The following is a 241,441-nucleotide window of genomic DNA, read 5'->3' as shown; positions in this document are numbered from 1 at the left end:
TCTGGAATCAAACAGCATGTGACTCACTTTTTAGACCCACATGAGTCAGAATCTCCAAAAACAAACACACAATTAGATCATTTTTAATGACTTGCTGCCTATAAATCCCCATAAATGTGTTTTAAAGTCATGATTAAGCCCACCTTATTTGGCAGCAGTCGGCGCACATGATTCCACAGTGGGATTTGAAGCGTACAGTGGGCAGGCAGCAGTGCTCTGCGGCTGATTCCTGGTTTATAAAACCACGATTGGACAGAGTAAGTCACGTTGTCCGTGGAGCTGTCAGTCTGATGCTGCACCATTGTTCCCCGAGCAGCCGGAAGGAGAGCTGGGTTTAAAGCACTGTTGTAGGTTTATGTATGCGACAAATTGTGCCGGTTAGTCCTGTGCTATTCGGAAATCCGGTACCGGTTTTTAAAGCGGTGAAGGATTTCTGCACACGAAAGCCGTGACATGGTTTAGGCAGAGAATTGTGAAGTCCATTGAGAGAGGGGCGTCATTGACTGGCTGGAGGATAGTAACGAAATGAATGGTGAGTAGGACCAATATTACTGTGATGGGCCTGCGTTTGAACACATTGCACATTGATTAGATGGAGATTTACAGATCTATTAGCTTTAACTCTCATGTCTTTTCCTCTGTTGCATAAATTAAGTGGACATTTTATGTGTTTGCCTGCTGTTTTGTTACCTCAGTGTGTTGGGACCCTTCCCTGAGGAAGTCCATTTGTCAAACTCTTTCTGGGCATCACACCTCACTAGTTAGGACATCTGCTGTAACTAGATGCTCATTCAAATTTGAGAATCATATTAATACCCTACTTCTAGACCACGTTTTCTTTGTTCCTCCTAAACCATTGACCATTTAATTTGCTCAAACACTTTGTGCACAAAAGGGTTCACCACTCTGTGTGTGTGTGTGTGTGTGTGTGTGTCTGAAATAGACACAGAGCCTGAGGGATGTCGGAGCTCTTGTGCGCTTTGTGTATTATTTTTGAGGTCGCACATGATGTGTGTCATACAGGGCTGCTTTAGGTTGGAGCCAGCTGACTGGTATATGGCCAACTGGCTGAGAGGCTCCCATACAGCAGGGAGAAGAGAGTCTAGTTCCCTGCAGAGTCTCCTGCAGAACAGGCAGAGGAGGCAGAGAGTCTGTTCCCCTCCTGCCTCCCCAGGGACACCCCCCACCACACCACCCCCAGCTATAAAAGGAAAGAGTGTCTCACAAAGAGATTTAGATAAAGCTCTGTCAATCATCTGTACATCAGTGCTCAAATTGCAAAGTTTCCCTGAAAAACCTGTGATACTAACATGAATTACAATATAACGGCTTGTTTCTGGCACCTCGTATTAGCTGGTACAGCAAACCAAAATAAAACATAATTTAAAGTCACCTTTTGCATGATGTCTTGTAACTCTGTTGATATGCAGACATATGCTGTTACATTATGTGATAATAATTTATATTTCTCTTCTGTTTTCTCCACAGAACAGAGGCAGGTCGCTGCAGTGTAATATATTTTGCTAGAGGTAAGACCAAGTCTCCTTCTCAGTGTCTAAAATATCACGCCGCCGGTTTTCACAACACATTAACATATTGAATTCATGCCTGCGAGATAGATGGTTCAAAGCTCGCACAACTGTTGCTACGCTGCCACAAAAGACCCTCTGATAACAAGATATGATGTGATGTTGATGCAGACAACAGTGTTTAGTCAATACAGACAGCTGCACTATTCTCACTGGATTATACTTGAGAGATGCCTCTGATATCAAAATGATGAGAAGAGGACAAATTCTTTCTAGAGTATGTTGTCTTATATGCTTGATATTTCTTTTATTTCTTTCTGTAAATCAGCCATCAGAGCTACAAAAATGGGGAAATCACAGGCCTTGATATATTTCCAAGGCAGTAAAGATTGATAGATTAGGTTTTTTTATGGCTGCCCGTCAAGTCATATAGTTAGTAACATGAGTATAATCAGATGCAGTAATATCTTTACGTGTGAACTGTCTGTTTTTAAATATTAGGTTTGATATGGCAGTCTCATTATCCTTCCCTGCCTTCTTCACTGTTCCTCCGCCAGCCTCTTTTGTCAGAAAGAAAAGGCAACAGTCCATCGTGGAGCCAAAGCATGCACTCCAACATGCGACCATACACACACAATCACACAACCATTTCCATCTTTGTGATTGAGATCTGAAAGGTGATGGGGAGCGATGTGTGTTTGTGTGTGTGTGTGTGTGTGTGTGTGTGTGTGTGTGTGTGTGTGTGTGTGTGTGTGTGTTTGGGGAGTGGGGGCCTCTCTCCTTGTGTGACTCTGTATTTTTCCTCTTCAATCCATCTGTCTCCTCAATCTATCAGCACCCAGTCCTCAGAGGAGCAGAATTTAATTAGTACATGTGGCACTGAGTTAAAGGACACTGAAACATTAAGTAGATGTATTTACTTGTGAAAATCTGCATCATTAAGTTGGCTTATTTGAATAAGTGATTCAGCCATGCTGCTATTACATACTGTAGCACAGATGGCTAAGGCTTGATAACAGTGAAATTGTGGTCCATTAAAGATTCACAGAAAAGGTGTTATAGCTTAACAACACTAAGGAGAATCTCTCTGCAGGAGGTTGGTGTGGGTGAATTGTCTGCACACAAAGGTTCACATGCACAGCTAAATCAATTTTGTTTCCTTTTATGTGGGAACAACAAGAATCCACAGCTTTAAGCTTGACCCGGAGGTTCAGGCAGATTTACTGAGTCGGGTTAAAGGTCAGATTGTAAATTGATGTAGGGAAAGACTAGCTGGCTTGTGCTTCACATTAAACAAGAAATAAAACAAATCTGCTGAAGTTGTTAATGTTGTTGTTTTATAACAAATCCAATGGATTGTTTTACACCTGGGCTTGACATTGTGCTACCTGGATAAGTGAGACATTCTGGAATGTCTTTTAAAAGATATATAATAGTCTTTTTGCATTTTTAAAGTAATATACTAACAAGTATCAGAGAAAAGAAACTGAGAATATTTCTTTGCGCTGTATGGAGAGAAATCCCTCCCTCATTCCCTCCCCAACAGGCTACAACAATACATTTAAAATGTCAAATAACAGGCCATAGGAATTACAATATAAAAAGAAGAAAATTATTCACACACAGAGGAATGTTGATAGCTCATTCATAATTCTTATATTCCTGCGCACAAAGGGCACTATTAGTCACTCCTATTTTTACCCCAGTGACCATGGAAACATAAAAGGTGACCATATTTTCTTGAGATTTACAGTTTATGATACAATTTATTTTCTCTAGTTTTGAGAAAAAAAACACATCATATTTCAATGTTTTTTGGGGGGGATATTTTCCTTTTAAAGACAACACATACAAACACTGGTTATTTGTAGACCAGGCGGCATTCTCTGATTTTATATGAACTGTTGTTTTGATCAGTTGAAATGTGTGTGAGATACACAATTCATGTACAAAGCAACCGCTGGCACTCCCTGCACCCCGACATTCGACATGTGTTTTTGATTAATTGTCACAGTACATGTTTTATTTGTCGTTTATCTTCCCAAATGCTGAATTAAAACATCAATGAAGTATACAGTAGGTTTGTCGTGTGAACTAATATCAACCTTTTAGATTACAGAGCAGCTTTGTGTGTCCCAGCAGGGTTCATGGTTCCAATTTAGAGGCTTTTGATGTGACTCTTTTTGTGTCTTTGGCTCCTTCCTGGCTGAGCTCTCGGCTTTCACGGTTCAGGATTGTGCTCTCTTGAGATGTTGCCATGACACCTATTTGGAATCTTTTGTCTGTTGCCAGTTAATTAAGTGTTAAGGGGGAAAAAAAAGATATATTTTTCAGCCTTAATTAGTTTTATTTGTCAGTGCACGGTATGCCACTACATAAACGCTTCATACTTCATACATAGCCATCTGAAGTCTGTAGTTATTTGTTTTATTTTCAAATATTGTATAAGCAGTAGAGATTATATATTTGCAGTGATGAAGAGGTAGTTACTGGCTAAGCTATGGAAAGCTCTAGTGAAGTAAAACTAAGAATCTTGGATCACATAATTTATGAAGAGATAAAGTTCATGTATTTAATTATTTATTTTTATATCGGTTATGCACCCTGGGCTTGTAATGATTTACAAGATAAACTTCAATTGGAAACACTGCTTTCTTATCTGGCATTATAATATATTTTTGGTAAGAAATGGAATTTTTTAAGATTGTTAAACTAGTGTCTCATGTTTTGTCTGCCAGGTGTAAAGGATCATGCGTTTGGTTGTGTATCCGTGTGTGTCCGTGTGTGTATCTGTCTGCAGCTAATTTCACATACTACCAGACCCATCAGCCTATTTGTGCACATTTATGACTGTATGCTCAAGGATCTCTCGCGGTGCGGTGATTCAAAATTTCTGAAAAACCTATTTTACTGACTGTTCTGTTTTATACCTCCATTGACTTCTGAGTCCTCTGGCTCCACTTAACCAGCCAGTAGGGGCCACAAGTGATCAACAACTACTATAGTTTGAATCTTGTTCCCGCTAGGGACAATGTACGTGGAAGTCATATTCGTGTTGGCAGATTCTTTTGTTGGGTTTTTCTCTCCATTTTACATCACTGGAGTTTTGGAATTGTCCGAGGTTTGTCTCCATATATTCTGAATACGCTGGTTACACCTTGATAATGTAACCTTGGTAATGTAATCTGCGTGCTGTCTCCCCTTTATTCCACTACTCTCATCCATACATGCTGGATACACAGCCTGCCCTCCACTCCAGTCCACTCCATGATCCCCACGCACATGCCCCCTGTACACACCTGGCAGAGATCTGCCCTCTTTTAGTTAGTTAGTAGTTAAATATATTGAAAACCTATTTTATCTTACTATGAGTGATAAGGTTCTTCATGAACACACAGTTTTCTGCTAAAGTAAGAATGGTTGTTGCACTTGAGAAATTTCAGTATTTTTAGTTTTCTCTCAGTTTTTCTCACTGGTTTGAAGTGGACTGGGTTTAGGAGCTTTTAAAGTATTTTGTTCTAGTCTTGTTTAGCCCAAAAAGAGGTTATGCTAATTTATTGAAAAAAGTTATGTCAACTTTTTTGTGTGTCTTGGCACACTTTGGCATGTCTCATGCTCTGATGAAGGTCTTTGTGACAAAAAGCGAAGATAATAAATCTTGCACAGTGGAGTGCACAGATGTTTTGATCTTTAGTCATTTCAGCAGAGTTTAAACAAATCTTTAATTATTTCATCTCTCATAGGCTCATCTAATCAACAAAAGGGAACATAGAAAAAGCTCTGATAGTTTCTCTGATAGAGAAAATAACTATTGCTGTTAAATTCAACTCCATCGCAGTTAGTAAAATATATATATAACATAAATTCTAAGCATCATCACATAATTTTTACATTAGAAGCAAAAACTGAAAAGCAAATATTTTCTTCTTTTTAAGTAATGGTTATAGTGTTGATTTGTTGATTGTTACAAAAGGTACAAAAATGAGTCGCATTTTAAAGGCAAAAAACATACCTACCCATCAAGAACGTATCCATGATCTATATAGTAACATAACATATTTCACACACTTGCAATCTGTATGTTATAACTTTAAAATCTTAATTTGTCCTCGTTGTCTCACCATCAGACAACATAAAGAATCATGGAAAACTCCTTAAATCCTTGAACAACACAGCGATTAACACCCCACTCAGGTGTGTATCCTGGTTAGCAATTCATGCTGATTCTTCTCAGGAAACACTTTGTGTCACTTTGTTTTTTATATCACTCTAATTCACCATATACTTTAATCACATGCAGAGCTGGCCTACTTCCCGAATTTTCTCGGATAACAGTGTGAATGTTTTGCATATAAAAAATGATTCAAGATCTCAACATGATACTGGCTATATATAAATGATAAGGCTTGTCTGCAGAATATGAACCCCACATCCCACAGCTTTCCCAGCCTGAGCGCGAGATGAAAGCAGCCCTGTCTCTATGAAATGCTTTGGCAGCTCTGATTCTGCCAGCAAACCGGCTTTTGCGAACTTTCAGGTGGCATGGGAAAATATAGTCATAAATAAAATATAGAGCCATGAATAATTTAGGTGAGCATTGTGATTGACATGAGGGTGAGAGTACCTGATTATGCCTCCGCACTGTGTGATTCGAATTACAGCAAATCAAAACATTAGTCTGAATGTGGAGCTTGCTCGTTCATACTTGTCTGCTACGGAGTATTTTGATCACTGCTTGTAACAACAAAGACGGTTGAGATGCTGGGTGAAATGTCTTCTCAAAGATTACACCTCAATTTAAGCATGTAGCTCTATTTGATTAGAACACTTACTGATGTTTTTTTTTGTGTGAAAGAATTAAAAAAAAAAACACACACACACAAACAAACCAGTATGTCAGGAGTCAATGAGTTTATAAGCTCTCAATAAGAATATTGCTATGAAGCCATTTACCACAATACAGTAGTGCACTGGCCACTCTTAATACTGCCTTTTAAAATCAAATGGGTGCAAGCTAGATGTGTAGTATTGGAGTAGCTGCCACCCTTTGCTCTGGACCCATGTGGTTAATAAGGAGCCTATGCTTCCTCTATTGTTCTGTGAGGAGGAAGAACAGATCAATGATTCCCAGCACTCGGCTCGACTGTAGCTGCAGGAGGGAGGCTGCAGCAGGCATCACCAGGCTGCAGCTCCTCCGTGTGCAGAGTGCTGAGCAGTGGGCTGCACTCCCTCCCTCCCTCCCTCCCTCTCTCTCTCTCTCTCTCTCTCTGTCTGTCTCTCTCTCTCTCTCTCTCTCTCTCTCTCTCTCTCTCTCTCTCTCTCACTCCTGCCCCCCACCCCTCTTTCATGTGTGTGGAGCAGATCTGTCTGCAGCCTCGGGCAAGTGCAAGTTAACAAATGTACAGAGCGCATGTGAAGTCTCATTTGCATAAATCTGTAGATGTCGCTACATTTCCTTAAATGGATTCCTTTGTGTTTAATTGTTGAATGATTTGTTTTTCCCCCTTGTGCACGTGGAATTTATTTCAGAACTGGTTGAGTAAGATGACGGCTGTAATTGACAATTAATGTTATTTATTTTTTGCATAATTTGTCAGTCTGACCTTTATTGCAGTGAAATGGAAAAACAGCAAATGTTTATTGTCACTGTCACTGAACAAGTGTGTTGTTCAGGTGTTTTTTTCCACTGGTCTGTACCCAACAGGAGTAATGACAGGCCAGTTGCAAATTCGGCATAGATAAAAGGTTTTTAGATACAGCATACTCTGGCTTAATTGGAGCATTTGCCCATGGATTTAAAAAAAACTAACTCAATGATCTGAGTTTTCTCTTTGGCTTTTTTTTCTGTTAGGCTTTTATACACACAATTTTAACAATCCATTGCATTAATTTATATTTGGTGTGTAGTCCTGTGTGTTCTCCGGGGATAGGATGCAAATTACTGTTTATTGTGTTATTCCTGAACATGATGGTAGCACATACAGATTAATGCAGATGCCCTCTCCGAAAACACGTTTTACTGTGGCCTTGTGTGTTTGTGTTCTCTCGGTGGCAGGGATCCTCCACTGACATCATCTGTAGCTGTATAATCATCCAGGCCACAGCCTCTCCTCAGGGGAGTCCAGCTGAGACCAAGCCTCTCTCTCCATATCTATCTATTTATCTCGCTCTCTCTTTCGCTCTCTCTCTCTCTCTCTCTCGCTCTCTCTCTCAAGGTTGCCGTGTATGGCTGAGTGTGACACCAGTGATGGATGAGTTTGAACACAACTGGCTGCATGGCCCAGGATCTTTTGTGGTTTCAGGGTTTGTCTTTGCTCTGTGATCCCATCAGTTGGTTCCAGTGGAATGCACCCTCAGTCACTCAGATGGGGTCTACTGCAATGGAAAAAAGAAAAATGTTTCTCACATCAAAAAAAGAAAGAATTAATAAAAAGATCTGCCAAGCCATCTGGGCTGTATAAATGTGTGCTTCATCACTGTGGAAACACTAGTAGTCTGTGATGCGACCAGCCATATTGAATGGCATAGGCATTTGGCAGACGTAGATACAGAACAAGGAAGCAAACTTGCGATCTATATCAATCTATACTCACCCAAACCCCAACCCTGTTCCCCCACACATACACATTTGGCAGCCGTTCAAAGGGTCTTATGGTCCACCTGCGTCTCCTAAAAATTGTATTTATGTATTTATATGCAAATAATTAATGTAAACATATGTAACCACTAATTAGTGATTTATGTATAGTCACCTGGAACATTTCATACCAGTGCATTTTATTTTCTGTAGTACAGGGAAAGTGAGAATGTGGAGGGCATTTGACTTTGACACTGACTTGGCAACATATCTGGGTCTTTGGCTTGCTAACTGCATTCTCCTCTATTAACTTGTTCAATTCAACTCTATGCTGTTTCCTGCTTTTTGCCGTAATTACTTAACCGCAATCATGCAATTCTAGTACAAGCACATTCTACCAAATGTACCTTGCTTATATTGGTCCTTTATATTCCTGGAACCACAGATTGTACTGCAATGAGTGATCCTAATAGAAATGGATCTGCCTTCATTGTAAGCCTTGTAAGCAACAATTCTTCGCTGTAAGCCTCTCCTTTGTCTTGTGCGACTTGTTGGAAATATTTACCATGTAGTGTGGCTGCTTCATGAACTTCTCTACCCAGCAGAGGTCTGCCTTTGCAATGTCCTTCCATTTATTGGCGTTGATGTGGAACGTTTTGTGGTTGATGCTGACGTTGTTCTTGTACCACTCTCTTTAATATCTAGGTGCCTGCTTGCCAGTGTGCAGATGAGAGTGGAATGTCTGCTTTAACATGAATCAGTCATTGTACCGATCTCTCTTAGCTGGTGTTTCATGATTGCCATAGAAATCCAGTAAATATTTGTTTCCTCTTACATGGTTGGTGGTGGTACATACAGTTGTTTTGCAGCAGATTTTCAGGAGACCCCCAGTATGAATTTTGCAGGGCTCTGAGGTGTCTGTACTGGCAAGGCAAAGTGATCCGTGCACATATGGGAATGTGGCAAAGTCAAGAAGAACTTCTACTTACTGTTTATGGGCAGTTCAAGCATCTTTTATGCATTTGGAAATGCACAATGGGTGCACTGCACAACTTGTTCTCAGTGGAGGATGGCATTAAGATCTGTATACTGCAGATTCATAGCTTCAGTATGCAGCTGATGGAGGCTTGATGGAGACCCTTGACCTTGGACATGAAACTATATAGACTAAAGAGCCTGCCATTTGTTCTGTAGGGTATTTGAAGCTACTGTGATGTAGTTGTGCTGGGCATGGAGGTGGATAATGGCTGTGATGAAGATGATAAGTAAGGTGGGTGCAATGATTCATTCTTGGTTTACTCAGGCTCTGACTCATGGCCGCTGCTAAGGCATGGGATAATATGAAAATTTTTTGTCTGGATTATCGTGAAAAATAATTGCGATATAGGATATTATCACGATAATAATGTAAATATACTTAATACTTTTAAAATTGGACTAAAACTTACTGGAATCACTTCACCTTACATTTTGTTATGAAACACAATTATTGTTACGGATAGGAGCGTCATAGCCCTGTTCTGTATTTTGGAATCTATACTACTTCCACATATCTGGTTTAACTTTGTTTGTGGGGGATACAACGGGCAAGCCAAGCCCAGTCATGTTCAGTTCAGTTCAGCCATGTTGACAGGCTTAGGATTTTGGAATGACTGGAAAGATGCAGGCTCCCCCTTGTCCCCTTGTTCAAAAATAAATCAGGAAATAAATACAGCACTCAATGCTGGCGAGCTAGATTATCACAATAATGGAAATTCACCAGGATAAATTTATCTCAGTGTTTTTTTTTTATCATGATATCCAATAATATCGCATATTGTTCCATCCCCTAATGTTGTTATTAAGCCCGGACTGTTCAGAGTCAAGTGTTTTGGTGAAATCAGTGCAGAGTTTATGCTTATGACGTGATAATGATTGCTTTTACATTTTTCATTTTATCTCACAAATGTTGTGCTAATAGCTATTGCTAGAAAGTTTTTGATGAGACAGGTCATATGTCAGAGTTTAGACAAAAGGTTGCTCTGTGAAACAGAAACCAAACAAACAAAGAATGGATACATTTACTGTGAGACATACCAAGCACTCCTCTGTTTTCTTATTTGCTTATATGATTCTGCCATCAAAAGATATTTTAGAATTTACCTTTAATCTGGTTCACTGGGAGTTGGGCAGGTCTTTTCTACATGAACTCAATTACATTATTGGTACACAAATGATTAATTCCAAACCTTGTCTTTGTTTATTTTTGCCTGCTGTCTTCATTTCCTTCATTGAAATATGAAAGCCTCTTGAAAGTCAGAGCAAATATAGGTCACCATCACTGGTGCAATGGTGTAACAAATGCCATTTCTCCAGCTTATGTTTTGCATTTTTATGTAATAGGACAGCATATATGTGTGATGCTCATGGATGAATCATTAAAGGAATGCATATGAGGTCATCTAATAACACATTTCATCAAAGGTGTTGGAAGAAAGGAACCATAAGAACAACCAGGCTGAATAAATAAGGGATGAATATACTGTATATATACTGTCATAGTATAATCTCCTTTACTTTTACTTTAATTTGAGCTATGAGTTTGGTCAGGTTGTTTTTGCTCATATTTTAACCTAACAGCTAAACAACTAGAGAATGTAACTGTCCACAGACACGTCAACACATGAAATTTACCGTAATCAGACATCCACTCCAGATTGGAGTGGTTCTTAATGTTTTCGCTGTGTAGATGTTTTTTCAGATAATTGTAAGCAGAAAACCCTTGTAAAAGAATCATTTAGCTGAGTTGGAAGTATTTAATATGTCTTAGTATGGTAGCAGACTCTAGACAATTTAATTTAGAAGTTAAAAGCCTAAAGAAAATCTGGATGTTTCATTTATCTAAATTAATATTAAATGGCAATAGCAAACATTTTAAAAGATCAGTCTATGCCTACCCATTTCCATTATACAAATTGAATACATATGTTATTCAAGTTAAATAGAGATAGTAGCTTTGCTTTACACCCTTTCCGGGTAGCCTAAAACTAGACCCCACAGATCCAGCAGGCCCAAAAACGTAGCTCATGTTCCCACCTATTAGTATTAGTCATTTTGATTGCAGTGTTTTGTAGTCGAGCAAGAGAGACACACACATATAAATTGTGACATAAATAAACAGATCTATCATTTTGAGATATGGTGATAAGGATATCAGCCTTCTCATTAGTCTGATCAGTTACATCAGAGTAGCATTTATTTGACTTTGTCGACCTTACTGGGCTGTACTACACTGAATAGCTGTTCCTGTTATTGTGTCTACCCTGTGTAGGTATAGTATGTGTATTTTGTTGCTGCTATATGCTTGCTTGTTCTTTGGTCTTTCTGATTCAGCCATAATAGCCAACCGTAATCTTTGAGTGCTCAGCAGTCTATCAGAGGACAGTCAGTACACTTCAGCCGGCTTCCTGTCGGCAAACTGCATATTGTAAAGTCATTCTTGGAAGGGGTATGAACCCTTAAAGGTCCAGTGTGTAACATTTAGGAGGATCAATTAGCAGAAATGGAATAGAATATTCATAGATATGTTTTTTATTATTGTGTAGGAATCGTTGTGTTTTCATTACCTTAAAATGTGCCATTTTTATCTAAAGACGCTGCATGTCGCTGTCCTTCGAGCCCACAATGTTGAACCGGCATGTTTCTACAGTAGCCCAGAGTGGACAAACCAAACACTGGCTGTAGATAAGGCCTTTCGCGTTTTTGGCGAGTCTCACAGCCATTAGTTTCTCCTACACATTTTACATCTCGTTCTCATTCCCAGTTCGTCAAATACAGACACCAGAGATGTTCAGTTAGCTGCAAGCTGAACATTCACTGCTAGATGCCACTAAATTCTACACAGTGGACCTTTAAATAATGATACTATTCCCACTATTACTACTTCTACTACTACTACTACTACTCCTTCTACTACTAAATGTATCAATGTACAGTAGCATGTTCTGTAGAAATGCAGCAGCTCATATTGCTTGACAGTGGTGTAACATCATGAAGATGACATGAAGAAAAATAAAGATTTCCTCATACCTCATCCTGATGCTAAAGCTGTGATTCGGATCTATGATGATCTTCAAAAGTACAAGAACAAATGAATTTCTTGCTGCTTTTCAATGTGTCTTAGACTGTGGCTGGATGATGTTATATAGTATACAAGAGAGAGGTGTTTTGTGCTGCAACAACAGGGATGGAGGAGGAGTGCAGTGCTGTCAAGGCGAGGTACACTGAGGACACTGGTGAGGATGCAGAACATTGCAGGGTTGAATGACAATTGTTTTTAATTGCATCAAAGAAACAACACAAATCCTCTCACATAAGACTGTCAGTAAATGTTGACTTTTAACAGACACTATATAAACCATATAGCTAACCCACAATGGATTTAAATGTCCACTTAAGAGCCATAAAACAATGCAAATGTAAGGCTTTGAGTGAATGCTTAGTAGCAATGCTGCTAACTGTGCTGTACTATTCTTATCTGCTGCGTTGTGTTTGTGCTCAGAAAGTCATTTGTTTGTAAAGACTGTAATGCAGCACTGGCTGCAAAAAAGCCTCTAGGCTCAAAGCTATCCTGTTCGAGGAAGTGCAGGACCTTTTATGTTGACATACGGTCCAATGATATAATGACTCTCTGACTGCACAAGCTGAGGCCCCACTAACTCTTCTGCAGAACTTCCTGGCATAGGAAGTGTTGGGACCACATTCACTACAGTGCTGACAAATCTTATTTCCTGTGGATGAGGCAGTAGGCTGCTATTAATTCATATTATCTTGTCAACCTCTTCCAGGTATGTGATTGTTAAGCTAATTTTCTGTGCAAAGCTACGTTGCAGTTTTGCCAACATTTTTATATAAACAATGTGTAATATTCTCTGATTTAATTTGATTCATCCTGCATTTGTTTTGTCTTTATAGGTCATTTAAGCTTTTATTTTGTAGTTTTATACTCTCTTGATGGTCCTATTATGTTGTTCTTGGCATCAGATGTTTCCCCTTTTCCTTTTCTTTGCCCCTTTCTCTCTCTTTCCACCTCCCTACTCTCTCTCACTCCACCTCTTCCTCATTCTCCCCTCCCCTTTACTATTCCCCTCTGAATCCCCTCCTCTCTGCATCTCTGTTATACCCCCCCCCCACGCCCCCCACACAACCCTTTCTCACTACCCTGCATATCCGTTATGCCCCCCCCATCCATTTCTCCAACATTCTGTATTTCCCCCTCTTTCTGACCCCCCCCCATACCTCTACCTCCTCCTCCCCCCTACTCGTCCCCCTCCCCTTCCCCAGCTCATGTTGGTAAAAATATCTGCAGACAGCAGGAGCAGAGGCACGCCTGACTCTCTCTCTCTCAGACATCCCACCCATGTGATCTCACAGGCTGCCTCTGCTCTGCTCCACTCCGCTCCAGTCAGGCTCCTGCCTTTCTGCTGGCTGCAGCTAATGAGCCTTTGTGTGGCCAAAGAGAGAGAGAGAGAGAGAGAGAGAGAGAGAGAGAGAGAGAGAGGGAGAGAGAGGAACACAGTGACAGACAGGGAGTTAAAGTGAGAAAGACTGCCGTCTTGCAACAATAAAGCATATGGTACCGACAGTGCAGTCAGAGCTGGAAAATTACAAGTCTCTCTCACACTCCTGCACCCTTTTTTCTCATGCCCGTGGAGCTCAGGGGTCGCTGCAAGTCAGTGGACTGAAACAAAATGGGACCCTCTTCATTCATCATGTTTCACCTTTTTTTGAATTGCCACATTTATGATTGTGTGGCTGTGCTGCTGTGAGAAGAGGTGAAAGGAGTCAGTCTTGCCAGTGGATACAGGTCAGTTGTTCCTGTGAGGGCCGACACACACAGAGAAGTGCAGTCTGGTCATTGTAGGACTGATGTGTCATGACTCGCTCCAGATGCCATAGGCTTCTTGGCATCACTTGGGATGAGTGTTTTGAGCCTTGTGTTGTCACATCGATTCACTGTGATTGTGGGAACCTTGTGAATGACGAGGGAGAAAAATAATTGTATTCACAATGTGAGTGTGCTACAGTGCTGTGAGCACTGTTGATTAAGGACAAGAGTTGGTTTCCACAGTTGATGTGTGTGCATAGACAGGCAAACACAGGGAGGGGCTTTCCAAGCTGGCTTTTGCTGCATTATTTTCTCTGGGATTTTCTCCCTTGTACTATAGTATAATGCTGCCCAGCCATGATTAGTGGTAAGGCACAGTGAAGACAAAGAAGGAGCTGTTGGAGAGGAGCAACAATCTCTGGATTTTATTTAGCCATGATGAAAAAGCTTCACCCTAGATTACACACAGCTTTGTGGCTTATGATGTCATGCCCACCCTGTGTCAAGATTTTAACTTTTCATGCTGTCATAACTGAATGCAAATGAACTAGTTATGCATTAATTTGAGAAAGGAACTGTGATAAATGTATAATATTGGCATTTAAGTATGAAGAACCCATATATAGGCTACAGTATGTAACACTGAAAACTGGTCATATGAGAAAGCACTAGTTGAGACAGTACATTAGAATCTCCATGGAAACCATTTTTGGCATCAAAGCCTAGTGCAGCATCAGCTGAGGGCTAAGCATACAAATAGGTTTCCAACAATGGTACCTAATTAGGACCCTCACTAGGAAATGGACTAAAATTGCACAGGTCATTTCTGGTGGAAATTTCCACTCCTGGTTGGCAGTTTCTGTTTATCAACATTTTGAATTTTGCAAGACTAATTTAATATATTTCAGGATTAGTTCATTAGCTAGTGCCATTATGTCTTGCCATCATTCAGGAGAGAGAAAGTATATTGATGGTTTCTTGTCAGCCTGCTCTGTTATTGGCTTTCCAGAATCTAAAATAACTCTTGCTGAGGATACAGCCTCTTACAGATTTCGCTTCCAAATGAATATCAGTTATTTTTGAAAAGAAGTCTTTTCATTGAGGTTACCCTGACAGACTCCTTTCTCCTCATCTCTCTCCCAGATGGAGGATGCCTCACATTCCTTAGTTGTAGGTAGAGTTGTTGACTCTGGAGGTTCTCCAAATGCTGGCGGTGCCATGTCACCGCACTGAACAAGCACAGCCTCCTGGGAACAATGACCCTCTTGCTGGCAGCCCTAGTCCTCTCTGGGTTGCACCTCTTTCTCTCAGGCAGCGTGTCTCTCAGGCAGCATTTGCATCTGTAATGACTCGATAGCAGGGCCCAGATGAAAAACTGTGGCTGTCTGTGAATGGAACTCCCCCACAAGCTGCTCTGGCAGATAGACAGAGTGGGACTGGGTGAAGATGCATGCTGTCTTTACTGATTCCAGTTTCCAAGAAAGAAAGCAGTGAGGGGAAAGCTGCCAGTCATAGCAGTCCTTGCTTTGCTACAGCAGCACTGTTGTGTTATTGGGTTTATTTTGAAATGTGGCATAATGTTCCAGCTGCTGCTGTTAAAACAAGGAACACAGGGCTCTTCAGCTAAATACATAAAATGACTAAATTATCAACAATGTCTGATGTTATGAATAGTGATTAAGATTAAATAAGTCCTTTAATGTTTATAATCCATTACACATTGGAGAATAATGGCAGGGTATAATTCAAAGGGAAAAAGCTGCAATCAAAATAATATATTGTTTGACAGTTATAATGCAGTAGTTATTAGAGCCAGTTCCAGTGTACTGCTGATTAGTTTTAGTGTAGTTGTTGACTGATGAGCTTGTTCTTGTTTATTTGTCTAATTGCATCATTAGTCAGAGGGAGTTAATGGCCCCTCTCAATTGACATTGAAGTGGTCTGTAACACTTATGTTACAACAGCCTCCGTATGAAGTGCTGTAACCAAAAACATGTAGCTGCACCTACATAGTTATCACTGAAAGGTCTGTAGCAGCAATATAATTACACGATCGGTCCATTTTTGCTATTATATGTAGAATGTTTTATGGTTATTGACCCTGCCTTTTGTAGCAGATCATAAGGTACAATATAGCACATCACAGTATAGATCTTTTAATCTGCTCTGCGGCGACTGTAGCTGCATTCACCTGAGGCCTTTTTTTTTCCTTTTTTTTCTGTAGGAAGCATCTGACCCAACAGAAGCTCATTACAGACGCACAGGAAATCACTCTTTATGCTGTCAAGAAAGGCTTCACCTATTCCTCCTCTAGTGCTGCATGATATGTGATTTACAGAATGTACAAATCACTTTGTGTAGGGCACATTGTTGCCCCACATCCATAGTTAAATGGAAATGCACACGTTTCTACATAAACATCGCACCGATACCACTTACGTCGGAATTTGTTGCATTCTTATTTTTAGAAAAATATTTTTTCCTTGTAAGATGCAGCGTAATAGATTTTAAGCCAGCTGATATTTTTTATGCTTTCCAAATGTAGGAGCAATTAAATGCTATCACATAAAATTGTACATACTGTACAGTAGCAATGCAAGACAAGTAGGTCCAGTCTTTTTTTTTCTCCAGCCTCTCAATCAAAAACAGTGAAATGAACTTCCTGTAAGGCAGACGTAGTATGTAATTAGCAGCTTTCTCCTTCCATCTCAGCTCCTTTGTGCCAAGGTGATCAATCGCCCAGGGAACGCCTGGGAGCTGGGATAGCGGCAGGAGAGAAGGGAGGAGGGGGGGAGTCTGGGTCTCATTGCTAATTGAGTGTATTGAGGATTATGAAGGCCTTAAACTGGATATTAAATAATGTGTGGCCCCTCTGCTGTCTTTTGGTTTCAGGTGCAGATGCGGCGGGCCATGAGTGGAATACTGAAGAGGAAATTTGAGGAGGTAGAAGCCTCCTCCTCCCCGTGCTCTTCCTTGCGGGAGTCTGATGATGAGGTCTCCTGCAGTGAGAGCGGGGATAGCAGTGACAGTGTCAACCCCTCCGCCTCAGGCCCTTTCACCCGTGAGTGCCTGTGTCTTTTAAATTCATCCATTGTGCTCAGTGTGGCTAACCTGTGCTATTGACAGAAAGATTAATGTCACCATCTCATCTCAAGAAAAAACAAAGCTAAAGCACTGAAAGGGATTTTTAATCAAGATGGGAATAAAATTCAGAGACGGCCTGATTTTGTAGCTCACAATCAATGCAGGATGCAGGTCAAAGAAAACAGATCCGCATGTCTGCTGATAAGGGAGTGTAATATGAATTTGCAGTTATAGCTGTCCGGAGGAAAGGAGCAGAGTGGAGAGAAGAGAGGAGGAGAGGAGGCTGAGTGGTTACTAAGAGTGTAGTGCTGTAATAAAGGAGAAGGATATACAGCCTCCCTCATTAGGAACAGCCTCAGTGTGCAGGCCCAGCCAGATGAATGAGCTGATGCAGCCTCAAGCTGTCTGTGTGCAACACTGTTGATACTGTACATGTTAATGTACCATTCTCTAAGAACACTAAATTATTGTCTTAGTTATCTGCTTATATAAATCCTATTTTGGATGAAATTTGCTTTTTTTTGAGGAGGGGACAGTATCTTTGTATGTATAATAAAGGTGTTGCATAAAGAAAAAAGAAAAGCAAATGCACACTCAATATTAGACTTGATGAATGGTGGGTAATTCTTAGTGCTGCAAAACTATTATTTTCATTATTGGTAGATATGCAGATTATTATCAATTAATTGTTTGGTCTATGAAATGTCTGTAGTGGTGAAAAATGCCTGTTACAATTTCCTTAAGCCTGAGGTGACATCTTTAAATGCCTTATTTGGTATGATCAACAGTCCAAACCGCAAATATATTCAGTTTGCAATAATTTAAAATGCAATATTCATATTTAAGAAGATGAAACCATCAAAAGCACTTTGCTTGAAAAATAATTTAATTACTGCAAAAAAACAGAGACTTAAGATGAAAATTAGCATGTATGGCTAAATCTGGCACATTTACATGATGGACTCAAGTTAATTAATGTGCATTGTCCCTCTTTAAACTCTTAATTATCAAATTTGTTTGAGTGATTTTCTGTCAATGAGTAATCATTACTAAAATGGAGCAACAACTGCAGATGAGCAAAGCTAGTTTTTGTTAACCAAGATTAGGTCACAGCTGAGCTTTTTAATATACAAATGCTTCAAAACAGGTCCGCTACTGAGAGATTCCACAGTTCTGGACAACACATTAGCTTGAACTGACTTTGTATTAAAGAATTCAGTCTTAATAGAAATAAACCAACCAGAGAAGACATGTCTCCTCTGCGGGTTCAAAAGGACACTGAAGTCATAACTAATAAATAACACAGTGCACAAGTGAATCTTAATGTCTGAGAGACGAGACAGAATGTGAGTGAAAAGATAATACAGTTGTAGTTTATTAATCCTTTTGGGGGATTATGAAAGCGGCAGATACTTGGTGCCAAAAAATCTGAATAATTCAATTCTTAAAGAACAAAAGAAAGGAGTCACAATTTACTCTAGTTTTAATACGAGGCACAGTCAACACTAAACGTGTGTTTTGATGATTTTTTTTTTAATCTGTGTGAATGACACGCAGATGGGTGACAGGGCCCCCTCCCTGTAGCGAGACATAAGTAGGGTGCTGCGTCCCTTGAGGCTGAGCTTGGCCTCTGTGTCAGCTGCAGCTGCTGGTAGCTAACAGCAACGAGGGAGCAGTGCAATATGAACACTTCTTTCCTGTGAAGTGACATGTGAATGTACAGTGATTGACTGTCTGGGCAGAGAGATGAAACAATTAAGTCCTAAGTGGTTTAACATCCTATGCTGTTGTGTTAGGAGAGGAGGAAAAACATCTGTAATCTATTTGGGTTTTATTTCGTGTCTGAGAAAGAGCCAGGGTTGAATCTGGGACTGATAATAGCTTGCAAAACGGTGAAAAATACCTGTGAGATGTTTTTTTTCTTATAGGCATTAATATAGACACCCTCAAAATAAACGCTGATTACATAGACCTCAACATCTGTCTACTGTTTTGACACCAAAAATGAGCTGATAGCTGTTTGCGTTTCATAATGAAGCCTGGCTCTGCTTGGCACCCTCAGTCTGACAGCTCTACATCTGTAATGAAATGCATTGTCCCTCTTGCGTGGGGTGGAGAGCTGTTGGAACCAGATGGTTTCTATTTGTCCTGTCTGTCTGATATGGGGTGAACGCTGGGAACACTGCTTCTGTGAACCAGCGCTCTTCATCTCTGGGCCAGGCAGGGGATTATTTATGCTCCACCGTTGCCCTCCTCTCTGCCCCTCCCTCTTGTAGAGCTCCCCTTAAAAAGACACACCGATGACTCGCATGCCGAGCGGAAGCAAAGAGATGTGATGAAATCCTTCCCTACAAAGCTTTCCTAAGATATGTATAAGCGTGCTGTAAAGCCAGGCAGAAAGAATTCCTCATATTTCAGGCATTTAAGGACAATACTCTCAGCCTGTCTGTGTCCCACATTTTGCCATAAAAATGTCACTTATCTTAACAGGCTTTACATGGCTATAAAACTGTTCTTCTCCAACATGAAAGAACTATAAATGATAAAAGAAATCAACGGTGCTCAAAGTGTTCTTGACACAGTGATACGCAGTGTGGAGCTTTAATTCTTTCCACATCGGATTAATGAATTGTCAAAAACAGTTTACTACCAAGATGACATGTGGTACATATCATGTACCATTTTTTTTTTAACATTCCCATTTTCCTTTGCAGCTGACTCAATATTGAAGAGAGAGAAGCGCCTGCGGACAAGGAGGGTGCATTTTGAGAATGTGACAGTGTACTACTTCAGCCGGCGGCAGGGATTCACCAGCGTGCCCAGCCAGGGAGGCAGCACGCTGGGCATGTCCAACAGGCACAGCTGGATCAGGCAGTACTCCCTGGGTGAATTTGCCCTGGAGCAGGAGCGGATCCACAGAGACATGCTCAGGGATCACCTGAAGGAGGAGAAACTCAACTCAATCAAACTCAAGGTAAATGCTTTGGAAAGCAAAATATTTCTGTACAAAGGATTTGATTCAGCAGATAGCCGTATCAAATATGTGAAGAATTTGAAAGGAATTTGGTCTGAAAGATTCTTTGTTTGAAACACAGCTTAGTGATGGGTCTTTCACTCTTTGTTCCCTTGTTTTTATAACATAGCTTGGATGTCATTCCTTCTTGTTTTCAGCTGACCAAGAATGGCACAGTGGAGTCTGAAGAGGCCAACACGCTCACGGCAGAGGACATCTCTGATGATGACATCGATCTGGACAACACAGAGGTAGACGAGTACTTCTTCCTGCAGCCTCTTACCACTAAAAAGCGCCGGGCACTGCTGCGCTCCTCTGGGGTAAAGAAGATTGACGTGGAAGAGAAACACGAACTGCGGGCCATCCGGATGTCCAGAGAGGACTGCGGCTGTGATTGTCGAGTCTTCTGTGACCCGGAAACCTGTGCCTGCAGCATCGCAGGGATCAAGTGCCAGGTAAATCACCGTGACAGGCATATCTTTCGGTTTCATTATCATATTAAACAGGTCATTTGTTTGTTTAGAAATGAAATTAATAGGGCAGTTAAATGTTTTGCTTTCCTTAGGTGGACCGGATGTCATTTCCATGTGGCTGCACAAAAGAGGGCTGCAGCAATTCAACTGGAAGGGTGGAGTTTAATCCCATTCGTGTTCGGACCCATTTCTTGCACACCATAATGAAACTCGAACTGGAGAAGAGTCGTGAGCAGCAGCAGGCGTCGCCCAACAACGGTTACCGTGGTGAAACCAACGACCTGGGAAGCGGAAACACTCTAGTTCAGTCTCAGCACAGGTTGGAATATTCTCTGTCAGACGCTGTTCCACAGACGGCCAGCATGCACCTGCAGGCCGCCGACGAGATGGACGAGCCGCTAGATGACGAAGAGGACGAGGAAGACGAAGACGACGATGATGAGGAGGAGGAAGAGGAGAATGAAGAAGACGAGGAGGATGAGGAGGACAGTAGCAGCGTCTGCAGCGGACTGTCTGACTCCAGCACCCAGAGTTTAGCTAACAGCGACTCTGAGGACGAGGATGACGACGATGAAGAGAAGTCTGAGAACTTTCCAGATGACATGACAACCCCGTCGGTGTCTCACACAGAGGTGGTCCCCTTGTCTTCTGTGCTGTGTTACAGCGATGGCTCTGTGGGGCATGATAACCACATGAACGGAAACACTTATTTAATGAATTCTTCTTCGGCTGAGTACTATCAGCTGGGGAGTTCCAGTGCCGTCTCTAATGGCCAAACCAGCCAACCCAGTAAACCCTACGGGGAAGCCTTAGCGTTCCAAGATCCAGTCAGCACGACCAACGGCAGCGTGGCCCAAGGACCATTCAACATGTCTGCAGAGCAGTACACAGACTACTCGAATCAGGCCGAGGACCAATACACAGCCAATCACCATTTTACTCTGACCAACGGTGCTCCAGCCACCCCCTTGACCTGCTACACACCTGATCAGGAGAAGAAGGTGTTGTCCAAAGCAGCGTTTGTGGAGCAGCCTGACAACCAGAACCAGACACAGTTTCAAAACTACCTGAACAATAACAATCAGGGTTCCTACAGCAGCCACAGCTCGTGTCTGACAGCTGAACAGCCACAGCAAGAGTCCAATGGACACTCTGACCTGACCTTACTAGCAAACAATACTAAGAACCTTCCTTTACCTGACCATTGCCCCGAGGTCACAGCCATTTAGTGGGCCTCACCTTTTGAAGTGTTCTTTCATTATTACGTCTTAACTTGACCAAGTGGCATTTTAAGGGAACATAATCATGGCCTTTTCGCATTATCTTGCATTAAATTTCAAAGCAATTTACAGCACCGTAGTACATTCTCATCTGTAACTATAAAGCCATAGGTTCATGATGAAAATGTTTCCAAGGAATGATTCACTCTTGGTGGTTTCCTGAAGGTTTTCTCTATTACAGCGTGCTCCTTCACTGCAAAATGGAACAGATCAAAAAACATTTCAAACATCAGTTATGTTATGCTGTGCAATGTATCTTGTAATTTCAGATGTAAAGTTCTAGTTTTAAGCAGATATTGTACTGTAGATGGAACTTTTCTATGTCTACTGTATGTGTCAAATGTGCAAAAAAGGTTTATTGTCAGTTTATTTATTGTTTCTGAATTACGTGTATACTTATATATTGTAAATGTTTTGATAACAATACGCATGCTGTTTTTGGGGAATCTCAGTAATGTCTAGGGGAAAAAATGCCATTGTTTTATATAAAAATGTGTTGTATACATAGTGTACATTTCTCTTCTTGTTTTTGTCACTATTATATGCTTTTCTATGGTTTTGAAAAGCATGAAAAAGCCTGAATTCTTATTTGTATGTTTGGAATACAATATCAATAGCATAAAATGTCAGAAATCAATTCACAGCCTTTTGCACTTAAAGTGTGGGGGTCCAGTGGCATGCAGTTGGTTTTAACTGATTTATACTTGAACAGTGGAAAAATATTGCCCCTCACATGTTCTTTTCTCCACTGTTCACGTTTAGAATAATGTAATTTGCAGGTGTCACTACAAATTAAGATTTATTCTTAGAAGCGTTTCACAGATACAGGGATATTAATAAAGTAGCACTTTGACATATCTCCAAAAGTATTAGAAGCTCTATGATTCATCATAGACAATAGATCACTAACTTTATCATAAAATTTGTATAATAGGCTTCATTTGAAAGCCATCAGTAACCAGTCTCAGTTCTGGAAACAAAATACTGATTCAAAATAATGTGTCAGCATTTAATAAATTAACTGGTTGCTGGATTTCTGTTATTGAATGTTGTATAAGCTACATTCCACTGTCTAATAATTCAGATGTTTATTTATGTGGATCCAAGAATGATGTCAATTTGTTGTTTAGTGCAATAGTTTGAGGGTTTTTAATTCCCTTCTAGAGAAAATCCTCAGTAAAGTGGACTGAGATTACTTTCAACTGACTGTCACGGTACTTAATATTGTACTTAAAGCAACATTAGTTCAATAAAAATATGCCACAGTTTTAATAATTGTATATGGAGGAAACAAATGTCCAAGGTTGACAATCAAAGCTTATTATTATCAAACCTGATTCATATCAGTAATTAAAAGCTACACAATATGACTCTTGAGTTCAATGAGCCATTGAAAATGACATAACAGGATTCTATGATTTTTTTTTACCAAAAGATCTGTAAATAACCTTTTAACACGCCTTTATAAAATCACTGATAAAAAGGAAATTTGGAATGACCGCTCAACAATTGGGGGACTGCAATAATTTAGTGAATAGTACGGGATGACTATAATAGGTTGCTGAAATTCTTTACCTTGAGCTCTTTGCTCCTGCATGAGTACAGATATTTGTCCCTCTTCCGAGCTTGCAAATATCTACCCATATTTTATAATCAAAAGGGTCAGCACTGGAGGTCTTTGTGACCTCCGAGTAGCTGGGACCTCTCATGCCACCTCTGTGGTACAAAAGAAGTGTACAGACAGCTTTCAGGCAATCAGTGGCATCAACATGGCCTATAGTACATATTTGCTGTGCCAAAGCATACAGTTGAAGGAGGCTAGATACAATGGCACTGCATCCAGTTAAGAATCTTGTGTTCAATTTTATTTTCCAGTATTTATTATGAATGATATATTGAAATGTGTATTTATTGTGGTTTACTAAAAGTCTGTATTGAGTAAATTGCTTCACTATCTTAAAATTGACTTTTGTTTCATGCTGGTTGTGAGTTGTAAAGCTTCATGTGCCTGATTTATTTTATTCTCTTTCTTATTCTGTGAAATGCATACGTTTTGCACAAAATGGTACAAATTTTTTCAATGTGTTTCGTTTTTCCAACTGTAGATAGAGCCGACTTCATTTTCAGTTGTTTCATTTTTAACATGCTTTTGAAATAAATTTAATTAAAATTGCTAAAAATGTTAGTCAACCTTGTACAGTTCAGTAATTTTTTAGTGCAAAGCGCCCTCTGCAGACCAAAAGGGAGAAATGAGACAAAGTGGCTCTTGATACCATCCAACTGAATTTATTTTACCTAAAAATAACACCTCTTAATACCAAGGATTTCTGACAGCAATAGACAGTTTCCATTTTAGACAAACATACACATTTGAATTTTTCCTCATCCAGTCTCAAACGTAAAGTAATTTACAGTATTCCACAGCCATCTAAACACTAGTGCCCGCACCAGAAATTCATTAGTGGACTCCTGGTTAGATGTAGAGGGAGAGTTTCAGGCATTTGATCAACAAATAGTTACTTCGGTGCATTCCTGTTATATTAAAAGTTCCCCTTTGATAAACACCAAAGCATGACAAGTGAAATAATATCCCACAGGTAAACACAGCCGCAATTAAAAAGAAGAGAACGATATTAAAAGTCAGTCATGACATTTGACTGCATGCATGTTGTCAATTAAACATTGACTGTAGGTCAAATAAAATGCCTTTTAATCAATAATGTCAATTTCACTTTTGTCATGAACAAACTAATTGTATGTAATTCATGTTTAAGGGCCAGCTCACCAGCAGGTCCAAACTGGTATTCAAATTATTGTTCATGTCTCTACACTCAGTTGCCTGTATATTAGGTACATCTAACTAAAACTAATATGGTTTAATACAACAGTACCCCTTCATCAAGATTATAATATCCAGTTTCTGCTGTTGTGTTGTGTTGTATTTTGTTGCAGTTGAGGTGTTTCTATTATTTACTCTACTCTCATTGATATAAATGGGTTGGACATAATTTTTAGAAACACCTCTTTAACATCTTCACAAACTACAGCCTCAAAAATGCCCATAAAGTTGAATCAACACCTCTCTAAAATGGGTCCAAACAAAAAATGAACATTATAACCTTCATGAAGGTAGGATTTACTGCAGGACTGTTGGATTAGACTGCATTAGCTTTAGCTCGGCGCACCTAATAAACTGGCAGCCAAGGGTATAGAAATAAAATACTTTTGAGGTTTAAAGACAAAAAAGATAATGACCCTATTAAATAATTTAATTAAAGCATATCCACTTGATCTGAAGACCCTTTCGATCACAACTATGTAAAATCCATTATTCTGCATCAGAACACTGCAACGACCCCACCACCCCATCCCTCCACCACTCCACCCACCCAGTAGAAAATTACATCTAAGGCACTGGACGGTAGCAAAATAAGAGGTTTTGCATTATTAAAAAGGAAAAATGCACATCATACTTGTGTGTTTCAGATTTTCACTTTCAGTCTCTTTGGTGCATAAACATTTGAGATTTTTGTGTGTCCAACTTAAACCTCTTGTTTATAATGATCGACTGTCTTTTTTTTTTGTATGATTTTGTTTTAGATTCACGCCTCACTAGAAAAATGTTCAGTGTTTGCTTTATGTACCTAATACTGCATGTGTTGGTTGTGAAGACTTGGAGTAGTGAAAACACCTCAAACACAAAGGAGGCACTTGGAAACACAGTGCATCTTCATTATTCCAAAAATCTCAGTTCACAGTCTGATTGGGAGCATTGTGTCAATGCTTCCTTCCAGCAGTGGCACTCTGTGGTTTCTCCCAAAGTCCAACTTCCCAGCAGCAGCAGTTCAGTTCTTCTACGTATAAAAATAAATTAAAACTCAATGTCATTAATCTGAAACAAAACAAACTGCATGTTAACTGCATACAGTATAGTATACTCATTTCCTAGTATGCCTATGCATACAGAATGGCTATTTTGTAACGCGGTAGTTTGCACAACTCAGACGAAGGACCAGAGCTGGTATCTGTCAGAGGGGTTGCAGGGGGCCAGAGTAGGATGGTCGTGCCGGGCGCTCAGACACAGGTTCCGTCCAGGGATGTAGAATAACTGGTTCTGTACGAAGAGAAGATTAAAAAAACTATGACTTTCCTGAAAAGAAAAAACCCAAGTATCTGAAATCACAAATGAGTGCCCATAAAAAGCAAAAGACCAAACTCACGTCCTTCAGTTCCCATTTCTGCTCCGCTCCTACAAATGTGTTCCTGCCTTTATACTGGCAGTCCTCCAGCTTCACAGGCCCCTCTGCACCGTGCAAACATAGCTCCTTCTGAATGTTGTGTCTAATCTCATGACGTGTGGAGTACTCGAAATACTACAGCAAAGGAGAGAGAAAAAAAAGGCCGTCAACCACTGTGATTAAAGAGAATCATTTTTGTTAATCAGAGATAGGAGTCACACTTTCTAACTGACCTGGTTTCCTCCTAGTCCATGACATGGGTACATGATCAGCTGTTTCCCACCCTCGTTGTTCTCTCCAGCATCCAGACAGGAGTCTTTGCCGACATTTTTCACCTACAGAGAAAGAGGAGGGAAGGGGAAAGTAGTGAAAGGAAACAAAATGAAAAACTAACATCCAGTGCAAGCTGTTCAAACAACTTTAGTCTCTGGAGTACTTTCAGTGGTGTCAAATTGGAACTGCTCAGTGCCCTCTGGAGATCCTAAGTGGAAACCCACAGTGGCTAGACAGAGCTCTGAGGTTTGGAAAGAGGAGAGCTGGTGGTGGGGTGTGTGATCTTACTGAGCCAAAGCGGAGTGGGTTGAGATCAGGCATGAAGACTTCTGGATAAACGTTCTTCAAATACCACGAGAAGCTCTTGCACTGCAGCCGCGCACGGAGGTCCACGCGTTTGGAGATATCTCCAAAGGCCCTCTGTTAAAATAATGTCAGGCAGAAGAGCGAAGCATTGTTCGTCAGCACACTGGATACTGGATAATTTTGCATCTATAAAGTACTACAAAGTAACGATGCTCTTGACTCCAGATAGAACATGCAGGTATAGAATAATGTCACTTAGGAAAAAGTTGTGAAGTAGTGTTTTGAATAATGTGAATCTGGAAGTGCAGTTTGTGTGTTGAAAAAGGTAAACACAATTGCCATCCAAACTGAAATGCAAGAACAATGGAGAGCTTGAGTGTGTGAGAATACAAGCAAATAAAAACAGAAAAGGCGTATTAAAGCAAAGGGATTTTTAGAGCTAATGTCAGCAAGCTAAAATGCTCTCAAGGCTGATGCTAAGAACATAGAAAGTTGTTCATGTTCATCATCTTGGTATAATTTCCTAATAAGCTCTTAACTCAAAGTACAGCTGAGGCCGGTGGGGAGGTTCTTAGTTTTGCAGGTGATTATAAACCGAAGTACTAGACAAAGTCAATTTTACGTGATAGTGCAGTGTTTCCTCTATGTTGATTTTGGAGCGGCGGCCCGCCGCTGTTAAATTTCTGCCGCCACGGTATCAGAATTGGGGCAGACGCACAATGTAGTCACACAATGTAGTCACGGTTGCCTTTTAAATGATCCTGCGGACTTAATTCACCCCCGTTTGCTGCCACTCACATTGCAATTTAACAAGTAGAACTATTCAGAGGTTATTGGGGCTGTCCAGTTTAACTCCACATACTGTTGTGTTGATGTAGCTTATTGTCAAAACGTTCGCTTTCTTCCAAGTCGACTATTAAACTAACAGCTCCACCAAAAACGTTACCGCGGTGGATCAGTTTTAATTGGACAATGTTCAACTTGTCAGTTCTCAGCTCAACGTCCTGATATCAAACATCTGGAAACATTAAAACGGTAAATATATTTGTTTGTGTCACAGCGAAGTGTCACTTCTGTTTCATACGTGAAACGTTTGCTGGCGTGATGGGACGGGGAGCGTGGTGTTCGGACGGGCCTGCCCCAACTGCTAAAAAAAATCCTAGAGGAAACACTGTAGTGGCACAACAGGAAAAGCAAAGGGACAACCAAAGTTATTACAGTTCATCCTAAGGGGTTGGTGTGATGGCTGCACTAAATTTAATGGCAACCCATCCAATAGTTGTTGATGAATTTAAATAAAAAACAAAAATGTCAACCTAACAGAAAAGTCAGGGGATCGCCAGAGTCATTGGGATTCATCTTCTGGGCTCCATGACCATCTGTACCAAATTTCATCCAACATTTGAGATATTTCAGTCTGGACCAATATGGTGGACGTACTGCCTACACTGCCATAAGTAGAGCCACACTCTGAACTGTCATCTAATGACATGAATGATGCTAAGAGTGGAATACTTTTTTTTACTTTGAATATCATCACCACTTTACTTTATAAAGTCAATGACTGTGTTCCAGTACTCTAATGACTCCTTTGTTGAACAAATAAACTACACACAAGTATTTGATCATGGTTCCTCATAAACTGAAGCGCAGTCATGCTCTTGAATAATGAGAGCACTTACTATAATGACGAGGATGCCGCTCACACTAGTGCACACTGAGAGCTACTAAGGCGGATTCCTTGAAGCTGTTGAAGACGGCGTGTCTGTTTGAAGCCAGCGCGAAAGGGCTGGCCCGCTCTGTGAGGTATAGCCCCGAGGGAACTGTTTATGGCACCTACGGGACCACATGTTGGGAAACGCTGAGAGCCTGTCATTTACCAGAGCTGACTTCCTTCAGGCCCCTTTTTCCTCTGTCGCTTAACAGCCTCTAACAGCCCCTAATCTATTTCACTCCATTTCAAAGAATGGGTTTTCATTTCTATAGTAATTCATGCATTGAGAATTACAACAGTGAAATGCTATGCTTTCCCCTGCAGAGTATGTTAAGTAAGTCATGATCAGACTTAATGCTGGTTGTATGTAATTCACAGACAGCAGTTGGATTTGCTCAAACACGTCTTGGATCTAATCTTAAAAACCACTTACATATAACCATGAGAAGCAGAAGTGAAAGACAAAGCTGCAGAGCAATTTGCTGCATTTGAAAAGGATCACAGGATAGTTGCACAGGATGTCAGAGGCGCATTAGAGCCAGGAGCAGTACGTACATCTTTTGCCAACTGTGCGGCTTGCAGGTTACGACGGTAAAAGATCTCTTTGTAGTCGTCCATCCAGACCTCCGCTAGGCGCACCTGGTTACGAGCGATCACTTGTGTACCCTTGGGAAAGGTGTGGGGGCTCTTGGTGCGGAAAACATGACCAACAATGGAGCAAGGGATGATCTCCAGCTGTCCGCCGCACTGCCACACCTGCAGGTTAATGGGAGACAGCGTAAAACCAGATGCACAATGACATGCAGTTAACACGCCTATGCAGTCATTTGGATAATGGAATGATTCAACAGGTAAAACGGGTCAATAACGAATAACAAAACTGCTGCACCTTCAGAATGACAGCTTAGTGACGTCTTACCCTAAATGACATTTCGATGTTCTCACCACCCCAGATCTCCATTTCTTCGTCATAGCTTCCAATATGGTAGAAATAATCTTTTGAGATGGAGAAGAGCCCACCAGCAAATGTGGGAGTCCTATAAAGAAATTACATTAAAAAGGTTTTTAATGATTTCCAACGAGAAACAAGAGTTTATTCATATTCTATAAATCAAGCATTACTTGATAGGGTATGTTTCATCCTTCCTCCTTTGTTTCTCATGATCTGGTAGACTCTCCCAGCCAAAGGAAAGGCTCCAGTCAAAGTTTCCCCGGTTGTGGTTCTGGCCATATGGGGATGGTTTCATGAACTCAAAAGTATTGAGATCAATCGTGGTTATATCAGGACTCACTACTGCAGTGTAGTTCTCTGCTATCCTGGCAAGCAGCGGCTCCAGCCATCCATTGAAGCATTCGCCTGTCAACAGACATAATTACATTGTATCACACGCAGACATTACATCACAACATCTTTCTTAACAATGACCACTGAATGTTTAATTTTGGAATGTAAAGCCATGCTGAGGCTTTAAAGAAAAGCAAACATTAGGTTGCTGAGCTGTGGGTGTGTCAGTATGGGTGTGTCAAACATGCAACTGATTTTAATCTGTGAGTAATGTCAGTGGTGTTGACTAACAGTGGGCGTCCAGAAAGGTGAGCGTGTCACCGGTGGCAACGGAGGCCCCCAGCAGCCGAGCGGTGATGAGCCCTTTCCTTTCACGCTGGCGGACAACACGGACAATGTTCAGCTGCTTCAAATACTCATCCAGCTCGTCCTTCAACACATCTGAAAGTATGGGATGTCCATTAGACACATTATGAAAACATCTGATAATATAATATATGAGAGATTCTTGTCTCATAAGGACTCAATTATTACTAAAGTGATAAATAGATAACATTAACAGGCCTCAGCCTGGAAGGTAAGACTCAAACAGATGAAAAAGGAGAAAGCTGTCTTCCATTTATCTTCAACATGGCTGGCTTTCAGGAGAGCTGTTGTACAGCAGGCCTCCATCTGTGGCCTGCTACCAACAAATAACTTTTTTGTTTCAGGATCAGATGGACTGCATTGTCTGAAACCTCTCTCCTCTCCAGCAGTTTGTTTTCTGATGAGGAAATCAGACCTATTTACAAGAGCTAACGCTGATTCACTTCTAAGCACAACCACTGCAGACTCCTCCTAGGAAAGTATTCACTAGCAGCCCCTTCACTTCCTGTTGTAACCCACTTCATGGGCCACAGACGGAGCAGGAGCAGCTCCTCTCTGAGCTGCCCACCCAACATGCTGCATGAAATCGAACCCAAAAGAGAGCAGGGCGGTCCTGAAGGGCCCTTTTGAATTTTACCATCCACGCTGGCATCGTCCACCAGGATGATCTCCTTGAGGAGAATAGCAGGGGAGGTGTGGAGGACACTGTATACTGTCCTCAGCAGAGTGCTCCAAGCCTCATTGTGAAACACAATTATCACGCTGGTGGTCGGCAAAGGGGGACATCGCTTGAAGGTTTTCTCAATACATCTGTAGCAAGAAGGAAAAAGAGCACAAAGATCTGACTGTCCTATACAGTTCCTGAGTGGCACAATAGCGTAGTTATTACATCTGCAGACTCTCCCTTGTGGGGGTGTCCATTTCAGCTGTGACACCGCATGTGTGGCAGCCTTTGAAATACCTGCCATAGCCGAGTGGGAGAGACTCTGCAATTCACCCCAGTAAGATGGCCAGTACATGGGCTGGGGCTTTATGTCTGTGTCACGTACTGACTATGTACTGACATTAACTTGGACTCACATGCAGTTGGATGTACTGTAATTAGCCAAACATAACTGAGCTTCTCCCTAAACTGGCCACATTAACTGGGCAGGCATGCTGAAACAATGTCCCAAGTCAGAACAATCATCTCTGTGGTTTCTGTCTTAGATCAGTTGCAAAAAGCAAATATCATGAATGTGTGTGTGGGGTTAGAGTCAGCATCAGTTTTGCATTACCCCATTTATATTACACTAATCTGTGTGGGTGTTTTTCAGTGTGTTAAGTTATATTCGGTGCCAGTACATATTAATGGAGCAGTAATAAGAAAAGTAGAGTACTTTTTGTACAGCACTAAAGCTGCATTTGTACCCACTAGGTGGTGCAATTACATGTTGTTTCTACATCAAAATCCTTTGGAAAATGAATTGAGTGAATTTGGTCAACTATATTCACTAATACCATGCTACTCTAGAGATTTCTTGCACACTTTCAGTGAAAAATAAGGTAAGCTTGAGGAACAGCTTTAACAGAAGCATAAAGATGGTAGAAAGTGACATACTCTGGCGGTCTTGTGTCTGCGCCCAGGTCTCTGCTCAAGGAGACACGATCACTGGCATACAGGTTAAAGCAGTGTTTCTCTTCACCCCTCTCCTTCTCCTTCTGCTCTTCGGGGCTCAGTGAGTCCGTGTGGAAAGGTTTTCCAGCTGCTCCAGGAGCCAGGGGGTTCTGAGGTGGCCGCTCCAGAGCTGGCCTGAGCTCAGCAGCAGTGTAGTGGCCTGGCAGACAGGACACGCCGTCTGCACTGTCCTGCTTACGTACAGGGGCTTTGATCTGCATCTTTGGCATCGCATCCCTGAAGTTATTGACAGCTCCCATCACCATGCCCAGCATGGTGTCCCGCTTCACTGCCATCTCCTTCAGCCACGGGTCCTCCTGCTGGCTTTGGCTTCCCACTTCCCATTGTATGAAGAACACAAATGTGACAAAGACAAGGGCCACTATCGCCAACTTAAGTGGGTGCAGTCGCCTTCGGAGCACTCTGCGGAGAGATGCCATTCTTCTTGAATGGAGAGCAGGTTGACTTTAGACTGGGATTCAGCTGTAACAAACACACATATGCTTAATGATGATTAACCAGATGATTATCACATTTAAGATATTGAGGATTCAGAAAAAAACACAGGCAACACAGAGACATGACACTACACTAACATCTTTGTATTGTATTGTAAGTTGTTTTTTTGTTTTTTTACTTTTTGTGTTTTAAACAGAAGAAATCTTGTGTGTATGTAGCAGTTTCTATGGAAGTCAAGTCTGCTCCTATCTACAAATCCCATATTGAAAATCTGTTTTTGAAATCAGAAAACAACCACAGCTCTGGATTCCCTCAGAGAAGAAAAAGACCACGTACCATGAGTCGCTGAACGACAGATTTAGGTTAAAAAAGCACTCTAAATTGTTCTTGTAAGATCCAACGAATGGCATCCTGCTTCGACTGGAGATTCTCTGTATGCTCGCTTGAACTCCGAAGAAACTTTTCGCAGACAAAAAGATTTGATCTGCCTTCTTTGCCTTCTCTGCCTTGGCTAAACTTCCGTCTCGTTGGATCCAGGTGCGCTCCTCTCAGGTAGAGGGAGGAGACGGGCTGGCGCGCTTGCGCAGAGAGGACTTCTGCGTGTCAAGCTCCATTCCATGCCTGGATTACAGGTGAGATAAAGCAAGCGTTAACAAAAGACGACCCCGACAAAAAAAAGTGTGACAAGACTTGTAGCTTAACTTATCTTCTAATATATATATATATAAACATAATTAGACAAAATCACAATATAATCTAACATTTCTCGAGACAAACCTCCTAAAAAGTGGTCTGAAGCCACGTTGTGCTCAGGAATATTGCAGACTGTGTTCTCTACGGAGTCCCTCAGATTCAATAATGGTGTCATTAATAGGATTTGTTCAACTGGTCAGTCACTGGGACAGTTGCTGGGTTACAAATAACGGAGGAACGCGCTATGCCCCACACACAGCCCACCGCATCCAATCAGCTCCTCCGACAAAAAACATCTTTTAAAACTGAACGAATGGCACTTACTGAGAAACTAACAACCCACATGGTCCAGCGTGCTTTTAAAACAAAGTTACGCGTCCTTTCGCATGGACGCGAATCTGCCTTGATAATTAATCACATCTGAGCTTTCGTTGGTAAAAGTTGTAAAAAGCTGACACTCACCGGCGGACTCTGCAGTTGATCAAAATCCTTGAATCTCCCAGGTTTCCCCCCCTCTCAGCGGATGGTCTTCATAAAGAGTTGGATGCTTGAAGGAGTAAAGACGCGGATTCCAGCCGCAGGGAGCCTGCTCTGGTGCCCAGTTTGAAGTCTTTCTGCCTTTGACTTGCACAGTGACTCCATCTGTAGTGACTGTGTTCCCCGGCACTTCCTATCCACGGCAGGCATCCAGTTTATTATGTCCATTAAAATGTTCACTGTCCGTCCTACATTTTTTTTCCCCAGTCAAGCTCGTAAATGTTTGTCTATGTGGCAGTTGTGTTTGGGGATATTGATGATGTCAAATGTCTTAATCGGGGAGGGGAGTGGGGGCACATATGCTTATTGATGCATGAAATAAATCCGTAAGAAAGAAAAGAAATCAGCCCCCTTTGACATATCTAAATCGTTTTATTTTTAAATATAAGCTTTTCAGTATTACAAATATAGGCATTTATCTGCTTCCTGATAATATTCACCACAAGATAAAACGTTTTCAATATTGATCTTCATATAAATGAACAGTAGGGAATTATATCAAATACAATATGAATATGTCGTGTCTCAAATAAACAGATGTCTAACAGAAAGGGGAGCACGTTTCAATTTCTGAATAATAAAACTTAAATTATGAGTTTAGACACTGCTGTTCTGCAAGATCCACATATTTTCTATCCTTTTATGCTTTTTTGGCTTAGTGAGGAAAGAAAGAAAAAAAATGTCTGCACATGTCTGAACCCCTCTGCACTGTGATTTCCCTCAGGATTGCCAGCACCCAACTATTCATATACTCAAAAAAATTTACATAGCAACGTGTTTAGGGGGTTTTCCCAAAGAAATAATAATATTAAAAAAACACATTCTTTTAACTTGACAGTAAAAGCCAAATAATAAAAGTGGATTCAATAAAAGCAACAGAAATATTGGCTTCATCTCTCACTCTCACTCTCTCACACTCACACACAGTTCCAACACTAAGATCTCAGTGCTGCACGAGCTTTGTCCAGGATGTCCTTTCTCATTCTTGGATAATTTGGATGAGCAACCAGAACCTGTGGACAAGAAGCAACGATTAATTCCAGGGAAAGAACAGATCTAATCTCTCACTGCAAACTGTAAACATCCACAGGTGTCTCACCTTATGACACACGTCTATGGCATCAACATGCCTCTTTGCTTTTAAGTAGTTGAAGGCAAGCTTGTATCCTGAAATAATAACCAGCACAACATGTTAGAAATATATCTCAGTCTCCTTATAAATTGAACTGGACATGTAATTTTGGATGACATACCAATCGTTGGGTTAGTCCGATTTCCATATTTCCAAGCCAGTTCATAGTTAAGTGCTGCATCACGGAATGCCTGTTCTTTTTCCATTATGTAGCCCATATATTCATAAGCCTTACAGCATGACTGTGGAAAAAATGGAAATTGTTTTCACAAAGAAATTACCATAAAAGATGGCCACCACATTAGAAAGCAGCACAAATCTCCAAAATAAGGGGAAAGCTGTTTTGTGTGAATGGGACTGCCTTGTTAACCACATAATATTCAATCAGTGACAATATTTTCAGGCTGACCTTGTTATGATTGAGGCATCTCTTTAAGAGGTCCCCAGCCATGTCATACTTCCCCGAATGGATGTAGATGTCTGCCAAGAGCAGCCAGCTCTTCTCAAACTCGTCGGCGTCAACAATGCTCCAGTTCATCTTAGCTATGCGTTTGAGCTGGTTCCTGGCGCGAGGAGTTTGTTTTAGCATCATATAAGCAGTTGCCATGGCCAACAGTGCCGGCACGTGGTCTTTCTGAATTCAACCGGAGATTCCTGGTTAGACAAGATAAACCTGACAAGACCCCCCCCCAACCGCTTCCATGTGTTCACACCAAAACACACAGACTTCACTTTAGTACAGGAAGTTAAATCATAAAATTTACCAAATAAAATTTAGCATACAATCAATGATATAAACTGTATACATTCTGTTTTAATTCAGCCTGATCGATGCAGTTTATAACTAAATGGAATGACTGACATTAAGAGAGAGCCTGAAATAATGCACATCTCCTGGTGTGGGTATATTTACACAAGAGTGATGTAACTCATGCGCACCATCTGGAGTTTACTTACCTCATTGTTTGCAATCTCTGTGAAAACACTGAGGGCTTTCTCTACATTGGTCTTCTGCTTAGTGGCCAGAAAGCAGTAGTTCTCCAGGATACGGAGCTGTGTGTGTCCACCCGCTGTCTGAGGCTTTAACTCCTTCAGCAGCTTCTCGGCTGTTCTCACAGCGACCTGCTCCGACTCCTGCTTCTCTGTGGAGTTCCTGATGAGAGATCAAAAGGTGAGCATTAGAAGTCTGGTGGTTTTCCAACAATAAAATATATACTGTATAGTCTACAGTCTTAGTATAGTCACACTGCTACTCACCCGATTTCACCATCTAAATTCTCAAATACTTCTCCTCCAATGGTGTCATTGTCAGGGTTTAGGTAGATTTCAATCATGTTATACACTGCGTTTTGACCCCAATCATTGTCTTTCCGTGCTTTGTTAAAGTGTCGCAGGGCATCATTAGGTTCTCCTGTGAACCTGAGCAGCAAGCACACGTTAAGTCACAAATCTTAAAACAGATGTTGCTATAATCCCGAGGAAATGCTTTTCCAAACTTACCAAAGATAAAGTCCCTTGCAATAGTTGAACCCAGGGTCAAACCTCGTCCTGGAAGAATGTTTTTCTGCCATATCAATAAATCTGGGAACTTCTTCCAACTTCCCGGCCCGCCTCAATAGGTCAATAAGACGTGACAATGTTGGGTAGTTGTCTGAAAGGAACAGGTGTAACTTATTATGCTTTCCGTTTAGAGAAGGTCAAATCATCAAATCACATTTACATTCACCACAAGAAAATGTTAAACGTGGTTGTCTGGCACCTGGTTTGCGCTCCAGGAGTTGTTGAAAGTGGAAAACTGCCTGTTCATAGTCCTGCTTCCTGAACATAATGTCAGCCATCATCTAAGGACAAAAATATCAAAGAAATAACTGTCTATAAATTAGTTCCAAATAAACATTATGATCAAAACTGTGGCAAAAGACAGCCAGAACAAACCAGAGTTGCATCTTCGTTGCACTGGTCATTTTTCAAAATGACGCTGCACTGCTCCTGGCACGCATCAACCTCATCTAGAGTAAGGTACAACCGAGCCAACTCCAGCATCACCTAGGCACAGGGAATGAATTTAATTGAATTTATGTGACAACACTTTTGGTGGAATAATGTAGATAAATCAGACTTAAATCTATTAACAACTAAGATCACAAAATTAAAAAAAAAAAAACACAAGCACCAAACCAGAAAAGATGCCAGTGCTTGTTAACCACAGCTGCAGTGAGTACACAGGACGTTTTTGATTCAGCTGCACTGACCTTGCGATCCGTCTCACAATACACAAGAGCTTCTTTGTAGAATTTGACCGCTCTCTCATAGCCCCTCTGACTTGTGTAGTGTTTAGCGATCTCAGCGCAGATCTCAGCAGCAAGCTGCTTCTGCATGGGGACGGCGTCAGGCTGCTCCAACTGCACCCGCTTCAGCACCTTGGCCTGCACATCCCTGGCCTATATGCAGCGAAAACACAACCTCATTATAAATAATACAACAATAACAAGCATCATCCTTACCATCTCTGTAGGAACAAGATTAAGAATATTGAAATTCAAAATAGATTGCGTTACTTTATGCTACTCTGACGGTCTTTTTAGGCTGACCAGTAGGTTTTGCTGAAAAATATTTGATACAAAATGTGAAAAGATGACAAAGGTCCTGTTTCAAAAAGCAGGTTTCTGAGTTGACTAACCTAGAGATGGGAAACAGAACAGCTGATCGTACATTCACTCTTGCGCACTGAATGAAAAAAAGCCATTTGTGGAGCTCGGATACTACAATTCCCCCTGACAACATGTAAATAAAAGACAAAGCCTCCATTTCAATCCAGTAGGCACAGAGCTGTTAATGCATGTATGTGTGGACGGTGCACATTTATCTAAAAAAAAAAAGGGCCTTAAGTTAAAATAAATTCAGACTACATGCAGCCTGTTTAAAACTTTAAAATTGTATTCATACGTCACAATCTTGCTCACTCAGAAATATAGTATTATAGAAATGATGTTCCATCAGTGCGACCATCTTTCACACCTTAAGTAATAATTATTCATTGATCCTAGATGTCTAAAGCTTTGTATGGATTTTTACCATTTAAACTGAGATTACACATGATGTGCTATAAACATTTTAGTGGAACTGCTATAACAAAGTGACATCTGTCTTGTGTGAGTAACAGCGTTGTAAAAAACCCCATTAAACTTGTAAAAAGGACATGCAGAGGTTTTATTCTGAGCTGAGGGTGAATGCTGTGTAATATTTGACTGAGGGCAAACTGACAGCTCATCAAAGTGGTAACTTTAGATAGTCCTGAGTTACAAACTAATATCCAAAAAGGATTTTGATTGTGACACACAGTAAACCTCTGCTAATTAATGCGCTTTGACACAGACTGAATCAATGACTAAACAAACAGCTTGTCTTGCTTTTTAAGATGGAGGAGACAGACAGAAACTCATATGGTAACTGACCCAGAGTTTAAGCTACCTCTCTTTCTGGAACTGAAAATCCAGAGTTTCCCTGATCTCAAGGTTAACAAACTCAGATTTTTCACATAACTGTAAACACTTACTCTTTGTAGGGAAAGCAAAGCTTCCTCATTTTTGTCAACCTTATTTTGGATCTTTGCCAACAGGACCAGGTAACGACAGTCATCTGAGAGCGCCTGCAGTTCATTTACTGGGTGGGTTTGAAGAAGTTATGTTAGAAACACAACAAAACAATAAACAGCGAAAAATAATCAGTAAATACTTTATCTAAAACATAGTGATTGATGTTAGTGAAGTGAAGATGTTTTGATTTGCTTTACAAATTCAAAGCAGTTTGGTATTACCATAACATTTCTTTTGTTTAGTTGCATGAAGCTGTTTATACTTAAGCAGTATCAGTATCACATCTGTGCACGAACTATCATCATGACTAGATTCTTTTATTCTTAATCGTGGCGTTTGACGCCACGAGTTCACTGTGTGAAATACTGTGGCATCTTAAGTACCTGGTTCATGGGCCAGGGCTTCATGCAGGACTCTCTCACAGCGCTCATATTGCTTCATCTTCATCAGCAGCTCAGCTAGGTCATAGCGCAGGAAGTTCTGTTGCTCAGTCTTCAAAGCCGCCTCGTAGTAATTTATTGCCTGTGTAACAGCAGCTTTGTGTCAACATTGTTTTTTTTTTCTGTGGGTGAGTCATGTTTACCTTTAAATGAGTGTACAACACAAACCTTGACGTAGTTGTGAGTCTTGACCAGGGCTTTTCCGATCTTGCTGGCTAAAGCACCATCTTTGGGGTTTTTCTTCAGAGCGTGCTCATAAACCTCAATGGCTTTCTCTGGCTGAGGATAAACATGTCACACGGTAAGTGGTGTCGCAATTTGGTGTTGGTTTGTTGGTGTTTGGTTGTGTTTTTGTAAATATTATTCAGGAGGTTTAATGTATTTCATTATTTACAAACTCTTGTGAATTTGTGGCAAACATCTTAAGGCTTAAGCATGCTTCAAAATAGGAGCTACATAAAGATACGATTTCTGATGGTTGAGTAAGGTCTATTTCAGGTTTGAATGACGTCATCTTACCAATCATCACAACCAGAGTGTGTGTTAACATGCCTGACATTAGGGAGGCTCAGCTTGCCTCCCTGGGTTATGCATGAAGGAGAATACAGATTTTTGAAATTACTTCTCAAGTATTGCCTGGTTGATGCTTATTTCCCTTTTACCTGTGGGTGAAACATTGTGTGGTCGCTATTAATTCCTCCTTTATATAAAATACTGTGTCACAGTGTTCCACTGTAGCTCACAGTTGTTATTATATTTGTTAGGTTTACAGGTGGTGTGCTGCTCTGTGTGCTCTCCTGTGAATTACTATACTTGATTCTTGTCTAATCCTAAAAATAGCTGTTTGATGTTGTATTCCAGGGCATTTAACCTTTTCCACTCACATTTGAGTTATCAACTTGAAAATTAGTCTACAATTTTTCAGGCTTTCCAGGACACATGGAAACTACTGACAGTGGGCCAAATTATTCAGATGAATGCATTTTAACTGTGCCAAGAGGAGGAGTAGATTTGCTTACTTAATGTGTTGTTTGATAGCTCTCTGTCACTATATGTTTTCCTGGCTCATCATACAGTGGCATCATGGATCATTTCTTTGTACATTTTCTATATTTTCTATATTTAACTATGACTAGACAACACACCACAAGAATATGGTTATTTGAAGCATATAGCACCTTTAAAGCCATTTTAAGTTTGCCAACATTCACATAAATGAGTTTATATGGGATACAAAATATCTCAAAGACACAGATGAATCACATCTCGCACTTACTTCTTGAATGTTAATGTAGGCATCACCTAGTAAGAGGTATGTGTGAGGACTGGGCAGCTTCTCCACCATTTCTCTGGAGAAAACACAGATATCACATCACATATGGCATAAGGACATAATGTTTGTCCCTGCTGGTCTGAGGTTCAGTCATGCTTTACTGCGTCTCGGCTGTTGATACAAGTAGCAGCAGAAGACTGCAGGCAACTGTGCACATTTCTTCTTTAGTGCATGAATGGCTTCAGTTAAATTTTTATTTGATTTACTTTACGTTTGTGGTCTTCTAAATCCTACTACCGACTCTGCTGGATAAAATGTTGGTGCACTAAGAGTCAATTAAGTTTCAGCCATTACTGTCATTACATTTACAATGCATTAGGTTTCGGCTACTATCTTGCATCAAGATCACTCCAAGATTTTAGTATGCTTTTTTTGGTCCATTTGAATCCACATTTACTGCTCACCTGTAACAGCTTGCATACAGACGTTTCTCTTTCCTGTGGTTCAGATATATGTCTCCCATTTTCTCCTTGGCTTGGATGTAGTAGGGCTGCTCAGGGGTAATGTTTCTGAGCATACTCAGCGCCAGCTCGGTGTCACCACGCAGCAGGGCCAGGTCTGCATTGGCAATGGTGACACGTAGCTCCTCTGGGGTTCCCGAGAACTCGTTGATGGTATCCTGCATCACCTTTGCTGCTTCATGCTGAAATATTAAATCCATTCATAAGTTTATACTGTATTTTTTCCTTCAAGGCCAGGCATACGTGCAAACCCAACAACACTACTGGGAGAAAAAGCTTAAACAATACTCACAGCAGAGTACAATACAACACTACTTTACATAAACCATAAAGGACAATATCTTGAGTGCTTCAAATTAAACAGGACAGTATTATGTACAATCCTTCTTACATCAAAATTCGATATTTTACCTGTTCTCCGTTGAGCCACAGGGCCTCAGCTAACTCCAAGAAGACAGAGACACAGTCAGCAGGACTGAGCTCAATCTTCTTGTTCTTGGATTTGGACGAGGATCCAGCTCTGCGGACACCTGGAAGACTCATGGCCATCTGCAATGTCTGAATGGCCTCCGTCAGCTCGCCCATTTTCTTCTTAGCCTGAGCCTTGATCAGGTGGTACAACGGATGTTCTCGGATCTTGAATGGACAAGAAATCATGACCCATTTGAACATGCAGTTAACCAATAGAAAAAATTGTCCAGGTCGTGTAAAAATTCTGTGGTTGAGTTTGTGGTAAATAACATTCACCATAGAAATAATTTTGACCATCCCAACCAAGATAAACTGTTACTGATTATATTGACTCTGTATTAACCTGACTTTCACTATAAATTATACCAATGCATACCAATGGAGCTTTTAATAAGCACAAACCTGACTACATAACCAAACAATTTTGAACTGTTGACATTTTACAATATACACTGATATCTTATCAACACAGACTGAGCAGACACAGTTCCCTTCTGTGGAGACATATTAACCATGTACTTTCTTCTTCCTTTCACCTACATCGTTAACTGTATCACTATGCCTAACTGAGGACTAGCTGACATGCTCCTACATGTTACAGATAAAGGAGACAGAGCTGCAATATATTTGCACATTTGCCTTGAGTCAAATAAAGCCAGAACACACACTGTCTCATAAACATTTAGCATCCAATAACACTGTCCATGTTGATGGTGATCTTACCTCAAAGTTATGGCTGAGGCAGAGTTCAAGAGACTGGGAACACAATGTGAAGTTACCCTGCAGAAGATGGATCTGTGCCATTAGCAGATGAGCGTCTGCATGAGAAGGACACTGGTCCAGACAGTGTTGTAGACTGCTCTGAGCAGCGTCAACGTCACCTGAAGGAACACAGAAGCACTGCAGTTTAAAACAGTACTGGCAGGAAATAAACCAAATATATATTTCACACGCAGTGCTCACCAGACTGATATCTGACTTTGGCGAGCAGGAAGACCCCTTGAGGAAGACCTGGCACAATCTTGACCACAGTATCCAACAATGTGGCACAGTGCTGGAGCTGAGGAGCAGGAGGTTGGCCCTGGGCTGGAGGCTGAAACAAAAACAGTAAAAGTTGTTTTATGGTGAGTCTCATTACAAGAGGATTAAGTTTGCATAGCCCAAATTTAAAACCCAGAATTCACATTTTAAGGATCAATGAACACACATTAATGAGTCTGCCAGTCGTACCTTAGCAGGACACAGAGCCAGATACTCTTTGACAATTTCCAACAGGAAGTCAGGGTTCAGCTTCTCAAAGTACTCCACTCCCAGAGGCAGACCCTGAAGGTTGGAGAAGTGTGTGTCCACGGCATCATTCAACAGATTGGTCACCTCTTCCTGGGGCCGGCGCTTTTTCACTGCCAGAACAGCACGGAGGTACAGTAGCTCCTAATTGGGTTGAGAGAAAAAAAGAAGAAATTAACTAATAGCAAAAATGTTTGGATAAAAGAAAAGAGTTAGAGGTGGGGAAGCAGGAAGAAAAACTTGGCAAAGATATTATGTGTGAGATGGATCAAAGATAAAATACCGAAGACCCACAGGAGCAGCTGCTGCCTATCCTGCTAGATGCTTTTGCTTAATGCTTTTCAGACAGGTCTTAAAGCACATTAATGATTCTAAACCATAAGCCTCTTCCTCTAGGATACTCTTAATGAGTAAAAGACATTTCCTGCTGTCATTGGTGAGCATTTATAAAAAGACTTTACCCCTGATTTTCCAATAGACTGTTGAATCTCTGTGAGAAATTCCAACTGTTGTTCTGCATCTTCAAGGTGGCCCTCTATCAGCTGGCAGCGAATTATACCTGCAAAACAAACGACAACAAAAGTTATATCCTCAGGATAAAAGATGTATGTATGGACTGTGAGTGTCATTTAGACAACAGATTAATAAAAAAATTAAACAAAAATACCAGTCAAAGCAGAAACACTTGTCTCATCCAAAGTCATGGCAGTCTTGTACCACTTCATGGCATCTTTGATTCTCCCCTGAAGCACCATCTGGTAGCCCAACTCTGTGGCTAAATCAGAGTCCCCCGATGCCACAGAGAAGGCTCTTTCCACCATCCTAAACGTCTGCTCAATCAGCTTCTCATTTCGTCCACACTATGACACAAAAAACAAAACAAGAAACGCTGAAATTTCTTGCAAGTTAAAAAAGTCTTCAGAAGTAAATAGGACTAAAAGTGTAGAATTAAGGATTTAGAGAGAACACTGAAAACTGTCGTACAACACGGGTGAAGGCCAGAGACATCCTGTAGAACAGCTCTGGGTTGTGTGGTTCCAGGATCTCCAGGCTGCTGATGAGGTTTGAAAGCTGCTTTACTGACTGCCAAGGGGGATACAAAAACAGTTTCTGTCAAGTGACCAGCACTTTGCCACGGCTCCATCATAAATGCCAGTATTTACTATTTTATTTGGATTCCTGCAAACCTATGAGTTCAAAGTATGTGATAATGTGAACTTTACCTCTGTAATGTCTCCATCTCTACATAAAGAATGTAGAGCTAGCATCCGTAGTGCCTCCGGGTTATTTTTATCCTTCTGTAAAAGCCTGAAATATGACACAAGGTGCTGTGAATGAAGTCCATCTCCTCGACTTAATAAGCTTGGATTTCTTTGATTGATAGTAATAGAATAGGTGATACTGCTGCAGCAGTTGTTGAGCTCCTAGACAAATAACATTAAAACTAAAAGGAATTGTGAAGGCTGTCAAAGTATGTAAGGTATACTGTATGCTGTTTGCACCCCTCCTCTTCACAGCCTCCAAGTGAGGGCACCACAGAGTCTCTAAACTTGGTACAACTTGAGTAATCACTCTTCCTCCTGAGCTGAAGCAGCAAATCCTTAGAATTGTGTTAAGACTTCTGCACTTTGGCTCAAAGACCTGATACTAGCCAAGATCCAGAGGGACAAGCACAAACAATGGCTTAATCATTATGTCCTGGTTTGAAGCATCACACTGGTGTTTCATTTGCACTTGAATGCTGAGCTATAAGGAAAGGCTGACAGTGTTTTTTTCTTACATCCCTTGTGGTGATTACAAATGTTTTTTTGTGCTTTACGATCTCAACAGAGACACTGTAACCTTAAGATTCTGGGGAAGAGAGCTCTGGCAAGATTGCACTATAAGAGATGAGGCTGGTTCATGACTTGTGAGGAACATCCTAACCACCTCATCAATTACCTGTGTGCTGCATCTGTGGTTTGCTCCCAGTCTTGAAGGCTGAGCAACAGTTTCATCTTCTTGATGAGGGCAGGCAAGAACCCAGGGAAACTAACAATGACCTGGTTAACCATCTCCAATGCTCCGGAGTAGTTCTGACGATATTCATAGTATTGTGCCTAGGAAAGAACACACGTCACTTAGTCATCATATAACACAGGCTGGTACAAAACATGACTATTACTTTATTTTTTAATATGAGTGAAACATCTAAATGTCTAAAAGGTAACAAACCTATAAGGAACAACAATGGAAGCAATATTTCCAAAGTTACAGAGGAATAATCCAAATAATGTACTGTCCAAAAGAGCTGCAAGATAAATTATAACTGAGCTAAACACTAAAATACACCAATCGCAGTGATGGCAAGAGACACACTAAATAAAACAGAGTCAATTAGAAACTAAGTACTGTAAAAGGCATAGGAAATATGGGAAATCATAGCATCGTAACATTTTCAATATGGATTTGTAATTCCCATCTCACCTTTCCCATCAGGGCAAAAACATCTGCTTTCTCTTTCAGTCCCTCGTCGAAGTATTTTCCAGCCTTTCTGGCATAGGCGTCTTTCCCAGATGTCACATCTATCCAGGCTTTTAGGATTATCCCCTGAAAAACAAATATCAGTCCAAATTTGACAGAAGTGCAAAGTTATGACACGCATAGCAATACATACACTCCAAGGCTTTGCATAAAAATGGTAAAAAAATATTACTGATGCATTTTTCAAACACGCGATAGAAATGCAAATCTCACCTCTCTAGAGCCATTGGAGAGTTTGATCATTCTCTCTGTGTACTCCCTCGCCTTATCATTTCGCCCCAATAGCCAGAGAAACATCCCAGCATAGTACAGACTCTTGGGAGATGCACTTTTACGATCTTCTTTGACCTTAGCATCGAGTTCTTGAATGACTTCTCTGTCTGTGAATACAAAGACACTTATGATCAGATTATCCCCAACGTGTGTGTGTGGTCCTTTGGCAAACATCTGTGAGAAGAATAAAAAAGGACTATGTTCGCTTACCTGGGGTTGTCTTCTTTTTCTCAGCATAAACAAGGGCCATTAATGAGCAGAGAGACACATCTCGACTATCTCTTATTGTCTCCAACTCTACTGAGGCTTCTTGGATTTGATCTGTAGTATAAAAAAGACATAAGTGCATGTATGACAGATGACAAAGAGACGCCAGTCTAACCAGGAAACACCCATGCTGTTGTTATTTCACATGATTTTTCCAAGCTTACCTTGCATTAGGTTCCCATATGCATGAAAAAAACTGTAGATAGGAGCACTGCTGAATTTCCTCTGCGCAGCTGCTGCAGCGTTCACAGCGTGATTGAAATACTTTTCATAGCAATAGTACCTGAGCAAAGTCTGCGGAAAAACAAAGAGAAGGCATTGGTTTTTTACGCTAGTAGCAAATAACCCCTGTGAAATGAACCCTGTGTTTAGCTTGTTTAGCAGTATGAATTGACGCTTTGAAAGGTCCTAATTTATAAAGAGGTTGGCTATTTCTCTGTATCCTTTGGCCGGCTACATTGCGACATTGTTGTAATATTAATGTTAGTCTCCAGGTCGCTGTAACGTTATCATTAAAACACGTTCACTTACCAACGCTGTCTCTTCGTCCTCCATCTTGGCCGAGACGTTTTGCTCTTAAATAGTAAACTAGTGTGAAAATAACTGCTAATTTATCCTATCTGCATTGTACTTTAGTACAAGAACGACCTCCATATAGTTTTAATACAGTTTTGTGTTTTCGCCATCTTGCATCAAGTCCTTTGGCGTTGCCCGGTAACTAAGTAACGCAACCGGAAGGCTGTGGTCCCTGAGTTTTTTCTTCCAGGCACCACTTCCTCTCTGGGTGCTCGTATGTCCCGTCTTCTTTAGTGTGAATGGCAGATCCAAACCACAACCATAGCTTATACAACCACTACATCCTGCGTAAAACATTTCATTGGTAACCTTTTAGGCGATGATTAATGAACAGTGTCGGGTCTCTCAACCTGGTAGGAAGCCTGACAGTCTAAACTCAGGAAAACTACGATCATTTAGCTGCCACCTTTACGTTTGAGTCGAGCTAGTTTCGGCTTTGTATCACCAGGTGGCGCACTCATGCTTTTTTAATACTACTACTGCTACTATATATATATATATATATATATATATATATATATATACCACGACTACTACTACTTTTACTATTGCTACAAATAATACCCGAATAATACAAACGTATAGTCTATGCACGGAAGGTGAAGGGATGTGTGCGTGTTCGTGTGTCACCATATGCGCAGTGATTTTATGAACTCATGTTTTGAGGCCTAGGATAGGTCTATTGCATGTCAAAGTTAAATCTACTTTGAATGTATGGAAATAATGTGAGGCTAACAATCACAGTCGTTGGATTCATGTGGTCAGTAGGCTTGTTGTTGGGCTGTCAGTTTCCCAGAAATACACAATTTTTAATTCTCACTTTAAGGAAGACTTTTGAAGATAATGTCAACATCTCATTTTTATTATAGTGTAATAGCCTATAAGTTTTATTATTGTTCTGCTAATCCAAACCCCCAAAAAATCCTCCTATTAACATATCTTTACATAGTTTTGCCATGCGCAGAGGGAACATGTTTCCATCCTGCCAGTGGTGGCCTAATGTTACGCAACACCATGCATTGACTGTTCAGTATGAACTCTTGATGTCTACAGTGTTGAGTCGAGGGCAGGAGCAGCCAGTGTCCAGCATGGGTGCAACTGTTCCAAGAGAGACCTTTCCATGCCTTGTCAGATACTATTTAGCACTAACTCTGGCACATAATCATTACTCTCTGCAGCACACATCAATGGAAGAGTAAATCAGGTTGGTATCGAGCTCTGTGCATGTGCAGCAATGGGAAATGACTATGTGCTGCATCACACAATTTACCTCACACAGCTTTGAACCCATATTGTCAGAAATGATGTGACCAGAAGAAATAGACATGATGCATAATATTATCTATTTGATATGAACGATTTTGTGTTCATTAATTCATTAATCCAAATAACATTGCGTTTTCAATAATAATCATACAATGTAGTTGTACACACGGTGGATAATGAAGGTGTCGCACTTAGCAAAGAGCAATAAATACTGCATGTGTTGTTGCACTTACAAGGAATGCATTTGAAAACCTATTAGAGGAAAGACTGTGGAATATGTACCCCTGGGATATACTGCTGTAGCATTCTAATGGCTATATCCATTGTGGTTTGTACAGACCATTATTGATCAAAGAGCCATGCCCAATAATACACGCAGCTCACTTTCTAATGAACTCTTTTATTTTATTTTTTCCATATGTGTTGCAATAATAAAAAAGTTGCTTGAAATTTGATGGCACACACACACACACACACACACACACACACGGTACTAATTTACCCCTGTAAACAACAAGTAATGATGATGGTGAGGGATTTCTGTCTTCTTACATATTTAATTGTAATATGTAGAATGAAACAGTAAAAAGTAAAGGTTGAATTTGTGCAATCATCTGCCCTTGATAAGGTGTTGTCTGTAAACTGCTGTATGTGTGTTTGTGTGTTGATGTATGTGAGTTACTGAGGGAGTGGTTCACTTGAAGTGTGTGTGTGTGTGTGTGTGTGTGTGTGTGTGTGTGTGTGTGTGTGTGTGTGTGTGTGTGTGTGTGTGTGTGTGTGTGTGAATCTGTGCGATTTAGTGGTCGAGATAAAAAGTGAGTGTGTGCCTGTGTCTGTCTGTCTGTGTGTCTGTCTATTAGCACATTGGGGAAGGTTGGGGGGGGGGGTTACTCACCGCTACCTAATCTAATAGGATTTTCTCCCCATCTATCTACAGCAAATAAAATTACAGAGCTGTTATGAGTAGCATTCTCAGATTTCTCTCTGAATTGTTTTTCATCCTGCGTTTCCATGCATGCCAGTGGGCGAGATCCCGAGCCAAATAGACATCCTTTCACATATAACATGTCCACATATTATTGCCCATGCAGCTTGCGAGACTCCCTGGGTGGGGACGGCAGACCAACTTCCGACCTTCCACCCTAATGCAGTCTAACAAAGGAGCTTGATGTCATGTTGCTTGGCAACCGGCAAGGAGAATCTGCAGAATCACTCTTGATTTACTGGTCATTAAAAAGGGCAATCTGTAACCCCACCAGTTGCCATCAGGTGTGTGCTGGTTTCAGTCATAAGGTACATGTCAAATGTGTATTGGCTCTTTTACATCAATTGATGGGTGAAATTAGACAATAATCTTCCACAGAATAAGAATCTTTTGATGTTTATCATTTAACTAATTGGCCTGTTTGTTTCTGTTATAATGCCTTGAGTTCTGAGAGCAAGCTAGCAAACATTTATCTTCTCACTGGCTTGTCAGGAAAACAACACGTGAGCCATAATGTGCTGTCAGTGGGTGTGGTGATAATAACATCATCATTTTGAGACAGATTGGCAGGAATAATCAGCACTTTGCTATCATCCTCCTGTTTACTGCCCTCAGGATTCAGTAGCCACAATAGGTAAAAGCGATGTTGGACTGTAATGAATATTTGTTATTAATAATTAATAAAATGTTCCACCCACTTAAGCTGCTAATAGTTTCCGGCAGGAGACACAAAGCACACTCAGAAACCAGATTCTAGCTTCTTGCTCAGATGTTTGTTGAAACATACTGCTCACTGAAAAGAGAATATCAAAAACATGGACACATTTTCAGCTCTGAAACGGCCTTCCTGACCAGGACTGACTAAAATAGTTTGATGTTTTCATGTCACTCAAGATGATTTCAAGTCATACATTCATAAGTGCTTTCAATATCCCAAGAGATCTAACAGATCAATATAAGTCGAAGCATTTACAGTTAAAGTGCTCATTACATTTTGCACATGAAATGGACACTGATAACTTTAACATTTTACAGGTTCTGAAATGACACTAATGCTGATTGCGGTTGAGTAGCTACCAGCATTGTAACAATCATAAAGCTTATAACTCTAACAGCGGATGCTTAATGCCTCCAAATTATATGGTTAGCACTTTAGCTTAATTTTTCTGAATGAAGTCCTCTCACTTGACTGGAAACTACCACAATGATTTCTCGTCAATATCATTCAACTGGTCATGAATCATCGCCTGCACGATATCAATGATATTACCAAATAAAGATCCAGTATAGTTAATGTAGGCCATTGGCTCCTTAAAATACAGCATTAATTCTAAAAAATATTGACAATGAAAATCTAGAAAATACCCGCCGTTAACTACAACGGAAACGTGTGAATCGCTGCACATTCACAATTGTCAGATGCTAGGGAAAGCTAGACAGGCTGACTCATGCTTACGCAGAAAAAATAAGAAGCATGTGGGAAAAGAATGTAAAATAAACACATATCAATCATGGCATTTTGTTTTGGGTGCCTAAGTGCTCTTTTCACATTTTTTTTTTTCACACGTTGCCTTCTCTAGAGATAACAGTTGTGATACATTGATCCTAATTGTGCTGCCGTCAGTGGCCTGTCAGCTAGGCATCAACCTCTGGTGGTCTCTGGTGCCCTTTCAACCGGACACATATGAGAAAAGCCCCCTTGGACCCTGCTGTTCCCAGTGCTCTTCTCACTACATAAAAATTCTGCAGACTTACTACAGCTTATTCAAGTAATGTAGACTACATTATTTTGGTGTTTCTGATGACAAATATTAAGAGAAAGAAAACATTATTTTATACCAATTCTAGGATCTCTGTTTTGGTTTCCTGTGAATAAAACTGTGCACATCACAGTATATTATGTAAATTATACTAGTTAGTGTTTGAGCAAGAATATCAACCTCAAGAAATGTAAGCAGTTTTAAACAAGGCTATACTGTACCTGCACATAGCAAAAACAAAAGCAGAAAAGCTCAGGCCCTACACAACGTGGATACCAAATGATAAAGCTCACAAACATCTTTCTGCCACCCCTTAAAGTCTCCCTGCCACCCTCTCACCATCCCATGAATAATTCTCTTGCCCCTGGCTACTGCAGTTAAAGTCAAAAACAAATATTGCTGAACGTCGCTAGATAAGACAGAACAGTTATTACTGTAACAGGGGATTTGAAGAGACAGACATAAGTAGTACACCGTTTCACTAGAACAAAGATAAGCAATGCATAAAGAGCCAATCTTTGGGCAGTTAGTTATTTCTCCTACAATCCACCTGTAACCACACTCTCACAGTCAACTCAAAAAGAAAGAAACCTAAATCAAACTGACCCTTACATACATAAAACAATACATATACTTCTTTTATATAGCATGCTGAAAGAAATGAATGTTTTACTCATACTTGAGGTACATGTAATCTTTATTCTTTTGGCGTTTCAGTGAAATGGGTTATAGCAGTGTCTTGCATGCGGTTTATTTATACACTACAAGCATTATGCATATGAATGATGGGAGATGTGGAATCCTGTGTAATCAAAACATTCTTTCATTATGCATAAAGTATAGTGTAGGTATTAAATGTTTTAATCACATGCAAAATATACTTACATGAATGGAATTATACTTTTATAGCATGGAACAACAGATGTAGTTGTGACACAGTTTAGGGTGGATGTCATAGCTATGGGAAGAACTGACAAAAGTAACACAACTGCCACTATAAAATGTAAACAGAAGTAGGAAACAACCAAGGGCACATGAGATGTGTGATGCCATGTCCTTGAGACAATCATTCAGAATATTCTCAGCCATTTTTCATCCAACTTAGATATTTATCATGATAAAGATTGAGAGGTAAACTGTAAGAAATCAGTTTACAAAGCACACACAAACATAAAAGAGCATCTCCCCTTTTTTACAGTCCCCATTTCCAAACAAAATATACAGTTAGAGGTTGAATAAAGTGAAGTAAAGGTTAGCTAGCATAGTCATATAACATCACCAGTAATCAAACACATGGCTTTGTCTTATGAAGAAAAATTACCATCCATATAACAGTATTCATGGACATTTACATTTTTCACCTTACAGCTCCTGCTGAATACACAATATCCGTATCTGCCCACATACATGGAGAATATATTTAGTTTTGTATCACAGATAATAAATAGAAATTGTTCCATAAACTCCGTCATTTCATAATCATTACAGAATACACATTGAGGTTTATCATCAAACACAGCTAAGAAAAAAACAAACAGACAAAATGAGTAAAAAGTAGACACATGGAGGAGACCTGTATTTAGTAGAGGTCAAAACATGTTAAGTGACACTGCCATCCTGCAAATTGACAATTTTACAGATAATCTCCTCCTAGAGCAAACTGTCAGAGATTTGTGGTAAAGAGAGGTAACTTATAACAGGGTCGGTTACAGTGTACAAACAACATCAGCTTTTTCTTGAATTTCCAACTTTGAAAGAAAAAAACCTTCAGTTGAAGACTCTGTTTTTAGCACAGTTTCATGATAAAATTAGCACATAGTTAGCAATATTGTAAATAAATAACACCACAGGCTGAGATGAATTATGTGATTGATTTTGTTGACTGAATAAAACTGAATGTGCAAAGTATTTATGCCATGTGTTACTGCTCTGACACTGATAACCAAACATAATCAGCTGGATTTGTTTGGAGGCTAAGGTTGTGTTTCTGTAATGTATAAAAATCAGCCATGTCCAGACAGTATACTCTGCATCATGAAGCATGACGGACAGAGAGAGAGAGCTACTCTCTAGCTACACTCTAGCATGCATAATCATGGAGAAACATTCATGCAGGTCTACATTTCTAGTTACTGCAGAAACTCCGACGTGGTCTCTTGGATTTGTCAAGTATTCTAAGTGCTATTAGTTAGCAAGACTAGCCTTAAAGCAATGCTGCTTGTTGTAAAGACTACCCCTGAAGGAACAACGCTTTTGAAGAGTAAAAAAAAGTATAAAAAGTCAATTAACCAAACTATGAATTCTGAAAGTAATAACATTACAATTGTTTTTCTCTGCTTGGAAAATAAGTAGCTAAAGTAATACAACATTCAGTGATATAACAATAATTCTAGACACTGGATAGCAGAGCTAGCTGCAATAAAAGTTAAAGCAGTAACTAATGTGTCTTTCAGAACACTTGCCCATCCCCACCAACAGCCAAAAGACATCTTTGCTCCTGAACACAGTCAAAGTGGTCCCACTACTGCCTGCATGAGCTACTTAGGCACCAACCTTCAGACTCAAGTCAGCATGGTCAGTTTGACATAGATATCCATACTAAAGAAGGGATCTCAGTCTCAGTCACTTTCAAAAGTTGTAAACATTTTGTCATTAATTAAAATGTCTTTGTTAAATCTCCAGCATTCTTTTATTTATCTTGCTCTTCAACATCTTTGCCCACAACCTCCCTTTCACTTTTGTCTTTTTCATATTTGTTTTTTCCATTGGTTATCACACTGTTACATGAAGGTTGAGGGGCCGTTGAAGCTGTAAGTTCACCCTTATCAGCGCTAGAAATTTCTTTGAGTTTGTCTGTGACAAGATCCTCTTTATCAATGAGTGTTTCATCCTTTTGAATGTTATCACTGGATGTGGCAGAGGGCTTACTGGCAGCATGTTTCCTTGCATATTGTTTGAATGCTCTCTGGATGACAATGGCTGACGTGTCCTCCTGTTTGCGGCGGAGGGTGGTAGTGATGGGTTCGTAGGACACTTTGGAAGGATTGGAGGCCATGAAGCGCTCCTCCATCTGCGCCCTTAGGATGTCCATCTCCCCACCCTCACCCAGAACACGTTTTGTGAATGCAAACAGGATGTCCAGGCAGTGAATGCGTTCACCACTCACCATGGGTAGATCCATGGAGATCAGTTCAAGCTTGTTAGGCTTGGCTATGCATAACGGTGGGTCCAGAGCATCTGCAAAGTCCGACAGCTTATTGTACTCCATGAACTGTGATGCATGAGGATCAAACCTTTCCCAGACCTCATAAAACATTTCAAAGTCATCCTCACTTAGTGGGTCCGCACTCTCCTCAGTGGCCACACCGAAGTTTTCCAGGATAACTGCAATGTACATATTCACCACAATCAGGAAACATATGATGATGTAGCTCACAAAGAAGGCGATTCCCACAGGGGGATTTCCACAGTCTCCCCGAACCAAACTGCCAGGATGCTCCATTTTATTGTCGCAATCATCTGTATTTCTGTTGAGAATGGGAGCTAGTAGGCCATCCCACCCAGCTGAGGTGGTGATCTGGAACAAACAGATCATGCTGTTGCCAAATGTCTCAAAATTGAAAAGGTCATCAATGCCTGATTCCCTCTTGACATAGGCAAAGTTTGACATGCCAAAGATGGCATAAATAAACATCACCAAGAAGAGCAAGAGACCAATATTGAACAAGGCAGGAAGTGACATCATCAAGGCAAACAAGAGTGTGCGAATTCCTTTGGCACTTTTAATAAGGCGAAGGACTCGGCCTATCCGAGCCAGTCGGATGACTCTGAACAAGGTTGGCGAAACGAAATACTTCTCTATCAACTCTGAGAGAAACATACCTAAGGAAAGAAAAGAAAACATAATAAACAAGCTGTAAACAAAACATGTATACGGATAAAATGAATGCTGGAAATTTATTTGAGCACCATGGCGAACAGAGGCGTGTCATACCAATGATTGACAGGATGACCACGATGAAATCAAATATATTCCAACCATTTGTGAAAAAGTAATGGCGAAGCGAGATCATCTTCAACAAACACTCTCCGCTGAAGATGACAATGAATACTTTATTAATATTCCCGAGAATGGCTACCATTTCCTTTGACTGGTCAGCAGTTTCCACCATCATGGCTACCATATTAAGCGATATTAGAACCATTATTACAATATCGAACGCTTGTTTTGTGGTGAAGTCAAAGATGTATCCTTGAATTTTGTTCTGAAATAGACACAAGGTGGAGAAACAAAAATAAATTTTAAGTGCGATGAAACAGAAAAATCTGAGCAGTAATGCAGATTAGATACTGTCATGATTAAATGTACATACTGATGGTCTAGGAATAGGTTTTTGTGGTTTCTTTGACCCCAACTTTTTCATTGCATTGTAGTATTTCTTCTGTTCTTCAGTCATGAATATGTCTTGACCTCCTAGGTAAAGAGCAGATGTAAAGCATGTTAAATCACAATGATGTGAAGTAGAGATACTGCCTATGGAGAAACTGATGGTATTTTTCTTTTTAATATTGCATTTCTGTCAAACTAGCAAGTAAAATATCACGTTTTCTTTAAAAAGCAGATTTGATACTTATCTTTTTCTTTTGCTGATTGAAATTGTCTATGATGACACCAATAAAGAGGTTGAGTGTGAAGAATGCTCCAAATATGATGAAAACAACAAAATACGTGTACATCTTCAGGTTGATCTCATACTCTGGTTGTAAGTCTTGCTATAATAGTGACAGAAAATGGAGACATTAGTACATTAGTTAAAGTTATAATCCTGAACATATCAGTCCTGGCTGATTTGGCAACTGATGATTTTTGTTCCTACAGTTTGATGTTTGAGCTTCACTGTACAGAATGATTTATGTGCAGAGTTTGACACTAGAAGGATGTTTTCACATTCATCTGCTAAAAGTGGAAAGTTTTTCTGTGGTCATTGAAAATCTAATTTTAAAGGGAGGGGTCTATCAGCATGATTTGTGACATCCCAAGTAGTTTTAAAGTGTGATGTAGAAACCTGAAGCCACCAGTGTACATACACTGATGTGAATTTTGAATGAGGTAGAAGGATTTTAATGTGGAATTTTCATTGCTGAAAAAACACATTTTTATTCAAAGCAGACTTTTTGTATGTATGTCTTAATACATGTCTGGATGGGATCTAAGTATTGGCAGGTTTAAGCTTCCCTGCTAGAACACTGAAATACAATACACCTGTTTATTGTTGTGTGGTGATTCGATTTTAATGTGTCATAGAAAGTAATGTGAGAAAAAAAAGAAATTGATTTACTAAAAAACTATATATTTTGTCATATTACAACATGTGTATTGTAGTCTTTTTTAAAATCATTGTTTGATTCCTTTTGAGTTAGCCATTTTAAATGTTCCATACATAGAGAGATAATTACAGGTAACCCATGAGCCAGACCAGATATCGGTACCATCAGAATTAAAACATTTTTATAGGGTCAATATAAATGATTTAATACATGATAACCTTTCCACGGGAACAGCTTTACATAATTTCCCCCATTAGTGCCTTTGCATAATTGCCAAAAAACACACAAACAACAATGTCTGAATCTGAATCCACTTGCCAACACTAACAGATATAAATTCACTTTCATGTCCTCTGCCATGTGTGCTAGCTAAAACAAATTATGCAGAGGCACCAATAGGGGAAAATAACAAAATATCCAATAAATAAGAAAAGCTACTTTCATTCAAAACTACTATCATTCATTCTTTTATCACTTAAAGTATACTGACCCTATAAACAATTTTTAAGTAAATTTTTAGGTACATTTTGGTAAAGTTTTGCCCACACACAAATTACTACTTACTACTCATAGTTACTTCAAACACTACTTATTTCACTGCTTATCATAAATATCTAATGGTGGCCAGTAGTCCAGACACACCCTAGGGAGGGGATATAATGAAAGAGGGAAGACACTTTCCCAGTTTTGAATTAAAGCAAATTTGGAGAGATTATTATACACTAATAAGATGGCAGTAATGTATATCATATTAAAACATAGTCTATGAATGTATAGGAATTTAAAAAATATTGCAGCTATAATTTGCCTACAGATGGTACAGGTAGCTTAAATTTTAGGTCTGGGCCCATTAACTATTAAAATACATTGAATGACTGTAATATCAGTAGTAAGTAATTTCAAGGTAATTTCATAAAAAGATTCTAAAATGTAACAAACGTGATCACCTTGTTTGGAGAGTCCACAGCAGAATACATGATATCCATCCAGCCCTTGAATGTAGCCTGCATAGAAATGAACAATATCCATGAAATATATTGTATTAGCCCTTTGATGTGTTTGTCACTGCCAATTTTCCACCAATACAGCCAACAACATATACTTAAAATACTTAATATTGCAGACATTGCAAAACCATCAAACACTATCAAACGAGTCAGTCACTTACTACTTGTAGCAGTGCAAGGTAACCCATGGCAACATTGTCAAAGTTGATTTTGGGGTTCTTCCAGCGAGACAAATTACCCAAGCTTGAACAGGCATCTTTGTTTTCCACCTCTGATGGAAGGAAAGGCTTATCTGTGGTTGTGTTGACACAAACGTAGAACTTCCCCGCAAATAAATTGACTCCCATGATGCTGAAGATGAGCCAGAAGATGAGACACACCAGCAGCACATTGAAGATGGAAGGAATGGCTCCCAGTAAGGCATTAACAACCACCTGCACACCAATACACAAACATAACAAATCTGTACAGCAGACAGGGATCAAATTATTTAGAACAGATGCACAACACTGTACACTAATGGTAATGGTAAGAATAGGAAAACACAAGAGTGAATGTTTCAGAGCCAACATACACATCAGCATGAGCTCAACACAGCTATGACTAACACCAAAGCTCAAATACAACGATAACTGCATGGTAAAGGTGGGAAAAGAATCAGGAGAGGAGGCTGGAGATTGATTCTATGTATATAAAAATGGTTTTAGTGAGTTACAACTAAATTTCAGAGAAATGTTGAAACAGAACACCTTGTAGAGGCAGGACGACGCCAGAAAATTTGCTTACTGTAAACAGAAACATAAATAAAACATGAAGAAATCATGTTAAAGAACCCAGCAAACAATATCCAAAACAGTGAAATTATAATGGAAACTAATGAAGCCCTACTGACGCACATGAAAAGCTGTTCATGCAAATGAGGGAATTCACTGGCTACCACGTGAGGAAAGATCTTAATAGTGCTGTAAATCTAGACCACCACAACATGAAAGCAACTAATCAATACATGCTACATTGATTTCAGCAGCCGACAAGCCCTCCCTCTTCAGTTACATAAGTTGTCAAACCCTGTTTAAGCCCATGCTTGCATTGCAGAGCAAAATATTTACAAAATAATACTAAAATATATTTTATTTTGTTACAATAGATATGGCGTCACTTAAAGGAATAGTTTGACATATCTAGCTGTTAGATATGAAGCTGGAGCCAGGAGAGGGTTAGCTTAGCTTAGCATACTAGAAACAACAAGCCTGACTCCATGAAAAGATAACATAATCCACCTACCAACAGCTTTAAATTTTACTAATTAACATGTTTTGTTTAATGTCTACAAAAAACAATGTACCAAGTGTTTATGAGGAGTTAATTTATGTTAATTCAACATTAACTTGTTAATCAGCGAAATTTAGAGGTGCTGGTAGGCAGATTTGTTTAACCGTTGTACAGAGTCAGGCCTACTGTTTTAACCATGTTACCACTCTTTATTGCTAAACGTAGCTACGATATACTGGCATCACATTTATTTAACAGATATGAGAATAGTATAAATCTACTCATCAACAATCTCAGCAAAAAAGTGAAAAAGCACATTCCCTTAAAATGTCAAATTATTCCTTTAATCAAAATCCTGAATCACTGGTGTATAATTAGATAATAATTTAGAAGAAAGTCATGTAATCAATGTGTCATTTAAATATTTAAGTCAATCCTGAGGACATATAACAGCTGGAGAAAGAGGATTAGGGAAGGACAGGAATGCTTCATTTACATGCAACACATTTTTAGAGTATTTTGCAAAGTCATATAGTTTTATGCTCTGTATTAGACTGCAGAGTGCTTGTGTTCTGTACCCATGCAGTCAGCCGTTGGTATACTGTACACTGTGACTGGGGGTGGGGAAATCCAGTGACTCTTACCCTCATGCCTTCAAACCGTGACAGGGCTCTCAGGGGCCTCAAAGCTCGCAGGGTTCTCAGAGACTTTATGGGACCGAGTTCAGAATATCCCATGGCATTGGCTGCCATACTGACCAGCGAGACCTGGAACAAAAAAACAAACTAACTAAGAATTGTCTAAACAAGTAAGTGTGTTTCTGTATAAGCTGAGGTGTTTCAACATACATCAACAATGAGGAAGTCCAGCCAGCACCAGGCATTGGTGAAGTACTTGGCAAATCCATACGCCACCCACTTCAACAACATCTCTAGAATGAAGATGTAGGTAAAGATTTTGTCCGCAAACTCCAACATTACTTTAATGGTCTTCCTCTTCTCAATGTAGACGTCTTCAAATGCCTGAATGTGAAGAAAATTACAGTGAGTAATGCAATTTATAACAAACCATAGGAAATGGTATTTTAATTAAACAGTTTGAGAATCTACTGCCTGGACAAGATATGCCACACATAATATGTAAATACATGAGCACAGCAAAATCAGGTGTTTAAAAAAAACAACAATTTTATCTAAATTTTTCTTGCCACAGAGACTTACCAATGCCCCACTGCTAAGCAAGATAATGAAGATGATGAAGCTCTCAAACCAGTTGTGCTCCACTATCCGGTAACAGGTCTTTCTGAGTGTCCACCACATTTTCCACCGGCCCACATCCACATTTACTTGACAGCACTCGAATTTTTGCACACAAACTGAGCAGAGACAAAAGGGGCGATGATGATTTACCAGTGTAATATGCAGTGTCAGAGTCACACCAAGGCTGTAGTAGGTTAATCGGTTATAGTAGTATTCACCATCAGGAAAGCAGGCGTCAGGTTCCATAGATTCTTCCAGTTCAATGTCTACTGACCCTTCTCCCTCCCCACCTGGAAGACCGTCCACTGTGCTGCCCTCAGAGGAGCTGAACTGGCCATCGTCCTCTATAATCTGCAATTGAAGATGAGTAAAATCATTGTTAGATAAGCAAATATAACAGAGCCATGGCAAAAATAAATGACATGCAGAGCACCTCTCTAGCCACACACGTCATGCACTCCATATCTCTTCAAAATGAAGTAATTGAATTGAGTCAAAAAGTACAAAAAGTAATAAATTACCAAGAGACTTGCACAAGACATGTGTGATATGATATGTTTTAACTACCACTGACGTCTACCGTGTGTCTTGTTTAAGGCTGTTGGTAAGAAGGACTTCACAAGCATCACTGACATGCATTCAGTTCAAGTTTGAATCAAATGTATGATGGCTAAAATAAAGAACATGCGTGAATACAGTATTTGCTGTAACAAGATTGAACAAATCTTATATTTAAAGGGAGACATGAAAATCATCTGCATGTTCTCTTTCTGCAGTCCAAATAATTAAAAACACACAAACATTAGGGCACTCTCATTAGCTTGACAGCAGAAGCCTTTAAAAGAGAAGACAAAAAGGAGTCTACAATACAGATGCTACTGTTCACCTCTTCATAATATCCACTTAATGTGGGAGACGATATCCAGATCTTATATTTTATTGTTATATTTAAGTTATACAGTTTCTAAACACTATATAACACTAAATAAGGCAGAAATATCTCAAATTAAATATCTAAAAGTTAGACTGTAGGTGTTGTGAAGTAGCCACATGGTCTCTACTGGACTCAGTTGTTGTATGGCTTTTTACTGGGTGTGTCTCCTAATAGCTGGTAGATGAGAACAGTTTGAATGCCTTCCTGGAGAATGCAGGAGCACTTGGCTGTCCTGGGACCAGCTAATGCAGTGCAGGGAATGATGTAAGCATGTTACTGCTATATACTGTGAGCACTAAAGTCAGTGTTTTGATGGTTTGTACTTCAGTCCATCCATTTCTATTTCAATTTCTGTTTCAGAAAACCTTGTGACATTAAATGTTCAATTTCTTTTGAAATATTGTGTAAATAAGTGACATTTTTAATAAATCTAAAGTGAGTAGAAAGGTCTGCGTTCTGAAATCGGAAAATCACTACAATGTATTGTCATCATCCCACAATGAATGATATTTTATAATAACTGATGACTAAGATTATGATCCCATTATAATTGAAAATCCATTCTCAATTTTGTCAGAAACCCAGAAAATGAAACAAAACAAGCTGAAACAAAAAATAATTTAAATTAAATATAATTTAGTAAACTCAACTAATCAAAGAATCAAGAAAAATAAAAAGATTTTGCATTAACAATTTTGCAATGAAAGAGTTTTCACTGATGTTTGAATCAATAAAAATATTCCAGCATCAACCAAAACACAAATTCAGGACTGAACGGTGAATGAAGTAAGGCCAAAAAAGGATGAGTGACTGCTAAAACAGTTATTGGATGGTTATTGTAAATGAAGTAGGCAATCTCCATGTTGAGTGTAATGTATAGTAGTGTGTTCTTACAAGTCTCCTACAACTCTGAGAGCATCTGTAAAGCAGCAGCAAGCAAGCAGTAACAATGATTTTGCTTGTACATTTTCACATCAAATATTGCCTGTAGGCAAAACGATTCAAATTTGATATTTTCTTATTATATTTTCTTTTTTTCAAAGTATAAACAAGTAAATTAGCAACAATAATATATCATATAGTAGACAGTTAGGGTTTCTTTTCTTCCTTTTGCACTGTGAGCTTTTCTCCCCCAGAAACAAACAGACCCCCTGAAAGCATTTCGCTACCAAGCACTCAGACTTAAATGGCACATAATGTAATCTACACAATAGTATTTTCCTGTCTATATGGCCTCTCCTCGTTAAAGGGTCATGCTATATGGGCTCTTCAGGGAAAACATCACGTCACATGCTCATACCTCGTTGCCATGGTCTGTGGGTAAAGTGCTTTTACGTAAGTGCCTGGACAGACCATACCACTCGTCAAGAACCACAGCCAACATTGAAATCCTTTGACGTCGATCAGACGTAAACTCATCTCTACCAAGTAACTGGAGCTTCCTTACCACATCAGACGAGGCACTGCTGAAGTCCTCTGTGTTGAGATTTTCAAAGTCAGACTCTCCCACAGCAATAGGAACAGTGACAGTCAGACTAGGATTGTTGATGAAAGACATTATAGAATCATCACTTCTACTGTTGACTATGTACTTGTCTCCATTTTTGTCCACTCCGGTCACATCCCCATTCTTTGAAAAGTCTTTGATGGTGTGGTTGGGGACACCATTGGGCCCTAAAGGTTTGTGGAGCTCCTCCAAAGATTTGTCCTCACCCTTCCCTTTCTTCTTATCCCTGAGACAGGCACTGTTGCAGCTGCTTCTAAGCATGGACTTGGCAAAGGCAATGCCTCTGTGAATCCGTCCAATGGCAATCTGCAAATTGTTTGTGTCGTCATCTTCCGTTGCTGCCAGGTTGTCAGCACTGAATGAACTCAGCAGCAGGGCCAGGAACAGGTTCAGCACCTACCAGAAAATGACATGACTATATGAAAGAGTGCGTTATCTTTTAACTATTGTACTTTATAATAACAACAGCTATAAAACTAAATCAGATAGTAAGACAAGTTGGACTCATGAATTGACCATAAGAGATGATAATGTACCACAAGGTTTCCAATAACCATGACCATCATGTAGACAATGATGCACATGGACATCCCAGCCACCTCCATACAGTCCCACATGGTCTCTATCCATTCTCCACAAAGCACTCGGAACACAATGAGGAATGAATGGACGAAGTCATTCATGTGCCAACGGGGTAGAGTGCAGTCGGTAGAGATTTTACACACACAGTCCTTGTAGCTTTTTCCAAACAGTTGCATGCCCACCACAGCAAAGATGAACACGATGATGGCCAGCACCAGCGTCAAGTTGCCCAAAGCCCCCACTGAGTTACCAATTATTTTGATCAGTGTGTTAAGAGTGGGCCACGATTTAGCCAACTTGAATACTCTAAGCTGTAAAAAGAAAAGACAAATTAGCCATATCACATGATTCTGTACTCCAAATGCATATGAACATATTGACTATGACACATATCTGTTTAGACTTACCAATCTGAATGATCTCAGAACAGTCATGCCACCCCCTGTTGACATACAAAGCTCTATCAAGCTTAAACTGACAATGATTCCATCAAAAATATTCCATCCCTTCTGAAAGTAATAGTATGGGTCCAAAGCAATGATCTTGAGGACCATTTCAGCCGTGAAGATGCAGGTGAAGACCTTTATATATAAATATAAAAAAAGATATAATGACCATTTATAAACATGACATCTATTTTGCAAAGAAAAAAAGAAAGAAATTCACTACTCTACAGTCCACTCACCACATTGCCTGCAGAGAGCACTTTGGAGAAAGTGTCGGTCATTGGGTGATGTTCCATGGCCATAAACAATGTGTTGAATACAATGCAGATGGTGATGGTTAAGTCTGCAAATGGATCCATCACAATTAGGTGAACCACTTTCTTGATCTTCAGCCATGCTGGACTACATTCCCAGATGAGGAAGGTGTGGGCAAAATTGTACCAGCAAGTAGGACACTTCTGCCTCGACTCCTCAAGCTCTGATGCAGAAGTATGGGAAAACAAAAATAAATATATTTTTATCTGAAAGGACCATTTATCATTACAATACTGAAGATATGATCAAGAGAGGATACTTGTGCCATAGTGTACAATACCTACCCTCCATTGTGCTGGTTATGACACTAGCTATACTATGAGCTCTCTGTCTGGTCTCTGGGCCATCGAGATAGTCCATACACACCTGGTGTGTTCCTCCACCGGCCTGTTTGTACTCTGTGTCAGTGGTGTCAGCCTGGAGATAGGAAGCATTGTTACAGATGCAACTGTGCTATGTAACCATGGAGACACAGTAGCTAAAAAAAATTAATAAAAGCGTCAGTACTTTGCATCACAGTGCAAAACTGCATACATAAAAGAGAATAACAAGCAAAGGGATTAGTGCATTAGCAAGTCCCATATTTCTATATAATATGGAAATGAGCGCGATGACTTGGTACAATAATGGCACCCTGGTCAGATGGTCAGAAGCTGTTATGTTTGCCAATCATAGTGGCCATTGAATTAATTAGCATCCACCTAGTAGGGATGGGCATGTGTACTCGATGAGTTTTTTTCTCATTGCTTATATTTTTAGCCATGTTAGCAGCATGATGTTTTGGCTTTTAGTGAAATATCTTGACAAGTATTGGTTGAATGGTAATGAACTTTGTTATAGATAACCTAATGACATGCCTTTAAGCCTCAGCTATACTTTGTGTTTTGCGGTAATAGGCAAGTAAGCAATGCTAAACTAGCATTGCCAGTGTAAGCATGTTAGCATGATGTGAGCATTTAGCTTCAAGAATTTATGTCACTTTGACACAATTAAATAAATGTTTACAGCATTGCTTACTGAAATTAATAGAATCCAGTGACCTTTAACATGAATAATTCTAAAACCAATAACATACTTTGGAAAAAGAACAGAAATTTGACTGGTGTTGCATTTAACCATTAATTGAAGTTACATAGTGTGAGACAGACAGGAAAAGGACAAACAGAAAAAAGACAATCAAAAAAGATAAAGCCATATTTGCTAAGAGGCTATGGGTGAATAAATAGGGCCATTGGAGGTCAAAAGCCTTTCTTACATTATCTCCAGTGAAGGCCATATCTACCATCAATTTAGGCAGAAAAAGCCCCACAGGTGACGATGGGAGTGAACTCCCACCCACCAGAGACACAACCCCATTGCAGTCTACAGAGCTGTGCTTGATCCCATTGGGTGGAAGTAGGCAATGTGACAAGAAGCTGCTTTGGCTCATAGTGCTGCGGCGGCGATCACAACTCCTGGGGAGAAACAAAGAGCCCCTCCGACTCAGGTTGTCCCCAAAAATGCTGTTCTCATCATCAGCAAACTCATTTTCGGAGCCAAAGTCCTGTGCTTGGCTTCGGAAACTGAAAACGCTGGTCCTGCTGTTCCGTCTGGGTGAGAACAGGGGTCCACGAAAACTCAGGAAGGACTAGGAGAGAAAGATACTCTTCAGTGCATATACGATACGTGCTGATCATAAAGAAGAAAGAACGGTGATGACAACGATCAAAATAAAAGTGATTTCTGTCGTGAGGTGATGATGATGATGATGATGAGGGTCATAATGATGATGTTGGTAAGGAAAATACAAAATAAAAATAAATTGGTGATGAGAAGGGTAAGGATGATGATCAAGGTGATGATAAAGATGAAAAAGATAAAGATGATGATGATGATGATGATGATGGTCATAATGATGATATTTGAGAACATTGTAAGGAAAATGCAAAATTTAAAATACATGTTGGTGACACTTAGAATGGTAAGGATGATGATGGTTATGATGAAGAAGGAAAAGATAAAGATGATAAGATGATGGTGGTGGTGGTGATGATGATGATGATGATGATGATGATGATGATGATGATGATGATGATGAGGATGTTCATAATGATAACAATCATTGTAAGAAGGAAAATTGTAAAACAAAAAATGCATCTTGATGATGACTGACAATGACATATTATATAATATGTGAGTAAGTTGATGAAGAAAAAGAAGAAGAGGATGATAGATGGCGATGACACCAATGACGGAAAAAAAAAAGTCATGGTGATAGCAGACAACGCAATCACAAAATTTGTTAGCGACTCATGAAGGATCAGGAAAGTATATATGTTGAATAACGTGACACATACTGAATATTCGAAAATAAAAAAACTTGAAACTTGCCTATAACTATCTGCCATTCAAATGTATGTTATATAACCTTGAGAGTCTTCTTATTGACAAAAGTTCCACAGAGCTTCAAAATACATATCTACCATTCAATTAAGAGAACACTTATCATTATATTTCTACTGACATAATCTCAAAAACTGAGATTTTGTTACATATTGTGGCCACTGGAACAGGCTTGGTACATGAGTCCCCGCTCTTACATTATTTTGATAAAAAGGGTATAAGTTATATGGGACAATATGTCATTTAGTAGGTTTGTAAATTGTTAAAAGAGGAAAAAGATAAGGATAATTTTATCATTCTTGACTGATTCACAATAATATAATGGGCTTTAGAATTGAGAAGGGACTTAATAAGCTAAAAACAGGGCACCAGTTCAAGATACATAGGTAGCAGAATATCACTGTGCAGCGAACTGAACCTGATGTGCGGATGAACATTTCATGTCATAGTTGAGCAGGTTTGCACCCACAGAGAAGCGGCAGCGAGCTTTCTTCAAACTGTCCTGTGATTCAGATCTAGGAAACTTGTCATCAGCCCCTTTGCCCTCCTCCTCCTTTCTTTTTCTTCGCCTGTTGCGTCTCTCTTTGGCACTTTTGGAGCTGAGCTTGGAGGCGTCAGAGGAGCTCTCAGTGCCTCCGGCTTTATCACTGACCTCCCCGCACTCAACACCAGCTGCAGCTGCTGCTGCCTAGATGAGGACAGAGAAAGAGAGAAATAGGTGGAGTAAATCTTTGTCATTCTTATGTTGTTCAGTCTCTGCTGACACTGTCAGAGAGGCCATCAAATGCTTTGATTCAGTTTCAAGCTTAAAATAACGTTTGGACTTCTGGAATAACCTGCCAAAAAAGTGGGAATGCAGTGGGAACATTTTAGGAAACAGTATTATAAAACAAAACTAGAATAAATTTGGTGAAGACTTTGAAGGAATTATAGGTATAATAATTATAGGTGAATACACATTTTTAAGCTGATTAATGAAGACTTATCATAGATGTATTGGCTAAACAGGTACAAATGTACTTGTACTTACTATGTCAAGATGAATTCTTGGAAAGTATAACTATACAAATTGTGGCGCTTTTGTTTTCTCCTGGCATTTATAGATGTAATGGCTCTCTAGCAGCTGTAGGTGAAACTCCTTTACTCACAAGATCCACCATTAGCTAGGTGTGCTCGATGATGTGTGAGGCAGTTAGTATGGTCATCAGTCACAGTGACCTTGACCTTTGACTGCCAAATTCTAATTAGTTCATCCTCGAGTCCAAGTGGACATTTGTGCCAAGTTCTGAATGAAGGATCTGAATACTTCCTACGTCCACCACTTATAAAATCATATATATTATGTATACCCAGCCATAAACTGTGTAACTGGTTTGCTGTTTGTTCCATATAAACATCATATGGAAAATAACCATGATACCAGTGTGCATGCAAAACACTTATCTCGCCGGTAGCTGTGAGTAAACTACCACTTACTAGAAAGCAACCTTGACCCCTTCAGCCTTCTCTTGTGAAAAACAATTCAATTTCTGGTACTAAAAATAAAACGTATCCCAACTTTATGTTATTAAGTTGGAATCAGACCTTGTTCAGAATCAGTGTGATGGAGCAATGGTGTGATTTTGAGTTTGTGGATTGTCCTTTACCTGAGCGTCTTCTTGCTGCCGTTTCAGCTGCTCAAGCATGGCCTGAAACTCCTCCTCCTTCTCCTGTGCCTCCTTTATGGTGGCCTGGCTCTGCTCCTCGTAGGCCATAGCTACTACAGCCAAGATCAGGTTGATCAGGTAGAAGGAACCAAGGAATATCACCAACACAAAAAAGATCATGTACGGCTTTCCTGAAACCCGCAGCGTCTGGAAGGAAAAAGAAAAACAATGTACTGGTAGACGTGTTTTATACTTATAGTTACATTTAATATTCAATATATTCATTAATCTTTTATTTTATTCCACCTTTTTATCTTTTATTTCCTAATTTCTGTATTCATTTTCTTGTCTTTCTGTAAATCATTTGGTGTGCTATATGCTTTGAGTTAAGTATATGACTATCATTATGATGTTCCAACCATGAGAAACATGTTAAACTGATTCACATATTCAGGAGTGAGAAACTGTGCAGATTAATGCGCCATGCTAGTGTCACCTCAGGTCATTTTATTAATTCAGTTATCCACTACATGTTGACTGTGAAAGTAACTAACGAGAGAGATTATTGAATCAGGACGGAGGTTTGAATGCATACAGTTGAGTATTTCCCTGCTGTTGCTGTGGTTACAGCCACTGTTGTTTTCTTCTATGAGAAATATACCAACAGTGTTTTTTTTTTTATTTAATCAGGGATTTTCAATTTCTACTATGGATATGATGAAAAATGCCACTGTTCCATAACATAAAAGAGCTTGTGGAGGGGTAATGCTACCCAATTACACACATTGCTAAAAATATGTGCTCATGGGAGCTTTGTTGTATTACTGTTTGCTTTACAATGTCCAGAGGCCTATTCAGTCGACATCTATTTGCCTTTAGGGCCATTCAACTTTTGTTTGCCTGAGTCATAGTGGGACTCATATTTGTTCCTACTGACCAAGATGCACCTGCACTTCATTTAGAGGTTTGTTTGAACACTTTTAATACCAATATTGTAATGTGAGAATGCCTTGTCTTTGACAGAGCCCCTCCTCAACACAGCGAGCACTGTTTGTATGTATTCAGAGGAGCAGAAAGTAGTACAAATACAGCAACCTCCACCACACATCAAACATTTAGTCAACCTGCCACCAAACACGTTTGTCTCACGGAGTCACCAAGCAACCAAAGAGGCCAAGGAAGACCCACAATGGCGCATAAGGATACATAATTAGGTTAATAAAAAACACAGAGTTCAGTGTATCACACTATTAAAGATTGCAAACAATTTAAGAACTGACGTGAGGGATCTTTAAATTGACTTGAACTGACTGACAAAATACATTACAGTAAAAAAATTATTTTTGTCCACGAACAGTCGTGTATGGGTTGAGATCTCTTGATTAGAATCGAATCATTTTCTGCAGTTACTGGGTTTAAGTTCAAAGCTCACCACATGACTACCATTAACTCTCTTTTCTTTGTAAGCTGCCACTAGGTTACATTGCATATAGACACAATTTTTATGCAGATGATAGCCTTTTCCTGAATCCTTTTAATATCATGCAATAGCCTTTTGAAAACTGAGCATCTGCATATCAGAGATCATCCTAACCAATGCTGTTACTTCTAGATAATATAGTAACACACCTCAGGTCACTGATATTCTTGCAGCTTGATCAAATAAGGGTTTAGAATTGCATATATGTGCGTGTATTGTATGCTTGGTTCTTCCAGTTTTTCTAATTTCATTAGCTACCTGCTGGTAAAGCTTTTCCCAGTAATCCTGCGTCATCAGTCTAAACAGAGAGAGGAAGGCCCAACCAAAAGAGTCAAAGCTGGTGTAATTGTAGTCTGGGTTTCTTCCCACTCTGAGGCATATGAACCCCTCTGGACACTGCCTGCAATAAACAACAAAATGTTTGTGAAGCTCAGAACAACCAGTAATTCACACTGTACAGCTTCTGGTAGTTGAGGAATAAGCTTACCCAGCTGCACTGCCGTTTCCACAAAGCAATGGGTCTCGTTTGTCTGGAAGGTAATAATAGTTGGCTGATGGGGAAAGAAAGAAAATCACAGTTTTGGTATGTGTGGCGAGCACTGTAGTTGTCGGCAGTGGTTGCAAACAAACCCAACATGGACTATGAATTATAATATAATACACACCTCTATAGTCTAATTCAATACACAACAAGAGTGCTGTAGGTTTCAATTCAACTATGGCCATTTTGAGGCTGTAGTTAGTAGTGTTGTTGGGGTAGGTGGCATTATATTGAATGGTGTTTCTAGTGTTTCCAAAGTTTTGTCCCCACCAATGAACAGGACAAAATAATACGTATCTCAATATAATGTCGTCCAACACTGTCATTAAATATAGCCTCATAAATTACAATGTATTCACAAACAAGAGAATAAAATAAAATGGTAACTCAATGTATATTGACATAAAGTAGTGTTAAAAATATCATAAGTCCTAACCACAAAACATCCAACTAGATATTTTATGATTACTTGCTTGATTACTTTTTTGTGCCGGATCAAGTTGTGACTACTCTGCAACTCAGAGTAGAACAGGGGAATAAAATAAATATAGTAAATAATAAAATAATAAATACTCACCTTCGTTGAGCAAGTACCCCTCATCCCACAAGGAAAGGTTTGACTTGTTATCTGTCCCATTCATGGAGGTCTCATTTTTTGGCACCCACACACACTTTTGCCTTAGATGGCCCATAAACAGTTGTAATCCTATGAGGGCGAAGACGCTCAAACAAAAGACGGTGAGGATCATCACATCGGCAAGCTTCTTCACTGACTGGAACAATGCCCCAACAATGGTTTTCAGGCCTGTCAGATACAGTATCACTCGTTACTTTAAGTTGTCAAATAAACAACATTGTCAACATTAATAACAGTCTAACAATACGAAATATATAAAAAAAATCCACTTAAGCTATGAGAGTTTTCACAGTTATGTGATGCTTTAATAGCAAACACAAGAAACACTAGAATAATATAAGTCTAATGGGCCCATTTGATAACATTTTGCTCTCAATTACTTCAACAACATGGGGGCTGTTTATCAGTCAGAACTCAAAGTGGTAGTCAGACAGGAGAAAGTAACACAGAAAATTAGCATCATGCATGTCATTGATGTTGTACATGCATCAATAATGGGACACCCCCTCACCACAGACACACAATAATATGCCTTCATTAACCACAAGCAAAGAGGAGCAGGCGGCAGTCAAGGAATAGTCCACTCAGAAGCAACAGTGCAAGAAACACAAGAAGCAGATTTCAAAAGAAATAGCACAGATCTCACAGAGTCACTATTCAAACTACATCTGTGATTCCTCAGTGGCTGCACTCGGCATGAGAGTCAAACAGCTGGAACCTGAAACTGATCTAGTAAACACCCTGAGGACTAGGGCTCACCTGGGATGTCCAAGATTGCTTTTAGAATTAGAGACATTCAGATTGCTGAAACAACTCTGTGACACATCTGTGACAAGGAGGTTGACAGGTTTGGTCTAGAAGCATCCCACACACATGTTGCAGGAGGGCAAGCAATTGGAAGGAGAGGAGGTTGAGGTGCAGCAGGAGAAAACCATGCAAGAGGCTAACTGACATGCACTTGCTCCTATTGCTTACCTGGGATAACTGAAATAGCTTTAAAAGCTCTCAGCACTCGGAATGTGCGAAGAGCTGAAAAATTGCCTAGGTTTACAAACTCTGTTACATACCTGCAGGGAAACTTAGAATTACTATGAAATATTGACTGAGACAAATATACATGTAACACAAAATTGAAGCCAACAATCTTAAATGTATAAAGCAGCATGCACATTGGTTCAAGTAAAGTGATGAGATCATGATGAGCAACAAGATATGCACCACGTCCCATGTGACAAAGATGTAAAGGATAAGTCTAGTGATATTCTATATTGTTCTTATTGCCAACAAATTCCGACAAAACCAACACTTATTTTTTCCCACTAACAAGTGTTTGTAGTCAAAGCCTGATATAGCTTAGCTTTGCTGACATGTTCCTTCATTTCTATGCTAAATACTCACTAGTGCTCCAAATCTGTGTTCATCCACACGGGCCTAACAGATGCAGTATTCACTCCTGTTTACCAGCAGTGTCCAGCTGTTGTAGAAGAAGATTTTTAAATGTCTATACATTAAACTATATTTTAGATATTTGTGAGCCATTTTAAAAGATTCTTCAGTACTTCTTCAGTGGGCTTGAGGCTGAGAGAGAAGCTGGATAGATGTTCTGATGTGTTTATTGGTTTGTAATTTGTTGACTGTAGGAAAAATATAAAATAACACAAGAACTAAATGATAACTAGTAATATAAGCAATCATATTATAAATCATTTGTTACAACCATCAGTGAAACCAGCACAACAGACAACTTGCTTATGCACCTTCAACACAGGCTCTATACTGAGGAAGCTTTGGGAAAAGAGGTAAAACAACATTCTAATTGACTGAGCATGTGGCAAGTACTTACGCCATGACAATGACACTGAAATCCAGCCAGTTCCAGGGGTCTCTTAGAAATGTGAACTTTCCTATGCAGAACCCACGCGCTAAAATTTTAACAAGGGATTCAAACGTATAGATGGCCGTAAATGTGTACCTGTTGGGAACAAAATGTTGTTGTTAAACTAATCTGCAAGTATGTGAGTGGGTACGTGATTCAGAGTGTTATAAAAGGGATACTTACTCTACATTCTTTGCCCAATCAGGTGGTCGGTGCATTGTCATAAATGCACAGTTGGTGATGATAGTGCACATGATCACCACACTGAACAACGTACAGGCAGTTGTCAAGGAAGCCAATTATTTTAATTTACACTTTTCTTTTTATTCATTATATCTCACTCAAGGCAGCAATGTAGACAATAAAGCCTTTGTGGATATAGGAGAGTAACCACAGATTTAGTGTGGGCTCAATATGAAAATGATTCATGCATATCAGATTAATATCTTAATGAAAGGATATGAGTGTACCAAAATCATAATTGATATTCTTCTGAGAAGGTTGAAGGGGCTCAGGATGTACAAGGCAGGAGTGGCGTTGAAGCGGTAGATGAAATTTCCTCTGTTTAATACTATGAAAGTCTGACAGAAAAAGACACGTATGATTAAAATACTTATTTCTATTTGGCTGACTTGCAATATCTAATTATAGTTAAAAAATAATAACAAATTATAGTTTCATGGCGTTACTTTCAACCACCAATCAAAGCAGGCTTTAGCCATATTATTTACAGCACACATTTTGCTGTACATATCACTAATCACAAACCCACATACATTTTCTCATTGGTCTTGTCTTCCTGTCTAAGATTCAAAGCCATGTGATATCAAACTGGGCAGACTGCATTTACTGTAGACTCTTTATCATGATCTGACTAAATTTAAATTTGAATCCTGATTCTTTTGTGTTTTAGTCTAATCATGCTCAATTTTGAAATCAAACAAACCTACTTTCTGATTACAGTAGTAGGGATCCAGGTCCTCCAGCGGTGTCGACACCAAGCCTTTAGGAACGTCCCCATACAGAAGAGGGAGTGATTTGCCTGCCTCCAGGTCACGGCTGGGCTTGAGCTGATTCTCATCGTTGCGTTTTCTCTTCTCTCCCTTGGGTTTCTTGGCGTTCTCCTCAGAGATCCGTATCTCAATGGCTGTGAGGGACTCACAAGTAAAGGGGCGGAAGCTGTCTGGACCTGGTGGTACAAGCAGCTGTGCCATCTTTTCATCCTGCACCTTCAGAGTGAACAGCTAGCCTCCAACATGGGAAAGGCCTGAAGGGTCAGAACAGATAAGGGGCTCTGATTAGAGGTTAACAACTTTTTAAAAAGCTGAGTTAAATCTTCCATGATCTACTGTGAAATATAATTTTATTGGAAACAATTAATTAAAAGTATTTCTAGCAGCAGATTAAAACTGCTTTAACTGGAAGAGAAGAAGGTGGGTGTGGCCCTGTCCTTTGCTGAAAGATCCTGATTTCAGGAAGTGGCAGGCTATAATGAGCCTAGAGATGGCTGTCGTACACATAAATTCCTGCCAGCTATGGTAAAATTAGATCTAATTATCCGCCCTTCTGTAGATAAAATTAAGATTTGACATGACAATGATCTATTCCAGGTGAGGCTCTTGCTCCTCTCCTCCATCCCTCAAAATGAAGAGTCCACTTTTCCCTCAGAGCCTGAGACAGAGCGGTGGGAGGAAAAAGATTCATCCTGCTAATAGGCCTGACTGGTATGATGTGTTAGGCAGACCTATGCAGTATTAAATATGAATGCATTAGAGACTGCACTGCATCTCTCTGGGTGCCCTGTGAGTTTTTTTGCTTGATCTGAATGTTATAGTGTAATAGAATACTTCCACATGCAGTGATGCAAGAAATCAATCACAAATACACTGGTCAATCAACTGCCCACAGCGCTGGGTTGTACATGTGTGATGTAATTGCAACAACAGAGGAAGGTCCAACTACAAAAAAAAAAAAAAAAAGCTTTGAATTTATAATATGTGAATGTGCACATGGTTTTTACAGCTACTTAGATGTGAGGTTTACACTGAGAGAAACCTGCCCAGACACAGAAGATGAAACTCAGCAGGTAGAGTAATTACTGATTTAAATGGGATTTTGGTGTTGTACAATATAACAATCTTGGGTACCATGCTACAGATCAACAGCATTAACATTGCTCCTGATGATAATTTTCGCACATACATCAGTGGTGCTGTCATCTCTGAACACAAAGATGACCAATTACTTCATTATTGAACTACTCAAAGGTATCGCGTGAGCCTTTGTAACTACAAAGTGTTGGTTACAAATATTTACACTTGCTGTAGCCTATTATTCATGTCCATTAGAATTCAACTAATGTTTTTTGTAGTCACTGTCATTATGGACAAGTGCTTATCGACCTGGTTTAAGACCAGAGAGGCTGGCCTAACACTTACAACACTTTGTCTGAATCTATCAGAGAAAAGGCCAAAATTCAACAAATCCAACACAAACACACTACATTAATGAGAAATGTGCTTTTCAACACTGCATTTCACAAAACCATTTAGGACCAGAGTTCTATATAATTTCCAGTCACATTTAGCAAGTTAACGTTTTTCATGAAACTGCTGTAATTTATAGCTGAGTGCAAATGATAGGATACTACTTTACTTTACTGGTTTTGTATGGTTTCGGTAACTCGTGTAGTGGTTTCAAATATGCACACTTTAAGCCCTTTGTTACAGTGATACATAATGTATGGTACATAAAGTACTGAGCCCATAGCTTCCTTACACACCAAGTACATTGATAAAGTCCCACTGATGTGCAATGATATTAAAAAAGAAAACAGTCCCCTCTATATGACGATAACTATAGCATATAACTATTAAAAGAAATACAATATACTCTGGGTAAAAGGAAACAACACTAGAACAACAGCAAGACAAACTTGTTAACTGTCTGATAACTATCCGCAAACATAAAACAGTATTAACCTGATGTTCACTCAACAAGGTCAACCTGCAATGACTAACTTCTGACGAGGTATGCATCATACTGTCAATCTGTTCCCAACTCATTACACATAACTTGAGATATGAGCTGCCACTTTGAAGCTTCAAATAGGCCCACTTCATTTTATCTGCAACCTGTCGGCATCATGACCTTGTGCTGACTAACCTAAAATGGATACATTTATTTTCCTTCGACTCTCGCTGGAACAGAATGTCAACACATTGGTTTTGGTATTTGCTATTAACCATACATTTAACTGTGTACTGCTGATGAGCTTTAAGCGATGGCTGACCCGGGCCTCCCGATTCACCTGCAAGTATGTCAAACACTCAGGCGGTGTCAAACAGAAGCTGAGCTTGAATATTTAATGTATACATTAGTCATTTAAAAACTTGATTTCATTGACCTCAAAATGCTTCTTATTACTTAGATGATGGTTTGTGACAGATTGTGGCTTCCTGGCCTCCAAACAAGACCAATGGAACCCTTGAAAGGTCAAGCTACGTACTGTAGGTGCCTGCATAGATATTTTGACTTATAAAAACCCCAATTCCACTGACATTAAACCAAGTGTTAATCTTGGTTATACAGTTAAATAAAAACATTTCCCAAAACCTGATTACCATTCTGATGAATAAACTAAAGCAAGACATGAGCTCTGTGTGTTTGCTCTGCACAGAAAAGTGACCTATGTTCTCATCAGGGTCCTGACTCTGCCTTCAATTGATTATTGAAAGCAGACTTCAAACCAGCCTGTGAGCTACAAGCATGAGGAAATAAAGACAAGTAGACCTTAACAAAGGTATAAATAACATGTAGTCCAGAGGAATCAGTATCTCTGCATTTACAAGTGGCTCAGTCACAGCTACCATCCACAATGCTTCTTACACAGCAACAATCGGATAGGTTCACAAGACTGCCTCAGTACAATACGGACATGCCCATATGTGTATTGGTGATGTAATCATTTCTTCCCTCTATACTAAAATTACCCTTTCGTTGCTGAGCTGCGCCAGAGGGACAGTAACACAATACAATATATATAATATATATGTTTGTACCAAAAAGAATAAGGATTTTGTTCACACTGGAATCGCATAAGCTAGGAATCTCTACAGGGACAGTACGGACACAAGCAACAACTAACTCTTTCAATGTACATTTATTATTATTGCAAGATAGGCATAGAAAATGTGAACCTATTCTTTACTTATTTATTCTAATGTATTGATAAAAAGTTGATACAACTTCTGTGAGATTTACATTACAGGTGAGGAATATGGGTGTTCTGCAAGATCACAACACACCACAGCTCAGTTTTGGTCAATCCTCGCCTGTTATGCTGATCACAAAAACAGGCCTACAACTGAGCTGCAGAGCTGTAGCAAAGATAACGACTAGAGTGACTCCAGAAGAGTTAGTGATTAGCATTTCAGTAATGAGTAGGACTGGAATAACATGTTCAACTTAAAACATACATGTATACACGGTGATCACAGTTCAGTATCTGCGGGCTCCTCAGGGACCAACACACTCACATCTTTTAAGTGCTCACAACTAATGCTTGTTACTGCCTCTTACAGACTACAGGATCCGGATTAGATCTTGCTCATTCAGGGCGTTGGCAAAATAACTGGTGATGAGGAGCTGTTAACATAGTTCTCTCTGGAATAAATTCATGTTGGGTTTTTTTTACGTACAAGCTGCCAGGCTACACTGTGTGTGTACAGCCTCGGCAGAATGCAAACAGGACAGTCTAATCTCTAATTGACAGCAATCTAATAATGATGTTGACAGTCATGCAAGCAGGAAGTCCTCTAAGATGGAGTGTGGGCTAATAATTGCTGCCATGCCCATTAACTTCTGTAATATATTGTAGTACATGATTTGCACTCTAGTCTTTATCCCTATGAACTACAAGAGATGCCATACAGGCCTTCTAACTCATAAAATGTGACATCTACTAATATGACAGTACAGGAAATACAAAGGCTAGATAGATATCAAATCCCTTTAGCACAGTTCTGTAATTATGAGGATATTAAATATTTAATATATAAGGAAATCCAATCCATTCTAAACAGATAGATAGATAGATAGATAGATAGATAGATAGATAGATAGATAGATAGAAAACTACAAGTTTTTGTCTCTGCTGCAGACTTCCATAAGTCAATCCAAAAGTTTAAATCAATTTCAGAATTCTCTTTCGAGAAACAGCACTCAGATGCAACTTTAACAGATTGTTAACTCACCATTAGTTTCCCATCCTCGACAGGTTAACAATAAAGCCGGCGTGGAAGAGCTTCAGTGTGTATAAAATGTATAAAATAAAAACCTGTCCGTCAGTTTAGGTTGTTTGACGCTTCTCCGGAGAGCAGAACTGGTATTTTCCACGGTTTGGACAGGAGAGCCCTGAGAGAGAGAGAGAGAGAGAGAGAGAGAGAGAGAGAGAGAGAGAGAGTGTGTGTGTTTCATCCGCCCCTCCGTGCGGCAGAGTCAGAGTGCTGTGCTGTGGTACTACCGGATGTTCCTGGGTACCAAGTGAGGGCAGGGAGCCGGAATGGCTGTTGTTGACATAATAATGTGGTGGACATTATCGTGCGTAATTGACGGTAATTCAGATGTTTGCACTGTATCAGAAACTAAAAGCTAAAGCCACAACTATGAACTAGATTGTGTACTAATACTATGTGTGTGTGTGTGTGTGTGTGTGTGTGTGTGTGTGTGTGTGTGTTGAAGGGGTCAGTGGCAGAGTTTGTCCTTTAGTTTTTTAAACGTCCGGGCAAGCAGCCCACACCAACTGCCTGATTTGCCTAGAGTCAGTTAGACAGCACTTCAAACTACAGACTGAACACCGCGCATAGGTGTGAGTAATAATAACTTAGTAAAGTTAGGTTGATGTCCTGACAGTGAACCAGGACATTCACTGTATGTCTGACGCCACCTGCTGGATACAGACAGCAATGTCAGAGAAATGTATATTATGTAGGCCTTTGAATTGCATAGTGAAGAGTTGCCAGAGTGGAAAAACAAAGCGACTGGACCGACTATATATAGATATAATATACACAATACTAATGCAAAAATGCATTGAAAACATAAAAGCCATTAAAATAATAAGAACAGTCTTTGAAAAGTATTTAAAAAGTAATAGATAATTAAAAAACAGAAAATACATGGATGCTGGTGCATACACGAATGAATGGTAACTTGGTGACACATCAAATATGTATAAAATATATGATTACTTATGAATACAAACACAGCATATGGTCATAAAATCTGATTTGAGCTACACACAAAAAACACCCACCTGACTAACTGCTACCCTACCCTGATTTGCTAAATCCTGTGATATAACCCTCAAAAACTCTATTATAGATTTCTGTGCATCCTTTACTCCTTCTTCAGTTGTCCTCAGTATTCCACTCTCTTCCTGCCGTCCTGATCCTTCGTATAAGCTGTTCCCTCTCTTCCTTAAATTTAGTATTAGTAGTTCTACATTCATTATAAGTGCTATAAACACACGTTGACTTTGTCATGTCATGCTTAACCAGTGTCTTTGGCTTATTTTCATATGTTAATGAGTGGAAAATAGGCTTACAAAAGTATCATAATATCTATTTCCTATCAAATGTTTGATTGTACTGTGGCGGCCTCAGTTTTCTCTGCCCTGTGACTGTAGAAGTAATTTCTGACCTAAACAGATTAAATTCTCAACATGAGGATTTTATATTACTGTACAATATATCGCCATTTCCTACTTTATTCTTTCTGTTACTAAACAAAGGCGCCTTTTAACAGTCAGCTTTATAATATAATCCTTAAATTCTTTAATTCCTAATTTCCATGCATATGTCATTACATATTTTGGCATCAAGAGTCAAAGTGCAACTTATTCCTTAAAAGTTTGTTGATTAAAATACCTGTCTGAGGCAGTGTAAACATAACATATTCGATTATAGGCTATAATCATAGGCTATATGTTTCAAAAAGTATTTCTTGTAATCAGTATTTATTGCAAACCCCCCAGGGTGGGAAAGGCAAAGTGGTATTTGATAGCAGGGGAGCCCTCAATGAGTTTGGGAGTTTTTTTTCTCTTTAGAAAGTAATGACAACTGTAGGTGTTGTGTTCTGTGCATGTGGATTTCCCAGAGTAACAGTGGTACTGTTGGAAAGAGAGGTTGTTGATGTCCAATACTCTAAATGTCACTTTTCGAATGCTGTACCATAAACTAAATTTAATTCACCTTAATTGTATTGGTGACATTTCAGAGACAGATATCTCAAATTGAATCTAGCTGTGGCCAGATACTGTATCACTAGGGAGAAGTGATTTTATTTGATTATTTTTATTTGATTTATTTATTGGGTGGAGCTACCCTTTAAATTCATTTGAGGGAAGTTCACCTCTATAAAGCACTGTGATGTCCCAAAAGACAATAGTACTGCCGTTTATCCAAATATACTGCCACTAAAATTCTTGTCCATGTGTAAAAGTGGAAATATCTTTGCACAGAGGCAACTACAGTAACTCATAGGCTCAGTAGACGGTGTTGTCATTATTAGACTTACTATCTGCCTTATTTTTTATTTAGGCTATTTAAGTGATTAGATACATTCCATGCTTGCAGTATTGCAAATATTACTGCATTTAAGTTTCTGTGCAGAAAAGCATTTCGGTTAATAAGACAGTCGTAGGACCACAAGGCCACACAAGAGTTAAATAAAAGAATTTAGAAGAAAATAATTCTCTTCTATTTTTATTTTTATTTACATTTTTATGTTTACTGTAATGCACCAATTTACAAAGATAAATCCCACTTATGTGAAAACCTACTTGGCAATAAAGCCGCTTCTGATTCTGATTAAATAATAATTTCACCACATGCGTAAATTACGCACAGCCCCTCTCTCAATCTGGAGACACTCGCAGATTCTGCTGCTGTGTGATAGCCACAGGGACATCTTTTTATTAAACTCAAAAGACAAGGGGCTTATACATCTGTCTGGTCAGTGTGAGACAGTGTAAGCTGGCAACGCTGCGATACAGAAAGAAACGGAGAGCTCCGATAGAGAGCCTCCAAGAGGGTGGAGTTGAGCTCCGGTGGGCTTCGGCCCAGTAACCTCTGAGTGTAGACCCGTGACCGGCCAGGGGCGCTGTTGGGATGCGGCGATGCTTCGGTTGAGTAAAATTGACAGACTTCTTACAAACTTCAGTCACGCCGCAGATATGTGAGAGGAAAACACTGAAGAGACGCGGACAAAGAGGAATCAGATCAGACCAGCAGGTGCTCAAAATGGCCCAGCAGGTAGGTCCTAAAGTGATGCTATTGTTGTAGGACAGGAACAAACAGACTGGCAGTTTTTGTTCATTTTATTTCTGCTTTGTGTTCTTATTTTCCAGCTAAACAGTGAAGAAGGGACCACATTAATTCCTTTACAAAAAGCTGCCACAGAGCCAAGAAGTTCAATGATATCAGCGTCTTTTAATTTTATCAATTCCATTATAGGATCTGGAATAATAGGTAAATACTCTCTTTATAATTCATAGTCAACATTATATTGCCTACCAAAACCCAATAATTGGTAACTATAGCCTATCAAACTATCCATAAATGATTCAGTTAAATAATACGTTTTTGGTAATTTTGCTGCAACAAGGAGACGCTTTCATACCATTCAAGCCCTGCAGTGGTGAACCCTCTGCATCATATGACTAGCGCCTGTTGCCCCCATTCTCCCCTTTAACTCTTTCATCCTCACAAATTGCCTGAGTCATTATTACAATCAAAAACAACACAAGAATCAGCAGAGCGTTTTCAAGACTGAAAATATTAATTGTAACACTTTTTGCATTGCAGTGTAGTTTTTTCTTAATTATGTGTTACCTGTGTGCTTCCTTGAGATTCGTGACATCTTCTTATTCTTTATCTGCAGTTATATGTTTATGTATTTGTGACCAGGTTTACCATATGCATTGAACCAGGCAGGCCTCCCCTTTGGCCTTCTGCTTTTGGTAATTGTCGGGTTCATCACAGGTGGGTATTTCGAAGGCATCATTATGAAAATGTAGACATGCATTTATCAGATGAAAAACACTAATAACATTATGTTTGCATTTCATGGCAGACTACTCAATAATCTTACTCATTAAAGGAGGCAACATGTCAGGGACAAACAGTTATCAATCACTGGTGCAAAGTACATTTGGTTTCCCTGGATTTCTGATTTTATCTGGACTGCAGTTCCTTTATCCTTTCATTGGTAAGTTGTTTAAAGTATGCAAGTTCAATCTGATGTTAATTACATTATATAATAGTATATATTGTTGCATTTAATGGGTTATTTCCAGTGTGGCCGGACAAATCATTTTATTCATTCTGTTCTATTTTTTCTATTTCTGTTGTATCCCTTTTCCTTTAGTTCAGTCTAAATAAGATTGCAGATTAATATAAATAATAAAATGATGCGTCATCTCTGTTTCCTTACTCAGCTATGATTAGCTACAACATCACAACTGGTGACACACTGACCAAAGTATTTCAGAGAATACCAGGAGGTACGCTGCATAGTTCATTTCACCCCAGATAAAAGCCACAACAACAAAAAAACAACAACATGTGTATATGCTAAATGTACAATATTCAAATGCTTGAAATGATTTATGTCTATGTTGTCATGTGCTGTGTTTGCAGTTGGTCCAGATCACATACTTGCAGAGCGTCACTTTGTGATCTTGTTATCAACCCTTGCATTCACACTGCCTCTCTCACTTTATCGAAACATAGAGAAACTTGGGAAGGTAAGTCTGAATATTTAACCGCTGTCAGTGTCATTTTAGTGATTTAAAAGCTGCCTGTAAAACATCCATGTGTGTTACCAGGTGTCCTTCCTGTCAATGGTGCTGACACTTATCATCCTCATCATTGTAATCATCAGAGCAGCTACCTTTGGACCCCAAATGTATGAATGAATATTCTGCAATTCGCTAATTTCATAGTGATTTTTATTTTAATGTTCCTGTGTATGAGCCATGGGGTTCTTGTTTTTCAACGAATACCCACTAAAATGCTGTTATACAAACATCATCATGTGTTTCTGTGTTCCCTGATGACTGAATATGAATATCATCCTCTAGCCTCCCTACAGAGAATGCATGGGCATTTGCAAAGTGGAATGCAATTCAGGCAGTTGCTATAATGTCTTTTGGTGAGTTTGTCTGCATGTGGATGTTGAAGATGGAGATACCTAGAATAGTTTAGCAGTATGTTGTTGGTAGACAAAAAAATTATTAACTCCGACCGAAAATACAAGCCAAGACGCCGTTTTAATGATAGAAAACAAATTGTGTTACGAAAACAAGAAAACAGGATACAAGGGTTGTCAAATGCATTGCCATGCACCTGAAAAAGGTCAATGCCTCATACACTACACATCCTTCAAACTGTGTCTGCTACATGTCCGCCCTTGGACCACTTTTGATAGGTACTGACCATTATGGCTGATTGGTGTATAAGAAGATTGAGGCTATGGATTTAGTTTGCATACTGTCTTTGTTAAATCACTGCACAACACCTCAAAGATGTTTTGTCCCCTAGTGGACTGCCATCAGTTCACCCTGTGGGGGTCTGTCTCGTTCTCCGTCCACCAAGGCCTTGTATAATAGCTACTTTACAAGGGGTCATTTAGATGAATGTGCATGTGAAAATAAGTAGCCTGGCTAGACAGGCACTGTCTTAAATGGGATGGATTATGTTGCTCATGTACCATCAAACCCATGTCTGCATGTGAGGAGACCCTGTTCATACAAGCTAACAGGAGAACTAAATGAGACATAGATTATAGACATAGAGTATGTGCAAAGGTCTACTTATGCGTTATTTATTCTGTATGTTAATGAAACTTCTGTTCTGCCCTTGTGTGTCTCTTCAGCATTTATATGCCACCACAACAGCTTTCTTATCTATGGTTCCCTGCAGCAGCCAACGATAGCTAACTGGTCTCGGGTCACCCACTTGTCTGTAGGCTCCGCGCTGATAGTCAGTGCTGCATTTGCTGTCGCTGGCTACACCACCTTCACCGGCTACACACAAGGTATAAATATGTGAGATATTGAACCACATGCCTATAATTTCTTTTAAATATCACAAATGTGTTTTTATGATCTCATATTTCCACTTTTTAGGAGACATATTTGAGAACTACTGCAGAAATGATAACCTGGCAACATTTGGCCGCTTCTGTTTTGGCCTTAGCATAATAACCACATTTCCACTGGAGTGTTTCGTTACACGAGAGGTAAGGGATACGTTTCTCATACGCCAACCTAAGAATTTAACAGTTAAACGTTTTCATATGTGAGGGAAAGTGGTATTTGGAGGGTTTGAGCTGAACAAAAAGAAAAGCTTGGCACTTTACACCCAACAGCTCCTGCAGAGCTGCTCAGTGGGTAACAGTTCAACAGTGTCAGCTGTAGAGGCGTGTCACTGGGTCCTCTCTCAACTTGCAAATACAATTCTGATTAAAATTGTTTTTCTATCTGCAGAAAATGCATACATTCATATATATGTGCAGCAGGAGCAGTTAGATTTCATATTCTTGTTCATATTCTTGTGTATCTTCTCAGGTGGTATCCAACGTCATTTTCAGTAGGGATCTTTCAAAAGCTGAACATGCGGCCATAACGTTGCTCATAATTGCAGTTTGCACGTCAATGTCTTTGGCCTTTGACTGTCTGGGAGTTGTATTGGAGCTGAATGTAAGTCATATCAACTCAGCCAGTCTGTACCTGCCTACATTTCACTTCAGTTACTATGTATGAGTGTTAAAGTGTTTGTTTTACAGGGTGTTGTGAGTGCCACACCTCTGATCTTCATCATCCCATCTGCGTGCTTCCTCAAACTCTCCACCGGCCGCTGGTTCCAGACTGAAAACCTGATACCCATCATCTTAATAATAATCGGCTTTTTTGTCATGATCACCGGTTTGATCATGACTGGCCTCTACCCTCAAGACTGCTCACACGGTGTGGAGATGTTCTACTGTGCAGACGCCAATGTCTCTGTTACTGTACCGCCTGTATGAAATGAGCATTCACCAAATATTGAATTGTCTTAAACTTGTTTTTCATGATTTGGGCTTCAGTCTCATTAGTCCCAAGTAAGGGAAATCAGTTTGGGGAAGATCTTTTCCTCTTTCAGCATGACAATACCCTGCACATAAAAGCCAGTGTGAAAGTGAACACATACTTTTGGAATTAACTGTCTGTTTGGATCTTTGTTATTCTGAATTATTTGTATCACACACAAGGGGGAATTGTCGTATCCCTATCCAGCCACACGATGTCACTGTAGACAAATAAAGCATTGATTAAAAGGAAGTACAAAAGAACAACGCTGTTGTTTTTAGATGCATCTTATTTCAAACTAAATGAGTGGATACATGTGTTGTTGTTCCCATGCGCGCTTGTCTCGGGTTGTTATTGCGCAAGATGTTAACTTGGCCACGATACCGTTATGCCAAACGCTTCATCAGGATCCTGGAGGGAAGGAAGGTAAACTGGATCTGAGAGACGCCCCACTTAAACAGCTCAGTGTTGAGATGCAGTGTCTTGGATGTACAGAGAAAAGTTTGCAGAGTCGTCCACAGTGTCAGGGGCCAAATGAGTTAGATATGTCCGACTGCGTGCGTTAAAAGGAGGAGAGAAATACTCTACCACACTGGAATGGTTTGCGTAAAATGCGCAAAACACGGAACTTCAGAGCGGAATTATGGATCATTTATCCAAACAAAATGTGTTTGTAGCAGTCTACAACTAACGTTACCCCTCTGAAGACAGATGGAAGTTGACTACTGCGTCGAAAACCGACTACATTCATGGTAAGACAGGATTAGTAAATACTTTAAATCGTTAAGCCTATTTCCAGCAAAAAAAGAAGGGGGGGAAAAAACGTTCATATGACTGAAAAACTGATGACCTCATGTGGGATTCGCCCATATTTCAGTATTTGCCCGTTTGCATCACTTGAAAGCAGCAGGTTAGAGCAGCTTTAACACAATTTAGTATGTAAACTTTTTACTAAAAAAATGAATTGTGCTTTTTGTTTGTGTTTGACCAGTCCGAGGGATTTTGTTAAACCAATGAGTTTGGTCATGGATGATCATGGATCCCAGCCTCATCCACGGAGCTCTGGTCTGAGGTATGTAGAATTGTCATTTGGATCATTAGCTGTCATACCTGTGTATTTTTAGTGGTCAGTGACAGAGAAAGCAGGGAGAAATCTGTAAGACCAGCAGCCTCAGAAAGAAAATATTAGTCATCATACTTTCACCTGAGCCAAACCTTCATGATCCTTCACGTTATTGTTTGGAAAATCAAAGTATTAAACAGATTAAGTATGAAAAATAGAAACAAAAGTGTGGAAATGTTTGCTTTTTTTCAAAACCAAGCTCCTCTACCTATTGGTGGCTAACTGTGTGGTGCTGACAACAACATTTGGTAGCAGGGAACCAGCTGTTTCCTGACCCAGCTATTTAAGGTATGAATATAATGCCACCTTTGTAAAATAATGCATCTGCACAACCAACTTTCAAGTAACATTCCTTTCACTCAGTGCATCTTGGTGAAGTCGCAGTTGTTGCAGACGTTTCAACCTTTGAACTCTTCTCATTTCCTGCTCTCCCAAGTTTTACTGAGAAATTGCCTTGACCATATGTAGAGGTCATGGGAAGTATTTTGCAGGCAAAACACTCTGTCTCTCTCTGATGAGCCCGATGGTCGTTTCTCTTGTGGAAATCATGCGTTCATTGGGCTTGAAACTGATATTCTATAAAATAGTGATTCGTCATGTCCAACAGTCAAAGAAAATCACAGATAAAAGTGCCGTGAGTATATGACATGATGGAATTTCCCATCAGTTTTGGTTCAGGGACTTGGAGATGATGTCAGTTGCCTGTATTCCAGTGGTTGGAATCATTAAAAAAGAGGGAGTGAGTTTCCAGAGTTTTTCTTTTTTTTACAGTCACTACTCACTCCTTTGGCATTCAGAGGAGATCTGCTGAGTTTTTGAGATTTAAATTAGAGGTGAGATGGAGAATTTTAACATATGATTGTGTCCAGTCCAGTATTCCATGATAGCTATGCAAGGTTTCCAGCCCTGCCCTGCAAACTGTAATTTCCCATTTGTAAAAATAGCATTCAGGCACATCATTTAAGAAAAAACAAAAAAACACTCTCTTGGTGTGACTTGTGTGTATTCATATTTTATAAGCATTGTGTAATCTGGGAGCACAGCCACACACCCTGGCAACGGAGAGCAGCAGACTACCTAAATCTCTCTGTGGTTTGACTATTATTTGGAAAAGTAAACCGCACTCTTCCATAAGCAGCTGGGGTGTGGGGGAAGGCACATGTTCTTGGTCTTATTTGTGGCTTCTCATATTTGGAGCCAATAAGCCGCCGCTTCTCACTTTTTCAAATGCAGTCACATGTGAAGATTTCATGTGACCCCCAAAGCTACGGTACATTTGTTATCCAAATACGGACCCTGCCAGAATCACTGTGCTGGCTGTTCTATCATACACAAGACAGACGGTGCAGTATTTAACATAAGGTAGACTGAACCCGATTACAATTGTTTTATGCGGTGGTCGTTGGAAAAATAATTTTAAGAAGCTTTTTTTTCAGTAAATAATGAGAATAATGAACAAGTAGTTTTTCTCTTCTAGCTGTAAATCTTTATTCGTCTAACAATCTCAACAGCGTGCTGCTCGGAGCTGGCCCTGCTAATTGGACACACCTTAAACCATGATCTCACATGGCTGGCTTTCCTCAGGGCAGAATGTGGAATTAGTTAAGGTATTGTGAATCCCCACAGCTGTTTCCACACATGCAGCCAGTCCAAGGGCACAGCTGCTCACATGAGTCTACAGATGAAAATTATGGCAAGAGTGACTGGCGAAACTTAAGACACTTGAAGCAAGTGTTAAAACCTAGCGACAGTCATTTTTTTTTGCAGTGATTTATTTCACAGATCGATCTATCTATCTATCTATCGATCTATCTATCTATCTATCTATCTATCTATCTATCTATCTATCTATCTATCTATCTATCTATCTAGCACACAAACTCAACCTTTAGGCGTCTAGTGAGTTGACACCAAAGAGAAGATACACAAACATCACAGGGCCTCCGAATACACATAACACAGGGTTTTTCTTCTTGGTTCCTCATGGAGACAACCAGGCTTGTTTGCAGGAAAATATATCATTTGGTCCAAAGCATGCTGCCCTCATGAAGCCCAAAGCAAGATAAAGGGTGTCATTCAAAGATCTCCACCCACTAGATGTAATAAAGCAAGAGGAAAATCAGCATTAAGGCCCAGCAAGCTTGTCCTGGCAATGAGCTTTGAATACTGAGACGTTTTATCTCATGGATGCTTTCTGCCTCACAGGGCTAAAACAGACAAAATGGCTTGCATCCAGGAGAGAGGGAATAATGGGTTGTCTTTGTTACCACACTGAAGCCAACGCACTGACCGTAAATACCAGTGAATCATTCTCACTGGAAAGTTATGAACCTTATAAAAAAGTTTGTTGGTTATTATGGCAAATTTTTCTTTTTATCTCTAAAGTAGAGATTATGATAATGTATTTATATAATATTTATGTTGTGCACAGCAGCCCATTTAGATACACAGACCCTGCCTGGACTCTCTGAAGTCTCGGCCCCTCTTTGTTTCTGCACTCTTCCAGGGCATAACAGTTGGATGCCTCCCACTCTCAGCCTGCGTAACATTCAGAATGACCTCACATGAATCAGTCCTTTGTGTGCTGTCAATAGGAACTTCTGCTTATCTCCAGTAACATTTTATTTGCGACAAAGGAACAAATTGCCTTGATTTGCTTGACCTTCATTATCAGTGTTTGTTTGCATGAGATGTTTATCTATTGTTGAGTTTACTACAGGTCTGTTAGACCAGACCCTGATGAGCTGTCTAGCAATTATTCAACGAATGACAAACCAGAAATCCAATTTAAACCAGTATTAGGACAACAAATGGCAGGTATGCGATGGAATGAAATACACAATTGCACACCTTGAGATGGTTCTCTAGATGGCACTATCACTGTGCATATGTTCCTACTGTGCACATCCACCCAGCTGTTTGTGCATAATAGTATGGTACCATGAGTTAGTATCAGACTGGTAGCGATATACTGATTCTTATCATTTCCTAACATACACTGTAGCAAGCTAATGAACCATGACATGCACACAAACAAACAGGAGCCAGCAGTTTTAGTGAGGATGTTCACACTAACGGCTATTTCTAGCAAGTAAAGCCAGCAGAGCTGGAACAGAAGTACATAAAACCTCTCACAAGTTAATGTAGGGATGAATAGTTGTTTTTTTCAGTGAGGAAGTTGAAGGAAAGGTGAAAAAGCTTCTCATCCGACCATGACTCTGAAAGATCAGAACAGTTGTGTTGTTCTTGCCTTGAGTCTGAATGTAGAAAGGGTGTAACCCCAGTGACATTAAGATGAAATCAAGTCTTTTTTTTTTTTTAGGGTTGTGCAACACTGAATACTCAGTTTACACTATTAGCAATGAAATAAGATCCTGAATGTGCTTGTTTTAGTGCAGAGTTACTGTGTACGTACTCACTTTAGAAAACCTCAGTTCATGTGATCAGCAGAAGAGGGAAAGTCTGCTGGTGTGCCTTCAGATGAAAGGACACAGTGTGATAGTTATAATTATGACCCAAGGGGGAGCCTTCTTTCTCACCGAGTTATTTTATCGAAATGTTGGGTCCCGCTTAGAAAAAGCACGCATTTGGTCAAGTCACCAGAGGTTAGAGCGATAATTACCTTTATCTTACATGTTATTTAAGCTGGAAATGAACGCCTCCAAACCCAAATAATTTAGTTATTTAGTTTAATATATTTGAATTCACTGATTTGCGCATAAACAGAGACTGAAACACACATTGTGTTCTGTCCTTCATTGCAGACCCATTGGTTTGTTTCTGTGCAATGTTTAGAGTAAAATATTTGGGCTGCTCTGCGATAAGGTGAGGGTAATGTACCATAGCAGACTCCAGTTCACAGACCAGCAGGGCCTTGTATATTGTAATCTCAAATCTCATTACCTAAATGGCTGGCAGACCTGCTAGCTTACTGTGGCTCTGCTGTAGTATTAGGCATTGTACTACATACAGTGCAAGAGTAAGCACCCTGGAGAGTAATAACACTGAATAAAAATGAGGCGGATCATGACAAACTGACATTACATCATACTGCATTGAAAAGCTAACACACTAACACACTAATGTCACGAGGTTGGTCCTTGAATATTTATCAGAATTCTACATAATGATGTTATGGACGCCCTGAGACTTTGAGTTTGACCAGGCCTGTGCTGGAGGACGCTGTGGGAAAAAGTTTTTGTTTTGCCTGCAATAATAAACGATACACATAGGAAGTGGGGAGTTCTCATAGGGTCCCTGCGCTCTTTTTTCTCCCTAATCTCTCTCCATCCCACACTGCTTAGGAAGTAATGGCCTTTCCAGACCCTCTTTAAAAAGCTTGTGTTTACTGTGAGTGACCTCTCACCAAATTACCAGCTGTGGCTCTGGTCCTGTGTTTTGTCTTTCCTAAGGGACCCCACCCCGCCACCCCCCCTCTCCCCTCTTCTGTGTAACTCCCTCCCCGCCGGCTCCTACACACTAACATCTCCATTCACCACTTCACCTCCTTATCGCCTGGTGGTATTTGGAGGTGGTGTTTGTAGAATGGGCCGCACATTCTTAAGTGAAAGTGCAAGGATACTGATAAAGGAAGGAAAGTCAAATGTATTGCTTTCGTACCAGATGGTGTATAGTTTGCTAAACAAATCCAGATCTTTTACATTGCATCAAAGCAACATCCATACGGCAAGCTGTGGGGTTCAGGGAAATACGTGGAACTCTATCGTAAAATCTAATGCTTTGTAATATAGGAAAGTCCTAAGATAGCCTACTTATTTTGCTGTTGCAAAGCCAATGTTACGACATCCTGCTTTTGTTTGCAAATATGGTTGCAGTAGATCAGAGGAAGCAAAGGAGGCAGAGCTAAAGCAGTCTGTTGAGTTAAAGTAAGAAGTTAAAGTAAAAAAAAGTATATATCTGTCAACTCAACAGGTAGTGATACATTTTCCCATTTTAGGTTGAATGCCTTTTGATTTGAATCTATTGTGAAGTGTTGATTAAGTTAACAATGACAACATCAGGCAACACAGCGAAGGCTAGATGTGTTAAGTGCAAAGTGCTGACAACCTCTTTTGACAGCTTTTACTAACAATTTGAACCGACTGCTTTCATGAATGTGTTTATTGACTTCACAGTTTTGGTTTTAAGTTAAACTGTGTCTGCCTGAAATTATGTGTAATGATCTGAGAATTTTACCATAGGAGTTTTATGTCTGCAAGTGAAGAAAGCGGGGGAAAAATAATTCAATCATCACAATGCAGATGTGGCTTTCCAGTGTAACCGCTTTCTGTTATGTCGTTTATTCTGTCACTATCATTGTCGTTCAGCTCACCCGACGAGTAACGTGATTGTGGAGTGAGTCAGTTCTAAGTAAGGTGTGGTTCTGAAGAGTTGGCAGTGTTTTTCGTAACGAAAAGCAAACAGAGAAGTACCTGATTAAATTAGGGAGTGAGGAGGAGACTGTTCTGACTTTGTAAGAAGACAATAAGTGAGAAAGGAGTCCTTCTGACTCTCCTGGTTCTTTTACTCTGACAATCACATCACCACCAGCATGATTCAACGCAGTGTGATAATTCGGCACATTTACTCCAGTCTCTGTCTTACCTTGTGAGCACATGCTGTGGTGTGTTTCTGTGCACTGTTGCCCCACTGGCCCCACCCACAGGTTCATGTCGGCACAGGGAGGCAAAGCTGCTTACCTTTCTGCTCATGGCCCGCGGGGGGAGTGCTACCTACACACTGCGCGCTGGAGCTTTCAGAGACACAGCGAGGGGGGCCGACAGGATTTAGGTAGAAGAAGGGGGGGGGGGCAGAATTGTGATGTCACAATCTGGGCGTGGCATTAAGGTGGGCCTTTTTGAAGCTATACTGATTAGAGTTTAGTCTGTTTTGACTACTCATGGGAGATACACAGCAGAATGGAAATCATTTGAGCAGAGGCAACCTTAGGGAAAGAGGTAAGAGTGTGGAATGAAATGTTGGCAAACTGAGAGGAAAAGCAGGTCCGTCACACCTGCTCTCAAAAATTTCTGGTTCTGTCTATAGTGTTATCTTTACAGCATTGCAGTGCTAACACTGACTTCCTCTTAAAGTGTTGGAGAGGACCTTGAAACATTTCTGTTTCTGCTATGTGTTTTTATTTAGACTGTAGTGTGCGATTTGGACTTGAAGTGCAGGGTGTGTTGAACTTGCAGCTCTGTGGCATGTTGGAGCCTGTGTATTTTGACTGTTCAGCTACCTAGTAAACTACAGCTTGTAGAGTCCAGGGAGTGTTTTGGTCATTGAAGCATTTAATTGTTGCTCTTGTTTCTTAAAATAATTGGGGTGTTGTCAGAAAGTATGTCTGAACAGAAGGGCCCCTTTTGAATGCTTGTTTGTTTTCTTGTATGTGAACCCACCATTCCCCAAGGGGCCATCCTGCTACCCAGCAGCTGCTAGCATACCACAGGAGGCATTTTTACTAATCCTTCACCTTCTGAAAAACCTTAAAGTTATTTAGATTTCTGAGTTTCTTCACTGGGCTGCTCCCACCTGTTCTTGTCATTGTTCCATTTTGATTCTGGACTTGCCTGAAGAGATTTTAATTGATTGGGTGGACAAAAAATACACAGAAGTGACTGAAATGTTTCTGGTAAAAGTCATGCCAGCTGGAACTTACATTACAGAAGTGTAATGGAATGTCGGGAATTTGGATATCCCTTTGTTCATCTGGTCGATTCCTGCTGATATTACACTTATTTTTCAGTTTCTATTACTTATAACAAAGAGCAGATATGTATTTCCACCATTATTCAAACTCTCTCGCTCTCTACCTGTCTCTGTCATTCTGTCTTTTTCACACATAAGTGCAAAAGTATTTGAAGTATTTTTACACAAGGAGCAGCATCTGTATTTTATACCGGCCTTCGTTTTTCTTTATCATTTTGAGGTTTGTCAGTAGACTTTAGGCTAAACCATTCTCTTCCCCCACTGTCTCAAGATATCCTACATATTTTCCTCTGATGAGGAAGAACAACAGGCATCCATTTGAATCGTTTCACATGTTCACATTACCAATAAGTTGACGGTTGCAGTTGAAACCAAGACACACAACATCATAGCATGCGGTATTTATTCATCACAGTGCATGTTTGTGCCAGAGTCCATTTGTTTGCGCTACTGAAGTTCACAAGATTATTGTGTGATGAAACACAAGAAATGGCACAATGACAACAGGTTGTGTTATTTCCTGGTAGTCTTCTGATCATGTCTGTCAAGCATGTCCTTTGGTATTGAATGGACTTGTTTGTGAGTGTCAGACCTCCCAGGGAAACCCTGTGAATGAGGCATCAGCACAGTCAAGCTTCAACACGTCTCCTCTCATTCAGCAACACATCCCGGGCCTTTGAGAAAACACAGGCTTGGATGGCAAAAACAAACCGGCCTGTGTGTCTGTGTCTGTCACCTGCTCGAGGTGTCTTGATAAAATCACTGATGACACAGCTGTATAAACTGTGCTGACCCTGAACCTGAGGCATGGCTATTGTGTATTATTTTTCCCATACAAATGATAAATTACTTCTATTTGGGGCATTCACAGACAGTCACCCATTTTTCCCCCCATTTAAAATCACTTAAGAGCTGCATGAATTGAATAAATACACTTACAAGGCCACTCTTTAGAGCGTTTGTAAATTATGTGGAAAATAATTGACACACTCTGCTAAAGGATTATAATCCTGTTGCCAAATAAACAGCAAGAGCCAAGAATCAGGACTTTGTACCCAGCAGAGACCGTAGTGTGAATGTCTGTTTTAGCTCGTCTATCTGTTGACATGTGTGCAGGGGATTCATGGTCATATTTGGTGGGTCCACACAAAGAGTGTGTAATCTGTATACTATTTGTCACTTCTTCAAACTGTCTAGTTGGGGTTGAGAAGGGTTACCTTTTAACACATCACTATTGTTCACAAGACAAAAACGTCTAAAGCGCCGCTGCTGGTCCTTAAGAGGTGGCAGTGTTAAATTACAGTGGTACTGTTGCATCCCATAATACTGCGTGATACTGACAATTTAGTTGTGGCTAAGGCTTCTGGGTGAAACAACCACCCTGCTCTGGGGAGCATCTGTGTACTTTGCAAATAGTATGGAAATCAGCCTGTTACATTATTCAATCGTTGTTGCAGTGTTTTATCCTTCGGGGGACAATGAATATCAACAGCAAATCTCATGCCAATTCTACCCTGAGTTAGTATTTTAGTGGAATAAGTTGATCTCGCATTAAAGCGGTTTTCAACATGGAACATGAAACAAAAATTAGAGCTGGGAAGATTGCATGCAAAGGAAAGACACAAACACATTTGCTCCAGGTGGTGCAAATTGAGTGTGTGTCATAGTTTAGGCAAGTTGCGACACATACACATGAGTATCAGCTTGGATACATGGACAGTGGCCAATGTGTTGGCCAATGTTCAGGAAGTATTACGGTAATTTTTGTAGATTTTGAAAAGACATAATGTGTCGACATGAAGCCCAGCAATCAGCAGACTGTAACTGCAAGACTTTGGACTTTATTGATTTGTCAAGCTGAAATCCAAACAATTGGAGATCAAAATGGTCTGGAGGCATGTAGATTTTTAATTTAATCATTATTTTAACAGAATGAAATGAGTATCTTATCACTGGCTCCAAAATGTCAACAGAACTGTCAGACTAATTATTGTTAATTAGTAATCCTGGTGTGTTTTTACATAAGGGGATTTGGGTAATCACTTTATTGCACGTTTGAGCTATTATTTTCTTAAACTGGGGACTTACTTACCTAGAGTCTATAAATGAATGAAAATACGTTGCTAAATACAAAATTTGGTCTATAAATATGTGCTAAAAAGGAAATGTGTAGATGCATCAGTACTGCATCCGGGCTCTCCTTTCCTCTGATTTCTACCTTCTGCAAGCCAGAACCTCACTGCAACAAGTTTTGTTTATTGTCTTGTTTATTTGGTGGAAATGATGACAGGCAGATTGAGGCATTTACTCATCTTTCAACATTTTTATTAAGCCAATTTCATGTAATAGAAGACAGATTAACTCCAAAACAAGCTGACAGACACAGATGGCCCTGAAAATGGATGTATCAAAAGGACCTTATAACGTTGTTATGACTAACGTGTCAGCATACAGCTGCCTCCTTGGAGTTTTTTTTTTTTTCTTGCCACATGACAAATGTTAAGTCCATTATTCACTTCTAACTCCTGAGAATAATGTATTAAAGAGCCTTGTTAGATGTCCGTTGGGAACTGTGTGTGCTGTCTGATCAGCAGTGGGTTTAGTTTGTCTTGTTTGCTGAAAATCGCTGCCTGCTGCAGCTGGAAGCTAGTTTGGTGAGAATGGTAAAACCAAACCACACAATAAATGTGGCTGCTCTGAAACCAAAGCAATGAGCTATAAATGGTGAAATAGCTCTGTCGACCTCTGCTTCATGAGTAGGTGATAGTGTCCTGGCCATTATGCATGACTCCTTTTGAAATGAGTCATTTGAGTTGGTGTGAATGAAAATAACTAATTAATGCTTTATTTAATGAAACTGTTCTAAAGTTTTGTTTTTACAAGATCTGGTGTATGTCTGAAATCCTGTAACAGGACCTCGAACAAGGATCTGGTTGTCAGCTTAATCTCTGTTTTATATCAGGGTATTATGGAGGTGCTAAATATTAAACTTCACCATGGCAACAAGACTTATGCTCAGTGCCATGTTAATTGATCACTTATATCCCTCACTGGTGAAACGGATAATGAAATGACTAGAATGTTTTTTTTTTAATGGATGATTATTTGAACACTGTATCTCTTTTTTCTTTTGGTGGTTAGTGGCAATTATACATACTGTACAATAATACATCCTGTGCTGTCCTGATACACACAACGGACAATGTGGAGCAGTTTTTATTAACGTTGTGCATCAAGACACCTCATTGTGAATGGTCCCTTAAACCTAAAGTATGTTTAGTTTCTTGTTTTTGTGCAGGAAGGCTTATTGAAAAACATCCAATTTTGTCCAAAATATATATTTTAGCTTCCGGTCAACAGTGATTTCTTGCAGCTGTTTTGTTTAAATCATCTCACATGTCAGTAAGATAGAATTTCTATTGTTTATATGTAGTTGTAGCCTTTCAAAGTGAGATGTAGACACTCTTAGTGAAAAATGCTTTAATTAAAAACGTTAGCATGCTAGCAGTGCTAACTAGTCATTATTTCTAACTGCCACCTTGTTAGAGAACAATCCAAGTGCAGACCACGCCTCGGGATCCCAGGTCAGCGTCCCAATGGAAAGAGCAAAGGGTTCATTCTTAATAACATTCAGGATCTACAATCATTAATGTAATGTTATTTGTTAGGTAACCTTAACAGCCAAGGGCCAATCCCAAAAGCTAGCTAAATGTCTTTTCTCTTAGTGTGTCAAGTGTGAAGGTATGAGGAGATGTGTGTGTCATGTTGAATAAGCCAAAGAAATCCAAGGCTAAACTGGTTGATGTTAGCTAAAGTACAGGTAATGTTATCTTGTGGGACATGGTAACATGTTAATTCAGGACTAGAAGACCTATATTCTAGACTATTTGTAAGATTAAACATTGCAACATGGAGAACCAACTGAAAAAGCGAACGTTAAGTTGCCAGTGACCCGCTTAGACCGATGGGTATAAGAGGTAGCCTATATATTCGACATAATGTATCAGACCTGACACTCATTAAAGACATTTTAAATCACGTTGACTAAAATACACAATCTACCGGAAATTACAACACATTAGGCCGATAATGTTAGACTGAATGACCAAATAAAGATGGTCAGCATATGTGGATAAATCCCTATATTTACAAAATATTGTCAGTTTAGTTTAATATCTAGTTTGGCCTCCGAAAAGTGTTGTTGTTGGTAGTTACAGTGTTTTTCAGCTCCTGATGCTACAGTGCCTCCTTCCTCATAGTTGTTTGCTTTTGATTGGAAGGTGATATAGATGTATCCTAGCAACAACTTACACATGAAGTCTTTTGTATTGTCTTCTAGGTTTTACTGGCACAATCCGATTATTAGTAAATCACTAGTTTGAAACTAGCAAGTATTTGTTAAGAAGTTAGGAAGGTTTTTTCACACTAATAGATAGAAACTAATAGATGACGTATTGGATCTAGGAAAAGCTGGTGCAACCCAATCCAGGGGTCACCATAGGAGAGAGGTCTGGAGTTGGGTGCTCTTGCTTGGTTTATTTAATAAGAACAGAATCAACAAAAAAGACCGTTCACATGGCGGTATTTGTGTTTGCTCATTATCGTCTGTGCTATATGTTGTGGCTTTATCATCCTGGATACTGGTGCTATGGCTCAAAGATGAACAGATAACAAGTGTGTTTCTGTGTCCCATTACTCCTTGTTTGTTTTTCTGTTGTTGCTTTAGCTCTTCTTGAAATCCCTCAAATTATTGTGTGTCCATCCTGTGTACAGTCCTACAGTCTGGCTTACTGACTTATGATCAGATAAAGGGCTATCTGGTTGCATAAGTTAGCATAATGCTGTTCTAGTTTTTCGCATTTGTGTTAAAATCATACTTTTCATATGGCAGAAATACCTAATCTTTGAAAATACCATTTCAAAATACATGATTTAGACAAGAGTGTACAAGGCATTCGCTTGTGGGGTTGAATACTGATTGTGTGCTTTATAATGTGTATGACATACAGTATAGCAAATACTGTATATTGATGTCATGATTAGCATATCTAGACTATGGTGACTCTGAATCTGTGTGTGTTTTCCTATATGTCATAGTCATAGTGTGTAAGGACAGCCGCCCCCATAGCAAGACTAATAATCCTTTGCTAGACGTGCCTCAGTGGAGCCTGTGACCTTGCATTGCTCGGATTCCTCTGTTTGAATAAGTAGTGCCCCCACGTGAGACTTTACGGGCTATAATTCAAGGCACTGTGTCTGCAAAACCCTGTTTTATCTGCACGCTGACTGAATGATGTGACACTCCAATGTCTCTAAAGTTATTGATTCTTTGGCCCACTGAACAACTCGATGAAACTGCAGTACGATAAGTGTGAACTTTCTACTGACGTGATGTGATCTTGTGTTTACTTTTGGTTTGTTACGTAACATCTGCAGCTTTTCATTTCAAGCAAACGGTAACACGAAACAGAATTAGTTACAGCTAGTCTTATAATGATGACCCTGTTCAAATGTAATCAATGTTTGTGTTTACAGACAGCACGTTTTTTATCTCCGCCTCTCAGGTGCATTATGAGAAAAGGGGTAATTATCTGAACTGGAATGCGTCACAGATTTACTATGTATGACCAACAGAGGACCATACCTGGTCAGTCTGTAACTCTCACATGACCGCCACTGCTCTCTCCCACACTGTATTGACACAGTTTTCAGGAATGTTAAGACTCAACAAACAGCCTTTCGAAACTGAAATGTGTTTGTCATAGTCACACTGAAAAAGAAAATCCTTGCACACCAAGTGATGTTCACCATCGCACGGGGTGTTGCCACTTCACTGAAAATAACATACTGTACACTATAAAACCATTTTAACACAACATACACTGTAAAACACAGTGTCGGCGCTTCCAGAAACTGTGGTCTCTATCTTGCATCTTATTATCAGTCTCTCTCACATGTCTGTTCATTCACTGCCATTTCTTCAGGCTCAATGAGTAAATCTGTCCATTTGGTTGTCTTGTGACTTGTTTGCAAAGTGGACTTGAGCTCTTTCATGTAATAGCCCCACTGCTTTTTAAAACCTGAGGAAGAAAGGATTCCTTTCATGCTGTCTGGTGCACTTTGATTTTCAATCAGGTTATTGTCTGAGATAGCAGAAACAATTTTAAGGATATTTTTTTTAAAAGGCCCACACATGCACACCATTCCCAGTCATCTCTCTAAAGTGTTCATTTGTCTGGCTGTGCCAAATCAATAGTCACTCTGTTTTTTTTACTAAATCTGAAGCAACTGTGAGAATAATTTACATGTTCTTATCCTACTACAGGGTGTCGACCAAAAGCAAAGCACCATCCCCGCCAGGACTAAAGAAGCTGGATTCTCCAGGTTTCTCCCAGTGGTACCCAGGAAACCCTCATTTAACCATGGACCAGAAGGAAAACCTTATTGATAAAGACCTCTCGCTGGTTGTGGTTCTGCCTGGCGGAGAAGAAAAGATGACCACAGTCCATGGAAGGTACAGTTTAGACCACTGTATCTAAATGAGTAATTATGATGTGTCAAGTTTAAAAGCATTCAGTTACAAATGAAGGATGATTATGTTTGTAATTTGAGCAGGAACACCATTGTGTGTTTGTCCATGCTGAACATTTCAATAATACATCTAAACATTACATCATGAGACTGATATCAGATTAAGTCATCAAATAAAGTTCACTTCCAGTTAGACTGAGTCAGATAGGTGGAGTAGCTGAATGGGTGGTTTTAGTTAATATTTGTATTAGGAGCAAAATTGATTGTCTTCATTTTTATTCATCCATCAAAGTAAGGGTTGATGACTTTTGATTCTCAAACTCTGTACATTATCACTTGATTGCATGCTACAGTGCTTTGAGGACACATATCAGTCTTACTGTTAGCTACTTTAGCTATGACTGCAGAGCCTAATCAGATCAACATGTCAACTTATCTCTATGTCAAAGTTTTTTGTAACAAGGGCTGCGTGTCCTTTGGTGAGTCTACTCACTCGCACAGCTCAGACTTTCCATCAACAGAGTTTACTCAAGATATCATTATCTTTCTCACAATGCACACATTTTATAAACATTCTTTCCTGGGTGTCTTTTGCACCTTGGCCTCTTGGGAAATTACTGAGACCAATCCATTATGAAAGGATTAAGCACTGAATTCTTTACCTTCTTTTCTCCTTCTAAACCTGGTCTAAGTGCCTGCACAACAGAGTTAATGCTAATGTTAATGTTTTGAGGATTAAGTTTAAGGCATTATGTTTAGAGTGTATTATCAGTGTCAGGAAAGCTTTGTGCAGCTTCTGTTGCTACTGTACATTTGCTTTGTCTTGCTTCCGCAGCTTCTGTCAATTTTAACTTTAAATTTTAAATCAATGAATGTACAAGGCTACGAAATCAGCAGTTTTAATCACTGGATGAAAAAAATAATGGAACAAAGTTGAATGAATATGATTTATGAATGGAAAAATAACAAGAGGTTGCTGATGATATTGTGCTAGCCTTTATTTAACTAAAATGCAACTTGGATACTTTTTATTAGTTTGGGTTCCCTATCATTATTAATGATTTAAAAAATGTGTGGAGGTGTGAACTTTTTTCAGCTTCTGAAGGGGGCCATGCTAGAAAAGTTTGAGAGCTACAGGGTTTATTCTATTAGTTGATCTACAGAATATTTATTAGCATTAATATTTTGATAATTGTTTAATTGCTGAAGTCATTTTTTAAATTCAAAATGCTAAACATTCTCTGCTTCCAGCTCCTCAAATATGATGAATTTCTGCTTTTCCCGGTTTTAAATGATTATAAAACAAGGCATTTAAAGACCTTGAACTCTGGGAAACTGGGATTGACATTTTTCACTGTTTTCTGACATTTTGTAGACATTTTAGTGATGAATCTATTAATTGAGAAAAATGAGTAGCTACTATCCTCAAATCGTAGCATAGAATTAATTGATAAGTGAGGCTGGTTTCCTGCCTATTTTTTGATGAGACATCAAATCATTCCTATTCTTCTTTGATTTCAGAATTGCTCTGATCAGAATGCTTTATTTTACATTGTGTAATTGATGTAATCGTGTCTCCCCTCTTATACTTAATAAATAATTTTCACTTGTTTAATCGTGTCTTTCAGCAAACCCCTAATGGATCTGTTAGTGACGCTTTGTGCAACGTATCACCTGAATCCATCGAGCCACACCCTAGAACTGGTAACCACTAACAAGAAGAACACCAAACTCAAGCCCAATGCTCTCATAGGAACTTTGGATGCAGAGAAGATCATACTTAAGCCGAAAGGGGAGGATAAAAATAAGAAGACAGGTCCTCAGATGCCTGAGGTACATTAAATACATGACACCATGCTGGCACAGACACCACACTATTAGCTGTTCATGTTGAGTAAACAGATTCTTATCAAAGTGGCACATTTTGTTTTCTCTCCAGGCAACTGTTCGGATGGTGATAAACTACAAAAAGACCCAGAAAACTATACTCCGAGTCAATCCTCGAGTTCCCCTGGCTGAACACTTACCAGCCATCTGTGAGAAATGTGAATTTGACATAGAGACTACAGTTCTGTTGAGAGATGTCCAGTCACTGGCCCCTTTGAACTTGTCCAACTCTCTTAATGATTATGCAATAAGGGAGGTTTATGCAAGAGACACAAAAGGTAAGAGCTAATGTATTCAGAAAGCCAAACTGCTGCTTATGCCAGAGATTTAGCAGATTTAGCATGTTAACCTAAATTGAATGTTTGCTTTGCAGGACGAACTGCTTCTCCTGTGTGTCCCGCCTCACCAACTCATGCAGGTATTTTTCGGTTTGTAGACTGTGTGATTGATATCAACAGAGCTGTGAGATTTCTCACCCATTGTTATCTTACAGTGGAGTGGTTTTTTTTTTTTTTTTTTCTTCAGGAACAGTCATGCCAGGAAAAGACAAAACTCAGAAAGAGGAAGAAAACAAAGGCCTCTTCAGCAAGTTTAGAAAAAGCAAAAAAAAATCTGACCAGGTAATGCAGTATTTCTCATGTACTGATTATACAAAGATACATATGTGTCAGAAAGTAACTTAAATGTTCAGAGGGAGGTTTGTTTACTTTGGTTTGCCATTGGTTGACGTGCACTATGTTGTTTGAGAACAGGCCTCTTATCATGTTCTGATTGGGTATTTGTTCTTTAAAGGCAACGACGGCCAGTGCCCCAGCTTCTCCTGTGCTTGTGAGCAAGCCTCGACCACTCAGCATGGCCTTACCTAGCTCAAATTCGTCTCCGCTCAGCTCCCCTACCATACCCACCGATGCACCAAAGAAGAGACGTGCACCCCAACCCCCAATCCTTGTGTCTCAGAGCTGCCCCACGGACCTCAGCGAACGCCGGAGACTAAACTCTGAACCTAACACCCAACTGGACAGTGACCAGGTGAGTGGGCTGAATGTTAAGGCAGAAGCTCTCACATTTCAGTATAGTCCCGAACACTTGGCTATACTAGTAGCTATATGTTTTCTATGTCAAGGTGCATTGATATATAACTTAATTTAATCTTTTCATGTACAATAGATGGTTGGTTTAAGTCGTGGGTCCTCAGCAGAGTCTTCACTGAAGAGAACCAAACGCAAAGCTCCTCCACCCCCCACAACCCCTAGTGCCCCTGTCCAAGAAACGGTTCCCCTGGATGAAAATTTGCAAGGTTTGTCTATCTTTACATTTGTGAATGTTCTTGGCCCCTCAGTGGGACTGCTAGGCCTTTTTTTTTTTAAATCTTACATTTAGATTGTTTAACTGTTTAGCACACTGCCTCTTGTGTAAAGTCTTGTCATATGTACTTTGGCCTCAGGTCTTTTCAAACTCTGCACCAAGAGTCTACAGTTTTTATTTGATTTGACTCTTGTGCCCCCTAGTGGTCATGATTGAACAGTGGCCCATTTTACAAACAAATGTGTGTTGAGAGAACATACAGTTGTCAAGAAGCAAAGTTTTGCTACATTCCAAATTATTGTTGGTTCTGAATTCCCTGGTATTTTTCCTTGGTTGACTATAGTTAACTCGCTTTGATATACTTTCCTGTGATTGTGTAGACACATCTGACCCTCACTGTATTGGCTGTGAGGGAAACTCCACCCGTCCTCATACAAAGCAATTCAAAGCAAAAACAAAGAATATTTCCCCTAAAAAACTTAACTGAGGTCTGATAAATAAACAATCTACTTTGGCTTACATAAGTATTAACCTTTTTATCTTTAAGGGGTAAGATCACACAAATTACAAAGTATCTACAAAGTTTTTCACTTTCCATTGTTGGCACCATTTATAGTAGTTGTTGTTTTGTTTGCTGAGATTCCGACATCTCTGCTGCCACCCTGATTTGTTTTGATGTGCTAAAAGTACTGAACTTGTTACTCAGGACAATCCACAGACCTTGCTGTCAGGATAGTGTATTATTATAGTTTTGTATTTTTATTTAGTTTTTATTTTTTGTTTTCAATTCAGCTTAGTTTCACTTAGTTTCCAGAGTGGGTTTGCTCTTTTCAGTTTTTATTGTTTAAAAAAGTTTTGTTTTTATTAGTTGCAGTCAAGGGCAAGATTTAAAAAGTTCAGAATAGGTATTACAATACAAACACTGTGGGAGGCAGTTGACTCACAGTCATGTAGACATCCCAGTCTCAATAAACATATGCACCAATGCCTCCTCATCTTTTATTTTATTTTAGTCAGTTTTGTAAGTACACAATATCGTTTCAGTTAGTTTGAGTTTTTATTTCTATTTCAGTTAATTAAAAAGTTTGTTTCACACCTAGTTTTAGTTAACTATAATAACCTTGGTCTGTAATAAGATCTTCCTTATGAGTTTTTTGTACCACAAACAACTTCACTTCACTCCATCAAGTTTCTTCTGATTAGACATTGAAAATGTGTGTCCTGTAAATCCCACATGCACCCCAAAACGATAGTCTTTTTTTTCTTGTTTTCTTTACATATTTGTACTTTTTGTTGCATCAGAATATCTTACAACTCCTTTGTTGCATAGTCCTTTCACTAGCAGCATATCTCTCAGCCCTCATAGAAAGGGCAATCAGACTTCTTTTCTACAACAGCTGTCTACCTGTGAACACCACCATTTCCGTCCCTCTCTTTGCTCCTATTCTTCAAGTACAGGTTTACAGAGAAAGATCACTTCCTCTGCTGTTTCCCTAAAAGCCCAGTGCTGCACAGTAGATATAGAGATCAGAGGCTGAAATCAGCAGTTTTGTTTAAGTAGCCTTGAAATTCCTTTTGCCCTCTGCTCTTCTGGGATGCACTTCCTAGTGCTAAATTAAGAACTACACAATAGAAACAGAGATGTAGAAGATTAAGTGGAATTCATTAATCAGAAGAACCTTTTTATTGGAAAGGGTAAATATCTGTATCTATGAGATAAATATAGTTTGATACTTGGTTTCTTATGCATATGGTGGCAAAACACAATCATTTATAATAATAATTACAGCCAAGACACGCCCTTGTGAAAAAAGTTATAATGTATTGTTGGATACTCCAGTGATCATGTAGCAACATTTTATTTATAACTCATAACTTCTTTATGATACTGTTTTACAGGGGGTGCAGTTACTAACACACTGGAGGAGATTATGGAGCAAGAGGAGACCACTGCCTCTCTAATGTCTGCAACCGCTAGTGATACCCAGGGAGAGGACAGCAGCCTCAACATGTCTGCTGATGTTTCACTGCATTCCCCATCCCCAGACACTGATGTGCTGAGCACAATGTCTGTTGAGTGCAATGGGGAAGATCATTCTCATGATCTGTCCTCAGATGGCAAGTACGAACTCTAGTATGACTTCTTAAGCCTGAGCCACGTTTTTCATTCCATTAGTGTTAGCAACACTTTTAATTCTCTCTCTTTGCTTTATTTTTACAGTCAACTGCAGAGCACAGTGAACGATTCTGCAACTCTGACTGATGTCTGGACGACTGATGGCACAGACCAGTCTGAGATGGCAGATACTAGTGAGTTTGCACTTGGATTATAGTGGTATTGTTCATATCTGCTGCAGATACCTTGAAAAAATACCCTACTAATATTTTTCTACAACTTGGCCTTAATATGCCATGTGATGCGATTTTGCCTCTCAAAGAAAGTCAACACAGTTGTCTTACATGAGAAATTATATTTTCTGTACAGACGGTGGTCCATGTCAAGCTGAAAATGTAAGCCAACAGCCCATGTGTGAAGAGTCTACACCTGAGAGTGTTGAAGGTGATTGCAGTACTGTACCCAGCAGCCTCCCTCTGCCTGTGATGCAGGATGCAGAAGCACAGGCCTCTGTTCAGTCAAACACTGAAACCCTCTGGGAGCAAACTGACAGATTGGAGAGCCCAGTGGCCACCAGCCCCTCACACCCCACTGGGGAGGATGCTCAAGTGCAAACAGATTTCACACCATTACCTGTGCCTCCAGAGCAGCACATGGACATAGAAGTTCCTTCCACAGTTAATGCGCCCGCCTTTGAATCAGCGGGTAAGATAGATATGGCCACTCTGACGGAGGAACTGGACACGCCTGACCTCAAGCATGCCTTATCCCACACCTCAGAGACCTCATCATGCCAAGACTCAACACCAAGTGCCCCTGCCACAACAAAGGCATCATCTATTTATGCTACAAACTCTGAGCCAAAGCCCAAGCCTTCCAATGAGCTGACAAGGGACTACATCCCCAAGGTGGGGATGACAACGTATACTATCGTGCCTCAGAAATCCCTGGAGAAACTTAGATATTTTGAAGTTGCACTGACACTGGAGACGCCTCTTGCAGCTCCAGAAGAGGGACTTAATGTTGGTTCTCTTCAGCTGGTGGAGAGCACAGTACCAAAGGAACAGACAGAGGTGTCAAAGGAAAAAAGTGAGCTGCACTCTACTACACCCAGGGAAGACTTACTGACTAGCACTACTACTACTACTACTACCCAAGACACTGTTAATGGAACTATACCTGAATCTATTCAATCCTCATCACCAACAAGTTCGCCTAAAGCAGATGACAGGATCTCATCCTCGGCTGATGGGGCATCTCAAGCAGGTTCACCAGCTGAGGTCAAGGAGATGAAAATTCCACCCGCAACTAAACCTAAGCCTGGTTCTTTCCGCTTGGCACAGCACAAAAAAAAACCTGGGTATTATGTAACTTCAGCAGCAGAAAAGAGCCTCAGTGCCACTACTGGCTCTAGCCAGAGGGAAGCTCAAGGAAGTGCAGACAGAGCACAGTTACCACCCCCTCCTCTTCCTCCTCCCATGCAGTGTAAAGAGGAGACGACAGGGGCCACTAATGTTGAGCTGAGCCCTAAAGGGGATGACAAGAATGTAGCCATCATGCGAATGACTAGGCAAAGTAGTTTGCCATGTAGAGAGCCAAGCTCAGGGTTAAGCTTGGAAAAATTAAGGAGCTTTGCAGCCCCTAGGCCCTATTCTCCTGCCACCCCATCCCGCTTCGCCCAGGCAGTGTCCTCTGCTGTGAAAAGAAGCCAGTCCTTATCCCACAGGCCAAAGTCGCCTCATTCGCCTGTTTCACCACTCCTCTCCCCAACTGCAAGTCACTCATCAGTCATAGAGTCGAAAGGATTATCTAAGATCAAGGTAAGTTCAGATAGCTGAGCATACTTGTATTGAAATATCTAAATATAGATAAAAGCAGCAAAGGACTTTTATGCTCATGAGACCACTGTCACTCATGATATATTAAGGCTTGAGTAGAGGAGTACTCTGCAATGCTGATCAAAGCACTTTTTTGATTGGTTTTGATTCCACTAATATATCTCTCTTAACAGAGTTATGTAGGAGTGGACAAGAGTGTGACATATCCCACTACTGCTTTAGTTTGTTTGAAACTTAAACCATTTTTAGGTCATCTGTCTGGTAATGTATCAGCCATTTACACTGTGACCAGTGCAGAGTTACTGACTTTCATGAACATTATAAAATCTAATATAGTTAAAATAAAATAGTTCCTCTGATCCATTGACTTGAATCACTCCAGGGTTTAATATAAACTACCTGCTGTATTACTAGTCTCTTTAAAGGCAACAGCATTTGGCATTCAGTGTTTAATGGGGATCTGAGGTGGTTGTTGAGTCAAAGAGGAAATGGGGGGTTACTATCCACTGACAATAAATAACAATAAACAATAATTCATTTTCTTAAATTATGGCAAATCTGTGACCGTGTCTGTCACAGCTGGTATGCAATATACAGTACAGATCATAACACAAACACACATCAATAATTAATAATAGACCAACATATACAGTAACAAAGCAGTCTTTTTTCCACACCTAAAATAAAAATGCCATATACAACAGGACTTTTGTGAGTTTTTCAAGATGTTGTTTTATTAGTTACCACACTCAGATATTTCTGACAATGATACATTGCCTGTAAATACTGAATAAAGGATTTCAGGACCAACTCTCTTGCATGGCATGCACATCAACGTAAACCACAGGAAAATACTGAAAAATACTCTCAGTGAAATACTTCTTAACATTCTCAAGTGCAAAGGTGACTATGTGGTTTGTGCGCAGGTCAGGAAATAGTCCACATAGTCCAAACAAAAGAAGAGAATTGTTGAGTCAAGATAGAAAGCAGAGTCTCATGCTTTATTGCTGTGCTTTATTTCTCCTTATACTGGGTTGCATAAGGGCTTAATACTGTATAGGGAAAGACACAAATATAGGTTTAATTCACTTTTCTTGGACTCAATACATTGTTTTAAAATAAGTATAGTTTTCTTCTTGCCTTTTAATGTTTGTTTAATGTCTGGCACCATATTCAGTGATTGCATACATTGTGTCTCTTTTTGTAACGTCACAGGACGGTCAGAATAAAGAGATGGATAGCGACGAAGGCTCCACTCTGCAGCGAGTAGAGGATGAACCACAATCTTTTAGTGCGACTGTTCAAATGGAAGGAGAGAGCAGTCCATAGCACTGCCTTAATTCTTCTGACAATATGTCATCTACTGTAAGCAAAATCCAACGCATTGCAATATTTTATCATATATAAATGTATCCACAACAGATGCATGAACCATTGTATTTTTTTTTTCTTCCAGGAGGAGCTTATCCTGTCTACTTTGAGTTCTCTAGAACCCGTTATCCCAGGACACAGAAGCAGAAACTGTCTTTTGTTTTACCTCTTTTGGTAGTCTCCAACAGTGTACATAAAATGATGTATTTTGATAATTAATAATTGCTGTATTTTGGTTTATTTTCTCAATTGTCATTAAGTAATCTTCCCAGCTGACCTGCATATCTTAATGCTTCTCTTTTATTTCGTGTGATGACTATCTTCTTGCATTTAATGCATTACTGTTGTGAGTGAACAAGAACATTAAATGAGAACAATTATATAAATTATTAGACTGATTTCCACAGTTGTAATATTATTGGGTTTATGAATAATACTGGATGTGTAGGACAGACCAGGTCTGACCTATGGTACTTAAATGCCCCTTAGATTATATATCAAATCTATATTTAAGTATTACAGAGTTTTGATTAAGCTGTATGCAGAAATACACTGATGTGCGCAGTACACCTGTCATTGTCAAGCAGTGTTGTTATGAATAAAGCTTCTATCATTTCAGTTGTGTTTTATTAAAGTCACTGCCTTCAGTGGGTGCAGAAGTTATGCCCCCCCCCCCCACCAGTTTGAATACAGCGTGTTTTTCACAACGGGTAAAACGTGAGCGCACTTTGTGACGTAAATCACGTTACAGTAAGAGCACCTGTGCAGCACGTGCGAACAGTGAGCTCCTCTCCCCTCTGGAGCAGCGGTATGAAGACCAAGTTTGAAGGCTTGAATGGGAGACTCCACTTAAAAAGGCACAAGGTAAGAACAGCTGTGAAGAAAATAAAAATAAAACGCACACATCAGGTCTGTTGTTTGAAACAAGTATTGAGTCGGTTCAGGCTGGTGGAGGTAGAGGAGGGAGCAGGAAGGACTGCGGCGGATTCACTTTGCACCGTGCGGTTTTTTTTAATAGCGTTGCACAGTTCAGTTTACCTCGGTATTTATTTTTATACAATGGCAGGAGGTCTTATTGATCTTTGTCATGAAAATGAGCGACTTACTTTGAAGAATTAAAAAACGCAAATTGTAACGTTACAGCTCGAAAGCACTTAATATCTTTGAAGTGGTTGGACGCGCTGAGCTTTCCTCGAGTTTTCTGAATTATCCGCTGTTCTTCCACTTAGCTTTGATAGTTAACTGTTGACACACATAAAGGTCGTGCGTTTCTAAATGAAGTCCCGGACACGTAGGGGATACCAACAAAGTATTTATCGTTCAAAATTGAAGTTAATTTATGTTAACGTCGCCCAACTGTGATCCTTTATTCCTACAAAGTACGATGAAATGTCTCCGTTAGCGACATATCTCAGTATAACAGCGTCAACTCCAGTGTTGATTTGGACACTTTCAGGGTTTATTCGGTAAAGTTACAACGTTTGCTACTCCTGTGCATGAAGAGTTTTGTGTTGCAACTTCATTTAAGAAATATATTTTCATATTTCATGCAAAATACAGACACTTCTTGTTTTGGGATTGGAGCAGTCAAAATGTATTTTTATTTTTAAGTTAAATAAGTTAAAAAGTTATTTGTGTTAGCAAATATGAAAAATTCAGTTGTTTCCCTGACAAACTGGATTGACTGAACGCCCCCATTATATCCAATATAAATATTTTTTAAGCAGTGCATTGTGTGTTCCTTCTACAAATGAGGGAGAAGAAGAAAAATAGATACAGTTAGATGCTGTATCACAAATTGTCCTCCATCAAAGACACATTGGCACTGTATCACAAGAGCTTATCTTTCTCAGCATTATAAAGTGGGACAACTTGCTGGGAAAAAAATACAGTTTTGCATGAGACAGTTGTCCTTGATCCCCCCCCCCTCAAAATATGATGCATTGAATTTAAGTCAGAAATGACATGATCGCTGCTGTCTCACATTATGAAAGGGTTAGTGTGGATTTCAGAGGCTGCTGCAGCACAAGTGTTAACCAACCAACCAACCCTCTATCCCTGTAGTGTCCAACAGCTGCTATGCCTCACTCCATTGCATTCCACATAAGCCAACCGTGCACAAATGTTGTAACCTTTCCATTTCATTAGATGGATAGAGTGCATCGAGCTGAACTAGACAGCTGTAGCTCGCCTTAAACTGCTGGTGTTCTTTAGTGTGAAAGATTTTGTTATACCACTCTGACCAGTAGGTGGACCAGCACAGCGCACAATTAGTTTTTTAAAGTCAGAGGAGCCTAACAAGAAGTGCTGTTTTTAGAAGTGATGTCGTCTTTAAAAATGCTACAGTCCGAGGTTGCCTCAGACGTCTTTTATGATAGCAATGGAGCACCCAGCGGATCTTCATTGTCCTTGTGCTGGAGGGTAATGCAACGTGGGGCATATCATAGCCTATGGCAGGCAAAATCTAACCTCTTAGCTGATACAGAGGCCTCACCTTACACACACACTCAGCAGCCGCAGGTTGTTGGCTACCATTGTCAACTAGATGGCAAGGTGGAATATCTAGTTTCCACCATCTTCTTGTCCGTACTCTGCTGAGGGTTGTCCTGCAGGAATGCTGTTTGTATAAATGAGGAGGTGACCGGCGTAGAGCGATAAAGCGTGGATGAGATGTTACCCCCCCCTTTCCTTCTCTGTTACTACTGTAACTGAACTATATTTCAGAACAACAGTGGAAAACCACTTTTACTTTACTGCTAACACCGTACAAACCTGGCAACCAGCTCTTGGTACTGTGGTACAGAAAGCAGAGCTGGTAATGATCAATGGCAACAACCAGTGGGTCGTTGCCTTTGCTGTCAAACACTCTCTTTGGCACTTGCAGCATGTACAGTGGGTGTATAACTGCTACTGTCATTTAGGAATTCTGGAATTCCCCCCAAAAAAGATTTAATAACTTACATTTTAAATTGTGCATCATTTAAAGACAAAAAGATGATGGTTTTATTACTATTGTACCAGAAAGTGGTTCATGTACATTAGCCCTGAACTTTTGTTTGCTCTGCATTACACTATAGCAAAGAGCAAACAAGGAGGTTGAAACAACATTCACTATAGTATATAAATTCTATGAAATTGATAGTGTTAAGAATCAGTCATTAGTCATCAATATTAGGGAATTAATTTAATAGTTTGTGGTACAAAACTGTCGCAGTAAAAGAAATAAATCAGTTTGTCAGTCTTGTAACATTTAAGATCTTCTTAGCAGTGATTCTTTGTGCAACCATTCTTATACTTTTTTAAAAAACTGTATCTTACTGTTATGTGAAACACTGTTATTAAGTCCCTAAAATAGATTTGGCGTTCATCCTACACCAATGTAATTAGCCTTTGCATTGACTGATACCAAAAGAATGTGTTCCAGGCTATGGGTTATTTCTGGCCCTCTCATGCTGCCTGGGGTTTCTCGTCCTTGTATCAGTCCACCGTAGGACCTCAGCTGAACCATTTGTCTACCCCCATCCCCTACTGCTTTCTGCGCTCCAAAACCAACCTCAAGAAACTAATACTGACACTGCTGGTTTGACCTCTTAAGCCTGAGCAGCACCGGCACATTGAGGCACAGATTTATGCTGTGATCTGTTGTTTCTCTTGTCTTCATGGTGCGCTTTTTTTTTTGTGTGTGTGCATATATTAGTGCTTGTGCCTAAAGGTAACCCGTCACAAAGAGCTGTGCTATTGTGACAGATACTAAGGTACATGTCAGGGAGAGTGGATTAATGGAGACAGAAAGACACAGGTCATACAGATCAGTCTGATTTCCATCTCCTAGCAAGAGACTTAGAAATGTTTTTTTCCTTTGAGAATAATGCTGCACCACATAAAAGGATACACGTGGTCTTTTCATTTATTTTTTCTTTCAATATTTAGTTTTGAAACTTCTCTTAAAGCAATGAAAAGACTCAACAACAGGTTACAGACAAACGTAGAAATGTGCAGGTCAAAAAGGTATTTTATGAGTCTGAGATGCAACATTGTACTGTTTCCTTACTCTGTATTTCTTCCATTTGAAAGTAAAAACAACAGGGTTTTGACCACTGCACCAGCTTGACATATTTACCAAAGTAATCAAGTTAGCCTTGTCTTCTGTTAATGCAGGTATTGCTTTAACCCTCTGCTGCCTGTTAGTCTGTATCCCCAGTATCCTGTCCTGCCCTGTACAGACTCTGTTACACATTACCTTTCAGAAAGATGTTATCATCCCAACCATCCCCCACATGGAGCCTGTCACTGAATGACACAGCCCACAACACAACCAATCTGCTGGGCTGGCTACTCTGTACAACCACATGCCTTCTACAGTGTACTAAGTTTAAAGTGCAGTTTGGATCCCTGTGCGAAGTCCATGATAAAAGAACAGTTTGTTTTATAGTATTGGCGGCCCTCCCGGACTCATTACTGAGCTAAAGACACCCTCTTTGTGTAAGTGTGCTTTGTGTGCACATTTCCTGCCTTCCAGCTTAGAGGAAACTATATCAAAAAACAAAAACAAAAGGAGGGAAATTAAAGCAACAACATTAACAAAAGACTTGAGGCTGAACAAATTAGTTGATTATTAGTACACTACTGTGTCAGAGCAAGGATGACTGTTTTGGGAGTCATTGTGTTAAAAATATCTTTATTGTGGGGGATCATGTTTGGGTAGGAGGGATCGTTTTGCCCCACTGGGCCAGCCTCGTGGGCAGCAGATGAGCTGTGTGTGTGTGTGTGTGTGTGTGTGTGTGTGTGTGTGTGTGTGTGTGTGTGTGTGTGTGTGTGTTTTTTTTTGTGTGTGTGTGTGTGTGTGTGTGTGTGTGTGTGTGTGTGTGTGTGTGTGTGTGTGTGTGTGTGTGTGTGTGTGTGCTCTGCTGAGCTGTGAGCAGAGCAGCCCCGCCAGCCAGCTTGCTCTAACTGTGCTCTGCACACACTCCAGCCCAACAGCTTGTCTCTTCTCTCCACTCCAGATGATGCCTTGGATTTAGCTGGCCCACATGAGTGATATGAATAACACGCTGGACGAAATACACACTTCTGGAAGCCTCGGAGAGAAAGCAGAGATTTTTCACACTGGCAAGGGTAATGTGAGTGGCTTTCCCAACCCAGCCCTCATCCCTTTGCGAGCTCCTTTACTAATACCAAATGCCCAGAAGATCAGGACTACGCTCTGCAAGAGGAACAGGTATGACTTTTCTTTACACTTGCCATGAATGACACCAGTCTGTTTATAAGATTCAGTTAAGATAAATTCAATTGCACTAAAACTGAAAGTAGTACTACTCTCCACTTTACAAGCTGCCTTGCAGAAGAATAATACGCTCTTTGTATTTGCAAGAGTGAGACACAGAGGTCTATTTGAAAGCTGTAGTGTAGACTTTGTACCTGTAAACACAATTGGCTCGACCCAAAAGCAGCTGTCAATGAAGTGTAATGTACTATTTCAACAGTGCAGTTAAAGACCTGGAATCAAATCAAGCACCTGTTAGTTTGTGGGAGATAATTAGTAACTCAGTAACTGCTGTGTTTACAGAGCAGTAAAGAAAGCATCAGTCAGAGAACAGAACCTTTTAGAATCTGAGGCCTTCTCATCTGCAAGTGCTGAAATCTAACTATCTGACCTAATGATGATGAGAATGGGATACGGTAATATAGTATTTTTTATTACTGATTTAGATGTTAGTTCACTGCAAGGGCTAAACATTCTCATATAAGAATGATCCATTCCTTATGGATTGCAACTGATTAGATATAAGAATATAGATTATGACCAAAATACTGTTTTTTTGCTTAATTTAGCTTAATTTCCTCTCGCCGGCAGTTGAAGTGCTTTTTGTGTCTATTAGCTACTACACTATAGTGGTGAAATCAAATATCAAAAGTCTGATGGTAATGGGATGTGTTGTCTGGTAGTTGAGAGCGGGAGGGGTCCACGCAGAGACAGCCTTGTGTTTCTGTCAGATCTGTCACTTTGTTTATCACCTGCTCCATTTATGCTCCCTATTCCTCGACATGGGACACGTGCAACAGAGGAACCAGCAATATGCTGTAACAGCTCTCTAAGCTACAGGTTGTGAAATCAGTCTAGCATAAAGTCTAATACATCATTTACAATTTTACGACTGACTCTTACAGGCAGAATAGGGAGACAAGTGATCTATTGTTTGTGTTAATCATTTGAATAGTGTGATTTTCCACAGAAAAGAATAATGAAATAGGGTCTTAGAAAATCACAAACTGTAAATTCTGTATCTGCTTGATCCAACATTTAATTTGTGCTCCTGTATACCAGTGTTATCAACTCTGAGACACTATGGAAACATGTTTTTTTTTCTACACATTGGCCACAAATTCAGACCTACCTACATGCATACAGACATACCTTTGAAAACTCATAGACAACATCAAGATAAACAAGATCTGAACTATGCTTGCCACATTTTATACAGTGTCTGTTTTTTTTTCTCTCTCTCTCTCTCTCTCTCTCTCTCTCTCTCTCTCTCTCTCTCTCTCTCTCTCTGTGTTTTGTCCTTCAGGAGCAATAAAGAGGGAGAGGAGTCATTCTCTTCCCCTGTTCCAAACCCTTTCCCTGAGCTTATCCCCTCAACCATCTCCCCTCTTGTCTCTGAATGTTTATTACCATGGACCAAAAGTAGTGCAACTCAGGTGAGTGTTCCATTTACAGTACTTGAGGGTGTTTGCGATACAAAGAGGCATATTATTTGAAAAAAGAAGGGCTCTGTTATAAAGTTTTTTTTTTTCCATATGTTACCCCAGGCAGCATAGTCATGCTAACTTTAATTGGAACTAGTGCCAGAAAAACAACTGCAGGACATATTTAACTAATGCATATTTACATGATGCTTGGCTCTTGATTTGTCTGAAACTTCAGGGCATATGGACCGTAGAACCAGTTATGTGAGTATGTAGATTAGTTGCAGTGAAGAGATAAAAATGTTGTCAGCACACTCAAACAATCCAACACACACACACACACACACACACACACACAATGTTATTACTTTTGAGAGCCAGCGTTTGTACCTGCATACAGTGGCCACTAAACGACAATACATGTGATGTGTGATACCACCTTTTAGACATTTCATTTGAAATTTGATTAGAACTCCATGGTTTACCCAGGAAATACCTGGCTTCGTGCCCAACAGCCACTCTTGTACGTTTGTTTTAGCATAGGGTGTGGGATTTGTCATGTACTGAATGTGGGGAAGTACCTGCTGGTGCTGGAAAAGCTTTCACTCCAGTCTAGATCTTGAGACAATTTTGGGAGTTTTGTTTACATGGAATATGTATTTTTATTTTTATTTTTATTTATTACTTTGGTCACCAACTGACTGTTTCCTTAGCCCCGCCCCTCTTTGTTACTGTTGCTACACATGTCAAGCCTTCCATGTATATATATGCATGGCACATATACAGTTGACAGTGATAATGGTGCCACATTAACCTCTCAAAATCTATAATAAGTTTGGAAACAACAGGTCTTAGTGATTGTTGATTTTGTTTGCTGAAACCACAGTTGTCGCTAGCAGGTTTAATCATCTGTAGCTATCTAATTACATTAATGCTATCTCCGTTAGTTAGCCGAAAAATATGACTCCTGCTGACTTCTAACTGTTTCCAGCTGAATCATTAAAAACAATAACCATGTAAAATGTTCTGTATACTTCCCCAAACTAAATCATTCTTATATAGTAGCTTCGTGGCTTCCACAAGGTGGATGTGTTAGTACTGGCTTTTAAATTGTAACTTGTAACCACACATAATAATGAAGTTAGTTAATTGTTCCCTGGCTTTGGAAGTTGTCACTGTTGGTAGTAAGCTAGTTAGCTGGACATGCTAACATTTGCAACTTACGTTAGAGCAGACAAATGTCTTGTTTAATGCATTTCATCCACTTTTGCTCTTGTGTTTCTGTTTTTGGACAAAAAAGACACTACACTCCAACACAAATTCTTTCTGAGTTCTCGTTACTGAGAGCCGCTCACTACGCTATGACTGGACGATGGCTGGTCGGAGGGTGAGGGTTTAGTGATGGTCAGTTACCAGTGAAATAAAACACAAACATTTTAGTAGACTTAAATATGTTGTATTTATTGCTTACTAACTTATGAAAATATTAATTTACAAATTAGACCAATTATGTTAATTCCATATCGCCATAGTGTTGTACAGCTATTGTTGCTTGCTGTTACAGTCTAATGAGTTTTGTTCAGTCTCCAACAACTTGCACAGTCGTAATTTGGGTGATTCACAACTCATGATGAATAACCGTTTACTTTATTTCCCTCTGGTCTTTCAACCAATAAGAGCAAGTCAGATAAAATGTAATATTATGCACAGCAAAATATTATTTAATTTGAGCCTGCGATCTGTAGTTGGTTTGTACATTTATACAGAACTCACTGCCAATTTCTAAAACGAGAGCACATTCATTATGTTGGAAAGCTAACAATTATGGGTCTGCTTCAAAAGTGCATGGGTTTCATAATGGATTTTGTCTATACATTTTCCAGGGCTGTTAAATTAGTCTGGTTTGTCAACCACTAGATGTTTCCTGGATGTGGATCCTGTGCTGTATGCTGAAGTTGATTTCAGGTTTTTCAGTATCTTTGTGGTGTGTGTGTATAAATGTGTGTATTTGTGCACGCATGTGTAGCAGCAGGGGGCAGCTCAAAGCAATGACTCATAGGAAAGCTTGAAATTACAGAGCTCAGCAGTTACCAAGGACTATCGGCAGTATTAGACCTCTCTGTGCTCATGTGTTGCTTTCATGCTGAGACAGAAAAATACATACAGAAAGTTCTTTTCTGAAGCTTCCATTATAATCTGTAGTATGTGTGGTTGGTATAAGAGTGTAATCAAATTTGTATTTGTTCCTCTGCATGCATTGCAGTAAGCTTGCTTGATTATCCAACACTGGAGTGTCTCCACTTATAGAAAGTCTCAAATGAGCCCTTCTACTTTATTTCATCCTCACTCAATTCAATGTTTCACATTAGAAAATTACAGAGCGATTGCCAATTCTCCTGTGCTCTCAGCAGCCTATTGTGAAGACAGGTCAGGGATTTGGACAGATTTGGCTTCTCATTGAAGGAGCCAAATGACACCCAGTTGACCTCACTCTGTGACAATGTGGCTTCCTTGTTAGCAAATCTTAAAGTGATCCTTATGTATCTCACTGATGAGGCCTATGCCTGCGCCCCATGGGCCTGACAGCCTCTCACTTGGTCTTTTCAGCAACGCCACTGGGAAGACAAAGAGAGTATGTCAGACTGACCAGCTGTTTTTGTGTTACAATCCTCATGTCACAGGGTTATGACCTTCTTTCAGTAGCACTCAAGAAACCAATGACATCATTGTTCCAACTGTGCACCACTCGTCCCCTCACCCACCCTTCTAACTTTTCTATAAAGGAAAATTGTCCATTGAGCTCCCCAGTGTGTCCTTTCGGGTAGTAATTTTCCCATCAGTTACAATTATCTGAAAATAATAATCCTCTACTGAGGACAGGCTTAGATTATAAAATGAGCAGACTAGGAAAATGGCAGTGGCGTCTGTCGTTGTGGCATCTCAAACAACTCAGCGTCTGCTGTAGCTGACCATGTTTTCCTTTTTACTGCAGTTGATTTGAATAGCTTTGCTGAATTGTGGCAAGATCCTTCGCTCAACATCGCTTTGTTTTTCACAGGCTTCAAAGCTATTTCACTAATGAGAAACTGGTTTGTCTGTTAGCCCTGTGTTTGCAGTGTCACAGTACATTTCCATAACAAAACCAAATCATGACTGCCACATTATGTCAGTGAGAAATCTATATTATCTGTTAGCACACCAGACTCCCAAAAAATACATTCCTTTTTTTTTTTTTATGCCTTTTTATTTTGATTGAACAGGTGAAGATAGAAGTCACTGTGTTGTTAGGTAAATGAAAATGCATTGTTATACGTACAGCAGGTCAATAAAACCGTTATTGTTGGGACAGATACGTTTGCATGGCGAATACATTATGTGTCCTATACTACCTCAGCTGTTTGAGACACACAGCTATGATATTAGAGATTACTTAATGAAACAAAATCCTCAGCTGCACCATGTCACTGCAGCACACAATGTAGCATGACATGATGCTATAGGATTGAGAAACCTGTCATGCTACCAGCTGCTCAGTCGTGAAGACAATACCATGTTGATTTTGTTGATAACAGCCTTGAACGTACCATCATGGAAGAACTGGCATATCTTTATGATACAATGGCAAAAGAAGCTGGCACAGCCTCCACTCACATATAGTGGGCAGTCATGCTTGGACTCTTACCAGAAACTAGAAGCACACAGACAGCCTTCATCCAGACGGTGTTGAGTGCTCAGTTCAACCATATGACTCAGAGGAAATGCCTGCCCCTTTAGAGATGTTATTTCAGATGCTACATGCACAATGTTCGTGTCCTTCACTCTGAGTTTTCTGCCTCTCCTCTACAGCAGATGCAGTAGGGTTCTCAGGGTCACACTTAACAGATATAAAACATTTATTCATGTCTCTATTCAAGTACTTAATTTGTCAGAAAGCTGCTTACTGACCTAACGGCACTACGCTGATGCTAAAACGCCCAGACTCCAGAAAATAGCAGTAGTTTTTTTATTTTATTTGAAACAATACATTTTTTTATTCTGATTATTCATAACACGCTAATTTAAATAATGCAGTTATGAATTATAATGCAATACTTTAATGTGAGAATCAGCGGAATTATGCTCTGTAACCTCTCTTTCATTTCTTGTGCCTAACAGACATTCTGTGTTATATATAGGAAAGTCATCTGGTGCATGTGCGGCTCGTATATATTTCTCTCTCTTACCCTTTCAGACTGTCATATGAGATAAAATGATGTTTCTTGTTGGCCTGAATGGTTCAACTCACATTGTCTGGTTTTATGACCCTGCTTCTTTCCAGGTGTGATGTAGGTTTCACACCGCTCTGCTTTGATATACTGTAAAAGAGTGGGTTAACAGAGATTTTCATAATAAGCAGAGGATTACTGTATAAATATTCTTCTATGGTTTAACTGTGATGTGTAAAATTAAAGCTGCAGACCTGGGCTGTGTGTTAACAGCAACCTTCAGGAATTGAACTGTGAAAGTAGATATGAATTAGTCAAACGCACGGTGTCGTAGCATCTCTCTCTAACACCCGCACCCACAACACACACATAAATAGACCGTGTTCACACTCTTTTCTGATTCTTATCAGAACCAGACAGCGCTAAATACCGTGTGAATACAACAAAAAATGCAAGCTTACTTGCATTTGGTCCAAGTGTCAGTGGTGTAACAAAAGACCTATACTTAAGTACAATTATTTCCATTTTATGGTACTCTATGCTCTGCTAAATTTGATTTTGAATTTGATTTTAAGTTTCAATATCCGCACCTGTTCAGATTTGAAAGGCACAAGATCAACAACACTTGTGAATCCTTGTATGGCTGTGGCTGACGTTGTAAAAACTTACATTAGTATTACATCTGTATCATAATCTCCTTTTGCAAATGATTCTCCCTCTACAGTAGCTTAGTTTGTGGTTGCTGGCAGTTTTATGGCTGCCAGGCTGTTATTTTTTTATTACATGTTTGCTTCCTGTTGTTGTTGTTGTTGTTGTAGTTGCTGTTGGTTGTAATGTTTCTTTTCTGGTTTGGTTTTGTTTAATTTACAGTTTTTGGGCTTCTTATGCCTTTATTTTGTAGTGACAGCATAAGATAGACAAGAAAGGGAAGAGAGAGAGAGAGGGATGACATGCAGCAAGAGGGCTGTAGGCTGGAATCGAACCCATGCCGCTGCGGTAAGGACTGTGCCTTGATACATGGTACACAGGCTCGACCAGGTGAGCTACGTAACTATGTAAGGGACTTCTGTTCCCTCTGTTTAGCTGAAGACTTCAGCTCTTCCCTGGTTTGTTGCTGTTTTAGGGTTTACCCATTTCCTGGAAGGAGGGTCTGCCTTAAAGGCCAAATTCAGGGAACGAAAGACTTCAGTAAATAAGATTGTAACATGACTGGCTGCGTCCTTGCTCTGTAAGATGGATACTGATATATCTATATCTCTGGCTGTTTTTAGATAGGTATACTGTGAACCTCCCTACCCAGAGGCAGGTATACACTACATACCTGCATTCACGCACCACTGCACCTCTCTTGTTACTTTGACAGAGCCTGCAAGGGGTCTTGATTGAATCAACCCTGGTCAAGGACAACGTGTCTGGAGCTGGCTTTGTTATGGAGACTCTGTTATCATTCTGGCTCCATTAATTCCAATTCATTTTAGCTGTGTGATAACTAGCAGCGTCTGCTTGTCTGTGCTCTCACAAGTCAGTGTGCTGTGTTTCCAGATAAACACGAGGCCTGTTGTGGGAGGTTCTTCTTTTCCTGTCTGTTCTCATGAGTTGAAAAAGAGGACAATGATTTGTGCCAAACTTCCACATACAATGCTGTAAAGTTAAATATAATGACAGACACTATATATGTCTATAAGGAGAGGAGATAAAAGGAAATATAGTACCATGCACATTTTGGGCCTTTTACCTAGCTTTGCAAGGTTTACAGAAGATTTGCAACATAGCTACTCTAGCTTTCTGGGACACCCCAGCTTATTGCTTGAACCACAATATTAACATCAAGACAGCCTTCACACCACGACTAACATATAAAAAGACATAAACTACACATTGTCTTAAAACTAACCAGATATACAGTGCAGTGTTGTTTGATACATTGTAGTATGTTAAACTATTTTTTTAAAAAACTGTTTTATATGAGCACTCTAATTTTTAATACTCTAATGGTAAAGACTGAGGCTTGAAAATGGGCGTGTCCTGTAAAGATGGCACACTCATATTCACAAAGCCTCTTTGTCTAGTCTTACAGTAAAACAGATGTGGGTTGTGAATTGTGGCTGTGGGAGTAAGAGCTATTTTGGACCTCTCGCTCGCCCTTAAAGGCCATATTAAGATGGAGTATTACCAAAGCATTGTATGAATATACACACAAACTTACTGTATATTATTCAGAACATAGTCAAGACTAAAATGCGTAGGTTGTTAATTAGTAGTTAGTAATTACTACTACTGCATGACATTACAAATATCACTAAGAAAGAGAAATAGAAAGAAATACTACAGTAGGAGTTTATCTTGATTATGGGTTTTTTCCTCTTCTCTTTTCCAAGTAACTATCTAACTTATGTGAATTGCCAATAGAAAACAATAGAACAGTAGAAAAACAACATGAGTAAACTGATTTTAATATGCAACAGTTGATTTAACTTAAAAAAATAAAATAAATCCTATTTCCTTCTTTTGCAAAATAAATGCCAATATCAGCACACATAAAATATACAACATGAATGTAAAATTGTCATGAATATGCTAATGAATCTTCGTTCAGTGAAATGTGTTATGTCTGAGACTTAAAATAGCTCTGTAGTGTCTGGCTGCAAAGTAACCAAAAACAATCTGGTACAAGTACTTTCTGGGAAATCTTCAGCTCCCTTGCTGTGGTTTTCACATTATCACCAGGAAGATTTTCCAAGTATTTGGGCTTTTTCAAGCCTTGCATATTGTAACTCTCCACCATGAGAAAATAGTTTTTTTTCAGTTTTGTTTATTGGAACTGCCTTTCTAAAAGGGGAGAAAAGGAAAAAGCTTTTACATTCTCAAGGACAAAGGAGGAGTTTGTGTTGTGGGGAGGCAACATGACTTAGTTTCTCACACTTTAATTGTGAGGGATATTACTGTAACGGTCTATGGCTTCCAAAAGGGTTACCATATAGAAGGAAAAAAAAAAAAAACTTACTCCGCATTTAGTACTGCATTATATATTGTCATTAGAGCTACGATTTGAACAGTATCCTTATTTTCAGATACTATGTGCGGATATTTTTCACATAGTTAAATGTAAATCTAGTAGGAATGAATTTCCATGCAAGAAGAGTCACCTTGCCTGCCATCACACCACTTTGTCTGCAGAAGCGGGTAGGAATCTTACATGGATCTCCTCTGTACTATATCTTAATGTCTTAACATTTTTTCTCAGCATTAGTGAAGCACTGCTTTTCTTTGTGTTCGCCAATCGTTCTAAATTTAAGCTGCATGGCGCTTAAATTTAGATGGTGCTGGATGATATCCAACCTCATGTGAGGGTTCATATTTTTTTTTTTAAACTTTCCAACTTTGAAAACAAAACTTTAATTTTTTAAATACTCTGTTTACTTATTCAGTGCATTTTTATTCTGTTGATAATAATATGCTTGTACTGTTTTTACTGGGTAGAACTGAATTTCCACTGTGTCCTTAACAGGGAGCATAATTGCTGAACAAAGACAACCCTCATGTTAAATCAGAATATCAACAATATACAGTGTGTTTGATGTATTCTATTGTAATGTGTCCGTGGAGCAGTGCTTTGTGTTGTTCGGGCATATCTGATTGAAGTGTTGGTTATGTGATTTCTAAGAACTGTTCACGCTCACAAACATTGGTTGATCTGTCCAACAACAATATCATTTAAATTCTTAAACCCAGACATGTTTCCCTTTTAATACTATTTCTTATGGATATATAGATTCTTGCCTTCCATCTTATGTTGGTTTGCTCTTACTGTTTACATTGACATAGGGGTGTTAACCTGTATATCATACTAACAACGAAATCACTTGTTACAGACAGGGTCCATCTGGAATGTAAACCATCTGGCAAGTTGAAATATACAATAAAATGTGGACCTGTGTGACAAATATGACACCTTCTTGTGAACCATGTATAGGTAGTATGAGATGGATTTGGTGTTACAAAGGGACACAGCTGCAAAGCTGAAATTGTTCGTTTTTGAAAATTTTTTTGAGTGAAACATTGTGTAAACCTATACAGATTAGGCTAAATTATTTGTATTTATTTTTACAGTGTTAAGATTAACCAATGGTAAGCAGCTCAACAGTAACTTTTACTGTGTAAAGTAGCAACTAGCTTTCCAGCATGCTTATCTGTGAAGTTGGATAACATTTGCCTGCTGTTGTAATTCATCTCCTCATTGGTGCACACTGAAAGCTCTGTAAAGCAAATTGTATTCTGGCTATTACTTTGTACTTCCAACTTGTCCAATTCTATTGCAACACTCAGAGCACCAGTAGCTTAGTTTTGGAGACATCAGCTGTAACCCACCAATAATGCAGTCGGCAGTGAAACTGGTGAAGCGTTTAAAGCACCTGGTTCAGCCGTTAAGAGAGAGAAAGTCCTATATGAGGTTGAGAGAGACTATCAGTTTTTTCAATGTTGTTACAGTGAGGAGCCGGGAGGACATTTCTCAATAGTTTCTAAGATAGACACGGCTGGAGGCCACCTCCTCACCAGCACTTTGTGATAGAGCTGCAACTGTGGGAGTGCAGTTCAAGGTTAAACCAGAGCGGTCTAATTGGCAAAATGGCTCACACTGTCCTGTCCTTGAGATAAGAAGTTCTAATAGAGGAGTGTATGTTCAACAAGACTATATGTAGTGCTGCATACTCAATGTCTGGATTTACTCTGCCTTGTCTAGAATGTTTATTTATTTGTTTTCATTAAAAGCACCAGCACATTATGTTCTGTTGCTCTGGCCCTGCTTTACCCCTCACCCCTGATGTTCAGCTTTACAAATCAACAGTCTAGTTGGCATCAAAGAATACTGATTGTGGTTTGCATTTGCATACTCTAGCAATACAGTCTGATCGATTAATTGGTGTGCCGATGATTGGCCAATATCACATATACTGTGCATCACTATACACCAGCGCTGCACGATATGGTAAAACAATATTTTTTTTAATTAGTTTCTTACATCTGCAGAACAAGGTTTTTAGGCTGAGGCATATCTTCAGCACTAGTACTTTTTTATTATTCTGTTTTGTCACACGTTTTACTTTTATCTTCTGGGACTTGGATATTGCACTTGGCCATATTGAGATTTTGGTGATATTTTGATTAATTGTGGAGCCCTAGTTCATGTGAGTATACATGTTTGTTAAGCATCACAACACGCTTTTGTCTATTTTTTATAAGTATGTCAACTAGAGGGCACTGACAAGTTATTTTTCCAACTTTCAATCTTAGTCATGCTTCAAGATATTTTCGTAGCACCAATCAGTTTCAGCAATTCAACATCAGATTTAACTGTGTCTTTGAGTTTGCGGAAGCTAAACTTTTAGTTTGCTCTGCCATTTTTAATAAGCAAACAATACTATATTGTGTGAGAGATGTGAGAATAAACTAGTGTTGGTTGCCAAGGTTATGATTATTTCATCCATTCACCAGATTTTATCTTCGTGGACAGCTTTAAAAGTTAAAGACCAATATCAAGCACGACCAAACTAAGCAAGCAGGGTGCTCCCTAACTGTATGATCTTGCATGTATAAATACATTCTACAAATATAGTGATGCTTCTACAACAACAGCAACTACTACTGATGATACTAGTATTACTATTATTAGTAGATTTGCAGATTTGTTTAGATTAATCTCATTTATTCAGGTAGTACAAGATCAGATAAAAATGAAATATCCGAACATTTTGTCTGCCAACTGCAGTTGACTTTTTTGCCACGGCTTTGTTAATGTCACATATTTCGAAAGTGGCATGTCGTTTTGCAACAGAGACTTTACTTTGTTTTGGTAACAGCTGAACCCCATTTGCCCTATTGCCCTGTAAAGTGAGGAACAGTAATTCTCTAACAGAGAAGTAACTCTCCAGGTAACATTCTTTATTTCTGCATGTTGCAACATAAAAGGTGTACTTGACTGGCATGACGTAGGTGGACATGAATGCTTTTCAGGTGAAAGCATGTGTACATTTGGACCAGGGTTACTTTCTGATGAATGCTGCTCTGTGTTCACTGATAAAGACATCAGCCGTTTACGCAGCATGCTACCTTGCCTGGCCATTCATTAGAAACTCTTAACCAATGATTAACAGTACCTTCCACTCAGTGTTTTCAATTACTTGAAGTGAAAAATTATCTATAATGATACAATAATTTGTTTTTAGAAGTCAAGGTAATTTGAGTTCTGCGAGTATAATTATTCTACCTTTCTGTTATTCTAAACAGTATTTAGTGTATATTTATGTGTAGTGTGCGTGCCTGTCTGAGATGAGTGTGTGCTGTTTGATTTGTTGCTGTGATCCACATCACTGAATGATAATTAAAGTTTTATACATCTTTCTACGTGATTCAGCATGGAATCATTTTTATTTTTGGAAACAATATCAGGTACAAGTTAATTAGTGAATCTAAAACAACTGCTGAGCAGAATTTATTCCTCCTTGGTGCTGTGCCTGGCTTCTAAATAGCTTTTGGTAACAAACCATGAGAACACCATTTTGGTGTCTTACTCTGAACACCCACTATTTTATATAAAATAATTGGTGATAATTATGTAAATGAAAAGAATACTTTCACAGTAAGTGTGTGTGTGTGTGTGTGTGTGTGTGTGTGTGATGCCTACCTTCCCCAGCAGCCGTAACATGAGGTGATAAAACACACAACAAAATCTTAAGAAGTTTGTTTCATAGACGAGGACTGGTGTCACATCAGGGCACTTCCCATGCCATTCCACACTCCATCATGCTCCATGTGTCCATCTATTTTGCTAATTTACACATGATGATTCGTGTTGTGTACTGTAAGACAAGTGTTTCATCTTTTTTATTCTCAAAGTAAATGTAAAAAGTAAACTTTACTTTATGTTTGAGATTGTAGTAGATTGCAGCAGGTCTTCCTTAAGGATTTTAATGCATCCCTCTACAATTCCTCCAAGGTCTACTGCAGACCACCACAGCAGGATGCTGGGAAAGTGTGTTTCTGCTCATGTGTTTCATTACATTTTTGGTCTCGGCAGACATAGAAGCTTCATACCTTCATGTGATTTTTCTTTTTTTCTGACTTTCTCTTTGCTACTCAGCCATCTACCTGTGACTGGGCAACAGTGTGTGTGCACAGTGTCTTCATCCGAGCTGAGGATCAGTCGCTCCCTCAGAGTTAACATAGTTCTTAGGTCATAGGTCAGTTTATAACACCAAATCCTGCTGTATAGCACTGTGTCCCCCCCCCCCCAATCTCTTTTTCTCGTGAAATAGTCATATAAGAGGTGATTGTATGCAGTAGATTTTACAGGCTTTGTTCATTTCACTCAGTCATGCATTCATTCGTTCATTCATTGTCAATGTATGTCTCCTCAACGTCCAAACTAAAATTTGCAGCAAACTAAAACTTTAATATTTTCAGTTGGTCTGCGCTAAGTAATGCAAACACAAAGTACATCTGTAATACTAATGCACCAAAAAGGTTTCTTCACCCTCTGACAAACCCTACCCTGTTCCTGGTGAAATGTGATGCCTGAATGATTTGATTTGGCCGGCTCTCAGGAAGCCACTTCCTCACAGTAACTTAACTGAAGCCCAGGTTAGATGCAGTTCAGTGCAGCAAATACACACCTTATTTTTTAATCTATAGTTTGTTTATTTCAAATGAATATGATTTTGCACTGTTGTCAAGTTCTCAGCTGTTGTTGTCTTTGTCTCTAGTTTCGTTCAAAAAGACTTTTAGATACTTAACCTGCAGTGTTATGATGCTGTGTGTCTCAAGCACTGGCTGCTGGAGTAATCTGTTTAATGTACGCAGGCCCTCGTCTTTGTTAGACATCCACAAACAAAGATGTTTGTCTTGTAAGGCTCCTAGCGGGCTGATTAAACACTAAATGGTTTACACTGAGAGGTGATGTCATGGCTGGAGGCTCCCATTTGCTGACGGTTCCTTGAGGACTCAAACCTCAGATCTATTGGAAAGCTTTGACCGCCTTTCTCTCCACAAAACAAATCAGTTTTAAACTACAGTCAGTCATTTGGTCTTTACTGACACCCCGCACCCACCCTGCACCTGCATCTGTCAACTAAAGACTGAGTTTGACCCAACTAGCATTACATTCAACCAGCACCTTTTGTAATTGCTCTGTGGGCTCTTGCAGGGTGTTATACTGGGAGCTTTGCTTGCCATGGGTGTGTGAATGTGAATCAAGAGGGAGTTGGAGCCTTGTGACTCTCTCTCCACCCCTTTAGCCCTTTTCAGACATGGAATATGTAACATTTCTGGCTGCTTCTGTCTGTTAAAGTGATGGCATTTTGTCAGTCAGACATAGGTGAATTTTACATTAATGATCCCTATGGCTTCATTCAGACATAACAGCATATTGATAGAATGAGCTGCATCGGCGTGTTATTTGGCACCGGGTGGGTGCACAACAAAGAGCAGAATGAGTGCAGTGCAGTTATGAAAGTTATGTTGGTGAGGAAGAAGTGTTTTCTGTTCTCTCTCAGGCGATATCACTGATGGATTTTCAAATTTATTTAGGTACACTCGCGCCTGCTTCAATTCACCAATACCTTTTCACATTTCATCATTTAATGTTCTCTCATAATATCCGACAGTGCACACGTTAAGTTATATTTGCTCACATGCTGTCTGTAAAGCGTTTTGTATATTTATTCATCAACACAGATGTCAAAAAGAAACATTTGGCATATAGAGAGAGACTGTTTAGAGAAACTGATTACCGCTATTATTATTTTTAATCCTTTCCTCTGGTCACACTGCAAGGGAAGACTAGTTTTTATAGTCTGATTTGATATGCCTCTCTCTCTCTCTCTCTCTCTCTCGCGCTCTCTCTCCTTCTGTCTCTCTTCAAAGGGGCATGGGAAACACATGTTTACATTGCCAAAGCAAGTGGAAAATATGTGTATTTACAGATTAGTAAAAAATAACAAAAAAAAAGAAAAGAAATATCTCAATTAAATTTCAATTCAGTTCAAAGGGACTTTATTGGCAGGGGAAACAGACATCTTACATTGCCAAGTGAAATATATGTATAAAATATATATGTATATACAGATCTCTCCCTGTCTATCTGTCTTCTTGACGCTTAGTGGTGGAGAAAGGTAGCAGGTGATTTGGTAACAAGTCCCAGTGATGCAGTTATGTAGTCAGGACAGCCCCGTGCTAAGAGGCAGTTTTGTCTACTTGCTTCCTTTCAGCTCCACTGCAGCACAGAGCCAGAGAGCGAGAGAGAGAGAGAGCGAGAGAGAGAGAGAGAGCGAGAGAGGGAGGGGAGGGGGAGAGAGATTTGTTGCTTCCCAGCTGACACTCGCTGTGCTGTCTGATGTGTGTGTTTTTATGTTTCTTACAAAAAGCTCTCTTTTGCGATGCTGTGTACTCAGCCATGCATAGGCTACAGAGCTTGCCCAAACTCAGAACACAGCTTGGCTCTAAACAGGGGGGTAAGTGCTACTTTCAGATGGATTCGTTTGTTAAGTGTTTGATGTCTCAATGTGTTTTTTTTTTTCTACACGCTTTTCTCAAATGGTTACATCCCGGAACATGCTTTAGACATCGTTGTCTACTTTTGTAGTGCTTTTCTGAATATTTTGTTACAGCGATAGTAAACAGAGGCTACCTAACTGCTGTATGTGGGTCAAACTGATTAATTTGTCTGATACTTTGCCTCACTTTTAATACTGTTCATTACTTCAAGCAAAAAAACAACACTCTGCTTGTACTCCTTGAAGGTAAAAAGTATCCCCTTCTGCTGAAAGGTTGACATGGTTGTTAATTCAATGCTTCTGTTGCAGGTAATCAAAGTTTATAATGAAGATAACACGAGCAGAGCAGTAGAGGTTCCCAGTGACATCACTGCGCGGGACATCTGCCAGCTGTTTGTCTTGAAGAACCACTGCATTGATGACCACAGCTGGACTCTTTTTGAACATCTCTCCCATCTGGGAATAGGTAAGATTTTGTCAGTGTTAATAATTTTTGCATGTTGTCTTTTAAAGGTAATATTTCAATTTATAAATCAAATTGCGATATTAACATGTAATTTGTGGCCATCTAGCCTGGTTCCACACCTTTGAATCGTTGCGCACATTTCAGATTTCTCCAGGAAAAAAATTCATGTGACATTTGTGAGAGTGTAAGATAAAGCACAGAGGCAGTTCAGTTGAAGTGCTGTTGGTCAAAATATACACTGGCAAATGTAATTTTGACATGTTCAAAGTATACATTGGTATCAATCATGTGATGGTAATGTTAGTACTATGGGCGAGGTGTGCTTGGTTTGAGGAGAGGAGTGGCGGTAGTTAGTGGGGGAGTGAAATGTGTACAGTAGATATGTGTGAGTAGAATAGAGCACTGTCCTCTCATTGTCCAGTCACACATGAGAAATCAGTCAAATATGAGGGGAGCTGGTGTTGGTGCTGATTGTGGCATTAATTATAGATCTTCCTTGCATAGAATATAATTTCTCATGCTCCACTGGCCTTGCATTAGTAGAGAGGTAGTAGACTGTCTACAATAGGGTGTATAGATTTTTATCCAACTGTATCATTTTCAAGCTTTCTTTTATTGTCTGCATGGCGTTTGTTGTGGAATGCAAGAGGTTTCTTTGAGGTCTGCATTTCAAAGCAGCATTACCTGCTGCTGCTTATTTAATCCATTTTAATTTAAAGCACCACCAGCTGTTAATCTGGCAGGTATTCTTGGAAAGCTGTGCACCAATTTTAAATATGGAGGTTGCCATTTATTACAGAAATGACTTGCTTTAACTGTTAAAGAACATTTTCTGTTAGCTGTAGTCATTTATGTAACATATACTGTGACAAGTATTTGTAGTACATTACCTGCGTTTGCAGAATGGTGTATGAATGACATAAAATATAGTTCTTATTAAGCCAACAGTGAAAAACAAAGATATTTGTCAATGATATATTAACACTGATCTGCAAGAAGAAAGTGTGACTGCATAAAAGATTTCTCAGCTGCATTTTCACACTATTGCACACATTGCATAATTCATCCATCTGTTCTGTTCCACTCATCAATGTTTTTTTTTTTTTTAAATCAAAATCTATCCAGTGAAAAGCTTCTATCTAGATATCTGTTATTTGACTTTTTCAGATAATAAAATAGATTTAATGCTAGGTTGACAAAATGCCTTACAGCTTCAGGCTCTTACTCAGCAAGAGTTTAGCATTTGGAGATGCATGGTTTTGGCAATATGTATGATGTTTTTTTTGGCTCTCAGGGTTCATATTTAAAGAGAACATGTAATAATGCTCAATTAAATAATTTCGAAGCAAACATATGCAATTTTTCTGAATTATTTCTTCAACCATGTAAATCACGACAAAGTTGTTGTCTGTTTACTTCTTTGCTCTGATGTTGTTCATAGATCATTATTGAACACTGCTTCACATGGCTGTCTGAACGAAAAAAGGTTTTCCATTAATTCAACAGTCATTTTACGCTCTAGGAAATGATTAATGTTTATGTTGTGCTGCTCTCATCCAGAGGTTACACATTCATATAAGCTTAATAATCAAACTCAAAGTAAAGGAATACAACTCTTGTCAGGAAATCTTTTGCAGACATCACTGCATTGTGGTTATAAGAACATTTGAATGTATGTCTGTAACTTTGTTATAGTGAGAGCAGTGAAAAACTGGTTAACCTCTAATTCATTTTTTTCCTCTCGGTCTCACCAGAGAGAACCATTGAAGACCATGAGTCTGTTATGGAGGTGCTATCAGGCTGGGGAATGGACACAGACAGTCGGCTGTATTTTAGGAAGAATTATGCTAAATATGAATTCTTCAGGAAACCCCTGGTGAGTTCATGATAAACTTGTACTCTATATACGGTGATGGGGTTAATAGACATCATTTTGTATTTAGTAGGCTATATCCTCTCTTTGAACCAGCCCAACTGTCTTCCCACCAGTGTGTGGATTTATGAGTTTAAAGAGTGTGGTAATAACTGATGTTGCCTTTATATTGGTAGGACTTTTTCCCAGATCACATGGTCTCCATATCCAGTGAAACCAATGGGATGGTGGATCACTCACAGCTTATACAGGTATCAAATTCTATCTGTTTACAGTACAGTGTTTGCCCTTGGGTGCTAATTGTGAGGCTCTCAACCTCTATCTAAATGTGTTGTGTTACCTTAAGAATCTACTGCACACACCCCTCTATAGACAAATATTTCTCTACCCAACACAGACCTTTCTCAACTCCAGCACCTGTCCAGAGATACATGGACACCTCCATGCCAAAGAGCAAAGCAGGAAGTCTTGGAAGAAGTTTTATTTTGTGCTGCGGAGGTCTGGGCTTTATTTCTCCAACAAGGGAACTTCCAAGGTCAGTAAAAGAAAAAGTCTCATTTACAGAATTTTGTATGCATTTTAGGAGAATCAAAGCAACGTGAAAAGCAGATTACTACCTACATGGGTTATTTGTTGCACACAACTAAAATAATTCTGTTGCATGCAATGTTGTTTTGTTATGTAACTGCATAACATTGTTTTTTTAAAATTTCCTTTCTTGAATTAAATGGAGTTTATCCTATCCAGGATAAAAATGGATGCACCAATTTTAAAATGATTGCCTTGATCTATGAAGACACATTATAGTCCTCTGTTTGTGCACTATGGGGTCACCAGTTCATCCTCTGTGTATATCTCACCCATGTTGTGAGAGGGCAGTGGAACAGGTTAAGCTTGATTTTCCTCAGGTCAGCTGGCATAGCAGCCAGGCAGAAACTGTACTCTCAATGCTGCTGACAAGTGAAGCTTATACCTAGGCACCAGCCACGCCAACACAACCACAACTCAACTGCTTTCGTTTCCTACAACAGTAGACCTTTTGTTGTCGAGTGCAGGAAGGTTTTGGTATGGCGCCCACTTTTACTCTCGCAGGTTTACCATTCATATGTGGTCTTCAGCACTCAATCAGCACAGACACTAACGGCTGTCGCATTACTTTATATAAGGAAGTGGGAACGGTGTGTGACGTGACAGCAGAACAATGGTAGTCTTTGTGCTTTTTTTTTTTTTTTTCTCCTTGTAAAATTATCTTTGGCACAATGTGGCTGTTCATACAGTCTCAATACAGCCACTATCAATATGTTTAATTTTATTCTTATCTCTTCGGTTAGAAGAGATAAGAATGTCAGATAACGCTGCTGTTTATTGATAAATATGCATTGTTTAAATTTAAGTGTGCTCCATCTTTTGTCCTTTCATTCATTAATTTCTTAAAGTAAATTGCTTTCTTGTGCACATCATAAAATAAAAGGCAAAACTCATACTAACACACTCACAAGACCTTACATGTGCCTCCATCTTTAACATACAAAAGCTTTTCAGACGTTTTTCAAAACTTTGATTCGATTTGATCTTTGTTTTACAGGAACCAAGGCATCTCCAGTTCATTGCGGACTTCAGTGACAGTGATGTCTACACAGTGTTGTCAGCCAAAAAACTCCATGGAGCACCTACAGATTATGGTCTTTGTGTCAAGGTATAACCACTTTCTAGAAATACCAAAACTGTACAAAAGGAGCACAAGAGAGAGTGGTGTATTGATTCCCACCATGTTGAACTCCTTTTGTCTCCATGTTACTTCTTTCTCCAGTCCACAAAGTGTAGTTCAGCCCGGGACTTGAAGCTGCTTTGTGCGGATGATGAGCAGACCAGGACCTGCTGGATCACAGCCATGCGCTTGTTAAAGGTTGGCTTGCCGATCACTAACTCTGGGTGATGTCTAAGGAAGGAATGCTGAGTCAGTGCTAGAATCAGATTTAGCTTTGGGAGGAGGTCAAGAGAAACTATTGAGTGATGCTGGATTAGCACTCCTACTCTTTATAGCAACAGCATATGTTCATTGTCTGGATATCTGCTGGATACAGTTGAGAGCATTAGTCACTCTCCTGCTAGTCCATAAATAATATACAGTACAGCACAACAGACTGTGTTTTATTTGTATCTTCCCCTTCTCATCACTACACTACAGGTCTTCTGAAAGTATTTAAAAGTGAAGTGGGATTTGAATTTAAAAAAGGGTTTTTGTTTTTCAGTATGGGATGCAGCTGTACCAAAACTTCATTCAGCCACATCAGAAGCAAAAGGCTTCACCAATGGTAAGCTGATTCTGTAGAGCTGAATCTTATTCTTATGACGTGTAACTCACTTTAAAGGGCCTTAAATGGTTCCCACATTAAAATGTACCTTTTAAGTTTATATTAACAGTACATTAAAATACTATATGAACAAGGTAACCTTTGTAACTAACCCACAGCAAATTAACATCAATTCTGCACTTTGCCTTTGTGGGGCCTCTTTTTTTTAGGTCATTGTTTTGGTTTTTCAGCCCACAAACTCTCTGTTCTCGTCAACCTTGTTTCCAGCCACAGTAGGCAGCTTTTTTTTCTGCCAAGAAGCTCTGATAAACCCACTTTCTAATATCTGCCAAGCACCAAACAACATACTGATGATGTTAGCAATTAGCTGGGGAACATGGTAGAACATTTAGCAGCTAAAAGACGGATAATTTACTTAGGAGTTGGTGGTGTCAAGACCAAAGGGAAGTAAATATTGGATTTCCATTAATCATGTGACCAGAAATCTCCAAAAGTCCAAATGACTGCTCATGTTGCTCTGTGCATGTCGGATGTATAGGTAAATGTTTGCTATCAAGTTTGCTATAGCAATTTAATAAATTATCATGTCAATGTTGTGTTTCTTGCACTGGCCCCGGGGACCAAAACAACATTTCCATGTGTTTAAAATATGTTGGAGCTAACACATAGCAGTGTGGTAATCTAATTGCATAGGACAAATGAGGCACCTTCAGTGTGTTAATGTAGGTTTGGTGTCCCAGAATAGCCTCAGACTCTACTGGGAGTATATTCGTGTCAGTGAACACAATCTATTTATGGCTTTTGGACATGGTTATGAACCCTCTGCTTTCTAAAAATACACAGTGATCAGCTGCTCTCAGATTTAACAACTCATCACCTCTTCTCTGCTGTCGGAGGGTCATATGTGACCGACAGCCTTGCCAAGAGGATTAGCTAGAAAGATAGAGGAGTACACGAATCTGCCAAATCCAGGGTCGGTCTGCTGAATCTTCTATGGTTTACTCGGCTGATTTAGTTACAAATACAACCTCGATAAAACTGCTTCATAGGATCTCTGAAAAGTGAATAACAGCTGTATTTGGATACAATATTAAGTCAAATATTTCTAAGAAATTATGGGTATCTTTTAAGTCATTGGAATTTGGGCAGAATGGCTAAGACAGACGGTATTGCCTCTGTCCTCAAAGTAAACACTGCTTACTTTGTTTTCACCACTCGTTTAAATTGTAAGCTTAGTAGGTGGTATAGGAACGAATGTGGTAATTTAAAAGCTTCTTGGTAATCCTGATAAGAAGAATTTTCTTGAGTGTGTGCAGTGAGCCACTCACTATATGGCAGCTTAGAGGACTAAAATGTGCCCATGTGTCATTCTTTTTCAAAGCCACTCTAATCCCTTTTCAATGGAGTTTTCTGTCTGGAATCATCTAGAAATGATGAAGATGGAGTCACATTACTCAGACACTAGATGGCAATACAATACCATAAGACACCAAAAGTCAGTCTACCTCCTTTTCACACTATACAAAGGAAATCAAACCAAGAAAGGAAAACCTTTTGGGTATTTTGTACCATACATATTTTACTACAGTAGTTTTTAGAAAATAAGTAAGTAAAACATAAACTCATACAGCCAATACAAAAATAACATTTAAATGTATGTGTGCAATTTCAGAGAAGCATCTCAGAGAATTCACTGGTGGCCATGGACTTCTCTGGCCAAAAGAGCCGAGTGATTGAAAACCCGTCTGAGGCGCTGTCTGTGGCTGTAGAGGAAGGCCTGTCATGGAGAGTAAGTAACATTCATAAAACTTTCTCTACCTGAGAAACAGCAATAAGAGACATTTCCCAACATTATTAACAAGAAAAAAACAGAGGTTAGTAAGCAATAATGCTTTATTTGTTATCCTGTTATTTTGCCTATTGAAATGTACTCTTTAAAATTTGGTGGAGAAAATCTCTAAAATAAATGGTGCTAAAAAGAAAGGGTGTGAAAGAAGAAACACATTTTTACAATGTAACGTGTTCTTAAAATTTACAACCTTATTATATCTTTTAATGTCCAGTGTAACAAGAATTATTAAGAGTTAACATAATATTTTTGAATGAGTATTATACAAAGTGGCATAACACCACAAAATACAGCTAATAACTGTTGTAAACACCTCATTAATAATTACCTTTTTAGAATGCAAAGAGAATGAAATATGTATCAACATTACTTCAACTGTCATTGTGGCTGTTCTCTCGCAGAGGAAAAGCTGCCATCGTCTGAGTGGCCACGGGAGTCCTTCCACATCACAGAGCTCAGTGTCAAACATAGGTTTGTGGAACACTTTTTCTTATTTTGATGTTTTTGTTTTTGAAATAAATAATTCGTAATATAATGTCTCTCTTTGTGCTTCAGCCCTCCACTTGACTCAGTCTTGGTTCCACGGCAAACTGTCTCGGGATGAAGCTCAGCGTCTCATCACTCAGCAGGGTCTTATCGATGGGTAAGCAGTTAAACTCCTTCCTCTTTAATTGTTTACATTGTGTCATTAAAGACATTAGGTGTATTGGTGGTAGGTGGACCACATGATCCTCAACAGTGAGGCTCTTCCATAGGACATGCATGGTAGTGTGGTTAATAAAAGGTAATATGCCTGTTAAATACATTTAATGCGCAATTTTTGAAATCTTTGCATAAGAGAAATCACGTGTGTTTGACAAATACGTTTTCAATAATTGTGGAGTGTGACATAAGTCTAAATGAATATTCTCAATCAATTGAACTTTATTTATAGCTTTTTAGCACCTTTCAAACAAATGCAATGCAATTCAAAGTGTTTTTACCATCAACTGACAAACGGATTGTTAAAAAAGGATCAATAAATGCCAAAACAACATATCAAAAATAAGTTGTTAATTAAACTAGTGGTCCATAACAGTTTTGCATGATGTGTTAGATTAATTGTTATCTATATTTTAGGAAATCTAATAATATAGTAAAAGTGAGGACTCGTTTTTGTTTCCAGAGTATTTCTTCTGAGGGATAGCCAAAGCAACCCTAAGACATTTGTGCTGTCACTGTGCCACATGCAGAAAATCAAACACTTTCAGATCTTACCTGTAAGTACGATCCACTTTTGTTTGGATGTACAGTTTTTCATTCACATTCCAAAAACTAATTCTGGATTTGACCATCACATTCAGTAAGTCACCTATCGTGTGTGTGTGTGATTTATTTTCTGTGTTTGTGTGCGTACTCCACTGCAGATGGATGATGAAGGGGAGGTATTCTACAGTCTTGATGATGGTCACACACGGTTCACTGACTTGATCCAGTTGGTGGAGTTTTACCAGCTAAACCGTGGCGTGTTGCCCTGCAAGCTCAAACACCACTGTGCCCGGATCACCCTGTGAACAAGAGACCCAGGAGAACCCCCGAGGGCCCACATGCACCTTAACTTCGGGGCCTTTCTGGACAAACACTCCATGTGTTATTGTGCCTTGAAGAAGAAAGATATACAGACTAACTGAACAGCCATGCTAACTGAAACCACTGTTATCATCCATTATCGTCCTTACTTTTTCCTTTTTGAGAAATATTTGAATTTGACAATAGACTGTATAATAACTGACTACATGTGCTGAAGATGGTGTGCAGTTTTGTCTGGTGAACCTTATTCTTTGGCCCTTTAACGTGCCCATATGTGGCGGTAAATCCGTTGTGTCCAAACCTGACTACCGGTACTTGTACTGTATATTGTAGAGCTGAATGTGTATTGCAAACAGCTTGTGATTCTAACATTTTGACACCAATGAAAGTTTTTTTCTTTTTTCTTGGTAAATGAAATACAGTAGCTGGAATTTGAGTTTTTACTGAAACTGCAGTATGTATACAGTAACTATATATTACCAGGTCTGTCAAAGCTGATGATGGTTGAATCCCAACAAGGGCATCAATTTCTTATTTGAAACCATGTCATGCTGTAGTACACAACACCTCTGTCCTGTTAAATTTGAGTAAAACTAAGCTATCTTACTTTTCATTGTCATTGTATCTCTAAGTATTCAGGTGGTTTTTTTTTTCTTGTTTTTTTTTAAAGAAAATGATCATTGTTTTCTATTTGAGAGATAAAATGACCTCTCAGGAAGTGTCACTGTGCATGCCCTGTAAGCTGGACTGAGACTGCTGTAGAGAGAAAGAGAGAGGTGTAATGTACAGGTGGAGAGAAATGGCACACAACCTCACTAGCCTGCACTGTGCATTCATTTTAAATGTATGTGATTCAATGAAATGTTTGTATAACATGAAATTAGTTGTGCGCTCACTCTAGAGCAAGAGCAGCAAAATATATTTCACAATTTTTTAGATATAAGCCATTGAAATGGAAATCAGAAATACTGTGTGACTGATTTTAATCATATCTGAATTCAATGTATATGGAAATTTAGGTTTTATATTTTTCAAAGATTCAGGTATACAGTTTGCAAAACCCTGGGTTGGTTGTGGTTTGCTGTTATTGCCACTGCTGTGGAAATACAGTGTCTGTTTTCAAAAAGCCAATAATGGATCAGCTTTTAAAACCAAGGTATTTTAAATCGGTGACATGATCAAAATGACCATCTTCTAACTTCTGTTAGTAGTTTCATTATTGTTTTTGTTTTTCAGCTGGACAACAGTGCATTGAACAATGAATGTCATGGACTGCATTTTTTTAAATATATATATATATATATATATATATATATAACAAAGTCTGTTTGTAATGTGTGACTTTGTATGAATTATTGTCACATATAACAATAAGATTCAAGGTGCACACACTGTTAGTTAGACCTACATTTTCAGTCGGTTTCAGCAATGTTTAAAAACTGCCGGCAATGTATTATTCATGTTTGCTGTAGTTTGGTACGCAGCACAGTAAACTCTTAACTGAGATGCCCAGATGAGATCTGGGACAGTGTGAAGCAATCGATCACTAGGCTGATAAACTCAGCCTTTTTTAAAAATATAATGCAGTATACATTATAGTCTTTGTATGGTAAATAGGGCATACAGGGTTATGATACAAATGCAATTACAGACACTAAATCTCACTTTAAATTGAAACGTCCACCTGAGCCATCTCATCAGTACACAGTGGGGTGCTTCTCTGCTCAGAAAGATTTTTATAGTGAATACATAAGTCAGAATTGTCTAATGAGATCCAGCACATAGTTAAATTTAGTCACACTATATAGCCTGTGAATGGAACACATTAGCTTAACATTGTCAAGTATGATTTAGTGAATTCTGTGTGCAGTCTATGTATACATATACAAAGTATGATTTCTCCACAGTGCCGTCACATAAATATTTTTTATAACCACTAGATGGTACTAGAAGCATTTTGCTTTTGCTTGACCAAGTTTATGTTTGAAATCATAATGTGTCCAGTGCGATTTAAATTACATAATACACATAAAAAGTGTCAAAGATGGAAGAACTTTAAAGAAGTTAACTTACTTTAAAAGTTGTGCAACTAAGACTTCCCTGGTATTGAGCATCTGACATTTTATGTGCAAAGAATTACCTAAAAAACACACACACACACATATATATATATATATATATATATATATATATATACATGAGCGCGTGTATTTACACTGACAACAGCAACGGTGCCTGTGTGCCAGCTCTTACACTGTAAGTAAGTCATTTAATATTTCAGGTGCAAGTAATGAATTTAAAGTAATCGCATTTTAATGTACAACTGACTTTCAAGGATCCATTGAATATGAAAAAAATTGTAATGGACATCATTTTGGTTCCCTACATAACAGTGAACGGCAAGGTGTCTTGTCTTGAAGCATTCGTGTTAAACAATCTTCTCTGTTGTGATACAAACACATTGCCCCTATACCTCCCCTGCTCTACTTCAATAGCACATTTTGAAACAGTGCTCACATCCAGGGGAGATGTGCGCACACAGAGAAGTCTTAAATGCACCCCTGCTTCCGAGGTCTTGTGCTAAATGTTGTTTTGGATGTATTCCTGCCATTGATCGGAGTCTGGCTGCAGGGGGAGAGATGGCAGCTGGGAGAGACTGCGCTTCCTTTAATGAATTCATCCAGCTCTATCCTGCCCAAACGGCCTGTGGATACAGCATTTCTCCCAGTAAATAAAGCCTCTCTCCGCTCTGTCTTGGGCCCTCATGGACAACCACCAGTGTTTGTAGCACTTCTCACCACTACATTGGATTTACTCCTGCCTGCACTTTCACTCTTATGACTTCAGGTTTTGCACTTGAGAGTTTGAACTTCACTCTGTTCTTAAATGCCCCTCTTGTTGTATTCCCCTTGTCTGTATTCAGTTTACTGGCTTTGGCCAATTACTGATTATCTCCAATGAAGTGAAGACCTTGCTGTTTGCTCTGCTCTTGATCCACAAAAGGGCATTATCTGGGCTTGGGTATGAATCTAGGCAGTCTATGAGGAAATGAGGCTAGGTTTGTTTAGGGGATGCACCATAGTGAAGGTTAGAGGCTTTAACTATTCCTTTGCAAAGGGCTTTCCCATCTGGACTATCTAAAGCCAGAAGCAAATCCAACAGCTATTTACAGTAGCTGCAGTGGCCACAGTGGACTGGAGCAAAGATAATCATAGGTCGATAAGAACTAAATATTAAATAAGTGAAAGATTTTCATGTTTTCCGTTTTTCACACGTAATACAGATCAAGGGTGAAATTAAATAAGACATCAAACAGTGTTGGACTAATTATTTTACCTTGTCAAATCATACATAAACTGTAGACTGTGTGTGTGTGTGTGTGTGTGTGTGTGTGTGCTACATTGCACAGTTGTAGTGGTGCTTTTACTGTATTGTCATTTTGCAGTAATAAACATTCAGTTTTCACAGACAGTGGCCAATAACAATCATCTTAATAGAATATAGATCAGAAGCCGCAGGTAGGATGCTCATACATTTGTATTTTTGTTCTGTTTGTAACGTGAAGGTATTATGGGTATTGGCTACAATCCAAAACTCCCCAAATATGTTAAATGCCATACAGTGTATCCTCTATTTACTGTTTTACTTGACAAATCTAGGCTTTTATGATAAATACATTTTAAAAATCTAACAATTGTACATTGTTTAATATTCAAGCGCTTTCTCTAATTTTGACACTGCAGCAGCAAGGTTTTTAAGGGTTGGCAGTCATATGCAGTTAAAAATACTTCTGTGCTCTATAGACGAGTGTTGTTTTATGCAGATAATACTTTGGGGTTTTAAAAACAGCAGTCATAAAGATACATTTATTGTTAACCAAATTTAAAGCTTCATAGGTTTTTATACACAGCATCGAGACCGTGGCTGTGCAGTTGGTGTAAAAGGGAATTTTCTTTGTGTATTGAGCATCTTTGGTAATGTATTATGTCTCAGATAATTGCCCAGACAGTGCTTGCTCTATAAATCGCCTTTCTAACCTCTGATATATTTTTCTGGGGGTCTTGGAACTGGCAAACGGTAAGTGCCAAGCTTTGTTAATTACAAGGATAACACATGCACTCGTCAAATAATGGATGTGGTTTGCAATTTCAAGTTTTAATAATCAATTACTGGCAGTAATTCTCTATGGAGTCACAGGATAGTCATTAAATCTCAAAAGGCGAGACACATGCAATGTAGCTTTTTCCAAAGCCCTATTTTTAAATACATAAGGGAACAGGGTCTGCTTTAATCCGGTGCATTTTGTTGCCTTATTACAATGTAAAGTAGCTCAATTAGACCTAGACAGTGCAGCTTGTAAAATAACTGTTCAAGACAGTGAGTGATGAATGGTCATATTAATGCTTATTCCTATAGGAACTGAGCCAACAAGGACAAGACTAAAACTACAGTAATACTGCAGATCAGCTTGTTTTTTCTTTGATATGAGTTACTGCTCTTATTATGTTAAAGACAAAAGTTTCATTTAACACCAAGTCCTGTATAAACTCACATTAAGCAGACATATCTGTCTTTTGTTGTTGTTAACCGGCCTCTTTGATCTTAGCAAACAGGTAGATGTAGCAGTTATATTGAATCAGTGTTCTTTTTTCCTCTATACAGCGGGGTTCCTGTTATTGTATTTTCAGTCCACCTTCAAAGCTGAAACATTGCAGAGGTTTTTCTTGACCTTGAGAAATTAACATGGGAGGACTGGCTTTGCTCTGAGGGAGCCCTATAGAGGCCACGTCCCCTCCTAATCCCCAGTTGAAAGGCATACCTCTACTTCTCAAACCAAACAGTAACATCCCAGCTAGCCAAGTGTTTACATGACGATATCCTGACATATACCAAGCCATAAATGATTTCCTTTCATTCAGATTATTTAATTTGGAAATGTTCTCTTTGTGTGACAGATATAGGCTGTGATGGTGAGGAGTGTTTGTGTGTATAATGTGTGTGTATGTGAGACAGAGAGAGTAAGGGGGGATTTGGCCCTGCACAGATGAACAAACAGTGAATCTGAAGTGCAGCGCCCTGTGTGGTGGCCCACCAACTGAACAACATTAAGGCAGTCCTCCATGTAAAACCTGCTCACTTCTCCCACAAACACTTGAGTTTGGCAAACGGGCAGCGGCTCAGCGGGGAGGAGCTCTCCCTGGAAGGCAGACAGTGGACAGCAGGGAGACATAAACCACAGCTTCTGGTGGTGATGGACTGATGTTTTAGGTGATCAAAAGGATGGATAAGAAAAGGAAAACGACAGGGGTAAAACCAGGAGGGGGTCGGAGAGAAAAACATTTTTGACTTTAAAGGTAGAAAGACATGAAAAGCAAAGTAAAGCTGAGATGTTTGACAGTGCAGCACTTGGGGTGAATATTATTGTGCACTGTAAAAGTAGACCCAAACTCTCAGACTCGCTATCCTGTGTTTGCTATCATTCATACCATAACATGTAGTTGGGAAAAAGTACTTCAAAACAACATGATATATATCATGGGGCAATTTACTTCAAGGTTACAGAGCAGAACTTAGGATGATATATTGTCCTTGCATTTTTCTGCAAAATAGGTCAAAATGTTCACAGTGGCACACACAGACACACGTGCGCATGTGCACGAGCACATTTACACACGTATTGGATCAATTTACATTCCTGCCTACTTTTTTCTCTCATTTACATGGTGTGCGAGTGACTCCTGAACAGAGTAGGAAGCCTTGTGGAAGAATTAGGAAATGGTCCATTTCTGAGAACACAGTGGAATAGAAGCAGAGCAGCATATGTTGGGATTTGAATGGTCAATCGATGAATAACCCAGAGCGGTGTTTTTTCGGTGCAGATTGGCAGGCATTGTGTAGTGGTATCTGTGTGTATGTGTGTGTGTTTGTGTGTGTTTAAGAGAGAGGGAGAGCGAGAGATGGGGGCACGGAGGAGTGGGGATTCATCCTTCCCCAAAGTATTACGCAGTGGTCAAAAATATTTGCAATGCCAGAAGGTATTTTGAAAAATATTTGAAAAAATTCAATACCATGCTGACCTTTGCTGGGCATTTGTGAACAGATTCACTCTTCGTCTAATCTGGCTCAGAGTCAGGGAGGATCTGTGTTACTGTATCATGCAGTCAATTCTAAATTATGTTAATCTATTCTGCTCGTACATTTACTTTGATGTCTTTATTAAAATCTTCTGTTTTAATTTTCACAAGTCAAGGTGGCACACTACAAATGTGACAAAACAAGAACCTAAATATTTAATCGTAATTAAATTACACTGGGCAAGAATTTACATAATATGACACTGACAGTTGTCTGTATAATTTATAAAGCAAATACATTATATACAATCCAAAATTATTTAATCCTCTTTCATATAGATTTTTACAAAAGGACATATTATGGATAAAAATCCCTCTTATTGTTATTTTTCCTCATATATCTGCATGCTGCATGTCTTTATATTTATCTTATTAAATCCTTTAATTTCTGGTCACTTGTATCTTCTTACTGATGAGCTGATGTGAAATGTCTCTCATTCTGCAAAGTACCACCACAAGAGGGCAGAAAGTATCCAAACACACACAATATAATGTATTTACAATTTGTTATATTCTATCCCTACAGCATTTATACTAGATAGCTACTCATTTTTAAGATAGATCTACTCATTAATAGATAGTTTGAGTACTTTGGAGAAAATGTCCATGATTGCTCATCAGAATAGAGAGCTGGCAGAGGCACTCAGTATGTGCTATCAGTGTTTCAAATTGTTTTAATGGTCCTTATGGTGATGGAGAGGATGCAATTACAGAGTTTGTTGTCAAACAACAGCTGTGTGCATGTAAGATATTACAAATTATTAAAAGATTAACAGAAGATTGAAAGAAAGAAAAAATAAAAGTGTTGTATAATGATTTAAATCATGCTGGAAATGGAAAAATCTAAAATGTCAGTTGTACACCATGAATGAAAACAAATAGGAAATAAAGTAAAATACAAGTTTAAAATTACAAACAGTGAGAAGACAATAGTGTCACTGATTTATGTAGAAAACAATTACAGATAGTTTTCATGTTCAATAATTTCCTAACAAAGCCTAATTCAATACACAGAGAAAATACACTCAATACCATGAAGTATTTAGTCCACTCTGATCATCATCTTTTATAAATTTTGTAATTCTTTTATTAGAAAATATAAAGAAGGATAAAATTCAGTCACGTTGTAGTACATGGGATTGTGTCTTCACTCTGCAGAGCTGAGACATTGCTGACTTATCAGCCTTCTAATACTGATCGATGCCTGTTGTGGGGGCAGTACTGTCCCACAAGCAGACCCGGCCCTAGACACCAAAGGGCCCTTAGCAAGATTATCTTTGGGGCCCCTCCTTGCTTTACAGTTTCAGAATCATTTTGATGCTACACTGTCTTGTAATAGGGTTCACAGTGTCTCTGTCATTCCCATTCTGGGCCCCATATGCCTGTTCCTGCACTATGTGGCTCCTGGTCGGGACAAGTGCAGATTTTGTTGAAACAGGCTCATAATTTATAGAGAAAATGTTTTCTGGTTTCCCTTCGGCTGCAGAAGTCACTGCTGCAAAATGTAGCTTAGCTTCTGTTAGCCAGTTAGCTTAGCCAAGTTGCCCTGGACACCTGGGACTGGGTGTGTCAAGTTGATAATTGGACTGCAGAGGTCTTGAACCGGATATCCATTATCCGTTTTCTGGATTTCCACTCTCTACAACGGAATCCCTGAAACTTTGGCTGTTGCCCCCAAAGGCTAAATCATCGTCAGACCTTTCAGAGAGTGTTTATATGACATTGCCTCATTTTACCTAGTCCTGACTTGTCCTGTGGTCATGCTTTAAAGAAGTAAATAAATACTACTTTTGGAGGCATATGAAGCATTATGTAAAGTTGTAAAATGGCTTTTTTTATTTTATCTCGCTTCGGTCCAGAGTAGTTGTTGACCACTGACTACACAACCCCACCGATTACTTGACTCACCGTAGCCACCATTGACACAGTCGAACACTGAAGCCACACTGACTGACTCACTGACTGGCTTACTGTTAAAGCTAAGAGCATTGGGTTATACAGTATAAATACATTTCACAGGCTTATTTTGAGGACAATATGTGTCAGTGGTTCCACCACTGGTACAAGTTACTGTTGTGACATTAATCATTTAAATTTAAATCAAAAAGGTGATGCCCTGGTAGAAAAGCTTGCATTGTGCCATGTGAAAATGTTGCAATGAACATGACAGTATTGGCCTCTGTAATTAGGTGTGTGTGTGTGTGTGTGTGTGTCTGTGTGTGTTAAGCTGTATACACGTACATCTCCCAAACATGACCAAACACCAGAATAACAAGATTAATATATTCTGTGGCTGTTGTAAGGAAAGAGAAGGACTGTGAAATGTGCAGCGAAGTGAAACATGAAAGGTTCGAGACAGGATCTGACACTGTCATTCATTCAGCACAAATAAAAACCCATTTGTCACTGGAGCTCAGGGTATTATCTGCAAATTTCTATAGGAACACAAGTACAGTTCAATGACACTGAACAAGCCCACCTTGATCACTCAGTATTTGTCGCCATTTCTGATACAAATAATAAAACATTAAAAAAGCAAAGATAACAAGGATAATGTTATTATTCCTTTAAAGAAAAATATTCAAAATAAGATACAGTTTAAATTACCAGTTGTCCCTCCACCGTCCTCTCTACTTCTCTATCACTGCCCAGAGGCTTTCTTTTCCACCAGATAGAGGCTAGTATGAGATACAGCTCGTCCTTCAACTCAGAGATTTACAGCACAGCCCACAGACTTATTCAATTCATCAACAAGCAACAATGCATACACATTCCAGCACTGATCTGGTAGACAGCAATGGTACCTTATAACCGTGTGCAAACACCATTTGATGTTACCAAAAAGAAGGGAACAATTTAATACACAGAGATGGTTCTGAGAGCATGCTATTACTTAGCGCTTCCTTTCATGCTGAGGTTGAATGGAGGCTAACGTCAATCATTGCTCTGGACCATAGTTGTGTACTGCTAACTCCCAGTCTTTGCCCCTTATTATAACACAAGTTAATTGAATCTCAGTCCAGTACTGCCTTCCAGATGCTTCTGTGTGTATAAAGGTACAAAAGTGATGGAGCAGGTGCAACAATATTTGCACTTAGAGTATTTTCCACTGAATATCAGTTTGATCTGGTCAGACATTTAAGAGAATAGTTCTAGCTTTGTAAACCCCTTTCATTTAGTGTTGGGCAGTATTCCTATCTTCCTGTTTTCAAAAGATTCCTCTTTGACCCACATATACCAACAACAAGAGAAAGACCTCAGTCTGAGCTACAGCACACGGTTTGCTTGGCTTACTAAAGATACACTAAGAAATGGGATATGGACAAAATGGCCATGACCTCAGACATGACTGCACACTAAAAGGAGAGGAAGGCATCTTTGTCCATAACAGACTGTTGAACACAGGGATCACAACATATTTATGTGTAATGGTTTGCAGAGGTGGTCAACTAACATGGTGGTGGAGTAATTGCTATCATATTTCTTCAACGACTGAAACACGGCAATAAGAATTTACTAGCTACATAGACTCTGTGTATACATGTTTGTGTGTCTGATGCTGGTGGATGGCAGTTTGTCTTTGGTACTAAAAACATCATCGGCACATGGGCATGCACATGCACAAGCAAACACATGGACTTTCGCTATTTAGCTGAAAGAAAATGAAAACCTGTTTTTCCCAAATGTTAAATTGACAAAAAGAAAAAAAATTGTCAAAGTTAACTAGAAGGTGAACATTTAGCAGAGAGATATTAAAGAGATATTTCATTACAGTAAAACGGTGTTTTTATTTTTGCAGTCTACCTAGTCTTCTGTAAAATGTTACTCTAAGGTGCATTTATAAACTTAATTATAAATTATTTATAAGTGATAAATCTTATCATTCTTTCATATTTGATATTCATATACATCTATATTTGAGTCATAATTTCCCTGTTAATGGTCTTTTAATTTTATCCTGAATTCCACAGCACTTTGTGAAGTCTGTTTCAAGATGAGCTCTATAGATTAAAAATTGATCATCCATCTGACATTTAATAATGATATGAGATATCATCACGGTGATGGTTTTTAGATACATGTGATGAATTAGTGGTACGGGCACTATAAATTACCACAGCCTTTCATAATGGTTGTGTGTTATGGCAGCATGGTGATGTTGGTCTTTATCATGTGATAATATGTGAATGTGGCATTTACAGCTTGTTACAATGTCCCAAGTGGCCAAAAAACAACTATTACTGCTGTTGTAAACAAAACTTTTTCTGGAGGTTTTAACCCCATCACATAGTCTTCCTCAGCAGACGCAGTTTCCTCACTCACCATTGAGATTCAATTGTCACCACGTTACCTAAGTATGGAAATTCTCACATACGACCACCTCTTGCCACCTGACCAACGTTTCATACTTAAGACATGTGTTGATACCTTCATCACAGCTGTGCAATCTTTGTTAACTTTGACGCTGCCACTCCTATCTTGACAGTGCTGACCTTTGAGAGAACGAAAAGCCGGAAAAGCCCAAAATGAAGGAAGCTGGCTTGTTAGTTGTGCTGCACCATCCACGTTTATTTAAGTGAAAACGTAAGAAACATACTTTTTCGCTTTCTTGCCAAAAGTTAGATAATAACACCTGAAGCTACGCTATTAGGGCAGAAACTGTTGAATGCTGTGCAAATTGTGAAGCCACCTGAGGCAAATTGAAATTTGTGATTTTGTGCTATGTATAAAATTTGACATGACTCTCATCTGTTAAACATGAAGCTACTGCCAGTAGCTTAGCTTATCTTAGCTTAGCACAAAGACTGAAAACAGGGGTCAACAACTAGCCTGCCAGCATTCTGAAATCTCACAAATAATTAATCTATGTCAATGGTGATACTTTGGTCAGGTGTCCACATACTTTTGGCTATACAGAATAGCATGCAGTCTCTCTACAGTGTATACTCTGCAAATACACTTGTAAATTAAGCTGTGGACAAAAAGTGTAGTCACAGTATGTTGCTGCCACTGTTCTGCAAATAAAGATGTTCATGTCAATAAATAAATTATGTTCTTGCTGCTCTGCCAAGTTACATATTGCTGCTCAGGAAATAGTTTTTTTATGCTGCAATACTTGTATCCTGCTGTATACTGTACACCTCAAACCAGCCCTCACTGCATGGTTTCATAGGTGTCATGGTACTGACAATTTTTCACCTGGTCAACCTTTGCAAAGTGAATGGGCAATTGATGGCTGAGGTCATTTAGAGGATGATGTAGTATGTAATGATAATGTTCACTGTCACATTTACATTTTGACATTTTAAGTTATTTCTCTTACTTATTTTTCTGTTCTGTGTTCAATCTGTGATCTATTTTGAGGGTGTAGGAAACATAACTTCACATTATTGTACCTTCCTCTTCAATCTAGGTGTATGGGCACTTAATTTTATTTATTTTTTTAATTTTATTTTTGCAGGCTGCTCCTCATATCTATGAAACAGTACTTTAGATAAGGATAGCGCAATTTCAGCACAATTGGCAGAGGACTATTTCCCCAAAGCAAAGGCATGTATTTCACTTACAGTGTTAAGATTTCCAGCAGTTGTGAATATTTTGACCATTGTCAGGGTGTGTACACTGTCTTACAAGACTCATTCAGAACCTAACCAGTTACGTATTGCTCACTGGAATCTACAGGGGACATCTGAATAATGGCACATTAACACATTGACGTCTTACCCTACATTGATATCTCCTCTTGCATTGATGTAACATCATAGTCAGAAATAAGCACCGTTTTCATCAAAATAAGATCATAGAAATTAAAACAAATTCTCAGTTAACTGTATTTGCTAACACACATGTATACAGAATTTACACAATCTAAAGTTCAATATGTGAAATATGTATGACAGGAAAAAAACTACTTTGCATGAACACCTAATTTGTTAATGTAAACTAGAGATTTTACATACAGTAGGCCCAGCAGTTTCCATTATCATATTGTGAGACAGATAATCAGATGATAGGGTTAGGGTTATGTTATGTTGTGTAGTTGCAGGGTACTAATGGTTTGAGCTGTTAGACTGTTATGCTAAGCTTGGAACAGTTAAGATGTTTTAGAATGAGAGACTTATATAAAGTGCACAGTGTTGTCTTCTGTTTTCCTTTTAGTGGGAGTTACAGGATGGTAACCTGTAACCCTTAATGTAGCTAACTTAACACTTTGGGAGATAGAATAACAGTATTGCCCATTATTGTCATTATGATGTTATTTGATTATTTTACAGAGCCTTTTCAGTTAAACGTTGCAGTAAGGACTGTTGGGGTTAAGAAACAGCTGATCAGGTCAGGTGACCAAGACATAAAGACAGTACTGAGTATTCATTGTCTTTCTGTGAAGGTAAAACATTTGAAAGAGGAAGCAGAGGTATGATGATACAAAACTGAAGGCCAAGGGGCTTTTTGAGTTGATTTCTGTTTTTGAGGTGTGCTATAATATTGATACAGAAGTGGTGTCTCTTGAGAAAACCACTGTCAATTAAACACTATCTGGCCCTATTTTTTATCCATGATCATACTCTGGGAGAAGCAGGGACACATTTCTCTGAAGAACACTAAGAATCAATGAGAGTCCAAGGCAGATTATACACAATGCTACTATATATTAAAATGTCTGTCCTTTTCCTTCTGTTTGTTCCCAAATCACTAAGTATGTCTATACGGATTCCCATATAATTGTCTCATCAAATGGCATTACTTAGTGAGGTCACCTGTTCTAACTATGCCTCCTCGTACTAATGCATTTGAATAAAATACCAAATGTCATTATGTCGAGCAATATTGCACTAATCTGTTTCTTTCCAGCTGTATGACCAATGTAGCCACGGATTCTCCCTAAAATTATTTTCATGCCTTCAACACATTATAATTTTGAATGTGACATAAAGTGAAAGGGGATGGATTAAATATATATATATATATATATATATATATTAAATAAACGCTGCATTAAGAAATTTCTTCTAACTATACTTAAATACTTATGGCCTGTCTTATTCTTCAAAATCCTCTATTATAATCCATCAACAGCATGTGAATAAAAAGATTCTACAAGCACTTTTTTGCAAATAAAGTAATGTGACACATAGGAGCGTTACAGGTAAGTTAATGGCCTGCGTTGGAGTGCCACACACGGAAAAGATATTCAGTACTCAGATGCACTAATGTCGCTCATGCCTTTCTCATACAGAGCATCCCAGGTGTCCCTCTCTCAGCTCTCAGGGTCCCCTGATGTTGAAGAAATGGAAATGCATGCAATCAAGATTCAACACATGAGGTCTCTATGATATAAATTCAGGACCATAGAGGTGACTGAATAATAACATTAATGAAATTTTTACATTGACTAAAAGTCAGAGTTCCCCTTCATTAATTTTGCACTCGCTCTTTAGTGCAAAATTCCTGCTCCTCAGCCTGTACTGGCAACAAAGCTAGTTTCGTCCACATGGGTTATTTTCAACAAATTACATACAGTAAACTTTAACTACTAGTCTGGGATAATGTTAACATTGTGTGAATGAATGCACATCATCAGGTAGATAAGAGCTCATAAGTGCAATCAATGCCTTTGAAATAAAGATGACAAAGCTGCAGGAAAACCCAGAACACTGATTATGTCCTAAAATTGCCGCTGGCCGTCCAGCCAACTGTCGTGTCGCTAATCTTTTTTTTTTACATCTGATGGCTTTGTGTTTCAGTAAAACACACAGTCATATAAATAATACCCTTATCTTCTGTTCCCTCTTTGAGGCTAAATGGAAGATGTAGGTTTTCATTTTGATGCTGCTCTGCTATGATTAGGGTTTTGGTTAAAGATGGACATGATCTGCCCGTAAGAGAAAAAGTAAAAAAAATACTTCATAGGATTTCCTTCCTGCCTGTAAGTACTGTACATGTAATTGGAAATGTATGATACACACACTATATCTACATCATCTAACTGTATTACTTTTAGACTTTTTACACAAATCTGGAATTTAAGAATGTGATGCACTGAATGAATAATTCAGATATCACTTTTTCTTTCTGTAAGATATTCTATAAGGGACACAAGGTTTCCATCCAAATCTGAGATCTTCTTATTTGACCATGAATAGTGCTTTCCCTATGGAGCCTTAGATTGTTATTGTACAGGATGGCCTTATTCCTGTTAAAGGCCTGGAGCCCAAGCTGGGACATCTCTCCTTTAAATCAGCTTTGGGATCTCATAGACTGCACTGATTTCCTTGTAGGCCTTTGTGCTCTTAAGAAGTGATCACCCTCCTTCAATGCCCCGTGGATTAAACAGGGCAGGCTGGTTCACTCCTCTCTCACTCGGCTTCACAACGACTCTACCTTTGTAGCCAATAAAAGACTAACTAGAAAAGAATGAAGCGATGGGAGAATCAATCTACTGGAAGCCTCCCCACAGTTTTCTCATCATTTCTCGTGTCGTATGTCATCTTGGATTGTAACACAAAAAGCAAAACTCAGTATGAGGGATGGTTTCTCAGCTATTCAATGTTCAGAGAAGCCAGAGCGTGAAAGGGTTTCAGTAGAAGTGTGAGATAAGTTGTGTTTAGGAGTTAAGTGGAGTGTGTAGTTGTTTGTGGATCAGAAATGACAGCTGTATCTCTATTCAAGCTGCACAAACACAGTAAACCTCATGTTTTACTATTTACCTAAATGTTTGTTTTATCTTTTGACCACTGTAATTTTCTATTTGTACTATAAATATGGCTTTTTACTCATAGCCCAGTCAACGTTATTGTTTTCTACTGATTAGGCTCATTATGACAACAAAAAACAAACAATAACAACAACAACAACAACAACAACAACAACAACAACAACAAAAAAGCCCACACAAATTGTATAGCAATACAGCAGCCAATTTACAAGGAAGTTTTGCTGTGACCCTGATAGTGCTCATAAGATATTCTAAGATTCTTGATCAGCTAAAATATGAATTTCCCTATAATTAATTCTCCTAAATTCACACACAAATAAGTCAAAACTTACTGAAATATTTGTAATTAGTGCCAGAATTTCCCTAAGTGTTGTAGAAAAAAACACAATGCTGATGATAATGTCACATGATATATGCTTTTAAATATGCTGAGACATGTATTAACTAACACATCTTACAAATAAAACAGTGGATAAGAAAACTGTGATTTTGTACATATCCTCCGTATTTATGTGCATGCATCAATAAAAATCCAATCCTCTATTGCACATATTTCTGTATATTTCTGGATGAAAAATAGATTGAAAAACAGTTTTGTTTCCAAAAGTATGTTAAAAAAATAATAATTATCATTATGATATTAATTTAATTTGATTCAGGCTTTGTAATGTAGGTAATGTATATATGATGTAGCATTAAAGAGCTTTTTCTATTATTTTCCATATGACCGCTACTGTAAAGTACTATTGTATTTCGTTTGGTCTGCCTGGCTCTGCTGTGTGACTACTCCATATCAGGGGATGAAGCTGTCTGTTCAGGTGATTGACACAAGCCTACATTAAGAGGTGGTTTTGGAAATTAGTCCATGGAGACCCTTTGGAGCCGAGCTGGAGAAGGAGGGCCGTCTGTGAGAGGAGCCGTGCCTTTTTAACCCCACTCATTGGTATGCCGATGTGCGAGTGGCAAGCTGCTCTCTAAATGGCTGAGGCATCCTGGCTGGTACCCCCTCGACACGTTCCTGCACAGACAGACCCCGTGGAGAGCTGCCAACAATATGCAGCCCAGAATCCTCAAATTACAATGGGCCCAATTAATAATCACATAGTTAGTTCATATTTTATATCTTATAGAGAGCTCAGCAGAACAAAGCTTCCATCAGAAATTTATAGCATGTTTTTTTCTCCTAACCATGACCAAGCTTTGCCTTTACACTGTGAACTTTGTGTTTTCTTTTCCACCGAATGCTAGAATTTGGGATTTTTTTAATGATGTGGTAGCTTGACCATTCTTTCACCCTCCTTTAATTCACTATTATGGGCAGATGTGTAGAAAATACATAATAATGGGACCACTAAGGGATGGTCATGAAATTTGAATGAGTCTGTCTTGGAGGAATACACCGCGAAGTAAGACGTATACTTAAATCAGTAAAGCATTGCTTTAGAGCCAGTTTTTGACCAGTTAAGCCTTTTACAAACATGGAATAGTTTAGTTACCGTTTTAAATTTGTGGTTTAGAAAATGCGGCCAGAAGAAGGAATATATTATTTTCCCCTTCATGTTGCACTCTTCTCATTTGCCCTTGTGTAAGGCACAAATCCTTCATCTCCTAACATGTTCTCTTTTGTGTGTATACCACAATTTCCAAAATACAAATTTTCAATTACAAAAATATGCAATTAACAACATATTTTAATTCACAGTAACTCCATGAAACAGGTGCATATTAGCCAATATCATGTCATTCTAATCAGAGTTTATGTTCAGTGTTTTGTTACAGTACATCTTATGATACAGAATCTGCGTGGTCCTCTCTATGAACAATTTTCAGATTCTGACATGTTCATTTAAAGTTGTTAATCAGATGTAAATATGCAAAGTGGCTTCCCAGGGGCTCCCTTTGAAATGCAAATACAGGGTGCAAACAAAGGTGGGGTGGATATAGGTTCTGATGCAGCAGAATCATGGAGGTGTAATACTGTTCATATCTCAGTACAATATGAAAGACATGAGCTATGTTCCCTCAACCTTTTATTAATTGACTTGCTGTGGTTTGGGGATTTTGTGAAGAGATTTGACTTTTTGAGTTTCATTTCCATCACTCAAACACAGGACGCTTCTGTCAATGTATGATAGACTTTATGTTTAAAACTATCATCAGCAACCTTCTCTGATTTATCTATCTATGACAAGATAATAAAACAGCATTTGTGATACAGAATGTTGAGGTAATCACTACCTTGTATTTTAAATAGTGGATCTTATAAATGTGCCACTGAGAAGCATTTGAAATCAGGTGGGAGGTTGGTGGGAGGCTTTAAGTGATAGTATGAAAGCAATTTATGAAAAGTGCCCCATTATGTGTTATGCATTATATCAACCTGTTATTACTTGTATTATTTCTTCTTGTATAAGTTCATGTGTTGCATTGCTGTAAATAAATGCTGTGTCTGAAATGTTTTCATCTTTAAAGTCTAAATATCTTGCTTTTGTTGGGCATTGTCTTCTAGAGGACTGAAGGATAGTTGGTTTTGCTGTGTGATTTTGATGGTATCAGTGTCCTTCTTGTGGTTTTTAGCAGTGATCCTCTTCCGGTCTAAAAAACAGATGCACTTACTAGCATGAGATGCTTAAACTAATTGAAGGTCACTTGGGGAAATATAAGACTACAAGTTTAAAAATGACAAAGAATCTTGTGTAGAGAGAGAAAGTGAGTGAGCTTACCGGAACTTTTGTTGGCCGTCGAGTTGCAAGGTTTTGACAAGAAGAATGTGTGGAATAAAAAAAGACAATGTTTACCTCAATTTGTGCTATCGTGACTCCGACAATGTTAAGGAAGTTCAATGCTGAATCAGTAGAGAACTCTTTTAAACAACCAAAACTGCACTGACGTTTTCACTTCATAAAGAGTATAGAAAATGTCTGTATATGTGGCATAATTTGTCGAATTGTGGTAGACAGAGAGGGATATACATACAGTTGAATCCAGAACTGCACCCTGCCACTGGTCAGCCAAAACTTTGTTGATGATTTGCACCTCACTCTCATGTCTACACATTTCCAATTTCAGGAGGAAAATTGGGATTCCTGAGTGTCTGAAGTACCATTTTCTGACTCTATGGAGTGGAAAATAGGATTCAATTCCTGTTCAACACCTCTTCATTAACTAACCACCAAATGCCAGGCACAAAAAGTGCTTGTATCAAAGAACTTTGATAACTGCATTTCCATGCTTCTTAAAAACATTTTGGTCAGGCATTTCACAGATGTTCTAATGCTTTGTAAAAATAAAATAAAAATTTTAAAAAAGTGCACTGAAACACTAGAAAAGTCAAGTTTTGTGTAATTATTCATTGTGGCTTTTCAAAGACTGGTGAATGCAATTTTGTTTAAACAGAGTAACCCTGACCAATCCCTCTAGAGAGGTGTTCTAGCTCCCTGTGTGTACAGCCACTTAACCAGACTCACAGACATTAGCCACCCATGACTTTGCTGCCAATCCAGATTCGACACCCACTGTACTCCCCATTAAAATTTTACAGGTCAAAAATTTAAAAAGCAGTTAAAGAAATGTTCTTTTTCATTACATGTGACAAAAAATGAGTAGGTCAGCCTGTGGCATAATGGCACGGTAATTAGAGCCTCACGCTTTGATAAAGTGTGACTGTAAATCAATGTAAGACTAATTAATCAATATTTTAATTATTAGACCTTTTAATGAGCATTTTGTTGAATTCCCATGGATCTTGCTGCCATATTGGCCTCCTCTGTCATCATTAGCAGGAACACTGAGGTTTCACTGTGCTGAATGTGCCATCATCTTGCAATGAATAGTGACATCAAAGAGCTTTAATTCTTGGCTTTCTTACTCTTGATGCTTAAACAAGCCAAGAATTAAAGCTCTGCCCAGATGTCCTGGTCCTTTTGAATCTGACTCAGTCATCTGTGTCATTATGATTTTCTCCTCTTCTCTTTTTCAAATCAGCACCTACTAATTGAATTATTTTGTATCATCACCCACTCAAGCGATTTCCCAAGCATTTCAAAGAAGAAAAACTTCTACTACTACAACATTAAAAGCCTTTCTTTAAGGTGCCTGTAGATAAACTGCAGTGTTGCTTTCAGTTTGAGTTCACTTAGAGCAGAGCAACACCAGGAAGTTGCCTGTGCACCACGAGACCTCAGTGACTATATAGAAACTCTGCTGCTTCTTTGACAGAAAAGACTTCATCTTCAACATAAAGTTAGATATTGAATTTATTCTACCAAAGTTTCAGAGTTGAACACAACTCCTCCCTTCCTCATACAGTATTTGAAAAATATTTGAAACATTGTCTACCGTAGTTTGTTAACACTTGTGCTACGTGCAGTAAAAACATGATTCACCACAATCCAATTAAATTACATCAAACGCATCACATACAAACAATACAACAACTTACAGTAAAACACAAAAATAATGAACAGTTCATTTGCACATTTACACTGTGTTTAATGGTGTTGTAGGCTTGTCTTACTTTAAAAATAACATCTTTTCACTAGATTCTTGTTAAAATTGAATTCATAATATCTTTAAATGCAGATGATAAGGTTAGTAGATATAATAATATTAGTAGACTATATGTTAAAGGATGGGTTCCAATTTTTAAAACCAACAATAGTCAGGTGCCCATATGGACGGTGAAACAGGTTTTGCTTGCTGTTCTTTCTTTTCATAAACAGTGAGTGACGGGAGACAAAATCCACAGTGTTTGTTGTGTGCAGAAATATATTCCTGAAAGTTAATATGAGCCATCAGCAGCCTGAATTAGTCAAATAAAGTGGGTATCTTCCAAAGTTCTTTTTTGCATAATGTGTCTTGAGACTACTTCTTCAGTATAGTTGCCCATGAAGAGTAACCTTGCAAGGCAGCTGGACTTGCGAGATCACACAATCATGAGATCACACGGGAAGCATCTATACATTTATGGCCAACCTACAGTGGTAGCAGACCAATCTGCATCCTGTGAGGAAGCACCCGAGCTACAGGGGTGGGCACTAGGTGTGAGGCAGCAAGAAGAAAACACCAATTGCAGCTTCCATAGACGTTAGCGTAGATGCTAGTAGCATCAGTTATATCAGAACTGGACATTATTCCTTCATTAAAAGAAGAACATTGAAGGCTTTTCTCAATGGAAAAGATGTTTTCACTCTTCACCCGACTGGCTTTGGTAAGAGTTTGACTTTGTCATATGGTACATTAATCTGATTGGTTAAAGTTCGTTTTCATAGACGGTGATAGAGAGATGGTTCATCCAACCACCTGCCAAGTATTTTTTGAAAGTGCCTGCCCTTTTCCGAACGGTTTTCAACAAGGACTTCCCAGATGGTTCTGTGTAATAATAAACCATCTGGTGCAGTCAGGTTAGATGAAGAGTGAGTCCCAAAAGTGTACCTTCACTCACTATAGAGGTTCCCTTAAATGAGAGGCATAAGTCTTTGTGGTTCATGTTCATAGCTGTAAATAAGAAACAGTAAAACACTAAATGGCAGCACTTTAGGTGTTTTTATGTGAAAATCATAATTGACAAGTGACCCTAAAATACAAAACAATAAATAGGTGTTAGAGCAGGGGAAATGTGATAGCTCAAGAAAAACAAGTCTTGGTAAAAGTTACAAAAACTATAAGCTAAAATTTACAGAAATTTACCAAAAAAACAAAAAAAACAACAAAACATCACAGTGCAAAAGAATGATGTGATACACAAGTGTGAAAAGTAAATGTTGGATTCAATGCTGGATGTGTCCCCATAATGGAGAAGAATCAGAATCAAGTTTATGATTATATTTAAAGGGGAAATATGCACTGGTATATTGGTGCATTTAATTTAATCTTTAACGTTAACAAGGTCTCAATAGTCTTTGTCAGTTTTGACATCTATTTTTGAAGTAACAAGTACTCTTTTCTGTCATAGAGGGATGATAATGACTGGAATCCAATCAGGTGAGAGGTTCTGGTTCTGTTCAGTGGCTCCAGGGTTGTAAGGAGTCGTGGAAATTAATTTTAATGGTAATAATTATACCTAATTTTACGGACGATCTGCTACAGTATGTTTAATTTCATTGTTAAACATTTTCTGTCATTGTACGTTCACTCACATAAAACAGATGATAATCATTTTAAGCTGCAGTATCTAAACAGTAAGTCATGTCAAGAGTTGCTTGAAACCTACAATTTCAAGTGTCTGCTCTCAACAGCTACAGCGAGTAATAATAGTATGTACATCGACTAAACCAAAGACAGAAATACGAGACAAGACGATAAATTCAAATTGGCGCTGGGTGAAAGGTTTGTATCTGATTACACAACCAGAAATAGTTTAAATGTAAAAAGACGAAAGGGGTTAATTGTAATGACAGCACCCAGGTCTAGCTTGTGCAGTTGCTATGGTAACTAACATGGAAGCAGTGGTGTTTTTGCACCTTCACAAGGATCACTCGCCAAGCACTTGGTTTGACCAGTACAGAAAACTATTTGACTCTTTGTAGGTGTCGCTCTTTTCTTTGTCAGTTAATCCATGTTGGAAATTGTAGCTCATGCTAACAAACGATTTATGTTTTAGATTTTAGATTTTCACAAAACTTGGTTTGAGGAACTCCTAACATGAGTGCAGGCACAGAGCAGATTTCACCAGAAATGGTGCCGCTCACAACAATGTTCTATTGACAGACTTTGCACAGATACAAGTCAGTGAAGTCATGGTCTGATATTTTAGGGGACATAAATATAAGAAAAACGCATTTTTGAGTGGAGAGGATTTTTTAGTTATGTAAACGGAAACACACCCGGTCACTTCACTTCGTCTAAAAAAAAACTAGAAACATAGTTAAACAGTTTTGTTGGAGTGTCATATGGAGGAATGTGAAGTTTGTTCAGACCAAGGAAGGTTTTATGCCATGCAACAATATAAAAGGTATATCTTCCACCAATAAAAGTAAGGAATAAACACAAATCTCATGTCCATGTCACACTCACTGAAGTCATGTAGAACAAATGTTGCAAACTGATCAAAATGGGATGATTTGTTTTTAATAATGCATCCAAACAATAGCAATACAACAGTAAAGTAATCAGCAATGAGAATGTACAATATACAGCCTTTATACAAAAATATGATTAATTTAGAGACAATTTATACCACTAGAAATTGTCTGAAGAAACTGTTCAACTACATTACACAGTCAAGTCAAATGAATGTTATTTATATAGCCCAACATCAAAAACTTTCCTCAAGGGGCTTTACAATATATATAGCACACAACACCCCATATCCTTAGACCCTTGATTCAGATCAGTTACATAATATCATGATGATGATGTTATAACAAATGACATATAGAGTATTTAACAAGAACAAAACAAAACACATACTCTATCTGACATTATGCTCTTAACCTAAACCAAGGATTTACAGGGATTATCTGAATGTAAACACCACCACACCACCACTCACATAGACCTTTTTAAAGGAAGACATTATGACATGTCACAGTAGGGAATAAATGAGTGATGGATGAATTACATTCAGGGTCCTGGTAATGGGATTCCTGAATAGACAAAGGTCTTTTCTGCAATATTGGTAAGAGATTTTTTTTTACTAGTAGTAAAAAGTACACAAAAGCTTCTCTTATTCAGAATCCAGGATCAAAACTTGTTGAAATGAACACACGAATGATGTATGATTAATGATACTGTTAAAGATAATTATCTGTCATATTAATAAACACAACAGTAAAACAGTTTCATGTTTCAATCGTGGTTAATTGAGAAACACAAATATGTTTAGAATAAAAATGATCCATATTTTAAACTCCACTATACAGATATAACAAATCTATCAAGTCAAATCTGTTTCACATGAACATATCCGTGCACATGGTTTTGGTCGAGGTTGCCCTGTTATGTTAAATCTTTTTCTGCTGGAAGCCAATCACTGCACAGTTTCATTGCAATAACTACCTCCTTCTCTTTGGTTATCCAAAGGCTTTTAGAGTCTTCTAAGAGTTGGGGGGTCATATTAGCAGGGCTATGAAGTGGAAGAACAAGCAAGGTTAATGAGCAAGAGTAGACAGAGCAGTGCTGACACTGGTGAAAGAAGAAGGCAGAGAGAGGTGAAAAGAGAATGCCTTTGTTTTTGATGGTTGAAACAAAGATGGGGGAAAAAATAACCAGTGTACCTACTGGAAGTCTTAAATGTAATGTTAACATTGAATATGTTTAAACATGTTTACAAATGCTAATATCAGTTTAGGGAATTATAATTTGCCTGTGGGATGGCCTTTTCTAAATAGGATTATACAACTCATCTGAGTGTGGCCAGTGAGTGTCAAACTACATTTTAACCACGACTGGCAAAACTGTGTGGAGCTCATCTCTGCTGAGGCAGAACTAAAATCTGGAAATAATCAGCTAGTGGGGAACATGAGAAATTCTCCAGAAAACACTTTAACGCCACTGGAGCCCACTGCTCCTCAAGATTGGATTCAGGTACCTAATCCCAGGCGGCAGCTGCCCCCCTCCCCCTCACTTTTCTTTCATACGGTGGAGCGGAGCAGCCATGGGGTGTCAAAGGGGGCAGAGAGACTGCTGTGGCTGACACCTGCTGGGCGCTATAAATATAAAAAAAACTGGAGCTGCCATTGTTAGTTTGTACTGTAGTTCTCTCTCTTGGGCCACTCTCTCTTGTAGGCTGATGTCTACTTTAATGCAGGCTGAAGGCTTCTGCCATTGCCAAACCATTAGATAAGCAAGGCATCCAAATGACTCAACTGATTCTACCCAACAGCAAAAACCTCGGCCTAGATTGCAGAGGACCGCTGTCACTGTGGCTGGTGTTCCACAAGATGAGGGGAATAAAACCATAAAACCTTGTCTTGCCAGGCACTTAACACATCAGTTACACTGTAGGTGCTACATTGAACATCTGAAATAATTTCGAGTTGCAATCGTACTTTTCTGTCCTTTTCCTTGCATCATCACAAATCTAATATGCAACCCATAGCTGTGATGTAATCAGGTGTATTACTGACCCACGAACAAGCAACGCTTTTGATCCTTTTATCAATATAACAAGCTGTGTAGTATGCAAGAGAATGAAGTAATGCCTTGGAAATCCCAAGATATTGGTCAGTGATGGAATGAACTCATAACAAGGTTTTCCTGCTAAGAAGCCAATATGTTCCTTCCAAAGAAAAGTATTACTTTAATACATGTAGTTAATCTTTGCATCTGACCTGGTCAAATTCCTTCAGGTAATGCAATTTGCCCCACATGTTCTAATAAATACTCCGGGAACCTGGTAAAACTCAACATCCCAGCAGATGTCAGAGAGATGGAGAGTTTTTGTTTGAAGATCAGCAAGATGTGAACCACACATTCCTGACAAACAGCTGAATGGCCACACATGACACAATATATTACCTGTACTATGTTATATTCTTTTAGTAAGGTCTCATGGGAAAATTGGAATTTTTGCTCTGGAAGATTCCTGGTTATATTCTGGTAGAATGACAGGAATGCTTTTATTTGTTTTATTCCTGGATGTTTGCTTTCTGGCTTTTTCTCATCTCCCCCTCTCTGGCTCGGTTGCATCCTACACCACCAGTAGACGTGTTCTTTACAGATGATCTCCTCTGGATTTCCAATTTGCAGTGTTCTGACTGTTACAGGCAGCAGCAGGGCTTTAGCAGGGCCGTCAAAGCCGAACTGCCCCTTGCACTGCCTGAAAGTGTGACACCTCCATTCCATGCTCTTGTCAGTCTATAGAAGAAAAAGTGGATTAATGTCAGTTTCAGGGAGCCTCACAAAGCAAAGTGTAGCTTCGAACATGAGAGTGATTCTTGTTGAGACGGTCATCTGCAGCATCTGTTGGAGGGGAGGGAAAAACAGAGGGGGGGTGGGTAGAGAGAGAGAGTGGGGGGTGCTAGCACTACAGCACATTGGATACACACACCAGCAGGGGCATCAGATGTAGCCTGTTTAGAGGCAAAGGCTTAATCACATGTAAGCAGCATCAGACGGCCGACACCTTGATGTGTTTTGGAGATGTGATGCATGTGTGTGTGTGCGTGTGTTTTCTGCCAGACCCTCCCCCCATGGCCTTCCCCTCCCCTTGATTTTCCCAAGAGACACCCTGCTGAGAAAACGACAGGGCAGCAAAAATGTACAAAACCAGCTCTCTGCTGGCTCACACCACCTTTCTCTGCTCATAGAGAAAATGCCTGAACCAAGGGAAAAGAAAAGGAAAAAAAAAAAGTGACGAGCAATCCTCTTCTCTGTCATGCAAATAAACTGCACTCTATTACGCCGAAACATGACAATGCAGCAGCTGAAACTTGTGTTTGTTTTTTCTGGTAGTTCTGTTTGTGATAATACTTTTAAACTGTTTTCCAGAGATGTTATCGTCATTCTTTTAAGAAACCGTTCAAAGTGATTGTTGGATTAATTGTAATGTTTTCAGAGGATAATAAAAGAAATATATTATTATGAGTAAACATCTTGTAATATTTTGAACATATATTCATTTATTTTAAACAAATTACTATGAACACACACGAATGACAAGAATAAATGTATTTAAGAATAATACACAATCAATTGTGTATTTGGTGCTGTTAAAGGTTTATTTACATTCAGTTTCAATTATGATAAATTGATAAGGATAAAAAAAGCTTTTTTTCATGCGTTCATTTAACTGCTTCCACTACCCCTAATTTCAATTATCCCAAAAAATATTGATCGAGCATTTAAATATCGGTAGGCTTGAAAGGATTAGAAGTGGGTCGGACTCATATTCAGCAAGAGTGGAGGTGAAATGTGCCAATAAATATGTATGATCTCTAATAGGTCATATGTTAAATGCTATTTATATCCTGACACTGAGGTCTGGATGACCTCAGTGACAGCTGTGTAAAGACGACTATTAATCTGGAATTGTTAAAAAACAAAAAAAACATTCAGCCTGGTTTTGGCCTGACATAAATGGATGTTATGGATATTCTTCTTATGTATATGACATTCTGATGTGTATGCATTTCCTCTCTCTTTCACTGCTTGTGTTTTCCATAATTAAAGGGCATGTATGATGTGTGACAATTTGTTTCTAGGGTACTGTACACTTTATTTTCACAATTCTTGTTGCAATTGTGAGTCAGAAATGAGTGCATGACCTGTTTTCACCGACACCAAGGTCTGAGAACACACCTACCATGGCATGCCTGACCATTAGGACAGATAGGCTCTGCTGCAATTATTCTTTAGCCCTTTTCTTACAACAATAAATAAATAAAAACTATTAGAGGGATGTACAGTATGATTTCTAGTAAGATATGATTGTTTCAAAGAAGCTCTAAGATCAGGTGGTGCATCCTGCATAATGATCACCACACAGTATATGAAACCATTAGAAGTGGTCGATTTAAAGTTGTGACAGTTCAAGGGAACCGGGAGCCATAACATATTCAGAATGGTCCAAAGCAAGGTCAGTGTTTTAGTACCTCTCCATGTCTATGCACTGAAGCAGACAAGGATGCAGCACATTTCATTTGGGACCGCCGGGGAAGACAATGTAGAGCCATGACTTGTCTAGACGCCTGGTGCTCGTCCTTAGCTCAGTAACAGCCCTGTGTTGAAATAAATCTGTGAGCCAGTCTGCATCTGTATCAAAGAACCAGCAGATTCTTTGCACCCCGACTAAGCATTGCACTCCATCTTCTTTGTAATGCATGCACTTTACATTGCGATGTATAACATTGGCTTGGACTTGCCTGATTGACCTGCATTCCAGAGCCAGCCCGCTCTCTGCTCACCACACCTGGGGCCCGGGGCTGGCGTGTGGCTGTCACCGGCCATCGCCACGCCATGCGATTGATGACAGCTATTCACTGATGAAGCTGTATTCATCATTCCTGTCCAGGGCTGCACTGACCAGATGGACCCTGACCATCCATCCACTGTCAGGGACACATCTGTTCCCGTTGTTGCTTAGAGTACTAACAAGTCACCTGCTCCCTGAAAGGCTGGTGTCAGCCACAGAGGGATGGATGCTGCTACATGCTGCCTGTTAAAAACAAGAGAAGAGAAAGATCTCCAGCACAAAACTACTGAATCTTTGTTCCATTCTTGCAGGGGTCTTTACTTAGCATGATGATCAAAGTGCCTATACCTCTTGATGTCTTTAGTAACCGTGCATCTTGCTAAAGTGTTCTTTATTTGTTCTACCATTGTTAAATCATTGCATTTCCTTTCTTTTGCACTGACTCTAACGCTTTAAATAAAGCCCATGTTTTCAGGTGAATTCCTTCCTCCTGGTCTCTGACAGCTAGACATCAGTATAAAAGAAAAAATAATTTTAAAAAAGTAGTTGGACAGCTTTAATCCAGACGGCAATAATTGTCTTCATTTTCTTCAGACATTACATTTAAAAAAGAAGAAAAAAAGGTTCAACACTTCCTGAAAACATTCCATCCACCGTCAAAAGACATTAAAACACAGCTTCCATAATTTTGAAATAGTATGTACAAAAACACACTATTCTTGTCTACTTATCTGTTCGTCAAAAAGAAGAATAAGCCCTGGCTGCTTTGACTGGTCTATGAATACACTGAAGGAAAAGCCATCACTCTGTCAGGTTTTCCTGCTGTTTCTGACCATGTAACCTCCTGCCAGCAAACGGCCTCCCACTCCAAACTCCACACACACAAGAAAGAATGATTTGTGTAAGGGCTCCATGCAAGGTTTCAGTGGTCATCAATGCTGTTTCTCTGTCTTTTACTATGAAAGGTTACAGTTTTGCTTCTCCTGGCCTGTGGGTGTGTGTTTGTGTCTACACGTGTGCAGTGTGCACGCTGTATGCGCTCACAGGTGAGAGCTGGTGAATTTGGCAACAGAGCAGCAGGGCCAATCTCTCAAGATCTGTGCTGAAGTGGTTTGGAGGCCTATTTAGTAGGTCTGAGTTCATTAGACTCCCTGCGAGGAGGCTGAGTGTGCCTGAGGAAGCCCCGTGAAGTTCTTCATTGTCTTAAGACTCAATTGTAATCACCTTACTCAGCGTGACTGACAGAAGAGCTCTCTGGTGTGATTGAAAGTATTGATCTTTTGGCAGCTCTCTCTAGACAAGTCAAACATGCACAATCACAGCTATCACTTTCACAAAAAGAAATCTCTTCATCTGCCTTAATCATCTGATCAATAATTAGCATCAGGACAGTGGGGGCTTTGGCCACGTGCTTGGTTAGGCTGTTTTCAGCCGCCTCTCCACTGTTTCCCACCGGGGAGGAATCTGCTGAGTAAAGCTGATCTGGTGGACTGGGGCAGCGAGGGCAGGGTGGAAGCCCAAACAGCAATGACTTTCAGATTCATAAGCTCCACCCAGCCAGCTCTGTCCATCCCCCTTCGCCGTCATGCAAGATCGGCAAGATTTCTGTCACCTTCAGCGATGGCAAACAGCCAAGTGCTCTTGGAACCAAAATTCATTCTCACAGCATCCTGTCGTAGCAGCATGAACTTGTTAATCTTCTGATAATTGCAGTTTTAAAGGAATATCACAACTCAGGTGGTGGGAGAGCGGCGGGTGTACTTGATCACAGTGTGTCATGTTGCTAAACATTTTTCTGCATCTAATTACCAGTACATAGCCTCTATGCAAACACATAATGATGACAACTGTGGGTCTTTTTTTGTATATTGTGGACAGGCAGTGATATTTTGTTTTCAAGGAATTCATTAAACAAGCTATGGAGCAGTGCTGCAATCTGGCCCAGTAACAGTAGCTCAGTCAATAGTTTACTGAGCTGTACACCCTCGTTAAAACTGAGTTTGTGACACATCTTTTCCATGGTAACGCAATAATGACAGCCTCACTTGCTGACCAAGACCATAACAGTGTTCTTTGGTGCTGCCGCCCCCAATGGGGCCGCCCTCAAAGTTGGACTGAGTTAGTGCCTGGTGACAGTATGTGTCAGTGTCCAGAACCACAAAGAGAAAATCTGGAATCCATTATCACTACTGCCAAACCTTTGATTTGAATAAAGCTGGTCAACTCTATCGCTGTGCAAACACCTAATTGCTGGTTTAGACAATAATGAGTACAGCCTGTTGTCTGTTAGTCTGTTGTTCTCTGGACACCCTCACTCCCTTTCTGTTTCTGCCCAGGGTGCCGTACGGTGGCCTAAGGGTGCAAAGCACACTAACAAAAACAAAAAAAAAAAAAAAAAACACATAGCAGTTCATCAGAAAGCATGACCCCATTTAAGAAAATAAAACAACCTGGCTCTTAGAAATTATATTTTTAATGAATGTTAATGAAAGTCAGAAAATGTTCTTACTGACCACTTCTGCAAATAAAGCATAACCGGTGTCTTTACATTATGGTTATGTTTAGGCAACTCAGTGTCAGTCGGTTGAATGGGCCGCTATTTTGGTGCAGACTGAAAGGATAGCCATGACATTTTTACACACATTCACAGTTCCTAGATAAAGTATCCACACTGTGTCAGCTTCACAACGTTAATTACATTCAACTACGAAGGTCACCTGACTTTCTCGTTCTCTGAATGTCCAAACCCTTGGCCTTCGGAGTAGTAGGCATAATGGACTATCAGACAAATGGGCTTTTAGTCCAATGGGACATATTTGGATTGTTGGGGTTTTGGAACAATGGGAAGTCTCCTGACCAAACACTTGAAAAACTAATGGCATTCCCATCAGTTTCAGCTGTACTTGGTGCCACTGTAAACATTATAGCCTACCTCCAAAACTTGTAATCTGTGTTAGCATGCTGACATTTGCAATTAGCTTAAAGCTCCACTGTGCATGAGAACAGCCTCACAAAGTTTCTAGCATTTCAGTTCAATATTTACCAAGACCAAGACTTAGTACATACTCTTGGTCTTGGTAAATATTGAACCAAAATCAAAAAAAGTTGTAGTAGCCGAAAAAAAAAACTGCACGTGTGACTCTGGACACCAACCATGGTCTCATGGTGTCCGTTGTTTGTACCCACCCATCTCTGACCACTTTCCCATAAATTTTGTGCACTGCAAGAATTCAGCAGTTCCTGGGTTGGGAAAACCCTTCTGAGTGAACATGCTCCACATAACAATTATGATTCCTTCAAAATGTATTTGGAAAAACAATTTAGTAGTATATAACGTCAATCTTATAGGTAATAAGGACTGTTTGTTGTGTACATGTTTTATAAAATGTTCTCTGTTTGGATATAGGTCATTATCCATATAAAGCGAATTTTAGATTTAGCAATTTCTAAAATTTTATTTGATACTCATTGTATTCGGTAGACTTTTGGCAGTTAGAAATGGATGTTGGTCGAGCTCCGGCACTTTTTTATAAATTAACTGCAAGCAGAAAATGTAACACACAAAATATGTCAGAAAGATGTTTTAGTTAATAGGAAGACTTTTTTTAAAATATGTAAAATCTGAGATAGTTGCACTTTCTTTTCTGCTTTAACGTATGCTAGAAAAAAAAGCCTTATTTTATTAAACAGCAGAATTTCTAAATGATTAAAGAAAACAAAATGTTTCTGTATAAATGCTGGATGTTGATAAGAGGACTCTAAATTACATTGCTGGTTTTAATTTGTATAAAGAAGCAGCTGAAGGAGTATGAATAGAGAATGTAGCTGAATCTAACCTCTCATACTTCCACTTCTACCTCAAAGACAGTAACTCTTGTCGCCTAAATGAGGAAATCGTAATAAATAGTTGATCCTGCTAAGCACACTGCGTGAAATTTGTGTGTGTAGTGTTAAAAATGGGAAAACCGGAGCAGTCAAGAAAAATTTATGTTTCTGTATCCCTCCTAACATTTGTGCTCTTGATGTGAGAGTTGATGCCCCTGTACTGCCTCATGAAGCCAAAATTGTCTGTTTGCTTCTGCTTCTTCTTCTTCACGTCTGTGAACAGCACAGATTTTATCACCATTGTATCTCCAAAAAGGTCCATATCACCCATTACCTATTATGTATAGCATTTACTGTTTTAATACGACTATAATAATTGTTGTAACATTATCAAAATGTATCATTGTACTGATAAGTCAATTATAATTTATTTCCATATTTTTATATCGTTATTGCACCCAACAAGTCCTTTCACTACAAGACTGTTGGAAAAAGGGATATTCTGCTGTCTGCTGTGGGTAATAAATATGTATGTGTGTGTCGGTGCATGTGTGTGGGAATTATGTGTTATGTATTGAAGCATTCTTGATATTACACACATTTATAGTCTCAGCGGCAAATAATTACAGGGACGAAAATCTTCCATATAGAGTTCATTCTGATGATTCGGCTGTACTTCTTGTATGCTACATCTAGGTTGACATTTGTTGTGTGCCTCCCCTTCATCAAACACCATTTGACTATTGTTTTGTAATTAATAAAATGTAGTAAGGTAAGGGTCCTTGAATGCCAAGCTACTCCCTCTTCTGAGAAGCCTCCTTGTGTTTGTGTTGATTACAACCCAATGATACTGACCCACAGTACAGACAAACTCATCAGCTAATTGCTAAGGGTATATAGAAAGGTCATTGAACAATTAAGAGAAATTGAACCTGCAGTGGACTGTGACTGCACACAGCTCATGGAAAAAAAAATCACAAGACAAACATTAAACTGCTTCATGCAAGCAAAATGAAAAGTATAATGTCAGTATATCTTACAAATGGGATGAAAAGGGAACAAAAGATAATTATAAATCATTAAAACCTAAATCTACTTTCCTGCTCTCTTTTGATATGACAATATCAGTGTACCCCATGTTTCCTTGGGGATTTTATCCTAGAGTTACGGTTTCTTTAAGCGGATTCCTTTCTAAAGAAAGGACAGACAAGCGCATAACATTATCATAAAATACAGAGCTGGCCTCACTGGAAGCTGCGGCCACACCTCTTTCTCTCTGCACAATAGATGTGTAAAGTGTTTCTGGTTTGGATTAAACTACTCAGAACCTTTTATTTATCATTATCTGCTCTGCAGTACAAAAGCATGTAATTTTGTGGTCTGTATCCAGATCGTGAATCACCTTCCCACAGGCCTATTCAGCACTGTATTGTCAGTACAGTGATAAAGCTATTGATGATAAGAATGCAAAAGAAAATCAGCACTCTTTTAAACCAACCTTGAGTATTTTTCACATCCAGGATTGCTCTCCTGCTATCATGGAAAAGACTTTGCAAACAGGAAGAAATTCAGTTAGCTGTTTCTCAGCATGTTCTGCTCAGTGCACCTATAAATGAAAGTGTAACTCAGGTGATGTAAATTAATCATCATCATTTTGTCCTGAATAATAATCAAAATGTAATAAAAAATACCATTAAAACACATGATTGTATGATTGATCTGTTTTTTCCTAGTAATTAATTTATAGTGAACAGTCCTCACTATGCAGCACTTTACAGTAGGAAGTACTCCAAAAATTAGAGGCCTGCAGATATAGCCTTTTTCCTTATTCTGGCAGAGAACATCGAGTAGTAAGACACACACAATTCTGCAGTATTGGTGATGACAAACAATAGGCAAGGGAACCAATTAGTTTTTTTCACATCAAGGAATAATTGAAAAAATCCTACTCTATGTTGTGATTTTCCACTAAGAAGCATTTAGCGAGGTATCTTTTTGTTTGCGTAATTGTAAAGCTACTGTAGCATTGCCTTCCTTGGGGCCATGTCTTGTTGGAGATATGCCAATGGTGTTTCACTTGTTGAGTCCATTACTGTGCTAGCTCAAAAGCAAGCAAAAGCACACAGATGGACTAGCCCCAGTACACACAGCACTGTCTCAGAGGCCCAGAGGGCTGCATTGTTATTATCAGCTATTCAGGAAACACAGATGACTACCATATAGCTCTCAGTAAGGTACTGTTCAATATAGCATTGTTGAAATCTGGTTCTGTCATCATACTTTTGCCTTTTGTGTATGCTTATAACTACAGTTATGCAAGTCTTGGGATGTTCATGACTATATTAATATAATAGATTTAATGTATTATGCAAAACATAGTCCTATTAATATGGATTAATGCATGTCTGGGAGACCTCTATTAGTTATTAGTGAAAAGCTTTGTTGCGTAATTTGTGTTTCCAGTGCCCTTCCCGTTCCCCACAAGTGGTCAGTTGTTTCTTGTATAATCTGTTGGAAAAATGATTCCTATGAAGCACATAGTATTATTGATTCCTAACACACATACAACAAAAAAAACTAATTCTCCTACAATTTACTGTAATGTATATACTAATTTGTTTTACCAAATTTGTTTTGCTTGGAAAACATAATTGGATTATGTTGAGTTGAAACGTTTTCCAGTGTAAGTGAAAGTGCTACCTTCAGTACTGCATGGAAGTTCTTGATTGAGGTCATACAAATAGCGTGTGGTACATTTAGGCAACTTTTGTTAAGAGAAAGATGGTGGATTCAGTTAAATGTTAAAAAAGGAAAACTTATAAAACCTTCCTCATGCTTCTTTTGACTTTATTTGTCATCTTTCTAACCTTAACCAAGTGCTTTGAGCCTAAACATATCTAAGAAAACTTTAATCATGCTATAGTTGCCATGAGCAAATATTAAATACAAATATTAAATAATGAAATACAAATTTAAGTCTTTAAATATGTTGTAGTTTAATATGTGGTTTGCAGATACTTTCACTATGAACATTTTATGATTTGGCTGGCAGATAAGTTCATTAAAATGTTCCCTAATTATATTACATTTCCTTAGAATGTTTTTGCATATAAGTTGCAAGCCTATATATGCACTGTCTTGAAAAATAAGAACTGAGAGAGAAATAATGCTATCAGAAGCTACTTATTTTCACATAAAACATGTCAATAAATGTAAACGGTAATCACAGTAAAATAATTTTAAACTGTTATTCCATAAAGATCAACATTTTTGTGTGAATATGTGAAAATGAATTTATGTCCTTTATGTCTGCGTATGTACCCTGCAGGACTGTGTATCCATACATGTGTTGTGAGTGTATGTACATGTGTGAATGGGTGATTCTGTGCATGAGCTTGAATATATCTGTTTGTATGTGTACGTGTGTGTGTGTGTGTGTGTGTGTGTGTGTGTGTGTGTTTATGTGTGCAGGTGTGTTAGCTGATGCCTGTTCTGTGCTCTTCTGCTCATGCACAGGCACTCCAGAGATGTCTGTACTAATGGAGGCTGAAGCTGTCGTGGCTGTATTGATTGCTCAGACCTGCAGATTATTGCTCTGAAGAGTGACCAACAGCAACCCACTAAGGTAAAAACTTCTCTAACCAACAGGAGTCTGGCTGCTCTACCTTGAGAAGCAACATGTTTAATTGTTTGTGGTGTTCTCCGGCCCCCACTGCTGAGGGCCCTGGGGGAGAAAGGCAAGTCAGGGCCTGACCTTTCCCTTCCATAGCCAGCCTCATTCACACATAGACTGGGAAATGTATCAGTGCTCCACACTTCAACATTGCTCCAATTACCAGACACAAACAAAATTGGAGCCCTTATCAACTGGAATAGGAACACTGTATCCTTTGGAGACTATGAGGCAGCTTATGCACTAAATTCTACAAAAGTGAGGCACAGTGAATGAGGCATTTTACAGCTCATTTTTCAGATTGTATATCTTACTATGACAAACATGATATTTGTGCTGTTAGAGCATGTTTGGACTGCTGTATGTTAATTTATATTTCCCACAGGGGTGTCACGAGCTGACTGATTAAGTGAAAAAATGAGTAAAAGTCAGATTCTGTTGGAGACACCGTCCTAAACACCTACATTTATTGCTGTACAGATGCAATGAGAGATTCATAAAAAAAAAGAAAAACAGGCCTGTGCTGGCATCCAAACACACTCCATCAGCATTCAGCTCAGTAGTTTGCAATTATAATGAATATTAATGACTGTTTTCTCATACATAATATTCTCATAATGACTCTACAAAGTAAATGCAGCCCTCTTAAAACAACCATTTATCATAACTACGTACCAAAGCAGTAACACTGTCAACCACCGGAAAGATAAAGCCTTCAGCTACGCTCTTTAAACTCTAACATGTAAGCATATGACAGAGTAAACATCTATTGTTTTGAGAAGAAATTACATTATAATTACATTAAAATCATCTGCTGTAATAGGAATATCCATCCTGTTATTTCCAGGTTATTAACTGGATGAGTTGTACACATTTTGGCATTGAATCTGTGTGAAACAATATAGGCCATTTTAGTGCAGCTGCTATAATGTTAAATCATTCACACGCTATTATAAACATCCTCTACTGTCCAGCAACTAAAACAAAATGAAATTCAGTGCTGTGTATGTGCTTAAGAGGACTTCTTTACTTCCGTCAAATGCCTTTTCCCGTGGGCCATTAAAACAGCAGAGGAGCCTGGCTCAATCCTCGCAGACATTACCTGTGAGCGACTGAACCCTATTTGGGAATTGGTAAAGCGTACAGAGAAATAGACTCGGGATAGAACACCCTGGCAAATTCCATTTCACATCTGAAGTGGTCTACTTGTGAAAGATCATTTGGTTTGGAGTGAGTAAACAGAGGGGACTCCATCGCTCTCAATGACTTATGTGTGAAAGCTGGGGATTACAGCCGATCAGGAAGTCTTGGAGCTGTTTGGAAAAGCATTGCCTTGCAAAATGAATCCAACTCCAGGCACGATGTTTCACAAGCCTCTGCTTCGCTCACATTTGTCTGTGCTTTACAAGGCTGCTGTGAATGCAGCTCAGCACACATGGTGATGATTCCCACGTAGTTAATATTTTATTCGTGTTTCTGTTTCTGTTTCTGAAGGAAAATTAAGATTTTAGATTTTGTTTTTTGATGCAATCTGAATTTTATTTTAATTTATTTGGTTATGATCAAATTTACTTGCTAATTCCATAGCTGAAATATGGGGATGTGGATTTACACCAGTACATTAGGACAAGAAACACAAGTGATAACACGTCTGACATTTTAACCCTTAAATTTAAACATTCTTACATACCTTGGTTCTTTAGAGACCCGTCACATACAAATTAAAAAAATATTACATATGAACATATAGATCACAATTACACATTTTCGCCATTTATTTATTTTTGGTCAATTATAGATACCAAAATCTTACTGGTATCTTACAACACAGTCAATTATAATGTATTTCCATATTTTTTACACAGTATATTTTATGTTTAAAGTACATATTGATATTGTCTGGTGTTCATTGCAAAATGGATGATGCATAATGTTTGCAACGATCTGCTGTTTGACAGTCAAGGTCATGACCTCTGAGCTAGCATTGTAATACTCCAATTGTACTTCTGAAATATCAGATTGATTATTTTACGCAAAAATATAATCATCATCAGGTGTATCTTCATTTTCAGACTTTTTGTTATCAGAACCCTCCAAAATCACTGAGAGCTGCTCTGCAGTGAACCTGACACTATCATGTGTCTTCAGTATTACTGCGACAGTAAAGAAACGTTATACTCTTTGTATTTTAATTCAGTATCAGGGATAGCATTAAGATTAGACAACAAAACACAAAATGACCTGCCAGTGCCTGTTACCTGGGTACCTTAAAGATAAAAAGACACCAATAGCTTCGGTCTCTATAGGCTTTTTAGAGACAAACACAAACAGGAAAACATTGATTTTGAACAATTTTGAAATTCATGACTGTTTGACGACAACACTTCAGGGCTTCATTGTGCATGTGATGTATGTGATTTGGTCCCAGGTCTCTAACTAAGTCCACAGTTTAACCATGTTTTTAACAACATATATGGATTTTAAAACAAAAGTGAATATACCAGAAATGTCCATTCATTGTAAACCTGTATGCATGCAGAGCTATGACAAGTACACTGGGTCACAGTTAAACCAGGGAAAAGCCAGAAGAACATGTAAAATAATCTCTTTGAGTAATAATTAAATTTTTTTATTTTTACCTATTTTATAGAACAACTTACTTTGTAATAAAGCTGTATGAAGAAGTGTCGCTGTAACCCATTATCTCTGTAGTTGACCTAGTAATTAAAATGTTATCATAACCAATATGAATGATGGCCATACCTATTAAAATAATACTCAGTTTGTCCAAAAGAATAAAAGAATGTAATTTTCTTTTAAATATCTTCATTCTTTCTCTCTATTTTCATCAACCAGAATTTTTAAAATTACATTGTGTGATCATAGTGGGCTTCAGTCTTGGGCAAAAAGTACTTGAGTGTGATGGGCAAAGTGGTACTCAGCCACTGTGAAGCTACTGAAGCTGATAAAAGGGAGAGACATTAATTGAATGACCTTGGCATCACTGGTCTGAATAAATTCTTCGGTACAGAAAAGTACAAAATACAACTGGGGACAAGTTATGTTAGTGATCAGAGGTATTGTATTGTCCTTCAGACACATCAGGAAAAGAGACAAACGATAGAAAATAGACTTAGACCCTAACCTGGGATAGTAACATGTTATTGGTGGTGAATACCTGAACCCCAGCTGAGGGCATACACTGGCTGCTATGACAGATCCATCAAAGCAGCGGAGGCTGTCTCTCCTGATGTGGACTCCGGCATGGGCTCTGGCTGCTGCTGAGAGCTGAGGCCTGCTCTGCATTGTCCACTGGCACCCAGCCAAAACTGGCCCTGCTACTATTGTCCTTCACCCTCCAAGCTCTGAAGCCTGCTATTCAATTAAGACACAGTAACTTTGTGATGCATGCTTCAAGAGATGCCTGAAACACAGTCTTAGTATCGGGGAACTTGCATTTAAATGAATGAGCGAGTCAATGTGGAGGCTCTTTAAAGTTAGGAGTGATGAGGAGAGCCTTTATGAAACTGTTTTTGTCATGCTTTCTTGCAGACCATATGACACCGTGCTGTACAGTATGCCTTGGACCAGACTTTCAAACAGTCCCTGCATCATCTGGTGTATCTGTCACATCCACAATTACATTATTGCTGTTTCACTCACACGAGCCACTGTGTCAGAGCTCTCAAAACCAAACAGATGGAGCTAGTTGGCAACAGAAGGCATGCAAATCATGGATCATTTGATTGGAGATCTTATTTAATTATTCAACCAAGTGGCCATCTTGGAGAAGACTCAATACATGCTGCCTACTGTACAATATGTGTAAGCAACTGTTACGATATTCAACTAATAATGAGTTACACAAAAGATGAAAACTAAGACACTGTGTTATTTAAAGGCTCTTTGGAATGTAATGAAATATCTGGTTGAAGGACATTTTACTCTAACTTATACCACCACTGAGTCCAATTTATGAGCTAGTGAATGTTGCTTGAAGTGTTATGTATTTTGCTTCTGTTTTACTTATTAAAACATAATGCAGTATTAATGACAGGCAGCTACAGTCTTTATAAAGTGTGCATTGATTTCCTGATGGTTGCATTGCATTACATATCTACTTACATAGCTCACAAAGTATCACTACAGCCGCATTCAGGTTTGATGTTCTTTTTATCTGAGCCTTAGGAAACCTTGAATTGGAGGAAAAAATAGTGGTAACAAGAGAGGCAGCTGTGACAATGAACCAAAATTACAATCATGTGGAATGAGACCAAGGATTTCAAGTAGTGAAGTAAATTAAATGAAAATTTAGTATCGGTTGAAATAGTTTGCAGAAAAACAAAATGAGCTGTATTTAACATTCAGGCACAATGCTGAAAAGTGACAATTGCTTATCTCCATGGAGATCAATAATGGCTGCAGGATCATTGTGTAAAGTGTCTGCAGGTTTAATGCAGATAGGATGTCATTATTATTTTCTTTCTCCTAATGACCATCATTATGCACGGACACTGATTGAATTCCATTTGTTACCTACGTTTGAGCCTGAGTGGAATAATTACCATTTAAGTATCTCCATTAAAATTCATGCACGGATGTTCATACTCAGACCTTCTTTTAAAAATAACTAAAATATTCTTTGAATACAAAATGCATCTGCTATAACCCGGCCCTGCTTTAATACTTCAAGTCTAATTACATGTGAGTGTTATTAAAGGATGTCTTCTTTTTTAGTTTGTATATATTTTTTTTAATAATGGCAAAAGAAAAGCAAGAAACAGTCGCTGCTCAGTTGCTATCAATGCAGCACACTCTCTTAATATTTAATTAAAATGGATCTGCTGGTAAGTGTGATCAATATCCAGCACCCTGTCTAAATTGCTTTTTCAACCTCTTGTGTCACATACAAAATAAATATTTTTTAATAGTTACATACATTTCTGTTACTGTTTTTTTTCACTGGATAAAGGGTGGTTGCACTGCATTAAGATATTAGTGGTTCCTTTTCTTCTGTCTAGACTCACACTGGTGAGGTTGTTGACTGTCACAAACATGGATGACAGCTTAAGATGCGATTTCTTCTTCCCAAAACAAACCCGTCCTAAGTGTGTTTGTTTATCCATCGGTGCATGAATTCAGCACCAACAAGAACATGTCACTTCTTGTTTCTTGTTTTACTGGTGGTCATCCTGTGTGCATAGTCGCCCAAGTGGAAGTAACTATGTTTATGTTGCAGGTAAATAAGGCAGCCTCTCCCCTAATACAGCCATCTTTCTGTAAATACACAGCTGTGGCTGAACAGTGAGCCAGTAGAGGAGAACGAAGAGGGGATTTGGCCACACCTAATCAATCACTGACAGATTACTGCTAAAGCCACTTCCATACACATTAAAGAGGGACAAATGCAGAATTGCAACTGAACAAGTTCTAGTTTTAAGCCAACACTGGGACTTCCTGGTGATTTATCAAAGTCACTGCTGCCGAGCAGCATGCCTGCGTGATTGTAGTTCACAGCAGACAGAACTGAGGCGCAGCATTGAAAGGAGTGTTTATGCCCTCAGCTGTGGCACTGTCAGCCTTGTGGAATTTACTGTAAATCACATTGCTTTTATTGCAAGATTTAGTAGCTTATCCTCTGTGGGCTCTATTCACTTCAAGCTTGTCCCTATTAGGATTTTAGCCCTGGTCTATACAGGGACACATCTTGAAATAATGTGGCAAATCAAGCCTGTAATTTTGTATCTTCTGCACTTCTTTCTCTTCGTAATAGCTGGTCTTTTGTAGTAAAAATGTTTCATTGCTATGACTAGGCTACAGTGTCTTAAGCCTCAGTGTGTATATTATTTCTACTGAAAGATCACAATTCCTGATGAGAATCACTGCCTCTGATAGCCCAGAGATACAGTAGAGCATCTTGGCAAATTATGTTGTTTTCTCCAGCATTACAGCATTACTCCATGAAAAGCCTCAAATTGGATTTGGTTAAGTTGTATGATGATGGAAAATATAAGCACAGTTTGGAGAAGAGAAAGCTTTTCTTTTGTGGTTCCAGGGGAATAACTCGATATATGTTTTTATTTCAGTTAAATGTTGATGCTGCTATTTTTACACAGTGTTTAACAACAATTGCTATAGAGATGAGTCAATAATTCTACAAACCTCTGATCAGAGAAAAAAAAAACTCCTTTGTTACATCAAGATGCTGCTGGTTTCTCTAAAGTCAGTGTTTCATGGCAGAAACAATAAACGCCCAGCAACACTGCTGAAGTGATCACACATGACATAAGTCTGTAGGCAGAAGGTTAAAAACAGTCAGTCACGTGCTGTGTAAACCCCTAACCTCATTCCTCGGGAAATACACTATGTATGTGTGTGCAGGGCAGGAAAGGGGATTGACAGCAAGTGTTTTACATTCATTCAGTTTTTATTCTATAATATTGTGATTAGTCATCACAGGTGTAATAAACCTAAAATTCATAAGTAAAATATTTAGATAAATTTGTGTTGTTTTTCTGAAATTTGTCAACAACTTAAAGCTCTTTGGACATTAACGAAATGCTAACATATTATAAATTTTGAACTAAAATTGCCCCACACCCAATCAAAACAACTGGATAACTTTCTTTTTTATTCCTTGAGGTTTGATATGTGTCAAGGAGGATTCAAGTGTGTGATGAACATGAACTGTGATCCCTGTAGCTGTAACTGTGCGGGTGTCTGCATGATGTGTGTGTATTGACGTGCTGTAGCAAGAGTTCAGGGAGGCAGCTGAGCAAAATAATTTAGAATGTCCTGCCTGCTGACACAAGGACAAAGGCACAGACTGAACATGCCCATATGAGGAAGGAGACAATGGACGTGGCTACACCTGGAAATGCACTGCTGTTGTTTTCACTGTGACCTCCACAGCACACTGAGATTTTCACAGGCTGTTCCTATAAGCGTGGACACTCACTTCTGGTTGAGTCAGCTGAGTACTTACAGGACATTATTCCACCATTGGTTAGAAAAAATCCAGATGAGTGCTAGCATCCTCATGTAATTAGCAGCTGAGCAAATGAAATCAAACACATACTGTTATTATAATAATTGTCTCTGCTTCTCATCATTTTGGGTTTAAATCTCGGACAGAATCTGCAGTTGCTTTTGTCTCTAAATTTTGACGACTGAGGAGTTTATGCATGTTATTATTATTCCAGAACAAGATTTACAGCTTTTGTTTCAAACTAGCAATGTACGAAAATAATTATAGAGATTTAACAGTCTGCTAACAGAGGCAGAAGCAGAGAGTGATACTGGAGTGTACGAGCTTAAACTGTCATTATCCAGAGCAGCTCAGTGACTACTCCATGTCCTGCCTGTTGGGTAGGATTTCTCTAAAGAGCCCATGTAGTTGGAATTAGCATGGTGCAGTCAAGGGAGTACTGAAGGCTGAATCAATGCATCACTCCTAGGGCCTTGGGTATGGATATGAGAGGGCATAATGGGACTTTTGGTGCCGATCCTCATATCATGTGTCTAACCAGGGTCTTTGTGCTATGCTTCCCCAAAGGAGAAGAGATCAACTCCCTCTTTCAAGGCCATGTAATGATAAGATAGAAGGGGGCCGGAGAATAACCTGCAAAATGTTTCCGTCAATCAGTGAATAAATAAATAAAGCAATTTTCTGGACAAAATCCATTTTAAAGAAGTAGCTTGATATTTTGGGAGATACCATTACTTGCTTTCTTGTAGAGCGTTAGATGAGAAGATCGATTCCACATTTTTCATGTATAAGCTACAGCCAGCTGCTCGTTAGCTTAGCATAAACAGCCAGCTTATCTCTATTTGAAGGTGACAAAATCTGCCGAACAGCATCTCACAAATTAACACAATATATCTTGTTCAATCTGCACAAAAAAGGACAAATAGTATAAACCATATGCTAAGCTAAGCTAGCCGGCTAATGGCTGTGGCTTCATATTAAGCGGTCAGATCTTCTTCCTTAACTCTCTGCAAGAAAATTTCCATATGTGGAACTATTGCCATAGTGTATTTTGTTGCCCTCATAACTGTAATGACCCCTACTGGCAGTGGTGAAGAATACAGTATACAAGCAGTTGATGAAGATTAGTTTAATTAATTACTCCAAAGAAAGGCAACAGACACAGGTGTTACCACTGATACTAATTAAGGTTCTGTTACATTCATGTCAAACAGAGTCAGAGTGCTGCTGTTGAGCGTGTTAGTCACCGGAAAGGCTGTGCAACAGTAAACTGAACAGAGCCTTAATTAGTAGGCTTATCATTGGTTACCCGTGTTTACCCGACTATTTAATGTCCAAAAGGCTGCTGTGAAAAAGGTTTATTTTTGACAGATATCTAGCAACAGAACAGAGGCAGTGTTCAACAAAGCTGTTCAAACCTTGAAATAACACATCATGTTTAAAGATAAATATACCATGAAGATACATTTTTTCCCACATACAAATACTAATAAATACGCACACGATGGTGCAGATTGTTCATACAGTACAAGGCAGAAAAAGGCAGCTCCCTTCTGCCTAAATAACTTACAGCAAAACATTGTCATGATAGGCTACTTGAACTGCTGCTGATTAAGGTTGATTCCCTTTGAATTTGGCTCCGGCTGCAGGGAACATGCGCAGTGTGCAGCGTGCTGCCTTCAGTCAGTGGAGCAGCTGTCCAGGGTTTGGAATTCCAACATGGCAGAGGCTGTGGTCAGTCTTCCCCTCACTAACTTGGAATGGTTTCAAATCGCGAGCAGCCACGCTTAACCTCGGCGAGCCATTCATCTGCGCACTCACCGGATCGATGGTACTATAAACCCTGACGCTGCCCTGTCACCTACACAGGTAAGTCTTTATCCTGTCTATCAGTGATGTTGACAATTAAAAAAGAGAAACGGAGCAGCCCTGTGCGCGCAAAACGCTCGCTGAGAGACTGTGTCGCGCATCACAGATCTGCAGCGCAGTCTGCGGACAGTCAGTTCTGCATTCTCCAAAGCAAAACGACTTGTCATCGCTTTAGTGAGGACAAAATAGAGGGGGGATGAAGTTCCGGAATTAGACCGAGTTTGCAATTAACGTTTCGCCCTCCGCGGTTTGGGGAGCTGGTTTCACACCAGTCTCTTAAATAACTTTCCTTTGCAACGAGAAGTTTTTTTTGCATGTCAGGCTGAATAAAACTTGCCGCGATAACCGCAGGCGGGAGGTTAATAGATGGGTTGTCATTGCGCTCTTAGTGGGACAACTGCTGGCAAGTAATCTATTTTAAAAGTAAAGGGAGGGAGGGAGGGGGGGGCATCACGCTGGTTTAGCCTCTTCCTCTAATAGGCGGCATGAAGAATGTGTGTTTTATGTCATCTACAGTCTCTCACATGCGTCCTATTCTCTCGTTTCAACTCGCGCAAGAAGTGACAGGCTCCAGCCGTGTGCCCTGACTGTGTGGTTTACGCGTCTCCGTGCAGGGCTTTTTTAAAAATTGTATTTGGCTCTTCATTTTTTTCATTGTACTCGCATGTTCCGTTTCCATTGGTTTTGCGTTACGCGACCTAAATGAATACCTGAGGAAAGAACAAGGGAGCGTGCGTTTTTTTAAAGTTGTGAAATCCGATAGCTGCAGGAAAGAAAAAAAAAGTGCCTGTAATGAGAAGCAACCTTTGGAATTCCTCCTCGTGAAAATTCCGATTCTGCTGTTTTCCCCTCTCCTCTTGTTTTTAGGCTTGAAGACATGATCACTAGCACCAGTATTTATGGTATGTTCATTTTGTAATTCTCATTAATATTGTTGTTATTGTTCCATGTGTGTGTTATTTGAAAAGAGGCTGTTTATTTGCAGTGATGCCTTTTTTATTTTTCTTTGTGCATGTTTGGTTTATCTTCAAAACTTTACTTAATTTGGGTGATAATAATAAGTAATCACTGAGATGAGGGGCACATTATGTGATTAATTTGTGGCATTAACAATTAGGTTCATGTGAAGGTTAAACAATTTGCCCCCATTTTAATTTGCTTTGGTTTATCTTCCTGACATTATTTATGTGCAGTTTAACTTTTTCTTTCTCATTGCACTGCTTTAACATTTTCGCTTGCATGACACTCACAATATGATTATTGTGCCTAATAGACAATGGACGTGAATTTATCCAGAAAGGTTGGAAATTGAGAGATCAAGAAATCAAATTTCAAACACAGTTAATTTAAACAGTTTTTGTGTGTGGAAACACAGGCTGCTATTATGTTATTTTCTAGCCACAAATGCAATATTTGCCCTTAACAGAATTTATACAAGATATTTTCACGACAGCTTTCAAAATGTCATTTATTAAAAAAAATATGACATGGCTGTAGCTCATGATCTCTTGTTACTGAAGAAAATCATTTCCTTTAGTGAAATGCCTGTTGTTTATAAGAAAACTGCACTGAACAATACATTCAGCCTCACACACATTACCTGGTACCAGTTGCAAATATGCTGAATCTTGTTTTCCATAATTATAAATATAAAGGATTACTGAAAAGTAAATAGCAGGACAATATTACTTGTAATAAAACAGTGATATAATATGCTGACAATATTATAATTGTAAGGTAATTTGTCCAACACGATGTGATATAGAATAACTTTCAGACAGGAAAACTTACACTTTGACTGGTTTCAGGTTTCATTTAGGAAGTTTTTTATTTACTTGTCACATTCTATAACAACTCTCCGGTGAAACTAAATCAGATTTGCTCATAAATTAGTACAAAGGCAGCGTCAGAAATAGCTGTTATTTATGTTTCAGTGGAAATGGTTTGTGACAAGCCAGTAAATGGAACTGAGCATAGATACAAAGTCAGGAGAAGTAACAAGTTGTGTGCTATCTCTCTTTTGCAAACACTTTGTCCTGAGTGAACCTTTTCCACCTCCATAGAACAATTTACTTAATTGTGTTCACACATTTCATTTGCATGTTTTGCTTTGAGAGGAAATTAACATCATCAGCAGTGAGCTGAAGTATGTTTTCATTCCTCTTCAAAAATAACAGCATTGCAGCATTTGTCACTCAGTGGAAAAAAATGTACATTACTACCACGTTCATTATGTTTGAGTGTTTGGTTGTAATGTGTTTTTGTAAAGTGGGTATTAAATTTGTTGGTCAGATTTTTATGTGTTTCATATTTAGACCCCCCTCATGCATGTGTGATGGTTGTTTTTATTACAAAATAACTTTGATTTGAGCTGCTCAGTTATGGATACTGAAATGGGTGGCAAATACTTTGGAGCAATTAATTATATTTAAATCTGTATCTACAGCTTGCATATACTCGCAATCTAAAATACTCTCAGTCTATTTAAATGTATTTCATATTTCAAACTGCACAACTCAATTGAAAACTTCTACAAGTCACAATTATGTGTTTTCATGCTGCCGTATGTTCACACCAAATTTTAGTGGGGGTTATGGTTTGAATATATGGTGCAAGACTAGGTTAATCTTGAATTACAATACATCTGCACAACAAAAACAATCTTCTTGCATTCATCAAACCATTCTCTCACACCTTGCATCCTAAATGTCCTAATTATCAAATACTACCTGAGGATCTTTATAAGAGTTCAAACCCTGGAAGGGTTCCATGTCTGATCTCCTGCAGCGTGTTAGGTGATTCTTGCAGGTCCTTACTTAACCCCAGACACCTCCGGTGTGCATGGAAAGAAGCTGACAGCTCTGTTTATTTCTGATAGGATAGTACTTATGATAGCAATCTAAGCTGTTGCTTGACATGAATCTCTGAGCCGAATTTGACGACAGATGCTGACCCTCCTGTTTTCATCACCCTCTTTACTGAGTGTCACATGTGTTCTCACTTTTAAGAGAGACTGTAAATACCAACAAGGAGTTATGGGGAGCAAAGTAAATAATTGCATCCTATTTCCCAGTGAGACAAAGATATAGACGTATACTCGGTGTATTCAGTTGTGTTATATTGACAAAGGAATTGCTTGCACATGGTGGTCAAAGCAGATGTTTTTCTCTCCACAGTGGAGTCAGTGCACCTTGTTCAATAATTCAATTTTCAAAGTAATTTTGAAATTTCTTATTTTATTCTAGGCAAAATGCTGCTCTGCCAGCTCATATTTTTGTGTACTGACTGCACCACATAAATCAAATTAGGTTTGCAGAAATTTGTGTTTTTCTATTGTTGTCTTGACCGATGTGATTGATTGAACAAGAACAAAACATTTTCAGTCCATCTAACATTCATTTGACTTGATAGTATCATGTGTCTGTGTGAAGCAATGTAGCTGATGAAAATTGACAGTATGACATAAACCATTACAACAGGGAAGCGGTATATAACAGGACCGACAATATATATATATGCACTAATGATGACAATTAAAGCTCCTGAATACCTACAGCTGACTCTGTGTAAACTACCCCTGGGATGTCTGCAATGCTAATGTAAATCGACAAAATATTCATCTTTACTGATGGATCTATTTGTCAGTAACTACAAGACATCTCTCTCATCCCTTTGACTGTTTGGTGTGAGATCAGTATAGGATTGTCATCCTAAAGCAAACACGTTAAGCGGTGTCTTCACCGTTTTTCATATAAAAAGCGAGGGAGTCCCCAATGGAGTAAGACGCTAGCAGGGGGACAAAAAAAAACTCCAATCCTTTTTCTAAGTATTCTACGTGTTCCTCCCTCCCTTCCCTCTCTTTCTTTCTTTTCGCTGTGCGTCTCCCTGTCTTGTATCCACATCTCTGTCGTTTCCCTCATGGCAGCTTGCTGTTATCTTTGTGTGTTTCTCTCTACACTGACAATTCTTGCAGTGATCTAAGTTGGACTGCATTAGAAAGTGGAGGCAGCTGTCTGTTGCTATACTGAGGGACGTGTTTGCTCTACTGCAAAGATGAAGGACCATGAATCCTTGACATCCTCCCTTTCTCTCCCCTCCTCCTCCTCCTCCTACCATCTCATTTAGACACAGCGACTGTCTGCTCAGACTTTTTTTTTTTTCCTCTGAGTGACAGCATATGGCATAGACATTTTCTAAAATGCATGTGCCTACCATTGGCTGCTTGTACTTACCCTTCATGTGTCTCCTAGCTACAGGCCTGTCATGTTTTTTTTCATCTAATTCAAACAAAATACTCACAGTTTAATTTAGTTTAACAGATTCTAGTGGATAAAACAACACAGGTTGCATATTAGGAAGCATTTAGTCTCATTGTATCACTGCAGCCCGTAATACATATCGCTCCATAGATTTCTCTGGTTCCATTCTAGCATATCTTATACCGTTTTATGTGCATGCATGTATTTGAATGTGATTGTCTGTGTGTGTGTGTGCCTGTCTGTTTCTCGTTGTGCATGTTTTCTTTTTCTAGAACTGGTTTGAAGGAAGACACAATGCCTTGTTCTCTTTCTCTTTCTTTTTTTAAGAAAGCTAATCTTTCACACATACATGGTCTTATTGTGATCCATGCCATAATGCACAATGTGCTTATAGAGCTTAGGGTTTACTAAATGACTGATTACGACAGAAATGCGTTCATGGGTCATGTTGTAGGGCTGGTTTATTCAGGCCATATGTGCCAGGCATATTATTTACACAGTATAGCATTTGTTGCCTTAAACTCCTTGTTCTCCTCATTTCAACACGTTGTAACAGAGGCTTTGTTTCACATGAGGTGTCTCTGCACTCATAAGGAGACGAGGCAGCTCCGAGCCTGTTGGGGATTGGCTAGAATAGACAATCCCCAGGTGTACTAAACTAGGTTTAGCACTAAGGCTTTTAATCTGGACTTGTAGGAGATTCATGTGCATTCATAGATTTGCCTCTGTAATTATCATACCCCCAGTGGCAGCCAGAGAGACGTTTGCCTAAATCACTGATGTCCTCATTACACTGTTTACATTTTAATTAGACATGCTAAATTCTTGATTTTTTTTTTTAGTGGCCAAAAAGATTGGAGATTTTCCTATCTTTAGTCCAGAAAAGATATACTACGCCTAGAGTGTTGCCTGGCTGTAGGTTGTAGTCTTGCAGTATGTGTGTGCATCTCGCCAAAAAAATTATAAATAAAATATAATTTTCCACAGTTCTTGCTTGTTAATGCAGCCATCGTTAGATCCCCTTAAAATGATTTGTAATGTAGTATGTGGCTGAGAGCAGCATTTGGAGGTTGCTTTATGAACAATTAAGTGGTTTTATCTATAAGAAGTCATGCAACATACAGTCCTTATGACTGAATCTGCTTCCATATCTTTAAATTATGTCTTTAGTCAGATTATTTACTGTTACTCTCAGGCAGTGAATATACCAACCCTCAAGGACTATGATTAACAAAATCTACAATTACATGGCTTTCGAAATAGCTGGCACTTTGAGCCGTCATTGTGTGCCTGAGCACTGTTGCTTATCATTGAATAACCTTGGTGAAGAGAGGTGTTTTTTCCTGTCCTTCTTCCAAGGTGTTTTTTTTTTTATTGCGTGCTGTTGGGGAGTTTCTAGAGTATTGTGAGAGAGCAGCAAGCGTTTCACAGAGAAAACTCAATATTTTGCTGTATTGAAATTCCTCCTGTGTTCTCACAAAACAGTGTCTGACTAATCTGGCAATCGAGGCCGCCATTCTAGCTAGACTGAAAACCCAAGCAACTAGAGAACCTTTAAGTACTTTTTCCCCACACCACATTTGTCAGCTTCATTATATGTAAGTCTAAGTAGTGCATGTTTGAAATGTACTTTTTTAAATTAAAACTCTCAAATTTCTCTTGATGCTGGCCTATCTTAATCAATATAACCCCTTAATTATGAGACAGTCCAAGAGACTGTGATCCCACTGCTTTGATTCGACAAAAATGTAGCTTCTTCTAAATTTAATAAGAGATAAAATATGTTACAGTAATAAAATAAAATTAGAATTTGAATACATTTCTCTCACAGAATAACACTGTATATCCAACCATTTTATTTTATCATTGTATGACAATATAATAGACTTATAATTCATGTATTGAAATACATGCTTGAATTAACTTTGATATTTATATTCAGGAGCATGCAAGGGTTTGCTTTGAATATAAAAGTGAATCTTTTGACTGTCTTTCATTGTCCCATTCATCACATCCCATGCTAATTGTCTCAAATTGATATCTGAGACAATTAGCCAAAACGATGATCAGACGAGATGTGAGCCATCAGTGGTTTTTGCAAAGTTCTCAGCGATTCATTCATCCTCCGTGGAGTCGGGGTGGCTGACAGGTTGGCATTGTGCCAGGTGCTGGCAGAGGGAGCCTTGAGTGCCAGGGACGGGGAGGGGATGGGTTGAGGTCTGCCTGATGGTGTGGAGAGGAGGGAGATGAGGATGCGCAGAGGGAAGGGAAGAGGGGATAGAGGGGTGAGTATACGCTGCCATAGAGGTTTAAGGTGTCAGGCTGCGGCAAGGCAGCGGGTGTCTGCAGTGACACTGTAACGTGACCACAGAAGCATGCGCAGAAGTGAGGCAGGATGAGTGGCTATTTGGGGATAGTCAGTGATGTTATGGATTGTTGTTATAGTACCCAGCATATTAAGGTGTAAGGTGCTGTGTTAGTTAACTACATACGCCACAAATAACCTTTTGTTTTCTTCTCGATGTGAACTCTCAACTGTTGCTACATGCAGAAATGAAATATGAAACAATAAGAAAATGTCAGTGTGTTTAATTACTGAAGTAGACCATTTAAATTCATAAAGCTGTTTCTTTTTGTCTCCCAACAACTTGCACAGTGTAAGTGAATAGTCACAAGGAGTCTTGTTGTCTGGCGTGTGGCCTATTTGACAGTCCCTCTTAGAGTCCACACGGAATTAGATTAATTTAAATCAGAAAAATGAAGAGTGCAAAAAAAAAAGAGCGCTCAAGAGTTCAGCATCATCACAGAGCTTTACGAAGGTTGACACTTCTTTTGTGTTCATTATCAGGAAATCACCTCAGGGAGTCGTGTTGACTTTGCATGGCCTAAAATAGCTGTTACAGTGGACTGCCCCATGCTCACTCACTCACTTCCACTCTTAAGTATCTGGGGAGGCAAGGTGGAAATACCAAACCCAGGTTTTACCGAGAAAAGCTAAACATAGCAAAGGAAATCAAGCTATTTGTCCAAGTGCACTGTCTAGGATGTTATGTGCACTAAACAAAAGCTTCTTTTTAAAAAGGTATGAGACCAGTGTGCAACTAGTATTACATCTACAGAAATAAGAAGTGTTCAGAATGATTTTAGCTGGTTGTTGGCAAAAGCTCAATTTGCCCACAGATCCTTTCTTTCCTAGAATGAAATAAAAACTAAAAGCATATTTTTATTGTTATACCTATATAGGTCAAATTCTCTCCTGATTTAAAGGAAAATGTATTAACAATATTTCATTGTTGGCATTAATAGGCCTGCACTTGGTTTATAGCAGCATTTCTATACTGTACAGAACAATAGTAGATTCATTTACTTGGAGCGTGATGTTTCTGCAGTCCAAACCCTGACTGCATTGCCTCTCCCACATCTTTAAATGGATCCCATGAGTCTTCAGCTCTGTTGTTTCCATTATTCATTTCAAAACTTCCATGTAGCATGTAGAGGCTAGAGGGGTGAAAAATAATTTTGTGTCTGAAAAAACTGATGTAGAGCAAAGTCACTGCTTTATGCAAAGTGTGCCATGCCTTGGGAGCATGTGAGCTGGCGTACTGTAGGAGGAGTGAGAGCTTGGGCAAGGCATGTGTGTGTGTGTGTGTGTGTGTGTGTGTGTGTGCGTGTGCGTGTGCCTGTCTGTGTGTGTCTGTGTGTTCCTGTCAGTCTGTCAGCTAGGCCTAATGTGGCTCCCTAGAGGTACCTGGGGGAGACCCATCTAGCACCCAGTCAGCCTCTGCTGGCGGCCAAGTGGTGACAACGGGTTCCCACAGAGAGAGGAAGTGTCATAGTATGTATGTAAACTAGTGACAGATGACTGGAGACATGTGGCCTGTAGACACTGGGCCTGAAAGTAAAGCAGTTTTGCCTCTTCGACTTCCTTTCTCTCTTCCCACTTGAGACTTCAGAGAGTGAGCATCAGGCTCCACAACAGCACGGAATACATTGACAACAAGTCAAAGATGTGAATAAAAAGGATGCAAATCATTTGGCATGAAAAGACACATGCTATGCGCAAAGGTTTCATTTTCCTTTGAAAAGCTGTAGCAAAGGAGTGAGGAGTTTTTCGTGTGCGGAGCTTCAGGCAGCTTTTCTAGGCCACAGGTCATGTAGGTCAGTGTTACACTCCCTGCAGCCTCACTTCAACCCTCGGTCTGGAAATAGAACATGCAACGTCACCCAGCCAGGAGGGAGGTAGATTCCAGACCTCAGTGGCCACGGGCTGCACATGTGGAATCTGCTCGTGTAGTTGACCCCAAACGTTTGAAACTCAGAATGCTCCCAGTAGGATATTGTTATTTCATGCATACCCAAATGAGCAAGGCTGTAAGAATTGCCTTGTACAAAGTGGACCAGTATACTTAAACTCTTCACTGTCGGCTGTTCACAATTCATCAAGGGATCTCGCATTGGCCAGAGGCAGATTTATTTAACAGTATGCACATAACCTGTGAGAGAGGCAAAACATAAACTGTAGAGTAGTTGTTTTTTATTGCATATTTCAGCCAGGAGGCCATTTGCCTACTTTCTTCTTTTAAGCATTCATTGAAATGAGCGGAAAGCTGGCACATGGAAGATTGACATCCAACCAGCATACAGTGAGGAATCAAGCAAGCTTTTTTAAAGATTTTTATCCAAGCTTTGCAATTACAGGCCATGAATCGACTCTGCTATTAGGCTTATTACTATTTTTGTCTCATAAAGCCATTAAAACAAGAGTTTACCTAATAGTGTTTCCAGGACGCTATGACTAAATTTAAACTACAACTCTAGTTAGCATGTGCCATATTCAGTATTTGTCTTAAGTGTTTGAATATTATAAAATGTGAATTGGATGTTAATACTGTGGTTCTGTTTCCTTTTTTTTTGTAGTAGTTTAATTTCACACACATTTAGGTTTTGTAAAAAGGATTTGCAGAAAGAACAGGTAGTAAAATATGGCCTTTAAAAACAGTCAAACAAAAATAATCACTATTTCCTTGTACATACTTATTCACACTAATGTTACCTGGAAAGACAGGCAAGCCGTCAATAACTCGATATAGTGCAATGAAAGGTCACCAATCTAAATGCAAACTTAAATTGAAAGACACAATATAACCTCATGTGAAAATCTGCTACTTGCTTTATTCTTGTTTTTAAGCACCTTTGTGCAGCACTTAGCAGATATGAACTCGCTAGCTTAGCTAGCATAGCTTGAACACTGATAACTATGACAGAGGCAGCGATTATCAGTAATTCAAATATTTAGACAGTAGTGTTATTTGTTATTTGAGTTATTATAGTTGGACTCAGTGTGTGCATCTGGTAACATATGATCGTTTGTGAGTTATGATGGTGAACACCTGGTCCTAATAGTGACCAATTGAGAGAAAGCATGTAGAAGTGACACCTCCTGATCCTGCTTTCTATCCAGGGAAGTAAAATCTATCAGCACTGATGAGTTTGTGCTCCATCAAATATATCTGTGCCAAACTGTTTATTGTGAGCTCCAAAAGCGCTATTGTGCTATTCTCTAGTCCATGTGGTGCAAAGAGCCAATTCACATTTCAGCAATGGGTGACCCTGGGTTGTGTATATTGATGAGTGGGATTTGTTTCTTAATAGAATTGTGTCTAATTAATTAGCTTTTAATTGGTTGAACTCTGAACATGCAAATACAGCACAATGTAGAACAATCATTACTATAAATTGCACAAAGAACCGCATGTTGAGGCCAACTTAATGAAATGTGTTGGTTCTGTCTGTTAATTTTAATTTTCAATTTTAATTTTGATTTTTTTTTTGAATAATTGTGGTGTAAAATTCTTCCAAACTTGCCCGAGGAATGGATTTATAACACCATCAAGGTGTTAGTTAAACAAAGAGAATGTAGAAATATTTGAAATGCCTAACTCTGTTTCTAATAATTATCTCATTTATTTTTCACAATTGCTTTGTGCCACAGATTAACCTTTTTTCTTTCCTTAATTTTATAATCTATTAAGGAAAACCCTGGAATCACTTTCATTGCACAGCCCTTCTTGCTTTCTTGCCTCATTTCTATCAAAGCACTCTTCCAGGGCTAACACTCTCATATTCACCTGCTTTATGTGGTTGTCTTCAATGGACACTGACAGCTCTCATTCAGAACCTTTGCCTTCAACATAAATTACCCTCCTGGAACAATTAAATAATTCATATTTTGTAGGAATATTTGTGTTTATATATTTTATAGGTCTGTATTTCCAGTGTAGAATATTTAGTTTGGACCATTAGTGACCACAAACAGCTCTTGCCTATGACTGGTTCCTTTTTAGAGCAAGAAAGTAAGTCAATTTAGGCAACGGTGTAGAGCCCGAGTCTACACTAGTCTTTGACCATGTTACTGTGTTGCATTTTGTGTCTTTGAAGTTTGCAAGTGTTTAAGTAACTTGTTGAAAAGAAGAACATAGACTGCAGCCTTATTAAAGCTTGTTTCACTGACATGCCTGGCTTCTACTGCTTAAATGGCAATTTTCAAGAAATAGATGGAGCCAGATTACAGTAACAATGATATAAATGATACAAAACAATGTGGAAATATGGAATAATTTGTAATTTTGTAGCTTCAAAGGGTACTATAGTGTTTTATTCTCACATTATCATATGCAAAATTGCATTTCCACATATTTTTCTAATTATATACATATGTCATTATGAAATGTGATCAAAGCATCCCATAATATAAAACCTGGAAGTCTGAAAACAGTAAGTCCTCACTTTTCCATATTGAACCATATTAAACCACAGAAAAAAGTTATCTCAAACCTTTGTGTGATAATTTTCTGTGCAGCAGATTCTGACACAACTTGTAACATTCGCTGTCACAATTATCACAATGATAACAACATATTGGACACTGTACTCATCGAAAGGAAACAGCAGCTTCACTCACTATCTCTGCACATCAGTCAACAGGTGGCTCTGTGTACATAATCTCATCTAACTGAATAAGCTTGGAGTTTCTTCTTGCTTGTGTCTGTTTTTACTTATGAAATACTTTAATGACTGCTGAATGCTGGCAGGAGGAGACTTAAAATTTCTCATGATAAATGCTGCACTCAGCAAATAAGTTTCTGTTCATGTGCATGGATTTCTGTATAGGGAATGACTTCATGCTTTTCAACCCCCATCTCAAACTCATGTTGAACTGTACTCAACATATCTTGTTAAATTATACAGAGAATGTGTATGAGATGCTGCACAAAACATCCAAAACATTAGCAGCCGATTTGCTTTGACAGTGCAGCCATAAAAAAACATGACATAGTGCTGGAAAAAGTGGGTACAAAATATATGAATTTGATATTCCCATTTCATTACTTTAAAGTACTTTTAAATTTTAATATCACATACATTAAAATGAGTAATATTAAATCCCCCGTACTTTTCAGCGAATGCTGTAATTCAGCACCGTGTTGCTGTACTGACCATGCCACCTTAGCTCTTAGAAGCCATTGTTTGCCAGTGGGCGAACCAATCTCCTAGACAGCTCTTTCCTTGTAAAAGTTCCCCTTTATGGCTTCACTACTTCACTCCAGTAACTTTATTACAGTATAGCTGAGAGATTTCTATTTCATATTGACCTAAGATTGCTTCAGTTGTCTCATTTCACCTTTTGTCTGGCCTGTGTTGGAGAAGTGACCTTCTTTGAGACTTGCAGTCGATACCGCAGAATGCTTCAGAATGCTTCAATGAAAAGCTGGCAGTGGTTACAGGCAAACATCCTTTTTCTGTTCACTTGGGTATTTCCAATTAGAGTTCAATTTAAAGTTTAATCAGTTTAACGTGTAAGGAAACAGTAAATATAATGACAGATGGCCCTGGCTTACCTTGTGTACGCAAAACAGAATTTACTTTTGAACTTCACTTGTGGATTTGAATTCATGCCTGTATAAATTCGTGGAATGGTTTTAGATAAATTCAAACAAATTTTCTTTCCTGTCTTAATTTTTCTTCAGTTGGAGTTCATGTAGGTTGTGTTGTGATACAGGAAAGAGGATTTAGCAGTGTTGTGTTCTGTATGATGTTTCTGTCATAGAGAAAAGGCTAGTTAGTGTTTACATTCTGATCAAAGCAGAGATGTTGGCTATATTTTTATGGTAGTAATTGCTTACACATTGGTGTGCAGCAGCTGGCAGTTCTTTGTTAGCTATAAACGGAGCAGCAGTTTGTCTGAAAGGTTGACGTAATGCCACTGGCTGTGTAGCTAGCTGTTTGTAAAAGAAAAAAAATTACAACACGTTTTCATTCTGATTTGTGTCTCAAGATCACTTTGTGAGGAATGAGATTTTTTTACAATGTGATTTGCTTCCTGTCTTAACCAGGTTAACATGGCTGTAAAGTCTAATGGTTGGAAGTGTGAAGTAATCACAGTTGTGAATCGGACCAGTGAACAAGATAATCTGTTAATTTCCAACGGGGGTCGGCCTGCTGGTTTGAAAATCAGATGACTGGCTCCTGGTGCCATTAAACCGCCGCCTTGCAGTGAAAGTCAAAATGTTCTGAATGTGATAAAAAAATCCAGAAAATCCTACCAAAATGTTCCTGTTTGCGTTTTTGTTCCCCCTCACCAGCATGTGCCTCTTTGATTGGAGTCTTCCTTTGGGTAACAGGACTTTGGGGAGTGAAGATGTTAGTGAGTAGCTTTTGGTCAATGAGCCTTCATGTAGCAAGGTCACAATCTGCCTCTCCTCTCTTTTGAAGTGTGTAAGTGATCCCTCAAGAGACAGAGTAGCTAGGTTCATAGAGGCTTGCAAAACCACTGCCTCTACTGTACATGTGAAACAAGTTTCACCAAGTGCTTGAATTCAACGACTGTGTTCTTTCAACTAACAAGCCATTTGAGTATTCATCAGTATTATGCACTACAGAACACTATGAAGCCTGTCTCCTATAATTGTCTTATTTTATTCAGTGTACAAGTTCTACTTGTGTGTGGAGAGCTGTTAGTTTAGCATGTGTGTGAATTTAGCTGTACTTAGGGTAGTAATGGAAGATGTAGCCTCGGGGGCCTCTTGGCCTGAAGAGTCATGGTTTAATTAGCATCACTGAGACAGAGAAATGACAGCTCAGAAAATCTCTCAACCTCACGATTTACTGTATTACAGAGAAATATGAGAAATACATGTTCCCCTCAAGCCAATAGAGTTTATCATTAGCTTAACCCAAAAATCCATGGGATGTGAGAATCCAGGGTAGGTAGCAAAGAATGCATTATGTTGTCAAATTGAAGTTTTCACTATATGTCTACAGTCACAGAAAATCACAGTCAAATGTGCCATATATGAGCATCTTTCGCACAACCCACTAACACAACTCACACTACCATATTGCTGTCACTAATGGCAACTAATAATTCTCAGTATGAGATACTGGGAAATATTGATGTTACCTAATGGGGATTGCATTACTGAGTTTGTTAAAAAGCAACAAATCAACAAGTTATTATTATGCTGTGGAAGCTGGTCAACAGATACAAAAGCACATTGCACAGACACCTTATCTCATAAGTATGACTTACTATTTTGTATCTCTTGAATTATTAGATCAGGATCTCGTGATTATAAGAAAAGATCTTAAAATTACTAGATCAGGATCGTTGTGCCAGCAGTGTAAGTGTCTTGAACTAAATGGTTTTTATCCCACATTAAAGTTAGAGCAAAATGTTGTATGGGTTAATTTTTATAGAATTTATCATTTGGCTTTCCTTTCACTTTTTCAATGGACACACAGTTCTGTTCCTTAATCGCAAATAATGGAAATGAAACTCCATGCCATCCTTTACTTTGAAAACCGGGAGTATTCCTCAGTTGGATTTGTGGTAGCTTTAAGTGGCTGACTATATAATGCTGTACATGAATCTTTCGATTGATTCAATGTTCATTCAGGACATTACCGGGAATAATTAATGTGAAAGCATTTCGGGAACATCTGTCCCATAATTGTGAAACTGTATTCAAAAGTCACTTCCAGCAGCTCCCTAGAGCTTTATTGCGATCACCGTAAATGATAGATTGTGTACATGAAACAGAGTGGAGGCTGATTTGACCACGCAAATGCAAATGGTGGGTACCTTGACCACAATGCCTTCTAGCTGGTCAGACTGGACACAACGACTTGAGATCCGTGCGCAGTTTTGACATATTAATATTAATGCAATCCCCATTAAGTAACATCAATATTTCCCAGTGTCTCATACTGAGAACAAAATAGTAGATTAAATCTCTTGTATTAATGAGATGAATTAAAAGATAATAACTCATAATTACGAGATAAGGCATCCAATTTTTTTTCTTTTATGAATGCAATCCGCTTCCATAAACAGATGTGTCAAAATGAGTTACTACACGTGTTGCAAACGATTGTAGTATCTGTAAAAGATCACATGTAACAATGAAATATGCATTATTTTGTCTATATTCTTCTGTCTTCAGCACTTTGAATATATGCAAACACGAATCTCACAAAAAGAACAAAACCAACAGCTTTTAATCCATCGCTCAATACCCTGTTTATGTCCTTCCCTCCTAATGAAGATGTGATGTAATTTCCTAAAACAGCTGGACACTGTAGTTTTTAACAAATATTTCCCAAACAGTATTAAATAGTGATTTTGTTTGGGACTTTAACAGTTGCCTGTTAGACATGTGGCCTGCGATGAGTATCTACTGCAGCAGGATGGTGTGTGTGTAGGGTTGACTCAAAATAAACTACAATACCTATGTTCATTATAATGAAGGAACATGGCAGCATCAACTTCAGCACCTTGTGCATTCCCTTCTCTCATCCTCAGCATTGGTGTGCACTTATCACCACTTTGAACACTAAAACATTTACACAGTACACAGTATACTATATATATACTATCTCTAAGTCAGACTTGTTTAATTGTAATTTAAAATCCAAAGTGGGCATTTGTACAGTTAAACTATGAATTGATTTCCAAGTTTACATTTTCGTATTACGTTTCAGATTAATTATTAAAATCATCAGCAGCTCTATGCCAGCAAACTGTTTTATTCTGTAACAAGCTCTTATAGCTGCTGTTGAAATAATGTGCAGCTCTGTAGATTAATACAGTTTTAGGAGCAAGCTTTCTTGTTCTTTTTTCATTATCACCATCTTATGTATAACACATACACAAGACATATATAACTTAAGGTGCAGGAGAAGTTTTAGAAGTGAAACCATGTGGCATTGAATTATCTTCCTGGCAGAATGGCATACAGTTTGTTTTTGAAACAGTTGAACTGCTAAACAGCTGCAGAAACCATCCTTCTCAATCCCATACGCTGATATCAGGATACTGTTAACACTGGTTAATAGTGGTAAAAACAACTGCTAATTTAAGAAAAGGCTTACTTAGGTTTTAGTCTTGTGTTGTTGCCTTTATTTTGTGACATTTTGTATTGTGCTTCTGTGTAGTAGTGAGACTATATAATATGTTGCAAACAGGAAACTGGTTGGCGAATGTATGAAAATATGGGTGCGAGAGGTGTTTGATGTTTACTGACTAATTTAACTTAGCATACAAGTTGAATTCAGACTTATTATGGGTGATTAGACGTAATGAGGCTACTTGGGCCTGTTGGGGTAACTGCATATTTTTAATTCACAATAGGTTTTAATAGTTTTATCTGAACAATGTGTTATTTTCATGTCTTGCATTCATAATGCTTGTATATACACAAACGGACAAGCACAGATGCACAGGGTCCACATTGAGTGTTTTATTTATTAGATCATCCAGGCGAGAAGATGACTTGTGGCATCTCCTTTTAGAAAATTAGAAAAATTGTTGTACTTAATACTAAAAATATTTGTCTAGTAAAAGTTTGCAGAACCTGCTGTTCAAGGCCACATATTTGTAATTTGGGCCATCACAGACACTGGAATTTAGTTTCCAGTAGTAATGCCTCCATTTTGGACTTGTATTTCAAGGAATACAGTTGGCAGTGTCTGTGAGTGGGAAGCCAGTTAGGGATCATGTTGCAAACACTAGAAACTCGTACTGGTTGGTCAGGGCACCTGCACAGAGGGATGGGATCTGGCTGATATATATACAGTATGTCTGCTGCCCTTCCCAGCGATGACAAAGACTGCTCTGATTTCTAATTGAGAATATGGGACAGATTTCACGATTAATGATGGAAATATAGCGCATGGAGAAGTCTTTATGGGTTGTACTGACAATTGCTAGAAGAAAAAAAACACCACAACACACAAGAAAAAAATAAGATATGAATATAACATCCTATATGACAATTTACAATTCAGATGTCTCCACCTGTCCATGGAACCATTGTTTGCCATGATATATTGTCACGACCACATTCATTTCAATATGATTTCTGCATGCCTCCACACTTTGCTTTGTCTGCACCAATTGACTCAGTTGAGTTTGCACCAGAATTTCCATTAATTTCTTTGAATGCTTCATTTCCCACCTGCAGCTACAGTTGTGTATTTTTTCAGCATGTGTTCGATTTATCCATTCAGTGCATCAGTTTCTTTGAATATACCTGGTAAGATGTATAACTCGACTCAGATAGAACTGAGACCGTGTTTAAAAAAGAAAATTCATGATCCATAATTCCACATTACAGTATAACTTCCTTATTTTTAAGAAGTTTAACAAATAATAGTACTGTGTGTCCCAGTATTGAGTTATAAACCACATTGTCAAATATCTCCAACTGAAAGAAACTGATTAGGTGTTTAATCAGTCTGTCAACATAAAATTAACCAAATGAATTACAATCTTGACAAATGGTCATTTATCACATAAAATACCAAACATTTGTTGGCGAGCTTCACGCATAAAGAATTGCTTTCTTGTTGTTGGAGGCGTGGCATTTTTTCAGTATTAAATACAGTAGATACAGAGCATGTAATAAAGAAAGTGTCAATGTTAGACTCTTAGCTTTTTTCACCCTGTTTGATCTAAGATATTCTGCTACAGGTAAAGTTTCCGACATTTAGGATAGCTCCTTTAAATAACTAATCTATGTTAACTAAACTGAAATTATAACATCTCTGTCACAATTGACTCACTTTGCTTCCTGTACCATTATCAGTATTATTATGACTACAAAGAGAGGTCCTATCACAGGAAGCTCTCTACTTGACAGGCAGATCAAATACAATAAACATACTGTAAGAGTGTGCTTGTACAGTCATTTTCCACCTTTATGTTCGGATTAGAACAGAATCCACTGGGATCATGGACTTTGATAGTGTGGAGACATGTAGTAATTTGCTGCCATGGGTGGTCAGACAGTGAAATGTATGGGCAGTAGCCCTGGAAAAAACAGTGACTGAGGAAGGCATATCTTTTCTAAATGAGGGGTTAAATGGCACCCTGCCGTCTAAAGATTGGAATTACTGCCACATGGAGCTCTAAATTGAGTTTAAATAGTCTTAACTTGATATGTGAGATGAATGGGAGTCTGTAGCCATACCGATTACCATTTCACATTGTATTAGAATGTTTTGCCCCACCCCTACTTAGAATATCTCCAGTGAATTTGAATATGAATATGAGCTTGTTTTTATTTATAAATGTAATTACTGTCTGTCTGCAATATTTGCACGCTTGTCAAGTAGAGTGGTCTGTGTGTGCAGAATAAAAGCAAAAGCTCCCATAATTATGTTTACGTCCAGCGATGAAAATCCCAGGGTTGTAATGATCAGTAATTATAAATACTTTTCAGCATGTCTACTGCCTCAGCTGGGACTATTGTGTGGTGTGAAGTGCAGAGTTTGTGCAGCTTAATTATGACATTGTACATGACTAAATGTACCAGTCTGCTTCTGCTCTGCAAAACACTTCCAGTGCATAATCACGCTCAAGTCTGACTTTAAAGAGCTCATTACAGTTAGTTTTCTAAAGAGCGGCTTATTAAACACAGTTACCTAATAAGCATCTTTGGTGGTGCAAATTGGTAAAAATGGTAATGAGTCTGATTAGGCCACGTTTCAATTACGACAGCTTTCACTTCCCTCTCCCTCAACCCTCCCACCTTCCCCTCCCCCAAACCAAAAAAGAGGAAGGAAAGTCCAGCTCTTTATGCTTGGGAATCCTCCTGGAAGGCATTTCTCTCTCTCACTCTCTCTCTTTCTCCCTCTATCTTGCTGTCTCTCTCTCTCTCGCGCGCCACACACACACACACACACACACACACACACACACACACACACACACACACACAGAAAGAGGAAAAGAAAACCGCTCTGCCACCTCTGTGTTTCCTTTCAGCAGCACAGTAATGAATAGAGAATTGTGCAAGCGGCGGTCCAATTTACGCACTGGGAAATTGGATGGACAGAGTGGAGGCCCACTCTTGTTTGCTTAAAAACGGCCTAGGCTACCAGATTAATAGTTCCCAAAAAGGTCAGCATCTCTGTTTCATCGATGATGATCACTGAACCAGAAATTAAACACCATAGCATAGCATAACACCATGGCATCACATGTCAAATGCATTTCGGGTCCACCTGGTCTCCTTTTCTTCAGTGAGAGTGAGATTGTCTATAAAGTATATGATATATAACATAAATTGTCAGGACATCACTTTTATTCACTGTGGTGATTCTAAAGAATTTTGTGCTGTGAAGACAAATGTGTGTTTTCTCAAATTTAGCAGGGTGATAATTTAGATATGAATCAACCAATAAGATAACTCCAAAAATTGCATAAATGTCAGACCAAAACAATTATTTTCCTATACCATCATCTCAAATTTACCATAGAGGATTATACAGATCCATGAATTGACAAACACATTAGTCAAACAAACAAAGGCTGTATTTGTTGGTGGCTGATCAGTGGAATTTGAGCTCGAGCCCCGAGGCTATCTGAAAACATTCCACTAATGGAGCGCTCTGTAATTATACCATTTCAAAGAAAGACAAAGGAACCTGTGGATGTTGTATTTGAATTTCCAGGCAGGTGGAATAAAGGACAACGTTTTACCGTACTACCAAAGTACAAGATCATTATGCTAATGCACTGTGTGTGTCTGCGCATGTGGGTGCATTTGTGTCTATTTATGTGCTAGTGTTTATATGCCTGTTTGTGTGTGGATGCATTTACTGTCCATTGCCATAATCTTTGTCTAAAAACTCAGATTGTTGTTCAAATAGTATTTTTTATAAATATCACGTTAAGAGAAAACTGGTTGACATATTAAATTACTTTACACTTCCACACAACAACATAAATTATGATGACAATATAAATGCGGCTGCTATTGCTGTAATACCAAAACTCTTTTGTTATTTAACATGGTTAAAAAATCTACGTATCCTTTTGTTTCTTTGTGTAGGTTCTGTATTAATAGAACAGACTTTTTGGCTTGTAGAAGAGAAAATGTCTTGTTCCACAAATCCAAATCTCAGGTTTGAGTTATTTTCGATATACACAGTGCAAATCTGTTTTTAGCAGGGTGCTGTATTTATATAATCATCTTGGAAGGTTTCCATTTTATAAAATACCTGATGCTCAGTGATCTCAAGTACACTTTGCGAGTAGCACTTCTTTGATTGTCCAAAGTGGCACATTGTTCAGAGAGGATTAACAGTAATAGAAGAATCTCACTCAATAAGCTGTTATTGACAAAATGGGCCTTGAGTGTTAATGAACTCTGCTGAATGATTTTACAAAAACCATTATCCTGATACTTGCACTGAAGCGTCAGTAAAGGCTGTGAATGGCTCAGATTTTTTTGGCAGACAACACGGTGCTAGTTGCTACTGCCCAAATACTGTTCTGTTTGTTTTGAAGGGAACATTTTCCTCAGCAATAATGTGGAATTTTTTTTATTTTCGAAAGTTTGTTAAAAAAGGTATTTAATGTAGTAATAAAAAGAGGAAAAAAACATCAGGTGTGTGTGACAGGCTGCACTGGAAAGGTAATTTTCCACTGAAGAAGTCTTCTTACATTGCACCCACACCTAACAAAACAGCTGACCAAGAGTATAATTGGGTGACTAATACTTCAGTGAATTAGATTGGTATTATCGAGGGTGTCATTCATTTGCTTCAGTTTATATATATCACATTATCACATTTCAAGTAAATAAGGTTTTGATTTCCATGAAAGACATTATTTTTGTCATTTTTGTTATCCTTCTTACTATCGCCAGCAAATATTATATTTATATAAATAGATTTATATTATATATATTATATAATTCTCTTTTCTGTAGCTCGATGAACCTTTCTGTTCCAGTACAGTATAGCTACCATATTTGTCTGCCCAGGCTTTTTGCCTTAGGCTCTTTTTCTTAATCATTAGCTTGGATGGTTGACAACCATGTGAGCCATAGCATGGATCTCTTTGACTAAAACCTTGTAAATTAACACAATTAGTGCAGCATCATCCTGCTAATTAGCTCCTGGTGTCTAGTGTGGCGGGTGGGCAAATAGCTGTGAGGGAGTCTGGAGGGAATCTACAGACAAACACTGCATTTGTAATCTGCCTCTGGACAGTGGCTGTTTGTTGTCTAAATCCTGTGATATGGACTTAACCTACTGAAGTATAAAGTATAGCACTGCAGCGTCTGCTTAGCAAGGGCATGGACCATTGTAACAGGCGTGGAAAGTTTGGTTAAATGCTTCTCCTCTCATATCTTCTCGTAGCTTTTGGTCAGATTAGCGTCGATGTGAGATGTGTGAGGCTCTGCACACTATCTCTGATTGTTGTGTGCTGTAACCTCTTTAATAGTCTATATCCTTTGAGGGTATAGTACATCCACTGATAATCCCAAGCAGAGTAAAAGATGACAGCATGTGTAAAAACTTTTATTTGCAGATTGACTTTAGGATTGAACTTGATTATTTATGTCATTCAAACCCTTAGGGCCATACAGAGAGGCTGAGAGAGGCTGCAGAGAAAAAGACAAGTGAAGCATGTTTTTTTTTTTTTTTTCTCCCTCACTCTGTGGACTAGGAAGCAGTAGGCAGACTGGATGTGGATGTAATTCATGCTGGGCTGAGGGGTTTGTGTGATGAAAGCAACAGAGCGCTGCCAAGGAAGATTGCTTTGCTGCTCTCCTCGAAGCAGATTTGAAACTGTCTCAGAATGCCTCAGATGAGAGTTGGATTATAGACTGACCCGCAATGTCTGTGTCATTCTGCTCTGTGTTGGGTGGATTATACCACGCTAACCAGGTGTTGGTTCCCACATCCTCATACTGAACATGATGTCTGTTCAGTTAGCATTGTCTGTCATAAGGGAGACATTTAAACATTATGATGCAAGCTGTATTTGAAATTTATAAAAGCTAATATAAAACACTCTTCCTTTTTTTTATTTCCTACCTTTTCTCCACCCAAGCAGTTAGAAAAAACAAGAACCAATTTATGCATTATAAGCTTTTAATTAATTTAATTATTATAGGGCATTTAGAAATATTAGAAGGTTATTTTTTAATTATTATTAACCATGATTTAATGCTTACTTTGACATATTTCTTCCTTATATGGACTATCTAGGTCTAAAGATGCAGTGGACCCCAGAGCACACACAATGGGCAGAGCAGCACTTTGACATCTCATCCACTACCCGCTCGCCAGCACACAAAGTGGAGGCATACCGGGGGCACTTACAGCGAACGTACCAGTATGCGTGGGCAAATGATGACATCTCTGCACTGACTGCCTCCAATCTGCTTAAGAAATATGCAGAGAAGTACTCTGGGATCCTAGAGGGTCCAAATGAAAGGGCCCTGCTGTGTTCCTACTCTGATAGCACCACTGGACTCATGAATGGACGAAAGTCAGAGAATGAGCCCTGGCAGGAGGGGATTTACCCAATGAACTGTGCTCCAGATGTTATATCTGTGAGCAAAGCTGGAATGACAGCTGCCCTACCCCCTACAGATGTGTCGGCTAGCATAGGCAGCTCCCCAGGGGTGGCCAGCAGCTTGTCTGAGCCTAGCTATTCCAGCAGTAACTGTGGGAGCCACACAGCCACTACTCTCCACTCGGGCCTCCCCTCTCAGGAATATACTGCCAGCTACAATGGCTCCTACCTTCATTCTAGCTACAGCGGCCAGAGTACCCCAGCCCTCCCCTCTCCACACCCCTCTCCTTTGCACAGTGCTGGGCTCTTACAACCACCACCCCCGCCTCCTCCCCCTACCTTAGTGCCGAGCTACAATGCTGGGTCTCCAAACCTTCCCAACTACAATTACCCTCCAACAGGCTATCCTTCTCAGGCTGCTGTTGGCCCTGGTTATAGCCCTGGTGGAGCGCCCCCTCCTTCTGCTTATCTGCCGTCCGGTATTGCAGCTCCGACACCAATCCCTCCTTCCACACTTCCTGGCTACACCTACCAGTCCCATAACCATACACCAATTGCACCAACACCTTTGAATGGCAGCACATCCAACTCATTAAAACGAAAAGCTTTCTACATGAGTGGACATGGAGATATGGACTCTAGCTTTGGCAATTTTAACTACAACCAACAGCGCTCTTCACAGAGCCCCATGTACAGAATAGCAGACAGCAGTATCTCAGACTCAAACAGAGGCAATGGCTTTGACAGGAATGCTGAGGCATCATCTTTAGCATTTAAGCCAACCAAACAGCCAATGTCTACTGATCAACAAAGAAAATTTATTATACACTCTGGCAGAGCACTAACTCCCCCATCCTATGGATCAACCAAAAGCTCTGTTGGTGATCTCAGAACTGGTGAGCCCTACAGCAAGTTTGGATCCCCCATCATGAGCGAGCAAACTGAAGAGCACAGACAGCACCTCTCTCACTCCCTAACAGGGCCTGACATTGGTACGGCTACCTCGTCTATCCATGCTGCAGAGGAACAACTGAAGAACAGTGACTCCAACCTGGTGGAGATGGTGACCACAGAAATCCTTCAGCAGGGCCCTCCAGTGGACTGGAGTGACATCGCGGGTCTGGATATGGCCAAAGCAGTCATCAAAGAGGAGATACTATGGCCCATTTTAAGGCCAGATATGTTTAGTGGACTTGCCACATTACCTCGGAGCCTCCTTTTATTTGGACCTCAGGGAACTGGTAGAACAATGCTGGCCCACTGCATGGCCAGCCAACTGGGGGCTGCCTTCTTGCGACTCAGCAGCTCAGCTCTGGTGACCAAGTGGCTAGGGGAAGGGGACAAGATCATCCAGGCTTCTTTCCTGGTGGCCCGATGTCGCCAGCCATCTGTGTTGTTCATCAGAGAGGTGGACCTGTTGCTGTCGGCCCAGCTAAGTGAGGAGAGCCCAGTGAATCGCCTCAAGGCTGAGCTCCTCATGCAGCTTGACAGTATTCTGACCTCTGCTGAGGACCATGTCCTTGTGGTATGCTCCACCAATAAGCCTGAAGAGATCCCAGAGTCCCTACGGAGGTACTTTACCAAGCGACTGCTCATCCCCTTGCCTGATGGGACAGCACGACACCAGATAATCAGCCAACTGCTCTCACAGCACAACTACTGTCTTAGTGACAAAGAGATGTCACTACTAGTTCAGAGGACAGAGGGTTTTTCAGGACTGGATGTGGCCCAGCTGTGTCAAGAGGCTGTGGTAGGTCCTCTCCATGGCATTCCTGGTGCTGACCTGTCAAGCATCCACCCCACTCAGATGAGACCGGTCTCCTACCAAGACTTTGACAATGTGTTTTGCAAATTCCAGCCCAGCATATCACAAAAAGAACTTGACATGTACACTGAGTGGAATAAAATGTTTGGTTGTAGTCAATGAAAGTGACCCATCAAACACAGTTTGTTTAAACCCAGTTAGTTGAATACAGAAGTGTTTGGCCTTCAGTGAACAAGAAATATAACAAACAGTGGTGACATGAACATACTATATACAGCAAAGGGATTGTCCTTGAAGGCTTTAGACAGAACATGACAGTCTGGACATCACACATTGGTATAAATTAATTAAATGCTTTATGTGGCTGATGCCATTTCCTCACTAAAACTCAACCAACTTGGAGAAGATGCCCCCCGTTTTTGTATATACATATATATATATAAATATATATACATACTATTCTGCTGATCTTGAGATTTAGTTGCTATCAAGTGCCTGAGGTGGTGCTGTTTAAGTTTTTTTTTTCACAATCTTCATTGGTGACATGTGCTAATATATATAAAAAAAGCTTTAAAATGAGACAAAAAACTTGCTTTCTCTTTTCCATTAGAACAGTGTTCTACAGCTGTGTCTGTTTCGTGCTCTCTGTGAACAGTTGTGGTTAATTTGATCTTGATTAAATTTATTGACATACAGTTGGGCTTCATTACCGTACACAGATTTTATGTATGTGTAAATCCTTGAATTACAATAACACTGACATACTTTTTTTTTGCTGATACAATACGATTTGTTTTCAAGCAAACTAAATTTGGTTGCTGTACTAGCCTCTCCACAATAGATGAAATTACAAAAACAAACATTACTTTACAATGTGACTTCAATCAAAACAAGACATGAATATATAATTGCTGTTAAGATATTGTTACAGTAGTAATTTACAGTGTTTCACATAAATGTAAAATCCTACCATTATTTCTTTTGATGTTCTCTATTGGAAAACTCAGGAAAGTGATAATGATATGTATAGTACCTCATAAGCTTGTGTCGAAGCACTACACACTAAAAGAGCATTTGGCTTGCATTTGAAATTCCACCATCAAACCATGTAAAGCTATATAATACCTCAAAAAGCTCAAAATGAAATGAGAAGGTTCCTACAATGAATGTATGACAGTAATTCTGGTTTATTTACAAGACAAAAAAGTCATTCGTTTGGGGTTCTTTACCATCTATAGTTTGTGCTGATGCAGAGCTGAGAGAAATCCGAAAGGTTCAGACAAACATCTTGGGGTTGAGGAAGACAACTGCCCCGAGCTATTTCATTCCATCCAGCTGCCGTTTTATCATTAATGAAACCTAAGGATTATGTATAGCCTAAGTTCCTTTCTACCTCAGTTTGTTAGTTATCTCTGAAAGACAAATTCATGAAGACAGCAAAATGTCAGCACCTGTTCTGCCTGTTTGATGAGGAAACCTTTTGAGAGAACACCAAACGGTATTTTGTTGTGTGCAAAATCTATTAGCTTTACATTTTGATAACTCCCAAGAACCCTGTTTCTCACCACATAATGCTCTTAAAGGGGAATACCACTGAATATCGGGTTTGGGATACGCTATGCCTTTGCCTTAGGACAATTTGGTCTGTATTAGCTGACATTCACCACTGGATCTTGTTGCCATTGCTTGTTTGGCCCCTGAATCTGTGATGTCAAATAGAAAATCTAGATGTGACAGTATTCGCAGTGATGTTTGGGATGGATTTTCTGGCTTGAAACCAATTCTATTATTTTATAAGTTTACAGAAGAATTGGTTCGACTGTTTTGGGCCATAATTGTAACATTCATGAATTGAGTGGCATTCCTTTTTAAGAACATGTCTTGAAGGCTAGTCTCACTGTACACAAAACTGTTATTTTCACTCTGTTGTCATTTTCACACTTAAACTGTTCTGTTTACAGTGCTATTAATCACTACTTGATGCCATTAATCAGTACAATTCCATGCAACATTTTTTGGCAATGAAGGAGCAGGACTGACAGCTGAATTGGCAAGTAAAAACGTTATTGAATGTATTATGTCCTCTGAGCAGTAAGGAAAGAAAAGCACTCGCACATTGAAAAATGCCACTGAAGTAGATAGCACTGTAGGTGTAGGCGTATAATACTGCAGAGGCACTAAAGGACCTTGTGTTTGTTTTTTAAAGGAGGTCCCTTCATGTTTGATGCCTATTGCACATGTTTTACCTGTTCTTTTTCTGTTGGACAGTGTGCGTATTGATCACTGCCACCTGGTTTGGTATCATTGACTCTTCCAGACCTTAATTAGGATGTATCCAGAGCATCCAGACAATATCGGAGAAAGCTAGCAAGCTTGACAACATTAATATCTTGTTGTAGTTTCACATTATCTGTGTTATATATTTATATGTACTCCAGTCGTAAGATGGGTGACAGCATTTTCATTGAATGCACACTCACTGAAGTTATTGGTAAAACGTTTGCCTCAACCCCACACTATTTGATCAACCCAGAAGCAGGATTATTATTTGTTAAATTCAAAACATTGACCATAAGATACATTTTGTCCACCTATAAGTAACTGAAAAGAAACACTGTAGAATATGAATGCCCATTTATATTTGTATCGTTTTCTTAGATTGTATGGATGTGGGTCCTTTGATTTTAACTTCAAAATACTTTTCACAATTGACTGGGTCACTTCTAAAGATGTATTACCCCAAAGTTACATATCTTTAATAGAAAACTTTAAAGAGGTATTCATTGTTTTCATTCATGCTGTTCAAAAGAAGTTTGATTACACTTAGACCAAGCTCTTTTTTTTCTGCGACTTATAGGTCCATATAGCCAAATTTGTTTTTAAGTGTCCATTTGGAAGCTTCAAGAAAACCATGTAGTTACACAGGAAATTGGGCCTTTATTTGAAGTAGTACAGTAGTAAGTGAGAAAAGAGCTTAAACAATTCAAGAGCGCCTCTTAATATTGTCTCATTTAATATTACACTTTGAGGTGTTTATTGGTTGGTATTTCCTCGAAGCCAAAGCAAAACAGCTTTCTTATCAATTTAATGATTTGTTCTAAGAAGTTGTAAGGTTCAGTGTAAGCTGCAGATAGTTGACACTGGCAAATTTATAGCACTCTCACAGGGCATTATTAAGTTATTTTATGATGGTATATCAAAAATATTCTCAAGAGATATGTGACTTTTGTTAAGCATTTTCAGTTTGTGAACAGTCATTCGGCTCTTCCTGAAGTACAAATAGAAACATTGCTAATTTGTTTATCTTTAAAAAAAAATGCAACATAGATATTAGCAGAAAATGTTACATGCAACCCAGTGTACTGTCGCACTGGAATATCATTTCTGCATCCATGATTGCTAATTTTAAGAAGTAATTCTTGACAAGAATGCGATAAGAAGCCTCAAGTGCCGTTAACAAGTGTAGATTTCACGAGTTTAAGAGGTTGACTGTTGATGAACTGACAGAGATGTAGGTTAAAAAGGGGAAATGTTCCACTCAAATTAAGTAGTACTTGCAATCACTCTGAAAACAACAGATCTCGTCACATATTATCTTCTTTTTTTTTTTTTGCTTTTTTAAATTTGTCTCACTAACAGTGCAATAGAGCACAGTGTAACACAAGGCACATGGATAAGAAGTTACATTTGTCTGTTTTTAATTGTCATCACCAGACAGTTAAAACCTAGATCTGATATGAGAAAAACAATTACTCATTTATTTAGAAAGGGTGTATATTTCACATGCTATAGCTGTTATCATTAAAAATAGTCTTTTGTTGTTGAGGGCGATGTAATGAAAGGGCCAACAGTCATAAACAACACTTGAGCAGAACCTATAATAAGCACATCGAGTCTCACAGTGATGCCAACTCAGTCACTTGAATTGCTTTTTTTCAAAATCTGTCAGTATTTCTGTGATTACATTTTGTTGAGAACTGCTTAAGATTTTGATTCCATCCTTCTGTAGTTTTATAGTGTGGCTTCTTTATAACCATTTCTACCTCATTGCTACATATTGTACATGTAGTACCTATGTCCTGTCGTTTTGAATGTCATGCATTTGTGGATAAAAAGTTAAAACAACAACAAAAAAATTTAACAAAAATAATAATAAAAGCTTGCCCTTGAATCAGAGCAGTCTACCTCAAAAAGACTGTCTTTACACTGTCAAGTACAAGTCAAAGAAAAAAATAAGGCACCTTGAAGGCAAAGATGAAGTTAACCTGCACATACTGACGTACAGTTTATTTACAATACCATGTTTCCATTAAATTGTTGTGGGCTGTGTAGGTCTTCTACAAGGTCGCCAATGCAAATTAATTTACTAAAAAGTACAGTAACAAATTGCTTTAACCCTTTGTTAATTGTTGTAGTGCGCATGTTAATGTGTATGTATGTGCACTTGCAATTCCACATGCAAGTATGAGGGATAACATTAAGATATGAAAAATCTGAGTTTTTACTTTTCATATACATGTACAGAGAATAAACTTGCACATAGCTGTACGTATTGTACATTTGCTAATGATATACAGCATACATACGAAAAATGCACCACAAACATGTTTATATGTGTGTATGTATTGCCATACTTACAGTACAGTCAGTTTAAATGTATTTTAATTTCAAGGTACATAAAGGTTACTGAAATACTGAATAAAGATGTTTTCTTTTTTTCCTGAAAACTGGATGCATTTTGTACCTTTACTTGATTAAATTTGCAATGGTGTTATTGATTTAAGCCTGTGCTATTTCCGTTTCAAGCTATTTTCTTGTGGAAGACAATGTTCAATCCATGACAACTTGAATCATAATTTCTTTATTTAACTGGTGTTATAGTGAGAGTAATTTAGTTTGCAGCAGTTTACAGAGGCTGATTTTAAGGCTTACTTTTTATTACACTTCTCCCACCAATACACCTCTCATGATCCATAATAATTTATAAATCCATACTGGCTGTTTTTATTAGAAAATGAATTAACAGCCATGCTTAAAATTCCTCTTTCATGGTATCATTAAGTAGTAGGTGTTATAAGCGTGGGAAGTTTCTGTGCAATTAACATGAATGAGAAAAGACACAGTATATTGTGTCAGTGTTGGTAATTCTCTTTTTTTATCCTGTGAGTACACCAATATGAGCTGTGGGTGCAGTTCATCATTAGATCTAACTCATATATTTCATGATTCTTAACACGGGGTGAAAAACACAGAAAAGAAATCTAATACATTTTGTACTTGTATTATGTCATTTATGCCAAATCATTTGGGGAGACATCCATACTTTGCACTGAAAATTGTAAATAAAACATGTTTTCATTTCCATAGAGCTTTTCTAAATAAAGACTTGAGTTGTACATGATGTGGAGTAAAATTAACTAATTTACAAAAACTAAGGGGTGTGAAAAAGGTAATTTCATATTATAGGTGCTTGTCAATGTCTGAATACCCTCCCTCACAAGCATTGATAAGCTTGTCAAGGCGAGAGCACTAACACTTCAAACATTGCCGTCTCCCATGGAGAACTGTCCTTGGAGGATAGAATTGTTCACTAGTCTTATTCAGCATCGCTATTATGCTGAGGAACATTGCCTGACAAATTACTTCTACTAGAAAACTGGAGTAATTTAGTAAAGATAATTTTAGACATTTCATCTCTGAATGAAAAAAAACGTATTAAAAGTTATAAAGAGACAATTCTAAGATTTTTGATTAAAAGCCACATCCATAATATTTCTTAGTCTTATGTCTTGCAATACTAATCAATGCGAAATTAAATGTAATTTTGCATATTCATGTTCTGTGTACATTATTTGCCTAAACTAAGACAGGAAACCACATGCTCAGTTCAGGCTGTACAAAGAGGTAAGTATCTATACAATTCATATGTGTGATGACAACTGAAACAATTTCAGTAGTATGATGTAGCCACTGCGTAGTGCAACCGACCGTCTTAACACTTTAAACTGAGTCTCTGTAGTCGGGTTTCTTCATAATATTGTTCCTATAGCAGGTTGTCCCTTTCACAGTGTTAAGTGTGACTGATGTTTGTTGTTGGATATACACATGAAAACACCTAACTTGCATATGCATGCACATGCTTTGTTTTCATGTCTAGCACCTCACAGTGTCTATCTTGGGATTGTGCCATAGCAGCATGTCTGTGAGCTAGATAGACAGATATATATATATATATATATATATATATATATACAGTACACATTCTCCATCCTGCTGTCTCTGAAATTCTAGCAGCAAACATGCCCTTTGTTTCTTTCCACTGAATTTTTAAACAAGAGCCATTTGACCAGAAGAAAAAAAATCAGGACTGATAAGAAAAAAATAAAGTTGAGTCAAACAAATTACACTCAAGTTATTAGTGGCTATTTTGTAAATATCAAAGATCCACTTGTCCCAGTGTTCTGTGCTTCATTTGCATTCTGATGAAACTGGAGTGGATGTGTGTGAACTCAGAGGTTATCTGTGGAGCTGCAGCGCTGAGCAGACGAATCAGACAGCTTCGCAACCACATGGCTCAAGAGGATGAGCCACAGACCTCTCTCAAATCACTTCCTTCATAACAATTAAAATATGCAAAGTGATAATTTTCCTTAAGTAGCCTTAAATGTGCAATCTATTTAAATGTGAGGGAAATTGCCTAAAGCTTGCGGTGTGTGTATATGTAGGGGGTGGGGTGGGGGGATAAATTATGCAAATAACAGAAAGGACTCTTGAAAGCCTAATTTTTCTGTAATAAGCATACTGTTTCATTTAATTTTTTGTCTCTTATTAAAAGTGACAGTTCTTTTGCTCTGTCTGATGGCTATATCTGACACAAGCCCATGGAAGTGACTGCTAGACTAAATGGTAAAGCATTTTTGTAGCTTTTAGATGATGGTTACATTCACAAAGTAATTATGCACTAGAGAGTCCAGAAATAAGGTTTAATTACACAGTAATCGCTTCTGATGGACACTAGGAAGTGTGAACACTGCCAGACTGCAATCCATCAATGACAAACCTCTGGCCAGTTTTAATTCCTCCTCATTTGCATCATAACCTCGGCACCAAGTTGCACAAATGCTGTTAAATGTTAATAGGACCTGTCTCTCCACTCAAAATGGATGCTTAAGCCATTTCAATTCTCCCTTTCTCTCTCTATCTCTTTCTTTCACTCCCTCTCTCTCACCCTCTTTCCCTCATAACACACACACACACACTCTATCTCACACAGTCCATATCTCGTCTCTCTCGCCTCAATTCTCACATTCTCATGAGTCTTCACATAAATAGCCCCTCTTCAGAAGGGAAGCTGAGCACAGGAGACAGTGCACGGTCACTGCTGTGCTAATTGGGAGCAACATGTAAAGTTTTATCTCTTGAGTGCTAACAAACCATACAGACAAGTATAATTCCTTGCTGTGTGTGTGTGTGTGTGTGTGTGTGTGTGTGTGTGTGTGTGTGTGTGTGTGTGTGTGTGTGTGTGTGTGTCTGTGTCTGTGTCTGTGAGTACAATTGAGAGAGACTGTCTGAGTGTGTGTAACACACAGCTACAGAGTATAAAGGTTTGTTCACACCATGTGAGGGAAGGCCCTCAAGTTATACCAAATCCCCATCCTAGGGGACTGGAAGAAATTATGTTTTTATTAATTGAAAATTGTTATTGGTGTGGCAGACACATTTCTGCTCCTCTTCAGACTTTTATAAGGTTGATTAGAGCCAGGATGTCTCATTATCAGCCCATCTCCTTCCATATATTGTGAGTATGCTCGTTATTATACATAGGACATACTGGTGTACTGCTGTGTATTTCAAATGCACACAACAGTTTGCAAAAGGTGGACATTAGACCCAAAGGACCACTTGTGTGAACAGAGTGGACTGTGTTTACTTATTGTAATAACATGGAAAACAGCACATTTTGTACTTTACTAATCCCTTTTCAACATCAATCCCACCATATACTCTTAGATACTTATGATCTGACCTTGTTAATCCCCAGGCATTCGAAGCAATTTTATCTTGATTTGAAAAAATAATGAGATGTATGGAAACAAAGACAAAGTATATTTGCAAGTCAAACTGTGACCCATGAATATAATTAGAGTGTGTGAATGTCTTCAGTGTTATTTTCTCTGTTTCTCTGCAAAAATTCTAAATATTTACTTTTACAGACATCCAGAATTTACCGTCAGCAGTAATTACCGAGAGCCATCTTGTCACCATTTTAATTTTTACACATCTTAACAAGAGCTGCAAATAAATACTTATTAGTGAAAAAAGTCTTTAAATGTTTCCTGTTATTTAACAGCTTTCTCCTGTACACATTTTTAACCAGCATTGGAAAACACTGCAAGGCTGCTTTTATGAAGTGTGAGCTACAGTGCAGAACTGACATCCCTATATGAAGTTTCACCGCCTACATGTTAGTAATGCTATCCCAATCACATTATTTTATGCCTCATGTCAAAATATTTTTTACAATTGGTAATGGTGAAAGTATCTTCATACAGTTATGTATTTGTAGGTATATGCAGTACTGAAAAGTAATGGAAGAAGTATTGAAATATTTGACTGAGTAAAAGTAGAACTACCGTATAAAAATACTGTTAAAAGTAAAACTCTGACATTTGAAATATTACTTGACTAAAGGTATTATTAGCTAAATGTACTTGTGAAAAATGACAACAGCAATGAGTCTTAAGTGTATCATATATATGATATTGTAATATTATTACTAATGAATTAACATTTTAATTTTGTCAAAGTAGAGCAAATTGTAAAAACCATACATACTGTTGGGTAGTTTATAACCATGCATATTTTTTTTAAGAAACTGATTAAATGTTTTACATGTAAATAATCTGCAAAGTAACTAACTAACTATAGCTGTGAAATCAATGTGATGCAGTAAAAAGTACAATATTAACTGTTTTGGTAGTAGAAGTATAAAGCAGCAATAAATAGAAATACTCAAGTTTAGTACCTCAAAATTGTACTTATGTGCATAATTTGAGTAAATATATGCAATTATATTCCACCACTGATTCTGAGCTGTAGTTTCTAAAATGTTCTCCTGACTTTAATCAGATTTTTGATGTTTCATTTACCTCGTAGTTTTCCGTTGTTGTGATAATGCTGGTGGTGATTTTCACATTTGGATACACACATAATAAAATGTTCTGTGTCAGAACCCTCTGATGACTTTGGTGTCCCGTATATTCATTACTGCCCACAACAATTTAATAGACAGCAGCTGAAACATTCACAACTTTTTTTTTCTCTTCAGCTGCCACAGTGAGAGCAAGCCGTCTGACTCGGGGCGTAGAGGTCAATTTTTCACATTCAACAGCCTGAAATAGGCAAAGTGAGGAAAAACTCTGCTGGAATCACCTGTAGTTTATAGCAGCGTATATTAGTGTTGCAGCAGCGGGAGAGATGTCCCTCTCGCTCAGCATACACTGAGCTTGATAACAAGCTGGCCTCCTGCACCAGTGTGATCACGTCTAAATGTCCTCAGGTCAGTGCCGTCAACTATCCACTTCCTATGTTTATAACAAATTCTGGGTTGTGCACTGTAATATGGCTTTACAAATGCAGTACACTCCTGTGTGTGATCTCCACGATTCGGATAATTCCTTTTCACATTTCCTCAAAGTGGCCAAAGTGGCATGTAGTTACCATTACTGTGTAGTCTTCTTTGAAAAATATAATGATGGGATCACACACCATTCCTGTAACACCAGGCCAGTGCTGCAGTATAAAGTCAATGGTATAACATTCACTATGGAAGGATTTTTTAAATTCTTTTTTCTCTTCACCTTTTATACATTAAGTAATAATATCACATTCGAAGTGGTGTCACTCCTTTGTAGCTGTTGAATAGTCAATCAATGTGTTAGTTTTCTATAAATTAAGGCATGACGTCAAAAGTGAACTAAAAGTCTGATAGTAGATTTTTCTTAATATCTTAATTACAATCAAAAATCCCTAATAAATTGTAATATTTGAAGCTTCTATGTACCGCAGGTCACAAACATTCAACACAATAGGAAATAATGAGCTTTATTACAGCTTTGCAGTTGCTTTAAAATAAAAGTTGATATTGCTGAAATACCATTGCTGACGTAAGGAGGCTTTGACTGGTTGGATTGGTGGATCTCTTTATTCTGTCTTAACCCCTGTCTGGGAACAAGTGGAGCTAATGGGGAGCAAAGACAGAGGAGTGCATGTCCGATAGCCACACATCCTCCAGTCAAGGCAATCATAGGAAACACAGAACGTCACTCTTTCAATTTCATCCTTTCCACTGTGCAAGCCGCCCTCTGTAACGTCATTATCTCCAGCAGATCTGCAGGGTCCTCTGACAGGGCCATGTTATCCAGGCACTGGGGAAATGCAAATTGATTTCATATCAGCCATGGCATTTTTAAGGCCTCCACATGTTACATTGACTGTCATTTCAGGCAAAGATATGAAAATCAGAAGGAAATGTCAAACTGTGGAGGGACTATATCATACACAGCGTGTTGTTTACTCTGATCATCGGCTCGTGGAACAAGATACTTCTTAATGCCATGTTGTCAGTAGACTATTTAAGAGGTCTCTATTATGCTTTTGACCTGTATGATAGTTTTCTCACATCAGAATAACAACTGACTAGACTGACGAAAATAGACACGATTGGCATACTGCAACAGGAATTTGACACCTTTAAAGGGGATTTCACAGGGGTGTTATTAAAGCTGCTATAATCAATTGTTCTATGTTAACAATGGATCACAAGGTTACTTCTATGTGAAAGAGATCGCTCATAGTGATAAACCCACTTAGAAATATCACCTAAGTTGGCAGCTTCCCTCAGGTCTACAGAACTTTTTAAGGTTTTTTAGCTCATTGTTTTGGTTTTGTGATGTAATTATTTTGGTTTAGTCTCACTGCTCTCAGTGTCGTTTTTACCTACAGCAGGCAGTTGTTTTCAGCAAGGAAGTTCTAGAAACCTGTGTGCCACCTGCCAAGCACCAAACCACAGACAATATTAGCGACTAGCTGGTGAACATAGTAGAGCATTTAGCTAAAGAGGAGTTGGTAGAGACAAAAGAAAACAAAGCTAAGAGAAGAGTAAATATTGGACTTACATGCATCAGGTGGCTAGAGACACAACTCAAAATGAATGCTAATGACTTTCTCTATCTGCTGCGCTAATGTACGCTAACAAGTTAGCCATAACTTAAAAGGTGAAAATGTCAGTGTCGTGTTTACATATTTTTTATGCTGAAAACAAATCAGTTGTTGCATTTAAGGTAAATAATGACCAGTAAGTCTAGCATAAACTAATAACAATAAATTGTCTAAGGCAATTTATTACAAGCTTTCACATGTAACCTATTTAGGGTATATATTTACAGGTGAAAACTGATGTCAAGATAAGGAGAGTAGATAGCAGATGGCTAAAGATGAAGGTCAAAACATATTGAGAAGTTTGTCAAAATTTGATGACATAAGCAATCTGTAAGCTGTTATTGCACCCAAGCTTGAGGTACAGAGAAACATATTGAAATTACAAAAAAACACTGCAGCTGCCAGCACACTGCCAGGAATGATTGCCCCAAGTGATTTTTTTCCCTTGCTTTGCCTCTCTCTTTCTGTCCCTCAACCCCCCCCACACGCATGGCTGCCTGCCAGATGTGAAGAGAGGCATATCTGGATTTAATGATATTACAAATGCCTTTCTTTATGCTCAATAATAACTCAATTTTGATTGATACACAACTGTCAACGCCTTATCTCGATACAAATAGAGTTGTCTGTCATCCAGCATTGAGTCATCAATTTCAGCTGGTGATGAGGCTCGTTTGCCGTACCTAATCATCTGTCTCGTTGGGAAGCCTCTGAGGCTGATCAGATAGCACTTGTAAATACTCACAGCAACAACCATCACAACACAAGCTTTCAGGGAAAATTGAGTGGGTCCCATTATTGCTTGCACTCTTAGCAATGTCTGAGATTTCTTTGTACATAAAGCAAAGCCTGGAATAAATCATGCAGTACACCCACATTTCTATTGATTAAAGCCATTCCCATGCCTGCATCTGGTGAATTGTCCACAGAATAAAGAGCAGCTTTATATTTTGTCCTGTCAAAATGTTAGGTCATTCTATCAAGGCCAGCCAGTTCCATACAATAGCACAGTAAGTCTTCTGTTGAAAAACACCAAGAGGCAATGAATGAATTCTTGTATTTTGTCCAATAGGAACCTGCTAGGAAATGAGTGTCCTTTCTTTTGTCCACTAGATATTATAGCTTAGTACTGTAAGTAAATACCACGTTTTTGCCAAATTTTATCCCACTAAACAAAGTGGGCATGTATAGACAGTTCAAAGAGTTTGATGTTTTTGAGCAACACATTACATTAAGTTCCCCTGTTTAGCATTCATAAGCATATAGATATGAAATAAACTGTTTATAATACACTATAATGTAGTAATATTAGATAAGTGTTTATTTGTGTAGCCTGTCAACAACTGTAACTCCTCCTGTAAGTAGAAGCTGGTGTATAAACAGATAATAATTTAACAAAAGTAAAACACAGATATGTCTTCAAAGGAGAAGTTATAGTTGGGGAAAAATACTGTACATAAATAGCGTGTGTGTTGTGTATCAGTATATCTGCTCACAATTACACTATAGTGTGTTATAAACCATTTATTGAATGTTTTTATACTGCTTTTAACCCAAAATGTTAAGGTGAGTTTCATCTGCCTAAAACCACTGTTATACAGCAGAAATCACATATTGTGTGTTGTTACTTTATAATTACCTTAAAATATGTACATATTATCACACTAGTGAATGTATCTTAATTAGACTGATAACAAGTGCTGCCTAGCTTCTCTAAAACACGTCTTGCATTTTACTGCATCCTATACAATTATCCTGATGAGAACTTGAAAGACCTCTGTTAATGTGGGAGTGTGAGAAGGCCTGTAGCCTATAGACCCTGCTTTCATTCATCTCACTAACATCAGGGAGCTCAAGCTTGGCGTCACTCAAAGCTTTTTTCCTTTGAAATTCCCCAGGCAGACCCACAAATTAAGCTCACTTCTGTTTGACCAAAGATGAGACCAGCCCTGAAGTAAGGCAGCTTTCCCTGCCTTTTCTCACAAGAGTTTGCAATCTACCCCTTAGAACTCCACAGACCTATAAATCTCTTCAAAATCTCTCTATTCATTGTCAGCCTGCTCTAAAGAAGCATATGGAAAATTCCTTCAGTCCAAATTTCAGTCGTGATCTGACAGCAAAGGACAAACATGGTTTGCTTGTGAATGTCAAGAGTGCAGGTGAAGAACGAGTGTTATTTTTAAAGAATGTTTTATTCAAACATTAAAAGAACTGTAAGTGTAAACATATTTCAATGCTCAATATGGTCAAAAAGTAAAGAAATAATGTTAACAAGTTTTGAACAGCAAGAATTATTGCCTTTAGGATGTAAACATGTAGGTCTACTTGCTCCTGTATTGAAAATGTGACATTTTAGTCCATAAATGTAAATAGTCTTCTCCCTCATTTGTAATGATAATATATTGTTTGGATGAAGCTTGATTTCCAAGGAGTAAAAAAACACTTTTTATATAAGCTGGTGGGTAGAGTTTATTGATTGAGGATTCATGCAGCTTGCAAATAAATATTCATTATAAAGTATGATTTTGAAATCGAAATGTTGCACAGATCTATTTTTTCATGAATACATCCATATTGCATTTTTGAAGAACCACTGTGTTAGGGTTACGTCCTCAGACAGCAGGGTATGTGTGTCCACAAGTTAAACCTCCCCAACTTGGAGGACATCTCATGACAAGCAATCACTCTTAATAGGATTCTTCTCCTCCAGAAAGATTCACAAGGAAAGATTATCTGAATCTATTCTGAGCACATTCAAAGGCAAGGGACCATGCACTCCCCTTGCGAGTTCATTATCATTCTCAGGTTATCCCAGGCCCAGTGAATCTGGAACGCAAATGAATTAGTGAGAATTAAGAAGTCTCTGTGGTCTGAAACCTCTCCAAATCTCCTCCAAGATGAAAGGTACATAGCCATGGCTTATGCACCGTCGCTCTCCTCGCCTGAGCCCCCACGGTAGTCCTATATCTACAGACCTACCCCGGGACGCCTCCACCCCCCACACAAACGCCCACCGCCCCCTTTCAGAAAATGGTAATGGTACGAGCAGTTAATGTTGCCTAACGTCTCCTGACCGCAAGGTTTTGTCGTGAGGGAGAAGTTGAGCAGGGCTGCAGGACTAAGGCTGCCATCGCTGGCGATTAATTACAGCACTGTGGTGCTGGCACTTCGACATGGTTGATCCCTCTGCAGGCAGGGCTTCCTCTCATCTCAGCCTCTCTGTAGCCTTCAAAGGGCTCTCCACTGCCTGCAAGACTGAACCTAGGCCAGGTAAGAAAGATGCCATGGTTCCATTGTGACTGTACTTCACATATTTCAATGGGACGTGAAGTTGTAGATTGTGTCAGTATCAGCCCCGATTGTCCATTGTGTTATTATGGACGGTTCTAGTCAAAACAAAGCTGATAACAGAATATTTTGATACATACAGTATTAGATATGATTTTGTTGGTTTTGTGATTAGATTCATGTCTGTTTTAAAACAAAAAGTACCCATATTTGCCCCACACCAAATTCCTACATGTGCTTCACAACCATTTTCTCTCTGACAGAATAGATGAAATATAGTAATGGTCTGTCTGTGCTCAGTATTTTCCCCTCCTTCCCTACCCGTCAGGCCAGGCCTTTGTAACAGACTGCAGAGGCTGCCTCTCTCCCTCAGCTCATTCAGCATCACACCCTGCTCTTGTGCCGGACATCAAATGACCAGCTCACCCCCTGAGGAGCTCTCAAGTTTCTTCATTTCAGCAGCCGCCTGGCTCTCCCCTGGTCAGCAGCCGGCCACGCAGGGAGAGGGGACATCTGCCTGTCTGAGGATAAGGGACAGGCTGCCTCACTATCCGTCTGTCAGCCCCTCAGACTGGACCCCTCACGTCAGTGCTCCACTCCCTCCTTGTTATTCTGGAGAGAACGCAGGGATCTGATATGTGGCATTGTTTGTGCCATACTGGTCAGAATGACAGAGGGGACTAAGGCTAATGCACTGTAGGCATGATCTGCAACAGAAAATATCACTGTTCAGCACAAGCTGCTTACAGCACCAAAAGCTGTGAGCACATTGTAACAGGAAGATGAATATCATAAATTGAATCTGTGTGACAATAAACTAAAACTAGTAATGATCTATCCACAAATCTAAATTATTAATATTAGAAACTGTTGAGTAGTTGTATGCAACAGATTGTCTTTTCCACGCTGATGTAAACATGTTCCATTAATGATTATTCTGTAATGATTATCTCTATCTAATTACGTGCAGTTTTCTCCATCCTGTTCCATCAAAGAAAGGCACAGCGATCGATAGACACATATTTGCATAAAAATCTATTTCAGCGTAACTGAAGGATCAAGACTGAGCTCCCCGGATAAAGATGCCTTTGGCCTTCTCGCCCGTCTAACCTGCAAAGTAATTTGTTTGCTTCCTAAACTTAATATTTGTTCTCTCCCTCCACTGATTTATAAATGGGGTTAGAGTGCAATAGCATGTGGCTAAAGGAAGTGAGGAGTCTTGCTGAAATCATGTACAAATGTTAATTACCACTCAAGCTGGTAACCTGCTGCTTGAGTTTCTGTTTAATTGGATTATATAGAAACTATTTTAACACATCCATATAAAATTTCTACAAGTTGTGAATATCTACTACAAATTGTTATATTCTCCAGTTTTATCATACTCATTTGTGCCCAGCTATTGCCAAAGCAAAACAGAACAATGGTGTAGAATTTGACACCCTGGTGCACAGAGAGAAGCAGTGTACTGTAAATGATCCTGTGCGGTTGACTGCTGGCCAGCAGCCACATCTATATGAGCAGAGGAGGACCACTCCGAAGAGCCCACACCTCCTGGACCGAGCCGGAGGTGAAGGAGAGAGTATCACACTCTCCTTGTCAGCTGCAAGGGTAATTACTGCTGGCTGAAATTACTCAACATTTGTTTATTAGCTCCCCAGAGCACACTGTAAATAGATTGTCTGTTATAGTCCGATCACATTAAAACCCCGTGCCGCGCGAACCCCCCCTGCCTCCTGTTTGCTGTGAGCCAGCCTGCTGCTCACTTATTGAACAGCTAGAACCAAGGAGCCATGTTAAATGTGATTGTTTTCCATTAGCTACATCCTGTCTAATACCTCACTTGTGCGTTGCAATTACTGAATTCTGCCATGCAACATAACCTTCATTAGCTGACTGTAGAGTCCTGCAGCTCCAATAGCCCCCTTACCATTTTTCATTTTTTTTTTTTTTTTATATTCATGAGTGGGGAGTGTTTTAATTCAATATTGATTTCTACATAGACACTCCTGTGCTTGTGCCAGTGCTTTGTGTACTGCATGGTTACCATGCTTTAAGTGTATGCAGTGATCGAAAAAAAAAAAAAAATCAGCAGGCCGTGTCTTTCCTTGTATTCATCGTGCTGGTTGGTTCCTGTCAAAGATGACATTCTGAAACATTTGACCTGCTAAAAATGAATTCTTGGCCAGAGCCCAGTGACAGTGGAGAGCAATTCATTCCCCGAAAATGTAAGGAGATAAAAAGCAGAGGCATGCAATAGTCCTGTCAAAAGAAAAAGAGAGAGAGGGGGAGAGATGAGGAAAAAAGAGAGAAATGGAGTATATTAATGTGAATGAAAAAGTGTGAATGAAATTTATATTCACGGCTGTCTGCACAGAAATCCTTTCACACAGTTGGAAACATAGCACAAAATAACTCATCTCCAGACAACGCTGGAACACTTTGGTGATAATTGCCCAAATGTTGTTCCATAGACAGAGGTATTTGTAACAGAGATATTTAGCTGTAAAATGAAGTAAAACAGCATGCTTTGTGTGCCTGTGACAGGTAGAGCATGGCTCCCTGGGAACCAGAGTAATAAAATGCTATCTTTCTGTGGCATCTTCCCTTTTCCTCTAATGTTACCCTAATAAAAGCTACCGCTGAGGTGACTGCGCGCAAATAAGGGCCTAAAGCTGCTGGACATCTATCCCAGCCCCCTGGAGCCACATTACACACACCTAATGGCCACTCGAAGCTTCATTAGGATATTAATTCTCCACGTTTCTGAAGTGATTCCATCTGTAATGTGACAGTATCTGGCTGCTAGCAAGACAACTTGTTGTTATTGGGACAACACTCCCTACATTCCACCCATTTTATCCTCCACCCCCTTCCTTCGCTAAGCATATTGTTATTCTTATAGCGCCGCTGTCTCAGTTTTTCTAGGGAAGAGAAATCTGATAATACTGTGTGTCCTTTCAGATGGAGGCCAATGGAACAGCTCTGAGCACTGCCAAAAGCATAGCTCCATCTGACCAGGGGAGCAGATGGTCAGGTCCACCCCGGGTCTGGGAAACAAGCAGCAACGCTAAACATTAGATGTCATTTTGCATTTTTAAGTGCATATCACCTCCTCCAACCTGCAGGATGTCAGACCCCAATATTCACAGCCAGCAGTCATGTGGAGTGCATGTGGCAATAATAGATTTGTTTCTAAAAGACACTTGGAAAAATTTGTCACAAGGTACAGTGAGGACAGCAGAGTCAAAGCACCTTTAAATATTTCATAGTAACACTCTTTTTTAACACCTCCTAGTTGTTATTAATAAGCAGTATATAAACAGAAAACATTGGGTAATAAATGGTTTATAATCCACTATGGTGTAAGCAAATATGCAGACATTTTTGTGAACAATTATCACCTCTTTTAAGCATCCATAACTGCCTAGACAGTAATGATAACATAGTAAAACAGAGCCGTAATAATGTGGGCTATGTTATATATATATATACTATATATGTAAAATTATATATATGTATGATGATGTGTTTAAGTATTTGATTTAAAGGTAGCTTAACTACCAAATCATATGAATTTCACTCAAGTCAAAAAAATTGAGCAGCTGAGATCCGCTAAGTTAGCTTAACAGTTATTTTCATCATGAATTGATTTCATTGCTGCCTTACTGAATTATGTGGAACAACAACAAAAGTTAATCAAAATAGATATTATTATTATTATTGTAAAGCTAGCCACAGCTCTCACTAGCTAGTTTTCACTTGATATAGCCTGCCAAAGTTCAGATACTGCATTTGTACTTGGTTTTTAAGTCGATTTTATAGTTACTGCCAATTAAAAAGGGTTATTTTTAATGGAAATTACAGAATTTTATGGTGTAATAGATTTTTTTATATAGACCTAGTAAAACAGATGTCAGAATGTCAGATAGACTACAGGTTATAATTAAGACCGAATAGGTAGTATCTAGTTGCCACTATGCAATGATGTGTTGTAAACTACAAGTTAAATAAAACAGTCATGTTTATTGACATTGTTGCCAATAAATATTTGTTTATTATTTTGCGTGTGATAAGGTTTTTTGAGACAAACACATCACATACGATTAGATTACAATCTGTTTTTGTTTGTAGTTTTTTTTATATGTAATGTGTAATAACAATTACACATAACATCAATTGGTTGACTGATAGGAAATAATATATTAAGCAAATGGTTGTCAATTTGCTACTTACTCTTCTCAAAAAGTAAGCATACTACTTTTCTCTGTTTTCTATAATTGTAAATTATATCTAAAACAAGCTATTTGATGATGACACTTTTTACCAAATGTTGGATTGATAGTTGGCGCAGTTCATATTCAACCATGCACTCACACACAGCTAGGCTAATTCAAAGCCAAAATATATTCTATATTACAAGAATTTTATTCCATCGCGGCTTTCACACCAATTAAACCTGAAACCTAAAACCCCTCCACCAGTGTGATCCTATCACGTCTGTGCTCACATCCTATATCTTGAAATAACACAGCAGTTTCTTGGAGAATATCAAAGTAGGGGAAAATGAATTAGGAATAGTTAAAATGCAAAGAAAATCTTCTCTTGTTTTAAAAGACTGCAATATCAGAAGGTTCGGAGGTTGGTAGGAAAGAGCCACTCATCTTTGTCGGTGAAGAATTCCATTCATCCCAATGAGGCTCCTCAAGATACAACTGAAGTGTAGGATTCTGACATTTCTGAAGTGAAATGATAATTGCCTTTAAAGACCAAGGAGGGAAAAGAGAGAGAAGATGAAAGATAAAAGGTTGGAACTAAAGAGAACATTAGGGTGGTGAGAGGGAAAGCAAGCCACAGAGACCAGCTACATAAATAGTCATGAAATGAAAACTTTCTGCTTTGTATTGAAGTTAAGAAAGAAACATTCAGCGAGGGGCCAGCAGGCCAGACTAAATAATCCTTGACTGAGCCTCCCATTCTGAATCCCATATTAGCTGCCCAGATTTTAATGTAAATATGCCATTACGCTGTCATTACAGTGATCAGACTGCATGGCTTACAGGTCAGCCCAGCCACTGTTAATTTTGCAGGCACAAGCCTTTTTTTCTGTCTTTTGAAATGTTAATAACTTTCTATTAGTTAATGTAGCGTGACTAAAATTCAAATTAGACATAATTTATTTTAATATCTGTGACTAGCTTGTCTGACCATTTAGCAATGGTCTCCCGCTGAATACAACACTCTAAATTGAGGTAATTTGCATTAGATGGTTGAGGCACGCCTTGTCTCACTGTTGTGCCGTTGTGAAGTCAAGGATGATTCATTTTTGCTCCTTGAGGTACAAGTATCTAGAATTAAATAATGCCATCCGTCACATTTAATGCATGTGCTTTTAGCGGCGCAGTAATTCCTACAGTTGTTTAAAAAATGAGGCATCATTAAGATTTGTTTCAGAGCCAGTGACCATCAAATGTAACAGGAATAGTTGCCCTTCTTTGGTACAATATTGATGCTCGCATGGCTGGATTACCCTGTTAGGGGGCCCATGGGGCAAAAAGTTGCTGTTAGGCCCCTATTGACCCTCCCACCTACCGCCCTCTGTGCATTGTATTTGTACCCTGTTGCCTCCAAAGTCTCATCAAGTACAGTACACACAGTACATTATAGGCAGCGTCATTATGTGCCCAGATACCCTAAAGAAACATCCACTGCTCCTGTGCTGGAATAATACTTAGGGGCCCCAGCTTGTCTTAGTTTTAATTAATTGTGGTATTTTTATTTAATACAACTTTATTTTGGAATATGCGCCACCAAAAGAGGAGAGAGCCAGGCGGACTAGATGGTATGCTGCTTTTGATGGGAAGTCGATGCTTGACAGCCAACTTTCAGTAAAATACTTCCAGCTTGTTGATATATTTGGTCCCAAAATCGTGACCATGCAACAGCTTTTTGGAATATTTGGTGCAGATTGTTGAGATTCTCACTGCAATATTTTCTTAGTCATTAGAAGTGTTTAGTTATGTATTTCCACTTTTACCTTAAGCCAACTTAGAGTTCACAGTAATGTAACTCCTCCAGTATTTTGTGGGTGAAGATGTATTTTTTTTATTTTGTATTTATTGGGATTCATTACTTATTTTGTACTAAAATATTTTAATGCACAAAGCAATTTATGGTCCTCTAAACAGCATTCAGTCTAATTAAATTACACACAGCATTTTCTTATACTTTGAAGTGTGTCTGTCAGTGTGTGAAGGCATATGTTAAGTGATCTACATCACCTGTCAGTCTGATATTATAAATGATTTGTACTGTTGTTGTTGTTTCTATCTGACTTGGAGGTAAGGTCACTGGGAAGAACTTATCTCACACTTTTTCCTGAGTGTCAACTTGTAGTAATTTACACCCAGGCAGTATCAATACATCTATTATTATATCAGCTTCCACAATCTACAAGCTAAAAAAAAAAAAAAAACGTGTTTTTACCAGAAACCAATATATAAACTGTGCAACTCTACTGTTATATATGGAATTAATCAAGCTAATTTTTTATCAGTCATGCTGATGGAAAATAGAGTCAAAGAGAGGTAAAGTTTCTATCACTGATTAACACTGTTAACATACACAAACTGGATATGGGTTCAATATAAAAAGGTTAAGACTCACAGAAACACACTGCACCTAAGCACACCACTCAGACAAACATAGTCATGTATTCAGAGTCAAGCAATTAGAATGAACCTGAAATTGTCATTATATTTTATGACGCTAAATAGAGAATTAAAAATATATATATATAATTGAAAATTTGTTCAGCCAAAACCTGCTTATAAAAAAACTGCTCATTACCTGCACAGTACTTTTATTTATTAATTAATTTTCTTTCAAAAGGAATGTAAATGTGCCAAGAGTTAAGGTGATGAGTTGTGTGTGTGTGTGTGTGGGGGGGGGGCGAATGCAAATTATCATTGGAAATGTCAGCACAGGTTTCAATTAATCAGATTTTCTCATTCACTTCCATAAAATGTTTCCAGTGGTTGATGGTGGCACTCCAAATTCAGATGGTGCTGAAAGTGGGTGAGGAGGATAGGAGAAGCCCAGCTGATTGGAAACATCTGGGTGATTGTAGGGAGCACTCCCACATCATCCAACGCTGGCTGAGATTTGACAGTGCCCTCTGAAGTGACAGCTTTGACCTCGGCCAGTGTGCATGCGTGCAGCTGCCAGAGACCAGTCTGGCTGAAAAAGAGGACAGAGCCAGACGCTCTAGGCACTGGATGGTACCGTTGCTTTTGATGGGAACTCTGTTGACAGCCAACGTTTCAGTAGGAATAAAATGCAACCAGCTTGTTGATGTGTTTAGTACCAAAAAAAGTGACCATACAACAGCTCTTCAGAAAATTTGGGGCAAATTGTCGAGATGTGTGCCATAACGTGTTGTTTTCTTTATGATTAGCTGCATTATGAATTCCCTTTTCTTTTAAAAAGGGAGAGCTAAGATACACGTGCGATCATTGTGTGTAGATTTCAAGGTTCCAAGTAGCTCCATGTCAGAAATATATTGATAATTTTTTGTTTTATTTGATGCTATTTTTTCCATCATATCCTGTGTTATGTTGTCTGCCAAAAATCTCCCATGTACTGAGCAAAATGCAGCTGCTTTAAATCCAGCAATTTTCAGCAGATGTACATTGTTATTCCAAACAGATGTGTCTGAGAGGAGCAAAAACACAGAGAAAAAACAATGCCTTTTAGATCTTACCTGCCAGCAACTCAGTGACAGACTGCAAATTTGAAGGAATTATGATTAGTGGAACAGGTTTTGCTTTTACAAAAAAATATTAGTTTTCCACAACTGTTGTTTCCAACGTGTGCATATTTAAAGGAACAAATACAGAGTAGAAGTAGAAGAGTATTTTTTGGTTTTCCACTGTTTCCTTTTTCTTTTTGCAAACACTGGCATAAAGAAACACGTCATTAGATATTTTAGCCCAGCATCACCACATAATGACATTAATATTAATGTTTATGGTAATGAACTTTTTTTGAAGAGGAACACTTATTCATATTTGATTCATTAATGTAATGAATGCAAGGAATGATCAGATAATATGTTCTTGTGTCCTTGATATGCAATGAGGAGTATTAGACTGACTTAAATTCAAGATAGGTATGCCTAAGCTGTATTAATCTATGCTAGAATATAGAAGCTATAAACTCTCTGAGAAAAGACTGCAGAAAACCTACAATGTTATAGATTAAACAAAACAGAGTGAAATGGAGTTCATTTGCATCACCCTCCTCTTTTCAGAGGAGCTAAACTGCTTACCATTATTCAAAGATATCTTTTAAATAAGGCCCAAATATGCGGGTGAAACCAATTTAACGAGTGGCCACCAAAGACGTTTGTCAAATGATCTATATTGAGATTTTGACTGTGTAAGCCTCTTATCAAAACTGCTATAAAACACACATCATTCTGTTTCAGGACTGAATTTCAGAGATATGAAAATACAATAAATGTGACATTTTAAAGCTTGGCTTACTTGTTAATTACAAAACCATTTCAAATTGAACTTGGGGGAACTTAATAAGTGCATATTTGTGTTGAGGAATGAGATTCACTCTGAAAAGGAAGAGAATCCTGGCTGGTGTGTTCCACAAGAGATCAACCAAAGGTCTAGTATAGCAGGTCATTTTATTTAACTGCTAATCAAGTTGTACTGCAGGTGCTTCCCTTATTTAAGTCACTTACAACCTCTGTCGTCTTTTATCCAAAAGTGAAAATAAAGCAATTTAACTTTGTGTTATGTGTATTCTTTCCGCATTTAAAGGAATGGGCTCGAAAGCATTTAAGTAAATGTAAACAAAGGACTGAAAGAAAATCACATTTGCATGAAGCAAGGGACAATAAGGACAACATCACTCATGCGGAAGAGCTTAATTACCTCAAAGAAAAACAAATTAATGCATCCTCTTTAATTGTCTGCTGATAACCAACGCAGAGGAAAGAAATCACTGCACACCTTGTTCAACAGTGGCAGCATGATGCAGCATGTGTAGGTGTACTTAAACATTAAGCTCGAGCATACAGTGTTGTGTCTTTAGCACGCTTTCATTGTAATCTCTAACAACCAACATCCCACCTTGCAGACACATTCTGACACCCACAAACACACACGGGCACTACCATGTCAACAGATGGTGTCGCTATCTTTTGTGTCTTAATTACAAATTTAACATCAGCAGTTATTCTTGTGTCAAGTGAAACAAAAACAGTCTCTTATCTATCAACAGGCCCATTTAACTGCTCTAATGTTAGTTGCCAAACATCTGCTAATGAGCTACTGGAAAAACTGATTTAAAAATCTACAAGTGACAGCGAATGTGGATGATTCTACATGATTTTTTTAAGGATGGCAATGCTAAATTAATTTTGAATGAAACCTCCCACTGACACTCTCACTGACACATCCTTCCCTTAAATTGAGGGGAAGAACAAACTGTCACTGTAAACCAATACCAGGAATCTAATACATTACATTACATTATACACTTTGTGTCTTTACACTGGCTGTGTGGCTTATTAGGCTCTCTGTCTAGTTCAGCAAACACTGCACACTCCACACACCACACAGTAAAGATGGATGAGCAACACTCCTCGGTTACTACAGCCACATTTATTTAGAAACAGTGGGGAGAGTTTTGGAGGTGAGGAATAATTCCAGCCAGCGGTTGGTGCCCAGTTTGAGAAAGAGGAGGAGGACCACCGTGGGGCACCTGACAGTGATGAAGAGCATGGGCACATGCTGGCAGATTCATCTTGAGCCACAGTGAGAGAGAGAGAGAGAGAGAGAGAGAGAGAGAGAGAGAGAGAGAGAGAGAGAGAGAGAGGGTTAGAGAGAGAGAGAGGCAGAGAGAAAAAGAGAGAGAGATGGAGCTCAGGAGGGAGGGCAGACAATGGCAGAACACAGGTTTAACAATAAAAACAGCATAGAGTGTTGTCTTTGAGGTTTGTTCTGCAGCAGCAAGGTGCTGTAACTCTCTCTGAAACCTGCAGGAGAGAGCGAGGCAGAGTGGGAGAGAGAGAGAGAGAGAGCGACAACAGAGACAGAGAGAGCTCAAGATTTTATGTGACTTACAAATTGACACAGGGCTTTCAAAACATTACCTGCTACTTGGCTGGTGTTGGTCAATTACCTGTCACTCCACAATTCTTTTATTCCCCACTTCCTCCACTGTGTCCCCTGTGTGGTCTTGTGATAGGGTTGATGCTGATCACAGTCCCCGGCTCTCTGTGGTCCAGCCGGCTGTCAGACTGGAGCTGAGCGGTGTGTGCTGGGAACCCAGAGATGTAAACGAGTGCATGCCTTTGATGACTGAGAGATGCACCCTTCTAGTTTGTATTTATGTATTCAAGCTGCCCTCTGCTGTTCGCATTCCCAATGACAGGAGATGGAACAAAAGGAAATCACAAAGTTTCAACTCAAATCACAACTATGGTGCCCAAATTCTGACATGTAAAATCAGTAGGACAACCCACTACTTTGATTTATGTTCCTTTGCTTGAAAAATCCTTGCTGGTATCTGATTCACCGCTCTCTGTGTTTTTCTTTTTTTTCATGGTATCCCAGATGTTAAACTTCTTTCACTATGTGTCATGTTAAAAAGGGTATTTATAGAGTAATAAAAAGTGAAGGGTTATTATCACTGCTTTTTCTTACACGTAAGTGACACCAGGGATGTAGATGTGATAATGGTGGTGGGCGGGGGGCATGGAGTTGAAGCTAGTAGTATGTGGCTGATTAGGTAGCCTACCTGTGGATAAAGCGTTTAGTTTTCCATGTAATTCATTTTTCAGCAAGTCCCTGCTACATATCTGACACAGGCAGACGTGTACAAGGAGATGTCTTTGTCTTTGATTCTCTCTTTTTGTTTTGTCCTTCTTCTATTCACATGTTCTTTCATATTCTATTTAATTTATGTTGATCATTGACATGCACACTTAAGAAAAACCTTTAACAACCTCATCAGCGGGTATTTGATTTACAACTAAATCTACCTTCTTTCATTTTTTGTTACCAAATTGTCTTTGACCTTACTTTATGAAATGATGCATTTTTTTCCCAACCTGACAATTAGATTATTACTGTGATTTTCTGAAAATGTGCAGGCTGAATGATAATAAGTTTCTGAAATGCAAGTGGCCCGTATGCTAACTAGGGCAACATATTTCCCCTTCACATTAACATATCATCTGAATTCATTTACCTGACACAATTGCAGAGATCAACACAGTTGATGTGTCAGCTACATGTATGTGTTGGCTTGTAAAATCGTCTGCACTCAAAGTCAAGTGGATGTTAATGCCCCACAGACCCGTCTGTCTGATTTCCCTCATAAAGCAGGAGCGCATTTGTGCACTAGCTCTCCTTACATCTTTTAAGAGAAAATTGTGGAGTTTAACCTCCCAATATTATCTCTCCTTTTTTCTTTGTGCAGGGAACAGGCGAACATCCACAAGGAATTTGGCACAGTCCACACAGTCAAGACGCTGATAATCCCAAGTCTTTGACTGCTGATAAGACGGCCAATTTAACATAATTATAAACCAGTAGTTTGAATAGTAACGATTCATTAATTCAGTACATAGAGGAAGATGATAATTCAAATCTAGCATTTACTCACAATTATCACACATGATAATGATTTCATTAAATCCTGCTCAGTTTTTGGCATTATAAACATAATTGTTACACAGTAAAAAAAAACAGTTTAACATAATAAAATCGTAGAGTGTAAATTAAAGGATGCCTGGGCTGCATGAGAGAGGTGAGGCAGACAAATCCCTCTCTCAAAACAAATGCTGTTGACCAACACTATTATTACCTCCACACTTAATTACTTTTTGCTTTTTGGTTTAATTGCTTCAATAAAAATAATCTATAACGCTTTTTTAATTACACTTTCTGAGTGACCTATGTAAAGAGAATTTTATTATGTGCGCACAGTAATTACCCTGTCACAGTCCAGTTAGGGGCTATTGTCTAGCTATCCTTTGCATAGCTGTTACTGGCATGACCAGCATGCCTAACTACCTATTTACTGAGCTCATAACTTTTTCAAAAGTTGCACAATATGCAACAACACAAGCACATTTGGTCTTGTTTTGTGCCAGATATTTTGTAGAGGAAGAGAAAGTCAAAAACAGCAGCCATAGCTTGGCTCGCACACATTTGAAGACAATTTATAGACAATAAAACTATTATGTTGCTTTGCTCAGTCAAAGATGTAATAGGTAATGATTTATAGAAATAAAACAAAACATAGTTTCCCATCACAGTATGGACACACACACACATAGATAGGTTTTTGGAGTGGAATATATGAGCTACTCCAGAAGGCGTTGTTCTGCCTATGAATTAAAAGGGGGGTGGGGGTGGAGAGGGAGGTAAATGATGAAATCACTTTAATTAAATGGCTGAGGATATTGTGCAATATGTATGTTGCTAATGAGTTGCTAATACATACACAATAATTGTGACGTTTTGTCAATCTCAGAAATGGCATGCTTACCTAAATGTTATTGTGGCTCATAATTGCTTTTAGTTCCATCTGGTTGATCATGCAGTCAGAAAGCAGCACATAAACTGTAACAGATTTTCAACATCTTCTGACTATACTGCATTATCAGGGCACCGCTCCACTGTCTTCTGCTCGATAGTTGCAATTTCAAGGTAAACCCTGGCAAATGTTGAGGACACCTTATGAGTAGTAGAAGAATAGAAGCATCATTTTATGTTGTATGGATGCTGTTAAATAAACATTTTACATATATTGACATTAATAAAAGACAATAAGACATACGAACAGGGATGAAACAAGCAGCAAGTATCAAAGTAATTGTGTGTTTATTATTGCAGCTGTATATGTTCATTTGCCTCCCCTCCCCCCATTGGTTGACTAGAGCCTGACCCTTCCTTTGTGTGGGTGGCCTTGTCAGTCCTCATCCAGTTCCCAGCAGCCATGGCCTCCCCAATACCTCAAGCTCTCAGCTGACAGCAGTTCCTCTTGGAATATACTTCTGAGACACAACAAAAGCAAATTAAATTAACAAATAATGCGTTTTGTTTATTGCTATTAACAGGATCTATTGAAGGTGACAGTGTTCCAAGTACAGTACAATGGTTATATTACCTGTAGAATACAGATACTTATAAAGCATTTAACCAATATTCAGGCTATAACAATAAACATGACAACTTCTACTGATTCCTCGACTGTTTGGGGAAAAATCCATCTAGATTATCTATATTACCTCTGTATATGGGGGCCAGTTTTTGTAAAATTAAATGCAATCCAATACAACAGCTCAGCCATAAATTTTACCTTTACAAAGATAATAATGTTGAGCTTTGATAGTTACTGTCAGAAGTATTTCGCTGGTGTTTTATGACAAAATATTTATGTCAAAACAGTTTAAAACAAATATCTATCTCTGTGAAAAAAAAACACACATTTATTAAAATGTCAAATTTACTTACACTGTAACAGCATACATTTTGCTGAGGCTGATATTCAAGATTAACAGCAAAAGCTATAAAACTTTAAAACTTGCAAGAGAAACAATGAATAAAATTCAGAACACATTTAAGCCATGAATCATATAGATCATTATTACCCTGCTGTAACACCAGTGCTGACCATGTTGAAAGCAGAGAAATTCACAATTTCCAGCCGTACTATAGGACAGCCTCAGAAACGTAAAGCCTCAAAGCAGATATATCGTCCTCACAATCTCTGAGCGAGGTCTGAGTTTGGAGCAGTGGGACAGCCTTGGGACTGGGGGCCCTCTTCATGCTGGCTTGCCAGAGAGCCGCCCAAAGCATGGACAATTAGAGGGGTCCCTGGTGCCTCTTTGCTCTCTGTGCGCCTGGTGGGCTGCTCTGTAAGGCACCGGGGGGCTTGAGGAACTGACTGGGCTGGCTTGGCTGGCTGGGCCAGAGGCATAGAGCTGGGGGAGGCCTGATCTCAATAATCCCTTTGCCCCAAGAGGCTGTCACACCACTCACACTGCTGGAAGCTAGAATGGAAATGGGCCGAGGGCTTTCTGAAGCTTTTACCTACTAGAAGAGCTCATCATTGAGAGACAGAGACGTACTGGGAACTCACTGTGGTTCAAACACCAAGACAAGTTCTTTTTATAAAATTGAACCTGTGCCTTTGATTTGACATGCAGCACTGTTTCTTTATATTAAGGCACTCACATTTAGTTTCAGATGCAAATTTGTAATTACACTGTCTGCTTAAGTACATTTTTATATGTGCTGCCGAAGAAACAAAAAGGCATCATCAGTAGTATTTTACACCCCGTATATCTTCACCTCTCGTGAGATCTAAGGCTCCTTTACTTAAAAGATGGAGAGGAAAAGAGCAATAACCCTGTCGCAATTCTCCGCAGCCATTCTCTGCTTTCATTAATGTACAATTTCTTCTTGAAATTCCCTAGACCATGGCATAATCTATTGGCCTGGTGGAGTATATATGATGTAGAATCACCTTGTTGTACAACTTAAAGTGAGCTGTCCCATATGAATATGGCCACAGTCAAAACCATTGGCCTAATTAGACCGACATGCCTCCGAATGTGAGGGGGAACTTAGTGCAAATGGATAAAGGTCTTTCAGCACTCTGCCACTGGCTGTCTCAGTCCCTTAATGTATTACCACCTGCACCCGCAATCAGCACAGGAACATTTAAATGACTACGATTCAGAGGAGACCAAGCTCCAAACTGGTAGGAAACACATGAGAGGTGATTTAAGATATTGGCTGTAATGAAGCTGACCGTTGGCAGGTCTGCTCTGAATGTGATGGGGGAAATTAGGGGCGGGAACAGGTCAGAGACGTACATATACCAGGGGCACGGCGGCAAATGAAATGCAGAGCAGAAGTCTACAGTCCAATGTGCTGTTTACTTCGTGTCAGGTAAACATCAACCACGGTGAGCTTTGGGTGTCTGTAAAGATGATATAATCAATGTTTTGTGTTTGTTTTCCAGCAGCTAGAGTATATTGTGGTGTTCCCTTCTTATCACCTCTGACTGCTCTCTTCCCCAGCATCAGCCCTCCCCTTTATAGACTCCAACAAAAACACAGAAACAAACAGCCTACCTTGAGGTTGAAAATAACACAGTTTCTTCATTGTTTTTTTTATAATTGTTTTTAGCTTAAGGAATATATTTATTTTTCTCTATATTTCTAAACAATGAATTACACAAAACAATCACATAATAAAATAATCGAAAGTGTCCGACTACATTAGTTTATGATGTGTATAGATAGAAAGCTTAGACAACAAGTAATGGAAAAAAGACAACCTAGGGAGGTAGAACATGAGGGGTTGGAAGACAGGCAACATCTGGGTACAGCTTCTCAGACTGATGGCTGCTAACTGATCCTTGTGATTGTGATTGACAGGCACTGACCACCACTCTACTGGCCCCGGCTTCTCCACACTGCTGAGCACAGCAGGTAGTGTGAAGGCTCGCTGAGATTCCCAATAAAATGGACATTACAGGGAAAAACAACAGCCGGCCTCGCAGAGGTGAATGTTGGGCACGTAGCACTCCTCCATCACACAATGTACCAGGGTTCACTGACTCTGCACTGTTTCGGGATTGCAGAATATAGAGCCACACTCAAGCAAACATCTTATTGAAAAAGGTAAAATGACCAGTGGTTCTCTCAAGATATGCTCTTTGGTCGAACAAGAGCTCACCCAAACAAAAGGGAATCAGAATCATAAACTGTAGGCACTGCTGTACAGTGATGTTAACATGGTGCACATTTTTAAATCTACATGAAATTAGGCTAAATAAAGCAGAAAAGCCTACTTCCTTCAATTTTTTTGACAGGTGCGGCTTTTAAAAGCATGCTTTAAATAAGTGTTTAGTGTTTGTCCTTGAAAATTGTCGAGCCCTATTCATGTGCTTTCCAAAAATGAAAGTATATGTATAATGTAGGTTACATAAGTGTCATCTTTATCCGGTAAATATTCCCACGAGCAATGAAAATAAAGGCTCAAATCCATTTACATCCCTAATTTTCACATCCATTAAAGAGATGAATGCTTTGATACCATTGCAGTGTTTATCTGCGGTCTCTGGAGATTCATTAAAGTGAACACTCCTTTCAAAATATAATCTATTGCTTAATTAAACTTCCCAAATATGAAATTTGAACCCACATATCTGCAGAGAAGTTACTGCTTTGTTGTTCCCTCATTTGCACAATATTTTAATGAACAAGTTGCTAAGATATATTGCCATTTGCATGTAAATAAAGCTTTTCCTCAAGCACTTAACAGCTTTGATTTGGATAATATGTGTTTTTTTGTGTGTGTGCGAACCTCCCAAGAATAAGGATTCAAGCCCACTGACTGCTTAGTAAATTTCACAGCTTCTAGCTCTGAAGCACATCATTACAATGTGTGAAATTTTAATCAGAGATGTTGTGAAGAAACAGCGATCAGCCAACGAACATAATTAATGTCCTCTGTCATAGAGATTATGATGGCAAATTTGAATGTGCAAGTGTTTTAAAGAGCAAGGGGAAATGCATTAACTAAATTACATAGCATGACGTGAATGAGCCATCATGCTTTTGTGTCAGTTTATGTATGCACAGATATCCTTTATTATATAGGGTGCCATTACTTCCCTTTTAATTGAACAGCGTTTTGTTTGGCACAGGCCTACTGAACTTTGCATCAGCCATGCATAAATTTTATGCATGGCTTCCTTATATGTGTCACAATCAAAGCAGATTTGCAAAGAGCAAGACGCAACACATGACTTGGTGTATATTGAATTTACAGAAAGAAAAGAAAGCCTTTTTATGTACTCAAATTTATTTTAAATAAACTCTAAATGCATCCTGAGTGTTCACAATTATAATTATAACTGATCTACAAATGTGTTTCTGAAATATTTGATTCCTAAATCAAGCCACAGCTTTATTGTAAGAGTTGCTGTTGCCAGGACAATTTGTTTTATAATGCTCACTTGCTCATTAAAATGCAAATTGTGCATATGCTTTCATTTTCCAGTACAATAATCCAGACTCAGACTGTTTATCCAATCATCAACTTCACTATAAAGACAAGCCGGGGTTTATAGGGCGCTGCTGCTAAGACCAGACATATGCACAGATGCATGTGCTCACTTGCCCTTGCACACACACACACACACACACACACACACACACACACACACGCACAAACTCACAGTCAATATTACCACACCACACACTCCCATACATAGATTAATATAGTTTGAGGATCAGGCCAAAAGTACTCAAAGTACTTCAAAACTATACTTGACTGAAGCACAATTCAGGACTCATTGTCAAGGACCAAGTTGAATGCAAATCAAGGAATATTTCTGTATACCTTGAATCCTGTAAAATGTTAAAATCCTTTTAAATAGAGGTTATGTATTTGAAGAGTCCTGGCTCACAACCATTGTATCATTGGTATTAAAGGGAACAAGCAAAAGCTGGTCCAATACATAATCACATGCAGAGAGATAATGCTGCTAAGTTATCCATGGTCACATTGTGGGTGTTGTTAATGTGTCACTAATGTGTGTGTGAGACAGAGAGAAAGAGAGAGAGAGAGAGAGAGAGAGAGAGAGAGAGAGATGCTGCAAGGAAAGACTGTACACCTGGCACTGTGCCCAACAGTTGCCAGGGCTGTACTCTCGTTTCTGTCACCAGAGTTTGTTTCACAAGCCTCCTAATCAATTGGAATGCAGCCCCTGAAATAGAACTTGGCACTGGACTCAACTCCTCTATTGTGCCTGCTGGTCAATGCTCAGAGAATACCACCCGTCACTCATGTCACTTTCCAATTCCCCCCTTTAACAGGGTAAGCAGGGAGGACATTAAACCAATTTTACATTATTGGCCTGCCAGCTTGTAAGAGGAGGATTCCTACTGTACAATAATTTACTCTGGAGTTGTTTGCAGCGAGTGTTCTGCCAGGTGTGTGTCCTTTTGTGTTCTGTTGACAAGCAATGTTAATGAAATCAGAGCTGATGGCAGAGGAGAATAAAGAGGACCAGTTAGGTTGGTTAGTGAACGCTCTCTGTGAGGAGAACTGGAGGAACTGCATTCATTCTGATTTACTTACGACAGCACTGAGTGGGATCAGCACCTAAGTACACTGTCATTAGTCCATTTGATACACTGTCAGGCGCTGGGATGTAAATAGCTGATTTCTCTCACAATGGATAAACACTGGATAAACAACTCCCAGCACGAAACCTGAAGACAGATAGGCCATTGCCTCCATGACATGCCATTGCATCAGCCTCTGCATGTTGCCATGTGTTCCCCAACTAATCAAGGGCAGCGTGCTTCTCACCGTCTCCGTCTTAGCCTGCCAACAGATTCATCACTGGTTGGGTTAAACAGGAATAAAAACACATTAGTGTCATGTTAGACTGATAGAGAGAAGTGCCTGGATTGGCGCTCCAGAATGGTAAAAGTCTGACTGCGTATTGATTTGTGCTACATAAATCTTGTTTTCTGTCTACGCTAGTGAATCAGTCATGACCCCTAGGGTTAACAAACATTGTCGAGGCTTTCAGCTGGCGTGTGAGCCAACAACGCCCATGCATTGCAATAGCCATGCCCCATCTTGTCATTTCTCGGCCTGCCTGGCTTTACTAATTGCTGGCAATCAACAGACAATATGATGGGGCCGAAAGAGGTTGTGGGTTTCTTGTGGTTTTTGGCTCTAACAAGGAGGTTTGAGGCTCCTGCAGCCAAAAACTATCAACAATGCATGTGAATTGGTCAGCAGGAGTCTGTGAGTTACAACCTGGATTAATTGGCATAAGGGGATCCAGCATGGCTAGCGCCAGATCACATTAAGCTGATGAGATTTGACTCAGTAAACTTTCACAAAGGCAAATCCCTCGTTACAGTGGCTGAATGACACTATAGCATGTAAACTTACCTCCTTATCAGTAAATCCACCAGTGAAAAGACATTCAAATACAGTTTTAGCTGCTGAACAATATACATTTACTGGGGAAACTTGGACACAACAGTCTTTTACAAAAGGCCACTATAAGCTTTTGTTGAGATGAGCTGAAGGCAACAAGGTACACAATATGTAGGTTGAGCAACATAATGACTACAATATTTTGCAGGTCCCCCATGACCACTTTTTGTTTCAATAAGTCATGGAGACATCAGGTGTTAAATTGTTTAATCTTTCTGTAGTATATGAAATCCATTTGTTTGTGGGCCTGGAAGATTACCATTGAGAACGTAATTACATTATTACAGGTGCCATCATCATCATTTATCTTTTTGACATTTAAAGACTTTACTAAATGCCAAACCGTTCCTCAGAGACAGGAGCTTGATCCTTTGTGATGTTCAAACACTTTTAATTACAGGATCTTTAAATTCTAATAGTGTCCATCTGCAAACTCCAGGCATAACAGAGGCTTATGAAAAAGCGTGTGAATAACCTTGGGTATTGTCTTGATTTAAGAGTTCAGATGCTGCAAATCAGAAATGGTTTGTTTCCTTTTTATTTGAGTAATGTGCCTGAACAAGTGTATCAAGTTAATACCATGATATTGGACACACATGGGTCCCACTGCAAATGCTTTAGAAGCCATAAATGTTCATGAGTACAACTGGCTAACATTAATCAGTACGCCTGCTGAGAGGGAGGTCTGTGCGTGTGTGTGTTTGTGTGTGTCAGTGGGTCGGGAGGGAGAATGGAGTAAGTTAGAGAGAGAGAGGATAACAGAATTAAACAGCTAGATATAGAAAAGGGGGATGGCGTGTCTCTGGGGGCCTCCACACCAGTGCTCACCCTGCTGCCAGGCACGCTACACACACCAGAGACCTTATTTACCCAGCAGCCCCGAAGAGGCTTGGGCCCCAGATCTTATTTACTCAGAGCCTAGGCAACCATCAGGTGCTGAGGGGATCTGGCCAGCAGCAAAAGCAAATACCCCAGATCAAAACCAACCATGGAGGAAGAAAGGGGCGCTCAGCCAAAGTCCTGGTCAAGCGCTAATGTTTACTCTTTGGTTTGAAGGGCTATGGATGGACTCCATTTGAAGAACTCCAAATTGACACCCCCACCCTACACCCCCTATAAGAAAAGAAAAGAAAAATCCAATGGCTACCACTGTCTCATATCCATATGTCTAGAGTACCTGCGGTAATGTGGACTTCTCTCGTCTTTTAAACCAGCACTGCCACCGGTCTTCAGGATCAGACATGGTGTCGGGGGAAAGAGAGATGAAGACGGAAAAAAAGCCCAGCTAATGACTAGCTCTTATGCATCAGTGCACTTACTAATGAGCTTCCAGGGAGAGGCTGGCAGAGCCAGAGCGAAGGCTGAGCCGGGATGTGAGAGGCCTGGGCCATCACTTCCCCGCTGTGATCCCTGCCTTCCCACTCACAAGGAGCCCCGGCTCCCAGCCACTAATGAGTGTTAGAGGGAGAGTCCAAGCTCGCGTCCACCTGCCAGCCTTCAGAGCCCAGCCTGCTGCAAGACAGTAGGGGTCAGACGCATTCCTGAGCTCTTAATAATTTACATCATATTGATTTCCTCACTGTTAGACACTCTCACCTGCATGGGCTCTCACTCCCACTTTCTCTCTCTGCCTGTCTCTCTGAAATAAGCACATTCCACCAGAGAGAGGAGTCAGAATGATACAAAAGCATGTAACTTTGCCCTGGCTCCAAACCAGTTAAATACAACATTCAATTTAATAGACTGTGGACAATGTCTGTGTCAGTGGGGACAGTTGGCACTCTGTGTATGTCAACTACTGAAGCAATCGGCCTCGAAAGTCTCAAAAATGGAAGACTTATAATGTGCCTAACGTTACCGAGTAGGTCTCCTGCACATAAAATACTTGAACAATGCACAATGAAAGTCGAGATACAGCTTTAACTTTCTTTGACATGCTAAAAAACAAATTACACCAATTATCCCTCATTTGCATGCTGCACCTTACCATATTTCAGTTTAAAAAGGGACAGACTTCTGCACAAAGAAGTTATCAAACCTAAAAAGAGGAGCCGAATCAAAAGGTACAAAAATGCAAGAATGAAAATAAATTATGCAGTTTGCATTCTGCTTAACCTCTAATCAGACTCCGAGAAGAGGACATTAGTATTCTCCCTTTGTCAATATGATGATCTGTATACTCAATCCTTTAAATATTCATCAGCTTAGAACATAGAGTTCTTCTTACTCTGATTCATAATTCAAATGATATGAATGTTACATAGGTATGGCACCATTTCCCCTCTCACAAGAACAACTTTCTATCATCAGTGCCACACTTAAGAATGACTTTTAACACCATCCACCTTTCTTCATTGGAGAGGCAACTTCAAAGTATACTTACTCCACTCCCCTAACACATATTTCTCACTGAGAATCAACCCAGCTAGGAAGGATTTACATTACATTGACACAATTATTCAAGTTTTTAGTCAGACATAAAGTGGATATAAAATGCACATAGTTGTGTTTGATAATTATCTATCTATCTATCTATCTATCTATCTATCTATCTATCTATCTATCTATCTATCTATCTATCTATCTATCTATCTATCTATCTATCTATCTATCTATCGCTGTCTCTGGCTGCACATCCTTTGTTAGGTTATGTCTCTGTCTGCCTCTGTAGTTCTCACCCTGCCTCTGGCAAGAAAGACTGGCTTATAACCTTCCTCTGTCAATTCCCAGTGTGGTAATCCAACACACAGTGTGCCACAGGTTTGGTCCTTCCAGTCAAGTCACTCTGAGAGCATAAGTCCTAAGCTATAATAACCTTAAACTTTAAATGAGAGCCAGTTTACTGTGGAATGCTTGTTTGCATGTGTGTGTCATGATCCATGATACATAAGTATTGAAACCTGGTGCAATTGTCAGGGAAGTCTTGCCCATGGTGGAGTTTGTAGGTTAAAAAAAAAAGAAACAGTTTGTTTCAGGTTTATAAGTTTTCCATTTCATATAGACCTACAATTCATGGAGAATGTCATACACATAGCATTTCAACTACAATAAACCAAATAAAACTGGCTGACCAGTATTCTCTGACTACTTACTTATATCTTGGTCAACACTGCCCTCTTCTGTCTAACATTTGATTGTGGGAGGAGATGTGGTGATTTACCAAAACAAACTGTGCTACATACAAATATTACCGTTTTTGCAGAACAGACCAAATTACTGTAGTTGACTATAACAATTAAAATTAAAGGACAACATCACTCAGTGGGGCAGAGACTCACCACAGTCCTGTGACTCAAACATCTGTTTTACATGCACATGCCAGTAAATGCATACTCACACGCACAGCTATACAGAGAGGTTCTGAGCTAAATCACCATAATGAACCTAATGTTCTATAAAAGTTGTAGCATTTGTATAAATTATTTATTCATCTCCTTTATTTTCTATAAAGCACTTTCTGTGATTCTAGCTCACATTTAGCTTGACTTTATATGGCATGGGAGACATTTATGTACATAGAAGTTTATGTATTTAGTGTATATGCCATGACTTCCAAACATTATCTATAATTGTTGTAATTGTTTAAAGACCATGAATATGACATAAATATTACACATAAATATCTGTTTTTATGTCAGTTTATGTGAACTGTCCATAAAACATGACTGTAATTGTTTATGATACTTTAAATTGCTTGTCATGTGCATAAATGTGGAGATTACATGTATGATCAATGTTCTCAGTGTTTCATGTGGAAGGAACTAAGGTCTACAACACACACAAAACACATCTATATACATACATAACCCCCCACATGGCTACTTTACCTTTTATTGCCCCATAAATATAAATGTTAGTGAAAAAAAAGTTAGAAATGAACTTCACCTTATAACACCACCATAAACCAAATGAAACAACATCCTTTTATCTATTAATCTGCTCTTGCTACGCAGCGGTTCTGTAAAAAGTCAAGTTTCAAGTCAGATCAAATTAATTTAAATATACCATAAAAATCAATGATATTTCTAAACCACATTGGACCATAATATTTAGATGAGTTGGTGAACCTTTGACACTGGTTTTAAAGTGGACTAATTATGACCAATTATGACCCCTATTTTAACCACACTATTAAGTGTGAATTCAAACTGTGGGCAACCAAAAGGTCTGCACAGTCAGGTCAGTGATTATACTGATTTTACTGTAAATTAAAAATGAATAAAGGTTACACTTTATAACCTTACTTCCATTAGCAGGCAGAGCACTAGAACTGGCCCTACAGGCTTGTGCTCATATGGTAGGGTTATAATATGTGACTTTATTTCTATCAGCATAGGCAGAACCCCCTTAAAATGGCTCTGCAGTATGGTTGCCTCGAGAGCTCAACACACTGCAACTTGAGAAAGCTTGTGCAAATAGACAAAACACAAATAAAACCCCAACAGTCTGAAAAATGTCCCATTGGACCAAAAGTCCATTCGCCTAACAGCAAATTATTCCAAAAACTAAATCCCAAAAATACACACACACTCTCCCTGCAGTATTTTGCCCTTTTTGCCATTAAAGCCCTTAATTTCAATGGTAACCTAGTATTTCATTTCCATTAGTCAATCAGATTAGTCCATCAGGACCAAAACCTCAAGCCACAAAAACAGTTTCTTTCCGTTTGCAGCCGGCCTCATTAACAAGGCCCGGAACCCCCTTTGACACTGACTCTTATACCCACCCTGTATATATGCATTACATATAATGCACTCCCGTCTTCTGCACAATTTTCTTTCTTTCTTAGCTTATTTATTCATATTTTAAAAGTACTTTATTTTTCTGTGTGATTTTTGAGTGATTTGTATATTTGTATATTTTATGCACCAACGCACCAAGTCACATTCCTCGTAGGTGTAAAAACCTACTTGGCAATAAACAATTCTGATTCTCATTCTGATTCTGATTCTGATTAAAAAAGGTCTATTATGAGAAGTTTATAGAAGAACGTTGAGGTGGAAACAGTCCTGATGGTGATAAACAGTGTCTTTTCTACATCTCAGACTTTCAAGAAGCATTACTTCCCTCTTATCATTAAGGTAGTAGGCATTTTTAAGCATTAAGCATTTCATTGTAAGCGTTATTAATGGAACATGTTCCCCTCATTCAACCAGCTGCCAAAACTTAAAATACAGACATGACACTGCACTGTCTCCCTGTTGCTTAAGTTATTAACATACATACATAAGTTACTTACTGTTTTAAGGCCCCTACCGTCAATATGCTGTCCTAAAAAAAAACAGATGATTAAATGCATTAAATACTGACATTATAATGGATACAAAAATGATCTTCTGACTGGTTAGCTATTAAAATATTTTTTTATTGTCTTTCAAACAAAAAGTGTGTTACACAGTATTTCTTTATCTTTTAATGTGCAGAATAAGATGCAGTGCTGCACCAACTGAACATTTGTCATTATTTAGGGCTGGATGTTTCCTTATGTCATTGTTAGGACAAATGTATTCTGCCAGCTTTTACATGAAGATCATATGCTTGTGTTATGGGTGGTTTAGACAGGGCACAGATTGAGATGGGAGATGGCACATATAAAACCTTACATGTAACTAGTCGTAACAACCACATGATGTCAGCACACAGCCATTTTTTACTCTACATTTATGGTCTTCGACAGCAAACAGTTTTGTAACTACCAAAACAAGACAAATTTAACTGGTGTAAACTAACTAGTAATATGAACAAATACATTTCATTTTAGCAGTTTTTTATTCCAATTATCTCTCTAAGTTGAAAAATTCAGTCTACAATTGTATTTGAGCTAATCCCAGGTCATTTCTGTGTGGCTGTTTGTTTGTGGTGGATATTCCCATGGCCCCCACGGAAAAAGGTGCCCAAAATAACCTGGACATGTCCTCACCAGCCCCCCAGCTTATGTGACTTGCAAGCTCCTTATATATACACTTCCACACAAAGACCTATTCAATTTAGGGACAGCTATGGTTAGAATTAAACTCGGTTCGGGCCTGTGCATGAGCATACATTTCAGTGATACCTCTCCCCTACCTAAATATTTTTTTAATTTGTGCCACTGAGATGCTACAACTAAGAAATCAGCTAAAAACACAAACATACAGAATGAACACAAAAAAACTATACAATGTCAAACGATTCACATGCAGTAAATCCTACCTGTTGTTTTTATTATTAAAGGTTATATATACACAACAAATTTGCCACTGGATGTCAAACTAGAGGACCAGCATTTCAAAAACAATGGGACAGAAACAATGTAAAACTCACCAAAACCATCTTTGATAGTCCTTCCACAGTCTTTCTAACAATCACCAAAATTGATTTACTTTGATGTTTGTGAAAAGAGCTGCAATGGCCACAACGTAAGCTAATGTTAATCCTTAGGGACAAATGCGCTTGTCAAAGTACATCCA

General features: G+C 39.0%; 8 protein-coding genes across 19 annotated transcripts; 5 read left to right on the top strand and 3 right to left on the bottom strand.

Annotated features, from left to right (window-relative positions):
* The first annotated feature begins 294 nt into the window (after window positions 1–294).
* On the top strand, window positions 295–24,007 carry csrnp3 (cysteine-serine-rich nuclear protein 3). Of its 2 annotated transcripts, XM_051403690.1 has the most exons (6): window positions 295–532; window positions 1,489–1,529; window positions 16,865–17,033; window positions 19,771–20,030; window positions 20,228–20,524; window positions 20,635–24,007. In XM_051403690.1, the coding sequence occupies exons 3-6, from the start codon at window positions 16,871–16,873 to the stop codon at window positions 21,769–21,771; spliced, it is 1,857 nt and encodes a 618-aa protein (XP_051259650.1). In that variant the 5' UTR covers window positions 295–532; window positions 1,489–1,529; window positions 16,865–16,870; the 3' UTR covers window positions 21,772–24,007. The 2 variants fall into 2 exon arrangements, with proteins under 2 accessions (XP_051259650.1, XP_051259652.1); XM_051403692.1 differs by lacking the exons at window positions 295–532; window positions 1,489–1,529 and adding an exon at window positions 13,527–13,951.
* Window positions 24,008–24,092: 85 nt separating this feature from the next.
* galnt3 (UDP-N-acetyl-alpha-D-galactosamine:polypeptide N-acetylgalactosaminyltransferase 3 (GalNAc-T3)) lies at window positions 24,093–33,401 on the bottom strand. The gene is made up of 12 exons (XM_051403689.1): window positions 33,276–33,401; window positions 32,457–32,741; window positions 31,605–32,144; window positions 30,642–30,814; window positions 29,930–30,079; window positions 29,476–29,710; window positions 29,273–29,390; window positions 28,909–29,109; window positions 26,622–26,753; window positions 26,294–26,395; window positions 26,043–26,195; window positions 24,093–25,936 (listed from the first exon to the last, which is right to left on the bottom strand). Exons 3-12 carry the CDS (start codon window positions 32,099–32,101, stop codon window positions 25,823–25,825), a joined length of 1,875 nt encoding a protein of 624 aa, XP_051259649.1. The 5' UTR covers window positions 32,102–32,144; window positions 32,457–32,741; window positions 33,276–33,401; the 3' UTR covers window positions 24,093–25,822.
* A 301-nt stretch (window positions 33,402–33,702) lies between these two features.
* On the bottom strand, window positions 33,703–45,850 carry ttc21b (tetratricopeptide repeat domain 21B). The gene is made up of 29 exons (XM_051403688.1): window positions 45,665–45,850; window positions 45,298–45,427; window positions 45,077–45,187; window positions 44,807–44,973; window positions 44,537–44,659; window positions 44,012–44,169; window positions 43,294–43,378; window positions 43,055–43,153; window positions 42,738–42,930; window positions 42,532–42,629; window positions 42,014–42,214; window positions 41,747–41,876; window positions 41,507–41,664; window positions 40,724–40,948; window positions 40,256–40,494; window positions 39,795–39,867; window positions 38,687–38,797; window positions 38,462–38,600; window positions 38,039–38,145; window positions 36,735–36,923; window positions 36,418–36,528; window positions 36,242–36,323; window positions 35,983–36,133; window positions 35,740–35,901; window positions 35,440–35,635; window positions 34,892–35,116; window positions 34,604–34,724; window positions 34,450–34,517; window positions 33,703–34,363 (listed from the first exon to the last, which is right to left on the bottom strand). The coding sequence occupies exons 1-29, from the start codon at window positions 45,686–45,688 to the stop codon at window positions 34,286–34,288; spliced, it is 3,954 nt and encodes a 1,317-aa protein (XP_051259648.1). The 5' UTR covers window positions 45,689–45,850; the 3' UTR covers window positions 33,703–34,285.
* A 4,549-nt stretch (window positions 45,851–50,399) lies between these two features.
* On the bottom strand, window positions 50,400–76,374 carry scn1laa (sodium channel, voltage-gated, type I-like, alpha). Of its 4 annotated transcripts, none has more exons than XM_051403684.1 (27): window positions 76,188–76,374; window positions 71,883–72,199; window positions 71,396–71,513; window positions 71,116–71,206; window positions 70,900–71,028; window positions 70,032–70,123; window positions 68,997–69,224; window positions 68,366–68,429; window positions 68,137–68,278; window positions 66,399–66,605; window positions 65,171–65,440; window positions 63,626–63,997; window positions 62,655–62,787; window positions 62,295–62,533; window positions 62,017–62,190; window positions 61,564–61,920; window positions 60,968–61,423; window positions 58,805–58,937; window positions 58,548–58,702; window positions 58,176–58,349; window positions 57,972–58,094; window positions 56,217–56,489; window positions 55,996–56,052; window positions 54,352–54,493; window positions 54,094–54,194; window positions 53,715–53,985; window positions 50,400–53,602 (listed from the first exon to the last, which is right to left on the bottom strand). In XM_051403684.1, exons 2-27 carry the CDS (start codon window positions 72,144–72,146, stop codon window positions 52,410–52,412), a joined length of 5,958 nt encoding a protein of 1,985 aa, XP_051259644.1. In that variant the 5' UTR covers window positions 72,147–72,199; window positions 76,188–76,374; the 3' UTR covers window positions 50,400–52,409. The 4 variants fall into 4 exon arrangements, with proteins under 4 accessions (XP_051259644.1, XP_051259645.1, XP_051259646.1 ...); XM_051403685.1 differs by having other exon boundaries at window positions 65,222–65,440; XM_051403686.1 differs by lacking the exon at window positions 63,626–63,997.
* Window positions 76,375–78,975: 2,601 nt separating this feature from the next.
* Window positions 78,976–83,331, top strand: slc38a11 (solute carrier family 38 member 11). Of its 2 annotated transcripts, none has more exons than XM_051403766.1 (12): window positions 78,976–79,247; window positions 79,343–79,463; window positions 79,902–79,976; window positions 80,095–80,202; window positions 80,432–80,497; window positions 80,634–80,740; window positions 80,822–80,901; window positions 81,077–81,147; window positions 81,871–82,032; window positions 82,124–82,236; window positions 82,565–82,696; window positions 82,783–83,331. In XM_051403766.1, exons 1-12 carry the CDS (start codon window positions 79,236–79,238, stop codon window positions 83,020–83,022), a joined length of 1,287 nt encoding a protein of 428 aa, XP_051259726.1. In that variant the 5' UTR covers window positions 78,976–79,235; the 3' UTR covers window positions 83,023–83,331. The 2 variants fall into 2 exon arrangements, with proteins under 2 accessions (XP_051259726.1, XP_051259725.1); XM_051403765.1 differs by having other exon boundaries at window positions 80,068–80,202.
* A 91-nt stretch (window positions 83,332–83,422) lies between these two features.
* cobll1b (cordon-bleu WH2 repeat protein-like 1b) lies at window positions 83,423–106,562 on the top strand. Of its 3 annotated transcripts, XM_051403758.1 has the most exons (14): window positions 83,423–83,817; window positions 84,057–84,137; window positions 97,222–97,410; window positions 99,056–99,260; window positions 99,367–99,592; window positions 99,688–99,732; window positions 99,840–99,934; window positions 100,107–100,343; window positions 100,482–100,611; window positions 102,519–102,741; window positions 102,841–102,929; window positions 103,105–104,555; window positions 105,789–105,938; window positions 106,030–106,562. In XM_051403758.1, exons 1-13 carry the CDS (start codon window positions 83,777–83,779, stop codon window positions 105,900–105,902), a joined length of 3,126 nt encoding a protein of 1,041 aa, XP_051259718.1. In that variant the 5' UTR covers window positions 83,423–83,776; the 3' UTR covers window positions 105,903–105,938; window positions 106,030–106,562. The 3 variants fall into 3 exon arrangements, with proteins under 3 accessions (XP_051259718.1, XP_051259720.1, XP_051259719.1); XM_051403760.1 differs by lacking the exons at window positions 83,423–83,817; window positions 84,057–84,137 and adding an exon at window positions 84,388–84,476; XM_051403759.1 differs by lacking the exons at window positions 83,423–83,817; window positions 84,057–84,137 and adding an exon at window positions 89,985–90,145.
* A 104-nt stretch (window positions 106,563–106,666) lies between these two features.
* grb14 (growth factor receptor-bound protein 14) lies at window positions 106,667–135,643 on the top strand. 3 transcript variants are annotated; one of them, XM_051403761.1, is made up of 15 exons: window positions 106,667–106,808; window positions 110,948–111,162; window positions 112,514–112,643; window positions 126,694–126,850; window positions 128,605–128,726; window positions 128,900–128,974; window positions 129,121–129,258; window positions 130,309–130,419; window positions 130,534–130,629; window positions 130,976–131,038; window positions 132,711–132,827; window positions 133,289–133,358; window positions 133,443–133,530; window positions 134,053–134,146; window positions 134,294–135,643. In XM_051403761.1, exons 2-15 carry the CDS (start codon window positions 110,975–110,977, stop codon window positions 134,438–134,440), a joined length of 1,596 nt encoding a protein of 531 aa, XP_051259721.1. In that variant the 5' UTR covers window positions 106,667–106,808; window positions 110,948–110,974; the 3' UTR covers window positions 134,441–135,643. The 3 variants fall into 3 exon arrangements, with proteins under 3 accessions (XP_051259721.1, XP_051259724.1, XP_051259722.1); XM_051403764.1 differs by lacking the exons at window positions 106,667–106,808; window positions 110,948–111,162; window positions 112,514–112,643 and adding an exon at window positions 119,825–120,019; XM_051403762.1 differs by lacking the exons at window positions 106,667–106,808; window positions 110,948–111,162; window positions 112,514–112,643 and adding an exon at window positions 126,093–126,342.
* A 41,678-nt stretch (window positions 135,644–177,321) lies between these two features.
* On the top strand, window positions 177,322–206,815 carry fign (fidgetin). 3 transcript variants are annotated; one of them, XM_051404562.1, is made up of 3 exons: window positions 177,322–177,515; window positions 178,383–178,417; window positions 199,340–206,815. In XM_051404562.1, the coding sequence occupies exons 2-3, from the start codon at window positions 178,393–178,395 to the stop codon at window positions 201,574–201,576; spliced, it is 2,262 nt and encodes a 753-aa protein (XP_051260522.1). In that variant the 5' UTR covers window positions 177,322–177,515; window positions 178,383–178,392; the 3' UTR covers window positions 201,577–206,815. The 3 variants fall into 3 exon arrangements, with proteins under 3 accessions (XP_051260522.1, XP_051260526.1, XP_051260523.1); XM_051404566.1 differs by lacking the exon at window positions 178,383–178,417; XM_051404563.1 differs by lacking the exon at window positions 177,322–177,515 and having other exon boundaries at window positions 177,975–178,417.
* Window positions 206,816–241,441: the final 34,626 nt, after the last annotated feature.

Source organism: Dicentrarchus labrax, unplaced genomic scaffold (genome assembly GCF_905237075.1).
Source record: "Dicentrarchus labrax unplaced genomic scaffold, dlabrax2021, whole genome shotgun sequence".
Lineage (NCBI taxonomy): Eukaryota > Metazoa > Chordata > Actinopteri > Moronidae > Dicentrarchus > Dicentrarchus labrax.
The sequence above is the reverse complement of the archived record's forward strand: the minus strand, read 5'-3'. Positions and strand labels throughout refer to the sequence as shown.

Bases quoted from the DNA above. Each gene is read 5' to 3' on its own strand.
- csrnp3 (XM_051403690.1), top strand. From the start codon at position 16,871: ATGCGGCGGGCCATGAGTGGAATACTGAAGAGGAAATTTGAGGAGGTA. The intron at 20,031-20,227 runs GTAAATGCTTTG...TCTTGTTTTCAG, and splicing joins TCAACTCAATCAAACTCAAG to CTGACCAAGAATGGCACAGT. The intron at 20,525-20,634 runs GTAAATCACCGT...TGCTTTCCTTAG, and splicing joins TCGCAGGGATCAAGTGCCAG to GTGGACCGGATGTCATTTCC.
- ttc21b (XM_051403688.1), bottom strand. From the start codon at position 45,688: ATGGAGGACGAAGAGACAGCGTTG. The intron at 42,215-42,531 runs GTAAAGTCTTTT...CAACCCAATTAG, and splicing joins AGTCTATTGGAAAATCAGGG to GAGCTACTGTACCTCCGTGC. The intron at 38,798-39,794 runs GTAAGTGCGAGA...GTTTATCCTCAG, and splicing joins CCTACATTAACATTCAAGAA to CCAGAGAAAGCCATTGAGGT.
- grb14 (XM_051403761.1), top strand. From the start codon at position 110,975: ATGAGTGATATGAATAACACGCTGGACGAAATACACACTTCTGGAAGC. The intron at 129,259-130,308 runs GTCAGTAAAAGA...TTTGTTTTACAG, and splicing joins CCAACAAGGGAACTTCCAAG to GAACCAAGGCATCTCCAGTT. The intron at 130,630-130,975 runs GTTGGCTTGCCG...TTTGTTTTTCAG, and splicing joins CAGCCATGCGCTTGTTAAAG to TATGGGATGCAGCTGTACCA.
- cobll1b (XM_051403758.1), top strand. From the start codon at position 83,777: ATGGAAGTTGACTACTGCGTCGAAAACCGACTACATTCATG. The intron at 83,818-84,056 runs GTAAGACAGGAT...GTGTTTGACCAG, and splicing joins GAAAACCGACTACATTCATG to TCCGAGGGATTTTGTTAAAC. The intron at 104,556-105,788 runs GTAAGTTCAGAT...GTAACGTCACAG, and splicing joins AAGGATTATCTAAGATCAAG to GACGGTCAGAATAAAGAGAT.
- scn1laa (XM_051403684.1), bottom strand. From the start codon at position 72,146: ATGGCACAGCTGCTTGTACCACCAGGTCCAGACAGCTTCCGCCCCTTT. The intron at 71,029-71,115 runs GTAAGTATCCCT...TGTTCCCAACAG, and splicing joins GATTGGGCAAAGAATGTAGA to GTACACATTTACGGCCATCT. The intron at 62,191-62,294 runs GTGAGTGGACTG...TTATATATAAAG, and splicing joins TGCTCTCTGCAGGCAATGTG to GTCTTCACCTGCATCTTCAC.
- slc38a11 (XM_051403765.1), top strand. The intron at 82,237-82,564 runs GTAAGGGATACG...GTATCTTCTCAG, and splicing joins AGTGTTTCGTTACACGAGAG to GTGGTATCCAACGTCATTTT. The intron at 82,697-82,782 runs GTAAGTCATATC...TTTGTTTTACAG, and splicing joins GAGTTGTATTGGAGCTGAAT to GGTGTTGTGAGTGCCACACC.
- fign (XM_051404562.1), top strand. From the start codon at position 178,393: ATGATCACTAGCACCAGTATTTATG. The intron at 178,418-199,339 runs GTATGTTCATTT...TGGACTATCTAG, and splicing joins CACTAGCACCAGTATTTATG to GTCTAAAGATGCAGTGGACC.
- galnt3 (XM_051403689.1), bottom strand. From the start codon at position 32,101: ATGGCATCTCTCCGCAGAGTGCTCCGAAGGCGACTGCACCCACTTAAG. The intron at 29,110-29,272 runs GTAAGACGTCAC...ATTAACCTGCAG, and splicing joins ACATCGAAATGTCATTTAGG to GTGTGGCAGTGCGGCGGACA. The intron at 26,396-26,621 runs GTAAGATCACAC...CTTTCTCTGTAG, and splicing joins ACCCACTCCGCTTTGGCTCA to GTGAAAAATGTCGGCAAAGA.